The sequence below is a fragment of the Ursus arctos genome, unplaced genomic scaffold, assembly GCF_023065955.2.
Source record: "Ursus arctos isolate Adak ecotype North America unplaced genomic scaffold, UrsArc2.0 scaffold_17, whole genome shotgun sequence".
Classification (NCBI taxonomy): Eukaryota; Metazoa; Chordata; class Mammalia; order Carnivora; family Ursidae; genus Ursus; species Ursus arctos.
The window spans coordinates 37,265,964-37,554,321 of record NW_026622841.1 but is presented as its reverse complement, the minus strand read 5'-3'; the positions used below and the strand labels follow the sequence as shown (position 1 = coordinate 37,554,321).

General features: G+C 37.7%; 1 protein-coding gene across 1 annotated transcript; it reads left to right on the top strand.

Annotated features, from left to right (window-relative positions):
* The first annotated feature begins 130,497 nt into the window (after window positions 1-130,497).
* Window positions 130,498-287,802, top strand: ASXL3 (ASXL transcriptional regulator 3). Its single transcript, XM_026495975.3, has 12 exons — window positions 130,498-130,611; window positions 145,951-146,033; window positions 180,828-180,936; window positions 182,221-182,329; window positions 197,868-197,989; window positions 208,750-208,867; window positions 209,829-209,948; window positions 225,084-225,247; window positions 273,053-273,149; window positions 275,225-275,330; window positions 279,378-281,328; window positions 284,086-287,802. The coding sequence occupies exons 1-12, from the start codon at window positions 130,498-130,500 to the stop codon at window positions 287,800-287,802; spliced, it is 6,810 nt and encodes a 2,269-aa protein (XP_026351760.2).
* Window positions 287,803-288,358: the final 556 nt, after the last annotated feature.

Here is a 288,358-nt window from a genome sequence, read left to right as displayed (position 1 = left end):
ATCAGCTTGGAACAATCAGGACTTTGTCAGTTACTGCCAGCTTCCCTAATATTTGCCTGTATTTCCAACTCAGGACCAACAGAGAAAGCCAAATCAGCTCCTCAAACCAATCATGTAGGATGTCCTGCTCCTAGTTAGCCCATCTCTAGCTTCCCCATGTCAACAGACTCCAGTCAGAGCATATACCTAAAGTCTTCGCTCTCCTTTTTTTTTTTTCCTCACTTGAAAACTTTCCCACTCCCTTGTCTGCCTTTGAGTTTCAGCTCTACACAAATGATGGTGGCTGACTCCCTTGCTAGTGCAAGCTCTGAACAAATAGCCTCCGTTTATTTTCATTTGGGTGGTTTTTGTATCCATAGCATTATAACTGAGGTTAAAAGTTCAGCACCAATTTTGAAATTCCATATATTTTTATTAGTGTTCTTATTGTGCAGAAAACAGACATCATGATCATTAAGGCTCACCCATGCAACCATCTGCTTGTGGATGTACTACTTTTCCACCAGGCACATAATCCAAAAGCTTATGATCAATCCAATTCTCTGTCTTACATCATTACCACAACACAAATTCTTCACCTACTTTGAGTATCCCAGCTGCCTAATCTCCCTGCCTCTCCTTTCTTACTATACATCTTCTGCTTTCCGTTTTGTCTGGATTCCAATGTCTAGCATTTTGGCAATTCTTTAGTCAATATTCTCAGTAACCTTAAGTTTCGTATGCCTAGGTAAACTCTGGGTAGACAAATATTGTTTTTATTTTTTTCCCGGAAACCCTCCTTCTTTTAAAAGAAGGAGGGTTCCTTTATTTTGAGAAATTGTTTGCGCACTCCACTTACATGGTTCAATAGATTGCTGTCAATCCTATTAGTCCTATCCCCAACATGAATGCTTTAGGGACAGTCAGATGAACCAGCTGGGGTCAAGGAGTCTCATCCAGGGCATTTCTAGATTTTCTTATTAGGTACAAGATTGGGAATTTATGAGTCCAGAGCTCTTGGAAATCATAGTTCTAGCTTAGTAGAATAAACCTGTGAGAATGAAGTCCGTAGTTGAAAGGAAAAGGAAAGTATATGCAGGCATCACTCACTGCCATAGGGAATAAAGAAGAAAGAACAAACTCTGAGGATGTAGTGACAGGTTAGTTGAGTCTGAGGTGATGTTGAACCTGAGGCAAGAGCAGAAGAGAGAAGGCTGAATTGTGTGTAAGAGCTGTGGCTGTTACCAATGTAATGGGACTTCACTCAGGTGAAATCAGTAAATTAATGTTATCAAAATTCATAATTTTGATAGTTCTGGAAATTAGCTGGATATGATTAGTAATAAAATCTTAAGAATGCAATAATAAAATGAGAAGTATTGTATATTCAGGATAGAAATGCACTAGTCTCACATATACATGTCTAGAGTATAATTCAAAGTAAAACAACAGTTCAAAATCCTTTAGGTTGTTGGATATTTGATGTGTCTAACAATTAGCAATTTGTCTTTGAGTTCTTAACTTTGCTAGGTGGTGTCCTAAACCCTATTCGCCAGGTAGTACCAACAAATGACTTGGGGTGGGGGAGGACTGGGAGGGATGTTATGCAGTTAGGCATGAGTGAGGACGGATAAAGCAGTGCTGGCCACCCCTGAGGATTAACAACCACACCTTCAGAGACACCTTTAAGGGCCAACAGAACAGGAAAGGCCTAGCCACAGACCTGGCTCAAAAGCCACAAGGTACTTCTTAATGCTGAGCATGCGCATAAAGGGTGCAACTTGCCCTTAAGTACCTTTAAGGTCACAAAAGCTCATTAGACACTTATAAACAGTACATAAATGAATACAATTATAACAAAATGCCTCATGGGTAGCGCTTGCGCAGGAGCCAAAATGTTATATAACCACCAGCTGTCATCAAAAATGTCAATCAAAGCCAAATTTACATATGCAAAAAGTACGCTTAAAAGGATGCCTCTAGAGCTTCTGGGTGCCTTTGCTACTGTTGTTCAAGCAGTGGCCTCCTTTCGCTTTTGAAAGTGTACCATACTTAACTACTCAAATAAACTCCCCGTTCTGGTCTTGGGACAAGAACGGAGCTACCCAGTAACAGGGATATCTCTAGAAAGCTACACTTGGGTCAAGATGTCCAGACAGATCATACAATAGTAAGTAGGCCTGGGAAGTTACCAGGTCAATTCACAAATATTTATTGAGCATTCAATGTCAAGAAAGAAATAGAAAATGCTGTGAATTGAAAGTGAGGAAACGGTCTCCTGAGTCTGAAGCTTGCTAACTCAGACCTTGGTTAAGTCATATATCAGCTGTATGCCTCATTTTCCTCATCTGCAGAAAGGGTTATTGTGGGTCATCTTATTTGGGGTGCTATAGAACAAATAAAATTCCCAGGCTCTGCCCTAAATAGGTGTGCAGTATTTGGGAAGACATTTGAAAGATAAAATATTAAAAGAAGAAAAATAGCAATTCAAAATAATAATACATGAACCACCACAAGGAGGCCTTATAAGCAAAATAAAAGAAATAATTATTAAAAGAGTAAGAGCCTAGGGATGCAGTTCTAGACAACGTGAAGTACAGCTGGGCGGCCAGTGGAGGGAGACTTTACATCCCTTACCCACGGCATAGGGATTTTTCTCAAACTCGCGGAGTGATAGCGTCGCCTCAGCCTTCCGGAAGGGATTGATTAAGGAATTGACCCGAAAGGGGTGTAACTCTAGGCACAGGCGGCCCAGGGTACTCGGGTCTGGATGCTGCCCGCGGGAGCCGGGAGCCTTGCAGGCGGCGGGAGGAGTGCGCAGCTCCGACTCACCGGCTCCGCCCGTCTCCCAGCGCCGCTCCTGCCCACCCCGCCGGCTCCGCGGCGCCGGCGGCCGAGGCCCTCCGGGTCGGTTACCGGTGTCCAAGCAACAGCGAAGCGGAGGCAGCCCGCCCCGGACTTCTGGGCTCGCGCTCCTAGGGCCTCCCGGGCAGTCGTGTGCCTGCCCTATGTTTCCGCCCCAGACCATTTCGTCTGGAAGCTCTGAGCGCCAGGCCTCCCGTATGCCGCCACCTCGGCGCTCTTTCCCTTTTGTAAGCAACACGCCCCGCCAAACTCCTTTTCCTCTTTACTAAAGAGGGAGGGGTGGGCACCAGTCTATGCCTTTCCTACAGTAGTTATTACGAGAATGAGAGCATCGCAGACTTATTAAATTTGAAGACAGCAGAACTTTGTTTTTTACTCTCAAAAGTCGGTTTCTGGTATCCTCCGTATCATTTCTATAAAAGGGGACCCTTCCAGCGTCTGTTTTCTTGCCCCTCTGGTACAATGCAAGAAAGACTGCAAGTGCTAAGCTCCGTTTGGTTTGGTTTGGTTGTTGGTCCTAAGGTGACTTTAGTATTGAAAAACCTGAACAAAATATTAGGGAGGAAAGGAAAACTTTTCTTTGTGTCTGGAGCTTGAGGTAGGGAAAGTGATGAATTCAAGCTATTTGTGTAAGGGTCTGTTTTTAATAAAAACCAATTTTGAAGTATGGTAGGTCCATCTCACAAAATATTAAGTTGTACAAAATATGTGCCTGAACTTTGTTTACTCTTCAATGAGTATATTTGTGACCTGAAATAGGCTTTAAAGACACTGGGGCGTCATCATCAGCCTTCTTGGACGAAATCAACCACTAGATGATAAACTAAAGATAGTTAAAAACATAGCATCAGAATAAGAATTAGTATTCTTACACAAGTCATATTTCCAGGCAACACTGGGAACAGGCAAAGGTCTGCCAAGGTTAAATAATCAAAATCTATTACTTTAAGAGTCAATTCAATTAGTAATCCTTTACAATGGTGGGAAATCAGCAAGGCCATACCTGGAACAAGATCATTCCAGCCAAAGAAATAAAAAAGGAAGAGCTCTTAATCTTAAATTAATAAATGCAGAAGTAGAGCTCTTTTTGTAATTAAAAAATGGATTCCAGAACGCACTCTCCACTTTCCCATCTCCTTCCATTATTTAAATTTGACATGTTTAACAATACAATGTTAAATTTAATCCAAATGAATCATTTGCATACCAGGAAATATATATTCATGAGGGTTCAAAGTATCTAAATGAATATATTAAAACAATACCTAGATTTTTCTCCCAAAACAAAATTTTACCTACTAGAAACCTCCTCATTCTTAACAATTTTCTCTTCACTGATTAGAACTCATTGATAATTGCTATACACCTATTATAGACAGAATTCTGAGATAAATCCCAAGGACCCTACCTCCTAGTATACATTCCCTGCCTAACGCTCTGGACTTTTATTCTTTTCATTAGCTTGCTGTATGGTACAGTTGACTTTGAAAAAGGAAACTATCAAAAAAATAAACAGTAAAATATAAATAAAGAAATAAAAAGGGATACCATCCAGGGTGACTTGGATCTGATTGGGTGAATCATTAAAAGGAACTGGCCTCTCCCTGGGGTCAGAGAGTTGAAACATCAGAGGGATCTGACACCCGGGATCTTCTCCATTATCAGCTTTAAAGATTGAGGGACCACGTGGCAAGGAATGCAAACAACCTCTAAGAGCTGAGAATGACCCCAGCTGACAGCCAGCAAGGAAACGGGGACCTCAGTCCTATAACTTTAAGGAACTACATCCGGCCAACAAGCCAAATAGACGTGGAAAAAGAATGTGCTCCAGATGAGAATGCATCCTGCCAAAACCTTGAATTTGACCTATAAGTCCCTGAACAGGCAACCCAGTCAACCTCTCCTGGATTTTTGACCTACAGAATTGTGAGCTAATAAATGGATGTCGTTTTAAGATGCTACATTTGACGCGGTGCCTGGGTGGCTCAGTTGGTTAAGCGACTGCCTTCGGCTCAGGTCATGGTTCCAGGGTCCTGGGATCAAGACCCCAGTCAGGCTCCCTGCTCGGTGGGGAGCCTGCTTCTCCCTCTCCCTCTGCCTGCCTCTCCCCCTGCTGTGCTCGCTCTCTCTGTCAGATAAATAAATAAAATCTTTAAAAAAAAGATGTTACATTTGAGGTAAGTTGTTATGTAGCAATAGAAAACTAAAACTCCTATTAACTTACTTTGAATAAATGAAAGTGGGATTTTTAAATAAAGATACACTAGTATCTCAGGAAACCCAGGGCAGGATTGTAGCTGACACTCAAATAGGACAGAAATCAGACACTGCAAAATTAAATTAATACCAGATCAATTACAAATAATAACACATAGATAAGGTCATCTTATTAGCAAATAGAAAAACAGATTTTCTACAAAAATAGAACAAACAGAAATAACAGATTTTTCTATAGCAACAATAAAAGACAAAGACCAGAATGACATACAAATAGAAGAAATAGATCAAATAAAAATACATTCCCTGCAAAACTATCATTCAAGAATGAGAGCAAAAAAACAAAACAAAACAAAAAAACATTTTGAAAGAACGAAGAGTTTACCATTAGCTAATGGACCCATACTAGATGTTATACTTCAGGAAGAAAGAAAGGTAAAGATTTTGTAAATAGGGGCGCCTGGGTGGCACAGCGGTTAAGCATCTGCCTTCGGCTCAGGGCGTGATCCCGGCATTATAGGATCGAGCCCCACATCAGGCTCTTCCGCTATGAGCCTGCTTCTTCCTCTCCCACTCCCCCTGCTTGTGTTCCCTCTCTCGCTGGCTGTCTCTATCTCTATCGAATAAATAAATAAATAAAATCTTTAAAAAAAAAAAAAGATTTTGTAAATATATGTGGTTAAATCTAAACAATCTTCAACTGTATGAAAACATGTCAACTATAAAGTTGTCCTCCAGTTGTTCTTAACTTTCTCTTCCTAATTAGCCCTTATCTAATTAGTTCTTAAGACCTGTGCATGCAACTGTTTAATTTATCTCTGACAGTGTTAGATCATTTCATGAATTAGATTTAAAAAGAGAGTGTTTTGAGCCTTTTTTTTTTACTTACACTAGAATTATTTAGAGCTGCATTTATATTAGATAAATGCATACCACACCTGCCATAGAGAATTAGCTGAATCCTTCTATTTATTGATAATAATGTTTTATTATGATGGACCAGCAGAGTCCTCAGTAGACAATTGGAACCTGTATCTAATTATATCTGAAACAGTGGCATGCTATCAATTTCTCTAAATTAAAAATTATTGTGTTTGGCAAGACATACTCCAAAATTCAATTTGCTTACAACAAATCACTTTTTACAGCAACTTGATTCAGTTTTATATTGTAAGTAATTCACACTGATGTACAATGAGAAAGTAAGAAGTTCAAAGAGAGCATTACTAATATTTTTCTATAATGACATATGATTTAAAATATTTCAAGACCAAAACCATTTTTGCCCTATCATCAACACTGTAGAATTTGGAGAATATTCAGTGTAGAATATTTATGTGCTAAAAATTACCTTTACAGCCTTCTAAAGTAAATCTTCAATGCTTCTAAGTACTAAACATTCCTACAGATACCCCTGTTGCCACCCTCTGTGAGGCCATAGTCATTTATCCAGGCAAGAGCCCCCTGAGTTTTCATTATAAGATTCCATTCATCTCATCTGCTTGTCATAAAGCATCCATCCACATACTTCATAGACTACATACAATCCAGTACTTCATCAGAGAATATAACCTCAAAGTCTCTCTAAGCAGTTTTATCAAAGTTTGCCTGAAAGGACACTATTTACAAACTATATGTTGTTTTAACGATGTAGAGTTTGAAGCCTTTTCTCTGTGGTTTCAGATATTTTCCTGAATCAGATGCAACCAACATCAAGTTTCCTATTTGAACATTATTAGCTTTCCATGTAATAGGGTCATTTTTATAGTTAACATTACTCTTTCAACTTTTATCAAAGGGTACTTTGATTAAAAAGATATATGAAATGTACTACAACATTAAGGGTAGATAATATTGTCCATCATATCACTCAATGGATCTACACAAAGTTATGTGTGGAAAATTTGTGTGTGTGTGTGTGTGAGAGAGAGAGAGAGAGAGGAAGAGAGAGAGTGTCTGAATGGGTAGAGTATCAGGAGATATCTGACAGGCAGTTGTTTAACCCAAGAAATCAGTGTAAACCATGTATAAATTATGAGATTCAGATAGCTCTCTGAGTCTCTCCTCTTATCCTGTCAAACAGACATGAAGCCTAATTTTAGCAACCATGTTAGCCCTTTGGCCCTTATTTTCTACTGCCATTTACATTGTATTAACTTTCATTATATATTTTGTTTTATATGACCTTAAATTTGTTTTGAGAAAAAGTTATGTAAACATAAAGCAAAAGTGAATATGAAGGGAATGCTCAATAAAGATATAGCCTGTGAAATTCATTTCATTTAATAAGCTTCCGACATTAATTTCTGCACTATTTGGGGGAAATTAAGTTGCTATTTTCTAAGACAGTCATGATTTCACCCAATCCATAACACTGTCTTAGCACATTTAGATATTGTCTGTAAGATAACATTGACTATAGCATTGAATCTAGTGTCCTGGAATTGATCATAATAGTGAAAAGTACCAGACTTGCGATCTGCTAAAAGCATAGTTCTCACATCTCCAATCTCTCATGGAAACAGACCTAAGTAATATAATAAAAAATTATTCTGGTGGTTTTCTGGGAAAAAAAAAAAAAGGAGAGAGCATCTAGGTGTCTCAGTCAGTTGGTTAAGCATCCTCCTCTTGATTTCAGCTCAGGTCATGATCTCATGATCTCAGAGTTGTGAGATTGAGCCCCAAGTCAGGCTCCACACTGGGCATGGAGACTGCTTAAGATTCTTTCTCTCACTCCCCCTCTGCCCCTCCCCTCCCCTCCCCTCTGTCACTCATTCTCTTTCTCCCCCTATGCCAGGATCCCTGTCTCAACTACCCATGCATCAGTCCTTTCAGTATCAGGCACCATTCTAGGTTTGATCATCTTTACTTCTTTTCATTTGTCCTTTTCTTTCCCAAGGGCTAAGTAGTAGTTTGTCTTCCAGTTTGTCCTTTTCTTTCCCAAGGGGTAAGTAGTAGTTTGTCTTCCAGTAGGAAACTGTGTTCCATTGTCAAAGCAAGTCACTTAAACATGAGATGAATGGGTGGATAGATAGATAGGCATGTTCATATGTCCATATCATGAGCAGGTATCGTGTATTACTTTTCACTGGAAAAAACTAATGAAAGGGGAAAAAACTAATGAAAGGGGAAAAAACAAAAGGTAAGTGTATACAGACTACTAGAGTTATCCTGGAAAGGCAAGAGAATTAACAACAACAAAAAATAATAGAAATAAAAGATAATCCCTTTGCTCATGGCTTTATCTGTGATCAATGAGAATCATCACTTGGTAATTTCTGTTTACTTATTGATGTTTCACATTTCCTGAGAAAGGTCTGGATAATAAATTACAATACTTATGCTATCATTTATTTATTGAACACTGCCACATGCCAGATTGTGTACTTCCCTATTCTCAGATCTACTTCTTGGACAGATACTATCCTCTCTTTTTTATTTTATTTTTTTCAAGGTTTATTTATTTATTTCAGAGGTGGAGAGGGCGGGAGGAGCAGAGGGAGAGGCAGAGAGAATCTGAAGCAGACTCAGCGCTTAGCATGGAGGCCCATACAGGGCTTGATCTCATGACTCTGAGATCATGACCTGAGCCAAAATCAGGAGTTTGTCACTTAACCAACTGTGCCACCCAGGCGCCCCTATCCTCTCTTTTTTAAAAGGAACTGTATTTGGAACAGGTTACATGACTTGCCCAGAGACACAATTAGTAATTGATGGAGTAATATTCAAACAAAATTGGCACTACAATCAGTGCTCTTCGCAAAACACTACTGACTAAGCCGTTTTCTAGAAATATATAAAAGTTCATCCCAAAATAGGTGATTAATCATTGTTTATCCCACATATTTACTGTGAAACATGGGCCAGCCAAAATGGTCATGATAATCATGAGGGAGATGGAGGCTGAGAGAAAGAAAAGAACCTGTTTTCTTTAGCTGGTATCCTGTCAGGAAACTGATGGAACACTCAGGGGAGGACATTGAGGAAAACTTAATAAAGGCACTGTTTACACAGTGCACTACCTAGGAAGTAGTTTAGAATTATTTGGAAGTAGATTTAGTTAGTTATAAATGTATACTGTGAGGCACCTGGGTGGCTCAGTCAGTTAGGCATCTGCCTTCAGCTCAGGTCATGTTCCCAGGGTCCTGGGATTGAGCCCCAAATTGGGATCCCTGCTTAACGAGGAGTCTGCTTCTCTTTTTCCCTATGCCCCTTCCCCTGCTTGTGTACCCTCTCTTCTTCTCTCTCTCACTCGTTCTCTCTCAAATAAAAAAATAAAATATTTTTAAAAAATAAATGTATACTGAAAACTCTAGGATGACTTTTAAAATTTTTAAAGAATTACATTTGATATCATAAAAGAGAAAATGGAATCATACAAAATGCTCAGTTAAAACAAAAAAACAGAAACAAAGGGGAGTTTAAAAAAAGAAGAAGAAACAGATTGAAAACTGACACTACCGGACTTCAGGACTTTTTATAAAGTCATAGTAATCAAAACAGTGTTATAATAACAGAAGAATAGAAGAAGAGATCAAGGGAACAGAATAGAGAACCCAAACATAGACCTAAACAAATACAGTCAATTAAATTTTGAGAAAGGACCAAAGTAGTTCAGTGGAGAAATCTAGTCTTTTCAACAAATGGTCCTGGAACTACTAGACAGCCACATGCAAAAATAAATAAATCTATATGCCGGTCTTAGACTTTCATAATGAATTAGCTCAAAATTGATCATAGACCAAAATGTAAAAAGCAAACTTATAAAGGAAAATAACATAGGAGAAAATGTAGGTGACCTTGGGTTTGATGATGACTTTTTATTTATTTTTTTAATTTTAATTTAATTTTTATTTTTTAAAAAAATTTTTGGTGGTGACTTTTTAGATACAACATAAAAAGCACGATCCTTGAAAGACAAAATTAATAAGTTGTACTTCATTACGATTAAAGCCATCTTGGGCGCCTGGGTGGCTCAGTCCCTTAAGCATCTGCCTTCAGCTCAGGTCATGATCCCAGAATCCTGGGATTGTGTCCCACATCGGGCTCCCTCCTCCCCACTCAGTGGGGAGTCTGCTTCTCCCTCTGCCCCTCCCCCTGCTCGTTCTCTCTCTCTCTCTCTCTCTTTCTTGCAAAAAAATGCATTAAAACCGTCTGCTCTTCAAAAGATTCTGTTAAAAGAATGAAAAGTCAAGGGGCGCCTGGGTGGCACAGCGGTTAAGCGTCTGCCTTCGGCTCAGGGCGTGATCCCGGCATTATGGGATTGAGCCCCACATCAGGCTCCTCCACTGCGAGCCTGCTTCTTCCTCTCCCACTCTCCCTGCTGTGTTCCCTCTCTCACTGGCTGTCTCTATCTCTGTTAAATAAATAAATAAAATCTTTAAAAAAAAAAAAAAGAATGAAAAGTCAAGCCACAGACTGGTAGATAAAGGGCTCATATCCAAAATACACAAAGAACTCTTAAAACTCAACAATAAGAAAACAAGCAACTCATTTAAAAAAGAAATAACAGGCCAAAAGATCTGAAGAGACCTCTTATGATGCAGGTCTGATACCTGTAAAAGGAGAGTGGTGGGACAAGCCCCCAGCTACTCTTCAGCTCTGAGAATGTCTCAGCCAAGCCAGTGGGGAGCTCCAAGGAAAAAAAACTGTCCATTATAGGAGTTGCGTGTTGGGAAAAAATGGCCTAACTCTAGTATCAATGCCATACTACCACTCTCACCATCAGTCATTGCGTGGGAGCAGCCTCAGGAGAGCATGGCCTCAATGTGAATGCTACGGGGCTTCCCTAAGCTGCATTGGCTAGAGGCTGCCCACTACTTACACTACCTAGACTATGTCCTTTCTCTCAGGGACATCTGTGGCCACTTCCATGGCTTTCAAGGCAATTTTGTAAAAATATTTTGTGCCCTAGTTCAGATGTGCATCCCTAAAGGAGGAGCCCAGTAACAATCTAGGAGTTCAGCAACAATCCAGCTGTTATTAATTTGAATGTGTCTATCCAAATAGGCAATTGTTTTCAGCAGGGTAGGTAATGATCTTCGACCAAATGCAGTATGAGTCCTAGTGTAGCTTACCGGAGGCTTTGTAAAACATATTAATTTGTGGCAGACTCTCATACTATTATATTTGCTGAGCCAAAAGACAAGAGGCAAGATTGTTTACACCATACCCCGAGTATGCTGCACAGCATTTTATAACTCCAGGTGCAGTTCAAAACTGACAGCATTAAGAGTTACCTGGTAAACAGGTCAGAGCAACACAGACAAAAATTAGTGTACGCTTAGTATGTGCTGCCTTCAATATCCAAAGACGTCCACTAAGTTTTTGCTTCTTTGATTAGTGATAGAAGGTGCTACCATTTGCACATCTCTGTAAAAAGTGTATCTTGACATGCCCAAGACCAATGGAACCTCAGAAACTTCACAGGTGTGGCAAAACCCTGAACATTTGCAAGATATCTCTCATCCTCTGGAACTGATATGTTTTATTAAGGCATCTAGGGGAATTTCATTTTTTCAATCCCCAGTAAAATTAGTCTTTATTTCATCTTCACACTGAACTTGTGTTATATGCTCTGGAATATCAAAATGAAAAAGAATCCTCAAGACTATATTAAGGATAGAGAGACGAAGATTTGACACATTGTTATGGCAGGAAGTAAAGGCATACTGCCATCTCCCAAGTGAATCTATCTTGCTTCTGATTATATTTGCAGATAGGAATTGAAAAACGGAGCATTTACTAAACCTATAGTTGTATAGCATGGACTAAGGGATCTACTGATTTGTCGCAATAAATATACCACATCTGGAACCACAGCTGTAGATCACTAACTGAATTTTCAGCAACTCTACAATCATTCTCAGGACCTGAGTGACTTTATACCAAAGTGGGGATATGATAGAGATAAGTACCTTGGTGTCTTCAAGTCCTTGATCATGGCATTACTCTTTAAAATTCCCCAAGATGTGGCATTATTTCTTTTGGTTTAGTTTTTTAGAAAGAGGATTAGCAACAGGGGCTTCCGCTTGACTTTTATACCATAATAACCCCCACTTCGTGGGCCACAGTATCAGTGTGGGTATTCTGTTAAATGTTAGGCATATCCATTTGTACTATACATTCTAGAATTAGGGTAATAAACACATGATTGGTGTATGGTCACAATGAATCCCGTAGAAAGAGAAAAAAGGTCAAAATTCCATGCATTGCCTGGAGTTTCCATAGTCTTCACTCTGACTAGTGTATTGTTGTTGCATTTTGGGTCTCTGGAGATTAGCATCATTTCAGAAGCAGACTTTAGTAATGCCCAGAAGTTCTGGGTAATTTCCTTAACTCAATACATGTGGTAATGCCCATATGTCCTCTGGGCAAGGTTTGGAGGAAGAGTCAAGGCTATACTAGCAGTTCCTCAGCTAAGGTGTTTTATGTTTGGGAAGTGGCTGAGATCTGGAAGCAGGTAAGAGTATATGACTTCCTTAAGGAGACTTGGTTTTGTTTTTTGCCTACAAGATCTAGAGACTTTCTGCCTTTATATGGCAAGAAGTATGTCATAGGCTGCCCAACTGTTTTATTCCTAGAGACCTCATAAGCAGATGGCCATCATCACAGTTTCCTATGGGACATCTCCTCTGATTGTCACTCTGCTGGTGCTGCTCATTGTGGTCATTTTCCTCACCTTGTTTCTGACAGTAAAGTGTATCCCCCTGGCTTCTACAAGAGAAAAGATGATTCTGACATCAAGGGAAGTTAATTGAGATACGGGGTCCCAAATTCCATAGCCTTGTCTGTGTCTGTCAGATGTTTCTCTTTTTGCTGCACAGTCTCCGCTTCTCCATCAGTGCCTTAACTTAGCATAAGACACTTGAAACTATTGAGCATTTAAGTGGCGCTGGATCCCTTCCTTCATTAGAGTCAAGCTGTGGGCCTGATTTTTTGCCACATTTTCCCTGAAACTTCAGGAGATGAGGAGTTCCTTGAAAGCTAACCTAGGAATTTTCTCATTTTCCATTCATGTTCTGAATTAGCATTCAAGGCCTTCTGTTTGCCATTTTCTTGAATATACTGTACAGGGTCATCTGAAAAGTCAACAGACCACCCAGCCTTTATAATCATTGTTGCCACAGTGACTAATTAACAAAACCAGTTTATTTCCGAACACCTTACTTTCCATATCGACTTCATCCCATGCCACCACTGGTAATAAATTGAATTACAGTAATGCCATCACATGACTCAGCTCACTATGTTACATTTCTCTCTAGTGAGCAGTGCTCCTAGTGCTTCTTAGCTATGTGAGAAAACCAATATCAGAACACCAATTTGAAGTTATGTTTCCTGAGACCATTTATGCTATCAAACACCATAACAATCAAAGTACTATCAGCAAAAAGAAGGCATTCTAAAATGGTAATGTGGAGAGCTAAATGAAAGGATAAATTACAACATGTAATTAGGTTTAAGGGAAACCAAATGATTGGTGAAAAGTCCTGGAAATAACAAAAAAGGAAGCTGTTACCACTATAGCCTAATGATGTAAGGGCAAATAGAAGCTAGCAGAATCAACCAAAGTCCTAAAAGACGATCATCTAACAAGAGTTTGCACCTTCAGCAACCTAGTAGGAGTGAAGTAGAAGAATAAATACCTTAATATCACTCTTTTCCTACCCTCCAGTCTCTTGCTGGTATCTCCCATTAAGAGACAAAACCCAGAGAGCAGGGGTTCCAATTGATTTTAGTCCAAATATTTCAGCCTCCTAGGGTACAGAGCAGGGTGGTGAATGGTGCAGAAATGGGTGCAGAGGAGCAAATAAAACGTATCCAGTAGAGTGTTAAACGTTCCTATAGATATCTTAGAAGTACCCTGAGCCAACCTGAACCAATATGGACCTAGCCTCAGGATAAGGGATAATAGGAAATAGCAAAAATTTCAGATTTTTGGTAAGGATATAAAAGTAGGAGGATGCATGAACTTCAGTTTCTGGTGAAAACCTAGGAAGATGCTAAGCCTCAAAGAGAAGCCCTCTTAAACTAGCATGGTACAATGACATATTGGAAATTGTGTCAGAGCAATTCCATGCAGAGATAATCTGAGAAAGCTCCCTAACCGCCACAACTCAAGTCTCTCACAGCCACAGAAAAAAGAGAAAGTGCAACTGAAATTTTTCTATGCTCACCACCCTTCTTGAGAGGATTGTGGGAAGTCGAGATGGCTGGAAGAAATAAAAAAAGCCCTCCAAATAGTCACAAATGTCCGCAGCCAACCAATAAAAGCCACAGTGAGGCCTTAATTGTGGCCTCAGATGCCAGTGGGACTAAGTGCTAAGAACCAAAGACCCTAAATGCACTCTGTCTCAGTTGGGAGCCATAGGACGGAAGATATACCACACCCATCAATGACAAGATGTTCCATAAACCACAGTGGGAGAAGAGTCTTTGGTAAATTCTGATTTGATGGAGTACAATTGAAATGAAAAATATTAAAATGTCAGCTTATTTGAAATTAATTAGACTCATTTATTAACCATCAATCAGATGGGTATTGAAAATAGAGGTTGTTCAGTTGACAACTAAAAGTTACATTTGCCACCTGAATATATGATTTGAAAATTCCTACCAGAAAGCTGTAAATACAAGCATGTATATAGTATATCCACATAATATGCTCCATTAAAAGTAATTTGAGCAAAAGTTTAGATCAGGATGAACAGATAATTTTCTATATTCACAATTCTGTTGTGATTACCATCAGACATTTCAATTTATAATTCCAACAAAATATTTTACCCAAATGGCCCACTGGGTTAATGAGCACCATTCAGCTTAAACTGTGCAAGTTTTCACATATTTCTGTAACTCAATATCATTAAAAAGTTAAGTTTCTAAAGTGGCAAGTACATTTGTAGTTATTTTCTTTTACTTGAATCTGAGACGAATTCTCATTGATTGTACTTAAAATTTATAAATTTTACAAGAGGAATAGCACAGTTATTATCCCTAATGAAGCCCCTGTGGTGTGTCAGCCCAGCCAGTGACTATTACCACATGTCTTACTTGGCCTTCAAATTTTCCCTCTGCCACAACATGCTATTGTTAAGTTAATTAGAATCTAGAATTCTCATTAAGTTTATATGTATATGTTGCCTTGCAGTCTTCAGAATATAGTCATAACTTTTAAAACAAAATTTCATCTTAAGAAAACCCTACTTTCTATTAGAGTTTAATAAATTAGAAATGTAAAACTAATTTTCTTCTTGCTTTTCAAAATATACTGATGAAAATTTCTAACTAATAGTAAGCCATTTATGCTTCAAATGAACACAACATATGCCAGGTTTCAATCTCAAGAGAATTTTTATGACCATGTCACCAGATCCTAAAAAAGAAATGTTTATAATTGAAATGTTATCATTTCTTTAGTGTACACACAATATTTTCAAGGCTTTCATCACATTAATTATTTTGGTTAATAATTTGGAAGCCAAAAATGATTCTTGGTTTTAATCTCATGAAACCTATTAAAATGTTCTTTTATATCTTCTATCTTATTAAATTTATCTGCTTCAAGGTCTAGTTTTCATTGTAATATTTATGCACCTAGTTAGAAATACACACTAATGAAGAGTAGTCCTCCTAATTCTACATCATGGTAAGCATAACAGAACGTATAGAGTCATCAAGTCACTACATTGTACACCTGAAACTAATGTAACATTGTTTGTCAACTACAATAAAAAGAAAAAAGAAAAAGAACGGTGACATCAAAAAGGATTCATATTCTCCTTAATTTATTATTAAAAATAAGAGATCTCTCCATTTACTTAGGTAGCTTGTATTTAGCTGTTGTTCTTTAGGGTATCCTTAAATTCTTTGTCGCTCATTGCATTGATGTGCAACCTCATTTAGGAGGAAGAATGAAATATGGCAAACGTTTATTACACTTACTGAATATTTATTACACACTAGACACAGTTCTAAATGCTTTACATCATTAATTTATTTAATTTTCACAACAGTTCTCTGGGGCAGTTACTTTTATAGGTGACTAAACAAAGGTATACTTCCCCAAGGTATCTCAACCAATAGGTGGTAGAGAAAGCAGTCAAGTCCAGGCAACCAAATTACAGTCACTCTCTAGCCACTTTGCTGCACCATCTCACGTATGAGAACACACAGTAAAACTACGCAGACTGTTACACTGTCTCCTGTTTGTTTTTTTTTTTTAAGTACAGTTTATGTAATCCTATGACCTCTCTCACCTACCTCTACTTTCTTCCCACTGTAGACCTGAATGCATCTCCACTCCCACCCACTCTCCATAGAAGTCTCTCTAGCTCCAGGAAACAGCTTCGAGGAGAGCTCTAATTCTGCTCGATAAGGGTCAAACCTTTTGTTCCCCTACAGAGTTTTCACCACTGGGAAATGAGAGCCCACTGTTCTACTTGACATATGAAGAATAAGGAAGATTAATAGGTTAACAAAAATAGGCTGTGAAATCCAGTCTTGAAAAGAACAAACAACTGAGGAGATTAGATGTTTGTGTTACCTAGTATTGATCTTTCAAATATACCAATGGAAAATAAAAAAATGTAACTAAACAAATGTATGTGTATTGCTATACTCTGTTAGACCTAACTTTCCTCATTCAAAGATCTTGCATTTCTACCCTGCCACAGAACTTTAATTTACTCTCTTGAAATTATTAATGACAACATTAAGCATCCAACAGCAATTCTTTTTAGTTAAAAGAATTGTAGCAATTATACTTAAGTTATTACCATTGGTTTATAGCTAAATGTATTAACTCATGAAACTACTTTAACTCTTAGGCTTAAAATAATTTCTTTTATTTACTATATAGTTGAAAATGAGAGATTATTTTCACAGAGTACTCTGCATCAAAGACTGTTTGTGGACAAAATGTTTATTAGAAGAGGAAGCCGTCCACACATTGAGCCATTTATTCATTAATTCAACAAATGTCTACTGAGCATTTAGTTATTTGCCAAATATTTTTATTGCAGTGAACAAAACAAACCAAATTTCTGCTCTGATAGAGCTTACATTCTAGTGTGGGAGACAGACAGTTCCTCCACATAGAAATGAATGTATAATATCAGGTGCTAAGAAGAAAGTGAAGAGAGGTTAAAGGGGTAGAGTAATGAGGATGAGTGTTACTTTAGAGTGTTGCATAGAGAGGCCTCGTGGGTAAGGTGTCTTTTGAAGAGAGACTGAATGAAGCGAGGAAGCAAATCATGAGGCTGTTCAGAGAAGAGTGTCATTGACAAAAGAAACCACAAATGACAAGGGTCAAAGGCAGGAGAATGAGGTGTTTTTGCTATTTGTGTGTGTGTGTGTCTGTATATGTACACTAGTGGTGGAGAGTAAAACTGCTTTCAGCAAAAATATGGGCTTAGAGGGGAATTAAGATTACGAGTAGATGATGCAATATCTGTAACACTGTGAAACCAGAGAATGTAACAGTCATCGGTACCCCAAACTGGGTCATCCAGGCAGGTAGCCAAGCATGACTGGAGGCCACCACTGTGAATATTTAAAGTGTGCAAAAGCAATAGATTGGAAATCATTTGGCAATGCTTAATATCAGAACAGGGCTGGCAAAGCTGAAAGAGTGCTGAAGGAAATGAAGTTCTAAGAACGTGAGGCAGCCATTAAGAGGGCTTGGGAGACAGTCCAACTCGCATAGCTGAGAGCTACAGAAGGCTAGGGGTCCACCTGGTTGGGTGGGGGATGCTGGCATAGGAGCCTTGCATTTTCTTTGAGTGTGAACTTACCCCCAATGTAGTGGTTGAACGAAGGGAAACTTTCTCTCTGCCTAAAGTAGTTGTAACTCTTCTCTTGCTTATTTTGGCTCCCTTTGCCTAGGAAAAATCAAATATGGACTTAGTGCTGACATCATTACCTTGTTCACCAATCAAATAGAAGCAAATATGCATTGCTAAAACAAGTATTATAGAGAAAAGTCAAAACTTGATGCATTTGTGGAAGAAAACTTAGAGCAGTGTGTCTGGTAGTCAGTGAATGTGCAGGAGTGCTAGGAAATAACATAAAATGAGTAGCTCAGTAGCCAGGCCCAAATCCTATAGAGCTTGGATAGGGCAGCCAGGGGCAAATCATACAGACCTTAGAACTTTAGATGTTTCTGTAAATGTGATAAGAAGCAATTGGAAGGTTCTGAGCAGGGGAGTAATCTGTCTTACATTTTAGAAGTAACACTCAAGCAGTTGTGTAGAGACTAGTACCTAGGGATCAAAAAAGAAAAACTGAAAATGAGTTAAGTAGCTATCCAGTTAAGAGATTATAGCAAATTAAACATCACTGAGCCATGGTCCTTATAATAAAGGTTCAGAGTGTGAAGATGTTTTCAGAGATAGAGCCAACAGGATTTTCCAATGGATTCGATGTGGGTTGTAAGAAAAAAAGAGAAGTTAAGGATGATTACAAGGGTTTTGTTGTTGTTGTTGTTGTTGTTTTGGGGTTTTTTTGTTTGTTTGTTTTGCTTTATCCCACTGAATATAGATGCCATTCCCTCAGATGGCATACACAGGGGAAGGGATGATTTTAACAGGGATTCAAGAAGGAATCTACAATCCCATTTCGGTTGAATTAAGATTAAAATACCTATAGAGGGGCACCTGGGTGGCTCTGTCGTTAAGCGTCTACTTTCGGCTCAGGGCGTGATCCCAGGGTCCGGGGATCAAGCTCCACATCAGGCTCCTCTGCTGGGAGCCTGCTTCTTCCTCTCCCACTCCCCTGCTTGTGTTCCCTCTCTCGCTGGCTGTCTCTCTGTCAAATAAATAAATAAAATCTTAGGAAAGGAAAGGAAGGAAAGGAAAGGAAAGGAAAGGAAAGGAAAGGAAAGGAAAGGAAAGGAAAGGAAAGAAAGAAAGAAAGAAAGAAAGAAAGAAAGAAAGAAAGAAAGAAAGAAAGAAAGAAAGAAAGAAGAAAAGAAAAGAAAGAAATCCAAGAGAGGGTGTGGAGTCCCATATGAAGAAGAAAGTTTGGGCTAGAATTATAAATTATTGCATGGGGAACTAGGGATAGCATTTGAAAATATGGGATGGGATGAGATCACTTGGGAAGTAGGTGTAAATACAGAGATGTCTGAGTCTGATTTCAGGGGCTAAACAGGCATTAATTAAAAAAAAAATCAAAAAACTTGACAAGGGTCCAGAAAGAGTTCAGGAGTAAAGGAAAGTGAGGCAAAGGATACTCAGAAGAGTAGGGGTGTCACCAAACTCAAGCAAAGCAAATGTTTCAAGAAGGGAGAAGTGGTCAACTGTGTCAACTGCTTTTGATGAGTCATGTGAGGCAGGGACTGACAAATAATTGGTGAATTTGGGCTCCATAAGTCATTGGGATCTTGACCTGCATGCTTTCAGTGAGGCAGTAGCATACACTAAGGACAGAATTAGAAAAGACATGCAGTTGGCCAGTACAGACATTGACTATGAGATGTGTGATGTAAAGCACAGTAAGAGTGTGAGCTGTAGCTGGAGGGATAGGTGAGGTAAGGGGCAGAGGTGGGGAGAGGTTTGGTAAGGTGGGAAATATTACAGCATTATTTTTGTGGTAATGGAAACAGTCCAGCATAGAGGACACTTAATGATGCAAGAGAGGGATGAGATAAATGTCAGTGGAAAACAAATAAGTGAAAGTAAAGAATGAGGGTAAAATGCATGATGTTTTTACACACTGAGGAAACTACTAGACAAAAACTCACGGAATGTAAAGAAAAAATTTTAAAATATATAACTAGCCTCACCAGCAAGCTAGATATTCCTAGGAGATGAAACAGAACAAGATACAAAATGATTCCAGGGGCAGAAGTTGTGAGTTTCATGAGCCCTAGAAACCAACAGAAGCACCTGGAATTTAAGCTATATTAAGTAATAAGGACTGAAAGTGACCAGACCAGGCTTTCTTCTAGAACTTCTTTTGCTATCTCTTGTCCAACTTTTGAACAGGTGCTGAAGAAAGAGCTGCTGACCACTAATTGGGTCTATGGCTTATATGAAACTCTGTTAGAACAAGAGGACATAAGTCAGTGTAACCACTTGTCCAGAAATTGAGCCAAGATACCTTTGGCTTCGAGACTCTCCTGGAGGTATTTCCAGTATCACCATGAGGCATGCAGCCTGAAGTGGGAATAGAAGACTTAGGTTAGAAAGGTGGATATCTCCTCAACTGCCAGAAGAGAAACAGGAGGAGTTCATGAGTATTTCATTTAAAAAAAAAAAATCTGCAAATCAAAATTACAAAATATACAAGGAAATACAGCAAAAAGAAAGACAACCCCCCCCCCCAAAAAAATCAACAATTTGGAAGTGAATTTACTTCAGGTGACATTAGAAAATAAAAACAGTTTGGGCAAAATATCTCAAATAAGCATATTTAGAATCCTAAATGATATTTAAACAATCATCTATGAAATACCTAATTAGCATCAGACACAATTCTAAGTGCTAAGAATAGAACAGATAAAACATACAAAAATCATGACCTTCATGGAGCTTAAATTTAAGTGGGTGAGATAATTGAAGAAATTATATCCATAAAAGTGTGCAAGAAACTCTGATAGAACAAAAAGAAATGAGCCTGTATGAGATAAATCAGTTGAAATACTAAAACTAAGAAAATAGTCATTGAAATTTTTTACCCGCAAAAAAACCCCCAAAAAACTCTGAGTGGGAAACTAAAATAATCAATAAATTGGAAAACCAAGAACAAGTACAGAAATGCAACATCATTTTGAAAATATAAAGAATTAGTCAAGAAATTTGAAGTGTTGCTTCAACACAGATTTACTAGGAGCCCTAGAAGAGAGACCAGCCAACTTTTAGTAAAGAGCCGAATGGTAAATATTTTAGGTTTTGCAGGTCAGTCTCCACCCTGTCACTATAGTGCAGAGCACCTATAGACAATTTGTAAATAAAAAGGTAGCTGTGTTGCAACAAAAGTTTATTTGCACAAACAGGCAATAGGTCAATTAGGCCCTTGGGGTTCTTTTGCTAATCTCTCTTTTATTTTTGTTTGTTTGTTTCATAGTTGTAGGTAGCTAATCTCTCTTTTAGAGGAAAAGGGGAGATTGGTGAGGAAGCAGTATTTTGAGAAGCAAAGGTAAAAAATTTTGCAGGAATAAAGGAATTAATTTACTCCATTCAAAAGGACACTCTGAGAGCTAAGAAGATGTAATAAAAACAAATCAAGACATGGGTACATTATAGTATAACTGCAAAATATCAAAGGTAGAATATTCTTTCTTTCTTTCTTTCTTTCTTTCTTTCTTTCTTTCTTTCTTTCTTTCTTTCTTTCTTTCTTTCTTTCTTTCTAGCGAGAGCACACTGAGGGGCGCGGGGGTAGGCAGAGGGAGAGGAAGAGAGGCAGCTCAATCTCATGACCCTGAGATTATGACCTGAGCTGAAATCAAAAGTCAGATGCTTAACCAACTGAACCACCCAGGGGCCCCAAAGGTAGAATGCTCTTAAAAGCCACCTGAAGTAAAGAACTGATGATTTGTGCAGTAATAATAAATATGCCTACAGTAGTTTTCTCATCAGTTCAATCATGCCAGGAGAAAATGGGATAATATATGAAAATTGTCAACCTAACCCTAAAATCTGATACCCTATTAATTATTATTCTAGAAGGAGGCCAAATTAAATCACTTTATGATGAAAAAGATTAATATGGCTTGCTAGTCTCACACACACACTAAAATCTGTAAAACCTGAACTTCATCAAGAAGACAATCCAATACAGAGTGGAGGAATGAAATGAAAATGCATACAGCTGATACTCATCATTCACAGTAATTATGTTCTATAAAGTCAGGGGAACACTGAATTCGGGAATACTGAACCATTGCTCCTAGGGGAAATATATACATATACATCTCACATGGATTATAACCTTTAAATCCTAAAAATAGTTTATTCTGGTAGATTCTGTTTATTTTACAAAAAACAAAATGAGGTTCAAAAACAGTAAGTGACTTGCCTGAGGCCACTTCAGGAACAGGTGCTGGAGGTAGGAATCTAACCCCATCCAAATGACTCTGAGCCAGAGCTTTGGCACTGCATTGCACTGCCCCTTCTTGTCTCTTTCCTCTAGGCATTTATGCATGAGAACTGAAACAAGAAGGAAGAGCCTGACCGTGTTTGACCTCAGCCATTAATGTATGTGTTGATGGATTCAAATTTCTCACCACTCTGAACAAGTCCACAAATGACCACAAAAAGTGGGAGTATGGATTTTGGGATCACAAGTAAATTTTAACAAGTAGATGAATTGCCAAATGTGGAATTTGAGAATAATGAGAATGAACTGTATATCCATCTATTTATATTCAATTATGTCAGTATATTTTACTATTACTTGAAAAATAAATGTTATTTATGTTATTCTGTAAAAATACAAACTTAAAATTTCAAGCAAAAACAAGATGAAGGGGCATTGTTCATGAACCAAGCAGATCATGTTAAGTTCTATATCTCATTGAGGGCTAACAGTAGAGATTATCAATTGTGCAGAGACTCTTATTCTTAGTTACTTACAAGGTTGGCCCTTGGCTGGTGTCTGAGAACTAACACTGTAAGAGTGTTGCCATTATTCCTGGAACGATAGGGTGGCTCACTGGCCCAAGGCATTTGTGCAAGCAGTGTGGTTTATGCTGAACACCTGCTTTCCTTCTGGGACTCTGGATCTTTGATACATGCTAGGCAGAGGGCACTCATTTTCTAAAAAGCCTCCCTGATAAACATCATTTCACTCACATTGTCACTACTGATTGCTGGAGAAATTAAGAGATCCTATGTAACTCCACTAGGAGAGGACTCTTGGAAGCTTGTGCCTAGTTTTCTGTAGACTTTGCTCCACATGCCTTTTCCCTACACACATTCTGCTTTGTATCCTTTTGCTGTAATGTAATGTAATGTAATGTAATGTAATGTAATGTAATGTAATGTAATGATAAATCATAGCCATGGTATGAGTATACGAGGAGTCCTCCTAGTGAATCACTGAATCTGCAGGTGGTCTCAGCAACCACCACACACAAATGAACTTGGGTATTTCAGAAGCATTTATTTGTTAAAATTTTATAGCTTTAGATCTTCTCAAGGAGCCAGCAATTCTATTTGTTAAAATTTATCTGAATGAAATACAAGGAGGATTAAAATTATTTCTATAGCAAGAAGGGCAACATGAATGTTTAAGAATATGGTATATGTTAAATAAATGTGTGTCCATATTAAAATACTACACAGTCATTGAAAATCATGAAGGGATGTTCTGGATACATTGGTGAATAAAAGAAAACTACAAAATAAAATATATATATATACCTTTAGGAACTGTCGCTTTCAGCCATGATGTCATATTTACTAAAGGAATTTCCTTCCGACCATAAGCAAATATAAGCTTATGGTGGGAAATATAAGACAAAATATATAAGGTATCTCACTTTTTGAGCCTTACAAAATGAGCAAAGAAGGATCATAATCAATAAGAGAAGGAAAAAATAAGAGTGAACTGCACATTTGCCCAGTTCTCTACCTAGGAGATCAGTCCCGCCTGTGACTCAGGGGCTGAAGCTCAAATATGGTGCCAGAATCAGTGAGCTAAGCTGGAACTTGTTCAAGGCTACTGAAGCAATTAAATTTGTGGATCGAGGTAGCAGAAAACGAGAGCAGCATGGAATGGGCACAAGTCTGTACCTCCACAAGGGATTTGATAGGTGTTGGAGATACTGGGAAATTCTAGAAAGAGAGATTATTGTAATGTAGCAGACCATGAAGAGTTGCCAAACACAAAACTCACTATTCTGAGGTCAGTGAGTAGAGATACTGATGGTCCCTAAACAGTAAGGGCTTAGCCAGGAAAAAAGTATAAAAAGTATAGGGTGGAAGCAAGAGAGTAACAGATTAGCCCTGGTAGACACTGATAGGAAGTTCCCAGATATTGAAAATACCTACTTTTAAGAACAAGCAGTAACGAGCATGAGAGAAAGGCCTGCAGTTGGTATGGGGAAGTTAGCACATTAAAAGATGCTATCCTGTGATTACATGTTCTGTATGACCTCACGGTCTGACATTAATGTTTCTGTCTCATCTTTATGGCATTTTGTTGATTATCTATTTACTATATTATCAACAACCATCCAGACAACAGATTATCTTAATATTTGTTGAAAATATACCCGTTTATGAAGTTCAGTGAAGGAAATATCCTCCTACACTATCCCCAGCCTCCCTCTTGAACTCAGTTCCAAATTGTCTAATACTCTTGAGTATCTCCACAAATTCTTAAATTTCAAAACACATTAAGTATCTTCCCTAAACCTGATATTCTTCTGCTTCTTTTTGTGATTAATACAAATTAATATGCAGAGTACCTACAAATCAAGACCTTGGAATCACATTCGAAGACTCCAAAGAGTCAGAATCCAAAAGACATGGAGCCACATTTGAAGACTCCTTGCTTCACCACCTCCCATCCTACTCTGCTCAGCATCCAATTGGTTGCCAAGTCATGTACATGCCATTCTGTACTCCATAATCCTGACAGATTAATGTTCCTAAAGCACAGCTCTAACCACATCATTTCCGTGCTCCCAAACCACTCTTCACCTACTGCACATTACTTTAATTGAAGAAGGGCTATGAAAAAATAAATAGTCTCATATACTAAATTTATAATCCTAAGTATAGTATGAACAGTAATGTTGCAAGAACCCTGAATCATCACAGCAATGAAGGTTCAGGAAAGCATTGTACTATTAAGCCACTAATGAAGTACAGTAGACAAATTCAGTTATAACACAAAATGGCCATGCTATAAATAATGGCAGCTTATTTAAAATATAAATAGTAAGTTTTGCCCCCAGCACATTTTGGTTTCTATTTGTCGATTCTCAAAATCATCAAAGATATATGCAAATTGTGTGTATGCGTGTCTCCATGTGTGTGTGTATGTGTGTGTGTGTAGAAGAGAGAGAGAGAGAATTTCATTTCTTAGTAATCAGTTCTGTTCACAGCAATGCCCACTGGCAGAAATACTTTGATTTAAGAAGGAAAAGCATATATCAACAGGCAAATCCATAAAAGTGTTGCTCTATGTATAATAAAAACATTAATTCACCAGAAATACAATATATATTCTTAATATTATGGCTGTAAAATCATCCTGCATTAGTGTTCCATGTTAAATTGAAGGAGAGGGAGAGGAAAATGAGATAGTGAAAAAGCTACATTTTGATTTTTTGAGTTTTTTAGAATAGTGAAGAGAAATAGAAATCTCTTTAAGAGTAAATCATATTTGGACTTGTACTGATTCCTGTCATGGTGTTCATGTCAGCTGAGTGCTCCACGCCCCTCAACAATTATTTTGTTTGTTCCTTTCAGCCTCCTTTCTCATTCACACCACCACTACTCACCTGAAACTACCTATATAACCTATAGTCCTCAAGTTCCTAGCTAATTAATCGAAGAAAAAAAGGTGAGATCTTCAAGGCAAACATTCGCAAATTTCTGCCACCCTTCTTACAGAAAATTACATCTACACTTTTTTCTTCTTCTTTCTATATGTAAGCATGAGGTATGCTTCCTATTCTCCATCAATTCCTCCATCTGAATTTTTCCTTTCTTTTCATAAATAAGCCTTCAATAAATTTAATACCTTTTTACACAAATGGGGGCATACCTTTGTGTCCCTGTTGATCCAATATGCTCACTTCTTTCTATAGCTTCAGACTCATTCCATGCCTTTTTTCTTCACAACCTCCTCTACTTAACCCTAAAAATTTATGTTCTGCAGTCTTCTGTTCTGCCATTCCCTTTCCTTCCAAACTACAGACTTTCACTGAAATATATACATTATCTTGGTTTTAACAACCATCTACTCTTAGAAATTTACAAACTTCTATTTTTAAGCAAGTTTGAGCGTGTATAAAAGTAGTAATCCATCTTTTGCTGGATATGAACACCTATGATATACCTAAGTTCTTCAAACTCATCCTGTCCAAAACCGAACCATCTTTAGGAAAAGCTTTAATTCTTAATAGTCACAGGCTGTTGCTAGCCTTACCTGGTGATTTGGGGCAATCCAGTCATCCACTTCCTTCAAAAGTTACTAGATTTCCATATTCTTTGTGCCTTGTCATTTTCTTTCTTTATAAAAGATTTTATTTATTTATTTATTTATTTATTTATTTATTTATTTATTTTAGAGAGAGATTGAGAGAGAGCACAAGCGGGGAGGAGGGACAGAGGGAGAAAGAGAATCCCAAGCAGACTCTGCTGAGTGTGGAGCCTGACAAGGGGCTCGATCCCAGGGGCTTGATCCCAGGACAGCGAGATCATGACCTGAGCTGAAATCAAGAGTTGGGCGTTTAACTTACTGTGCTACCCAGGCGCCCCATTCCTTGTTATTTTCAAGTACCTGCAAACATGGGTGTGGTCTAAATGTAGTCTGTAAATCTGAGGGATCGTATCTGTTACCTGCGACCATTTTATCTATCTATTATGTGCTTCTTTTGCTTAATGGCCATTAACTAGATACACATTAAAAGTCTAAGATTTAGTGGGAAGGCAGTACATTGATCTTATTTTTTGCTGCTTAGGACCCCAATCTAATATCCTGCTAAGGCTGAGACTTTGCGGTCTCTGCTACTATCACTTTCAGCCTGGAGTAGAAAAGTGGGTTGGTATTTTTTTTTTTTTTCAACAATTATGGTTTCAGTTTACAAATTCAAGAAACTTTTTAAAAGCTGTGTTTTCTGACCTTTCTGCTTTCAGATGGGCTATCTCTCATCTGAGTTTATCCACTTCTTGTAGTGCATTGCTAAAAATATTAAGGGTAACCATTGCCTGCCAATCTTTTTAATTTTTCTATAATTAAACTAATCAAGCATAATAAGCTTCACCCAGCATCAAGTTCACTTGACTTTGTAAAAAGATAAAGGACAGGAAGTGACATGGTATGCACAGCAAGAACAGAGCAGGAGTGTTGGGACACCCAGACATAGCTTCCAGTTTCCCAGTCATTCCTCCCTCAGGATATGAATGATCATGAGACGTGAGGCTGAGTGTGGATGGAAAAATCTAAGCTAAAAGAAGCCATTAGCTGTAGGGTACTTTCATCCTGGCCAGTCATGCCTCAGCTTTACATGACTAGCTCTTCACACTGTTTCCCCAAGTGTTCTTGATCATCTGGTAACATAGCTCGCGAGCTGTACTGCACTGTTCCCAAATTCTCTGAGCTTCATTTCAATACCAATGCTCAGTACTCAATATCGATGAGGAAGTAAAAAAGCTTATTCCAAAATACAGAACTTGACTGAATTTCCATTTATCTTGGATCAAGTATAGTAATCAACTAACAATTTCTTGAGTTAACGTTGCAAGAGAATTTACCAAGAGTCAAATCATCAGACGAAACTTGAGGAAAGGCTACAGGACCAGCCATTAACTTTACTCTTCCCCTATTTTTCTTAACTCTCTAGTCCAGATTAACACACAGTCCATGTGCAGCATGCAACAGTAAGATCCATTATTCAGTCAATACACTTAAAAAGGATCACATATTTTTGAATTTCAAATACCAGAGTCTTTCTGCCCACCTTCCTATCACCTTCAACCAGTCAAACCGTATTTACTTATGTGTGCTTTTTCTGTACTTTCCAAATTTTCTACCGTCAAAAAATATTACCATTGAAATATATCTTTTAGAAAAATTATGTAGAATTTTATAGGTAAATTTGTGAAAATTCCAAGAAGTCATTAGATATAGAGATAGAGGTAGAAATATATGGAGGGTGGAGAGGAGAGAGATGTTTAATGAGAAACTTTCTCCTGTGTATATGTATATGGAGTATACAGATGTTTGTACATATATAGAGTGTATATACACATATACATATATACAAAGAAAAATAGTTTCCATTTAATATATATTTAATATCTGTAAAGATGTATGTATAAATACATATACATATGTGTCTCTCAATTTTTTCAACATAACTACAACTCTTGAAATAATAATTTCTCTATTTTAAGACTTTTTGTCCTTTACTAAAACCAGAATTATCATTTCTGATTTTATTTCTATAGTTACCAAAATTATGACCACATAATTATTTTTATACACACATGGAATATCTGTTACCTTTTTGCATCCTGACTTAACACTTACTGCAATTTCTTTTTGTTTTTCCTACTCCACTGAACTTACCACTTGAGCTGCTCTTATTAATTAGCAAGGGGCATTGTGATTGGTGTGTATTTTTCTTTCACTATAGATGAAAGACACGGACACTTCCTTATGTGAGCTATGAATTGATGCGGGAAATAGAAAAAAACACCAAAAATTAGAATGTAGAGGGATACGTGTGATAAATGAAAGAGGTGTCTTCGTCTCAGACTGGATGAAGAGTAATTCTAGAAGGAGAAAGGAGGGGTAGTGAGAAGGGTGATCTCTAATATGCTGTTTAGAATTTTATTAAGCGAATTTTTTAAAAGATTTATTTATTTATTTTAGGGAGAGAGAGAGCATGAGCAGGAGGGGCAGAAAGAATCTCAAGCCTACTCCTCACTGAGCTGGGAGCCCAACACAAGTCTCTGTCTCACCACGCATGAGATCATGACCTGAGCCAAAAACCCAGAGTCAGAAGCTTAACCAACTGAGCCACCCAGTCACCCCTATTAAGCCAAATTTATGCTGGGTCCATTCTAATAAAGAGAATTGTTAATATCTTTCTATATTGAAAGCCTCTAATGTAGAATATTTAAAATTTCATCTCAGGGAGAGAGAAATGCCAGATGCATAGCACTTTCAGCTTCTGTCAACATAAGTACTAAAGTCTAGATGCTTTCCACATCAGATTATGACCAATACAAGCCTATGAAAAAAATTAGTTTTTGAATTTTATGGTTATCTAGTTTTGATTATGTCAAAACATTAAAACATTTCAGTCTTAGATTCCTAGTTTTTGGAATGATTACCAAATTTGCAACAGGCAATGATTAAATTGTGCTTTTTAATTTTACTTTGAATGTTGATACTATAATTTGGTTTCAATTAAGATCCCAGTTTATTCAGATAGTATTTAATTAGAAGGATGTGAAAGAACTGGAGGCTATATTCTCTGCATCAACAGGAAATTTCTTTTTTTCTACAGCTGAATCACAAAGGCACTGTGGGTTACTAGGAAAAGCTCCTACATTTAACATAGAAAATATTGTCTTATAGATTACTTGTTTAACTTTCTCTTAATATCCTACTCATATATTGAATAAGAAATCTAGAATCTGAAATCTGATCTGAAACGGAGCATGTAGAGCATAATCTAATTTTTGAATTATTTCACTGGGGAAAGTTAATGATTGGGATAGAAGGAGGCATTTTTATTCTAGGTTGTTGCTCTTATCCCTGTATTCTGCAGATGATTGCAAATGTATCTCAGGTGGGCTTAGATTTGTACCAACAGAACCTTTTTATGGGAAGAAGGAAGAAAATACCCTTCACTGGCTCAAAATGTCAGACAACTCTGTCATTTAACCTCTGGACAATGGCTTAACTAAGTCATATGGAGAAAGGAACCACAGAAAAAGCTTATCAGGAGCTATAAACTGTGTCAAGATAAATCTTTGAATGTGGTTGGTACCTTTGCCCATCTGTTTAAATTGCTTGAAAACGTTTTTGTAGGAGTGACCTTGATGAATTAGATCTTGAAAAAATAGGTTTTGAAGTGTTTTTTTTTTCTTTTAAGCAGCAATTTTCATATTAACACAAGTGTGCCCTATCTAAATAGGAATGAATTACTAAGGAAAGAAAGACCACAGTTCAAAAAATTGCCTAAAATCTTTAGTTGAAAACAAACATTATAAAATATCCTAAGTAACTCCTGAAAATAAAACATTATCTTTTTCTTTATCAAATGGGTTCCCCTATTTAGGGGGGAAAAACAGGATGCTGAGTAAGATTTAATTATCAGAGAAATAAGGAACACATTTTTAATATGTATGTTCAGCACAATATTTATGAAATACACTAAAATGTTGCTTGTTATTTACCTGAAATTCAGATTTAATTAGTGTTCTTTATTTTATCTGGAAACCCATTTTTAGGGAGTAAAAAAAAAAAATCAGAACCCTCTTTATTTTGGTTGTATATGTTTATACATTTATATTTTTATTCCTCAATTTAATTTTTCTTTATTATCAAGATTAACTGAAATTCATATGACTATGGAATGTAAAAGATTAAACGTTTAAAAATTCACTTCCAGGGGCGCCTGTGTGGCTCAGTCCATTAAATGTCTGCCTTCAGCTCAGGTCGTGATCCTGGGATCCTGGGACGAGCCCCTTGTGGGGCTCCCTGCTTAGCGGGGAGTCTGCTTCTCCCTCTCCCTCTGACCCTCCCCCTGGCTTGTGCTCTCTCACTCTCTCTCTCACACACTCTCTCTCATATGAATAAATAAAATCTTTTAAAACAATTTAAAAAATTCACTTCCAACACATTTGGATGTATTCTACAGGTAATTTAATATGGATATGTTCACCTAACTATGATGAATTCAATAGAAGTATCTTTAATTATAATGCAAACTGGGGTACTCTTTATTAAAATACTGTATTTGTTATCTAAGTTATAAGCAATAACTCTAACATGGATGTTTTTAGAATATAATTGTGCCAAGCAGCTTGCCAGATAAAGTGTGACCTGAAGGAAATTCTGCAATACCTAAAAAAATCCCCATCTTGTAATAAAATCAGCTCAAGGGTGGTCTCAGAGGTATAGTGCTATATACTAGGATGTCTTCTATTTGGAGAAGTTGACAAGGGTAGGTTCACTCTGAGGTTCTATCTGAGTCACTCTAAGATTGGTTTAGGTCTCCCATTTGGTTTACTAGCCTCTTGGTGAATAGGAATCAATATTCTGGAACAGTCCTGGATCAGACCCCCTGTGCTAGTCTAGCCAATTTTATGCCACTTCTAAATCTTGGGTCCAGTCCCATTCATACGTATAATAATGCATGTTATTTTAAAAACTCTAAAGGAATTAATATGAATTGAATGGCAGGCATCAGATTAAAACCTCCTAAATTGAGCTTGATACCCTTATCTAACCAAGAACCATTTTTTCCCCAAGCTGTCTCCAAGGGAGCGTAGAAATTCTAAATTGTTTCACATAGGCCGGTAGGATAACCAATGCATCATTAGTGTTTTATGTATTTTGTGGCTTTAAGAAAACAAATGGTAGATGGTGTTAGGGCAGAGCCGTGATTTTTCTCTTATTATTATTTTGCTTTTTCATACTGAGTAATGAGTTATGATGAAAATTGCTAAAAATGTGAATTCTGGGGGGCGCCTGGGTGGCGCAGTCGTTGAGCGTCTGCCTTCGGCTCGGGGCGTGATCCTGGCGTTTCGGGATCGAGTCCCACATCGGGCTCCTCGGCTGGGAGCCTGCTTCTTCCTCTCCCTCTGCCCTGCTGTGTTCCCTCTCTCGCTGGCTGTCTCTCTGTCACGTAGATGAATAAAATCTTTAAAAAAAAAAAAATGTGAATTCTGTAAACTAAAATGAAGGCATCCTAGACCTATTCCAAGAATGAGAGTATCTAGCATCTATATGCTGTAAATAAAAAAATACAGAGCTGTGGTTTTTACAACTGAAGTCTAATTGAGAAGTAGGAAATCTGAGAGAAACGGAAAACAGATCAGACTTTAGAGTCAGAAAGAATTATATTTGGATCTCTATACCTTCAGTTCACTACTTCACATTGACATGACTTGAGGCAAACCTCAATTTCTTTATCTGTAAAGAAGCATAAATTACTATAAATCAAATAACAAAATTAACAAAGCCAAAATTTGTTCCTTTTAAAGTCTAATGAAATTTATGATTCCCTGGTAAATCTGATCAAGAAAAAAAGAAAGTACAAATTACCAGTATCAGAATTGAGAAGATTATATTGTTAGACATCCTATGGATATTAATAGGATGATAATGGAATTTATAAACAACTTTATGCTGGTAAATCTGATAACATGGATCAAATGGGAAAATTGGCAGGGGGGAAAAAAAACCTTACCAAAAAAAGTTAACAGGTAATCTGAATAGTTTTACATATATTTTAAAAACTGACTTTGTAATAAAAACCTTCCCCAAAAGAAAACTTGAGATACAGATGGTTTCACTGGTGGATTCTATCAGACTTTAAAAAGAGAAATAATAGCAATTTTTGCCAATACTTTTAGAAAGTAGAAGAAACAGAAATACTTCTTAACTCATTTTGTGAGGACATCACTAATCTATCAAAAACAGACATACATTAAATTAAAATGACATACCAATAAATCTCAATAATCAGATATAAAATGTTAAACAAAATATGAGTAAATTAAATCTAGCAACAAATTAAAATTCCATAATATATGAATATATTCCATGTTTATATGAATAAGTCATAACCAGGTAGGATTTATTCCAGGGATGCAAAGTCAGTTCACTAATACTTGAAAGTTCCGCATCAGAACCTGCACTGGTTTTAAAAACATAAGGACAGGAGAAAATTGTAAAGTCAGCAAAGGACTAAAAAACAGTCAGTTATAGGAAAAAAAAACAAAACAAAACAAAACAAAAAACCCTGCCTATGAGTGCTCTTTATCTATCTCTTCAACTGGGTTTGTGCTGATTCAGCCCCATCAGTGGCCCAGTGGCTAGCCCAGCCTTCCCAGCTACACCAGACAGACAATTCAAATTTCAGAATCCTGGCAGATTTCCTTCAAGAATGGACTTCACGATATGTGTTTGTTATAGTCAGAGGCACCAGTGGCAGGAAAAGAGGAACGTGATTGAAAGAAACATCAGGTAGACAGCAGCATCACCTCCTTTGTAGGACTGCAAATATCTCCTACTATTTCAACCACACTTTTGACCATTAAAAATTACTTAATGTTTATGTAATCCAAAAAGAAAAAAAACAAACTCCCCTTTAGGATCATTCAAATGCTGAACATTTGATTCATAAAATGCGAGATATATTAATGAACATTTACTACGATTTATTTTAATATATTTCTATTACTTTAATTTTTAAATAACATAAACAATTCTCTATAACCAAGGAATTAGAGCAAAGAGAAGAAGTGAAAAAATAACAAAAATTAGAATCACATCCCGATTCAGATAGTAAATGTAAGCCTAGTACGTATCTTCACCAACTTTTTACACACACATACACATGCACACGGTATTTTTGTGGTTACTGCTGTTCGTTAGATTTTAGCAAAATAGAATCATACCATATATATTACTCTACAACTATGCTTAACACTACAGCAAGGACCTTCCTTCCGGTATATGACTGTAAATATATCTCACTCTATGAAATAACTGCTTAGTATTCTATATTGTAGATATACCACAATTTATCCAGCCAATCTGCTATATTAAACATTTAGGTATTCAGTTTGTTTGTAATGTTTGCTACTAAAAACAATGCTATAATAAACATCCTTGTATATGTGCACATCTAGTGTGTGTGTGTGTGTGTGTGTGCGTGTGTGTGTATTTGCATTTTATTTTTATAGGAAAGAGTCCCAAAATAGTTGGTTAGGTTCCAAATATTTAATCTACTTATATGAAATTAATTTCCGAAAAGATTCATTTTCCATGCCATACACATTACTCTACAACTTGCTCTTTATGCTTTATGCTTTTTATGTTGCCATCAGAAATATAGGACAGTTTTCTAATTTCCCTTTTGTTTAGCACTAGATATCATTTTTCTTTTAAATTATGACCAGGATGAAGGATAAAATTATCTAATTTTCACTTTGATTAAAATTTCCCTAAATACTTTGGTGGTTAAGCAGCTTTCTTTTATTTGGGCTGTTATGTTTTCTTGTCTGTGAATTGCTAATTTATAGCCTCTATTTTTCTAACAAGTATTTGGACAAGTATTTCTTATCATAGCTGTATTTTCTGTTGGCATATAATATGAAAGGTCGTTTTTTTCTTAGAACATTGTTGGTCTTTGGGCTTTTTAATGATAGCTTTTCATACCTAAATTTATAATTTTTATCTCTGAGAAGTCTATCTTTTTTTTTTTTAATATAGCTTCTAGAGTTCAGGTCTTGCTAAGGAGTGTTGTCCCCAACCAAATTTATACAAATGTTTTCTTAAATTTAATTCTAATATTATTGTATTGAATTATATCTGAACACTTCACCCAACTGGAATACTTGTTTGAATATAATGTGTGATAGAGGTTTTGACTAATGTATATTCACATAGGTGGCCAATTGTGATACCACAGTTTACCGACTAAATGTTATTTTTCCAGTGAATTAAAATGTCATCTTTGTCATACATTACATTTCTATTTATACTTAGATCTATTCATGGCTAGTCGTGGGTAAAAATTATACTGTTTATATTACAATGGCTTTATAATAAATGCTTAATCCCTTTAAGTCTACCATCACTATTTTCTTCATTATTTTTTGGCAATTCCCAGATTTTTAATTCTCCACATGAAATTTGAAATCCTTTTACCCATTCAGAATCCATAAAAGCTATAGGGGTTCTGTTTAAAAACATAATTAGTTTTACATATCTGTCTTTTTAGGTTTGGTTTTATGTATCTCAGTTGTGTTTTATAAGTGATTTTATATACATCATACACAATTCCCTTTAAGTTATACTAAGCATTTTGTAGCTTTTACTCCAACACTGCATGAATTACTTTTGCGATTAGCATTCCTGGGTGCTTATTGGTTGTTTAGAAAAAAACATATTGATTTTTATATATTTACCTTGTATCTAGCCAGAATACTAATTTTTTCATCAATTATAGGAATTTTATTAATCTTTTGTTTTTTTAAGTATGGATTCAGACCATTGCAACTGAAGATAGTTTGATCTCTTCTCATGTAGATGTTTTTCTCTAATTACATCAGTTAGGACCACCAAGCAATATTGAGTCGTAGAAGTGATAGTGAGTCATCCTGCATGTTCTGATCTTTAGAATTTAGTTAATGCTTCTTATTGACTTTTTGAATATGGTCTTTATAAATTTAATAGATTTTTATTCATATTTCAATATTGTATTAAAGGTAATTTCTATATTACAACAAATGCCTTTTTAGTATCTCATGACATAATCAAAAAATATTGAAATCATAAATTTTGATGAAAGGTCTCTTGGTATTTAATCATCTTTGTGTTTGCAGAATAAACTTTATTTTATTCTTATTGTTTTTAAATTCACTGTCTTAGTTCTAATTTGCAAACATTTCATATAGAGCTTTTGCATCTGTATTGAGAATTGAAATCAGTCTTTGGTTTGGATTTAGGAAATTAGCATTTTATCCCCTTCATAGACTGAACTGAAAAATATTTTCATTTTTATATATGGTCTGATCTAGATTAAATAACAGGAATTATTTTTAATAGAAATAAATATATATGGGAATTTATTATGTGATATGGGTGACATTTCTTACTAGGGAAATAAACATTATCCAGTAAATAATGTTGCAATAAATGGGTAGCCATCAGAGAAACAATTTCATTGTTTATGTGTTTTTAGTGGATCAAAGATTTAAATGTCCAATAAATAAAACCATAAACATACTAGAGATAGACATGGAAGAAATGTAACAATTTTTGTTATATCCTGTTTATCTGAAAGAACGGAAAGTCTTTCAAAGTATCATAACAAAAGAGAAACAAAAAATCAAAATTGGCAAATTTGATCCCATAAAAATAATAACCTCTTCATGGCAAAAATTGTCTTCATGAGAATTCCATCAGAAAACAGAATTCAACTCAGATGCATTTAGAAGAGGTTTTTTTTTGTTGTTGTTTTTATGTTATGTTAGTCACCATACAGTATATCATTAGTTTTTGATGTAGTGTTCCATGATTCATTGTTTGCGTATAACACCCAGTGCTCCATGCAATACGTGCCCTCCTTAATACCCATCACCAGGCTAACCCATCCCACCATCCCCCTCCCCTCTAAAACCCTCAGTTTGTTTCCCAGAGTCCATAGTCTCTCATGGTTCTTCTCCCCCTCTAACTACCCCGCCTTCACTCTTCCGTTCCTTCTCCTAATGTCCTCCATGCCGTTCCTTATGTTCCACAAATAAGTGAAACCGTATGATAATTATCTTTCTCTGCTTGACTTATTTCACTTAGCATAATCTCCTCCAGTTCCATCCATGTTGATGCAAATATTGGGTAATCATCCTTTCTGATGGCTGAGTAATATTCCAGTGTTTATATGGACCACTTCTTCTTTATCCGTTTGTCTGTTGAAGGGCATCTTAGCTCCTTCCACAGTTTGGCTATTGTGGACATTGCTGCTATGAACACTGGGGTGCATGTGACCCTTGTTTTCACTACATCTGTATCTTTGGGGTAAATACCCAGTAGTGCAATTGCTGGGTCATAGAGTAGCTCTATTTTTAACTTTTTGAGGAACCTCCACACTGTTTTCCAAAGTAGCTGTACCAACTTGCATTCCCACCAAGTGTAAGAGGGTTCCCCTTTCCCCACAACCTCTCCAACATTTGTTGTTTCTTGCCTTATCAATTTTTGCCCTTCTAACTGGTGTAAGGTGGTATCTCAATGTGGTTTTGATTTGAATTTCCCTGATGTTGAATATTTTTTCATGTGTCTGTTAGCCATTTGTATGTCCTCTTTGGAAAAGTGTTTGTTCATGTCTTCTGCCCATTTTTTGACTTATTTGTTTTTGGGGTGTTGAGTTTGAGAAGTTCTTTATAGATCTTGGATACCAGCCCTTTATCTGTAGTGTCATTTGCAAGTATCTTCTCCCATTCTGTGGGTTGCCTCTTAGTTTTGTTGACTGTTTCCTTTGCTGTGCAGAAGCTTTTTATCTTGATGAAATCCCAAAAGTTCATTTTTGCTTCTGTTTTCCTTGCCTTCGGAGACATGTCTTGAAAGAAGTTGCTGTGGCTGTTTTGAAGAGGTTACTGCCTATGTTCTCCTCTAGGATTTTGATGGATTCCTGTCTCACACTGAGGTCTTTCATCCATTTAGAGTTTTTAATGAATGAACCACCTATAAAGGAATGGTAGGGTTGAGGGAAACAACAAGGAAGGGCTGAAGCAACTAGAGACTACTCATGATAGGAAAACATTTCACCCCTTGGTTTGAAGGGTAAGGAAAGGAAATAATGTTCCTGGAGACCAGTAAGAGCTAGACCCATAAAGTAGTGACAAGCCATTAGTAGAGATGCAACTAATGCAGGAATGTGTTTCAAAGCAGAGAAGGAATATAAAAAAAAAATACTCCAACCCTTCTATCTTCCTGACTCCTTGTGATAGGCAGATTCAATGATCCACAGATCCCAGATTTCACATCCTTGCATAACCATCTTCCCTTCAGTGTGGGCTAAACCTAATAACTTGCTTCTAATTAACAAAATACCATAAAAATGTCATAATTAAGTTTCAAAACATTTTAACATCTTTATTGCTAGTCAACTCTCCTACTGTATTCTCTCCTTATATACCTTGATGAAGCAAGCTGCCATGTTGGAAAGGCCCATGTGGAAAGGAACTGAGGGATGCCTACAGACAACTGCCAGTGAGAACTTAAAGCCCTCAGTCCAACAGCCCTCAAAGAACTGAATCCTACCAATGACCACATGGGCTTGGAATTGGATCCTGCTCAGTAGAACTATAGTTCCTTGGCCAACACTGATTCTAGTTTTGCTAAAGACAATGAAAGAGAGGACCCAGTTAAGTCACATCCAGAATTTTGTGTATTTTTTAACTGCTGAATTTTGAGGTAAATGTTAAATGAGTACAAATAACATAAAGATTTTGGGACCTTGAAATGGAGTGGTCCCATAACAAATACAAATACATAAAAATGTGGATGTGGCTTAGGAATCTCCCAGTGGTAACAACTAGATGGATTTTGATGAACATGATAGAGAAGGTATAATTGCCTGGAACCGATTGTTAGAATAAACATGCTGCCCGTGAGAGCTCAAAAGGAAGTGAAAAATATGAATTGGAAATCAGAGGGTGGAGGACCCCGGCTACAAAGGACAAATGCCTTTCAAGGCTCTGTTTGACTTGTTCGTTAATGTTCCATTGGCCAAAGCAGATTCATTGAATGAAGAAATAAATTCCACTAATTGTGGGAGAAAAGAAATATGTGGCCATTTTTTACTCAGTCACAGTTGGCTCTCTAACCACAAATTTTATATCCTTCCCACTTGCAAAACATGTTCGTCTCAATCCAGGATCCCCAATGTCTCATCCAGTATGGCATCAACTTGTAGCTCTGGATCTTATGATCTGTGTCAAATCTAGTTACAGTTCTGTCGATGTGGCTCTTGATCCATAGACCTATGAAATAATAAAAAAAAAAAACAAGCTATCTGTCCCCACACATTCAAAATGCAGGAGTAAGGTGGGAACAGAATAACCCCTGTATAGACTCCATTCAAAATGAGAGGAATGGGAGGTGCTAAGCAATCCCTCATCCATAACAATTCTGAAATCCACCTGGAAAAATATTACAAGGTTCTCTTACTCTGGGGACACAGGATGCACCTTGATTAAAGCCTGGTTCTGCTCCCTAGAAATGCTTCTCTAGTGTTCTCTTCTATTTGTGTCATAGTTTTGCCCTCTGTACTCTTAAAGTCTGCCCTCTGAGATGTCCTTCCTTCCTATTAATAATTGCATAAGAATTAGCACCTGTTTGCATATGAGAGACTTTAAGTTCATTTTAGTCCAATTTGGTAACCTTACTAGAATAATTTCCTTAAAAAACTTTGTAAGCTTTCTATGTATTAGTTTATTTTTGGATTAAATTCCTCTCAATCAGACAAAAGCTGTACCCACAGTTCTTTTAAAGACAAGCTTTAAAGACCTATCTTTAAAAGGTAGATTTTGAATTATCTTTCTGATGTAATAAAAGTAATTGATTTAATCAGATTTTATCTTGGGCTAATTTTTTTAATCAACTTTATGGAAGTATAATCTTCATACAATCAAATGCATTTCCTACATGCCCTGTTAATGGACAGAGCATACTCTGCAGCTGGAGGAAGCCCTCAGGCAGAGATAAGAAACTTCTGTTTATGAGAAAAGGAAAGCATTTTTCCTGTTGGCTTCTCCTCTGCCACTGACCCCTGGGCTCAAGCCAGGTATAAGAAAAACTAAGCCCCACACTAGCCTTCCCATTCAGATCTGGCAGCATCATATAAAATAATAGACTAAGCCAGTTCCTTAGCAGGTTGCGATAGTTCTTTAGAGATTGGTTAAGAAGGAGATTACTGGATATGGTGTAGACTTGTTTCTCTCTGCTCCTTTCTGGCAAGTACAACTAAAAACTGAAAATTATACAAGAGGCAATCAACAGAGAACTCTGAAAGATGTGAAAAGAGAGGCAAACTAGCTAGGGACCCCCAGGCTTGAGGAATAACACAGCAGTAGGGCATCATATTTACCCCCTGCCCAACAGAAGAAGGCAACCCTGTTCTAGCATTTGTGACCCTCAATCTTACAATAGGATGTGGCCCAGAGAGGCTGATTCTTCCCCTTAATCAAACCAATACCAGGCAAACTCAACAGCACTGGCAAGAGTGATAGAGAGCCCTACTGATGATAGCAGACAGGGGAAGTACAGTTGTTCTCCTGAGATTACCTCCCCCGCCTTCACCAAGAGACACCAGGTGACCATGTAGGACTGGAAAGAAACAAGCATGTGGCCCAGAAGTGCTCTCCATCTCTCATCTCTCATAGGCAGGCAAGTCCCATCACAGCAAATGTCAGGTCCAGGAAGGGCTCTCCTTCCTGACTGGGCTGAGAATCCTCTCCCCAATGAGAGACACTGGGACAGTGGGATAGGGTGGGGAAGGTAAAGAGGAGTCCCTCTACTGAAAGCACCCAACCCAGGAAGTGCACCCAGCTTGGGAAGGCATCAACCAGCCTAGTCCATGGAAACTCCTTCCACTCCGTCAAATAGTACTAATAGAGACCAGTAGCACCTCCAGATAAATCAAGCATGTACCAGATAAATCAAGCATACCAAAATAGCACTGCAAGGGCTCTGAAATTAAACTTCCTTTAGGACCACAGCCCAGGACATGCATGCTAAATGTAAACAGGGTGACTATCTGCTATTATACCAAAAACTAAGAAAATCACAAGTTGAATGAGAAAATACAACCAACTAATGCCAGTGCTCAGATGAATCAGATGTTGGGATTATCTGAGAAGGATTTTGGAGTAGCCATAACGAAAAGGTTTCAATAAGCAATTACAAATTATCTTGAAACAAATAAAAAAATTGGAAACCTCAACAAAGAAATAGAAATTATGTTAATGGAAATTTTAGAACTGAAAAATACAACAGAAATTACAAACTAGCTAGGTGGGCCAATAGTAGAGTGAAAATGACAGGATGGGATCAGTGAACTTAAAGGTAGATCACTAGAATTTACTCTTTCTGAACAACAGAGAGAAAATCAACAAAACCTGAGGGACAATAGCAAAAGATACAGTGTTTGCATCCTTGAAGTTCCAGAAGGGAGAAGAAGGTGAGCGAAGATAAAAGATTTCAGAAGTATGAATGGCTGAAAACTTCCCAAATTGGCCAATAGACCTGTATATTCAAAAAGCTGAGTAAAACCAAATGAGAGAACCAAAAGAAATCCACATGAAGACACCACATAATTAAACTTTGAATTAGAGAAAAAATATTGCAAGTATGCAGATCAAATTGACACACTAACTGCAGACCACCCATTGCAATCCAGACAGTGGATTTCCCATCTTAAACTGTGAAGGCCAGAAGGTAGAAGCCTAGCTGTTAACTGTGAATTCCACATGCAGCCAAATGACCCTTCAGGAGAAGGGAAAATAAAGGCATTCTCAGACAAACAAAGACTAAAGAATTTATCACAAGCAGACCTATCCTTAAAGAATAGCAAAAGAAAAATCTTTGAAAAGAAAGGAAATGATAAACGAAGGAATCTTGGAGCAACAGAAAGAACACAAAGGAAGAAAGAACAATGGAAGGAGCAGCAATGTAGGCACAGATTATCCTCCTCATGAGTTTTATAAATCATATCTGGTGACTGAAACAAAGATCACACTAGCTGATAGTCCAGATAATCACATTTAAAAGTGGAGAAGGTACAAACCGATGGTTGCCAGAGGGGAGGGGGAAGGGTGGGAACATGGGCAAAACCGGTGAAGAATAGTGGGAGGTACAGGCTTCCAGTTATGGAATGAATAAATTACAGGGAGAAAAGGTACAGCATAGGGAATACAGTCAATGATGTTGTAATAATGTTGTATGGTGGCAGATGTCGGCTCCACTTGTGGTGAACACAGCAGAAGGAATAGAGTTGTCGAATTACTATGTTGTACACCTGAAATTAATATAACATTGTGTGTCAACCAAACTTCAATAAAAAAGAAAGTAAAATAATAATAAAAGTGGAAAAGATAAAGGGACCTAAATGGAATTAAGGTTTTCATACTTTACTCAAAGTGGTGGTTAAGGTGGTGTGGTGATAAGGAGGCAGTGAGTGGTGATAAAAAGGCAACAGGAAGGATCCTTGTGGTTTTGTAGCTGTTCTGTACTTGATTGTGATGGTGGTTACACGAACCTATACTTGTGATAAAACTGCACACGCAAACACACAAAGGAGTACAAGTAAAAGTGCAGATATCTGAATAAGATTTGTGAGTTGCATCAATGTCACTATACTGGTTATGATTTTATACTACAGTTTTGCAAGAGGTTACCATTGGGGTAAACGATACGTGGGATCTTTGTATTATATCTTACAAGTATATGTTAATCTATAATTATCTCAAAATAAAAAGTTAAATTGAAAAACATCACCCTGTCATGGCCCTAAAAATTTTATAAATACCCTTCCATAGTTTCCTCTTTTTTAGATAACACTAAAACTGTCAAGACAGTGTTCTTGCTACATTAAGTTTAATAAACTCAGTTTTGCTTAATTAAAAAGAAAAGAGGGAGTCACTCGTGTATACATTCCCAAGTTTCCAGAATTGCTGAGATTTTTATTAAATTATTTCATATTTTTACTAGTCACCAGCCACAGAAAGACTTTACATGTTCAACTAGGTGAACATTCTTCTGGAATAGTTGTGTCACAAACATCTTGGAACCTCAGCAGAGTCTTAAAGCTTTTAAGTAAATCAATTTTAACTCCTCTTCTTAAAAGTGGGAGATTTCTTGGGGCACCTGGGTGGCTCAGTCATAAAGCATCTGCCTTTGGCTCAGGGCGTGATCCCGGCATTCTGGGATCGAGCCCCACATCAGGCTCCTCCTCTGGAACTCTGCTTCTTCCTCTCCCACTCCCCCTGTTTGTGTTCCCTCTCTTGCTGGCTGTCTCTATCTCTGTCAAATAAATAAATAAATAAAATTTAAAAAAAAAGTGGGAGATTTCTTGATCATCGAAGCAATGCTTTCTTGAGCCTCCTCACATAATGAAATATTTGGCTCTGCATCTACATATATAATCACAAGAACCACTCTTAATAATGCAAAGGGTATGGTAGATAATAAAAATATATATATAGCGTTCATAGGTGAACAGATAGTCCAGAATATGTACAAAACATTCTTTTTATTCAGTTTTGCTTTATTTTCCAAACCAAATGCAATGTATGAGGTGGGAGAAGATGCAGAGGACATGAAATTCCTCTTTTTATCTTTTCAACTTATAGTCCAGTTTCTTAACATGTGAATGTTCTTCCATGTAGGTTGTGTGTACCAGGAGTCCATCTCTGTCATTGGAGTCACTGGAGAGTCATTGGACCCTATTCCCTTTTCATCCTGTGGTCTCTACATTCCTTTACCACCTTTGTTCCTCTGTATTTGGAAACCAAATTTTTATAGCAGGCCACCATCTTGAGGGAGGCTTTGACTTCTATAAGTAAGGTATCTAATACACAGATATTTTATACTGTGAAGGGGGGCTCTGCCTTGTCTGTCTCTTTTTATTTCATGCTGAATACATCTAACTCCTTATTCGTCTTCACAAGGATAAGATGTTACCATTGTCTTGGGATGTGCCTTCCTTAAGAAGGGAGGAGCAAACACAAAAAAGTGTCATTCCCTAATTACACGTATTGGTTTATGCTTTAAATAGACAACATTTGTCTGAAGAATGTTTCATGATCAAATAAAACATCAGTTACGTCTCACACTCTTAACTAGAAATTTAAATGATCACGACTATGACTTTTTAAGCAAATGCGTAAAATGTGGGTTTTACAACAACAAAAAGAAAAGAATTAAGCAATGATGAATTTACAAGGCTATTCATAACCTTGAGTCTTGACACCAAATATAAACATAGCTCCATGAATTTCATGTTACAAATATAGTAGAAAAGAGGCAAGACCGAGCATGTTTTTATTGATTTTATGTACTTACAGCAATTTATGTAAATGAAGTTAAGAGTGAAATGTGAATCTACAGGAACTAGAATTGAGTGTTGCTCTGATACGAGATGTCAAATTAATTAAATAAGGAGGCTTTAGGTTGGAGTGGCTTCTGTGCCTTAAGAGCCTACGTAAGCGAACTAAAACCTGAGATTCTAAAGCATCAAGGTTAAGAAATCAAAACCTAAGGACAACCCATCACAAACAGCCAAATGGGCTTTCCCAAATAAAGTGACCACTTAAGCTGTAGCCAAGCCAATTATTTCTTTGCTTTACTTCCACCTCTTCTGTAAAACTTTTTTCCCCTAGCTCCTCTCTGTAAAGTGCTCCTAAACACTTCTGGTTTGGAATCTGATTCCAATAGATTTTTGCAAGATAAACTCTTAAAATTTTAAAATGCCTCAGTTTATCTCTCAACAGAGTTGTTTATAGTTCTTGAAATCCCACAGAAGTGTAACTATAGGCTTTTCAATGGCAGCAGTGGTAACTGTGACACAGTAAATAATAAAATAATAAAGATAGAATGAGCTCCAATTATACTCAAAATCAAAGCAAGGTCTGTTCAACAGGAGACAAGGAAAGAGCCCCATTTTAGAATTAGGCAGGCCTGATTTTGGATCTAGTTTGGCCAAAGCCTTCCTGACCTTTGCCAAATTAGGTAACTTCTCAGAACTCCAGTTTCCTAATCTATAAAATGTGGTGATTATAGTATCCCCTTTGTATGGTTGTGAGTAATAAGTTATTTAATACATGCAGAGTACTTAAGACATTCCTAGCAGATAGTATTTCATAAGTGTTCCCTCAATTTTGTTAGAATTCTTGTTTGTATTCCCTCCTCCTATTTCTCCCCTTCCCTTCTAATAGAGTTACTAACACTTCATGGATGGCTCTGCTCTTCCTTACTATAGCCTTAAACCCCGATCTTCTACCTCGCAAGGAAGCAGGAGGCAGTCATTCCCAGACAGCTCTACTGCCTACCAGCCCAGTGTTTACACAGCTGGAAAACCTGGTTCTGCAGCCAATCCGCGTCGCTCAGAGGTCTCCCTTTCTTAATATGGGGCAGATAGGGTTCATGGCATTTTGCCTTTAAGATCCTACTCTATTCTCCTACACTGAACAGCCTACCTAGACTCTGCTGAGTCGAATTCCTTGCTTGACAGGAAAATTTTTCACTCAATGCTCAATGTTTAGTCTCTAATCATTTTCATTTTTTCTTTAACAGTTTGTGTAATAATACCAGATTCTTAGTGTATTCGATTTATTTTTCTCCTTGAAAGCTGTATTAGATTGGTATTGCCACTATAACAAATTTTCACAAACTTAGTAGTTTAAAATGACACAAATTTATATGCTTACAGTTCTGGAGGTCATAAGTCTGAAATTAATTTCACTTGTCAAGGTGTTGGCAGCACTGGTTCTTTTGGGAAGCTCTGAGGGAAGAATGAATTTCCTTGCCTCTTTCAGCTTCTAGTAACTGTCTGTATTCCTTGTCTGGTGGTGTCTTCCTCCATCTTCAAAGTGCATTTCTCTGTTTCCATCATCACACTGTCTTTTTCCTCTAGCTGGAACTACTGCATGCCTCTTATATGGACCATTATAATCACAATGGGCCTAGCTGGATAACCCAGGATTATCTCTGCGTTTCAAGAATCTTAATTCAGTCACATCTGTAGTGTCCCTTTTGCCATATATGGTAATACTAACGGGTTCCAGGGATTATGAAATGGACATATTTAGGTGGTTATTATTCAATCTACTATAAAAGTGCTTCACCTAGGAGAATAAAAGGAAAAAGAAAAAAGGAAGTAAAAAGGAAGGGAGGGAGGAGGGAGGGGAAATTGAGAAAGAGAAGGAGAAGGGAACAATAAGGGGGATTTCTCATCAAAGAATAAAATCAAGTCATACCCAGCTCTCCTTTGTGAAGCATAGAAAGAAGCAACCCATCATTATAGCCAGATGTATTTCATGCTTTAAAAAAAGTGTATTTGCAGATACACTATTGGGACTACATCAAAATAAAAAGTTTCTGTACAGCGAAGGAAACCATCAACAAAACTAACAGGCAGCCTATAGAATGGGGGAAAGATATTTGCAAATGACATATCTGATAAAGGGTTTGTATCCAAAATATATAAAGAACTTATAAAACTCCAACACCCCAAAAAACAAATAATCCAATTTAAAAAAACAGGCAGAAGACATGAACAGACATTTCTCCAAAGAAGACATACAGGGGCCAACAGACACATGAAGAGATGTTCATCATCACTTAACCGTCGGGGAAATGCAAACAAAACTACAGTGAGATATCACCCTCATACCTGTCAGAATGGCTAAAATCAACAATACAAGAAACAACAGGTGTGGGCAAGGATGTGGAGAAAAAGGAATGCTCATGCTCTTTTTGTGAGAATGCAAATTGGTGCAGCCACTCTGGAAAACAGTACGGATGTTCAAAAAGTTAAAAATATAGGGGCGCCTGGGTGGCTCAGTCAGTTAAGTGTCTGACTCTTGATTTCAACTCAGGTTGTGATCTTGGGGTTATGGGATGGAGCCACGTGTCAGCATGGAGCCTGCTTAAGATTCTCTCGCTCCCTCTCTCTCTGCTCCTACCCACCCCTTTCCTCTCCCTGTCTTAAAAAAAATAAAAAGAAAAAAAGGAAAATAAATAGAACTACCTTATGATCCAGCAATTGCACTACTGGGTATTTATCCAAAGAATACAAAACACTAATTCAAAGGGATACATGCACCCCTATGTTTATAGCAGCACTATCTACAATAGCAAGATATAGAAGCAGCTCAAGTATCCATTGATTGATAAATGGATAAAGATGTTACATATATATATATATATATATATATATATATATATAATGGAATATTATTCAGCCATAAAAAAGAATGAAATCTTGCCATTTGCAATGCCATGGATGGAGCTGGAAAGTATAATGCTAAATGAAATAAGTCAGAGAAAGACAAATATCATATGGTTTCATTTTTATGTGGAATTTAAGAAAGAAAACGAACAGAGGAGGGGAAAAAGAGAGAGAGACAAATAAAGAAACAGACTCTCAGTTGTAGAGAACAAACTGATGGTTACCAGAGGGTAGGTGGGTGGGTGGGATGGGTTAAATAGGTGATGAGGGGGCGCCTGGGTGGCTCAGTTGTTAAGCGTCTGCCTTCAGCCCAGGGCGTGATCCTGGTGTTCTGGGATCGAGCCCCACATCAAGCTTCTCTGCTGGGAGCCTGCTTCTTCCTCTCCCACTCCCCCTGCTTGTGTTCCCTCTCTCGCTGGCTGTCAATCTCTCTCTCTCTCTGTCAAATAGATAAATAAAAAAATAATAAATAAATAAATAAATAAATAGGTGATGAGGATTAAGGAGCGCACTTGTGATGAGCACCAGGTGATATATGGAAGTGTTGAATCACTATATTGTACACCTGAAACTAATATTACACTGTATGTTAACTAACTGGAATTTAAATAAAAACATAAAAAGCTGAAAAGAGAGAAAGAGAAAGAGAAAGAGAGAGATGTGATTTGCTGACATAAAAAAAAAGGGAGAATAGTAACACAGGTAACACAAAACCTGTCCAATTTAAGAACCACAATCAAGAAGAGTGTGAATTACTTAGGAAAGAATTTTGCAATGACCCCACTGCAGAATGAAGGGGGAAATAACAAGTCCATTTTATTATAACTGAAGTGAAAACCTCAATGGCAATAGCCCATCATGTAGTCCTTTTCCTCTCTGTTCCTGCACCTCACAAACAGCCTTCTGGAATAAGCCTGATTGATCCTATTGAGAGAGTTTAGTGGAGGAGAGTGCCACCCTCTGCTTGGTTTCGGCAATAACAAATCCAACGGGACGCTACAGGGAAGGATTGTTACATTGTGTTCCAGCTATGTCAAGCTGGGTTGTTTGATAACAGCCAATTTTAAGAGATATAAAGGGGTATAAAAGCAGGGGAGAGATTCACATTCTGGGTATAATTTTTTTATAAAAGATTCATTCCTTTTTATATGGTCAGGCAGAGAAAAACTTAAAGTTCAACAAAAGTAATTACAGCACATTAATTCACTCACTGTAAAAATGCTGGCTAGAAATTATTTTTGTTAAACTTGTATTTTTAATAGAGTAGCAGTGTTAATTATTCATAATACATAGGTATCTGATTTGGACTATCTTGTCATGTCACTAAATTAATCATGAATATGTATTTGTGAAACATTTTCATCATATCTCATGATTTACAGATGCTTCTGCAAATGCCTGTAATGTAGTCTTTCATTAACATTGCTGAGCTAAATGCATTTTCAAGAAAGAAGTCTTAAAAATAACATAGTATGTAAGCAAAATAACTAAACCAAAATTTAGCATAGGAATTTGTTTAATAAGGATTATGAGAAAAATATTCATGAAGCACAAAATGAGAAGACTATTATTCAAATAAAACAGAAAGAGCTTCTATTTTTGTATACAGACAAATGCCATGAAAAGAAAGATAAAACATTAAAGGGATATAAAACAGCTTCAGGTTTTCTCTCTCAATATAAGCAATATAGTATAACTTCTAGAAAGCTAGGAGAGTTATTACTATTTAATGCAAGTGATGGTCACATTTATTAATAGAATGGAAGTAGGAATTGGGTAGTTAGAATTCACACACACAGTGTTATAAATTTCAGTTAATACTATTTGAAAAATGGACAGAACGAATAATTAGAATATGTACTAAACTAACTCACCCTAATTTAAAGCATTTGGTTTAGATAGCATGTCATTCATGTAAATCAATTTATTTCCAGGAGCCAAAAATAAAAGAGGGGACAAAATAGAGACAACATTTTTCAAAATACCTTACTAACAAAAACCCCAAAATGTGTTAGTTCTACACCTTTATTTTCTTCATTCCTCAGTCGGGTATTTATTGAGAACCTATTCTATGAATAATTACCAGGTGTGATATCTCGTTAGATCCCACTCAGTGCAATCATACAGTGCACCATGAGCAGGCCATCTCCTCTGGATTACCTTTAGACAAAACTATAAAATAATTGAACTGAAATATTACAAGTACTATCTCTCACTCCCCAGAGACCCAAATCCTGGGGTCTCTTCATCCCTTCAGGGCACAGTCTCAGGAAGTTTCCTGAAGGCCCTTCCCAAATCCAGCACTTGTAAATGTGTCCCCTTTTCACTGACTTGTTAACTGGGAAGATTAATTCCAGCTGTGAGGTGGTAAAGACAGATACTACCATGCTTGTTAAAGTGCAGTCTGGACTGGGAAGGCAGCCAAAGCCACAGGACAAATATGGAGCATTAGCATTGATTTTAAGCACTCTCCAAATACTTCCATATACATAATCTCAATTTTTGTCCTAGAAAAATCTTGTCAAAGGTTGCGATATATCTTTTTGAAAACCTGAGTTTGAATTGTATTACCTTAAATATAATGCATTGATATTTGTCTTTGTAATATTCATGTATTACAAGCTAAGAACCAAAATTGTTTCAAGAAATTGTAGAATTATTATTTAGTATAAAGTTTCTATTTTTTAAAAAAGAAGAGGTTATGTAATGGTGGTGGTACCTATGACTTATGAGAAGAAAGTTTTGTTCCAAGAATATCAGGAATGACTGCTGAATTGTATCCTAAATTAACTCATCAGTTGAGAGGTTAATCAAAATCCCAGTCGGAAGAAAAAAATACTAAAAATCAATGTTCAATGAAGATTAATAAATAATTGTAAAGTAGAATAATTCCTATTTCATAAATATATTTGACTGCATTGTTGTGCTCCAAAAGTACAGATACTTTAAATTTTTGTGGGAAAAAATAGACAACAAACTTTTCCTAACATTCCAATGAGAAAGACCTAAAATCCAAATTCGGACAGTTTGGGGCTGTCTTAATGGGCCATTCAATCACAGTATGGTTCATTAAGTAGATTATGCCATCTTAAAATGGACTTAGAAGCTAAATCAACTGAAAAACAGCTGGTTTGCTGGTATGGCCAGGCACTTAGAAAGTGTAGTCATTTCCCCAGACTTTTATAGGGTTATTTCGCTTAATAGAACTTCAGTAGTCCAAATACATGAAAGTTTTACTGAACCTCAGATTTTGCATTATTTATGAGGAAAAGACAGGTTAAGCAAATTCACAGGTGAAGAAGATCCTAGGAATGGTTAATCTACTGTTCTCAAATGTAGTACTCACCATTTGTACTAAAGCAATTAATGTGCTAATTAGGGATAGATGTGCCTTATTCTATTCCTGAGAGTCAGCAAGGCCTCTCTTTTGCAGGGCTTTTCACTCAGTTTGAAGAACTGAATGTTCTTAGAAATAAGATTGTATTTTTTTAACAAACAAGAAAAACTCCAATTTCATATGGCTGATTATTCCCCAAATTTGGGTATCTCACTCATCAAATTCACCCTGTGAAACATAACAGCTGCCCAGCATAGAGCCCTGTTGCAATGTAATTAATTTATAAAACAGGTGTAACTCCTATTTCTTCCATCCCTCAGTCTCACTTAAAAAAAGAGGATCAATCATATGATCTATAATTCAAATATTCTGCCAATTCCCTAATTGGTTAAACTTTACCAAGCTTTACTAGATGGGGGGAAAATTGGTCTATGGAACATTTGGAAGAGATAAATTATTGATTTTTAATGTTAAACACACCCCAAAGCAGCATAGAAGAAGAATCCAGGAGGGACAGTTTTTGTTTTGTTTTGTTAGTTTTTTAAAGATTTTATTTATTTATTTATTTATTGACAGAGAAAGAGTTAGAGAGAGGGAAACAGTGTACAAGCAGGGGAGCAGCAGAGGGAGAGGGAGAAGCAGGCTCCCCGCTGAGCAAGGAGCCTGATGTGGGGCTAGATCCCAGGACCCCAGGATCATGACCTGAGCTGAAGGCAGATACTTAACCAACTAAGCCACCCAGGCGACCCAGTTTTTGTTTAATACTGCCTGTCATTTCTCTGTTTACTGTTTTTGGCAGTCTACATGGTTTTCTTCCAGTATAGGACATTTTATTCTAAAATTCATGTTTGCAATGCCAACTTCCATGGAACCTAGGTACTTGGTAGTAATGGATTAAAATGAGCAACTACCATTACCGTGATAGTGGTATAACTTTGCAATATTTTCCCTCTGCCGTAATAGTTCTCTACCTCGTGCCTATTCTTCTTTATATTTGTACAAACTTATTAAAGGTAATGAAAGAAAACATATAGTGAACTCGTGGTAGCCAAGAATAAAGGAAGTAAGGGGGGAGGAAGGGAGAAAAAAGGAGGTGAGAGGGTGGGAGGGGGGAAAAGGAGATGAAAAAAGAGAGAAAATAGAATATGATATTGTTGGTATGATAATGGGCTTCTCAGAGGCACCTGCTGATAATCTAAATGTGAAAACATATATTAGATTGGGGGAGGGTGGGGTTCATGACTGGAGGGGAACTCAAAAGGGCTTCTGGGGTACTGGTAATATACTGTTTCTTGATCTGCTTGCTGGTTACATAGATAGGTTCAATTTGTAAAAATTAATCAAACTGCACACATATATGTGCTTTGGGGCATGTGTATTATATTTCACTAAAATATTTTTTATATTTCATTAAAATATTTTAAAATAAAATGTGTGCCACAGGAAAACATGTATTATTTTTATCTGTTTTAAGTTTACCTGGATGAAGTGATCTCAAAAGTGACTTAAGGCCGTCTATCAACTTCACAGTTAAATATTATCTTTTCTTATCAAAGATAACATTGAACTCCTTTTTTTTCCCTTTTTTTTTAAAGACTTTATTTATCTATTTGACAGAGAGAGACATAGCCAGTGAGAGAGGGAACACAAGCAGGAGGAGTGGGAGAGGAAGAAGCAGGCTTCCCAGCAGAGCAGGGAGCCCAATGCAGGGCTCGATCCCAGGACCCTGGGATCACGCCCTGCGCCAAAGGCAGACACCCAACAACTGAGCCACCCAGGCGCCCCAACATTGAACTCCTAAACTTAGCTTTCAATTATGGCTACAGCTCTTTAATCACTTAGTGGTCATAGACAAGTAGTCTTACTGCTCTCAAGTCTCAGTTTTCTATTTGGAAAATGTTATAGGACCACTTAATGAGATATTAGTTCCAATCTTGTTTTTCCTGAGCCAGTCTGCTGTTTTCTGGGCTTCCTTACTTCAGAAGTAATACCCTCTTTGGGTTTCAAGCTCCATCTCTAAGAAAATCTCAACCTATGATCCAGCAATTGCACTACTGGATATTTACCCCAAAGATATAGACGTAGTGAAGAGAAGGGCCATATGCACCCCAATGTTCATAGCAGCATTGTCCGCAATAGCTAAATTGTGGAAGGAGCCGAGATGCCCTTCAACAGACGAATAGATTGAGAAGATGTGGTCCATATATACAATGGAAACTCAGCCATCAGAAAGAACGATTACCTAACATTTGCAGCAACATGACGGGACTGGAGGAGATTTTGCTAAGTGAAATAAGTCAAGCAGAGAAAGACAGTTATCATATGGTTTCACTCATTTATGGAACATAAGAAATAGCAGGAAGATCGGTAGGAGAAGGAAGGGAAGAATGAAGGGGGGGTAAACAGAAGGGGGAATGAACCACGAGAGACTATGGACTATGGGAAACAAACTGAGGGCTTCAGAGGGGAGAGGGGTGGGGGAATGGGATAGACTGGTGATGGGTAGTAAGGAGGGCACGTATTGCATGGAGCACTGGGTGTTATACTCAAATAATGAATCATGGAACACTACATCAAAAACTAAGGATGTACTGTATGGTGACTAACATAACATAATAAAAAATTATTATTAAAAAATAAACAATGATTTCCAAATGATCTATGAGGAAATATATGCTAAAAATCATTAGACCAAAAAAAAAAAAAAAAAAAAGAAGTAACACCCTCTCTGGGTTTCAAGATCCATCTTTAAGAAAATCTCAAACCTGTCTTTGTTTGCAAGAGCCATACTGGTATTTGTTTGAAAGGAATCTGCAATTTCAGCAGAGTTGGCAATAGAAAGGGAGGTGAGTGCGTTTTGAGGAAGAGGAAAGGGATAGGTGGGGCCCTATATGAAGCAGGTGGAGGCTTAGCAGATCTGGGATCAGTTGAGTTCTGGTCACACTCCTTGGTTCTCAGCAGACAGAAGCATTCCCTTGAGTCCGTCTACAGTGTCAGTGGTATCTAAACTCAGTTTCTCAACTTTGGCCCTATTGATATATTGGGCAGCATAATTCTTTGTTGTCAGGAACTGTCCTGTGCATTTAAGACAGCAGCATTCCTGGTTTCTACCCACTAGATGCCATTAGCACCTCCCCTCCAAGTTGTGACAACCCAGAATCTCTCTCATCATTGCCAAATGTCTCCTAGAGTCCCACATTCCCGTCATCCCCACTGAGAACTACTGGCTTACAGCAAAGTGCTAGATACTGATTTGGTATGGAAAGAATGGAGAGAATAAATACCAAGAGCTACAAAGCCACCTGCTTTTTTTTTTTCACTAATTTTGTTAGTTACCATACAGTGAAATATTGGTTTCAGGAGTAAAATCCAGTGATTTATCACTTACATACAACACCCAGTGCTCATCACAATTGCCCTCTTTAATACCCATCACCCATCTAGCCCATCCCCCATCTACCTCCCTCCATCAACTCTCAGTTTGTTCTCTATCATTAAAAGTTAAGGAGGGCACATGTAGTGATGAGCACTGGGTGTTACACACAACTAATGAATTGTTGAATACAACATCAAAAACTAATGTACTATATGCTGGCTAATTTAACATAATAATAATTTTAAAAAAGAGTCTCAGCTTATTTACTTCTCTCCTTTCTTTCTTTTCCCCCTTCCCATATGTTCATCTGTTTTCCTTCTTAAATTCCATATATGAATGAGATCATATGGTATTTGTCTTTCTCTGATTTATTTCACTTAGCATAGTACAGTCTAGCTCCATCTATGTCAATTAAAATGGCAAGATTTCATTCTTTTTGATGGCTGAATAATATTCCATCACACACACACACACACACACACACACACACCCTGCACCTTCTTAATCCATTAATCAGTTGATGGACGTTTGGACTATCTCCATAGTTTGGCTATTATGATAATGCTGCTATAAACATCAGGTATATGTACCCCTTTGAATCAGTATTTTTGTATCCTTTGGATAAATACCTATTAGTGCAATTGGCTGGATCATAGGATAGTTCTGTTTTTAACTTTTTGAGGAATCTCCATACTGTTTTCCAGAGTGGCTGTACTAGTTTGCATTCTCACCAACAGTGTAAGAAGGTTCCCCTTTCTCTGCATCCTCACCAACACCTGTTGTTTCCTGTGTTGTTAATTTTAGCCATTCTGACAGGTGTGAGGTGGTATCTCATCATGGTTTTGATTTGTATTTCCCTGATGATGAGTAATGTTGAGCCTCTTTTCATATGTCTATTAGCCATCTGGTTGGATGAAAGACCTAAATGTGAAACAGGAAACATCAAAATCCTAGAGGAGAATGCCACCTGCCTTAAAATGGGCCTCTACAATTGAATAATAAGCACATAAAATGATGCACATACAGAATAACTAAAGTCCAACTTCTCTGGATTGTGTAAACCTAAAATTCATATCAATCCCACCATTGGGGAGTGGAGGACTATTCAGAATGTTTTTTCATAAACCCTGGTAAGTGGGAAAATTAAGCTAGATTTGATTTGATTTTAAAAACTAAAGAAATGTAGCAATTATTTTATGTCAGTGTCTTAATGCCAATTTGTACCTGCTATGTGTTTTTTAAAAATTTAGCAATGTTCCTAACACACAGCAAACAGCCAACAAAATTAAGTGCATTATCACCCCTACTTTATAGATGATGAAAATGAGTCACGAGAAGGTAAACAACCTTCCCAAGAACCAGAGCTAAGTAATAAACAGAATGGATGTTAAAGTATTCCTTGTGCCCTTACTCTTTGTAACACTGTTGTCAATAATAACGGTTAATTTTGTTGGGAGTACCTAGAAAGAACCACTTCATCTCCTCTCAATTCAATTTAGAAAACACGGGAATCCATTGTGTTCCCAACACCCATATTAGTCATTTCAGGATACAAGAAAATTCTATAACCCAATTTAATTTTCTTTCTTTTTCTTTTTTTTGTGGGGGGAGGGGGTAGTCAAGACACCTGAAACAATATAAGAACCTGCCAGAATGAAGGTGCTCAAGTATCAAAATGATGGTGACAGACTATAGGCACTAAAAACATTTTGAAAAAGAAAATTCAAAATGGATTGAAGTAGACAAGAAAGGCATCATGGGATCTGAACTAGAAATTTGAGAATGGTTAGAAAAAGTAGAAAATGTCGGGAAAAGCTTCAATATCAGGAAAATAACATAGGTCTTCCCACCGCAGGAAAGCCCCACAGTCTGGCACCAATATTTAATCTCCAGCTTCTGTTCTCTTTACAGCCCCTATGGCCTTTTCATCTTCATATAAGCTTAAGCCTTCAGTCGTACTGTTCTTCAAATATGTCAGACACTCTCAGGACTCACCTTCTTGGTACAGGCTGCTCCCCTTGCTAGCAGTCACTCTGCTCACTCTGGCCCACTTCACTTAAAATTCTTATTTTCCCTTCAAATTCAGAACTCAAATTTACTTCCTCCAATTTCCTAAGAGAAAAGCAGCAACTTCCTCTTTTCTATTCCCAATACTGTCATAACACTTCCTGCATTATTTGTTGATTTATGCCTAGGGGTGCCCCCCACCATGTGTCAAATGCAAATCCCTGATAAGTATACCAGGATTAATTCAGCATGGTATGAAATTTTGTTCTACCCTTTAATTGAGCACCATCAAAATCCACTTATGCAAATATTCACCAGATCCTTTGATTTCAGTTTTAATTGCACAACTAATGCATAATTCCAATTTCTGCTTATATTTTTCAAAAAAATTAGACCTAAATTTAAAATCCCCTTGACCTTTATCCTCAATTTCAGTATGCTCTACCATTTCCCTGAAGTAATCAATATTACATCTTTGGTATGCATTTCCAATTTGTTTTTTACCTTTAGTTAGTGTGTGTGTGTGGTTTTCCAATTGCTTAGTGTCTTTGTTTTTATTTAGGTTGTATCATATTCTATGTATTCTACAATATGTAAGTTCTAGAGTAACTCTGTGTTGATACCTGTGGATTGTGTATTTCAATTCTTAGACAGTAGTCCATAAAATATGTTTGTGTTTGACTTAAACTCTTTAGCAAAGACATTAAGTTTGTTTGCAATGTCTTGATAATTCAAATAATGCTGCAGTGAACATTCTTTTGCCCTCAGGCACAGATATCTAGAAATAGAATTGCAAGGTCACAGGCTCGGAAAATTTAGTTTTAATTGTACTTTCAAATTTCTGCCTAACTGAGTAAATCAATGTATTCATACCCTAAAAATAGCTTTGGTAGGGAGCTGTTTTCCACATTTTTACTGATACTTTATTACAAGATCTTTTTTAAAATTTTGCATAAAATAATCTCATTTTTGTTTTTATATAGATTTCTCCAATTAGACTAATGGGTGGCTAAAATTTTCCTAATATTGAATATTATCATTTATGAACATAACATACTTCTGTTAATTTAGATCTATTTATATCATTGAATAAAGTTTTATTATTTTCTCTATAAACATCTTGCATTTTTTAGTTCTTTTAAAATCAAGTATTTTATATTTCTGATACGTTACAAGACAGTTCCTTATTCTCTAATTTACTTTTAATTCTTACTCATGAAAAATAGGAAAAGTTGATTTTTGTATAGGGAATTTTATGCAACCAACTTGCTAAGTTCTTTTATTAGTTCTACTGTTTTTTAGTTGATTCTCTTAAGTGATCTAGGAAGGCCACTGGTCTTCCCAATCTTTGAACCATTTTTTTCTTTTACTATTTTAGCTTGAGTCTCTAACATAATTATCAATAATAGTAATGATAATATTCTGTTCTTATTTCTGACATTACTGAGCATATTTATAATATTTCACTATTAAATATGTTTGCATAGGTTTTTATCAGATAGCTCTTAATGAATTAAGAAAGTATCTTTCTACTTTCTAATTCATTTTTGAAGAATTGTTATCATGAATGTATATTAGATTTTTTAAAATTCTTAATAAGCATCCATTAAAATATATGATTTTCTCCTTTAGTTTCTAAACAAAGAGAATTGCTTTGAAAGAATTTCTCATGTTGTTCCATCTTTACAATACATGGATAAACCTTGATTATTGTATCAGTTAAGAAGTGCATTCACTTGGGGCGCCTGGGTGGCACAGCGGTTAAGCGTCTGCCTTCGGCTCAGGGCGTGGTCCCGGTGTTAAGGGATCGGGCCCCACATCAGGCTCCTCTGTTATGAGCCTGCTTCTTCCTCTCCCACTCCCCGTTCTTGTGTTCCCTCTCTCGCTGGCTGTCTCTATCTCTGTCAAATAAATAAATAAAATCTTTAAAAAAAAAAAAAAAAAAAGAATTGCATTCACCTGCTAGTAAGAGAGTCCTGCCTATAGTGGATTAAACACACGAGGACTTACATTTCTCTTTTTTTTCTTCTTTCTTTTCTTTCTTTCTTTCTTTCTTTCTTCTTCTTTTTTTTTTTTTTTTGGTGCAAAGTTGTGGTTTTATTAAAGCACAGGGACAGGACTCACAGGCAGAAAGAGCTGCTAGGACTTATATTTCTGAAGTAATCAAGTTCTAGAGGAAAGCAGTTGCTGGCATTAGTTGAGCAACCTAAGGATATAAAGGAGCACATCTCTGTCTTCTCTTGGTTTTTCCTCATAGACCCAAGATTACCACTAGAGATGTAGGCATCGTGTCCTTACGAGATGCAAGAAAAATGAAAAAAAAAAAAAAAAGAGAGAGAGAGAGCGAGAGAGAGAGAAGTAGGGTAATAATTTCTTGGGAGTCCTAACCCACAGTTTCTTCTTGCATTTCATTAGCTTTCCAAACTCCAAAAGATTGAGAGGAATATACTTTTTAAGCTGGTCATATTAGTGACTAGTTTAAAATTAGGGTTTTGTTACTAGAGAAGAGTCTGACTATTTCGTAGATAACTAATTATCTTCTTATCCTCATAATGCATTGTTCTTTTAACACATTGCTTGATATGAATGGCTAATATTTAATTTGTAGCTCTGCGTCATCATTGGCACAACCCTTAGAGCTTATTCAGATTTCACCAGTTATATAAGCACTCATTTGTGTGTTGGGGGCTGAGGGGGTACAGCTCTATGCAATTCTATCACATGCATAGCTTTAAGTAACCACTACCACAATGAACATACTTAATTGTACCATCACAAGACTTCTCCATGCTACTTCTTTATAACAACAAACTCTTGCTCCCCCTCCTAATCCTCAGCAATTGATAACTTGTTTTCCATCTCTGTAATTATGTTATTTCACAAATGTTGTATGAGTGGAACCATGCAGTATATGTCCTTTTGATATTAGCTTTTTTTTCTCTTCACCCAGTAAAGGACATTTGGATACTTTTGGGGCTACTATAATAAAGCTGCTAAGAATTTCCCCATGTACAAGGTTCTGCGTGAAAATACATTTTCATTCATTTTCATTAATTTGGTAGATATACACAAGAGTACACTTTCTGGGTCATAGGGCAAGTCCATTTTTAATTTTAAAAGGAACTACCAGACTATTTTCCAGAGTGCCTGTAACTATATTCCCACCAGTGATGTAGGAGATATCTGGTTTTCCACATCCTTACCAGCTTTTGTTATTATCACTATTTTTTATTTGGCTATTCTAATAGTTGTGTAGTGCTATCCCACTATGGTTTTCATTTGAATTTATCTAGTGACTAATGATGTTGAACATATTTTTATGTACTTATTTTCAACCCGTATGTTCTCTTTGGTAAAATTTCAGCTTAAGTCTTTTGCTCACTTTCTAATTTTATTGTTTTTAATATTGAAGTTTGAGAGTTCTCTATATATTCTAGATTCAAGGCCTTTGTCATATATGTGATTTGCAGAAACTTCTCTCACTGTGTGACTGGTTTTGTTATTCTCTTAACAGAGTCTTTTACAGAGATAGAATTTAATATCAACAAAGTCCAATATATTAACTTTTTTTTTTTTTATTGTATGGATCATGCTTTTTGGTGTCAAATGTAAGAGCTTTTTGCTTAATGTCCATTAAGAATGGTGCAATAAGGACTTCTAACAATCCTCTCCTCCATAAAAGCAGTGATAAAACACAAAATTGTCAAAATCAACATTTCCAGAACTACAAAAATTAACCAAAGATACTCAACAACGTGTAGAGTATTTATTCAAAAAAACTGGTTGAATCTTGTTTAAAAAAACCAAAAAAAACAAAAACCAGTGATATTTGTGCTATTTTTGCTTTTCTTAGTTTCCATGACCCTTTCATCAGCCCCATGGTAACCTTGAAAGCAATACCTCCACAATTATGCCAAAAAGCAGTGGCCTAACAACCTCTGGAGGTGAAAGAACAGGTTTAGATCTCTTCAAAAGCCCAATTCCTAGAGAAGGGTTATTATTTGACCTGACTGGCAGTTTCTCGGGCAATCCCACTAGTAAGGCTTGTCTTTATTTGGCTGACACAGAGCTTGCCCCAATGTAAACAGCCTTTCCCTGGGGTGTTTGTCAAAAAACAATCAGCCATAACTGTTTAATATACCAGATGCCTGAGAAGGCAATCACAAATAGGAAAAATATCAAACAGATCTAAAATCTAAAAGCTTTTGAGTGAGATATACTTAGATGACTTTGAAAAGCTCTGACATATTTCTAGTAATCTGGGCGGCCATGTTCTATGGCCATGAAAGACCTGAGAGGGCCCTAAGCTCTCACCTCGGGATGAATTTGAAGTTCTGCACAAATAGGAAAAAAAGGTGAAGGTGGACTTGTAAAGTGGCTACCTCAACATTAAAGTAATGCCCCCCAAATCAAACAGAGACCTTTACAAAATCTCAGAGACTCTTTGCTTCAGGCATTTAAAGAAATCTCTATACAATCATTAGCTAATCATTGAGCTAACTGACCACAGACCTCAGTGGCCATACATTCAAAAAATACAGACTTAAAAAATACAGACTTAAAAGAGTTTATCCAGGAAAGCTACTAAACAAGAAAACGACAACAACGAACAGCAACAACAAACCTATTTTAAATGCCCAACTTTCAAAAGAAATAAATTATAAGACGTGGAGAAATAAGGAAATATATCCCATACTCAGGGGGAAAGAGAGCAATTGATAGAAACTTTTGCTGGGGGGCGCCTGGGTGGCACAGCGGTTAAGCGTCTGCCTTCGGCTCAGGGCGTGATCCCAGCGATCTGGGATCGAGCCCCACATCAGGCTCTTCTGCTATGAGCCTGCTTCTTCCTCTCCCACTCCCCCTGCTTGTGTTCCCTCTCTCGCTGGCTGTCTCTATCTATGTCGAATAAATAAATAAAATCTTAAAAAAAAAAAAAAAAAAAACTTTTGCTGGGATAACTTACTAAACAAAGACTTTAAATGAGCTGTTTTAAAATATGTTCAAACAGCCAAAGGAAACTATCTGAAGAACTAGAAGAAATACAGTACATTGATTGTATACAAAAACAGTGGAGATTGAAGTGTAAGGTTTTGTAGGTTTGGTTTTTTGTTTTTTTCCCCCCTCAGAGACTAGGCACATCTCTTCCTCTGCAACAGCTACAATGAAAGGCTGATTATTCAGATTCATCTTAGAGTCAAGTTAAGTTGATGCTGTTCCTTGATTTTAATTAGATTGGTTTCTCCAGTTATGTCTCCTATACCCAACCTCTCACACATCTGGCTTTTTCATATAGTCACTATTTGAACTGAAAGAGGGTAGCTGCATTTTTGGGTCATTTCAACTGAGGGCCTTAGAATTCAATTACCACAGAATGCACAGGACTATTTCCTCTTATTTGAAACCATTTCCCTCTTGTTTGAACCCATTTTCCACTCGTTTTCTTTTCTTTTTTTTTTTTTTTTTAAGATTTTATTTATTTATTCGACAGACACAGAGACAGCCAGCGAGAGAGGGAACACAAGCAGGGGGAGTGGGAGAGGAAGAAGCAGGCTCATAGCAGAGGAGCCTGATGTGGGGCTCTGTCCCACAACGCCGGGATCACGCCCTGAGCCGAAGGCAGACGCTTAACCGCTGTGCCACCCAGGCGCCCCATCCACTCCTGTTTTCTTTGTAGAATTTGGAAAGAGAAGCTTTGTGTTGTGAAAGTATTGGATTAATTCATTTATTTTGGGTATTGGGGCTCTTCCAAATCTTGTTAGGTTTCTTCAACCCAGTTGACTCCTTCCCATTCTTGCAGTCTATCCACTTAAAGCAGATTGAGTCTCCACTTGCCAGAATTCACACGAGATATTCACCTTCAGCTGTGGAACTTGGCACAGTTCTAAGCTCATCTGCAAGTGGCTATTGGCTGTCGGTGTTACCATGGAAGCAAAATTGTATTACAACCATATTATATGCTAATCAGAAGCAAAATCTCAAATTACTTCTTGTTTATCTCTTTGTTTTCTAATAAATACAATTAAGTTCTACATTTTCTCTGAGGTACAGTACCATACACATTTTTATATATAGGTAGCTGTCATTTATTCTAAATCTAAATATTAGCAATTTCCATTTTGATGTTTTCTTTGACCCATGACTTTTTTTCCCAAGTTCATTGGACAACATCACCATTGGGCAAGATGTTGACTTTCATTTTGTTGTCTACTTTTATATTTATTGCATAGTGGTCAAGATATATAATGCATAGGTTATTTCTCAATTTTTTGTAATTTGGTCAAGATTATTATGACTCTAGTATGCAGTTACTTTTATCTTTTAAAATTCTTTTATCTTTACAAAACTATAACATCTATTTTGTATGCAAATCTATAAATATCAATTAGCTCAAACTCATTTATTGCCAGGAATGGCCAGTAATCCCTGTACCTACCGACGGATGAAAGATTACTCCAAACTTTGCTGTGAAAGAGAGGAGAAGGCAAGGGGGTCATGCTCAGAGGCAAAGACCCTTTGCTTTTCTTTGCTCTTGCTTTTATTAGCCCTACAGGATAATCACAAATCTTTATCACTGTTTCTCAAGCGCGTGATGTGTGACAAGGGGTCCTCCTGAAACTGGGAGGATTTGTTTATGGGAAAGATAACAATATGCTAATTTGTGTGTTCTAGGAGTTCTGCTAAACATAGCCTAAGGGACAATGCCTACATCTCTTAGCTCACAGAGCAACTGTTTGGGCTAGGAAAGTTTCAGGAAGGCAACTCCCCAGGGCATTCCAACAGCAAAGTGGTCAAGCAGGCCTCAGCATTCCAAAGGCCCACACCCTTCTCCCCAAACTTCCCTAACCTCAGTGACCTCCCTGTTACATTTTAGCAAGCCAGGTATTATGGCTGATATCATGTTCTACATTAATCCGAACAATTAATATCTAAAACTTTCAGAGTTTTATTTATTTCATGTCTATTAATAAAAGAATTATTTTAAAATCTCTAACATGACTGAAGTTGTATTTTTTACTGAATTTTTTAAGTTTTGTCATTCTGTAAGGATCATGACTACTATATTATTTTGAGGAGAGTTCCTTTTATCAAAAAAAAAAAAAACCTCTCTTTCATCCTTTTAATGCTTTATGCCTTGAATTCTGAATGCTGTTAAAGGTAAACTATTTTCTTTTTGTTAGTATTTGCTAGACCATTTTTCCTATTTCTTTATGTTCCATCAGCCTGTGGCACTTTGTTTTAGACATGTGTCCAGTAAATAAAATATAGCTGCATTTTTACTGACATACTTTAACCAAACTCTATTTATTATTATTGTTAATTTAAACTTATTCCTGCCATCTTATTTGGTGGTTCATATTTGATACTTTTTTTCTTTTGTTTTATAACATTTCTATTATTGGCCTGATTACATTTTTCTTCCATTTACTTCTCTATAAGTATAGAAGTTTTACTGTCTATTTCTAGAATAGTGGTTTGCTTTAAATTTTTAATACACATGCAGGATCAGATTTTTTAATAGCATCAAGATTTAATTTGTACTCAGTCTCTTTCATTTACGTAGCCTGCCATCTTGAAGCCAGATGTCTTTCCCAGATATGTGAGGTAATACTTAGCTGAGCTTTTCGGGGAGATACATTTTATTCATATGTCAGCAATCGTTTATTCCTTTAGATTTTCTCTTCTCCAAATCTGCATTTCAGTTCCCAATGCTTTGCTGAGTTCATACTTTGTTTCCTGACCTAGTAAAAATAGCAGTGAAACAAGAGGGAAGTTTCCCACCAACCTTGTGAGATAGATACGCAGAGCCAAAATCATGGCAATTAATAAAAATAAGTAAGTAGTTTGTTCTGCACACAAGATAATTACTTGCTACATACTTAAAATTCAGCAGGAAAATATTTCACGGGAAAATACATGTTTCCTGTAGGTTGTATATGCCTCTAAAATTCTAAGACATAACCCAAATCTCAGAGATTCAAGATGTAGTTACTGAGTGAGTGCCTGTGACGTTCTAAGGATTGTTAAACGGCTGGTTGTAAAGAGGTCAACAGAATGGGCATGATCTGAAGACTTTAAGCAAATAAGCACACAAATAAATACATTTGTATCGGGATGCACCAGCAGAGATGAAATGTTTACATTGTTTACTCTTTCGCCCAGACAGATGTCAGAAACCGCAATAAAATCACGGAAGAAAGCCCTTCACTTCCTAAGGAATAAGTTTAGGGACTTTGGAAGCAACGAACTATTCAATACAGTTTTCCAGGAAAAGTTAAAAATATTTAGGCTTTTTTTGTTCTAAGGGTTGAGAAAAAAATTGTTTTTGCTTCTGAGGAGAGGATTCCTTCCTTATGAATAATGTTAAAATATTTATAATTTCACATCCTCTGCCCCCTCCCATATAAATATGTGTTCATTTGCGTTACTAAAGGGGCTCATTTTCACAAGTGGAGTCGATGCTTATGAATACTTAGGCAAACTTACTAGATATGAATCCTTCAGATATGTTTAGACTGAGAAACTTCTAAATAAAAGGCTGAAAACAGAAATGAATATAGCACTATTCAGATAGTATCAAATTAGCAAATCCGTGCAATATAAAATGGTGACAGGTGGGCCATGCCTTTCGTTGATAAAAGATCTGCTTTCCGGATGGGTTTATGAAAAGCTGTGAAAACAGGAATCATATATTTGTCGACATGAACAATTAATTAAACTAGTGTCATTAGCAAATAATTAAACCAAGAAAACTAAAGCCATGTTCATTAATCATTTTAAATTAATTATGACAATGATGTTAATAACAATTTGGCATTTGCATTTGTATGAACATTTTGGAAAAGAAATATGCGTATATTGGGAATTCAGGATTAGTGGCTCTTAAGATGTAATATGAATCAGAATCTCCTTGGGAGAGGAGACTTGTTAAAAATGTAAATTTTGGGTCCCATCCCACAGATATTTAAATTCATTAGATGTGGAAAGGGCCCATGAACGTGGATTTAGCAACCTCCCCCTTCCTTGCACGCGTGCACACATGTACACACAAATACACACACCCAGAATAGTCATTCTGATACAGGTGATTTGGTAGATGATACTTAAAAAACATTTCTTAGATAAGTAAAACATTGATGAAAATAAGAATTGTTACATTATCTATTGTGAATTAGCATTTGTTTGAATACTTTCTTTATATATATTTTCTTTTAAAATGGTTATTTCATTCGTAGGTAGTGAGGTTTAATTATCTATAGATAGTAATATGAGTAAATCTATAAACTTATAACACTGTTACAAAAAATAGACTAATATAAATAACTTAAGAAGAGTTTTCGATCTGTTTTCTAATAAGATGTTAAAATGGTGTAATGAAGGCTCCCTTCTCCGAGAGTAACCACAGACAAACTAGATAAGGAAAATACCAAGAAAAGAGAAGTGTAAAATTCCTCTGGGTTGTAGGGGAATTGCTTTGCAATTATGTGTTTAGGAGGGGGTTGATTCTAGACTTTAGCCAGGACAGGTTTGGCAGCCTGAGATTACTGTGGGAGAAAAAAGTAAGAACAGTCTAGCTAGAGTTCTGCTTTTGCTTCCTTCCCATCATTGCCCCACCATTGTCATAGCAGGGTTGATACAGAGTTCTGGTACAGGTTTCTGCAGGAGGCAGTTCCCATTAGGGAAATAGTAGAACTTTGGGTCATTAAATTAGCTGAAATAGTAATAGCAGAGAAAAAAGGAGTCTCAACACATGACACATTTGCTAAAATTTGAAGTTATGTGGGGTGGGAGGCAAACAAGCTATACTAGAAACTAGAGCTGATCTGTATGCGATCTCAGGACACAAAGAACATTCAGGGAAGTGGCTCCAGTGAATATACCAGGACTAGTGAACTGATGATCTGAAGCCAGTGTTACCAAGGGGGGATTTTACTAATGTGGGGGAATTGGTGCTATAGACTGAGACTCCTGGCTTGGCAGGACAGAGGGCCTTTTCAGGCAAAGATGAGCTTTCAGCAAGCACACAGGATTGGAGAGGCAAAGGCAAGAAACCGTGGGATATTGATGAAGAAGTTGCTTCCTTTAAAACACATAATCACATAATTCTGAAGCTCTTCAGTACAGAAAACCAAAAAGTTAAGCCAAAAGTCTCTCAAGGGAATGCAGAATTTTATGTCATCTTGCAGTGCTGAGAGGACAAAGACTAACTAGCAAGAAGGGCCCTGACAAACACAAGTGTAGTCTCATTGAAAAGCCCCAGAAGGCTAGGAGGCCTGAGGCTTATTAAAACGGTAACCGAGCACCCAACTTCTTCTGCCTAGCATTAAAAAAGGGAAAATACTCTGGATATGATAACATCATCAGAAAGATTCAGTAAAAAAATTATTAGCTATGCCAAGAGATAAGAAAATATGCCCAAGCCAAGAAGAATGAATACACAATAATACAAGAATCAAAGGTAGTCCAGATATTGGAGTTGGAAGATAAAGACTTTAAAATAATTATAATTAACCTATTCTGGAGAGTAGAGAAAAAGTTGTAGAAAATACGTGAAAATGTTGAAAGTTTCACCAGACACTTGAACTAAACAAGAAAAAATATATATAACTGAGATTCTAGAACTTAAAATATGATACCTGACACTAGAAATTTATCTAATAGGTATAATAGCAGATTAAAATAGAATACAGGATTAATAAGCTGAAGGAGAGATCAATGGAAACTCAAACTAAAGCCTAAAGAAAAGCCTATCAAATATATAATAAGAATCTTGGAAGACAAGAAGAGAGAGAATGGACCAGAAGCAATACTTGAAAAAAGTCATAACTAAGCATCCTCAGAAACCTCTAGGAATCCCTAAAAGCATAAATGAAAAGATAACCTATCTTAAGCATATCACAGTAAAACTGCTGGACAGCAGTGACAAAGGGAAAATCTTAAAAGTAGCAAGAAGGAGGGAAAGGCATATTACTTTCAAAGGAGGAAGAGTAAAACTGATTACAGGCACTGGAACGCAATGCAGTGACACCATTAAAGAACTGAGAAGAAAAACTGCCAACCGAGAATTTGTTACCTAGTAAGAATATTTTTCCATATGCCTTTATGAAGGTGAAAGAAAGAGACAAATACAAACTGCAACAGTTTTGCCTGCAAACCTTCAATACAAATATAAAACAATTAAACTTACAGAGCTCTGCTGTGTAAAAAGCTTAGAAGTCATCAATCCTGTCTTTACAACAAGACAAAAATTGAGTAGACTGAAAACCAATGACTTTTTTTTAGACTCATCAGAGAAATGGGGTCCCCAGGAAAACCACCATCCTGAAAACTAGAGAGAAGTGAATACAGAGAGTCACAATTCAGAACTGCATACCTGGAGCAGAAGCTGCTAGAGCTGCAATTTGGTGGGAACACTCAAAGGGCAATTTTAATGAATTGCTGGAGGCTGAAGGTGCACTAGCTTTAGGGTGAGAAACTCCTAGGGACCCCCACCCTCTCATGGGTTTTCCCTCTAGGAGCCCTGCCAGATTCTAATGGAAAAGAAAGAAAGAAACGCCAACTGTTTCTGTCAGGGAGTGAGGGAGAGTATGCATTTTGAAATATACCCAAATCATTCTCCATAAAAAAAGACCTACACTCTGAAAGAAAATACTGTACCAGAGCCTTATCTGATCCAGGGGACTGGCAATTAGCCAACTCCAACCCCCTCTAACCATCCTGTCTCACCTCCAGGGAGCTAGAAGCTGAGAAATATTTTGAAAGTCACAGTCCAGAGACTCAGGCCCACTTAAAGATCAGTTTGAGTCAAAAGATTATAGAAGGCTTCCCCTCCTCCTCACCTTACTACCACATCAACAGACCTACAGTATAAGAACAGTAAATTGCATGGGGTGCCTGGGTGGCTCAGTTGGTTAACCGTCTGCCTTCAGCTCAGATCATGATCCTGGGGTCCTGGAATGGAGCCCCGCATTGGGCTCCTTGCTCAGCGGGAAGCCTGCTTCTCCTTCTGCCTGCAGCTTTCCCGTGCTTGTGCACTCTCGCTCTCTCTCTCTCAAATAAATAAATAAAATCTTAAAAAAAAAAACAAAACAGTGAATTCAGCTGAAATTGCTGCAAGACCCGGAATCTGTTCAAGAAAGAGTTCTTAGAGAAATCCAAAGACAACAGGGAAGGAAACAAAAAGACACCAGAGAAAGCTGAAGCCTCTGCATACACAGCTACAACAAGCATTAAACACAGTCCAGCTTTGAGCTAGATTAAGATAAATCCTCACACAAAAGGCTTATTTACCTCAGATCCCATTACCCAATATACCATGTTCCACTTTCAACAACAAGTTACGAAATTTACTGAAGGGCAAGAGAAAACAATCTGAAGATATAAAGCAAGCATCAAAACCATACTCAGATATGACACAAATATTGGAAATATTAGGGAATTTGAAATACCTATGATTAATATGTTAAAGGCTTAATGGGAAAGGAAATAACATGCATAATAGATGAATAATTTAAGCAGGAAGATGAAAACTCTAAGAGTCAAAATGATATTCTAGAAATCAATACTGTAAAGGAATGAAGAATGCCTTTTCTGGGCTCATCAGTAGGCTGCACAAGAAGGAAACCAGCAGTTTGAGGATACATCGATAGAAACTTCCCAAAGTCAAATGCAAATGCAAATGCAAATGCAAATAATAATAATAATAATAATAATAATAGCTATCCAAGAATTATGAAATTGTGGAGCACTTACAAAAGTTGTAAAATATATGTAATTGGAATACCAGAAGGAGAAAAACAAAACAAAACAGAAGAAATATTTGAAGTAATAATAGATGTGAATTTTCCAAAATTAATGTCAGACACCAAACTAAAGATCCAGGAATCTCAGAGAACACCAAGCAGGGTAACTACCAAAATATATAAAACCTGGTATATCATCTACAAACTTCCAAAAATTAAAGACAAAGAAAATATTGAAAAGTGCTGGGAGAGAAGAGGGCATACCCTACCTATAGGAAAAAAGATAAGAATTACATCAGATTTTGCATCAGAAACAATGGAAGGAGAAAGAGTGTAAAGCTGTATATTTAAAATATTTGGAGAAAAAAAGAAATGCCAACCAGAAATCCTAGATCCATCAAAAATATCCTTCAAAAATGAAGAGAAAGAATGACTTTCTCAAATAAAAAGGAGTGAGTTCATTGCTAGCAGATCTTCCCTGTAAGAAAGTTCTCCCAGAGAAGGGAAATGATGTAGGTCAGAAATCCAGAGAAACCCAAATCTATATAAAGAAAGAAAAAGTGTCAGGGAAGTAATAAGTCAATGTAAAATAAAGCCTTTTATTTCTCCTGTTAGATAAGTGTTCGAAGTAAAGATAGAAGCAATGTATTGGGCAATTATAATTAACAGATAAGTGAGATGAATGGGACACATGTTATAAGGGATGGGAAAGAAGAATTGAGACTACCCCATTATAGTAAAGTATATGGTATTATGGTATTCAAGTGTTCTAGGATCTGTTGTAAAGTATCTGCACTACCCATGAAGTGAGACAGTGTTATTTGAAAGTAGACTTATATTAGTCAAAAATGTATATTGCAAGCTCTAACGCAGCAACAAATTTTTTTTGCAGTATAATTGATATGCTAAGAGATGATAGAAAATGGAAACATATAAAATACTCAGTTAAAACTCTCAGAGAGGGAAGAAAATGAGAGGAAGATTTAAAAAAGGAAGAAAGAAAAATTATAATGAATAGGAAATACTTACAAACATGGTATATATTAATCCAACTATATCAATGACAACTTTAAATGTTAAGTGGCCTAAATATGCCAATTTTAAAGACAGAGACTGTCAGAAGGGGGAGGAAAAAGAAACAAGACCCAACTACCTGTTATCCACAAAAATCTTCTTTATTATAAAATCACAGACAGGTTAAAAGTAAAAGAATGGAGAAAAATAAAGATACTCCCTGCTAACACTAATGAAAAGAAAGTGGGGGTAGCTATATTAATTTCACCCAAAGCCGACTTCAGAACAAGGAAAATTATCAGGGACAATGAGAGGCATTAAACAGTGATAAAAGGGTCAATTCTCCAAGAAGACATGACAATCTTTAATATGTATGCATCTAACAGCAGAATGTCAAAATACATAGTATAAAAACTGACAGAAATGCAAGGAGAAATAGACAAATCCACTATTACAGTGGGAGACTTCAGTACTCTTTTATCAGTTATTCCAACAGTGAAAGAAATCAGTAAGTGTATAGTTGAATTGAACAGCACCATTAATCAAGTTGGTCTATAAGTTGACATTTATAGAATGCTACATATAATGACAGCAGAATACACCATCTTCTCAAACGCGTATGAAATCGTCAACAAGATAGAACACATTCTAGGCCACAAAACACGGCCTCACAAATTTAATATAATACTAATCATTCAAATTATATCCTTAGACTACAATGAAATTAAACTAGAAATCAATAACAGAAAAGTAACTGCAAAACCAAAAAATATATAGTAGAGATTAAATAATACTGTCCTAAATAAAATGGGGATCAAGGAAGTCTCAAGATAAATTTTTAGATATTTTAAATTAAATGAAAATGAAGATACAACTTAAAATTTGTGGGATGCAGCAAAAGTGAAGCTTATAGGTAAACATAGCACTGAATGCATATTTTGGAGAAGAAAAGTACCTGAAACAGAAAATCTGAGCTTCTACCTTAGGAAATTACAGAAAGGAAAGCAATGTAAGCCAAGTCAAGCAATTTAAGCCAAAAGCGAGCAGAAGAAAAGAAAAATTAAAGCAGAAATCAGTGAAATTGAAAACAAGGAAATCAGTAGAATCAGTGAAACCAAAATCTGGTTCTTCAAAAATATCAGTTAAGTGTATAAACCTCTAGCCAGACAAACCAAGAAAAAATTTTTCAGCAGAGGGATAATGATTCTAAACAGCCACTTGGAAATGGAGGAAGGTGAAGAGCAATAACATGGTAAGTAAGTGGGTGGGTACTTATAAAAGTATACTAGCTGTACAGAATAATAATAGTAATGTATTGTAGAATTTAAAATGCGTGCAGAATTAACATGCATGACAATATTAGGGCAAATGAGAGGTAGGTAAATAGAATTCAAGTGTCCTAGGATCCAGAATTATCAGGGAAATGATAAAATGAGTAATTTTATTAGATGCCTTGTTACATATCTATTCTCTGATAAAGACATCTCTAAAAGAATGATTACATAACCAGTTAAGGATGGAAAAGTAATTTACAGATTTTATTAATTCAAAGAAAGACAAGAAAGAATAGAAAAGTGAACATAAAGAGATCAGTCACATGTAAAGGAAGTTGCAAGATGGTAGGTGTTACTCCAAGTATACCAATAATCATATTTAAATGAAACAAATATTTCAATGAAGGAGTAAGAATATTAGGTTACACTTTTAAAAATAACATGTTAATTAGAAGAGATACATCATAAATCCCATGACACAGAACATTTGAAAGTAAAGGAATGAGAATAACCAGAGTTACTTGGGAACATTTGATAATGAAGAGACAATCCAACAGATAGACATAAAAATACTAAGTCTACATGTGCACAATTATGTATTTGAAGCAAAACCTGACAAAACTAAATGGTGATGCCAACATATTTCAGTGCACCTTCTTTAACAGCTAATTAAAGAAGTTAATAGCTAATAGCTAATAATAAAACAGTATAAGGAGTCCATCCCCCTTAATTTGAATTCTATCCAAAAGACAAAACTTGAAACTCTAATAAAAAATTTCACAAATAAAGAGTGATTATTTGTGGTTTTCTGGTGTCTGGACCTCTGTAATCACAGATTGTATCTATTCTCCTCCCTTGGAACTTACAAGGTTTTATAACCCGAGATCTGACCTTTCCTACTCATTATTGGACAGGATAACTGATACCTCCCAGAGGAAATGTCTTCACAAAATGAAACAAGATATTTGAAGAGAACAACTGCAAGGCAAAAGAATGCACTGCATGAAAGTCTTTCAGAAATAGAAGCATTAGAATGAACAAAGCAAAACTTTTAAATAAAATATAGTATGTTAAAAGATAAACAAGATATTTTAAATGTGAACTATAATAAAAACACATTAAAATAACAAACTGGAAAAAGTATATGAAAATAAGATAGTTGATATAAAGGGCACAATGGCTATACAGATTTGAAATGATATAAGCAAGAGAGAAATTAGTAATTGGAAGACCCACTTGAGTATCCAGAAGGAAGTAAAAGATAAGGGAAAAGAAAATATTTATAAATATTAAGAGATATGCAAAATAGAATAAAAGTAGGATTTTAAAATATATGGATAATGAAATCCTAAGAAGGAGAGCATAATAGAAACTAAAAAGAGGAATTTTTGAAAAAAATAATGAAGAAACATTTCCTGGAATTGAAAAATAAATGAAATAATTCATATTGCAAGCATTCACATATTATTGAAGGGTCAAAAATAGTTGGGGGGTGACCCTGGGAATTAAAGAATATATCAAAGACAAGAAACTTCTAAAAGTTTTAGAAAGAGGTAGCAGACCAAGGAAAATGATCAGAACAACAACAGATTGTTCAGTGTCACTGGAAGCAATACAAAGATGGAACAGTATTTTGAAGGTATCAAAAGAACTGGTTGATGGGCATTAAGGAAGGTACATGATGTGATGAGCCCTGGTTGTTATATGCAACTAATGAATCATTGAACATTATATAAAAAACTAATGATGTACTATATGTTGGCTAATTGAATTTAAATTAAAGAAAAAGAAATTTGAACATAGATGACAAACCAAACATTCAAATACTAGAGCATGATAAAATATTCACATGATTTCAAAACTTTGGCTTTTCCCAAAAAAAGACTTGCATTTAAAATAGTTTTGGTTTATAGCAGCATTGCCAACAATAGCCAAATTATGGAAAGAGCCCAAATATCCACCAACTGATGAATGGATAAAGAAGATGTGGTATAGATATACAATGGAGTATTACTCAGCCATCAAAAGAATGAAATCTTGCCATTTGCAACAATGTGGGTGGAGCTAGAGAGTATCATGCTAAGCAAAAGAAGTCAGTCAGAGAAAGACAAATAACATATGATTTCACTCATATGTGGAATTTAAGAAATGAAACAGATAAACGTGGGAGGGAGAGAGAAGCAAACCATAAAACAGAATTTTATAGAGAACAAACTGAGGGTTGCTGGGTGGGGGGGGTGGGCTAAATGGGTGACGGGTATTAAGGAGGGTACTTGTTGGGCGCCTGGGTGGCTCAGTCGTTGAGCATCTGCCTTAAGCTCAGGGAGTGATTCCGGCGTTCTGGGATCGAGCCCCACATCGGGCTCCTCCACTGGGAGCCTGCTTCTTCCTCTCCCACTCCCCCTGCCTGTGTTCCCTCTCTCGCTGGCTATCTCTCTGTCAAATAAATAAATAAAATCTTAAAAAAATAATAATAAGGAGGGTACTTGTGATGAGCACTTGGTGTTATATGTAGGTGATAAAGCACTAAATGCTACTCCTAAAACTAGTATTACACTATATGTTAAGTAACTGAAATTTAAATAAAAATTTGAAAAAAAATGGAAATGGAATAAAAAATAAAATAGTTTTGGATACTATTTTAATAGCATTTAAAATCATACTCTATCCTTCAAACGAATCTATGAGATGCTACACAAAGCATTAAAAAGAAAAAAAACATGAAGAGGTTAAATATGTCAGTGAAGTTTGTTTTCTTTAAAAACACAGCAAGCATCAGAGAAAATATATACATATTAACTCAGAATTAAAATCTAGATAACAATAAACTAAAAAAGGCATAGCAGAGGGATAAGAAAGTATGGTAAATAGATCATCTTGTTAGAGATAAGAGATAGGTAACAGTTGAAGACAATAAATAAAATAAATTTTAAAATAGACCTAGAAAACATGGAATAAGGTAATAAACCAAAATATTAGATAAAATATCTTAAGAATTTAAGAATTAAACTAAGTATAAATTTTCTAAACTCACATTAAAGACATTTTCATATTGGATTAAGAAGAAAACAAAATCAAGTAGATGGTATTTATAAGAGAAAGATCTAAAGAATAAAGTTGTGCAAAGACAGAAGCTTTTTAAAAGGGGAAAGTGTTCCATTGAATAGCAATCAAAAGAAATCTGGTTTAGGTAAATCTACTATTGGAAAATTGTACTTAAAACTAGTACTAATTCTACACACAAGGTATAACCTATTTTGGTATGTAATACTATCTCCCCAGCTTTTTGCCTGGAGACATTTTTGATCTGTGACACAGGGAAGGGGAAACAAAACAGTAGCAGGCAGTATTATCGAGTAGAGGAGAGATATATCAGAGTTCTGGGAGGCAAAGTCACCTGGCATTGTAACAAAGAGGAGGGAACCATGCAGATAAAAGGGCTCCAGGTGTCAAATCTGTCCACAAGATGACCAAGAAGGTGTAAGCTAGATATTCCACAGAACTGACCTAGTCAGAAAGAAAACAGAATCTGTGAACACTTAAGGCATTCAGAAGAGACCCCTGAAGGGGGTATGTCTTAGTAGAGGGCTAAATTTAAAACTCTTTAAAACAAGCTTCCAGTGGAAAAAAAAAAAAAAGAAAATCTTAATATCCCAATGTCTCTTTTAAAAATTGAATTTGTAAGTAAAAAGAAGACTGTCCCAGATGGCTTCAATAGTAAATAATGTGAAACATTTCATAAGGAATAATACCATTCCTATATAAACCCTTTAGATAATAGAGGAAAGGAGAAGATGTACCTACTCACTTCATGAAAAGCATTGCCCTGATATCAAAACCAGAAAACTATATTAAGAAAGAAAGAAAGAAAGAAAGAAAGAAAGAAAGAAAGAAAGAAAGAAAGAAAGAAAGAAAGATGAAGGAGGAAGGAAGGAAAAAGGAGGGAGGAAGGAAGGAAAGAAGGAAGGAAGAAAGAAATTTAGTTGTAGTCCAAGTGCTTTGATTGATATTAAAAGGACACTTTCCCCAATCAGTATTTTGTCTTATCCTTCTGTTAAATATTCAGATTTGATGTTCTCAGGGCAATACACCAAAGTAAGATTCTGGATGGATGAAGACCAGGTGAGAAAAAAGAATCAATATGATTTTAGGAAATGGTCTATATGGAAGTTCATGATTAGGAAATTGATACATTTAAAATTCTTGTTACCTCTTATGTACTAATTTTGTAATCAAACTGAATTGCTAGTAATATTGTACAAGTATCTCTGCCCTGTTGCCTCAACATGGTTTAAAGATTCTTCAGAAGGGGGATCCAGGCTCCTAGGACTCTGTTCTGCTCTGCCTTTTACTTGGTCTACAACTGTGTTTTATTTACATTTCATTTCAACTAGATTTTTGCTCCCCTACGTAATAAGCACGGAGATCATTTTATTTAAAAATCTCTATTATAATGTTATCTTGAAATATTTATTATAGTTGTTATTGTTAGTTCATTTAGACGTGAGAATCCTGTACCCAACTGACTAGGTGATTATCTGATTGTGTTGTTAGAATATTGTAGCATCTGCCTCCAATAAAAGTTTCATGCAAAGTACTTACCACAATTCCTTAAGGAGAGAGAAGTGGGACTTCAAGTCGAAAAGAATAGTTGTTTAGTGTTTTTATACTTGCCTGCTAATAAATATTTAATTGTGGCAGAATTTGTCTGAGAATTGCTTTTATTATAACATACAACCTACCAGAAAATTTGTTGGGGAGATTTCTAAATCTCTCACCTATCTGGGATTGTTGAGGAATGTCACAATTCTGGATGGACAAACTGTCTTGGGTCAGATCAGGTGACAACAAAACCTCTTTTAAATCAGGAGTAAAATATCTGATTTCTTATTATTCCCTTTCTTTCTTCACCCTTCTTCACCCTTCCTTCTCCTCCTTCCCATAGGACAGATTTCCAGTGTATGCATATAGACACTCCAAGGTATTTAATCCCCATTAAACACGTTCTTAAGGATTTTTCCAGTTCTAAACAATCTCCTAAAAAACACAGTATTCTGATAATTCATAGCTGGCGTACCTCTTACTGTAATGCTACAGTGGTCTACAAATGTACTGATATTTTTAAATAATGTAATTTAAATTTTAAAATATTTAAGGACTAGTAAATTCAATTTTTTTAAATGTTGATTAATCGCATTGACTTTTCAGTCCTGCAGCATAGTGATTCTGCTTCTTCACATAGAAATCCAGAACATTTTTCTATGTAAAAACACATACCACATCTATTTCATCTTTGAAACTGCAACCTTAGCTGCCAGCAGAAGTTCCGTGGGGGTTTTAAAAACATCAATCAGTTTCACAGCTAGAGAGAAGGTACTTTTTCTTTGAGAACAATCTTAGCTACAAGAAGAATAGGCTCTGTCATTTTCAAAGACATACAACGGGTTAACTTTAAGAAGTTGCAAGATGCAACTTTTTACTCACAACTGACTTTATTCGAGAGAAAAAAAGTAGAGTAGGCAAATTGACTAAACACTTTATATCCTCGTTACATCTCAGGACTACAAACAGTGAGCTGTGGTGATGACCACTGGGCAGGCCTGGCCTGGAGACACCGTCACTTCAATCCTCCAGAAAGGCCTTGATGCAACAGGGCTAAAGACAAAAGCGCTTCTTTGTACTTATAGGTCTGATTCTGCTTCTGTTGGTTTATTCATTTGTTTTGGTTTATAGATGCAGAAGTCATGAGAATAAAAGGTACAGTATAGGGAATATAGTCAATGTGTTGTTAATAGTGTTGTATGGAGACAGATGGTAGCCACACTTGTGGTGAGCACAGCGTAAGAGTTGTTGAATCACTATGCTGAATACCTGAAACCAATGTAACATTCTGTGCCAATTATACTCAGAAAAAAAAGAAAAGAAAAAAAAAAAAAGGCAAGAGCACTTTATGATTTCTGCTTCTCCCTGAGACAAGATTTGAATCTTGACAGAGAAGGAAATCTAAAATCTCAAGTGAAAGCGTTGCCCTTTACTTAGTTTACAACTTGTGTTTTATTTATCTTTCACCTGAACTACTTTTTTCCTCACAGATATAATAAGCACACAAAGGTGATTTCACAGAAATCTCCATTATAATTTTATCTTCTCATATTTGTTATACTATTATTAGTTCATTTAGGCAGAATGTGGTAGTGAATTCATTGTATCTTCTTAGCATTTTAAAGGAAAATATAGGGTTTTTTTAAAGGATAATTATTTGACATATTCAATACAGCTTGGTTCAGAGTAACTATGTTTTTACCAGTATTTTAAATAGGATAATTTCCTTCTCTATGTCATTGTCACAATATTTTGATCAATATGCAGAAGAATCAATGGGATACTTTTAGTCAATTAAGGTAAATGTAAAAAGGTACTATTGAATAAGGCTCGTTCATTTTGTATTGGTTCATACATATGAAAGACAACTATCATGTTCTATAACAATTGAGCTATTGCTCTTTGTAAAAGTTTATAAATCTGTGTCAAAAATGTATTCATCTATATGGCTAAAATGTGAACTAATAATTTGGTAATTAACATTTAATTTCACCCAAAGAATTGTCTTAAATAAACTGCAGAGATTTCCCTCAGAAAAATCTATCAAACTTAGAAGCAAAGAAGGGTGCTTTATTTCTTTTGTAATTTAACTAGCTTTTATGTCTGAAAATGGAAAAAATAGCATCAATTGTGAAGATGGATTGATGTTAATAAAATCATTTGAAACCCTCATTTTTATATTTATTATGTAAATATAAATTTATGACTAATAAGAACTCGAGTGTATATTGAAAGAACAACTTGAGACTTTCAGTTCTTTATTACAGATGTTTGCTCATATTATTTGTCTCCTCTTATTTGTTCTGACTGGCTGCAGTCTTCGAAATTAGACTTTTTATCTGGGATTTATTTGTCACAATTCTCTTTAAAATTCAAATGTGCTATTATTGCTATCATTTATTTAAATAGTTTACTTTTTCCATTAACAAAGAAAATATGGATGTAGTTGGAAATAAAACAGCCTGATGACGAGTGGGGAGCCAGTGGGGAATGGCAGGAGGAACAGTGAGCGTTGTGAAGGAGGAAAAACACACTGGTCGAGCATTTATATGGAATGATTCTGGGCACTTTATTTTTAACCCTCACAGATATGTTGTCAGGAAACTATCATTTTCCACTTTTTACAAATAAAGGACCTGGGGATCAAGAAGATGAAGTAACTTGCCCCAGATCAGTTAATAAAAGCAGAGCTATGGCATGCAAAGCCAGGTCTGGCTGTCTCCAAGGCCTGCAATATGCCTAAATACAGTGTTTTGATCCCTCTGCAGAGTTCTGTAGAGGTGAGCATGGACCATGTCCAATAAAAACTGTGAAGCAGACAAAACTTTGGTTTACTGTTTCAAGGCTCTTTAAGGCTTCCTTTCCTAGAACATGTCCCAGATGTAAACAATGGCACTTTCGCATTCACCCCAAGAGCCATCAGCAATGCCTTCTCAGTCCCTCCCGTTTCTTCCTGCTTTTCCTTTCACTATCCGATTATCTAAGTGTTCATTCATTCATGCATGAATTCATTCATTAAATATTGTTTACTATGTGCCAGGCACTGTTTTGGCACCGAGGCTGCAAACATGAATGAAACAGACCCCATTCTTGCCTTTGTGGAATTATCATCAAATAGTATCTGAGAACAACCTTATAGAGGTATTCTAATTACACAAATAATAAACATTTAAATCACAATCACTTCATTCTACCTATCTCCATCATCAACCCCAGTCAATGTTATCCCTCAAGAACCATCTGAAAACTCAAGTAAAATGTAAATCTGTGCATTTTATCTTGTCATATTTTCATGAGTCCAACTACCAACTGAAGGATGCCAAAGGTAAGAGGGAAGGGACACATATAAAGAGGAGCCTCTAGAGTAGGGCAAGAAAGGGGTACTAATCAAAAAAGCAAAAAGAGATGGAAAATGCATAGATGATTGGTCAGGGCTGAAAGGCAGAAATGATTAAGGAGAGTCCTGATGAGCAAATTGAGCTGCATACTATCTCTCTGCAAGACTGTAAGCTCCTTGAGAGCAGGATTGAGCCTTACTTACTATTTACATGTGCATCATCGCTATGTCACCTAGCATTCTGTCTTGTTCACAGTATGCACACTCTACTATTTGTTGAATGAAAGAAGGAGGGGAGAAACCCAATATATTAGCCTAATCTGACTAATTAATATTAAATGCTAGTGATAATTTATAGGCAAGTTGTTCAATGTATACAACTCCATGCCTTCTAACTCCCATAGCAATGATGACTTAAGGGATCTGCTTTTGACTTTCAACTCTTTGGCCTCTTTTCTGTGATAATCACAAAATCCGTGAATTAGCCAGTGCTAAAGATTTTTTTAGCTGCGGATTTAGCAGAGGAACATGAATGTCTATAATGTGCAAATTTCCTCAAGACCATGACCAACACAGTGGTCTCTCGGCTCTTTACCCTGATCCCTCAAGCCTTCTGAATGACCCGCTGGATACTGTACATTCAAATCAGGCTCATCCACTCAAAGGCACACTAGCCCCATTGGAAGTGATGCATTAGGTGTGCTCTTCTTTCCAACATTCTCTACTTCTCTGCACCAGTCTGATTTTTGACCTTTTGATTTGGTCTCTTGGATTTTAGCCCCATGCATAGGAGAGAATTCAATTCTCATCCTTACACCTCAGTAGTCTCTAGGTCAGAGCTTCTGCTCACCCTTCAACTCGATCTGCTCTTTCTTGGTTGCTTTAGATAACTGTAACATGTAACCTAACCCTAGTTCCTGGAATTGCATTTCAGCCAGTGTGACCTGATATCTTGCTCAGGCCTACTCCTCAGGAAGAGTAATTAAACTCTCACATGCCTAGGCCTCTTTGCATTTCCTGCCTGTGGGTGAACAACTTGAATCTTGAATTTAGCTCGATACCACTGTTGGATTCTCTCACCATGGATTAAGCTCATTCCTGCCAGTGTACTCATATGCTCACTTTTTTATCTTGTCTCCTTTATCTCTTCAGGTTTGGCTTAACTGTTAGGTCAGCTTGAGAACAGGGGTCCAGCTTTTCTCAGAAATTTTTTATGACTGTGGAGTCCTTCTGTTTCTTAAACTCTAGGTGTTAACTCCCTATGAAAATATTTGGAAAACCAATTGGTTCTCAAATTGGGTAGACCATAGTTGGCCAAAGGATTTCCTATATGAAGAATTTCAGATTCCCTCATTTTTCCAGAATTACTCAAGAAAACTCCAAATCATCCAGAGCAACGCCATCTTTAGAATATCTCTTAGATCTTGACTATTCAACCCGATCCTCCCAAGAAAAATGTAGCAAAAGATGTGTAGTAAGTTCTACCATATTAGAAGAATATGAATATGAGGCTTTAGCCCTAGAAAAGTACCTGACTGCTAGAGAGAATAATAGAAGTCCTAGGTTGTCTCTTCTCTCAGATGGCATCCTATAATTCTCAGATTTAAAAAAGGATATAGAGGAAATACTGGGGGGGGGGACCCCTTTCATTCCTCTCTGTATTAGTGAATCGAATGTTAGTGTGAATGTCTCTATGCATCTTTGTTATCATTTTTCTCTCTCCAGAGGTACAGGAAATAAGAAAGAATTGACTCCCCTCAACTGTTACTTATTTCAGTGAGGCTAGTAAAGATTTATCAAGGTGCGAAAAGGTTTTCTAGTTCCAATTGGCACCCAAATTAAGATATCTGAATACTTACCTAAAAGACTTTTTCAATTAAGACATATTTGCTTAAAAGAAAAAAAATAAATTCATCAAAGTTTACCCATGGGAATCTTCTGTTTTGAATTCCAGAATTATCATTGTGCCAAGTGCACAAATTACCATTTCTTCAATATATTTACAAATATATATGTTTCTTTATTGCCTAAGGGAATGTTATGTCTCTTTTTCCATTGAATAAATGCATATTTAGTTGTGTTTATAGAAGAATAGAAGAACATTTGGGCAGAAAAAAGGAAGGCACTCAAGGGCAAGTGTGACTTTCTGACCCGAGATTTACGGTCTCTCCTTGATGTGGAGACAGTTATGCACATAAATCTTTGTGCACTAAGAAGTGAATCTATTCCCTATGCTCTATGTTAGGTGGGGGGAAAGAGAGCACAGCAAGAACAGATGTGACCATTCGCTCAGTTACCCAATGAAAACAAGTAATTGCCATGGCAACTAGAGAATATCATGTGAGACACAAACTGACCTCTAAGACTCAAGAGTGCTTTATGGTATAGAGATTGCATATGCATACTTGATTGCGATGTAGATTTCCTTCCTATGTGAGAGTACTACAGTTAAGACAATTATTTTTTTTTCTTTTTCCTTCTAATACCCTCTATTTTTATTTTGATCTAAAACTGAACAAACTGAAAAGGATGTATAGTCCTTGATGTCAGAACCACAAAATATACTATTAAAAGTTGTAAATAAATGGTGAACCAGCATAAGAAGATGAAAGGACTCTTACTTAAAAACAGCTCAGGAAATAAAAAGCTCAGGTTATGTTTGAGAGCATTTCAGCTACCCTTCAAAATAGCTGCACACCGACCCAGAGCTGTATTCTTAGTCATATTTGTTTAATCCCTATACCAACCACAGGTTCTTTCAACTGGAAACTAACAACAAAACCGAATGGATAAATTGATTCCTGTAATAAATAGATGTGTGTGTATAATGTGGAGACTCTAAAGGTAAAAGTAAGTAGTTAAAACAGGACAATTACATTGTAATTACTCTGTGGTTAACAGTCTCCATATTATGAACAATACCCTGAACTTTTGCATGTGGAAACCTGAATTAATTCAGCTTTTACTAGAGAATTACTCTAAATGTGAAAACAGTTTTCTAGGGGCTGAATTTGGTAAAACTTCAAGTTAGATTCATTTCTGTTCCTTGCTACCCACTGAGTGGAGTCACCGGGAAGAGCAGTGTGTGTGGTGATTGTGCACACTTAACACTTCTCTTTAACTCACTGCTTTAAAGTGCCTAATATTAATCATGCTCTTATCTTCGCTTATTACGAAGAAAGTTGGTGTATCTAAAATCAGAGTACTAACTGTCCAATATTACTCATTTCTGGAAGGAAAGGAAACATACTTGTTAGAAATACCATAAACTTTAATTCTGAAAAGCAAAATACATCTATTGGCTCTTGGGGCTACTTTGGTTGTGATTCAACGGGAACCGAAGTGAACTGGGAATAAATAGACGATGCTGCCTATACACCTCCTATGGATGCTGTCTTTTTGGCCACAGCATTCTCTGGACTTTAGTTCTATCATGTGAAAAGGGAGAAAGTTTATCTCTAAGGGTCCTTTCAATGCTAAAATGTAGCAAGTGTGTGAAACTAATCTTTAAAGTTCCATATCTCATTTTCTTTAGATTTTATTTGTGTATTTGAGAGAGAGAGCACGAGCATGAGCACAGGGGTGGGGAGGACCGAGGAAGAGGAAGAAACAGACTCCCCACTGAGCAGAGAGCCCGACTCTGGATCAATCCTAGGACCCCGAGATCATGATCTGAGCCAAAGGCAGATGCTTAACCAACTGAGCCACCCAGGTGCCCCTGAAGTTTTATATCTTTTAAGAATTCAAAGCCCACTGATATCATTAATCATAGAAGCATAATAATTATAATGTATTCCCAATAAGGTCATTCTTTCAAATACATTTTTCCTAAAAGTTAAAATACTATTTTTCAACCTGAATATTAAGTTGGAACTATAAGTCAAAAAGAACTGGAACAAGAATTGTTGACAATTATACTTTCATGATCAATCAGAAAAGACATCATACTCTACATTTTTAATAATTAAAAACAAGTCATGTATATTACTCAGCCCATAAAAAAGAAAGAAATCTTGTCATTTGCAACAACAGGAGTGGATCTAGAGAGTATAATGCTAAGGGAAATAAGTCAGTCAGAGAAAAACAAATGCCATATGATTCCATTCATATGTGTAATTTAAGAAACAGAACAAAGAAAAAAAAAGACAAACCAAGGAAAAACAGACTCTTAGCTGCAGAGAACAATCTGACATTCACCAGAGGCAAGGTGGGTGGGGGGATCGGTGAAATAGGTAAAGGATTAAGAGTACACTTACCATGATGAGCACTGAGTAATATATAGAATTGTTGAATCACTATATTGTACACATGAAACTAATATAACACTGTATGTTAACTATACTGGAATTAATTTTTTTAAAGTCATGTATATAAAGCACCATAATCAAATTTAAAAGATAAGTAACATACTAAAAGAGATTTGCAACATAGTAAACAAAGATATTATATCTAGGATACATAAAGACTTCCTTAGATAAATTTTAAAAATATTAAAAATGCAGTGAAACATAAAATTTTTGAATAGGAAATTCAGAAAAGAGAAAGTCTGAATATCAGAAAAAGTGTAACTAATGTCATAATGAAATCTCTCATTCGGTTTTGACATGTGTTAAATGGCTGACACCATTATGTGTTGGCCAATAAGGAAACTGGAACTGTTCACAACTGGTAGGACTGTGCATTGGTATTTTGTTCAATACACCTTGTTCACATTTGTATTATGTCTCTATATTACTATGTGGGAAGTATTTTTCCAATAGGATAGGTATCTTGAAAATTGTTGGGCCATAGGGTAATACATATACAGAGTTGTTCACTGCAAAATTGATTGTTTATAATGGCAAAAACCTGGCTGTCAATAAGGAAATAGGTTTAAAAAATATAGATTAACAAAATGGGATCATATATAGCAGTAAATTAAATAAAGTAGTTCTTTTTTTTAAGAGCCATTTATTTATTTTTCTTGCAAATACCTATATGGAAGGAGGAATGTGTATAGATATATTCCTAATTCTAAATGAATCTGTACATCACTTATGATGGTGGGGTTTGATTAGAACTGGAGAAGTTAGGGATTTACCAATAGCCAATGGGCTAAGCTTTATCAGGTTAGGAAATAAAATCGACCTCTTCTAACAAATGCAAATTAGGTGAACAAATAAAGTTTTAATTGGAGTGATATCTGTTTATTGTTTGTTCATATTTTTTCTGCGTTAAGCCTGCAGTTCTTTTTTATTTTTCCAAATTTTTATTTAAATTCTAGCTAGTTAATAGACAGTGCAATATTGGCTTGAGGAGTAGAATTCAGTGATTCATCACTTACATGCAATACCTGTGCTCATCATAACAGGTGCTCTCCTTAATACCTGTCACCCATCTAGCCAATTCCCCACCCACCTCCCTCCATCAACCCTCAATTTGTTCCCTATCTTGAAGAGTCTCTTATGGTTTGTTTCCCCCTCTCTCTCTTTTTTTTTGCCTTCCCATATGTCTATATGTTTTGTTTCTTAAATTCCACATATGAATGAAATCATATGGTATTTGTCTTTCTCTATTTGACTTATTTTGCTTAGCATAATACATTCTAGCTCCATCTATGTCATTGCAAATGGCAAGGTTTCGTTCTTTTTGGTGGCTTAGTAATATTCCATTGTATGTATATACATACTGCTTCTTTATCCATTCATCAGTCGATGGACATTTGGGCTCTTTCCATAATTTGGCTATTGTTGATAATGCTGCTATAAACATCAGGGTGCATGTACCCCTTTGAATCTGTATTTTTTTATTCTTTGGGTAAATACCTAATAGTACAATTTCTGGGTGGTAGGGTAGTTATATTTTTTACTTTTTGAGGAACTTCCATACTGTCCTCCAGAGTAGCTGCACCAGTTTGCATTCCCAACAACAGTTTAAGAGTGCTCCCCTTTCTGCACATCCTCACCAACACCTGTTGTTAATTTTACCCAGTCTGATAGGTGTGAGGTGGTAACCCATAGTAGTTTTGATTTGTATTTTCCTGATGATGAGTGATATTGAGCATCTTTTCATGTGTCTGTAAGCCATCTGGATGTTTTCTTTGGAAAAGTGTCTATTCATGTCTTCTGCCCATTTCTTAATTGGATTATTTGTTTTTTGGGTGTTGAGTTTGATAAGTTCTTTATATATTAGGATACTAACCCTTTATCAGACATGTCATTTGCAAATATATTCTCCCATCCTGTAGTCTGCATTTTAATTTTGTTGATTGTTTCTTCCAATTGTTTCCTTAAAGGCTGTGCAGAAGCTTTTTATCTTAATGAAGTCCCAGTAATTCATTTTTGCCTTTGTTTCCCTTGCCTCTGGTAACATGTCTAGTAAGAAGTTGCTATGGCCAAGGTCAAAGAGGTTGCTGCCTGTGTTCTCTAGGATTTTAATGGTTTCCTGTCTTACATTTAGGTCTTTCATCCATTTTGAATTTATTTTTTTATGGTGTAAGAAAGTGGTCCAGTTTCATTCTTCTGCATGTTGCTGTTCAGTTTCCCAACACCATTTGATGAGGAGACTGACTTTTCCATTTGATATTCTTTCCTGCTTTGTTGAAGATTAGTTGATCATATATTTGTGGGTCCATTTCTGGGTTTTCTATTCCATTGATCTGTGTGTCTGTTTTTGTCCCAGTACCTTACGGTCATAATTGACTACAACTTTGTAATATAGCTTAAATTCCAGAATCATGATGCCTCCAGTTTTGGTTTTTGTTTTGTTTTGTTTTGTTTCTTTTCAGGGTTGCTTTGGCTATTCAGAGTCTTTTGTGATTCCATACAATTTTAGGATTGTTTGTTCTAGCACTATGAAAAATGCTGGTGGTATTTTGATAGGGATTGCATTAAATGTGTAGATTGCTTTGGGTAATAAAGACATTTTAACAGTATTTTTTCTTCCAATCCATGACCATGGGATGTTTTTCCATTTATTTCTGTCCTCTTCAATTTCTTTAATAAGTGTTCTATTGTTTTTAGAGTACAGATCTTTTAGGCCTATTCCTAGGTATCTTATTGGTTTGGGGGCACTTGCAAATGGGATCAATTCCTTGATTTCTTTTTCTGCTGCATCATTATTGGTGAATAGAAATTCAACAGATTTCTGTATGTTGATTTTATATCCAACAACTTTGCTGAATTCATTTTTAGTTCTAGTAATTTTTGGTGGTATCTTTCAGGTTTTCTACATAGAGTATCATGTTGTTTGCAAATAATGAAAGTTTGACTTCTTCCTTGTTAATTTAGATGCCTTTTATTTCTTTTTGTTGACTGATTGTTGTGGCTAGGACTTCCAGTACTGTGCTTAATAGTAATGGTCAGAATGGACATCCTTGTCTTGTTCCTGACCGTAGAGGAAAGGCTCTCAGTTTTTCCCTATTGAAGATGATATTTCCTGTGGGTTTTTCATATGTGGTCTTTATGATGTTAAGGTATTGTTCCATCTATCCCTACTTTGATGAGGGTTTTGTCAAGATGGATGGTGTACTTTGTCAAATGCATTTTCTGCATCTATTGAGAGGATCATATGGTTCTTATCCTTTCTTTTATTAATATGATGTATCTATCACATTGATTGATTTGCAAATATTGAACCGCCCTTGCAGCTCAGGAATAAATCCCACCTGATTGTGGTAAATAATTCTTTTAATATGTTGAGAATTTTTTCATCCATGTTCATCAGAAACGTTGGCCTATAATTCTCCTTTTAAGTGGGGTCTTTGTCTGGGTTTGGAATCAAGATAATGCTGGCCTCATAGAATGAATTTGGAAGCGTTCCTTCTGTTTCTATTTTTTGGAATTTAAAGGTATTAACTCTTTAAATCTCTGGTAGAATTCACCTGGGAAGCTATCTGGCCCTGGACTTTTGTTTTTTGGGAGTTTTTTTTTTATTACTGTTCAATTTCTTTGCTGGTTATGGGTCTGTTCAAATTTTCTATTTATTTTTATTTCGGTTTTGATAGCTTGCATGTTTCTAGGAATTTGTCCATTTATTCCAGATTGCCCAGTTTGTTGGCATATAATTTTTCATAATATTCTCTTATAATTGTTTGTATTCCTGTGTTGGTTATGATCTCTCCTCTTTCATTTGTGATTTTATTTATTTGGGTCCTTTCTCTTTTTGATAAGTCTGGCTAGGGGTTTATCAATTTTATTAATTCTTTCAAAGAAACAGCTCTTAGTTACTCCACTGATATGGGATGGAAGCTGTAGGATAATCTTCTACATATTTGCATATTAGAAGAGCACCTACAAACTGAAGGACCAAAGAATTTGTGGTCTGATAAATGAGTATTTCATATTTTTATAGTATCTCAAGCTTAAAGAACTGATACATTAGGACACTGGCTTCCTTAACATAGCTGAAAGACTAAATTAAGCACGTTTGAAAGCACTATATATATATATATATATATATCACAAGTGAATAAGATAGCAGATTTTATTGGTAAAGTGAGATATATATTCAGCTGAGTCCTTCATTGTAGTAACTCAGCTAAAGGATGAGTAAAGCTGGGTTCTATGAACTTCAGGTATATTGCAAAAGACTCTCCAGGGGTATGTGACATTTACATTGTCTAAGAAATTTAGAGCAAAATATTGTGATCCTATGTAAGATATTCAAATGCTTAAATAGAAAGTTAAAAATGTTTTAATTCAGATATTAAAACACTGTAAATTACAGTGTTTCCTGGATGCTATGCTCTTCAAAATAATCAGAATAATGTCTTTTAAAGAAGAAAGGAAAATATTATTTATCCTTTATAGAGAAAGATAAACAAAATGATGAGAGGCGGGTAGAAACCCATTGGAGGATAGTTTTAAAGCTTTCTGGCTTTGAAAACTTACTCTCAAAAAGTTATAAACCATTTAAGAACACAAGGGGGAAAAAGTCCAGCAAATCTAGTTCCCAATAGGCCAACGTTTTTCTTTCCTGTTTATCTGAAACCAGAACTAATAATCTCGTTATTTTTAAAGTCAGTATTTCTCTGAATAGGATTAGTCTAGTTACAAAAAGTGTACTTATCTGTGAAAGAGCCTGTTTTCAAATATGGATCTCAAAAGAGTAAATATAAGGTTTCCATAATTGGAGCCAGTCAGTGCATGACAAAGAAACCAAAATAAAACCTTGACAGTGAAAAGTAGAGTCAAGCAAGAGAGAAGGAATAAATAAAAATTAAGTTGGGATGAATTAGAGAGAGGTGATTTGGGAAAGAATCCAAGCAAGGAAGAAAGAAGCAATAATATCTGGGAAATGTGGAGAAAAGGTCTAGTAAGCCTGGATTTTGTTGACATTTTAGGTAATTATGAAAACTGTCTTCTCTTAAATGGGTGCAGCTAAAAATATCAGGGAGGAGCCAGATCTTCAGGTAAGCACACATGCAGCAAAGCATGTTCTTCTAAAATAATTTCCAGATACCTGGGAGCCAGCAAGTTAAACCACATTCTGAAGATTAGGGAAGAGAGGATTTCACTGTGCATTTTGGGACTTAAAGTTAGCCTAATGAGACCCCTTAGATAAAAGTGTTAGGCTAGAGACCCAAGCAGAAATTTCTGGAAGGATTCCCCTCACCCTTTATTAGCTACAAAGTAAACCTCTCTCTAAAACTCCTGTAATTCAAATCCACTTCTGCTGTGTTTTAAGTGGTATTAAATCTAGTTGAAGTGGTTCAGAAATCTTAGAGGATTCAGGTAACTTTCTCTCAATAAAATGAGTTTATCCTGGAAGTACTCATAGAAGTTAACAGCTAACAGGTAGACAGCATTTGAAGATTTTCATTAATATAGGAGAGAAAGAAAAAACGGGGAAAAAATCCATTCAGATAAGGAAAGAACATCAAGAAAATTTTTGCCTATATCTTTTCCTAAAATTTGACTCAATAAACCCATGGAGAAAAAAAACCCACAGGCAGAAAAAGGCCTTCCAGTGAAAGATCATTATTCTAAGACAGTGATTTTTAAGTGTAAGCCTGCATTAGCACCGCCTGGAGAATTTATTAAAACATAGATTTCTGGGTCTCACCTCTAGAATTTCTAATTCAGTAGATATCAGATGGGGCCGAGAATCTGCTCCCAGGAGCTGTTGCTTCTGCTGTGAGGCCTCCACTTTGAAAATCATTGATGTATGGGATGCATATAGACATTGACAATTTTATAATGGAAATTCTGAGTGTCACCTAGCTATTTTAACAGACTTTTTTGAGAATCAGGAGGTCACCCAGCCAGAGAGAAGGATAATTTCTTCTCACTGAAGGATATTTCCCAATACTTTAACAAAGCACTCAGAGGTCAAGGGCATATTCTCTTACAGCAACTTATTCACTGGACCCTCCAGGAAGATCATCAGAAAACCATTCAGAATTGCCATGGATTAACATCAGACAGGACCATCCAGGTACAGCAAGATCAGTTTTTTAGAATTTTTGAGTTTAAGGAGGGTAGTTCCAGTTCACACAGTTAGAGTTATAATTTAGAAACAATGTGCCAGATTGTTCCAATGTTGGTGTTAGTAGAACTTGTTGAACATATCAAGCCATAGAAAAATCTAAATTAATCTCTATTCTAACTGCCACAAACAATTTATTGATGTGTGAAGAGAAAGGACAAGAAACGTGAGATCGCAAGTGGATAAGCACTTAGACATTTATTACATCAAAGCTATGCTTCAAATGCCTCCTCTTACGACATGCATTATTGTGACTTTGTGCTCGGGTCCTTCCAGCTAGATTGTAGACCCCAGGAGAACAGAGCGTATCCAACTTGTCTAATATTTTGCCATGACCATAACTAAGCTATGAATTTTTGAGAGGAAAATCCTATTTGTGCCATGCAATGGAGATCTCTTTTACTCAAACTCAGAAAGCATACATAACCTGGGAGCTCTGTGGGCTGTCATATTTTATGTGGCACAAGACAGACTAAATTCTTAGGGATTGATTACTACAAAGTTCTCCTTCTGAAAGTTTTCTGGTGAAATGGGGGTAGGAAGTATTCATCTTTGTATTTTTACGTTTCTCTGGTCTTAAATTGGTTGTGGATCAAGTGAAAATATCAGGTGACCCAGGCAAGATACAAAAACTAATCTAAATCCAAAAGGATATAATCCACTATTTCTCTTAATATTACCTTCAGACCCTTTGACATTGATGGCAATTTCCAAACAGTGATGTGCCGGGGTTGGAGCGCACTGGCCCACAAGAGCCAATAGTTCACATTTCTTCCCAACTCTGTGTCCAGTGACAACCATGCTAGAAACTTGAAATCGGACATGATGAGGATATTTACAGAACAGAACTATCAAACCCCGCAAACCAGGACTTCTGATCTTCTGGAGACCCAGTGGTTAAACACACTGCTTCCAACTCAAGACAATAGTACAGCATGTGTTTGTGACAAGTCAACAAGTTTCTGGACCGATTGTCCAGAGTATGCCACTGTTTCTTGTTGATTTTAAAAAGATCTTGTAGTTTTTAGTGAAAGTATATATGCACTCCAATTAATGTGAAGCATTTGCCAATTCCACAAAGGGATAGTGGACTATCCATACTAAACAAGCATTGTCAGCTGTTTGTTTTAGGCACATAGCAACAATTTATCCCCAGACCATTTAATGAATAAATTTTATTTGACATAGAAACACTTTATTTTATAGGAAAAGTTCAGCAATACCAGCAATGTGATTTTATGTCCTTTAATCTGTTAGATCCTTTGTTTTCTTATTTTGAAAACAGAAGAGAAAATCCCTCTCTGTCTCAAAAGTTTGTTATAAGAATCAAAAAAGGTCATGTATGTGAAAGTGCTATATGAACTTTAAAACAATATGCAAATATTTAGTGTGAAAAGAATTTCTTAGAAGTAGGTAAGATAGCCATGCAGTTTCTCTTATTTCTAACTCACATTTTGAAAATAACGCGTGTATTCCTATAGGTAAAATAAGTTAAAAATGCAGCCTTTTCTACTTTCAGATACTATTTGGATACATCTGTTAAGGTTACATAGCAACATCGTATACTATTCATATATGATTTAAATCATCCTAGATCAAAATAGCAATAGATAAAATAAATTTGTCAACTTAATATTCAGGGAGATAAGATGTAGAAAGAAATGATTTATGTCAGCAGTTTACATTTTCACTTGAATGATTTCAAAATACTTTGTAGAAAATAAAAGTACTCACACCTTACAGTATTTATTGTGTTTATTCTCTTCCAATTTGCCTCATTTAATGAAAAAAGCCACTTACTTAACTTCCTAGTGCACTTCATTAAATTAACTCTAAAATGTCTTGTTAGAGGTAATTTAGCCAAGAAAAAGCTCAATATTGTTTTCATTAACATCCATTTAGTCAAAGAGACTGTGGTGGATTTACCCACAGACTAGGTCAGAATGTGTAGTAGAACTTCAAAGAGCAGTAAATTGATTAGGGGATGAGGCAAAGGAATTTACTTTTAAAACCTGAATCACCTGGCCAATTAACATAAAATCAGGCTGTGGTTATGACTTTTGCAATCAAACGAGTCTCAGTTCAATTTTCCAAAAGACGATTTTGCCTAAGGCACGATATTCTGAATTTATTGCTAAACCCAACTGTAATTCAAATAACGGAAGTGGATGTTTTCTTCAAAACTACCACATGGATGATTCTATAGAAAAACATAATTAATACAAGGAAGTTTCAGAAATGAAGTGAATAATTACTCAAACACGTCTAGTTTAATGCAGTCACTATGAAGCCGATCACAGTTCCTCATGTATTAGGGATACTAACCCTTTGGCGGTGCTATAATTGTAAATTTTTCTCCAGTTTGTCACTTGTCTTTAGAGTTGCCTTATTATGTTTTTATCATGCAAAGGTTTTCTTTAATATAGGAAAATTTACTAATTTTTCAATATTACATCTGGATTTTGAGTCATATTTAGAAAGCCTTTTCTACGTGAGGTTATTGAGGAATTTCTATTTCCTTTTACTACTCATATGTATGTGTGTTTTGTATTTAGGTTCTTGATCCGTTTGGGCTTTTTTTTTCTTATATATGGTCTGTGACATGAATCTTCATCATCATCTTTTTCAAAATGGCTAACCAGTTGTCTCAGCACCACTTATTACAAATCCTATCTATGCCCAGTGATTTGTGATCCCATCTTTATTATGTACTTAATTTCCATATGTACTCTGGTCTGTTTCTGAAATTTCTATTATCCACTAGTCTATTTATGGGCCAGTACTCTGCTGCTTTCATTATAGAAGCTATTTCATATGTTTTAATATCTTGGGAGGCGAGTTCCTTATCGTTTCTCTCTTTCATTGTTTTTCTAGCTATTCTTCCATGATTATTTTTCCACATGAAATTTAGTATCAAGTTTTCTAGCTATATAAAACTAGTTTAGTGATACTTTATTGAACTGTATAAAATTTACAAATTACTTTTGTGAGAACTGACATCTTTATGATGTTGACTGTTTCTGTTGTGTTTCCTTTGTACAAACCTATATTTATATATTTTAGGAATATTTCAAGCTTTTCTTCATATTGTTTTTGCTCATTTCCTATTAAATTTGTAAGTATTTAAGTTTCTTTGATGACTGAAAATGGGTTTCACTAACATTTTATCTTCTGACTGGTTATTTATATATATGAGGATTATTGATTTTTGCATATTATGTGTGCATTCTGCTACCTTACTCATTTTTTTTATTTGACAATATGATCATTGATCTCAGGTTTTCTATGTATACTATTGAACCTTTTGCTACTAGAGAATTTTTCACTTCTTTTCTAATTCATAGTTCTCTATTTGATTTCTTCTAACTACCTTGGGCAATACCTCCAGTAGAGTGATAAGTAATGGAAGGGAGAATAGGAGTATTTCCCTTTTCCTGGTCATGAATGTGGATGACATGACAGAGGGACAACCAACCTTGCATTCTTGAAATAAATACCACTTAATTGTCATTACATAGTGAGTTTATCTTCATGAATTTTTTATTCATTCATTTGTAACTTTCTTCTTGTGCTAATTTTATTTGGTTTAATTATTAATTTTAAACTAGCTTCAAAAAAATTAAGGGCATTTTTCTTCGTTTACTCCACTTAATAGATTATGTGTAGCATTTCAATTATCTGTTCTTTAGCTATTTGGCATATTTCTCCTGGGAATCTAACTGAGCCTGCTGCTTTATTGTAGAGTAGCTCCTTAATAACTTTTTAAAAATTTCTACGGAGTAATGTTTTTTTAACATTCTATCTCTAGTGGCACCAATTCTCATATTATTTTTCTTTATTTATTAATTTAAACTATGTTTTCAAATTTGTTTGCATAGAGGTTTTCCAAGTAACCTCTTCCAATATTTTTTAAAATAGTTCTCTTTTAGCGTTTTTATCTTCATGTCATTTCTTACTTTGTATGTCAATGTTTTCTTCATATATTAAATTAGCTGGGAGTTTGAATATTTTGTCATTTTTCAAAGAAAAACAGTATATTTACTTGTTAGAGTTATCACTTATGCTGCTTTACCTCAATTTCTTCTTTTAAAACCACTTTATTGAATTATGATTGACATGCAAAAAGCTGTACATATTTAATGCATGCAACTTTATGAATTTGGGGATACATATACACTATGAAACCATCACAATCTGAGCCATAAACATCTGTCATCTGCAAAATCTCTTCCCCTCCTCTTTATTATTATTGTTATAATTTTTGTGATAAGAACACTTAACGTAAGATTTATCTTCTTTGCAGATTTTAAGTATAACAATACAGTGTTTTTAACTATGGGCACTATGCTGTACAGTAGATCTCTGGGACTTTTCATCTTGCATAACAGAAACTTTATATACTTTGATTAATCCCTCCCCACTTCCCGTACTCCTAGCCCCTTGCAAACACCATGCTTGTATTGTATGAGGACAGTGTTATTTATAACATTTCTCTATGATAATCAATGATACATTTTTTGTGACCTAACATATGACTAATTTTTGCAAAATTTTATGTTTAAGACATTGTAAGACAGAAAAACTGAGGAGCTATGATAATCTGGAAAAGACTAATGACATGAAGCAACTAAATGCAATGTGGGATCTGTAATTGGATGCTGAAACAGAAATTATATGATTTATTTCAAAGTTAAGTATTTTATAATGCATGCCATTCTGTGTCTCTGATTTATAAAATATATACTTAGCTTTAGTCTTCGTTTGCAATGCTACAATTGTATCATATTTTACATCAACCATATCTATCTAGTTGTTGAAACTAATTCTATTTTATATTCATTATTTTTCTAATTTTCTTTTCTCAAGTCCTCATAGTGTGATACTAGAAACAATGAGAACTTTCATGTTGGGTCTCAATAGGTAGATAGATAGATATCTTGAATATGTTTTTAAACTTTTTAAAAAATTCATTTAAGTGATCTCTACATCCAGTGTGGGGCTTGAACTCACAACCCTGAGATCAAGAGTTGTACGCTCTTCCAACTGAGCCAACCAGGTGCCCCTAGCTATCTTGAATATTAAAAAAAAGATATGCAAATACACTGTAAGGATCATTACTTTATATGACGATAATTATTTTTATCTTCTTTTATTTTATCAGACATCTCAGATCTGATCCAAAAAAAGTTTCAATCCCAGTTCTCATGGTGTAAAATTTGATGTTTAGGTCTTCTGTACTATAACTTATATTTTGTTCTTGTATCAAAAGTGGTGTGTCAAAAATCTTTTATTATTAACATTTGTATCTTTTTCTCTTTCTGTCTTCTGCTTTTTAAAGGTGGATACTGTGTTATTTGGAGCATAAATATTCATAAAAGCTATATTTATATTGTAAAATATGGCATTTAAACTTATAATGTGTCCTTCCTTGTCATGGCTTAATGCTTTTTTACTTGCAGTCTACTCTGTTTTATATCAGAATTGTAAACTCTATTTTTATTTTGTTTTATTGTTTCACTCCTGTCCCCACCTTGGTTTTAGTGTTAGATCTACAACTGTCTACATTAAATGCTCACTACTAGTGTTTTCCTGTTTTCCCGTCAACTCTTAGAAAATTTTTTAAAAAGGGGCAAGTGGTTGGCTTGGTCCATTGAGCATCCGACTCTTAATCTTAGCTCAGGTCTTGATCTCAGGGTTGTGAGTTCAATCCCCACATTGGGCTCCACACATAAATTTTCTACTTCAAAAAATTCATGCAAGGTATGAGCTTTAAGTTGAGGTTCATTTTTCTGCCTATGAATATCCAATTGCTCTAGCACCGTTTGTTGAAAGGACTATTCTTCTTCCATCGAGTTACATTTTTTGTCAAAAATGAGTTAGCTTGTATTTGTTTGGGTCATTTTCTGGCCCTCTATTCTGTTCCATCTATGTATCTGTCCTTCTTCCAATACCACCCAGACTTAATTAGTGTAGCTATATAATTTGTGAAATAGAGTAAACCAATTCCTCATACTTTATTCTTTTTTAAATAAAATCTATTAAGCTAATGATTCTAATTCCTTTGCCTTTCCATTACAAATTTTAGAATAATCTTGTATATGCTTATAAAAAGGCTTACTTTTTCCTGCCTTCCTGGGAATTTTTGAACATTTTTTTAGATTTCCCTTTTTATTTATCCATAGTGTTTTTAGTGTCTCTGTATAGCTATTTTAAGTGGTTGCTCTGGGTATCACATTACTATATTTATCTATATTTTTGCTTACTGTGTTCTTTCTTCCTTCCTAATATTCAAAAATTCCATCTTTTATAATTTTCGTTCTGTTCACAGAGCAACCCTTAGCATCCATTCATTTTTGTTAGGTCTATTGGCAACAATTTTTCTTAGTTTTTCTTTTTCTGAGAATGTCATCTTTATCTATTTATTTATTTTTTAAATATTATTTTTAGAGAGAGAGCAGGGAAGGGGCAGAGGGAGAGGGAGAGAGAGAATCTTAAGCGGTGTGGAGCCCAACGCAAGGCTCAATCTGACAACCCTGAGATCATGACCTGAGCCTAAATCAAGGGTTGGATACTTAACCAACTGAGCCACCCAGGCACCACTGAGAATGTCTTCTTATCTATTTTTGCAAAATATAGGATTCCAGATTAAGTATTCTTTTCTTTCAGCCCTTTAAAAATGTGTCACTTCCCTCTCGCCTCAGTGGTTCTTGATGAGAAATCTGTTGCTCGTTCAAAGTGGCGTTCCCTTGTAAGTAAACATCAGTTCTCTGGCTGCTTTTAAGATTTGTTTTTCTTTTTGTCTTTAATTTTCAGAAGTTTGACTATGATGGGCTTTAGCATGGATTTCTTTGGGTTTGATGTTCACACAGCTTGAATCTATAGATTTTTTCTTTTGCCAAGTCTGGGAAGTTTTCAGTCATTATTTCTTTGAGGTTTGTTTCCTTCCTGCCTTCCTCCCTTCCTCCCTTCCTCCCTTCCTCCCTTCCTCCCTTCCTTCCTCCTTCCTTCCTTCCTCTCCCCAGCTCTACCGTATTTCTTCTCTCCTGGAATACCAAATACTAAATGTTAGATCTTTTGTTAAAGTCTCATGTATCCTTAGTCTCTGTTTATCTCATTTTAGTTGATTGTGTAATTTCTGTTGTTCTATCCTCAAATTCACTATTTCTTCTGTCCTTTCATTCTGCTGTTGAGCCCATCCCCTAATTTTTTAATTACAGTTATTATATTTTTGATCTAACATTTCCATTTTGTTCTTATTTATATTTCTTATTTCTTGCTGAGACTATTTTTTCATTTGTTCAAAGTGTGTTTATAATTGCTCATTGAAGCATTTTTATGATGACTGATGTAAATTCTTTGCCAAATAATCCTGACATCTCTTGTCATCTCAGAATTGGTATCTATTGATTATGCTTTCTTATTCAAGTTGAGATGTCTTAAGTGTTGACATGAGTCATTTTTGATGGATACCTGAACATTTTGGGTATTATAAGACTCAAACATTATTTGAATCTTGTGTTTTATCAGGTGTCCTCTGACACTGCTCACTTCGGGGACAGGAAGACTCAGCCTCTTACTGCCAAATGATAGTGGAAGGTCTAGATTCTTCACTCAACCTTCTTTAACACCTGAGTGGTGGGAGGGGGTTCCTTGTTACTTTTGGACAGGGTGGGAGTTCAGGCTTTCTATATAGCCTCTAGAATGAGGGTGTAGCTACTAACTCTGAACCCTGGTGAAAGTTTTTACTGTCCCTTAGGTCTCCTCTGACACTACCCCAGCAGGGAAGGGAAAGACTAACTTGATACCACCAATCCGGGGTGAAGGACTAGGCTTATTATATGGTTTTTACTGATACTGCAAAAGTAAGAAAACTCTTTAATACCTGGAATGGATGAAAATCCAAGATTCCGACTCAGCTTTCTGACACAAGCCTGTCTTAAGGCAGGGGAGATAGATGAGGGGGGTTGGGACACTCATTATAATTAGATAAGAGTAAGTATAGACTCCCCATGTGGCCTTTACTAACATGGGTGGAGATGCAGCCACAGTTTTTTCCTTGGCTGGAATAGCACAGTAATTCTCTTAAAGTATTCTGCTTGCTAGATTGCCCCTTTCCTGACCTAGATTGGCCCTCTCCTGGCCTTGATCGTTTTGCTTTGTTTTGTTATTTGTTTCTCTTTTCCCCGTACCCTTTGGTATTTCTGGGTAGGTTACATCTCCAATACCCTGTTTGGAATCTATGAGGCAAAAACAAAACTGAGGAAATTCATTGCTTTGGGATTTGGATACCAAAGCTTCTAGCCAATCTTCCTCCTTCTCTCTACCTCTCAGAGTCTTCTTATGTTTATTTATATGTAATACCCAGGGTTTTTAGCTGTACTTAGCAGGAAGAATGGGGAAAAGTATATCTTATCTATCTTCCCTGAATCTGCAGACACCAGAACTACCCTCTTTATTTTGTAAATCAGTTTAGTGTAAGCCTAGATAGTTTTAAAAAAATAGGAACATTTGAAATTAGACATACTTGCTCTTTCATTTATCAAACATTGAGATCCTAAAAGTAATAGTAATGATAGCTACCAGTTATTAAGCACTTAGTATATGTCAAACATTGTGTTAAGAACTTTAAAAATAATTTATTTAATCTTCAGAAGAAACCTGTGAGGTAGGGACTAAGGTAACTGATACAATGGCTATACAACTTCCTTAGTTCACACAGGTGTATAAAGTGGGATTTGTTGTATAACCCGGGTCAAAATCTGAAGTCCTTTTTATTCAGTAGCCCTGTGACTGCCTTCAGGAAATCATAATCCAATAGATGAAGATAAACATAAAAAGTAACTTGACAATTACACTGAATGTGAAGCTTGGCTGAATTTCACCATACTGCCTTTCGATGGCTTCACAAATATTTTAAATAATATCTTATGAATTATTAGTGAATTTATCTTCCGATTGTAATCAATCGCTTTCTTGGCTCTTTCTCTCAATTGCTGGAGACATGATCTCCTTAAATTTAGAGCCAGTCCTAACTGAGGAAAAAAGTATATAGCATAGCCTTTCTTGCAACACCCGATTGGTCTAGGGATAGTCGACCTCACATGTGGGATCTAGTGGCCCACAATGGCTACTATGTTTCTTCATTCCTTTCCACTCATCTCCCATCAGACTTCCATTATGAGTTAAAGAATTTTAGGAATTAATTTTTAACCGATTTGCTAAAATGATTAAAATCAACCATCTTCCAATTAGTTTGCTAAAGCAACTAATTGGCATTGAAGAAAATGGAAATATATTAGGTGAACTTCATCAAAAACCTTTTCATTATTGGCAAAAGTAGTTGAAAAATGTGTGTCATAATTTAGTAAGGGTAGCCAATGAAATCTTTCATCCATTAGTGTTATGCATTTTTGTGAAGTACATTTTTCAGTTCTATAGCCATTAGAAACAGAACTTGAAGTTAACCTAATTTAGAACTAAACTAGCCTTATTTCTATTTCAATTAGTTAATTAATAGTTTAGGATTAAACTATCTCGTTAAAAAAAGTAAAATATTTTTAATTATGATGCTCACTAAAAACTAATATTGATTATTTGATATTTCAGTGACAGCAAAAATATTTAGTATCATTAATAGATGAAATGAAAAATGTCTTATTTAATCTTTAGAATTTTCTTTTAATTTTGTAATTTATGTATGTTTAATAATAAATTTGCTACTGTACTAACATTGCATATAGTAATATAGTGGCTCATATAGTGGATTTTGATTTTTTTTAACGCTTTGGGTGTATGCTTAGCAAAATATATTGCAAGACCACTGCATTTGACCCCGTTAAGTGCCCCTATGGGTCTTCCCTGAGGCTAATTGTAACCCTAGGACTCCAAACCAATGTCAACAGGAGACAAAAAAGGAGGTCCTTATCACAAACTCACAAATTCATAGCTGAAGTAATTTACACATAAAGACACAAACACATACAAAGGAAGTGCAAAAGTAAGAATATGTTAACTTTAATTATTGAATCTAAGTGGACAATATTATGTGTATCCAGTATTTTAGCTTTGTTTACACATTTTTAAGCTAAAAAATGTGAAGACTAAAGCTCTTTATGCATAGATCTAGTATGAAAAAATTAATTTTTTAATATTAATTTATCTCCTAAATATCACTTCTATTCCATAAGTACTTACTGGACTCCTGCTATACGAAGACATGTATTTGAAAGGAAATTTCTCTAATATTTGCGTTAATTTCCCACTTTAATCTGAATTTTTCTATATACATAGACAACCCTAAGTTGCAACTACAACTGGAATGTGTTCTTCACTAAGAAAAGTCATAAAAAGTATTTTTTCCCTATAAAACAGTTCTAATACATTAGCAATTCTAACACAGGATTTATTCTTGGCAGAATACATTCTACAGCTGCTATTTATATTCATTCCATTTTAATATTTTCTTTATCAATTTGTAAACAGGAGGCCAGATAAAAAAGATGAAAAACTCAAGAGGCTTGATGTTGCCTGAAAAAGGTGCTGAATACCCTTTGCCATGGGAACCATCCAGAAAACAAAAATGTACACAGATTTCCAGAACAGCCTACCAAACCTTCAATTGCATTGAAGTTGGGTTTTATAGGTTTTCTCACTTCTGCATATGTATAAACTGAGAATAGAAACTATTCCCTGTAAGGAGGCTTCTATACATATATCACAAGATTTTGATGACATTATAATAACCAATAGAGTGGAGCTGGGGCAGTTTGTGATGATTCTGGAATCTCAAGACATTTACTTTCTGTTATAAAATATTAATGAAACAGCTGACAAGCCAACAAAATTCTAAAGAAGCACATCTCACAGGAGAGAAATTTGTTGACATTGACTTAGACTCCAAAGTGGGTTTTATAAACTCACAGTTATGGATGTACCTATTACCTTTGTGTTAATTGTATATTCAAGAAAGAGATGCAGCACTTTCAGAGATAAGACATCATCATAACCTCTTTTATTATTCAATGTATTTCAAAGCTATGGGGCAGGACAGAGCTTAGGACAGAGCTTGGGCTGGTGCTATTTTTATTTGCTTTTAAATAGAAGTGACTTATCTTGCAAAATGAATGTGGATAGATTTTTTGTTGTTTTGTTTAGGCATTTGTGGTTTAAATTTTTTTTATTGCTGAAAGAATTCTAAGGCATGGTGTTTTTTATTAGGAGGAAAAAACATACCTGATGATAATCAGAAACATTTTCATCCATTGGTGGTGTGTGAGTGTAAGTTGCTATAGCCGTAGAGTTTAGAGCCAGAGGCTGACTCCTAACTGCTGGGAGCTGAAAAGCACTGAGATAATAATACACGGAGCAGCAGAATATATATATATTTTTTTTCCATCAGTTCTTCATGGCACCCTTCCCCCTAGCCCCAGGAGCCAGGATGATGAGCTGCCGTACCAAAAGTAAGCCTGCAATTCTGCGTACCAGGAAAGAACAACTGACTTCCAGACTATTCAACATTTATTTGGCTACTAATCCAACACATGCTTTACCAATCCCCTGGGTATTTTTGTTTTGTTTTGTTTTGATTTATTCCAACAAGGCAATAAAAATTCACCACTTTCACAATATATACTTTGTGGTACTGGGTTTTACCTGAGTAAATGATTTAGAATATTTTCTCTATAAGCAAGAATGTACATCTGCAAATCAGCAGGCAGAGTTAGAAGACTGGAAAACTCCCAGCATACAGAGACACATGTGTTCAAAACATTTTGTTTGTATGAATCCACATTGCTGATCTAAGACTTAACTTCAATATTGACCTCACTAGCACCATTTTTTAAACAACCAAGTTAACTACAAACACATATTAAATAATTGTGTCTCAAATGATCTTGGACAATGTTTCCACGATATTTCAATGGAAAATAGTCTTTTCGACAAATGATGCTAGAACAACTGGACATCCATGTGCAAAAAAAAAAAAAAAAAAAAGAAGAAAGAACCTAGCTATAGACCTTACACCTTTCGCACTGGAGCATACATCTAAATGTAAAATGTAATACTATAAAACTTCAGAAAAAAAAAAAGAAAAGAAAATGTATGTGACCTTAGGTTTGGTGTTGTGATGTTTTAGCTACAATACACACAAAAATACACAATGTATGAAAGAAAAAAATTGATAAATTCGACTTAATTGAAAATATAAAACTTCTGCCCTAAGAAAAACTCCATTAAGAGAATGAAGAAACAAGCCACAGACTGGGAGAAGCTATCTGCAACATCGTATCTGATAAAGGATTTGTGTTTAAAATATACAAAGAACTCTTAAAATTCAACAGTAAAAACACCGACAAAACTTGGGCAAAAGATAAGTATAGACAATTTACTGAAGGAGGCATACAAATGGCAAATAAGCATATGAAAAGATGCTCAATGTCATTTGTCATCAGAGGAATGCAAATTTAAAACAACAATGAGATACCACTACACACCTATTAGAATGCCTAAAACCCAGAAAAACAATTGGTGAGGATTCAGAACAACAAGGAACTTTTATTCCTGGCTGGAGAGAATGTAAAGTCTTACAGCCACTTTGGAAGACAGTTTGGCAGTTTCTTACAAAGTGAAATAATAGTCTGACTGTATGATTTATCAATTGCACTCCTGGTATTTACCCAAATGTGTTAAAAGTCATGCCCACACAAAAATCAAGTGTTTATAGCAGCATTATTCATAATTACCCAAAACTAGAAGCAGCCAAGTAGCCCTTTGATTGATGATTGGATAAATAAACTGTAGTACGTCTATATGATGGAATATTATTCAGCAATAAAAAGGAATGGGTTTTCAAGCCAATTAAAGCTATGGATGAAGTATAAATGCATATTGTTATGTGAAAGAAGCCAGTCTAACTAGGCTATTTACTGTATGATTCCCATTACATGGCATTCTAGAAAAGGCAAAACTATAGAGACAGTAAACTGATTAGTGTTTGCCAGGGATTCAGGGGATAGGTGGGTGGTTTGAATACATGAGGCACACAGAATGTGGCAATGGTTGATACATGACATTATAGAACGACAAAGTGGAATGCAGAATATGACAAAGGAATCTAACTTTATTACAAATGTATGAAACAATGTCATTGAAGGGGTGGACATCCGCCTTTTCATTGTTTGTTGAAAAGACTGTTTTCCATGGAAATATCTTGAAACAATGTCATTGAAGGGGTCATTGAAGAGTTCTTAAACATGATTAAGTTTTGTTGAAGTTTGTTCTTCCATGGACTGCTGGGTAATTGTTCTGATTTGGCTATGCATGTATACTGGAATTAAACAATTAAATAGATGGCAGATGGTGGAAGCCAGATTTCTCACTGTCGTAGTGGAAGGTTAGAACTAGCCAAGGAGAGGAGGCTAGAATGATCCAGGTGGTAATTAATTTGTTGAAGAGTGATTATATGAACTCGTGTTTAGCTTAATACACATACAAATGGTTATATTTGGAAATATAGATACATGTACGTGGGTTAGTATTCACACGTTTATTTCCTTGCTCTGTTAGCTGATAAAGGCTAGAAAAAAAAACATGTCAGGAGCAATAAGCACACTCGGTACTCAGATCTTGGCTTCTAATACCATTCTCCTATGAAAGAATGAGGGCTTCTTAGAGAAATGGCTGATTCTATAACGGGGGTAGGAAATATACAAGATGAGCCTGGAACATCTTGTAGTGCCTGAAGGTAGGGATATGATTTAAAACAACAACAACAACAAAAAGCAAAAAATACAATAATGGGGGTGCATCAAAAGGACATAGGGGCCACCTGAAAGAGCCCCCCCCATGGCCAAATTGAAACGATTTGAGTAAAAAAATAATGTTGTATTGGTTTATAACCCATAGTGATATTAATAATGATAAATAAAAAAATATGGAGAATATACAAATTTGTCATGCAGAAAAATCCAGTAACGTACCCACCTGTCCTTAAGTGTGAGTTGCACATTCTAACAGCCTTCCAAAAAGTATAGTACGGAAATGAGGCGAAAAAAGAAACTTCACAGTGCAGAAATCTGACAAAAACTATCTCAGCCAGATGATCAAGGCCAACATCAACTGTGATAAATCATGTTGATAGTATGTACGCTTATAACAACGTGATGAAAATGGCAGTTTAGCTCTGCGGTCTTCCTCACAACAACCTGTAATTCCAGTCTAATCATGAGAAAAATATCAAACAAATTCCAATAAAGGGGCGTCCTACAATATACCTGAAAATATATCTGACCAGAAGTCCTCAAAACTGTCAAGCTTATCAAAAACAAGTCTGAGAAACTGTCAAAGCCAAAATGGGCCAAAGGAAATGTGATGGCTATATGGATGATGATATCTTGATGAGATCCTAGAACAGAAAAAGAATGTTAGGTAAAAGCTATGGAAATATGAAAAAAGTATGGACTTCAGTTAATAACAATATATCAATAGTAATTCATCAATTGTGACAAATGTACATTATAATATAATAATATGCGAAACTGGATGTGGGGTGTGGGGAAACTGTCTTTGGAACTTTTCTGTAAATCTAAAACTAAACTAAAATACAAAGTTTATTTAAAAAGTAATCGTCTCAAAGGTCCTAAGGAAGTTAAATACATGTTGGGTAATTTTTTTTATTTTACGTAGTTTTATCTATTTATTTTTTCCTTGAATACATTTTTATTGTGGATGATTATTAGTTATAGTAATTATCAAATACTTAAGGAAAGTAGTGTGTTTTCCAGTTTTCAAAACTCTTTCACATATTACCTTATCTGGTCCTTTATTACAAGTAACAAATTGTTAGTCTCATTTTCTATCCAATAAAATTGAGGCTCAGAAAGGGGAAGAGAGTTGCCTGAGATCACACAGCTAGTAGTGGCAGAACTGGTAATTTTCCATGCAATGGAGCAAAGCCCGTGTATATTAAAGGACTTTTACATGTGCAAACATTTATATAATACAGCCTTATTAAGAATTGCACTTTTTTAAGCAATTAACCTAATTTTACTTATTAGTATCTATTTATATCTTGTTGTGATGCTGGAAAGTAATACTACTGTAATTTCCTTACATTATGGAATGCATGCTTTTCATTAAGTTGCACATATGTTTTTTTAAATACACATGCATACACACACGAACATGAAGAAAACAGGGAAGCACATGCTTCTTTTACAAATATATGTGGATAAATTATGTAAATAATTTAACTGACTTAGTATCTTTCTTTGTGGCATATATTGCAGCTGAATCCTAGATATAATAAAATAGGTAGCCTTACTTTCACTTGTTAACAAAAGAGCAAAATATTTTATAGTAGAAAAAATGCACACTGTCATGTTGTGGTGTGCTTAATTGGAAGAGGCAGTCGACTCATAAAGTTTCATCTCAGCTCTGTCATGTGCAAGTTGTATGAACTTTTGCAAGATTTACTTAATCTCTCTGCAACCTAACTCCCTCATTTGTGAAAGGGGTATAATAATTGTATATAACTCATAATGTTCTTGCAAATAACAAGACCTTATAATAGCTGCTACAGCATAAGTGCTCAATAAGTGGTGGCTATCGTTACAATTGGCATAACCCTAAGAACCAACCATTCCCACATACATATTCTCTTTAACATGGACAAATGTTTGACTATATCGATCCCTAAAAATAAGTCAGTAAAAGTCCTCTAAATATAGCTTGTGGATATGAAGATCAGTAAATTCCTTACTGGTCGTTAAGGCATTGAAAAGGAGAGTCCAAGTTCATTGCCTTTCTTCTCTTCCCTCTCCATTCCTTTCTCTCTCACTTTTTCCTTTCCTTTCTCCTTTCAAGTGTGAGAATGACAGCATTTACAAAAAAAAAAAAAAAACTACAAGGGAAAATGGACAGGTCATATTAGAGTGTCCTGGCTGATGGTTGGTCTTAATTGTGCAACCCTAGATCTGACTGATGGAATATGATCCAACTAATGTGGTGATGGTCAGAGATCTACTACTTAAAATAAGTGAGGAGAACAAATGCTGTCTTTGTTGCTCCACAGTTCATGCATTAGTTCATTCAGATATTGCTTAACAGCTGATACGTACTAAACCCTGGCCTAATCGCAGTGCTGCAATGCTGGCAATAAAGACATCATTCCTTTCTTTAGGAAGCATCCAGTTAGTGGGGAGGGTGGTGGAGGTTAAATACTAAATGGAAAAACCATTTGAAGATATAATGGCTGAAACATTTCCAAATTTAGTGAAAACTATGAATTGAGATGTAAGAAGCTCAATGAACCTCACACAAGAAACACAAAGCAAACTGCACCAAAAAACTTTATAATAAAATTGCTCAAAGCCACAAATAATTTTTAAAAAAATTTTAAAGCAGCCAGAGGGGGGAAGAAAAAGACTCATTATGAACAGAGGAACAAAGATAACAACTACCACAGAGCTCTCATCAAAAATAATGCAAGGGAGAAAACAGTGGAGGGTTTTGATAGGGACTGCATGTCAGCAGCCACCTTCCACCCCTGTTTTGGCAGAAATTGACAAGCTGATTCTAACATTTAAGTGAAATGTGAGAATGTTGAATAGGTTAAACAACTTCAAAAAAGGGGAACAAAGTTGAAGATTTTACACAACCTGATTTCAAAATTTATAACGCTATGACTCAAAACTGTGATATTGGTATAATAATTCTTATATTATATTGAACATATATAGAAGATCTGATCTGTCTCTATCTATACAGAGATAAAGAATATGTATAGATAAATATATATACATATATATAAATACATATGTACACACACGTGTATGTGTTTATATACATACATATATACATACATATATATGCAACCTAATAGAGAGCCCAGAAAATTATCTATATAATTATGGCCAATTGATTTTCAACAAATGTGCCAAGACACTTCAATGAAGGAAAGGATATTCTTTTCAACAAATGGTACTGAAATAATTGGATATCCATGTGTCACAACCAATAAACTGATACCTTTACCTCACACTATACACAAAATCCACACCATAACTCATAATCAATCATAGACAAATATTTAGAAGCTGAAATTAGAAAAGTTCTAGAAGAAAACATATGAAAAAATATTTGTGATCTTAGGTTAGGCAAAGATTTCTTAGATATGATACCATATGCCTACTACATAAAATAAAAAAAAACTGATTAATTGGGTTTCTCCATCAAAATCAAAATCCTTTGCTCTTCAAAAGATACCATTAAGCATATAAGAAAAATCATAGACTGGGAGAAAATATCTGTAAATCACATAACTGGTAAAGGACTCATATGAAGATTATATGAAGAACTCTTAAAACTCAATAATAACATAAGTGACTATAAAAAATGGGCAAAATATTTGAATATGCATTTCATCAAAGAATATAGTGCCACTTTGGAAACCGGTTTAGAAGTTTCTTAAAAATGTAAGCATATTTAAAATAAGATACAGCAATTTAAAAGCTTACCTACTTAAGATACAGTAATTCCACTTATTGGTGTGTATGAAGGAAAATGAAAATATATGTCCACATAAAGATGTGTATACACATATTCATGGGAGAATTATTTATAATAGTCAAAAATGGAAATATCCTAGATGTCCTTTAACTGGCGAATGGATAAACAAATTGTATATTCTTACAGTGGAATACAATATAGAAATAAAAATAAACAAAGTACTGATACATGCAACAAAATGGACACATGTAAAATAGGTTATGATAGGTGAAAGAAGCCAGACATAAAAAACTACACATTGTGTGATTATATGTCCTGGAGGGAGGAGCAGGGTTTGAGTTCATCCGGGGTTGAGGGCACCTTTTGGGGTTTCTAAAATTAAAATTTGATTAAGGTTATGGATGCACAACCAAATACATTTACAAAAATAAAAACATCTATCTGCAGAATTACATTGAGTAAATATGTGGTGTATAAATTATACCTCAATAAAACTGATAAAACTTAAGCAAAATAGAAGTCATAGAAACAGTAGAGCGAATTAATAGCTTTGCATATATTATAGAATGCAAGGAAAAGAAATAAAGTGCATTAAATCAGAAAAGCAGTGTAACTTCTGTTATTTGTAAACAACATAATTATAGACATAGAAACTTCCTTGAATCTATAACGCCAATAAGTGAATTTAGCAAAGTGACAGTATGTGAGATCGATATTCAAAAACCAATTTTATTTCTATGTATTATCAGCAAAAACCCCTAAAATAAAATTAAAATACTATTTCCAAAAGTATAGAAAATATAAAAACTTAGGAATAAAAATAGAAGAATATTTGAAGCTGGCGTAGGCAAAGATATCTTCGACAACATTCAAAAGCCCTAATCATAAAAGAAAAACAAATCAGGAATTGGACTTCACTAAATAACAGACACCATTACAAAAATGAATAGACAATCTACAGGCAGGGGAAAATATTAACAGTCCATTAACAGACCAAACTCATCTATGGTGATTGAAGTCTGAAAGTGGTTATTTCTCAGAGGTGTGGGGAATGATTGGAAATAGCATAAGGAAACATTCTGGAGGTGATGCAAATGTTCTGCATTTGCTGTGAATGATAGTTACTGAGGTGTATACAATTATCAAAAGTCATTGAATAAAACACTTGAGAGCTATGCATTTTATTATATGTTTATTATACCTCAAGTTAAAAAAAGAACAGAAATAAAAAGACTTGTAAAAAATTTTTACCAGAGCCAAAACACTCCCTGCCTGGTTAAAGAACTCAGCAATAGGCCCACAAATAGAAGGCAAGAAGGAATTGGTTTTATGAAATGGAAACCAAATAAATGATTATGGGTTAGGCAGAAGAGTTGTGATCTAGACATTTTGGATCTTTACTACAGAGTTAATCACCTCTTGGTCTAAAAAGAAAGAGGGTCTCCAGAGAAAAGAATTTTCTGCTAAAAAATGCGCATTGATCAAAGTTCTTACCAGCAACTCAATCCAGATATTGTTCAAATGCATGATTCATTATTTTGACATCTAAATGTCATAACTATCTTTGATCCTTTTCCTTGGGGATACCTTGCCTAAATGTAATAGAGTGGTAGAAAGTTGGGGGGAGTGGGTGAACAAGAATCTCTTTTTCTGGATCTCTCTATTCTCACACAAAAGGCAAATCTGTTTAGCTCCACCCCCACCCCAAGCCTCACTGGGGCAATGAAAATGCTGGACAGATTTCAGACACTGCAGGGTCATTGTTCTCTCTTCTGAAATACCGTCCTGCTGCCTTTCCTCACTGCTAGGTGAGACTCTGAGCGGAGGTGGCAGTTTCTGCATGCACCACCCCCCCAACGTCTTTTCTCTCATCACATAAACCAGTAGACAATTGGAGGGCATTTCCTTGGCTACAATGGGCTCCTAAGAGATCTTCCAGTTATTCCCGCTGTTTAGCTAATCAATCACGTCGCCCTATGGTTACTGGAAGTGTGTTGGCTACGATGATCAGCCATGTCCCCTGCAATAAAACTCAACGGGAAAGCAATAAGAATTCTTCAGTTACAAAAGGAGCCCTATCTCCCCTCCACTTCAATCCATCCTTGTAAAAGTTGTGGAATGGCCTTATTATAAGTTCCTTTGAGTTTTTGGTGCTAGGCACGAAATGAAGACGAAGTTCCATCCCTAGATTAGAACCTGCGGTGTATACTTTATATATCTTATGGTACAACTCGCACTTAAGGTAGGTGAAGAATTACTGGAACAAATTCCTTTTAGTGATTCCTCCAAAGTTCTTTCTTGGGGGTCTCAACCACAAACATTACCCTTGGGTAAACATGGAAACTGAGGCAAGCAGAGTATCAGTTAACATGGCCAAGATTTCCTTTGAATTACAGAGCCTGAGACAACAGTTGTCATCAGAATTCTAGTCTTTTCCTTTGTGAACTAAGAACATTCTTTCCACACAAAGATGAATTTAGCAGCATGTAATTTTCCTTCTTATCCACTAAATGTGGGATTGAATTAGAGTTTACCTAGAGAGATCTAATTTGTAGTTTTGAAAATAAGCAAAAAGCTGTTAGACCATACTGTTGATATTCTGATCACGTTACATACGCATAAGAAGATAGTATCAAGCAAAGCTTTATTTACATTTCCTAAGTGTTTTTTCATTTTGTATAAACTAATGAGTGGTGCTGTTAGGGAATATGTGTATCCCTCTTTGTGTAATGGATTAAGCGTGAGTCCTGTTAAACACTAGGCCATAAATCAGACTGTGTTCTCTATGCCTAATTAAGGGTTTAAAGGGGGAAAAGGTAAATTCTTGAATGAAGGGCTCTACTCAGAAGCAGAGTGTGTTATTTACAAAGGAAGTAGATAAAGCAGGGGAAAAAAGAACAATTTAAGAAAATAAAAAAGAGGAAAACTATGAAAATATTTTAGCCACTTTATTCTACTTCTCCTCAGATTTAAGAATGCCTAAGTGTCCAGATATAATGTGAAAATTTGTATTTTTTAATTGGTGCACTGAAATGTAGTAATAATACAGATGACCCGAGAATTTAAGATGAGTGTCAAAGTAGCTCTAATCAACTAAAAGAGAAAATTATATGCATTGACAATGCAAATAAAATCAGCTACAGAAAAGTTTTGAAGAAAATTCACACGCATTTTTTTTCTTTTTAGCTACACGTATCTCTATTATTACAGTGCACTAAAATCTCAACATATTAAACTGTTGTAGATTTTGAGTAAAAACCAAAATAATCACAGTTAATCCACTCATTTCCTAGTGGGAGAATTGTCCTGAGTTTTGATAAAATTAGTCTCAGATAATAGTATTAAAACACTTCTGTATGTTCCTGGAGTGAGGCTAATGTTTATATTCATAGTATAAACTGACTTTAAATGAATATATTGAGAGACTTGAAAAGTGCATTACATAGCGTATATAGGATTAGAATAAGAGAGACAGGATCATAATTCATTAGCCCTTAGGAGCTCCACTTGGTAATATCTGACTATACATAATTAATAATGCTGATATTTGGCTTTATTTCACCTCACTTTGTATTACTCCTGAACTGCACAGTGAAATACAGAGAGGGATAGAGAAAGAAAACATTTTGCTATTATGAGAAAAAGAAATAGATCTTGATTGGACTTGTATTTACAATACAATAAAAGCAATCAATTTACTAAATTTCCAATCATTTATTTTTTATTCAGTGAATATTTATTGGGGCCTAGATTATGACAAGTAATTTGCATCATGCTGGAAATTCAGTGAATTGGGTAGCAAAGCAGACAAGGTGACCCCCTTTATGGAATTTCCAGACAAGTGAGATCCTAATTGGTCATTGACAAAAGATGTTTAGGAAAAGTAAGATTATTAAATGTTCTTATCTGTAGAATTCAGAGAGTCTCAGTTTATACGGAATAAATATATTTCAGAAATAAAACTCATGTTACATGGTCATCAAGGCCACTGAAGAAGACCTCTCCATCCCCCTGGCAACCTTTGCCTCCTTCTCTCCTCTCAACTTTTATTAGTCCTTCCCCACCCCACCTTCTGCTCTGTGTTTTGCCTGCTAGCGGGCATGTGTGGGGGAAGGGTGGAAGAAATTTCCATTAATTCTAGACTTCCACATGCCATGGGTGTGTGGGATGGCAGGACAGCATTCTCTGTCCTTATTCCTGACTGTTAACACCTAAACTTGCACAAATTTGGTCAACACTTTGGTGAGGATTCAAAGGTTCATCAAAGGATGGTGAATCCTTGTATTTCCTGAGAGACCAGTCTTGACACTTCTGTCCCCAAATTCTTAAGTCTCTTTTTTCGTAGTATTGGAGCCTCATACGAACGTTAACCCTTGTCCAGCACACCATCACCTCTATTTTGTCTTGTATCGGTTGATATTCATTACCATTTGCATTTGGTTTGTATTGAGTGTTTATCAATTGTTAAACGTCTTGTAAAATAAAATGAAATAACATTCCTGGAGATGAAAGAAAAGGTCTGCTGGAATTGACGAAAGCACACATGTGCCACAGGAGTTTGAATTGTCGAATTTTGAACCTAAAAGCAGACACGGCAATAAAGAAAGCAGGGTAATGCAGAGAAGGTGCTGTTACATACCAAATGAACTTTGGAATTATCCCTATTCTGTCTAATTGGATGGGGCTCTCCGAAAAGGAAGCATTTATAGGGCAGTTCTAACTGGAACCTCTGCTGTTTGAGTTATTCCTTCTCATTTAGAGGAAGGATTCTTGAAATGCATGTGATCTCATATGAAATTTAAATGAATGCCAGCAGCACTTGGTAGATGTCATCTATCCATTTGAGTATTTTTCTAATTCTAAATTGTCCTGACTTGTACTGCACTTTATTTGGAAAACCGTCCCTCCATTCTTACAAATTTGAATGTTCAAATCCTTCCCATCCTTCAAATCTCATTTTAAAGGACATCTCTTTCTTAAAGCCTTCTTTAATCTCCACAGTAGAGAGTTATTTTTTTTATTAGCTTTCACATAATTTTACTTGTACACCTGTGACATTCATTATTTTCTGCCTCTGTTAAAAAGATACTCATATAATTTACCAAACTAGAAAAGAACTATAATCGATTCATCTATTCCTTCCTTCCACTACACTCATTGAGAGATTGAGTCATAAGGATAAGTATGGCTGAACTTACATGGGTGAATGTGGAAGGAAAGACTATAACAGCAGCAACAGCTTCTCAGCTATGGTGGCCCACCTCTATTCTGGTGCTCTGTGAAATACATTATTTTGGAATCAAACACAAGTCTTTAACTAGACTGGCCTATTACAGACTCTTCATACTCAAATATCCAAAAGTAGAGGTAGAAGCTAAAAGTCTTCACCATATTGATTATTTATACTTGGCTTACTGTCAAAGAACCAGTGAACAAATAACTGCATTGAGTTTTGGGTTTTCTTTTTGTTTTTAATGTACAATCAATTTACATCCGCTGAAGCAGGATGATATATTTTCTCTCCTGTAATAACCAGAATTGTTTATTAAAGAATAATAAGTTACTGCAATGCAACTGAATAAGTATGTTTTCCTTTAGCTGGCTCTAAAACTTCTTATGAAGCAGTATTTCACAGAAAATAACAAATTGTATGTTGTGGTCTGATTGCTTAAAAATAGGTATTTCTGAATAGAAGAGAAAACATTAGAATGAGAATACTTTGAAATATATCAATTGCTTTAGTTATAAAGAGAATTGTTGAAAATAAAAGCAGATGTGGACATGATTCAAATTTAATATATTTGAAATGTAAAGTAAAAATATAATACACCTGGATACAGTTATGCAAATTGCATGGGTAAATTTTTCCCTGAGGGATAACCTCGGTGTGTTCTCTAAATCTATTTAAAAAAGAAAGTAGGAAACTGGAGATAATTTTTAGATATTTCCTTAAGCTGATGCATAGCTTTTTCTTATTATATTGAATTAATAAAGTAAATATTTTTAAAGAATTAACATAAGCAGTTCTTTATGATTGTGAACTGCCTCTGCTTAATTTTAGGTAATCAAACATTTTTATTACTTCAGTCATTTGACACTATTCTCAAAGGAATCACCTTACTAGTATTCTCATTCTTAGGCATATGTCTTTTCATTAGATGTAAATGTTCATTTCTAGTTAGGAATATATATATTTTTAAAGTATTGTAGTATAGAATAATAGAAACAACATGGAGGTAGGGTCAAAAGACTTGGGTTGGGTTCCTAAAACTGCTTTAGCAAGGGATCTCTCATGCAATGTAATGTTTTTAAGTTTCATTTCCTCATTTGTTCAGTAGACATAAAAATCTATGTTTGAGTGTCTTGTTTTGAAAGGGTAAAATGAGATAATGTATATGAAAAAACTCCAAGTACTATTTACATACCATTATTACTACATTTAGGAAATAACCTTACATAAATAATCCAGTATGAGTGCCCTTTTTGTTTTTTAGATACTCAAATACACACATAATTAATGTGTGGGTCATAAAGCCACTTCATTCTTTGCTTAACAATAACTTTCTTGACCTAAACAATTTACCAGCGATTTAAGAAGTTGGAAAGGTTACAATAAACTTTCAAGTCTTAACGTATCATTTTGTAGCTCGCTAACAAGGTTAACAATCCGACTTTTCATGCATCCCAAACCCGGCAATTACAAATAATTTTAAAAATACGCAAGAGTTAGCTGTGCTGTAGTTTACAGATGCATCACGTTTTACGCTATGGAATGATGACCGTACGATATTTAAAAATAATTAGTGCGAAGGCACAGCGTGGCACTGATCCACGCCACGGCCACAGCTCTTTGGTCTTGCATTGTTTAAGATGATGTAGGTGGCTCAACGTTGTGTCAAGTTGCATGTTCAATATTAGTTTTGTTAAGAGGCTGGTTTTGTACCCTTTCAGCAAGGCTCTGGGAATCCACCCAGCCAAGTAGAAAAGGGTTAAAGGAGTCCAGCAGAGGGAAGTAGTGCGGAGTGTGTGTGTGTGTGTGTGTGTGTGTGTGTGTGTGTGTGTGAGAGAGAGAGAGAGAGAGAGAGAGAAAGAGAGAGAGAGTGAGTGTGAGCGCACAGGACAGAAGCATCGAGTTGCGGAGCGGACTCGTACACAAGTTCCAAAGGCCACAGTGTCCGCGGTTTTCGGCCCCGGCGGGCCACGGGGGCACGGCCTGCACCCAGCCGGCAGCGCCCGGTGGATCTAGGGGGCTGGGTTGGAGGGAGAGGGGTCTCGCGAGGGTTTCAGGGCGTGGCTGGAGTGGGGGGCGCGCGGCGAGTGTGCGCGGGTGTGCGCGCGCGAGAGGGCGAGTGTGAGCGCGGCGAGTGTGAGCGCGGCGAGTGTGCGGCCGCGTCGCCATTCCCCGTGACGTCAGAGTGTATTGTTGTGAGCGGGGCCGAGCGGAGCATCCCCGGAGCTGTCACCGCGGCGGCCGCGGCGGCGGCGCAGCGCGAACCCCGCACGAGCGAGCCCGGCCGGCGCCGCCCCCGCCCCTGTCCCCGGCCCCGCCGCCGCCGCCCCAGCCCCCGCCCCCGGCCCGCCCGCCGCGCGCCGCCGCTGCCCGCGCGCCCCCACCCACCCCACCCCACCCCCTCGCTCCATCCCTCCCACCCGCCGCCGCCGCCGCCCGCGCGCCTCCCCCCGCGGAGCGAGTGCGGGTCACCGGGTCACTGGGTCATTGTCTCCGCGCCCGAACCCCGAGCACCCCGTGGAATCCCCCACGTCATCATCAGAACCATCAATGAGATGCAAACATGAAAGACAAGAGGAAGAAGAAGGACCGCACCTGGGCCGAGGCTGCCCGCCTGGTACGTACCGCCCCCCGCCCGCCGCCCGCGCGTCCCGCCGGCCCCGCCGCTCGCCCCGCGCCGGCCGCGGCGGCGGAGACGGCCACTTCCAGCCCGAGACGCCGCCCGCTCGCCGGGCTCCTGCTCTTTGTTATTCTGCGGGAGTGGGCTCGCCCAGGGGCCCCTGTGTGTGTGCGTGCGCGCGCGGAGGGGCGCAGCGATTATCTCGGGGAGCCCCGCGCCCGCAGCGCCCGGGACCGGCCGGGACACTTCTCCCGGTACTTCGCTCTCGGGGCTCGGCTGTGCCTTCGCCACGGGTGAATTTCCAAGCGCTCGGCCCCGCTCGACTTCCCTCTCTGCCGCTCCGGAGACCTTTGTGTGGCAATTACCACTCCCTCCCGGCCCCTCCACCTCCCGGAATTTCATCAATAACTCCCTGTGCACGGTCTGTGTGTATGTTCGGCGTTTGTGAGTTCATACATTTTACACGTGCATGCACGGTGTGTGTCCGACACGGACTTGTGGGGCGTGTGCATGTGGGCTAGGTCGTGCGTGTCTGTGTGCCGTGTCGTGTGCATTATGTATGCACACTGATACGTGCATGTTTTGTGTGGATCAAGTTCGTTTGTGTTTTGTAGGTATTGTGTTCTGCTCGATGTTTGTGTGTACATTCTGTGCACGTGTGTGCAATTTTTGAGTGTGTGTGTCGGGGCGTGTGTGTGTTTGGTGAAGTTGGGTCAGTGTCATTTGTAGTGGGTGGTTATTAAGAGTGTACAGCTAGGTGTGTTTTAATGCTGGCTTTCTGGGCGGTGTTACTTGGCTGCTTTTCTTTAACCTTTCGGAGCTTACGTTTTAATCATCGAAAGAATGTCTCTATAGAAAATGCTGGTTGGCAGAGGGGCGTCGGCGTCTTTGGTTTGATGCATGTGTATGTGTGGGGTTTTTTTCCCCTTCTTTTTCTTCTTTTAAAGGACAGCTGTAAACGGATTTTTCAAAAGGATATTTCTGTACAGTGTGCCTCAACGGGAATGCAAGGCATTACATTTGAAGCTCAGCCTTTCAGGATTTCGGCTGCCTAAATTAAATATTTATTTAGCAACTTACTGTCTTTTATAATTGGCCAAAAGAAAGCAGACTGCATGCAGTAGAGGGCGGGGTGGGGGGTGGAAGACCACAGAACATGTTATTGGGTTGACTTTGTAAAGATTGTTTTACTGTAACTGTGGGTTTTTTTTTTTTTTTTTTAAAGCTTTTGAGTAACTACATCATGCTCAAGGAGAACATTTGTCAAAAGTAATTATCTGAGTTTGGTTGAAGGGCCTTGCCGGTATGCTTCTGGATTGGAGCAAAGGGTTTTAATTATTGACCCTATTGCCCTATGAAGAAGTGACAGAAGTCCCTTTTAATTGCGGTCTAGTTATTGGAAGCTGAAGTGGCTAGGCCCCTTTACTTCATCTCTTAATTTGTAGTAGTGTATATTATGATTTCTCTTCTTATCTGTGGTTGTGTTAATTGCTAAATCACTCACTGTCTGTGGATGAATGGGCAGGTGATAGTCATTCTCTAATGAACTGCATCTGGAAGAGGAAACTTATCTGTGAGGAATATGTGAAAAGTAAGCAGTAAGTGTTAAGTAGATGCCAGATTGATGTTATCACTGAATTTTTGCTAGAGCATAGTACATTACTTATTGTTTGCTCAGCCATTAATTCAGAATTGTGTGGGGGTGTGCAAGGCTTCTGAAAATGCATTATTCAGGTTCCTTGGAGTGGCAATCAAGTGTTACAGAGCTTCAGTGTATGTGTTTTAAACAAGTGAGTGAGTTTTCTTATAAATATTTTAAAATAATGATTCATGAATTACCTATATCTGCCTGCAGAGAATTATTTAATAAATAACATTATTCTGATGGAATTTACAGCTAACCATTTGTATTCAACCAGTATTTGTTACTATTCTTGAAAATAGTGTGCTTTATTTGATCTAATCATAATGGATCTCTATTGATAAATCCTGAAATAGATTTTTGAGTCACAGCTTTTTGTTAAAAGTTGCCTTTTCCTCTTACAAAGTTCATTGATGGGAAAAGACACACTAGGAGTCATCAACACAAAAGAATTAATGATAGACCAGATGTCTCTATTTTAACCAGACATATTGAACTAGTAGTTATGGTAATTTTTCAATTTGGTTCAAGTTATGTTTCCCCTGGTAGTTGTACAAATGTGTATGTATTCAAAATGTGACAGTTGAAATAAAATACTGAACAAAATAGCAAGTAATTGTACTGGAAATATCTTTCTCAGAAATTTGTGATTTGTAATTGTGACTTACGATCATTCTTACTTTGTGAATAAAAGAGAAAAGGATCCATTTGAGCAATAGTGATTTTCATGTTTTCTTTATGATTACATGAATACATATAGACTTAAACTCTTTTACAAACTTGAATGAAAAATTTTTACTGTTATAATTGTAGTATTAATTTACACTCAGTTAAAAAGGAATGCTGTTTTGGGGGGGCATTTCTGTGCTATAAATACTATCATTACATATTTCACACTGCCCCTGATGATCTTGCTGTGATTGTTGCTGTTAAGGACTTTCAGCCTTTCTCCATCAAATGTTAAACTAGGTGTCTGATTTTAAAAGTAAAGACTATGGATGGACAGAAAATATGCATGTGGTTCTTGCAATATATGAACTAAAGAGAATATCCAAATTAACATTAAGAATAACCTTCCAATCATACGGTATATCATATATATCTCCTCCTGGAGTGTGTGTGTGAGTGAGATTATCTTGGAAGAGAGGGTATCAGGGGAGAGGAAATGCAAAATACATTTTTTGAACTGTGACCAAAAGCTTATGTTTAAATGTAGCTTTGCATACATTTTTAAGAAAAATATGGATGGAAGAAGAACAGTTCTTTGTAGACTAAGAACTTCCAGTCGACAACAGAATTTGTGCTTGCTTCCTTTGTGAGAAAAGTATATGGTCTATAAATCTGCAAACTCTGAGTGGCAACTCCAGGGATTTTGCTTTAGATAGAGATGCAGTTATCAAGCCCTACCAATTTTCTCATAGAAGTATGTCATGTTTGTATGCGGTGAGCTTGCTTAGCTTAGGAAAGAAGGAATGGTAGTATAATTTTTCTGTGTTTTCAGGAATGTCCTGATTATTAACAGGCTGCCATTTTAAAACAGTAATACCACTTTTTTTTTTTTTTTTTTTTTTTTTTTGTCTTTCTGCCCTGCATCAGTTGGAGAAATTTCAGCCTCCAGCTTCCTCCACTCCCCCTCAACCTTCTGCAGTTGTGGTTGTTACTTTGTGCATTGCCATTTAATATGGAGGCTGCTCCCAAACCAGATGCATTTTCATCTGTTTTATCTGCTCTTCTAAGGTTATAGAGTCTCAGAGGATCCCACAATCACATGGAAGTGTCTTCTGTCTTAATATTTGTAGACCACAATAAGAATAAAAATCAAAATCATAACTCATGTCGAGCTGGGGCTTTGACTTTAATCCTTTTGACTTTTATCTCAAGTCTTCACTCTGTTACTATAAATACAGTTTAAACCATTGTGAAAGGATCTTCAGGCTTCTTTGTAAAAAAAGGGGGGGGATTTGACAGGACTTTGTTTTACTGCACTAAGGGGTTTCTTTGTTACTGGCTTAACACAGAACATACTGTTATTTATATATTTATTCTAGGTTAATTCTTTTTTTTTCCCTGACATGCAAAAATGTTGTTGCTTTGAGAAGTGCTTTTTGATAGTTTCATCACTTTGTTCTGTAGGGAATGCTGCTGGTAAGATAATGATTCAGTGTATTAATTTGTTCCCTGAGTTTCTTCTGTTTGTTTCATTCCCTACAATCTTTGTTTAGTCTCACTGGCACCTGAAAATAAATCTTAACAATCTTCAATAGCTTTGTGTTTGGTAACATGGCTGATTTATTTGCTTGTAGTTTAGGTACATTCACAAAGATAATGACTATTAGTAGGTTTTTTTGTGGGTTTTTTTGTTTTGTTTTGTTTGGTAGTTCAAGGTGACCTTTGGGAAAAAAATATTAATGGCAAATTTGCCTTATTGTTGGGAGAAAACAGACATACTTCTTTATGCCATAGCAGAGAGTTACTGAAGGTTTTAAGTAAATTGAAATTCTGTAAATCATATTCTATTAAAAATTAAATGGGGGGTTATGAATTAAAGGAAATCTGTGTGAATCTTTTGCACAGAGAAGATTCTTTTGCATAATGCATTATATGCTAAATAAACTCTTAGGGTTCCTATGAAATAAAGCCGAATGGTACTGGTAGTTGGTTAAAATAGAAAACAATTCATAATTGTTAATTTACTAGTTGCCTTGTCTTTTGTCTTTGTATTTTAGAAATACATATAATTTTTCAGGAATGATGAACATGGGGATGGAGGATAAGAGCACTGGTACTGCTTTTGGCATTTTCTCACTGTGCTTGGATTTCAGGTTATGACCAGGCCTCGACAGTTGAGAACATTTTGCCTTGTGATTTGGGGTAAGCCCCAGAGGTGCACATGGGCGTAATTGTGACAGTGCTTATTGGCTTGTGAGCCTGGCTAACGTAGATGGCAAATGGAGTTTTATTTTCAGTCACTTACATTTCAGTTGGTTTGATTCAGCCGTTTTCTGTGATCTACACGTAACATCATCTCTTTCTGTCTGTATCTCATCATCTGTTCTTTCAGACGGGGAACCTAAATTTTCATTGCAATTTGAAAGATGGAAAAGAGTTTAGCAATCTCTCTTCCTCTTTGAGTTTCAAGTTGGGAGAAACGTGTTTGAAATAAATGAAAAATGTGAACTTAGGCCTAGTGTTTAGGTTGTTAATTTTTTATTTGCTGCTGACATGAAAAGGAATTTTAAGAGTTGATCCTTTCTTAAGTTTTTCTTTTCTTTGAGAAAGTCTTTGGTAGCAGATGATTCCTTGGATGTCAGAAATGGACTCTTGGCGTGTTCTGGCTTTTAGACTTGTAGAGTTGTACCTGTAAAGGAATTTCACCACAGAGAAGTCAACTTATAAAGTAATGAAATTTAATATTTAATAATATAATAGTTTCAGCCTTCACTGAAATGCACTGGAATGTGAAGTTTGGTACTAACCATTCTGAGGGTTCCTGCATGTACAGCTCAAGTGCTGGGATGGATACAAAGATACATCCTCAAGCAGTGTTGGGTTCAGTAGAGGAGACAAGGAGAACTGGAGGAAGACTGAGCAGACACCATCTGCAAGTGTCACATGAATGATCAAGCAGGTGCTAGTTTATGGATTTACAGAAGGGAGAAACTGTGTGGTACGTGGAGATTGCAGAAGGCTTAATGGATTAGGTGAGACTTGGTTTGTCCTTGAAATATGAGTAAGATTGAACCGGTCATGAGAAGAGAACATTCTAAGAAGAGAGCCCTGCATGAGCAAAGGTGTCCTGTCAGGCAAGAGGATGGGTTCAAGAGGCCATGAGCAGACAAGTCTAGAAATACCCAAAGACTTGAGGGGGGGTTGGCACAGCAATAAAGTTGAAAATTACATCATGGCCTGATTGGGGAGTGATTTGCAAGTCATTTCAAGAAAGTTGGGCCTTGTAAATTGTAGCATGGGGCTGGTGGGGTAGGTGGTAATAGAAATAGGATTTTTTAAAAAACACACAAAACAAAATGACTATCTCTTATAGAGAGAGGGGGCACCAGTGCCCTGGGGATGTGTCTGAATGCTTCCGTGATTGGGTAATAGAATCCGAAAACAAAATTGATATTAGAAACCTTTTAAATAACGCAACTTTATTCTGTGCCATAGCCTTTGCCAAATGAGGCAAAGTTAACATCAGTGAGTAATATACGTTACATTTGTAGAAAACATACACAGGGCACTCTGTTACGTAAAATACTCTCTTGAGATAAATAGGTAGCTAGGGTTATTTCAGTAACTCAGTCGCCAAATGTGTGGTTTAATGATATGTCCAATATCATCACCCTGTCTGTAAGGAGCAAAGCTGGCACAGGGTTTTTTGTTTGTTTGTTTGTTTGTTTTAAATCTGTGTCGTATCTTTCTGATTTTTAAAAGACGAACACACGCGTTTTCACTGATGTGAATGTAACTGCTTCGTTGCATGGAGGTATAGCAGACTTATTTCCTGCTTTTCAGGTGGCCTGGTTTTTATTTCTCTTTCTCTTTTTCATCAAAAGTCTGCATAACATTATTATTATTTTTAATTTATTATTATTAATTTAGAATTTAGAATCCGCCCCTCACCCCTCCTGCAATGGTTGTCAAGAGCAGATCCTGGCTCCTTCCTGATAGGGCTGGGAGGAGGGGCATCTGTATAGAAGTGCTTTCAGCTATTTGCCAGCACTGAGTGCCTTGATTGTTCTGCTTTTGTCCCTGCACAGTTGGTAGCTGTGGAAATCTAGCCCGAATTGAAACTTTCCCTGAAGAGCCCTTGGGGAACAAATAGAAACATTATATGATTAGCCACATTGTTTTCATTATTAAACAAATCTACATAAAAGGGTAGCAATTAACAGCTTTATCAGCCTGAACTTAGACATCTACCTCTCCTGTCCCCTCAATATTCCCACTTGAAGTGGGAACAATTAACTGTTGCTGGTTTTAATGTCAGCAACTGACAACATTAAATTGGGAATAGGCACTTCTCCTGGTTGATTGACATATAGCCCTCTGACACATTCTTATGTGTTTTAAGGCAAATTCAGGCCCTGGGGTTAGAGCCAAAGGGCTTGTCAGAACATTGGCTTTCATAGCTGAGATGTATAACTTAAATGCCATCCAAGACCTTAGCCTTTGGTGGAACTTTTAGAACCTGAGGAATCCTGTAAGGCAGCACAATCTATACTTAGTGGACACACTTAGAACTTGTAAGATTTTTTTTTTTTCTAAGTGTGTAGATGTAGAATTTATTTTACAATAGTTATTTACCATGGACTTATTTTGCATAAATTTAGCATAAATTAGTCCATGAAAAACTACATAATGATGTTTAAAATAATTCCAAAATTGCTGTTTTTTGGCAAGTGTTGTGTTCTTCAGTTATGCAGTTGTTAGTTTCCGAGTATATTATTTATGACTTAAAGGATGGAATAGGATGGACTCTCTTCACCTTATTCAGAAGACGGATGGCATTTCTCAGATTTCATTAACTATAAGGTATTAGAACCTATTTTAATAATTTCAAGGAGTTAGAAATTGAGAGAGGATCTTTGGGCGTATTTTCCAGATCAGTTATAGAGAAAACATGATATAAGGAAGCTGTTGGTTATTCTTAGTTTTGTTTTTTTTTAATGTCAAAAATAAATGCATATATAATTTGTACATGTATCAAAACCTTGTTGACTGAAGAACTGAGTTGCTGTTTGGACCATCAGGACTCTGTATGACGCTCTTTTAGTGTTCTGAGACTCAATTTCAGTGTGGGGGAGGTCCCCACACATACAACAGGCAACACCAGCAGGTTATCCAGGTATTCAACTCACTTCTGCCACTATCTACCCAGAGACACCATCAGATTCAACAGGTTAAGGCTTCAATCCTACAATAGTTGCCCCCCACCCTCTTCAGAAGCCAATAGCAAGTCTAGTTGGTTATTACTTATGCTTCTGATTGACCTACCGGCTATAGATTGGAAGTTCCAATGACCTTGCCAGGGACTTCAGAGGCCAGTTGCAAGTCCAAGTTGTTACCTGTATTTCTGACTGGGTGTAAATCAGAGCTCCCAAGATCTCTTCCTCAGGTTCAGTTGATTTGCTACACAGTTCACAGAACTCTGAGAAATCTACTACTTACTAGATTACTAGATCACTAGTTTATTATAAAGGATATAACTCAGGAACAGCCAGATGAAAGAATTGCATAGGGCAAGATATGGGGTTAGGGCATGGAGCTTCCATGCCTCTCCAGGTAAGCCACTCTCCCAAAGTCTCCATGTGTTCACCAACCCAGAAGTGATCTGAATTCTGTCTCTTTGGGTTTTCATGGAGGCTTCATTACATTGTCATGATTGATCAAATCATTAGCCATTAGCACTTGATTCAACCTCCAGCCCCTCTTCCTCCCCCAAGGTCAGGGAGTAGGACTGAAAGTTCAAACCTTCTAATCACATGGTTGGCTCCATTGTCAACCAGCCCCCATGCTTAGGTACTTTCCAGAAGTCATCTTGTTAACATAACGAAAGACACTATCATTCTCAGCACTTTGGAAATTCCAAGGTTTTGGGAGCTCTATGCCAGAAAAAGGACAAAGACCAAATACATATCATTATAAATCACAACATCACCCCCTCCATCCTCCCTTCCCCCGATCATGCACGCACAACAGAAACTCTTATTTTAAAAAGTATTTATAAGAAAATCTCCTTCTTTTAAAATATATTGTCTTCAATTCTTGTATCCAGAAGTTGTTTTTCCTAAATCCTTTGTTTAATTTCTTGTCTCTCTTAAAGCAGTCCAAGAAATTAAATTAAAACATTTCGCATCAAACTTTATTCTTGTTCCCTTTCCATCACTATCCTTGCTCTTTCCTGCTTGTTTGAGGGTCTGCATCTCTCAGTTTCCCTTTTAGTGTCAGTGTATTTCAGAGTGCTGCCTAGCCCCTCTATTTTATTCTCATTTTCCTCCTGTCCTTTGATCTTCTTGCCTGCCTCAGTGGCCATTCTCCAGCCTTGATATTTTCCCTATCAGACTTATATTAACAATTCTTTTGTGTATCTCAGTGTACTCTGGGTTATTTCAAATGACATGTATCCAGTTCAGTTAAACATTTATTGGATAGCTCCAACAAAAGTGTTGTACATTGGGTACAAAAAGAGAAATGTGATAGCATTCTTGTCTGTGTGGGCGTGCTTACCTATGTTTACCTAAACACCTGGTATGTGCGAAGAGTGGTAAATTCTTTCCTAAATATAGCTTACATTTAGCTCCTCCTCTTTTCATTCACTATATTTTACAAAGTTCCGACCTTCCAACTAATTTTGTCTCTAATCTCCTTTTTAAAATCTTACAGAAGCTGTATTTCTCTTTCTAGAGTAGATCTGATCTTACTGAATCTTTTCTCTGCTTAAAAACTCTTGTGATTATCTTCAAGTTAAAGTCCAGCAGGTCATGGGAAGCCCTTTTCAATATTGGCAACACTTTTTTAAGTGGTATGTGATGGTTGGTTTTCCTAATGCTATGCAGATTTTGCATTTTTTGTCCATTATACATCACACCAGAGTTCCAATTTCTTCAGCCTCTACAGATTTATTTTATATTCTTTTAAAACACAATGAAGATAGTTAAATTTATTAGTAGGTAGTTACACTTATCAACATTTTATCACCTTCTCTGTTCAACTCTGTTTCTTGTATCATACTCCCCCTTCTTTGTAAATTACCTCCATTAACAGTTTTGTTTTGTTTTGTTTTTAATAAGAGGGTTCTGGGTTCATGAACAGTCTTCATATATCTAAAGTGTTTTTGTTTTGCCTACCCCTTAAATCTTTTTTTATTAAACTTTGATATTTTGAAAGAATTATAGACTCATACGAAGTTCTAAGAATTAAAAAAGAACTGTGAGCAAACAGCCATATGCCCTGACTGGTATCCATACCTTTTCCCTAAATCCTTCCTGTCCTCATAAATTTAATCTGACCACAGTCTAGATTGGGTGTACAAAAGTGGCCAAGAGAAGCTTTTAGGAAGATTATCCCCCAAATATGTAGATTGTAATTCAAAAAGAGATATCTTCACAAAGCTCACCACATCTTCCATTTAAAAAAAAAAAAAAAGTGGAGAAACTTGATAGGGAAAAATCAAAAGATACAATGTTGTTCTTACCTTTGATAATTTAGCTAGTTATAAAAGTTTTAATTGACAATTTTTTACTCTTAATATTTTGGAAATGTTTTTTCCTTATGTTCTTGTATCAGTGGTTGTGACTCTGTGTCTGAGGCGAGTTTATTACTTTTTAAGAGGTAATATGCTTTTGTATCTGAGAGTTGTTACGTGTTCTCTTTACCCTTGAAATTCTGCAGTTTTAATACTCTGTCTTAAATGTTGATGGGTAGATTTGTCTTGATTCTGCTTGGTGTTATGTGTGTGTGTATGTGTGTGTATTTTTGAGTATACTTAATTGTTGCTTTCTTTATGGCTTCAGTTTTAGTCATGTTGTAGTGTAGAACTTATTTTTGGCGTTGTATCCACACCAGACCATGAATTCTTTGGAATCTTCTAAGAGTTCCCTCAAGATATAGTAGTTTAGCATATGCAGCTTATGGGTTTGTTTGTTTGTTTTTTGAAGACTTTATTTATTTATTTGACAAAGAGCAAGCACAAGTAGGGGGAGCAGCAGGCAGAGGGAGAGGTAGAGGAGGAAGCAGGTTCCCTGTTGAGCAGGGAGCCCAACGCAGGGCTTGATCCCAGGACCCTGGGATCATTACCTGAGCCGAAGGCAAACACTTAATGTCCGAGCCACCCAGGTGCCCTCAGCTTATGGCTTGAAAATAATTTAAGAACAATGCAGAAAGTATCCACCCCCCTCCCCGCCCCCACCGCCAGATACTGAACAAGATACAGCAGTGAATGTGTTAGCTTCGTCAGTCAGGATTGTGGGTTGCAAGCAACAGAAAGCATGTCTTGATAACTTAAGTAGAAAAGGATTTTTTGGAGTCCATAAAGTAGTTCATAAAATCATCAGGAAGGATCCAAAAACCAGGCTGGAAAAATAGGCAAGGATCAGAAGAGGCTGGGCAGCAGACACACACACACACAGTCATGCTACGAGAATAGTTGGGATACTGCTGTGGGCACCACTAATTGTCCCCACTGTGACTTAGTGTTGACGTAGGATACTGCCCTTGCTGCCAATGTATCGTATGAGTGTATCACCATCGGCTTTGTCTTTGCATCCCAGGTTCAAGATTGAAATTTACAGGCAGATGCATCTAATTGTCTGTCAGACTCTAGGGCCTGTATTTATACCTTAGTTGTTAGGCACTGATGAAAAGTTGTATATGGCTTCTTCAGTACTGTACTGGAAATCTCTCTATCTGCATTTTCATAGCACTGATAAAGTCAACAAGATTAAAACCAAATGCCTCATTTCTTCCCCACCTCCTGCTCCCAGCAAGTCTGCTCTTCCTCTCTTTCATCTCTCAGTGAAAGCCACCACTGTCTTCACAGTTGTTCAAGCCAGAAACCTTTTTGTCATCATTAATGTCTTTTTGTATTTTTCCTTTTTTATCCAGTAATCACTGAGTTCCACTAGTTTTATCTCCTTTTCTTCAAATCTTCAAATCATTATCCTTATATCCTACACTTAAATCCATTTCCACTGTAATTTACTTTGACACAGGCAGTATATAGGTTAGGAAAAGAATATAGAGTAATGACGGGCCTAAAAGTCAGGCAGATAATGTTTGAGTCTCAATTCTGCCACTTTACTATGCATTTGACCTTGGGCAAATTATATAACATTTCTCAATTTTAGTTCATTGTGTATTAACAGGGAATAACATAAAAGAGTGGTTAGAATATTTAAATAAGGTAATGTGTGTGATGTACTTAGTACAGTGTCTGACATTAGAAGATGCCAGTTAATGTTCATGTCTGCTGGTTTTCCTTTTCTCTTTAAGTTACTGCAACAACCTTGTAACTTGATTTCACTGACTACAGACTTGTCTTCACTCAGAATTATTCTTATTGCATCCATAACCATGTCTTTAAAGGTGAAACTGGTTTATGGTACCCCTTGAGGCTGACTTAGTTTCTGTAGGAAACAGATGGCAGTCTCTTAAAGGGGTGATTAAGCAAAGTTAGGACACCAGTAAAAGAAAAGAACAAGGGTTAGTGAGGCAAATCAGGGTTGTAACAGCAAGAAAACTGTCACTCCCGTTAGACTTGAGAGGCCAAGAAGAGTAGGGAATGGTTACTGCAATGACGTGGTCTGTGCTTATGGGAGAAGGATGCCTGACACAACCTGTGACCATAGGCAGTGGGATAGAGCCACTGCTGGCCCTAACCCCTGCAGGGAAGGGGGCCCATCACATCAGTACACTGACTTCTCCCTTTTATTCACCCATATTCTCTTGGCTTCCTGTTGGCCGAACCCATCCAGAAGCTGGAGGATGCGGTGGGGGGTGGGGTGTTGGGGGGGGGTCTCTGTTGAGAAAATTTATAGATATCAGTCTACTGGGTCACAGAGCTGTGTGGGGGAGGGCAGAGAGTGAAACTGGAGTTGCTAATGGGGAATATACAAAATGCCACTTTTTCAAAAACCCTTATTAGCTTTGCCTTATTCTAAAAGTGTAGTCCACTTGTTTCAAAATCTTTTAGGTTTATCTTATTTGTACTTCTCCAGTTTCATCGCTTGATTCTCTTCCCCAGTCATATAAAAGTTGTGTGAGATCTCTGAATTTATCATACTTTCCCATACTTTGCCTTAACTTTGTACACGTTGTTTCTTCTCTTCGTAACATCCTCCCTCTCCCCCTTCTTTTTATCTGGCAAATTCCTATGCTTTCTTCAGATTTCAGTCTCCCTTGAGAAGTTTTTATATGTTCTCAAAGCACTATGTAGTTGTGACAATATAATAATAATTAGTTGTTTACTTTCTTGTTCATAATGGTTTCCTGAGTGCCTAATGCCCTACCTCATTTTCAGTTGTAGCTGATTATAGTTGAATCAAGTCAAGGAGTCAAAGAGGGTTTTTCAGGGGAGCTGTTAGAGCCAAGTCTAAAAGTTTTCAACGTATTTGTAGAACTATAAACCTTATGTCTCCTTGATTTATTTCTGTGCCATGCTGAATTGTCACTGTACAATCTAGAGAAGGGATCAAATTTCTCAAGAATCAACTGGACAACTGATGGATTTTGAAAGCCTGTGTCTACTTTCAGCTCACTAGCACCTTTTATTACTTTGGGATAATAATTTGATAGTCATCATGCTTAATGGCACTGGAAAATATTCAGTTCCTGCCATTAATATGTTAGGTGCTTTGAGAATGTAATAAGATATGGATCTCGACCTTTGGGAAATTAACTTAAAAACAAAACAAAAACCTGAAAAACTTCTTAGGACCCAAGATATACTTCACTGTAAATTTAAAGTTGTGTAGCGTAGTAGGAATTCAATAGCCTAAAAGTAATCTTCTTCTGTATTTGATTTTAATAAGGCACAATGATGATTTATAAAGGCTTACCATGACTTCCAGAGCAAGAGAATTATCTAGTACATTGACTACAATGCAGATTGGAAATGTTTGCAGAGTAAATAATCTCCTTTTTACATATAAGTAAAATATTTATAAGCTTGCTGTCAATTGCCATAGAGTATAAGAATCTTATATAACGACGGAATAGTTTTCTTATGTCAATTATCATAAAATATCACTATTACTAAGGGAACACTAATTAATAATAATGGCTAATAAGAACTGATACTTATTGGGTACTTATATTCCTGACACTGCATTAACTTGTTATATGTGTTATATTGTTCAATCTTGAGAGCAAACCTAGAAGACACGTTGTAATATTATCCACGTTTTTTTTAAAGATTATTATTTGAGAGAGAGAGAGAGAGAGAGTGCACGCACGCATGGGCATGCACAAGCAGGGAGAGCAGCAGGGGGAGAGGGAGAAGCAGACTCTCTGCTGAGCAGGGAACCCAAAGCGGGGCTTGATTCCAGGATCCTGAGGTCATGACCTGAGCTGAAGGCAACAGCTTTTAAATGACTGAGCCAACCAGGTGCCCCATCCACATTTTTTTAAGTGAAGAAATCTAGATTTAGAATGTCTTTAGTTGACTTTCTGTCAGTTGAAAGTGAAATAAATTTAACTCAAACTGGTTTAAGTAAAAAGGCTCCCATAATTGAGAAATCCAAGGATAGACTTCAGTTCTAAGTAGATGTCAAGATTTAGAGAATGCCATCAAGGTACTTGCTTTCCCTCTATTTTGCCCTTTTTTTTTTTTTTTTTTTGCTTGCCTTCAGGCAGGGTTCAAGCAGAGTTTTGGGCAAGAGAAGGTGGTCACTGGTACCCCAGACCTGCATCCTCTAAGCTTAGCACACCAGTATAAAAAGAATCAATCTTTTTCTATTATGATTATGATTATGATTAGTTATTATTTTAATGCTAATCCCAGGGAAGTCTTCACTCTCCCCTACTTGGCTGATGTACTCATCCCTCAAGCAATGCCGGGATCCGATAACGTGATTGATTGCCACACAAGGATCACATGGAGCAGAGGGAAATTATACAAAAGCACCAGTAAAAAGCAGACGGAGAGTACGTTGGGAAAACAAATTATAAGTGCCCTTGCCTTTACTAGACAGAGGGTGAATTAACTTGCTGTGCTAGTAAGTAGTGGAACAATGATTCCAGTCCATGTCCGTCCAGCTTCTGGGCTCTAGGCCTTGCTCATGTTAATGTGGATATTTCTTCATTCATTCTGATATTATTTTTATGATATTCATTTTACATTAAAAAATGTTAAGGCCAAGGCGGCTATTGCAAAGGCTCTAAAGATTTCTTTGGTCTGTTTCCTCTGAAATTTACTTTCCTGATTTAGAGGCTAAAAGTTACAACGGGCAGGTTCTGTTCCGTTCTCGCTCACAGACCGGTTTAGAGTTCTATATGAATAGTCTATATATAACATTCACGACAGAGCTTAATACAATTTAGGATCTGAATTTACAAAATTTATATAATTCTGGATGCATCTGCCAGGTACTTTCTGAATACAAGTAAATATTTTTATTCACCAACTAAATGCCAAGTTTTCTTTACGGGGTTGACCATGACCCTTAGAGGATCTGAGCTTAGCAGAAGGGAGCAAATATTTCTGTAGTGTAGATCTTAATTTATTCCTCTGACTATGGAGTTAAGATCAGCATAACGACTCCTTATTTCATTACAGAATTGTATGGACAATCTTATTGCTGTCACTTCTTGTTTATTCATCTAATGGTATTTCTCTTCACCTAGCGATTAAATGAAACAAAGATAGTGCTTCACGAAAGTTCTTCTTCTCCTTTGCCTCTGTTCCCCCTCTCCCCAGTCTTATGAAAGTTTGACCATACTTTCTGAGTTTGGGTGAAGGTGCGTGGTCCTGAGAGTTGATGTTTATGTGTGATCTGTTCTCGGCAGAGATGCTACTGTGTGTAAAGAGAAGAGCACTTTTAACCCACCGGGATCTTTGATGAGGGAATGAGAGAAAAAAAGACACTCTTGAACATACACAAGGATGTTCTCATCCTTTCTCTAGTTTTTATATGTCTATCTTGTCACTTTGACTAATGCTATCTTCACAAGCCAACTTACAGTAGCTAAATAAGAAAGAATGTCAGCCGGGGGGGGGGGGGGCAATGAACAAATATAGATACTGCATTTTTAAAAATCTTCTAATGACTCCCTCCCCTTTTCCCCCCAGAATTCACTATTTACTGAGCTCAGCTTCATAGTAGAAAATGCAAGATGCATGAAAGTTAAACATTTTTTTTTCCATTGTTAAAAGCTGCAGATAAGAATGAGTTTTTTTTCTTAATTAGTCCAGTCTTCCCGCTCCATCTTTTCATGACATTTTGTCTCATTCTCTTGGCGCTAGGTAATAGTGGGAGGCAGCTTCAGGGAAAAAAGCAGCTCTAAGCACATGAAAGGTGTCATCCAGAAAAATGGATGATGAAGAAACAAACAGTAGGACTTTAATAAACTTTAGCGTTTTGTTACAATCTTTTTCCTGTGTGTTCATATATCTTTAATTGTTTTGGATAGAGTCTACAGGGAAAAAAAAAGATTGTCTTCTGAGTTATTTAAAAAAATCTTTCTCTGTCTTTAACGAATGGTTGACTGGATATTTTGTTAGTCAGTAGGCTGGTGCACAGTTCTTTCATTTTCCCTCCTTAGGGACAAATGGTGGGGCTGTACTTCTTCGCCCCTTGAAGTTAGACATTAACCCTATGAGTTGTCTTGTTCCCTCTAGCCAGCGTTTGATGCTCCTTGTTTCTTTCTCAGTTGTGTTGATCACAGAAGCTGGTGACAAGATGGAATTTCAGTCATCCTGCTTCTAGACCTGTGGACGTAGAGATGTGAGTGAGAAATAAGCATTTGTTTTAAGCCACTGAGGTTTCAGGGTTTGGGGGGTGTTTTTTTGTTTTTGTTTTTGTTTTTACTATTTTCTATCCCTGCCCATCCTGTCAGATGCAGCCCTTATAGCAAAACAGGTGTTTTTGTGCTAGGGCGCCTTCTACCTTTGTTTATGAGATACTAAATGCATAATTACATGCTTAAGAGGCCAGGGAGGCAAATAAGGTTAGGTCCCTTTGTTTCTTCTCCGTTACAGTAAATTGCTCTGTAAAATCAGCCTCTTTCCTATTTATTCTTTGATATTTTCAATCCCGTAAACAATAGGGAATTTTCATCGCTAGGAAAATTCTTTTATATTCCATCTTAAGATAATTCTGTTTATATTGTGGCTTTTTCCAAATACTTGCTTTTCATTCTGTCTACTGAGGAGGAGAGCTTTCTCACCAGAAGGAGTAGAACGATTATGGTTCATAGGGAATTGAATTCCAAGATAGTTGAAGAGATAGAAAAAGGGCACCTGGACATTTTCAGTGAGTTCAAGTTCCCAAGTCCAGACAAATTGTGCTTCATTGAAAAGGTATGACCAGATTTCCACACCATTGAGAAGAGGAAAGCAGACACTGTAATAACACCTCTTTCTTTCTCTTTTTCGCTCTCTTTTGGCCTAGGGGAATGCGGGTAGAGGGAGCACCCCCACTAAGGGATTAGGTTTCCCAGTCTGTCTCAGAGATTCCTGTCTCCATTTCCCTTCCATTGAGGACTCAGTCACCCTCGGGCTGTTTCCCACCAGTGTCCACTCTCCTCTAGATAGAGCATACAGAAACTCCTGACAGCTGACAGACTCCCCATTGAGTCTTACCCCTTCATGGAGCAAAAGGGGAAAAAAAGGGAAGAAAACTTGTCTTGAAAGCCTGCAGACTTTCACACCACAAGGAATGTGTTGACCATATGTATCTTAAAACCAGATGAACAATGTTTGTCCAGCCCTTCAGCTCGCCGGTGTGTAGCCCTGTCTGTTCCATGCTCTAAAAACTCAAAACCAGATTTCCTACCAATTTCCCACCAACCTGTTGCTCAAATAAGGATGGAGTTGTTAATACACAATCCGGTACATGTTAAATTATATTGTTCATTATGACATAATTTATCTTCAGGGGACGTCGATTTTCACAGTGAATTCCTTCAAAATTTTTTTTGGTCTTTATATGGGGCATATTAATTATAATTATCATAGGCAAGGCCACCTCTGAGTTGCTAGGGTCACAAAACAGACTTTGATTTTCCTGTTTTAATTTCCAGTAATATGGAGATAGTGTGTTTCGTGTGTATTTCCCCTTTGCAGCAGGATACCTACAGAGTATTCCAGTGTTTTTTCTCCTATATGTTCTTTATACCTGATGGAAGACATAGTTATCTCTTAAAACCTGAACGTCAGAGTGGTTAACAGAACGCTCAGAGCTTTTCCTACAGATAGCTTCCACAGGGCGGATTGGATTCCTTGTGGGCCTACTGCCTGTCGTTGAGTGAATCTAGGAGAAAAACATCTGGCCTAATTTATCTTCAGGCATAATTTAATAAGGCTGAATGGCAACCTCTGGGAAAACTCTAAGTAAGACTTTATGTAACCACTAATTTAGAGTTGCTTAATAGGTAAGTCTTATTTGTATTTCTTTTGAAGGAATAGATATTTTGATCACATCAGAGCTAATCATTTTTCTTCATCCTGACATCTAAATGTGGTATGATAGTATAATGAGCTCCCAGCCTGGTCGTATGCAGAACTCAAGTGGTAGAATCAGGACTGAGGAAGGCTAGAAAGCAATAGGGACTATCTGATTTCATAAAGGATCTTTTGTTGGCAAAGGTAAGTTTTAATGCTCCATTGCCTCCTTTAAGAGACTCAGCCCATATTTCGTATCAACAAATATCGACTGATTGAAACCAGTTCTGTTTGCTTTGTGCCTTGATAAATATGGCCTTTATTCCACTACATAGTTTAAGACACAGGACAGAAAAGGGGGTAGGATGTAGAGGGTTGGAAAATTTGGCTAATATTAAGGTGGGTAGTACATCAGTAGAATAAAAAAGTAATTGCCCCAAGAATGTATTTAGCATAAATCGATACACAGATACTTAAATTGTATCTTAATTCCTTGAGTTTGGTAAATGTGGTGGGAGATCTTTGACTTGATTTTTAGTGTAAACAGTTACGCTAGATTCTTACATTATGACTCCAATTAGACACAGGGACAGACCTATCACATAAGCCTTTTGGCCTTCAGAAGGCCTCTAGGACATCTCACAAAAATATTAAGGTACTTGCTTCATATTTTTAAATATGTTGGCCCTCTTTCTGAAGCCTGGGATCCAGAAATTCTTTTAGCTGTTGCTCATCAAAGTTGTGTTCCAGGTAAAGACCTCTTACTGCTAGAATTATTTATAGCCTTGCCTGGTGAGTTCCCAATTTTATATAGTTTTAAAAATTTTCAAACTGTGCGTCTGGATGGATCAAAGTGCCTGTTTGACAAAGGGCTAACACTCTGCATTCCCAAGTTTAATTTCATTAAGAATTTGGGTTGCCAGTGATGAAGTAAGTGGTAGCAGTAGCTACTCTCTTATTTATCTTCTAAAGGAATAAAACATTGCATGAGGCTTAGAAACATGTCTTCTGTACTTAAAAAAAAATATCCTGTGAAAAGAACCAACTAAGGGCTTACTAATTAGTATAATGCACACATTGGTCATGAATGTTTGGTCGTGGACAGTGACTAAAATCAAAATTTAACCAATTTAGTGAGAAGTTGAATTTATTGGACGACTTGTATAAACCTAAAGCAGTGTAGGTGAACCGGGGTCCTTAGCAGCGCCTGCAAAGAAGGAGTGAATGTGTCCAGGATTCCCTCATCTCTATTTCTCTCCATACAGAAGCCTTATTTTCTGGACCTGGCTTCTTCCACCTGGCTAGAAACTTGGCTTCCAGCAAATCTCAGGCTCTCATCACGTGGTGTTATTATCAGAAAGCACCAGAGCTTTATTTTCTTGAGATTTAGGCCAGGGTGTCCTGGGGAAGATCGATGATTGGCCCTCGTTATGTACCCAACCCCTGCCATCCCACCACCCCATCATTAGTAGATAACACTTAAGTACCTACAGGAATATGGTAGCTCCTGTTCAAATCAGAACAGGAAAGGGTATTTTTCAGAAGAAGAGAAAAGGAGTTGTGTACACGGGACAATAAATAAAGCAATGACCAAAAAAACCCCCAAAAAACAAAAAACCTTGATGATTATCACTACTTGCATAGAATCTGAATTATACCACCACCCTCAGAAATGGGGTAGGCAAGGCTCGCTTCTGTGTAGACTGAATTATCATTTTGAATGAATATGAACAAAGGCATATGGCCTGGTCTCCTTCCTTTTATTTTAAATCCATTTCTAAGTAAATTAGCGGTTTGCCACCTCCCCTCCCTAACTGTAGTAAACCAGGGGATAAGTGTCTCTAGAGATGGTGATGACATGTTTTATTGTATTTCATTTTGGTGTATGTGTGTGCTTGGTAAATATTTGTTAAATCAATGAATTATTGAGGAGGTGATGTTGTCTAACTATAGTCAGGAGAACAGTGTGACTATTAACTGTGACAAAGCAAGCATCGTTGTCTTTGTCATTCTTCACCGTTTAAGTGGTCAGAATCAAATAATTCCATATAACAAAGTCATTTTCTACAATTATCTCAAGATATATTTTGCAACTAATTCCTTCTGGCAGCTACATCTGGATGCTGTGTCATTTCAGACGAGTCTGTGAGAATAACACTGAAGAATTTTCCTGACTCAGATTGAATGATGAGTAATACTTGCTTTGGAAAAAAGTCAATATACCTATGTTCTATTTTCTCCACTGTGCTTTACAGTGTAAGGTATATAACTGTTTCTGTTGCTGTTGGAGCATTCATTTTTATTTTGTTTGAAACGGATTTTTAAATTATTTCTTAAATACTATGTAATGTATATAATAGAGGCATAAATTATATAAATGGCATTATATAGAGATTAATATACAATTTAAATATTATGAACGTAATTTGTGCTTCTAAATATGCAAATATAAAAAAAAAGTATGACATTTCCTCCTTGAACTTTTGCTTTTCTGTCCCCCTCCAGGGTAACAATTGTTAACTGCCAGAGTTTTTTTTTTTTTTTTAAGATTTTATTTATTTATTCGACAGGATAGAGACAGCCAGCGAGAGAGGGAACACAGCAGGGGGAGTGGGAGAGGAAGAAGCAGGCTCACAGGGAGGAGCCCGATATGGGGCTCGATCCCATAACGCTGGGATCACGCCCTGAGCCGAAGGCAGACACTTAACCGCTGTGCCACCCAGGCACCCCACTGCCAGAGTATTTTTATATGGTGTGAATGTGTGTGGGGGGCATGTATGTGTATGGACAACACATACATTTGAATACATGCTTTCTCTATACATACTGTTCTTCAGCCTGCTTATTTTTACTCACCACCTTCTCATGGACATCTTTCTCTATCTGTATTTTCTCTGCAATGGCAATGTATTATTTTATGATATGTGTGTCTTCATTTATTTTATGATATGTATGTCTTCATTTAACTATCTCCCTCTTAGATTATCTTTTTTAAACAAATTCAAATAATGCTTCATTGAAACTGCAGGATGGGCTGTAGATTTCTGTAAGAAAAATTCCTAAAGGTGAACAGATAGGACCACCTACTTTTTACATTTTCATAGTACTGCTGAATCACCCTCCAAGTAAGTTGGCCACCATTTACTACGAGACAGTATATTGTGATGGTGAAACACTTGGAGTCTGAGGGCATGGGTTTGGATCCCAGGTTGGCTTCTTACTTAGGGATAGCCTAGTAGAAGTGAATTAATGTATCTGTGTCTCAGTCCTCCTCTCTACATCATTAATACCTACCTTGACAGGTGGTTGTAAGAATTAAATACGTTAACATTATTCCAAGTTCTTGCAAAATTACCTAGTGTGTTTCTATTACAGAATGCTTTCTAGCATTATGTACGTACTACCTTCTATTATTAATACAAGCACCTTGTAAGAATTCCCAACATATGGAAATTTGGGGTCTCAAGCGATTGCTGCTTCAGAATGTTATATTGAGGAGAATGCTTTGTCCATAGGTCTCCATGTAGACAGGTACTTAGTTTCATAATATTATATTATAATATTCATAATATTATATTTTGCCATCTGCAAGCCTGGTTTTTAGAGTTGTTATATCGATAATAATAAAATATAAATAAACTTCAAGTTGTTAGAGTATATAATCCTAATTTGATTATATTGGACCTTGGGGAGACTATCTACTTGGATTATTTTACCTACTGATTCTCAGTTTTTATGTTTAAATTTTTTTTTAAAGATTTTATTTATTTATGTGACAGAGAGACAGCCAGCGAGAGAGGGAACACAGCAGGGGAGTGGGAGAGGAAGAAGCAGGCTCCCAGCGGAGGAGCCCGGTGTGGGACTCGATCCTGGAATGCCAGGATCACGCCCTGAGCCGAAGGCAGATGTTTAACGACTGTGCTACCCAGGCGCCCCATTTTATGTTTAAATTTTTATGAGAGGTTCTATGACAAAATTTATAACAGTCCTATGCTTGCTTTTTTGTGAAACTCTCACTGAAGATCTTGTTCATAACCACCCAGTGCCACTATGTGAATTTCCATAGGAGACAATTCTGTTAGTTTAGAAATAGGAAAACCTTGGGGCGCCTGGGTGGCTCAGTTGGTTAAGCGTCTGCCTTCGGCTCAGGTCATGATCCTGGGGTCCTGGGATCGAGTCCCACATCAGGGGTCTTGAGATAGAAATAGGAAAACCTTTATCAGCTCTGACAAGCTACTATTTCCTTCATTCAGCTAACTGGAGCGAACTGACTGTTTGCGTCTGCGTTTTAGCTGCCGTGAAATTAGTATGATATTCCAGATCAGAGTGGTAGCACCTTCATTACTGGGCATGATTTCTCAGTTTTGAAATATTTCATTATATTTTTCTCCTTTAAAACAGTACAGAAAAAAAATAAAGTAGTGCAGATTTTTTTAAAGAAGGTGATAAAGTCACAGAGACGTTATATCCACTGTATTTTAAATGGGATGTGAAATGATGAAATGTGAGTTTGATGACAAGCCCCTGAAAGACTCCGCAGTATGGTGAGCAGCGCTGCTGATAATCACGGGGAATATCACAGAGACAGGGGAGTGATTGTCTAAGAATTGAACTACTGGGGTGCAGATCTTGGCTTTACTACTTTGTAGCTGTGTGACTTTGGGAGAATTAAATAAACCCCTTTGCACCTTAGTTACCTCATCCTGTCATAAAATGAGGGTGATAATAGTCCCTACATGATAAGGGGGTTGCTATGAGGATTAAGTGAGTTTATATACATGTTAGAATAATGCCAGATGCAGAGTCGCTGCTGTGTGTTTGCTATTGTTATTATTATAAAAAGAGATATAAAAAAGTGTTTGGAATCACAGATTACTGAGCTTTATCTCAGTTCTCAATGAAATTCTTGAGTGTATTATTAAACAGATGACTGTAAGCATTTAAAAATGGAAGTAGTGATCCCTGGAAGGCATTATGGATTCTCTAAGTTAATTCATGTCAGACTAAATTAATTTATTTTTGATGGGATTATTAGACTTACACATCAGGAGGATGCTCCTGTTGGAGCTAAATTTCAGCCAGTCATTTGAAGTATAATTAAATGAATTTTTAGAAGATTGAACATCTATAGCCAAGTATATTGATTGGCTAATCAGGATCCGTCTGAAAGAAGATTCCAGCAGCAGCCACACGGTGTGGCTTTGTTTTCCATTGCTTTGTTCAGCTCTGTCCTGAGTAACTTGAAGGAATACATCAAAGTCACACTCATCAAATGTGCGGATATCACAAAATAAAAAGGGAAACTGGACAGTTGAACAAGAGAATGATGAGTCCAAAAGAACTTTATAAGGTAGAACAAACAACCTTCACCTAAAAAGATGAAATTTGACTGAGATAAGGTAGTTTTCAAATTTGCGGATACCACAAAGTTTAGCTGGTACCTGGAATAAAAAGATATTTGGGAATAATAAGATTTCAGAGCCCGTAAAAATGGATTGAAACTAACAGTAGTGCATTAAGCAGATATACATTTGCATCCAGCAAGTTTGGAAATATACACCACAGAACTATGCATGTGATTTGAGAAACAAATGTTGAAAGTTCTGGAAGTTTTAGTTGGTTGACGGTATGAGGACTGCTAAGAGAGAGTGACTGTCATATTAGGTTGCATTAATATAATTATATGAGTTAGAGAAAGGGAAGTGATAGTTTCACTATATTATGTTTCACTCAAACCACGTTTAGAGTATTTTTAATGATATTTAGCTATTTTCTTTCAATTAGTATAATTCTTAAAGCATGTATTTTACAAGTGACGTTGGCAAACTCAAGAATGTTCAAAGGGTGTTTTGTGAGACAGTGTCTGCAAACTATTTTATGTGAGGATTGATGGAAGAAACTGAGGATCCATTAGCCTAGAGATAAAAGAAAACTGGGCCCTTAATAGTATATTCAAACAGGTGGCAATATATCATATGAATAAATGATTGGACCCCATTTTGTAAATTCATATAACACAATCACTTTAAGCTTTCATGTTAGGAAAGTGCTTGTAATTTAATATTAAATAATTGTCACATTCAAAGGCAAGAAGTAGGACTACACAGTAGAAGTCGTAGGAAAGCAGAATTTTTACTCAATGCACAGAAAAAGCTTTTTAATAATTAGTGGGTTTTAAATAGAGTGCACTGCCTGCAGATTTCTGTGGGAGAAGTATTTCTTTCATTAAAGAGATGTTTTACTTTTTAAAACAGGCTTCATATATATCATCATTTAAGCAGTTATTAATATTTTTCTTTTACCCTTTTTAGAACATTGTAGAAATTCTGGGTTTCTCTCACTTTGTTTTCTTTCTGTGTTATACATAATGGCAACTGTTTCAAAAGATTAGAAACTTAATGAGGTAGAACAAAGTTGCCAAAATCCCACAGGAAATTAGAAGTCACCTCTCAGTTGTATAGAATTTTATCTACAAACTCAGGTAATGATCACTCTGAACTGTTCCAGGGCCTCACAGAGCCATTTTTCTGCTCTCAGCTGTGCTGAGTTTTATGAGGCTGAACAATTAAAATAGTTGTACGGACAGATTTTTTTTTCTTCTTTTGGATGGACATTCAATGATACTCGATTATAGTTGCTTGAAAGTTTGTCTTTAAGTGTATATGGTTGGACACAAGTTGTTACTGTTGATAGTCTGTATTTTTCCTTGAATTGTAACACAAGTACACAGGACGATTTGTCCCTGTAGTGTGCTTATCTTTCCGGGTAACACAGCAGTGTCTGAAAGAGTGCCATGTTGTCAGGCCTTCTTGTTAAACACAGAAAGACTCTCGGATGATGAAATCAGGCCCAGCGTGTGCAGGTTTACCTGTGAGCCCGTAGAAGTTTGCGGTGGCCAAGCGATGAGGGATGGCAGTGGGAGGCCAGCCTTATTTGTACAAGCGCCAATGCGTTTTACACAGGAAATCTCAGAGACAACATCTAATGCCCATCATTTTTTTTTTTTTTAAATAGCTCTCCTCATTTTCTAGGATGTGCTCAGAGGGGTCCCTGCCCCCAAGCCAACAGTGTTAACTAATGTTTATTAGCACATTCTGCTCTAGGCAGTCACTTGGCATGTTGGAATAATAAGTGCTCTACATTCATTATCTCATTTTGTCCTCACAGCATTTTCATAAATGAGGAAACGGAGATCCAGGGAGGTTGAGTATCTGAGATCAGACAGCTAGTGAGTAGGGGCTCTTTCTTGGCTCATCTGACTCCAGATCCCATAACCTTCTTTATTATTCCATAAACGTTCCTAAGATAGAGTGACTGAACACATCTCCCCAAATTAACTTGGTCTCTGTATAAGCCTGCGTGGTCGTGTTGCAGTCTGGGGATGTGGATATGAGTGAGGACCGAAGCTTGCAGTGCGGCAGGAATAGCATTAAACGGATACTGCTAATTATCTGTTTGACAGGTGCTACCAAGGGAAGGTACAGTTTAAACCATTATCTGAGAGTTCAAGGAAGTATTCGATTGTTCTTAAGTGATAGGTTGCTGGAGTGGGGATTATGAGGTAGATATTGTGTATAATATCTTGATTATAGACCCTAAGTCACCCCGTGCCCACGAGGAGAAGCAATTTAACGTAGTAGGAGAAGCAGACTTCAGTGTCAGAAGGGCCAGACCCCTCACTTACTAGCCGCTGGACCCTGGGGGCACTTGATCTTCCTGGAGGCCGCTGCTTCTGGGTGAAGTAGGTCTGATTCTCAAGGGAATTAAAACAAAGTTTCCACATCTTTTAAGTCACTCATTCATAAATACCACGACAGCATATAATTTCCCCCATAAAATGCGTGCAAGTAGAATAGAAAAATTGTATCATCTTTAAACCCTTAACTAGCAGCCACATCTGTTAGGAGCAGAGAACAACCTAACTGAACCGTAGATACTGGGCAGTCGGCAAGGTGCTGTCACTTTTTATGTGGTTGATTTCCTCATCTGAATACTGTCAGTGATCCAAATTCATGTTTCATCAGAATGACATGGACCTCTGAGGTTTCTCAAGAATAGTGGAAGTAGGGAATGTCAAATACATGAATCCCAGAGTCTACTGTAATATATGGAAAGCTCCTGCAGACTTAGCACAGCATTGTCTAATAAGTATTAACTCTTCTTATTACATGTAAACATTGTCATCATCAGCATTATCGTGTATACAAGTCCTGTCCTTGCACTTACTCGCTTATGATCTTGAACCAATGACTTCAACTTTGTGAGTCACTGAGAAAGTTAATCCTGCCTCCTCTATGCAGCTCACCCCATAGTTGTAAGGGTCAAATAAAATAATACATATTGTGTGAAAGCAAATAAACTGTGTTACGTGAAAGCACCCTTTAACAGAGAGAGCTATATAATGGTTTATTGTTATAACCCCTAAATCATTTACCTAAGACATGAGGCCTTAAAAGCTAAGCATTCCAGTGAACTGCCAGCATGGACTAAGGGAGGATGCACTGGTGTTAGGAAAGGGAGGGAGCTGGGTGCTGGATGCTCACTTAGGATTCCGCAGATCAAATCACATACCATTGACGCGCTTTCAAATTGTGGAAATCTCTTTATTTTGCAATCTAATAAGTAAGCTCTGAAAATTTTATTCAGGACCTGCAGAACCAAGATTTTACCCATTAGATGAACATTGGCCTAATATGTTTATCTTAGGGATACTTGAGATGACTTTTGTGTTTGAGAGACACCAAGGAAATCTGGAGTAAGCCTTAAGATGTTCGAAACCTTTTGTTTATTAGATTACAATGTTTGAACATGAAACTTAGAGAAATACGTTCTTAGCTTGGCCTATGCCCTTAATGATATGGCAAACCATCTCTGTCCTTCTCTTAACTATATTACCATCTTTTCTTCACAGGTGTTTTTTTTCCCCCCTCCTTCTGCTGGGACATGTAGAAGTCTGGAGGAGGATGTTTCTGGGATGAGTCTGTCTTGTCTCAAAGTAGCATGAGTCTAGATGTTTTTGAGATAGGCTCTGAGATAGTCACATAAGTAGAGGAGGTGAAATGCATTGGAGTATTTGGCAATTCTCTACATCTGTTGAGGTCCTATGAGAAATACAGGGGGATCCATTGCTGGAAAGGTGGCTGATTGTATACAAACGTTGTATCCCTTGCCATGGAAATCCCCCTTCTTGGAGAGCGATGCTAAATTTGAAACCTCCTGGGGAGTAGCACTGCAGAAGAAAGGAGGGCAAGGAGGACTGAAGGGACTTCAGTGCATCAGGCGGAAGCATGAGAGGTGCAAGATACAGCTCCTAGAGAATGAGAGTAAAGTGGACTCACAAATATGGTTTGAACACAGGAGGACAATTTGTTTTCACAAAGAACGAAAGGGCATTTTATGTAAAGATTAAACACAGTGACAGAACAATTTGTGTAGAAGAGACATTGATATCTGGCCAGTGGTTCTAATTACAGTCTTCCCTTGGCAGGAAAGCTCTGATGGTTGTAGCTATGGATATTCTTTGGGAAACTTGGCTGTTTTGGGGGCCTGTTTTTGAGGAAGTAAATGACAGAGCAGCTTAATTTTCAGCAAAAAAATTTTTTGAAAAGGACTAGAAAAGATCGGTTTTTATCCAAAGTAAATCATGTAGGAACGAGAAAACAGAAGTGTTAGAAAGGAGACCCAATTCACATTATTTGTAGAAAATATGATTCTGTACTTCTATACCGTTAGAACTATTAAGAATTCAATTAGCTGTTCATATAGATACTAATTATCACAATTCAATGGCTTTTGTATGTCTTAGCAATAAAATGTGCGAATATTATATGAAAAAGTATATTCATAGTTGCAACTGAAAATATAAACAATAAAATGCTTATTACAGTTTATAAAACAAAACTTAAACACATGGAACACTGTGTAAATTGCTTAAAAATTTAATTAGATGTCTCATTTAATTCCAATCTAAATTTCATCTGGAAATATAAAGAAGTGCACAATTAAAAATTTAAGAAGGAATAATGAGAGCAGTGGCCGAACCAGATAGTGAAGTGTGTTATAATATTAGAGCAATTTAAAACAGTGTGGTGCTGGCACAGCGGTTGAATGAAAGATCAGGGGATCTGTCAGGACCCCGGATGAGCCCCATGGACAGTGGTTTACAGTGCATTTTTTAGACACCCTGAAAATTCCCAGAAGTGCCTTTGGTCATTAGAGGGAGTAAGTATGGGGGCTCTGACCACTCTCATCTCCACCTTAACAAGAATAGCTCTGCTTTTGTGCATTTTATATGTTGGGTTCCCACATTTATTTAGTTTCACATCCCAAAGCGTTTTCATTGCCCTAATATTAATATATGGTAGAGGATGACTCACTAATCTTGACTTATTTATAGGTGGTGGGGCTTAAGTCATTGTTTCACCTTGCTACAAAATGATAAATTATAGATGAATTAAAAAGTTAAACCATAAAAATACTTGAAAAAAATATTTGTAGATATTTGCATGCTCTCTGGATAAAAGGAATTTCTAAACATAGGACAGAAGTCATAATGGAAAAACCTGATGGAATTGTTCATGTAAAAATAGAAAACTGCATATCTCCCTAAACTACCCCCCAAAAAAGCAACAAAAGGGATAAATATCTGTTATTAATATACAAAATAGTATTATTTTACTATATGAAGAGCTTTTTATATGTTAATAAGGAAAACAGAAATATCCTGTTATATCCCATATGCTATTCATTAAAAAAAAAAAAAACCCGTTATCCTCATTAGTATTTACAGAAGTATGATTAGAGTAACAATGAGCCATTACTTTTGACCTACTAAGTTGGCCAATACTACTGTAGGATAATGCTGAATATTGGCAAAGTTGTGGTAAGAGAGGCAGATTTAGTTCTGCTTGGTGAGTGTATAAATTGTTAAAATCTTTTTGGAAGCAGTTGGCAAGAGACATGACAGAGCTCATATCCTTTGATTCAGTAATACCCCAAGAAGGTTACATTCAATATATTCTTTATTAATTGAAGTTTTAAAACAATATAAATGCCTATCTTCAGTGAAGTGTTAGTTATGATGCCCATTTTGAAAAATTCATATTGCATGGAGGAAATTAAGATAGCTAATTCAATATATGCACATACTTTATATAATTATATTAAATTGATACGTATGGATAGGAAAAACTAGAAGGAAAACACAAATATTAGCACTGGTTAATATTCGTGTTTGTAGGCTTACGGGTACATTTTGTTTTCTATAATATAGGTATGAGTTTGCATTTTTCCAATTTTTACTACCCCAAAATAAGGTCGTTTTAAATGATTATCCATGGAAAACTTTAAAATTGTCTATTGTTTTGTCACAATTAACACCATTGTTGCCCAAGCCAGTTGCAATGTGTTTTGAGTTCATGAAATATTTATTGGCCCTCTAAAATCTTATTGTGATAATGAGTCTTAAAAATTGTCAGTAATCTTAATCTTTTCCCTGTTCTAATGCATCCTTGACCCCAGTTTCTAAGAGGTAGGTACAAGATGCGAAACAAATCGGAGGAGCGTGTTAAAATCAAAACAGGTATTACGTAACCATGAAAGCATATTCAAGTATTAGTTGTATTTGAAAATGTCAAGAAGGATCACGCACAAAGGTTAATGTTGCGGGGTGTATGAAACTGTAACACCTCATCGCCGAGAGTGTTGGGGCAAAGGGCAGTTCTCAGTGTGGTGTTTGGGGCTGCTGGCACAGCATGCTGTCGCACTCCGACTGTGGCTCGTGCCCGCTGTAGCGTTTGAGTATGGCTGCCTGCGAGTCTGATTCATGTCTCCGCCATGTGTCGCGTTATTTCGATGGTATCAATGTTTTGTTCTGTGAAGGTAATATTCTCTCTCTCTCTCTCTCTCTCTCTCGTTCTGTTCATGTTCACACAGCTAGTTCAGTGACGCTTGCCCACAACCAGGAACCTCTCCTTCTCTGTCTCCTTTCTCTGTCTTGCAGGAACTGAGGGTGGCTTCTGGTGTTTTGTGTGGCTTCATCATTTCCTTCCTGCCTCTCATCCACTTCATGATGTAATTCTTGGCACTTTTACTTCCTTTGTAGAGTAGGATGTGATGTCATAGAGAAGGGGACAGGGCTATCCAAATTCTCTCAATTGCTGGGAGGAGCTGCCCAGGTGTGCTGAGGGGCCTGTACTCAGGAAGAGAAACAGGGAGTCCTCCACAGTGAGTAACCCCACTTTTCAGTGCACCCAAATTTCCGTTAAAACGTTGCCCAGTATGCTGGAATTTCCTCTTCGGCCCTTTCTAGATTTAATCTAATCAGTTTGCCTTTTGGACATTCCCAGTTCAGCTCAATCGCCCTCCTTTCTCTCCCTTGTCCCCTCTCCCCCTCTTTCTGCCATCCTGTGCCTCTCCCTGCCAGTTTCCCTCTTCCTTGCTTGCTTACTTGTGTCTGTCTGTGTCTTTTGACCTTCTGCCCATATCTTTTATGAGAGACCATGAGTGTCCCCAGCATTGCCTGTCATTTGGGGTGATGTCCACCCTATACAGAGTCCATGCGCCCACAGCATCTCCTTCCAGTAATTCATAAGTATGCACCGTTCTACTTACAGTTCTCGCCTTTTTGTTCTCATGTCTATTTCTTTCCCGCCTTTCTCTGTGATCTAATCTTCCCCCTTTTCAGCTCTACGATGCAGTTTCCTTCTTGCCTTTTTTTTTTTAACCAATATTTTTACACATTAGTCCTCTTCCCTATACAGCTATGCCTATGTTTCTTTTCCCCCCTTCCCGGTTTTCAGGTGAGCTCTCCAGTGGCCTCCTCTGTGAGGACCGTTTTCTTTCTTTCCCGTGGACATACTTGTTGCCATACCCTCTTTGTAGCGTAGCTCATATTGCTGGATTCTTTAAAGGACTTACCGACTATGGCTAAGGGACTGATCCGGACTGGGAAAAATGGGGACATTTCCTGGGAACTAGAGAGAGGAGAGAACAGGAAATTGGCCCTGATGGTGAAGGCTGGAATGGGGCAGGCTGTCTGTAAGTCACGGGAGGACCTTGATGAATAGAACCTTTGCCAGTGCTAGTTAAGATTTGGCCTTGATAGTTAGGAGAGATTGCAGGGCTATTTTGAACAGATTCAGAAGCCTTTTCAATTTTTAGTTTTTTAAAGTGACCCTGTTAATCATTATGATTGTTCTAGTAAACAGTCCTAAGTTAGAACTCTAGAATGTACAGAAGCTTCTGTACATCTTTAAGTGGGTGTTGTCTGCCCTTGGAGGAAGGCATTGTGAGGATGTGTGTAGACTTGGATCTTATACCCGGAGGTGGCCCCTGTAGTCCGTGCTGGTGAGCAGTGTGGACACTGTTGCTGATTGCTTTCCCTACAGGTAGTGAAATCCCTGGATAAATAAAGGAACTTGATCCCTAGGTCTGATGGTCGGATGCCTATGGAAATAATGAGCCATGTCCCATGCATTCCCCACACTTTGTTTAAAACAACTACCTTTCACTCAAAAATAAGGAGGCCAGAAGGGGAGAGAAAGAAAAACGGGACTCAGTTCATAAAACTGAGATGGGCTGAATGGGAAGAGGAAGGGGTTTACTTGAAATTAATTGAAAAAGGCAGAAGAAAGGAAACTGAGCTGAACTGGAACACACAGGAGAATGACTTACGTGGGTGTCTGTATGCTTTTTCCCACTTTGGCCATGAAGGCTTTTTTTTCCCCTTTATTATTATTATTTTTTAATACAAAAGAGGTTGATCAAAATGTGAATCCAGTGAGGTTATTTCTAACCAGCACTTTGTTCTCTGCTGTTGGTAGTGTCCAGGCTCCATGTTTCCAAGGTCCTGGAGATTTCGGAAACATTTTAATAGCCTGAAAATCTGTCTTTAACCACAAAATATTATCAATTTTTAATAAAGGAAATTATATACATTTATTAACTTGGTTTTTTCAGGTTTCACATTTCTTTTCTTTCTTTATTTTTTTTATTTTTATTTATTTTTTTGGTGTGTATGCCTTTGTGACATTTATTTGAAGAATGACCCCCATGTTGCAGAAATTGCCTTAAATGTCCAGAAAAGAATTACATTCTCACTTTGGACACCTGAACTGAGTGATGGGACCTTATTTTGACATAACAGCCCCTTCCCCTTTAAAATGTTAAGGAAGCCTTGCATGATTCGCACACATTTTTATTTTGTATGCTTCCACACAATAATCTAGGAATTTTATGTTTATTTTTATTTTTTAGGCACTAGAAAAACACCCCAACTCACCAATGACAGCGAAGCAGATATTGGAAGTCATTCAGAAAGAAGGGTTAAAAGAAACAAGGTCAGTATTCATATTTATATTTTCTATTTTCATTGCCACTAATTGCAAAGCAATAGATGTATCTAGATTTTGATATTGTAGTTGATTGTGGATTAAGTAATTACCTGCAAATTCTTTTATGATGGTCCAATATTTGGATGGAAGGAAATATTTCAAGATTTCCTTGAAACTGCCTGTTGCCTTAATAAATTACATTAGACAGGTTAATATAGAATGTACTTTGTTAACAAAGAGCCCTGCTGCGTGAATTAGTCCTTCATTGGAGTTACTCTTCGTTCTCTCTGTCTTATAAGAGGAGATTTTGTTTCTGAAAGTAAAGGAGCTCTTCTACAGGCTTAATAGATAGATCCCACGATGTAAAGGTCAGGTCACTCTGATAAAACTCAACGTGCTAATAAATGTGGTTGAAAATTTAGTCCTCTTAATTCCTCTACCTGGAGTGTCATTAATCAGCTATTGAGCCTTTAAAAAATAACAGTTTTATTAAGATATAATTCATATACCATAAAATCCACCCCTTTAAAAGCTATAATTCAGTGGTTTTTTAAGTATATTCACAAAGTTGTGCAGTCAACACCACTGTCTAATTTTCATCACCTTATATGAAACTCCATCCCCATTAAGCAGTCATTCCCCATCCCCTACTCCTTCTAGCCCCTGGTAACCACATTTTGACTTTTTGTGTCTGTGGATTTGACTGTTCTGGACATTTCATATAAATGGAATTATATAATATGTAGCCTCTTTTATTTAGTAATTAATTTTACAGTTTTGGCTTTTGCCATCAGTTGAGGGCCATACTGGTGATATTACTCATTAGCCCTCAGTTGAGGGCCATATTGATGATATTACTCAAGGAGAAAAAAGTTTGTTACAAAATAAAATAAACATAGGGCTGTCATATGAGTGTGTCATCATCCATGTTGCATAGAATTACTTTTGTATGCAGTTGTCTACCTATAGGCCATTGAGCATACAGTAGTTGCAGCTTAGTGAAAGTTACAGCTGCAGAGCTACCTTTTGGATGTTTTTGCTGATACCGAGATAGAACCGCTGAGAGAAAGGAATATCTTCCCGAGGCCAACTTTTCCTAAAAAAATTGGTTTTACTTGTAACTCCTCTTACTGTAAAAGGGTGGGTAACATCAGCCTCTAGCTGTTTAAAATGCATCCTTTGCAAGTTTGGTCCACGAACATCACGATTTAGAGGGCTGTAGGACGTCTGGGCTCAGATTTTCATCTCTGTGTTGGAGGCTTTTTCTGCCTCTTCTGAAGACACAGCCTAAGATAGTGTGACTACACCATTTGGAAGAATTGTGTCCCCAACAAACTGGAGGCCACCATGGGGAGAGAAGTTGCTGGCAGAGCCTAACAGCTCTGGGAAGGGCGACCCTGTTCTTCGAAGCCAGATGTCAGCGTGCAGAGTTAGGGAACAATATGGGGACACCTGGAAATTAATTTTCTCCTTGCTGCCTGTCAAAAACCCTGAAAATATTTATGCCATTTAGAAAGCACTGAAAATGTTTGTGCAGCAGCCAAAAGAAAAGAGGAGGTAAAAAACCAAAAAACAAAAAACTAAGGATATCAACTCCTGTTGAATGTGGGCTCCGTGCCAGTGGAATCTGCCAACGTAGACATAAAAAGCATCTCCTAGAAGCAGACATTTGAAATTTGTTCATTACGATATTCTTCTCAACATGAGTGACTATGCTACTATCAGCTGTTATGTACCTTGAGATATAAAATCCCTGCACCATGCGTCTGAACAGCATTTTAATTGCACTTAGTATTGTAACAGCATTATTTCATATTTTTCAAAATGCTGGTCTTCCCAGAATGGTATATTAAAGGGCTTTACGCATATGTAGTTGACAAAACAAAACACAAAATAGCTTCTTTAAACAATACTAGAATGGAAAAAGGTAACCTGCTATTTCTCTGAATATAACTCTCCCTCTCTGCCCCCTCGACCCTTATTGTGTCCTTCTGTAAGGAAAAAAGCATGCTTGTTACAAATACTGATGAACCAGTATGGTAATATTGGCTGTACCTGCGAGGAATTCACAAGTTGAATAGGAAAGGGAGCAGGCAAAGAAAGAGACCATAATTCTCTTTTAAGTTCTGTTTTCTAAAATCAGCTCTGCATCGAAGGGCCTCAGACTACACATTTCCGTTCGTGTTTCTTTCTGCTTTCTTTGAGTCTTCTCTCTCTTGCCGATTGTGACCTGTTATTTATGGCCAGTGCATCTGTGACCACTCTTCCCTTGTTTCCAGGTTTGCTTATGAGAATCATCTCTAAAATAAAAGTGCATACTTTGAGTGAGTTTTGGGGTTTGCTACCTGTTATGTATGTTGTTTTAGGGAGCGGATTCTGACATTTATTTTGCCTACTTAATGTCCTCTTTTGCTACCTTCCAAGTTCCTAAATGTTTTCCAAATATTTATGGTAGCTGAGTAAATGAAGTGTAACTGTATCTATTTTTCTTAAGTTACATTGAGAAATTCCATCATCATAAGATCATACATGGCTGTTTAATTTCTAGGTCTTTATTAATGATGTGTTTTCCAAAAAATTTGGGTTTATGATATGCCCGACTAAATGGAGGGGGAGGGGAGTGATTGCGAAAGTTACTAAGGTGGCCGTGACCTGCCGGTGGTCTTGGTGGGTGAGAGGTCACGGTAGTGGTCCTCCCCCAAACAGTCCACCACTGTACCTAGCATTTCTAGAAAAGAGAAGATTGGTTCTTCATCCATCATCGTTGTGAACTTAGATTTAAGCTAATGCCGTTTGTTTCAAGTACCATGGGGGTCCTTCATTCTGTGTAGCGCTGACCTCACTGTCCTGTCATTTTGTCCTTGTTTGTCTACCTTTGCCCGCCTGTGGGCTTTTTAAGGGCAGGGCATCTAAGACTCCTGACACTTAGCAGATAGTCAATCAATATTTGTTGAGTAAATAATCTATCTCAAGATGTTAATTTTCTGGTGCTTAGTGATGACTTTGGCTTCCATTTGGGGTTAGAAGCTTCTTTTCAACGTTCTGTGTTGTTTTTTTCATTCCATTTAATACTTTGTGTGTTTTTATCAAAAAGAACCGAACAGTTTTATGGGCACCCCATTAAATACATGCATGCTGATAATCTCTGGCAGATAACATGTGAGCAAGTAAGGCTATTGTGCTGTTGCCTATTTCCAAACTCTGTAAGTGCCTCTGGTTTAAACTTGTAATTTGTAATAGAAAACACACCAATAATTTTGGCAAAGCTGATATGAGTATTTGAAAGAGTTCGGTATATGTGATATTGTGAATTTATTTGACTGCGATGAAATTCTTGACATTTTATGCTATCTTTTCCTCTTTTCAAGTGACACTTTAAATTGCATACTTTTTATGTAGACATGATAAAAAGAGGACAGCTTTTCTATATCATGTTCTTTGTATCTTTTTCATGTTATTGATGGAATGTGTAGTGTGTGATTAAATTCTGTTTGGAAAAGACAGACTGAAAAAAGTACTTTCTGTGTGGTTTTTAAAAAGGTCAGAAGGACATATGATTTTTGTTGAATAAAATAGTATCATGGCATGATTTGCTAGAATTTTTAATGAAAACATATTTGGTAGGTTTTAATTCCCTTCTGTATAATAACATAGAAGATTTTTATCAATATAATTTTACTCTGGCCCATCTATGTATTTGCTTTACTGAATCTGAGTATTTCCAGGATTTTGTTACTTTGTGTTTATGAGTTGTGAACAACTGATAAGACATAGCTGTTTGGAAGGCTTTTCAGATGATCAGAATCTTATAATCAATCAAATAGCCATGTTGCTTGTATAGAGGGGATAAAAATGTGCGCATTCCAGTCTGCTGCTTTTGTGGGTGGATATTTGATATGCCTGTTTGGACTGCTTGACTAAACATTCCCACTTCCTCAGGGAGTTAGGGTGCTACTGTAGACTGTGGTCTTGTCTGCAGTAATTTCAGTATATGTGCTGCCAAAGTGAGCACTTGTCTCCAGTAATTAGGAAGACGTTCATAGAAAAAGAGGAGTAACTGCAGTTACCATGTTGGTTTGGATGACATTTGGGTTGTCCTAATTCTGCTTTTCTGTTTCTCGTTTGCTTATTCAGAAGTTATAATTCCTTTACAAAGAGGACTGAGGGATTTTTGATGCCCGAGGATATGTTTTTCTTTGCTCATGTAATTTTTAAAGTGGTGCCTCCAGAGAAGTATGTGGTCTCACGTAGGGAGACCTCCAGGGCAGCAAGGTCAGGCAGCGAGGATTGCAGCACCTAGTGAGAGCAGAACGGTCATTCATTGGTGAGGGGTGATTTCTTCTGTGCTGGGCATGATCATTACAAGATACCTGTCATTAAGGTAGCATGAACCTTGATTCAGTTTTCATATTATTTGCTGATAGGCAAATAGTATTCTAATGGAGTTAAGGCAGTCATAAAATAAAAGCCAAAACAAAAAAACAAAAAAAAAACCCAGCCCACATACACAAAGCAATAAACAAAACCTTTGTTGGTTTGGGAGCAGGGCAATATTTATGAGGTACATTTTTACAAGATTATAGATGTCTTATTTAAAAAAAAATCTGTTAGATTTCATCAGCCATTTGCAGAGCAACAGCCTATAATTACATATCACAGTAGGGGCATTTGAAAAGCTTTATAAACAGTCTCTGTTGTGTTTAGTGTTACTCAGAATATGGACGTATTTTTGATTTTGCAATGTGGAACATGCAATTGACAACCCAAGATTTTGCAATTTTCTGGTATCAATGAGAACTTTTTATTCCCACCGATAATTCTTAGAATAAATTTTTTAGCTACTTGCCTTAAGGTTTTGCACGTTTTCTGTTTTGCAGTCTGTGTTATGATATGCTGAAATTAGGATCTCTGCTTCGTACTGTGGTTTATTAAAGATGTTGCATTTTTCTAGGGGGATAAATGTCAGAAAATTCTATTACCATGTATAGTGACAAACAATAAAATTTCTTGGCATTTCTCTTGGTGAGATTTACGTTTCTAATTAGTACTATAGGAGATGATTCTTTCTTGCTGCTGAAATGTTTTGTCTAGAGATAAGAAAGAAACACAAATAATTTCTACTGCAAAATCAATTCTTATCTCCAGACTCCATGTTGGCATCCCTCCTTTCACACTGAAATGGTGGTCTGGTTTATGCTGAGGCATTTTAGAATTACAGTGTTAACTCACAGTGTCACCCCTGCAATTTGCTAACATCTAATCCTGTCATTGTGTAAATGGTGTGCATGGTCAGCTACTTAGAGGGGGCAAATGAGACGGTGGTGTTATTAAACAGAAACATAGGACAATCTGCATTTATTTATGCATGTGTATAGCTGTGCGAATGTGAGTGTGTAAGCGAGCCTTGAGAATAATTTACCTCTTCACTGGTAAAAAATTTTACTTGTCATCATTACTCAGATTAGAAGTCTCAATCAGTCATTCCCAACTCCCTTCTTCGATGCCCCCGTGGCCATTTGGTTCTTGGGTAGTGTTAGTTCTACTTCTTAATTACATCTTTCTTTCTTTGTATCCCTACTCCTTGGCATTCAGTCTTTGCACTTATAATCTTTAACTACATTAATGTAGTTTAACTATATTAACATAGTATCTTATCTGGCCTCTTTAAACCCAGTCCCCCCCCCCCCGTTTAAGTACATTTTTTTCTCTCAAACACACTACCATTTATAGTAGGATTTCGTAACTGATAATCCATAATATTCCAGAAAATATATTGCACCTAGCAAACTCTGGATCAATAGGTGTTGTCCGTTGTATGTTTGGTGATAATTAGATGAAACTGGGTATGGTCCTTTTTTCCTAGTCACATGACACTTGAATTAATGGATGATATTCTGATAATGTGGGGTTTATGACGTACATGATGAAAGCATCATATCTTATAGTTAGATGGGATTTTGAATTTGCAATCTGGTCATTTATGTATATATTTTGTTCTTCACAAAAAAACATCACTTTCATTGGCATGGTACATAACTAACTTGCTTTCAATTAAATGGTGTAAAACTGGTTAAGTAAGAATTCAGAATTTATACATGGATATCACTAATTGTTTAAAAGTAACTTTGCAATCTGTCATAAGTGAAACCTTTTTAACTTTTTTTTTTTTTTTTTAGTTACAGGTGTACAACCTAGTGATTTGACAGTTCTATACATTACTCAGTGCTCACCATAAATGCAGTCCCTGTCACCCTACGCTATTACAGTATTGTTGACTGTATTCCCTATGCTGTACTTGTACGCTCCATGACTGACTTATTTTAAAATAGGAAGTTTTTACCTCTTAATCCCATTCTCTTATTTCAGGTAAACTTTTTTTTTTTTTTTTAATTATGGTTACTTTTCTTTTTGTGAAAAAGTGATTCAGGGGAAGATGATTATATATTCCTTTGGAAGCATTTCCTGAGCTAAAAAGTGATTAGAAACATTGCCCTACAAAGTAGGGTTCCAAGCTAGCATTACCTAATCAAACTGGATGTCGGCAGCCCTAAAGCCTTAGTAGCCAAGCATCTGCTATTGTAGCCACAGGTGACTACTTGCCTTCCACTGTGACTTCTCTCGTGTTATCTTTTCGTGATTTTGGAAGATCAAAGTAGAGCCCTAGGAGGCGTTTGTGAACTGTGTTGTGTGTGTGTGCACCCGTACTCACACACACTTCTAATAGTTTTCACAGTGTTCCATAAGAGGCTGGAGATTGGGTTGCCGGAAGGAGAGGTGGCACTCGTCAGATAGAATGCCTCATGCTAATGTACTAAATTTGGAACCCGACTTTTCCTACTTCCCTGACTGAAGTCATATTAATAGCGATTGGCTTAGTCTGCTCAGGCTGTCAAAACAAAACACCATAAACTGGGTGGCTTAAACAATAGCAATTTATTTTTCACAGTTCTGTAGGCTAGTAGAAGTCCCAGGTCAAGGTCCAGCAGGGTAGGTTTCTGGTGACCGCTCTCTGCCTGGTGTGCAGACGGTCCCCTTTTCACTATGTCCTCCCATGTCCTCTCCTGGGTGTGTGCGTGCAGAGAGAGGGTGAGCTCTTTGCTGTCTCTTCCTATAAGGACACTACTCCTATCAGATAAGGCCGCATCCTTATTAGACCTCATGCAACATTAATCACTTCCTTAGAGGCCCCATCTCCAAATATAGCACGCTGGGGGCTAGGGCTTCACCATATGAATTTTGGGGGCGGGCACAAAAATTCGGTTCATGATAGTGATTCAGAATTTGGAACTTTAGGTTGCCAGAACTCATGATATAACATAAGAGTATTTCTAGAATTTTGAATATCATTAATCTTGGAGAGTATTCGTAACAATGTGCTTAACACTGTACTGTGCTTCTGTTTTTATATACTCCTAATGTGTTTGCATACGTTATTCTTAACATATAAACCAGTAGAATACTTGGCTTAAGTTTTGTGTTCAAATATAATGTGTATGTTCATGTAACATAAATTGATTTGGATTTTATTTGAAGCCTTTGGTAAAAGTAGCGGTGCTGAGTGCATATAACCCTCAAGGCATCAGTATTCACTAAGGAATGCAATTATAGCTATGAAATGGCCATTTCTTAATACATCTTTTTATTCTGTCAGGCTTTCTTTCTCCATTCTTCCAAATAATTGAACAAAAAAAGGTAATTTAGGTGATTTCAGCTTTATCAAGATCTAGGTATAATTTACTCCAGAAATACTGAGCACTCTATAAATATTTCAGTGCAGAAATAGAAGCAGAAATGGATATAAAATTACATTGTATGTGAGTCTAAGTATCCTATGCAGATGAAAACCTTTGGGAAGGAATAGGCATTAAACTGGGGCGATTTTATTTAATCTTTTTCTAAGTGGTATTTTTCTCTTTATCTCTTAATTTCATTGCTTGTGCTCTTAATTGCCACATGCCTATGATTTTAGTTTTGCTTCCTTGTTTTGAACTTGACAACATAATTCAAATGCAAAACAGTTGATATGCTGACATGGGGACTTCTTTTTATAGCTGATTTGTTTTCGGAAGAATATAAATTACGACGTTTTGTTAAGCCAGGTTTTCTAAAAGCTACAGTGTGTAATTCCTAAGAACAAGTCTTAGTTCCTTCAGGACAATTAAGGACTATTTATCCTGCAACTCCTGAGGTGCTTAGATGCAGAATCAAATTGATAATTGTGGACTGGGATTCTGCTTGAAATTGGAGTGATTTCTATCAACATTTTTTTTTAAAAAAGTGAAGATCTGTTGTGGGTGCGGTGCAGAGTTCGTGCTCAGGCTCAACCCTCTCTTCAGTCTGACCAGGTGTGTCGGTGCAGGGCTTTGTCTGGTGCTTGGTGGTCAAGTTAGAGGACATCAGAGAAAAGCAAAGAAAGTGGTGGAGATGTCGGTATCATAACATGATTGTAATCAATGAAATACCTACTAAGTGCCTACTCACTGTGCTCAATGGGTTAGATCCTGAGGTTTTGTGGAAGCTTTAAGGCATGTTTTCATTCCATTAACATTTATTAAGCACATGCTATGTTACTGAGAGGGTAGAGGTCACTGGATTAATGAATGAATAAAATGTAGTCCTTGCTTTTGACGATTTAACAACGCGGTTCCAGACCATTTTTCTGTGTCATTTAATTAGGTCTCTTAATCTCCTCTCTGTGAAGCATGTCTTCAGCCTAGTGCATAATGATTAAAATATATATATATATATATAGTTTTTAAATTTAGGAATTTCTAATTCTCTCGAATTCTTGATAAAATATATGATATTCCAACATGTCAAGCAGTATTGTCTTTCCATCACAAATATAAGGCCATTACAGTAAGGAATTTACATATTTGTATCCATTAATCTGTTTGGCATAGAGCTGAGATACCATGCTTTATGCAAATCACTGAGTAGGGGCTTGATGGTTAAAAGGATTCCTAATTTTTAAAGATAATTTGCTTATATTAGGCCCAATGTTAAGGACTTTACATGAAATATCTTTTTAAAAACTTTGAGGTGGGTTGATATTTTATTACCCATTTCGCAGATAGGGAAATGGAAGCAGGTGAGGTTAGGTAACTCGAGACTGTTCACCCAGCTAGCAAGTGGCAAATCTTGGATTCGATGTCTGATTCAGAACCAATTGCATTTAACCTATTTTAAATATTTGTATCCCGAGCCTAGTAAAATTTTGATTAAGGAAAGTGTTGGTTGTGTGATTCTTTTTTTTTAAAAAAGATTTTATTTATTTATTCGACAGAGATAGAGACAGCCAGCGAGAGAGGGAACACAAGCAGGGGGAGTGGGAGAGGAAGAAGCAGGCTCATAGCGGAGGAGCCTGATGTGGGGCTCGATCCCATAACACCGGGATCACGCCCTGAGCTAAAGGCAGACGCTTAACCGCTGTGCCCCCCCCGGGCGCCCCAGTTGTGTGATTCTATTAAGTAAATTACCACCACCCCAAAATATCCCCTTTAGCAGCTTTTGGCGCTAATTGTTGAGTGTCTTATATGTTACTCACTGAGGTTAAAGTCTAGCCTATAGATGGGTATGTTCAGACTCTTCAAGTTTGTAGCCTAGTTATAAATAGGATTGAAGGGCGAAAAAGACATTTCAATAATCTGTTTAAATTTGGAGAACGCAAAGCCCCAGATGAGTTTTTAAGTCTTATGCTTGTCCAACATGAAGGTGGTTTTGAGCGAACAGTTGGGCTTACAGACAGCGGCAAGACATATTTGAATGTACCTTCTAACTGTCTTAGAAGGTAATGCTGTGACGATGGGAAGCATGCCTCAGGTAGTGGGAGGATCAAAGGCTTCCTAGGATTCTCACCATATTGTTGGTATTGGACTTACAGATTGAAACTTGTTTCTGGGGAGCTTGCAAACTGTGACCATTTAAAGCATAATTGCTAACAAAATGCAGATAATCCAAACGGCAATTTTAGAGAGTGGCAGTGACTCCATTTGTGAAACAACTGGATGAAAATATAGATGGGATCGACTAAACTATCTTTAGACGGGGGAAGGGGAGGCTAAGTTATTAACATTGTTCTCCTTTTAAGAGGTGCATCTAGGGGAAGAAAAGGAGGCCCAAAGGAAGAAGTGGGTGTGGTTTCAGAAGCAGCAATACTGCCTTTTTTGGGGGGAAATTATCTTATGCAAAGAATGAGCAGATGTACTTTACTGTCATTGGTAATCTGTATCATGACCATTTATCTGTCCTTCCTCATCTCATCCATCCATTGTATTTCCACGGGGAGGTATAAAAACACTACTCTTCCTTTTTTATTTTTATTTTTCATTTTTCAAAAGACAGATGTAAAATTTCCAAGCAGAGCCCGCGCTCCTTCAGGCCACTACAGCTAACCCGAATTCCTTCCTTTCTTCTCTTCTAGCATGTCTCCATGAAATACAACAATTTGCACAATGATTATTTTTCAATTTGTTGCTTAATTTGTGTTTATTGAAGGTGACCTGCTGGTTCTAGAAAAATAGCGTTCATGAAGATTTGTTGGAACAAGTCGTTGCTTGTGGGAAAGTCTAAATGGCTCCAGTCTTAAATTCTGAAGTGTTAGGATGAGCACCGATCACTTTGGAATCCCCCCTACCCTCCACCCTAAGAAGGAAAGTGCTAAATCAGGAATAGAGAAAGTACTGTTTGGAATTACTTAGAACAGTTTTCACTGCTCACTTATTTTATCCAGGCTTAATATTGGAAATGTTAACTTGATTTTTTAAATTAGAATTTATGTAATTTACTATTTTTAGATACCATCAGTTTGAGGCAGCTACCTATGACTTAATTTTCAAAGTTTTATAAATTAGTTCGGATATTAAATACAGTGGTATATTCTTACTTCTTTTCTCGTAAGAGAGTGATGAGGAATCGTGAAATAGTGTCCGTAGAAATTTGAGTAGGAGCAGATAATTATCTAAATTTTAAATCTAGTCCTTTCCTTACTCAATTTTCAACCACCTGGTCACGCAAGCAATTTCCAGTCGTTTTTAGAAGAGTTTCTTGGGATAGAAGAAGCGTGGGCTGAATAATTCCTAACAGCTGAAGAATTAGACCCTTTGGTAAAGTCAGGACTGTTTTACACAAGGGGCCATTTGCTATTGTCATTACTATCCCAACTCCAAGCAGTGCTTTTGAGAATTTATTTGAAAGCAAACTTCCTTGAAAACAGTACATTCAGAGCAGCCTCTACTGCATTAGGTTGCAATCTGAGATGGAGTCTAACTCAGTGCTATAACATTCTGTTTCTGGTAAGGACTGTGCAGATTATATGGTCTTAAACTTTTATTTCACAGATCAACAAACTAAGGCTTAGAGAAGACGAGTGGTCCACTGTAACAGAACTAGTAAATATTTGACTTATCTTAAAACTTAGATGAGGCTGATCAGTTTTGAATTGAAGAATGTGCAGAAGCCAAGTAGTGAGTGAGGGCAAGACCATATTAAAAAAAAAGAAGATAAATCTTCTATTCTAAGGTACTATTAGAAGGGACATGTCTTTCAATTGATTTTCCTGAAGAGATGCGTTTTCATTGATCCAGTCACCCTCTGTTACCTGATTCCATTTGCCTCTAGTAGTACAGATTTGTAATACTGTTGGCAGGAGTTAGGGGTGCGAGAGAGATTGTACTGTAATTTATACTTCAACTAGTGATCTAATATTCTCAAATTTGGCCTCCGTAACTCCTTGTTGCCATCAAGACCTTGCTCAAAGGACTTTGGGAAGAATGGGGGAAGAGGTTGCAACCACCGTATGCCCCTTCCTCTGTGGGCTGATGTGGCTAGCCAGTGAGCTCAGTAAAGCACAATGCCTTAGATCATTTTATTGAATATTCTTATTCCAGTTATTCTTTGGAATGCCTGTAATATGAAGTAATATGTGAAGCAAGGGTGAATAGATTTGCGTGCAGACAAGTCGATGCAAACAGGTCATCCAGCAGCCATTCTCCTCTGTTCCTATTTCCCCTTTGGGCTCTTACAGCCCGCTCTGTGTCTTCATTCACACTGTGATAATATATTTTTGTTTACTCACTAAATTTTCCTCTATTCTCTATAAAGAATGGATAGCAATTAAATATTTAGATGTAATCACAATAAAATTGAGTGGACTGAGAAGTCCGATGGGTAAATTTTCAACTTACAGCAAAAATCTCCTTTTCACTTATTCTTTTTTTCAGTGTTGATAACTCATTTGACTTTTCTTATAAATGGATCTTTAGTATATCAGTGTAGAATGGAATATATATAATGATTATTTTATGGATTAAGTGAGGTTAAACTCAATATAATTTGGAGCTATCAAATTCTTATGAATTCATGATATGTTGTCTTATTCCTCATTTACAATATGATAATATTGATTTCTGACCTTTCCTCTGCCTAAGGTGGTTATATAGATTAAAATTTAAAAATAGATTTGAAAGCCTTTTATAATTCTGTGTTGCTGATTATATTAAGCCCTTTGCAATTAATTTAAATAAGTTCAGGTTATTTTTCTTAGGTTTTGAGAATTGAGATCCAAGAAACTACTTTGATTTTGCATTTACTTTATAGCATAGCCTGTTTATATATAAGCTAGTGTATAATTTTGCACAGGTATCATGGAATGCCAAAACAAGTGATTAAACAAATTAAAAGTCAATTTCTCACATTAAATTTGGAAAGTAGTACCAGGAATGATGAGGTAACTTTGCTACATCAGGATATCCAGGGAGTCAGGGTCCTTCTATCCTATTGCTCCATTATCCTTAGGATTTTGTCCTCATCCTGATGGTCTAACATGGCTTGCCACCAAATCCATGTTCCAAGAAGCAGCTTGAAGAAGGGACATATGCAGTCCCTTTATTGATACCTTCTGAAAGTTGAAAGTAACAGTTTTTCTCTTGTCCACTGGCCAGATAGAAAGGGGAGCAGGAGAATATATTCTGTTGCAGGAGGCATGTTCCCGCCAAAATGTAAGAGTCTTAACTGTAGGGAGAGGTAGTTATTGAGGAATAACTACCAGCCTCTGCTATGTTTTTAAATTAAATCTCATTCTTGGGCTAGATGTAGGTTAAATATGTATTATCATTTTTGGCATTTGAAAACATAATTACCTATTTACTTGACTTCATGCAAACATTCCATCTATTTTCAAGTCTGTCTGACTCTGCTCAGCCTGTAATGACCTTCACATTTCTTGTTCTCCACCCGCCACCTCCAGAGCCCCATTCCAATGTCCTATACCACTTCCTCAGTAAAGAATTCTTTAGTTCTAGCTCTGATTCATTATTTTACCCTTCCTATTCCATTATAACATAATATGTGTGTTCTTTTGTTGTAGCATCGAATAAACTCTCTCCAGTTTTCTCTTGTATAATAGGACTGCAATTTCCTTAATGGTAGAGTTCATGTCTCATTGATTCGTCTCTTCCCCATGGTGCCCTTCATGTAATAGGCTCATGATACTTTCTGATTGAGGGAATGGAAATTTTAATTCTCTATTTCTGCTTCTAACATAATGTGTTATCCTGGATAAGTCACTCAGTCTTTTTTTATCTTTCCAGTAAAATGGGGGGAAATTGCAACTCTTTATCTGCATCATAAGACTGTTATGAAAATAATATAATTTGGAAAATGTGCTGTCAACTGTAAGATACTTGATTAATGCGATTTCACTGTTTGCTGCCTTATTAGGAGTTTGGGGGAAATTAATCAAGATTAAATGGATTTCGAGTCAAATTTATATTCTAAGATATTTCACAGTAGTGTTTTGGCACACTGGTGCCAAAAGGTTGTTTCAATAAGTATGTAAATGTTATTTAATACCTAAGTTTTTATCTGAAATTTATTAAGTTAGAAAAGGGATTTTATTTAATGTTCTTAACTCAGATGCAGTGGTAAGACTGAAAGCCATTGTAACTTGATTGAGCAGATCCTGAGTTGCTTTTTTTTTTTTTTAAGATTGATTTATTTATTTTTAGAGAGAGTATTCATGCATGTGAGTGGAGGGAGGGGTAGATGGAAAAGGAAAGAATCTCAAGCAGACTCCCTGCCCAGTGCAGAGCCAGATGCCAGGCTTGGTCTCAAGACTCTGAGATCATGACCCAAGCCAAAATCAAGAGTTGGATGCTTAACCAAGCGAGCCATCCAGGTGCCCGATCCTGAGTTGTTTTTAATATATCTGTCAATGACCAGTGTTGGAACTCTAGGGTCAGGGATTTTCCCAATTTATAATATACCAACAAGTAAATAATTTCCCATTAAATGAGATGGTTTTTGGGGGGTCTTATTTGTAACTGAGAAACTTTTTCTCTAGCTAGCTTTCATATTTGGGCCACTTCAGCCTTTTCTAAAAAACTGTTTTTAAGATTTATTTGTTTGAGAGAGCATGAGTGTACACGGGGGAGGGGCAGAGACAGAGGGCGGGAGAGTCTCAAGCAGATTTGGTGCTGAGTGCGGAGCCTGACACGAGGCTCGATCTCAAGACCCCAATCAAGATCATGACCTGAGCTGAAATCAAGAGTCAAACACTTAACTGATTGAGCCACCCAGGTGCCCCTGGGCCACTTCAGCCTTCTAAATGAATGATATCAATGTGGTATTTCCTGCTTTCCCACCCTCCAGACTTCGATGTATTAACATGGAGTGTCCTGACAGTATTTCCTGCTAATTATCTAATTGGCGTGTTGGCCGGGGTAGGGGGGATGTGTCTCAGAGTCCTGTGTATTTGTACTATCATCCAAATTCTGTTTGGTATCTGATTATGAAGCTTCAAATGTACAAAATGAAATTTTGAATAATAGACTTTAATGAAAAAAACACTTTGCTGTCTCTGAGTAGGTCTCCATTTAAACATGTAGGAAATGATTAATTATTTGTAAAATCTTTGTCATTATTTTTCTGCTTCTGTCATTAAGGTTCTCACAGTTTTGGCTTATTCAATATATATTAAATGTTCATAGTATACTGGGAGTTTTTCATTATACTGAAATGGAAATGCTGTCTATTACACTAAATATAGGACAGAATATATTTTACTTTTGAGTAGTGATCTGATTTCCAGGATTCTACTAAATTGCATATATGCTAATGCTTAGCTTCTGTTGATTATTACCAGTACTGCTACCCTGCTACCTGTTTATCATTTAAGATGCAAATTGTCACCTCCCCTGGGCAACTTTCCCTATGATACCCAGGCAGAAATATGGTTACTTCTTCTGTATTTCAAGGGATGTTTTAAATGTATCTTTATCACAGTTGTTTTTGTTTATATGTCTCTCTTCCATCTAAACTATGAATTGCAAGATGGCTAATGACCTGTCTTACTCATGTCTGTATATCCTATATAGCTTGTAGATATAGAAGATACCTCGGCAAATGTTTGAACATATATCACTTACAGACATTTTTAGCTGACATAATATGTAAGGGATGGTCTGAGAAGACCCTTATACTCACTGTACTTGGTCAGACCCTCAGGTTACACAACAGAGGCTCAATATGTCAAACAAGAGGACTTAAAATTTTAGGAGGAAAAGCATTGTATATTGCTAAGCACCAAGTGGACTGTAATTTTGAGCTATCAACCAAGTGGTCTGTCCCTTTCGGTATAGTATTTTCTAGGTCCTTCGCATAGGTGATCCATTTAGTTTTTGCATTTTCCTTAGGAGAGCTATGTCACTTTTTATGAGATGCAGTGAAGTAGTGGAAAGTGTCCAGAAAAAAAAGTAACGAGTATTATATTTGATATAAATCTCAGGTTCAAACCTGTCTAATAGGTTTCTGGATATTTGATACCAGTGGAATAGTTGACTTGGGAACCAAAGTATATATTAAGTGGGTATAGGAGGCAGTGCACTGGATGGACATTCCCAGGATTTTTCTTAAGTACAGACTGAATATAGCTGACAAGAATGGGATGAGTCTGGCCAGTAGAGCAAGGGAAATGGAGATTGGAAGACAGAATTCTATTTTAAATGGAATTATATATGACAAGCCGACAGGTAGCCATTTGCTTAATGCAAATAATAATTTAGGGTAAATATATAGGAAATAATGCTGCAATGATTTAACCCATTTAATTGTATTTTAGACACATTCTGGAAATAGAGAAACTTAGTAAAATATTGTGCTGGGATTGAAAGTTTTAGTTTTCAGTATTAATTTAGGAGAAAGGAGAAGCAGAAAGGAAATGCATAGTCTTTAATACTGTGATAAAGGTCTCAAGACGATAAAAATAGTGCATACTCTGGTTTAACTTTGAAAACTCTATATAATGTCTGTCTCTTTGTTTCTTAAAAACCTATTCATTAAGCAGTGAGAGGGAAAATTGATATTTTAAATAAGTTGGTTTGTTCTTGTTATTTAACATATAATAGCTCTTGGGGCTTCATTGATTTTTTTTTTTTTATTCTTACCACTTGAAGTTGATATTCATTCAAAGTTTTCTGGTGCTGTCTGCATGATGAGCAAGTTAGAGAGTTTCTTGATCAGTAGATATTCTGATAATACAGTCAAGGCAATGGTAGCTAGGGTCATGCAAGTGGTGTCCACATAGTGGGATTCAGGAGGAAGAAGGCACATGTTTGGTCATGTGCTACAGAGCTTCAAGAGTTAATCTGGCATTGCTTTCTCATCTCCTGAAAAAGCCAAGGTTTTTGTTTTGTTTTGTTGTTTTTTTAAACACCAGCGTAGTTTGATCCTGTATACCAAGTTTGGAAGATTAGCCTTGGAAACCAATGTTGTGTTTTCTCTCTTCCCTTCAGGACAGAGTATATTCCATTTGGGACCAGCTCCACTACCTTACCAGGCAGCACCAGGTCTTCATATGCTGTCAGATTACCTTCTACTATGAAAAGGATCTTTCCTTGAATGTTCATATTTCACCTTGAGAAGGCAATCTCTATATACACATATACATAGGATGGATTAAGCAGCTGTAAATAAATATGACATAGTAGAAGCGTGGTTTGTGGGAGTTTTACTATATATACACATATATAATATTTTCCAGTCTGGTTTCAGACCCCGGCATGGCTTGGAGACAGCGTTGGTGTGTATGAAGGATCTTCCTCGAATGAAGGATTTGGGACAACTTTCCATGATGATTATATTAGAGCCTCAGCTGCTTTCGTGTTGGTCATGAGGTGATGCTGAACCGAATGCTTGAACTAGCAGGAGTGGCTGGGATTGCATTGGAGTGGTTCCGTTCATTCCTTCCGGGTAGGTACCAGCTAGTGACGGGTGAAAATGGACATTGAGGGTCTTCCTGTGTGGAACCGCGTGGTTGTCACTCATTCCCCCTGTTCATGGTTAGTGGGTTTGAGAAGACAACTGGACACCTGAAGGCCAGGCAGTGTGATCTGAATGACTGTGTCGAAGGTTATGAGGGTGATTCCCAGACGGATGTCGCTCACATACGTTATTTCTGTTTTGTCAGTGTGACAGTGCAGACTAGAATCGAAACTGAGAAGCGTGACTTGTTGGAAAGGGAAAATTCGGGAGGCCCTGGTGTGCTTTCTGATTCCTCTGAGTTACAGTTTGTGTAAACTGTGGCCATGTTTTGACTACCCATTTATCTATACATGCAAATCCTATTGCAATGTCGGATAGAAATGTTTTATTTTCCTTTCGTTATATATCTGAGCCTTCTTCCCTGTGAACATTGACTGCATCTCCGTGATCTTTCTTGCTGAAGTTGTAGTCTGCTTGTTCACCCTCTTGCTTGGGGCTCTTTTAAGCGAAGTAGCCTGGCTACGTTAATAAATATTCTTGAGGGTGATGGGTGATTTTTCCCAGTAAATGTTTTGCTTTATCTTCATGGAGAGCACTTCATTATTCTAACCCTGTTTTACTAAGAATCAAATTGGGTTGTACTTTTAAGGAGTTTTGCAGCATAAATACTGTCTCTCTTTCTTTAAACTGCTTAGGCATTTTAAGTTTTTACAGAGAATATGCTAGAGTGTCTTTAATTTTGAATATGTTCTTCAGAAACTTGGTGCCTTTTCTTGGCTATTATTTATTTATGAAATGTTATTTCAGTTATTTTCCTTTAGGGCAATGAACAGCTTGCTGAGTGTTGAACATGGAGGAAGTTTATTAGGCCTAATAGTAGAATACAGGTAAAGAACTGAAAAGAAGAAACACAGATGTATGTGTCTGTAAATATCATTAGAACTGTCTGTTGAATGTCATTTTGGCAAAAGGGCAGGAAACTAACATTTATGCGGTAACTGATCAGTGTCAGGCACTAAGCCAAGCAGTTTCTATTTTTTAGTTCATTTAATCCACACAGTAACATTGGGAAGTAGGTGCTGTTTCTTCATTTTACAGATGAGGAAATTGATGCTGAGAGAAGTTAGGTATTTTGCCTAACTTCACACAGTTATAGGGGGAAGATCTGGTACTTGAGTCTGGGTCTTGCTGATTCCAAAGCTCAGTCTTTCAATCACAGTCAAATGTTAAGCCACAGGCAAATGTTAGACTTGCAGTGGGGGTCCCAAAGGGAGGGAAAAAAAAAAAAAAAGAAAAAGAATGCCTGTCAGAAGGCATGAACAAACCAAGGAGGAAATGAAAGACAGGAATGTACTAGCATCAGGATTGTTTTGAAAATTTTTAGAGTTTTCTTAAAACTCAGTTTAACAAGCCAGGTGACAAAATGAACAATTTTAGGACCATCAAAGATTTGCCACTTACGGGATAAGTAAGTTTAAGATTTTGGATTTTATCTTTTTGGACGTTTGTCCATTCTCTGTTTTGAAAAATGAAGTAGTGATACCCCACATTGGATCCTAGAAAGCTATAAGGATCAGTGCAAGGAAGTCAATCAGGTAGTCAGCAATTATCTGAGAAAAGACAGCATTTGAAGACCGAAGCTTTTTTTTTTTTTTTTTTTTTTTTTTTGGTTTATCTTTTTAATGTGTCTACAAAACTTTGCTACATGGAACCTCAGCTTTCCATTGCCTGTCATGTATAACATGGTGCTTATGACTGAAGATGTGAATTTTTGTTTTCTGCTTAAATAGGAGTATATCTGGTTTTCAGTAAATGCTTGTTTTCATCTTTAAATGAAGTTTGAATCAATATTATCAGTTTTTCTTTTCATATTGATGGGCAGCTTGCTCCCACCATTACACAACAGATTTATTTCAGGCATAGTCAGAGAGAACGTTGTTTCTGTGCTTATAAACTGACATTTGGCAATAGAAAAGTATTGCACTATATATTAAACTTGTTATTGTTAATCCTAATGTGATATACTGTTATTAATTATGTTAATGGTACCTTATAAAACACCCCCCCAAAGGAGGTAAAGCTCTTTAACTGTAATGATTTTCAATTTCAATGATATGTTTTGTCTACCAGCGGCTCACGAAGTAGCAGTCATAATTGAATTCAGCACCTTAAGATTTCCTGACTTAGCTTAAGTGAAATATTGATTTCATGGAGTTAGGTGGCAGGTGCATCGAGGAACTATTTCCTGAAAGCTTTAAGTGGCTATATAAAACCTCAAGAATATTAATTCAGGTTAAATGAGTGGGTTGGAGTTGTGCTTACTTCAGATGTCTGCCAAATGGCCAGAAGCCATGATATGTCAAGTTTTGTTTCTTGAAGCATTGAAAAATGAAGGGAGGCACAAGAATATTTCCCTTATTGTTACATCAACGTACAGATAGTTCTCCATAGTTCTCGCACCTGCTTAATCAGTTACCTTTTAGTTAGTTGATTAAGAAGGGGTCCAGGTTGAAAATAATTTCTCTTGAATTATCATCGTGGCTCACCAGTTCTCTTCCTTTCCATTCCGATTACATTTACATATTTTTCTCCCTTTTCATTACTGGAGTTGTTGTCTGGAGGGTCTCTGTGTGCCTGGTTGGAACATTGATATTGCTGTAAAATAATGTACAGGAACTCTTTTGTCTAAAGATATATTTCTCCCCATGGGTCATCAAAATGCGCATTTTTTCCTAAGGAAGATGTTTATTTCTGTAAAACAGAGGTAACACATATATAACGTATTAGTAGCATTACTTTTGGAGTTTATTAATATGTATGTGTGTATAATTTTATAGTTTTCCAAAACCATTAGCCTGAAACAGTATTATTTATTCTCTTTTTACATTTGCATTATTGATCTTAGGCATTCTTATCTTTTTCTTACTGGGTTCTTTTTTTTTCCCCTGTATGGAGGAGTATTAATATGACTTGTAGGAGACATAAGCATTTCTGCCATCCCTGCTCCCAACCTATGCCTCTCATGAATTATATTTTCCTGAGGGTGAAATTAAAACAAGAACTAGGTGTATTAAATTTCTTGTAGGCCTACTGCCAGATTCTTAGAGGTATTTTTAAGTGTCAAATACTAAGTTTGGGGAAGGGAAGGATGCTTTAAATTCACTAGGCTTTGTGTTTACGCTTCCTTTTTCAGAGCATATTGTTTCCATAAGAGATCTTGCCTAGAAGTTAGGCCCTTTGTAAAGTTTGTTTTTACTTTATAATTCAATCTGAATTTTGTGGATGTGTTTCATGCCCTCCCAAGTAACTATGATGTTTGAATTTCACAAAACTTCTGTTTTATAGCAAAAAGCTATGTTTACTAAATATCTTTCAATGGTAACACTTCTAATTAAAGCAGATAACTACCACCGAACAATTTGCCTTACGAATATAAGTGAACAGAGAAAGAAGAGGAGAAGGAAGGAGGAGAAAAAAACAACTAAGTTAAATTGACGTTTAACTGTGGCGTGAATGCCAGTCTTAACAGTAGTGGTTGGTGTAGTTAATTTTAGACATTTCCTTTATCAAACATTTAAAGGTGAAAATTTCCCCATAGCCAGCAAAACTCTGAGCTGAATTCTTTTGACATTCTGCTGATCAAGGAATTTCTGATGAGTAGTACCAGATTCTTCTGTAGAGAAGGAATAGGAGCATGAATCAGAAATGGACAAGGGAACTAACTGCTCTTACTCTTTCTGAACCATAGAAAGCCATTAAAAATGATTGAACATGTAATGTGTTAGTTGTGTTTTATATTGAGGAAGATATGTACGTGATTGAAAACTTACATATGAAATGTCCCGCCTTTGGGAAGAAAATTAGAAAAATTCAGCTCCAACATTTGAATCCATCTTTGATAGGGAAGTGACTTTTCACAGTTAAAAGCTGTAAAACAAAGTGCAGAGGAAATAATTGACCTAATTGAATACAGAAATTTTTGTGCCTGCATATCAAAATATGTTAAGTGACAATGGAGAAAATATTTTTAGTTAATATGCTAGAGGTATTATATAAAGAGATTATTAAAACAGTTAAAATAAACAATGACCTTGGAGCATCATGGTCAAACGACATGATCAGGGGAGTCCAGTGTATAAAACTAAGGAATAAGCAAGTAACATTTGATCTTATTAATAATCATAGAAATGCAAGGTAAAGTAACCACTGGAGATTGTTTCTTAGTTTACCTAATAAATTAATCATTCCACACACTTCACCCTGACTCCAAATGATGCTTCCTGTTATATATTACCAGTGAGAATATAAACCAAAATAACTCATTTTAAAAGCCAATTGGCGTTATTTGTAAAAGGTCATTACATAATGTATATCCTGAATTAATAATGCCACCTCTGCAAACCTATCTTAAAATATTCCTGAATATAAGGAAAAATATATGTGCGAACATACTCATATTAATACTATTTCAATTATAAAGGACGTAATTTAAATGCTTGCCCGTGGTACCAGTGCTTTTCACACTTGGCTGCAGATTAGAATCATTTGGAAAGATGCAAGAAAACGCATGATGTCTGGGCTCCACCCAGAGATTTTTACTTAATAAGTTTGGAGTTGCCTAAAGATTTACATTTTAAAAATCCTCCTAAAAATTCTAATGTATAGACAGATTGAAAATCATGGACTTGAAATAAGTTGATAGAATATTTTTAACCATTTGATATATTTATGATGGCTTTATAGAACAGAGAGGGTATAGTATAAAGTGAAATGTTGTAATTCAACATTTAGGTAAATTATAACTTTAGAAACACACCAAAAAAAAAAATAGGCTAGAAGAAAATTTATAAAATGCTCAGAGTTGTTTTAAGGAGTTCAGATTTTGAGGGATTTTTCCATCTTTTCATTCATTGACAGATATTTAGTGATGTTCTTATATTACTTTTTAAAAGAAAACTATATTTAAAGGAAAGATTCCTGTTGGCAAGATCCTCTAGGTAATTTCCTATTTATAGGTTATTTCTACCTATGAATACAGAGATTTATTCTGACTTCTAAAATAATCATATCCTGAGGTTAGAGTTACACTTCATTATTATAATGAAATCCTTCGCAGGATTCTTTCTTCTTTTTTGTCATCTCAGAAATATTTTCTCATGTCGTTTCCTGACTGTTGGAATATAATAAGCTCAAGTCAGTCATTTTTCTCTTCTTTTATTACTCTACATCTGTGCCTATCAGTTTTCACCTTTCTAAATACCATTCTATATGCTGATGGTTCCCCAGTGTCTGTCTCTAACCCCAGCATTAACTCTGTGATGCATGTTTGTATCTGAATTTTGGATGCATACCTTTCAATTAGTAAGTCCAGAACTAAATTCATCATATTTTTTTTTCCAAACTGATCTCTTCTCTGTTAACTGTCTTAACGAATTATACCACCATTTGCCCTCAGCCGCTAAAGCAATCCTAAATTCCTCCTCCCTTATGCCCACATCTAGTTAGTTTTTATGTCCTATTGATCTCCCCCTCGTACCATATTTCTTCTCGTGCATTTCTTGACTCTTTCTCCGCGTCTCTGGCCTACCATCCTTGCTCTGTTGAGGTTCTTGTCATCTTCCCTGCAGTCCAGTACTGCGGGCTTCTAATTCATCTGTCTTCTAGGCATGTCTCATTCTAGATCTGTCCTCATGCTAACAGAGGGACAAGGGCATCTTTGTCCTTAAAATTTTCTGGGGCTCTTTATCATCTCTTGCATGAAGACTAAGCTTCTGGCCATGGGATTTAGACATGTGCATGGCATGGTGCATTATCTTCCCTCTGGAAACTGATCCCAACCCTACTCTCCTTCCCCCTCATTCTCTGGAAATGCCAAATAAATAATCATATGTCTGTGCACCACATTCAATTCTGTCTATCTGTGCCTTGTTCATGCTGTTCCCTCTACCTGGAATGACCTCTTCACTTCTGTTTTGGATAGAGTAACAAAAATTTAAAGATTAATGCTCTCCACTATTGATTAGGGTGGGGAAAATAGTTACTCTTAAGGGAAGGTAATTTGGAAGAAATTATCAAAATTTTAAAATCACCCTTTTAATCTAAAAATTCTTTCAGGAATCTGTTGTAGAGAAATAAGCATGCATATTTTCTTAGATTGCTTGGGCTGCTATAACAGAACACCACAGACTGAGTGGCTTATAAACAACAGAAATTTGAAATTCTCACTGTTCTGGAGGCTGCAAAGGCTAAGATCAAGGTGCTTACAGATTTGGAGTCAGGTGGGGGCTCGCTTTCTGGGTCAACGATGTCCCACTACACATTGAGTCCTTACGTGGGAAGGGGACACAGCACTCTCTGGGGTCTGTTTTATAAAAAAGGACACAAGTCCTGTTCATGACGGCTCCATCCTCAGGACCTAATCACCTCCTACATACCATTACGTTGGAGACTAGGTTTCAACATATGAATTTTGGGGTTTGGGACACAAGCATTCAATCTATAGCTCCTATGTAGAGAGAAGTGTATACCAGATTATTTATTGCAGCACTATTTGCATGGGTAAAATTAGATATAAACTAAATGTTAATAAGGAAATACTTTAAGAATTATGACATATCTACTCTATAGGATATTAAAAGTACTGTATGACTATTAAGAACATCCAATAATCTGTACAATATTAAGAGCAAAAAAATATTCTGTGGGAAAATCTCCTGGTTGTGTTATTAAGCAAAAAAGCATGTAGCTACCAGTATGCACTAACTGCTGTCATTTGTGTTGAAAATAAATTTAAAATACCAAACCATAGAGTTGAATGTAGGTATCTGTGAATGCAAATAGGAAAAGCTCTGGAAGAGAACACGATAGATCCTTAGTAGTCATTACCTCTGAAGTAGTAGGTGCAGTTAGGGGAAGTTGAGAGGGACTCATTCCTTTCAATTCTGTGTAACTATGTCCCTCTGCACTTCCATATAAATTCCATGTGTTTATTTGCTTGCATAAAAATCTTTAAACAATAACATAAGTGGACAGCAGGGAAGAATCTGATAGAATTAGAGAGAAGACAAATTGTGGGTAAAAGAACAAAAGCAAGAGTGATTTTCTGTTTTGAAAAATTTGAAAGTACAGTAAAATAGTAGACCAACAACCAGTGGCAGGAATTCACAGTTGTGGACATGTTGTCTTAATTGGGCTTTGGATTTTTTTTTTTTCCAATTAAGTCTAGCAGGAAAAGCTGGAGCTTCTTTGATTTCCTTTTCTCAGAGATAATCTGTGTCATAGGTTTGCTGTATACTGTTGTAGCTCAGAATTGTATAGTTCTATGAATATATAGGTGAAACTATGTCTGCGTCTATAGCTATAATCTACTGGTGAATATTTAGTTTATTGACAGTTTTGTTTTTCTCTTAAAACAAATAATGTCCCCTGGTGAATGTGCATGAGGTTTTCTAGGGTTTATATCAAAAAGCGGAGCTGCTGATCTGTAGAGCATGCATCCTTCTGTTTTGTTCTGTTTGTCACTAGATATTGCCAGATGTCTTTCCAAATTGGTTGTGTCAATTTATATTCTCACTAGAGTATTTCATAGTTTCTATTTCTGGACATTCTCAACCAGTACTTGGTATTGCCAAGCTTCAGATTTCGTTCTACTCTGTAAATTGTGAAATGTTACTTTATCAAGAGCCCCTGAATGTTTCATGAGTGTCCAAGCCTGGCAGGGCCCTGAGGAGACCACAAAGTACCCTAAGGAAGTTGGAGTCCTAGGTTGCTAGATGCCATCAAGCAATGTGGTGTTAGATGCAAAGAATTAAATGCTGCATTGTGGGACTGGCTATAAAGCCTCTGCAAGTTCAGAGACGATCATGGACTGGAAAGGTCATTGGAAGTTTTTAGGAGGTGAAGGTGAGGGGACCTTGAGAAATGACTAGGGAGAGAGGGGAACAGAAGGCATTGAAGGTGAAAGGAGTAGGGAGACAGGCAGCGTGGCTGGAATGAACAGGAAGCCCGGTGGTCAACCCATTATTAATTGTCCTTAAAACCTTAGCCAGAAAGGGATTAGCAGAGCTTTAAAGCACACCTATTTTAAACTTATCATTTTACAGATGAGAAGACTGAGGCCTAAAAAAAGGTCAGCTTGTATAAATCATTTAGCCTATTTGACAACATTCAAAAAAAAAAAAAAAGGAGCGGGATATATTGGCTTATTTAACTTCGACATCCGATGGATTGATATTCAGCATGACTAGATAATGCAGGAGTTCAAGTGATACCATCCCCCCACTTCTTTCCATGTTTTGCTCTGCTTTCCTCTGGTTAGCTTTATTCTTGACAGGCTCTCCTCCTGGAGGCAGAGGCGGCAGCAGCTAATCGTTTCAGTATTAGCTTATGTTTCTGTTGAGAATAATGTGTGCTCTTCTCTTTATTTCTGTATCAGTTCCCCAGACTCCCACCCTTTGACCATTTTGTTTAATCTGGGTAGCCTTCCTCGTGGGGAAATCAGGACCATTTCACTGATAACTAACCTCGAGTCATATTACTGAAGAGGGGAAGGTCCCTAAGAGAAAGTGACGCACGGCGTGTGTCTATAAGATGGCTAGTGTGTCCTGAGGGGTGTGTAGGGTGTTCAGCACACACGCTTGTAGTCATCAATTTAGATAGAATATAGATGATAGTCGTTGCAGGTGCTTTATGCCCACAAATGCCTGATTGTAACAACTTTCATAGCAGCGATCGAGTTCATCTCAACAAACATGTCTTGAGTGCATTGGGATTGCTTGTCAGATAATACAAAAATAAATAAATATGTGACTATCCCCTAAGGAGTTCCCAAATGTATAAGGGGGGCAGGACAGTTAGAAATATAAAAATTTTGATGAAACCATGAGGGATATGCAAAGTGTTGAGATTGTAATACGGGAATGCCCTGGGCTTACAAAAGGGGTCACCGTACAGGCCGTAGTCCAGAGTTTTATGTTGAGTGGTCAGTGGAGCAAGGAGTGGGATGCGTTTCCAGGCAGAGGGTTTCATCTGAACGAAAACAGAGAGATGGGAAACCATGGAGGCACACAGTTTACTGAGTTGGATCAGGTTCTAGGAGAGTAGTTTGAGAGTGAAGAGTAATCCGAGCGTTGGAGGAGATGAGGTCGGTGCCAACTGTACTATAGGGAATTGTAATTTCAGCCTAAAACTTTGTGCTTCTGAAACCACGGATTTTAAAAAATAAATAAATAAAATCCAGTGTATGGCACGGCCCGAGGCGTCTAAGCACTGTTTTTTGTTTGTTTTTAAACAGGAACATTGCTTTGGCACCGTTGGGTAGGCTGCATTGGAGCGGGGAGATCCTGAAGGCGGGGTTGGGGGCTGTGGAACTTCCTCCTGGGGTGCAAGTGATGTTTGAGTTAGGATGTGAGGAAGCAAAAAGGTAAATTGAAAAATGAACTTTGTTGTGGCACAATGGTTTGAAGAGTCTGAGAAATGCTCTAGTGCTGGGTGATGAGGAGGAGAATAGTAGCCATCACTGAGGGAGAGAAATGGAGAAACAGGAGGAAGATCTCCACTGGGATGAGTCAGATGACCTTTATGTTGGGTAGTAGTTTCAGTTACACATGGATACTAAATTTGTAAACTTGTCAATGCTCTTCAAAGTTCCTGGATATATTTTTTAATTTTATAAATTTAAACAGGGAAAATTACTCACCACAGTGCATTATTTTTTCCACAGAGGAACAGATGTTTTGTATACCTTATATTTTAAGCATTTGGCTAATAAAATTAAACATTCCTGGGAGTATAACTCCTAGGTACTTTTTCCTAATGATCCTAGTCATAAATATAGTGTAGCATTTCCTCAAGTATATTTCTTGGCATACTGTAGTAGGATGTTGCTAAATATTGGGGTGGGGAGGATTTTTTTTTTTTTTTTTTTTTTGCTTATGCTTAGGGAACAGTGTGTTAAGGAGGTTTCTTAAGCGGAATTTTTCAGAGACTTCAGCATATACTGTTAATGTGTTTAGTGATTTTGCAAAGGATGCAGCATGCTGCTTTCCCGAAACCCATCTGACACTTCTTTTGGAGCATCACTTGGGACTAATATTCCATAGAACACATTTGGAAATGCTGTAGTATCAGCCATTGCTAATGAGTCGGGGGGGGGAGGAGTACAAGTAGAATATAGAAATTCACGCTTTTATGTGAAACCAATTTATCATACCAAATATAATTAATGTCTGTTTCTTAGTATATGAAGTCCACCTTTTTATTTTGTGAAAGGTACATTTTTTTGGCTTAATTGAAACTGTTCTCTTTGAGATTGCAGTGATGGGGAAAGAGTGTAAAGTCCTGGGGAGCCGCCAGTGGCCATGGGTTGGTTGCCTCTGCATCGGAGTTGGTGACATGAGAAATGGGCTCTTGATTCCATCTCATTCATCTCCTCAGAATAAACTAAGGATAACATTTAAATTTGAAATGATTTTCCTCCTGTCGTGCCACATGCCTCAAGGCTCCTTTCTCCTAGATCCCTTGTCATTTTGTATGTATGCAGAGAATTCACTTGAGCTCAGCCAGCATTTCTATTATGTGCAAAAGCACTGTCAGAGTGCAAATTTATTTCAAGATTAACTTGACATATATAATGTGCTCAGTAGATGTTTATTCAATTAATGGATTGTGTTATTCTTTAATGATCCAATTCTACAGAGAGGCATCTCAATTGTGGACCTGAATTCTCTACCATATTCTCTCAAAGTTCTTTCTTCTCTAGTTTGAATAGGTAGCATTACCTGAAGAGGATGAGCAACAACGTCATCTCCTGCAGCCTAGTTCTTAGAATAATGAAGTCTGCCCAGAGGGGCATCGTTGCTGTAGATGGCATTGAGCGAAGACAGAGCCAACCACGTTTACGGTTGCCAGCATCTGGCTTTTCTTTGTGTGTTTCCTTCAAGTGCTAAATATTCTTTTGCTAGTATCCAAGGTTAATTAAGTGGAGGAGACAACTGTGGGGAGAAGAAGGGGGGATTAGAAAAAGCATGGACTTTGGAATCAGAATAGAATTTGGATTTCACCTCTATCACTTAGTTGTTTGACTGCAGTAAGATTCTTAATCTTTCAGCCTCAGTAACATCTGCAAAACTGGGCATCGTGCTTTTACATTTCATGGTGGCTGTAAGGAATATAGATAATAGGGACGAAAGCCCAATCCCATTACAAATGCTTGGTAAATGGTAACCATAATAACAGGTATTTATTATTATACTTTTCCTTCTACCTTTGCTGAATAAGTTATTTTCAATATTATTCCCATGTGAAAGTCTGTGGGGTTGGAGTGTAAGCTCGCTCATGTCTTATTTTTGCTCATAAAGTGAAAGTGAAATTAGACAAAATCTTACCTGAACCAGTTCTTTAGACAGGTTATGAAATATTTACATTCTTTCTATTTGCCATCCTTTGTACCTCTAGATGTTGGTTGCTTTGAGGAGGAGGGATGTTCATAATAATGAGAGCTCACAATTTTGAACACTTACAGTATGCCAGACACATTTTGAAATGTTTTACATGTTTTAACTCATTAATCCTTCAGAATAATCCCTTATGAAGTAGTGACTTTTATTGTCCACATTCTGTAGTCGAGGAACCTGAGACCCGGAGAGGTCAAGTCTCAAGTCACACAGCTAGTAAATGGTCTAGCCTCTGTTGAACTCAAGCTGCCAGGCTCCGGAAGCCACAGCCTTACTCCTGCTCTTTTGCCTTTCCTGGAAGGGCAGTGGTAACAGGGCACGCAGAGAAGCAGTTGCCAGTATCCAGCTGTATGTGTGGTGTGTTTTTACTCAGTGTCTGTAACCTCAGATTTTAGTTGGTGATCTTTAAATATTATAATTCGGATTATAGGCTTTAGTTTACACTTTTATGGGCCCATTTCTTTATTTCCTTATAGCTACTATTTTAAAATAATACTAAGCAAGCGCTTGTCCCCGTTTTAATGTTTTGAGAACCTTGTCTCCTAAAGCAAAAGGTCAATTTAATGAATATGGTTGTATGAACCACTGCAGTCTGTTTGGTGGCAGCTTGGTAATGTCTCCAAAGTGAATGAAAGGTCTCAGTTCAAAACTCTGTTTATATTCTGTTTATAGTCTAAGAAAAACATCTTTTTATATTGTTCAAGCCAGTCAAAGCCATGTGTTTAGGTTTGGAGGTTGAATTATTTCTCTAAATTTAGAAATTGACTTGCACAGCATATGTCACATGGTAATTATTTCATGCCTCGGTATATCGACTTCGTAAGTGTACTGGGGCTACCTTTCTAATTTTTCCTTAAAGACATGTTGACTATTGAAAATCATGTGGATATTCTTCACATGGAAATATGCAAACTGTCTTCCTATGATGACCCATCTCTTGAGTTAATTGGTTCTTCCTATTTATTTTTATATTTTTAAAACTCTGATATTTGTTATTTCTCATATGTCTGTGCTCATGAAAATTGTTCTTTAGTAATCTTCTCAGAGGTACTATGAAGTTTGGGACACTTTTTTTATCTTCAAAAATCAAAATTCAGGATTGCTGTAGGTCATCTCTTGGTTAACATTTTATGTGGTGGGATTATTTAAGTAACATATTAAGCTTTTAAGTTTTTATTTTCAGTCATTCTCAGGAGTGCCAGACCAGTGGTAATTTTTCTCAAAGAGTAAGAAGTTAGTTTGGCCTTGCCTTTCTAGAATGTTTTTTAATCATCTAGGGTACTGATTGATCGATGGATGTGCGCTGTGCCTATGTGTGTTAAGGAGTCAGCCACACTCACTGGTAGAAATTGTTTATTCTTCTCCACTAGTAATGACCTGCCCTTTAAAGATGTCAATGAGTAGACAAATCCAAGAATGCATTGCTCATTTTTTAACATTCTAAAAACATTTTGGCGAAGTGTAACATATACAAGAGTTAGATGCACAAATCCTAAGTAAACACTTAGATTTTTACATAGTGAACACAAAGATCCGCCATCAAGAACTCAAATATTACCTGCTCACCAGAGGCCCACGTAATTTCCTCTTAAAAATATATCCTTTATAATAAGTTAAGGCATTTTCTCTAAGCCATCAACACTGGAAGCACTTGAAAGGAGCTATTATGAATTTTTTTGAAAGGAGAGTGAACATATCATTGTTTCTCTTAACTTATATTAATAGCAATTAGCAACTGTTAATAACAATAAATGCTGCTTAATAGTTGCTTCTTGAATTTGTTGAGTTTTTAGACTTACATTGTTTGGGATTAATTTTCTGTTCCCATATTTGAAAAATAAGATTAAAAATGTTTTTAGGAAATAGCTTGCACCTGACATTTGTAAGAGATACTTAGTAAAATAAAATAGTTTAAAATTTGGCTTACTTAAATACTGTACAGCGTTACTATTTTATACATAAAGGAATGGAGGACTGCAATTATATTTTCTTTGTCATGTCTGTAAATATTCTTCCAGTTGCATTTTTTTGTGGTTTTTAAAATTATTAAAATAGATAAACCATCCATTCCCTTCACTAAGTGTTCACTATTAGTAAAATTTTATGTGTTCTGTCAGCAATTTGATGTGATAAAGCAATGGTTTTTCTGTAGTTCACACAGCACCAGGGCTCTGCAAAGCATCTCTGGGGGTTCTTTGATGTCTAGACAGTTTAAATTATGCCTGCTCCCCTGCCTCCAAATTCCACCCCTGTTCTGCTTCAGGGGTTGTGGGAAATGAAAACAAACCAGAAGGGTTCCACAACCCTACAGTCTAGGGAGAAAAACAAACAAGTAGAATAAGCTGTATATCTGCCCTGGCAGGTGTATAGGAAAGGGCCCAATTACAGGGAATGGTAGAGAAGAATTAGGGACAAATATTGTCCTTGTTTATTCATAATTATATTCCTGATATAGAAATACACGTGCATTTCGGATAAAATGAAAACCTTGTAGAGGCATTAGGGAAGGAAGTATGAGTTGCCTTTTACCCCAGCTCCTGGTTTTTCCTCCCCGTTGGCAGCTAAATCTACAAGATTGGTGTGTTTCTTGTATATTATCCTGTTTATTGAAATGGTAAGATGCAGAATTGCATTTAAGTTGGAAAACTAACTTTCTTTTCTTCCTTTTTTTCTTGGTTTTCCTTTTCTAATTCCGGACACCACCATGATTCTTCTAACTCATCTTTTTAGAAAGTAAGTGACTTCTGAAAGTTCAGAGTTGTTTTGTTGTTGTGTTTGTTGTTGTTGTTAAAGTGTTGATGCTTTATTATTTCAGGTGTACATACATATACACATACACATATTGTATTACAGAGTTTTTAACTTTTAAATTCCAACCGAGGTGGTTAACCCTTGCCTTAACTGTGAGTGAAATGTTTTTAATTCATGAAAAATATGAATTGCTACATAGAAGGTGTTCATGCTAAGAATACACTTTTCACATATATTTCACCTCACGTTCTTTTATACCCACAGTAAATCATTGAAATATATATTCATATAAAAACAAATTTAAATATGTTTGAATATAAATATATTTTCCTTAAAGTGGGCCAAGGCATGCTTTCTAGGTTTTTTTGAGTATGAAAATAATAAAAATACATAAATAAGACTTTTATTTATTACTGTTTAATAGCAGTTCATTAAGACGTTCATTTCTTCAGGAAAAGCAATCCAAATCTTCTAGACTGTATGGGGTTATTGAGAATAATAGCAATAAGTAAATGGTATGAAACACTTTTAAAAAATTCATTTTCCTATGTGTAGTCTGCATTGGATGAAACAGTTACCTTTATAAAACATTTAACTCTATTGATGCTAATGTTTTATTGTTTTTAAATAAAATGGACCATATGATTAGTTTTTTTTTTCCTGCTAAGAAATGCAGGTGATATGCTTACAACTAAGTGACTAATCAGCCAGTGATTTGAGGTGTAAAATTTGCATTTCATTGCAAAATGTTTTCTAATTTTTCTAAAATGCAAATGTTGTTTAGTTTTGAAATAAAACAAATTTCATACGTTTGTTCCAGGAAAGATTTGGGAGAATTATAGTGATCATTGAGACTTAGAGATATACTGTCATGTGATTGTGGAAGTACATATTTTTAAATATTTCCAGAGTAAATCTTGAGTTTATGTAATTAATAAGCAGTATAATTTAATAATATATTCATGCTCAACAGAGCTTATTATTTATATGAAACTGGGTGCTTATCACTTATATTTGCAGCAACCATAGCATTAAACTGCTACTTAATAGTCAGTTTATCTTCTACAATTATCTTTCATTTACTGTACCTTAGAAAGAAAATGTAAATTATAGTGATGTTAAATTATATTTGTTCAGCATTTTTTAGTTGTCTTTAAATCTGTATTATTCGTTCAGATTCTAAATCTGTTGTTAGGACTTTAGGAAAAAGCAGGAAGAATGTGTGTGAAGTTTGATGTTAGGTGGACAATTTTATTGCTATATTTTTAAAAGTCTACATTCTTTCATTTTTATGTATTGGATTCTATTTTACTTGTAGTGTTAACATTTTCTTGCCAAGTCCCTACAGAAAGTCTGTGTTTCTGACAGTTTCACTAAATTAAAACTTCACAAATCTGGCATAATAATTTCCCAGCTTCAAATTGTCTGTGCTTTTATCTAAAGAGAAAATGACAAAAATAGGTATTTTGGAGTGCTCAGCATAACATGTACAGCATTATTTATCTGGAATTTGTTCACGGACAGAGATATTTCTGGGGGAGATGAATATATTTTACTGTATGAGGTATGCCTGGCCCACTTGAAATATGAGCAGAAAATCTTTTGTGAGGAAAAATAATGAAACAAGGTCTGTAAACTTGGAGAAGCTTCATGAGGAAAGATATTACATAAATGCACACAGTGCAATTACCAGGTATATTTTGGTGTTATCACTACATTGTTCTCTGACCACATTTATATTAGGGCTCTTGCTTCTTGTCAGACCCATTGGGATCATATTGACATGTTGGCACAGAGAAGCTGCTTCCTAAAATAATAGTGTTCTTATTATAATACTCATAAACCTTTATGACTATGATGGGTTTATATGCTATATATATATATATACACACACGTACATATGTGTGTGTGTGTGGGGGGGGTATCCTGTGGCCACTCAGCAGATTTGGCTTTTTTCATTTTATTGGTGAGTTTTTGTGGTAGGTAAGAGATTCCTAATTTTTGTTTTTAAAAACTCGTAACTTTGTAACATAAAATTATGTTACTATCATAGAAAGTCAAACCTTAATATCCTAGAGGTCCATAATCTTTTTTTATAATAATTTTTTATTATGTTATGTTAGTCACCATACAGTATATCCTTAGTTTTTGATGTAATGTTCCATGATTCATTATTTGCGTATAACACCCAGTGCACCATGCAATACGTGCCCTCCTTAATACCCATCACTGGCCTGTCCCAGTCCCCCACCCACCTCCCCTCTGAAGCCCTCAGTTTGTTTCCCAGAGGTCCATAATCTTATCTGAGAATATTTTGGGTTAAATACCCAGAACACCTAAGACACAAATGGGGTGGAGTAGGGCTTCTAATCAATATTGGTTCAACCAAATATTGATCTTTTCACATATTAGGAAGTAAAACGTACATGGAAACGTAAGTAAATGAAAGTAACAATTCTAGCTTGAAGTTCTAGTTTGCAAAAATATTAGTTTGTAAACAAAACCCAAAAAAAGGTTCTAAAGTCTACCCCGGAAAATACATACATATACATTTCACAAACATCTTTCTAGGTATAATGACTACATTTCAATAATGTTTGTACATATGTGCTTTGAAATTTTGAATCGTTAGTTCAATGCCAGTTGATTTCTTTAAAAAAAATCTATTTTCATAATTCAGTCACTTGCATCTTTACTACAGAACATAAAACTGGGCAGAATTCCCAAACACTTATTTTTTTGTTGACAAATCTGAAAAAAGGATGTCATTGTAGAAGCTGTATCAGGTACGAACACAGACATAGATTTTGATTTGGCTGTGTGAGAAATGCAGTCCTGTGAGTAACTTAAACACTTGTAATTTCAAATCAGTTCTTCCCTGGTTTCTTATTATTCTTTTGTTGCTTTTCAACCTATAGGATGGAGCTGTCCTTGAACTTGGTTTATTTGATCATTCAAGTGCAACCATCAAGTTGTCTGTAATATTTAAAAACTGAGGCTTCATGGTATTATTTGTAAAATAACAGCACATAAACGTTTGGGCTTTGGTTTCTTTGAAATAGAGTGTTGGTTGCTTTATGAATAAAAGCATAATTTCAATTCAGGAGACTTTTTGCCTGAAGCCTATAAGACAGATGCATCTGATTAACTTTGGCAAAACTGGACCGGCCTGTTATTGTAATGTAGATGTTTTCGGGGTTGGGAGGATATTTTAAAAAGGCATGTGAGAAGGTCTTTTTTTTTTTTTTTTTTTTTTTGAGAGAGAGACCGAGAGCACAGTTTTGCCACAGAAACTGCATCTCAGATTGCTTCATTTCTGCACACTTTTATTTTCTAGTGGAACTTCTCCATTAGCCTGTCTGAATGCAATGCTTCACACTAACACTCGAATAGGGGATGGAACATTCTTCAAAATCCCTGGAAAGTCAGGCCTCTATGCTCTCAAAGTAAGTTGGATTGTTCTGCATTTTATGTCTGTTATTACTGTGTAACATGCATTTTTTCAGAGATGTGAAGGTAAACACACTTAGATTTGGGCGAAGGGCAGAAAAATCACCCTGTGCCTTTTAAATGTTTTCAGATGTCTTAAAAATGATTTCATATTAAGAATAAACAATGACTTTTTTTTCAAGGAAAGCATATCTGTGGTTTCACTCTAACATATGGTAACGGAAAATAGTTGTGGCTTCCTTAAAATTCTTGATTCTTAAAAATGTACATGGAGGAGTGCCGTGAATCATCAGCCAGGAGCTTAAGATGATCACAGTGGCTGTGAACTATTTGACTTAATGACCATCAGTTGATATACAGGCTTCACACCTGTATGCCTTTCTCTCTTTTATAAAAATACATTTATCCATTCTTCCTGAAAAGTTGCTGATTTAAATTAATCATTCAATTTTAAAACAGCAGTGATATCAAGGGAGTTTTAAATAATGCATATTTGTTGTGTGAGAAGAATAGAGGAATGAAATAAAAAGCTTCGGATAATAGAGTCTTCATTATTTTAGTATAATCCCATCCCCAACTAGATTGGGAAATGCTACCTAAGATGCAGAATTCCAGAGGATAAAAGCTGATGCTCTGTACATGGTTGTGTAACTTGGAACACATAAAATTAATGTATTATTTCTTGTAAGTTAAAAATAAGTCACTGCTTTAATAAATGATGGATCACATTTTTTAAAGTTCATTAATGTCCTTTGAGAAGGCTGCGTTTAATACTAAAAGTTATACCTGGGAAAGAAGTAGGGGTTCTTTGTCAGCTGCTAAGCATCAGACCCTTCTCACTGTGTGTGTTTCAGAGAATAACACAGGTTAATTAAAAAGACTTGTATTATTTCATTTTTTGTAGCTACTTGGGTATTTAATTTACTGATAAAATTCTGACTTCCGGAGTCATTCCCTAATATAAGGAAGAGTGTAGAATTGAAAAAAAAAAGGAAACAATATATGTCAAAAGGAAACTTTGTTTTGTATAGATTTTTAAAGGTCTAAAAAATCATCTGTGGCAATGTGCTTTTCCTGGTTTGTGTGTGTGTGTGTGTGTGTGTGTGTGTGTGTGTGTGTGTGTGTGTGTTTTAAGGAGTGATTTTACATTAAGAAATCAGTTTGTTGAAATTCCAAATCACAAGTAACAGTGGTACTACTTTAGGACCCTGAAAGTATTTTAAATATTTTCAGTTGCCAGTACATCTCCATAAGTCTTATTTTTTTAAAAAATAATATAGAAAGAGGAGTCGTCATGCCCGGCTGACGGAACATTGGATTTAGGCTGTGAGTCTGAACTGGATGGTGCAGAAATGGCGGAGGCCAACGCCAGTGGAGAGGGAGATGGAGGTACGTGTGATGCATGTCAGGATATAGACCTTGTTCTCTTGCAGGTTATGTAGAATTCCAGTAATTCACTGATTGAATTCCCGACCGTTAGAGATACAATTCCTTCTCTAAGTTTTTATCACCTACATAGATTCATCATCAAATAATTTTGATTCAGAAGGTTGGCACTAAAGAAAAGTATGGCTTTCTTTGCTTTTTGTTTTATTTATTTTTTTAACAGGATGGACTTTTCTGGATAATATTCTCACGTGTTATCAGTATATTTCTTCTGTAAGGTGGGAGTGTTACTGGAGGTATCTAGTGGTTTTATTCTTTTGTGAGGCAGAGACTGCTCATGTTTTATCTCTGATTGTGTTTCTTTTTCCTGTGACCACAAGTAGTTTTATGATAGCTTTGTTCCTGGGTTTGTCCTTAGTAAATGAAGCCTGGGGTTAATATTCCTCACAATGAAACAAGGGCCAAATAAGTTATATTCTTGTGAAACTCTTTTGAAAAGTGAGCAACCCTTCCAGAATTCTAAGGGGGCATTTTCTTCCTCTGAATATTCTATCCATGTTAATTCATTTTTATCTTTCTCAGGACATTTATATTATGATTCCATTGGTGTATATAATTTTCGTACCGCAGTTTTAACAAATCTGTGTTCTACAAACGCTGCTGGACTTTTTCCTACCTTCCCCACTAGTCCCACAAAGTGGACCCAGATCATGATTTGGGAGGAAGACTGTGTCATTAAAGCCTCTGTTGGTGGACTCATAGAAATCAGTAAATTATCTTTAAACAAACAAACCTTAAAGGGTCCTTGCAGAAATATCGTATTTCAGTAATAGCCCAAAGCCATTCATTTTATTAGCAGCCGTAGGAGTTTCTTTGTATTCTGACTGGACACTCCTGCCCTTTAAGCTGGTATGCTTTCTGATAGGCCCCATGAGACTGATTTTGCTTCGGTGCCTATCTGATCTGCAGTAGAGGTTGTGCATTAAGGTAGGAAACAACAGATTCTTTGTAAAAAGGGCTGAAGTTGACTCTGTAGACTTTTTTTTAACCAACTTTCACTGAATTTGATGTCCCTATTCTTATACCTTTTAAAAACTCAACTCAACCCCATGCATTGTTGTGGTAGTGCTGTGAACTTCGACAGTCCTTGTGGTCACAGAGGGAACAAGGCAGAGAGATACATAGCAATTTCTGGCTTTCTGGAAGGGCTGGTAAATGGGGCAAACTGTTCCTGTCTAGGAGGATGAAGGGGAAGCATCGGGTCCTTCCTCTTGGTGCCCTGCCTGCTTCAGTGAGCGCTTGCGTGCCCTCTCTCCCTCAGCCTGTATGTTGAGCTTCTGTGTGCTGCGTATCGTTTTCAGCACTGCAGTTACAGCAGTAAAAAAAAAAAAAAAAAAAAACGAGAACAAAAGGAGACCTCTCACAGATCTTAGGTTGGTAGAGGGACAGATAATAAGCAAAATAAATGTGTAAAATGTATAGCTTATTCGGTGCCAAAAAGTGATATGGGGCAAAATAAATGAGACAAGAGTGAGAGAGGGGAGTACGTTTGAGAAAAGATCTGAAGGGAGCTAAGGGAGCAGGTATTTAAAGGGAAAAAGTTGTAGGTGAGGAAGCAGCAATTACAAAGGCCTTGAAGCTGGAGAGTGCTTGAAATGTTCCAGAAACATCAAGGGGCCAGTGTGGTTGAAGGCCAGAGTGAGCAAAGGAGAGGATGGTGAGATATGAAGTCAGAGAAGTTATGAAGCCAGATACTATAATACCTTGATCTTGCCTTTTGTTTTGAGTGAGTTGTTCAACTCTTATTGGGTTTTGAAATAGAGAGACAATGATCTCACTTGGATATTAGCAGGAGCTAAAGTATAGCAGGACCACTGGTAACAAATATATATAAATAAATAAATAAATAAATAAATAAATAAATAAATAAATAAATAAATATAAATATATATATATATATTTATATTTATATTTATATTTATATGGGAAAAGGGACAAAACCAGAGGGGCCAGTTAGAAAGCTATTGCCATAATCTAGATAAGAGGTGAATAAACGCAGTGGCAGTGGATGTACTGAACAGGGATTGGATTTTGGATATGTATGAAGCTAGATCCCACAGGAGCTGCTAGAGTAGTATGGTTATGAAATAAAGTTGGAGATAACCCCAAATTATCAGTGTTAGCAAATAGAAGAATTTGCCCTGTCTTTAACTTAGTTGGAAAATCTGCAAGAGAATTAGTTTGGGGGGGGGGTAGGGAGGGTGTTGATCAGGAGACAGTTTTGGACATATTAAGTATGACACTCATTTTTAACACCCTGGTGGATGCGTTAAATAATTGGACTTATCTGTCTTGAATTTATGGGATAGACTTTGCTGGAGATATACATTTGGAAGTGGTCAGTTTATAGACAATATTTAAACACAAGAAACTGGATGAAATCACCAAGGAACTGAAGGGAAATGGAAAAGAGAGGAAGCACAAAGACTGAGCTTAGGGGTACTTGAATTTTAAGAGCTTGGAGAAATTATGGAAAATAATTACAACAAATGAGACTGAGGATAGATGGATAGGAGAACAAGTTGTCTGGCCTGGAAACCAAGTGAAGAGAGTGTTTCTGGAGAGGAAGCACCTCAAATGTGTCAAATACTTATAATGAAGACTGAGAGAAACTGGCGTTAGCTTTGTGACGTTGTTGATAAGTTTGACAATGACAATTTCTATCTAGTGCTGAGACCACAACCCTGAACGGAGTGGGCTCAAGAGAATGGGAGATCAGGAATTAGAGACCCCAAGTGTAGCCGATGCTTTCAAGGATTTTTGAGGTAAAGGGAAGGAGTGAAATGGGAAAATGGCTAGAAGGGAAAGTGGAGTGAAAAGAAAGTTATTTTTTAATATGAGAGGTAAGTATTAGAATAATTCTATACTGGTGAGGAAAATCCAGTTTGAGGAGGAGAATTTGATAATGAGGAAGTTGTCCTGTGGCCATGTGCTTGCTTAGAGGAGGGGAGATGGATCTGTTCAATTAATGAAGAGATTGGCCTTATTTAGGAGTATGAACAGGGGCTGTAAGGAAGCGGAGGGAGAAGTCAGTGTATTTGGATAGAAATGAAGTAGGTGTGTGCACGTGGGAGGGGCTTACGGAATTTGCCTCTTATTGCTTCATTTTTCTCAGTGAAATAGGAAACAAGTTTATCAGCAGATTCAGGGAGAATATATAAAATGTTTATCTGGAGTCAGACAGCATTAAGGATCCTCTTAAGGTTGCTAATTCTGAATTTAATATGAGACCAGTCAACATGGTTGTATTTTTTTCTCCAGTCATGTTCGTGACCACTGTTACAAGTGCAGAATAGGTACAGAGTTGGACTTGACCAGAGTTGGGGTTTTGCCAGGTGTGAATGAAGAAGTGAGAGAGGGACAAAAGAGTTAAGGGTGCATGAAATGGAGCAGTTAGGATCAGTCTTCATGGTATTTAAGGTGGTTGTGGAGGTAAGGACATGATTGCATGAGGGATGGCGTGAAGGGGGAGGTCTTCTTGGGGTGGAAGGATTGTTTGATTTGGTGTTCTAGAGAGAATGAGTTAAAAGGACAGGTGATACACGAAATTGAGGTTAGGACAATATTATGGGATGTATGTCTGAGATGAGAGGAGAGTAAGGAGCCGCCTAGGTTTAAGGCTGTCACGAATGGCATTGTTCACCCTCTGCAGAGTGGCCTGACTGAAAGGACCATCAGCAGCAGCTGTTTCCCCAGCCTAGTGTTATGGGCTGGCGTTGGGTCGTCTTGGAGGAAATGTTGCTTTTTCTTATTTGCACAGAGACGTGAAGGCTGGTGGTGGCCCAGGTATAAAATATTAGAGAATCATCTGTGTGGGTATTGAAACAGACAGATACGTTAGAACTAGCATCGAAAGGGTGTGACATTTAGGAGCTAAAATCTTCAAAACCTGAAGGGGAGTAACCCAGGGGTTGTTAGGTAAGTGCAGGAAGGAGGGGTAGTTGCTACTGTGGTTTGGTGGAATGAGATAGCAGGCTGGGGGCATCTAAGGAGAAGCAAGGGAAGATAGAGGTCACCAATCCGATTTCCAGGCCCAGTAGCACAAGATGTGTGGAAAAGAAAGGGGCTTCTACCTGAGAGGGTTCTAGGGGAAGTAGTGTTCATTGGAGAGAGCCAGGTTTTTCGTAGATCAAGATGAGAAGGGAGTTTTCAAAGAAAAGTTGGAGGCTAATAGGAGATTTTGCTAATTGACTAATCCTGAATTTCAGAGGAAACATGGGAGGGTTTTACTGGCTGGAAAGGGGTGGAGGACCAGGTGGGAGCCTTCAGCCAATAGCTAAAACAAAGTGGGGAAAGCAAACTCCCCTAATTTGAAATGTGAATAGGAACTTCACAAAGTAACACATACCCACACATCTCCAGCTAATGTGGCCAAGACTAAATTTCTGGTCTCTCCTTTGAAGTTGCATTAGAGAAACTCCTTTGGGGGAATCACTGAACGGATAGTAAATAGCTTGTTTCCTTGAGTATTCCTTGACTTGTCTACTTTTGCATCTTATGGCAAAACAATTGCTTCTTTTTAGGACAAGTATATTTCCTATCCACGTAAATACCATATACTTCTGTGTATAGCCCATCAACCATGCCACACTTAGATACTGAAAAGGACGGCCTCCACTGCCCAGCATTTGTAAGCTGCTTGGACGTATATGGTTTAATCCTCATGATATTCCTATAAGAGAAATAATCTTTCTAGGCTCTGTTATTTTTTTTATTTTTTTCTATTTTTAATTTTTTTTTTTTTTTTGCCTGTCAGAAAATAAACCTAGATAAGTTCAATATCTCATCCAAGTGGCAAGGACAAGTAGATTGTGTGACACCAAAAGCCAGGCTCTAACCACTGGGATACTCCCTTGGAATCACAAGGAACACTATTAGCCAGGAGTCATTGATACAATTCTGCTTTCCCAACATTTGTGCAAATCTGTTCTGATTATAGACTTGAGAATTTGACAGAGAGGAACCCCTGGCTTATCCAAATTAAGGAGTGGATACCACATGATTTCTTACAAATCGATACTAAAGTCCTTGAAACTGAAGCGGTTCAGGTGATTTCCTTGCTGATTTTGTTTCTAATACATATTTGAACCAGAAGTTAGAATGGATACAATTTCTGCACTTCTAACAGCTGTACAAATATACTTTGAAAATATAATCAGAGAGAGAGAGAAGTTGGGGGATGGGTGGGGATGGGTGGACCTGGGAGCTGGAGCAGAGGGAGAGTGAGAGGGAAAGGAAATGGGGAGGGTCCCACCAGGTGTTTGTTTGTTTGTTTGTTTGTTTTTGTTTTTTCTTTTCTTCTCCTCTCTCACTTTCTCCTTTGGGATGAAAGAGTGGGAAGTGCCGAGGTGAATAATAACTGTCAATTGGTAACATACCCTTGTGGCAATCCAAAGAATAAGCCATAGAGTTATTTCAAATTAATAAAGATCAACTGACATTCTCTGTACCATTAAAGAGGGTAAGCAAAGAAATCTTTAAAAAAAAAAACACACTGAAAAAAAAAACTGGTAATAGAAAATCTAAGTAGCTTGATTCCAGTCAGTAGTATTTGAACCTTTAGATTTGAGATAGTAATAGTAATGCTTTAGTCCTCTTCTTGCAGTCATTTGGCCAGAGAAATATTCTTATTAAATGGGCGATCTTTTGCCAAGGTATTTTGTTTTGAAGTTTTGTTGAAAACTTTTAAATTGTGGCGAAGGTGGTATATTATTGATTATAGGATTTACAAGACACAGAACTATAGTTATGTGTATGTTTCCTTGACTCCTACCAAACAGTTTTTCAAGTTAATATGAATTAGACATATAGACTCCAGAAAGTAAACTCTTCAGATTTCACAGGCTTTAGCTCTAGAGATTGAAGAGTGATTTAGGTGAATCACTTGATATATCTTTGTTGACAACCCATGACCATTTATGCCAATATAAGTATAGATCTCTGTCACCCAAAGAAAATATTTTGAATTTTATGGGCTATTTTAGTCAGAGATTTATGGGTATATTTGTGTCTGAGTTGTTTTCTGAGCATAATACATTGGTATATCACGAGTTTGCACACACATATTAAGTTGACTTACGGTGCATTCCTGGCTGCAGAACCCATACATATTTTATATGAAATGATAGCATCACTAGATAGTCTTCACCCTCTTCACCTTCTATTTATAAATTGTTATTAACAAGAAAAAAAATGAATTTCTCTTTTCATGGCTCTGATTTATATTACATGTTTAAAATCAAAAGCAACCGTCCTATTTTTCAAAATGAAGAAACTGGAGAATGTACAATTTTCATCCACAGAGATCAAAAAAGGTTCTGCTTGTTATTAACCCTAATGGCTTTCAGGGAGGAAGCAGCACTCTAGCAGGGGAATTAGTATTTTAGAAGTCTCTATTTAGGGGAAAAAATTATAGAGAACATATATCCTATGTTTTGGTCCTTAGATCCCAGGGTAAATAATGATTCCAACATTTGAAGAATTTTATATGGTCCTTTTTCATTATTCTTTACGGCCAGCTTTATAAGTGGGTTTCTGATCGTATGATTCTTGGCAGGGTTGTGTTAACTTAATGAAACATTATTCAGCTCACTCTTTGTTTTCACTGGCTCAGAGGCCACAGTTTAAGGGGTCTTTTTTCAGAAGTGAAAAGTGCTTTAAGCTGGCCCGAAGTGTGTGGATAGGATCTCTGTTGAGACATCAATTACATACAGATGAGGAGCCTCCTGGAGGAAGTGAGAAGTGTACTGCTGAAGGTTTAGGTGCCCTCGGGGAGTAGGCACACTGACCGTTTATCAGTAGCGATTTCACAGAAGGGATCAGGGAAAAGAAAATGAGGGGACTGTGGAGTTGTGAAGACAGCGCTTTGAGTACCTTTGGAGGATGTCGCTAACCTGTTCGGTGTTTCTTTCCTCGTGGTGCTATTGGTCTTGTTTGGCTGGAGGTTTTTCAGTAGCTGGGCTGTGGTTGCTCCCGCGTGACCGTACGCAGGAGGGCATCTCTGCCTTCCTCTGTGTGCTCGGGATCCATTTCTAACTGACAGCCGTGCCTCACAGTCCTGCCGATGAGGGGAGGGGAATTCTTTCAGTGACTGGACCGGGTCCCCTGATTTTCTTAGGTTAAGCTAATGTGTCTTTCCTTAACATTTCTTTTTCCTTAACAGCTTTGTTAGCTCATGGAGACACCTGTTCTACATTGGTGGCCTAGAGAAACCTAAGTATGTGAAAATTGTATTGTTTTAGTTACACATGGAAGAAAATACGGAGGAAAGAGAATACTCTTCACAGTCAGGAATGACCATTGGCAGGATATCAGAGCTCCTCTGCCCACTCTTTCCTCATTCTCCCTTCTTTCATCCCAGCCCACAGCATTCATGACAAGTACGAGGGACTTCAAGGGCTGGACCTGTAGCTGGCATTTGACTTAAGCCCGTCGATGGTTAGATGTTAGTCTAATAGTAAATGTCCAGAGGGAGAGGAATCTCAGGCTCCTTTATATTTGTCTCTGTGTTTTGATAACCTTTATAGTCAAGAATTTTTTCCTTATGCTGAAGTCTTTTTGTGCTTTTAATTAAACTAATTTTCTCTTTTTTTTCCTGCCTGATGATGAAGAACAGCTGGGCGTCATCTAGCTACCGCCCCCTTCATCTTAACTTCTCCCAACGACTTATCCCAGCTCTTTCATACATTTTTGGTTTACAGTATTTTCCATTTCTCTTACCCATTAGGGACCTCTTTTTTCTTACATACTTCCCCTTGAACTGTGAACTTTGTTCTTGTATAAATGGATTTTGGTCAGTTTTAATAGCCTGGAGTCATGGAGGAAAAGAAAGTTTTCTAACCACAGATAAAGTGACCTATTTAAGTATACTTTTCCTTTCTTTTCTTGTGCTATGAGAGAAGTATTTCATAATATAGAGATAAAGATTGCAAAGAGAGTATGATCTCATAATAAAAGCAAACTCCCTCTCAAATAAAACCAGAATTCAAGGTATTCCCTCAGTTACTCATCTTAACTAGCCAGATTTCTGTTTGATTTATTAGCTTATAATTAGTATATATGAACAAAGCACCCATTCTTTAAAAAGTAAAGTACTTTTTTCATTGATGCCAGATAATCCATTCTCTCCTTTTTAAAGTGACAGTATATAGCCATTTCTCAAACAGCTAACCACCTTAGTACCTTACCTCACTCCCTTTTATTATATACTAGAGTTATCTTTTATGTGTCAAAGTATAAAGTACTTAGTAGTGATGCCCACAAGTGGAGGAAGCACTTACCCTTGACCTGTGCCAACCTTTTAATGGTATTCTTCTTGCTATTTCTCATTTTCTGAGTGGATTGCCGTATTTCCATGTAGATGTTTCGGAAATGTAATGCAGGGTAGAAGGTCACCGGTATTGTGCGGTATGACAGAAACCGCATCCGCTGTTTTGCCCCATGCAAGCAGTTTATTGTGTTACTGCTCTCCATAAGCCTGAGAGAGGAATCTCTGGGAAGGGGCTAGGTGGTGAAAGGCTGGTACCTATAGAATATGCTTTTCCCATTAAATATTCTTATTTCTGGTTTGAGTTTCTCTTGTCTGAGTTTAAAGGGATATTTTCATGGATATCCAGAGATATTAGTATAACTGAATGGCTCTGGTGATAAACTGAGTGGCTGTAGGAGGGATTCCTATAGTTGTCCCTTCAGTGTGCAGATGTTGCTCTGGTTACCTGCGGGGCTTCAGTGCCCTGTCCAGGGCAAACGCAAGCATCTGTGAACCACGTGTGGACCTTGCGATGAAATTGCAATCGATCCAGTTCCGTGATATCAGATGAGCATTGCGTGTAGCCTATGGTATCAGCCTGATTCCAGCTTGTTAGGGACATGTTCTTAGTGATAGAAACTGCTAGTATAATTATCATCTGATTTTCCATCCCTCTTGTTTTATTTAGCTCCCTTTTCTGCAAACCTCTTCTGACTAAGAAGAGGGCTTTATTGGGCTAATGAAGCAGGATATAAAATACAGTAAAAATTTCAGTTATTTTAGCTTTATTTTATTCATAAATGATATTCTAAATATTACCGAGTATCAGTACTTAAAATGTTTAGACAATTTCTCCCCTGAAAGTTTCTTAGAGGAAAATTGCTATTTTCATTATTTGATTGCCAGTATTTCTCTATGTAATTTCTGGCCTTTCTTGGAATCTCATATGCTTTGAATGTTGTCTTTTACTGCAATGAGGAAAGTTGGTTAAGCCCCAGTATCTATTACCTATCTTGGAATAAGGAATGCTTTTAGAGAAGGTAGTTCTCCTTAGTCTGGATCCAAAAAAGGATTAAGGACTTACCTTTTCTCTGAAAGAAATGGAGTCCAGGAAAGATTTGGGGGTCAAATAGGGTTTGCCTGGTCCTCATTAAGTGATTTTTAACAGTTTTTGGCATGTATTTTGTTACTAGGAATATCCAGAACATCTGATATGAACAGTTTCAGTGTAAGTATGATACATAAAGTGTACACAATCCAAACATAAGCTTTTTTGATTATTTGCCATCTGGGGATACTTTTGAATTATGTGCTTATCGATCTTTCAGAACAAATTTTAGTTATCACTGGTAGGTTTTTGTACACTTGGTTTTCCTTAGAATTAATAGTTCTGTGCCCTTGTTCTTAGAAAAAATACATTTGAAAAAAGCTCTATCGTCTCCAAGTCAGGTCTTGGGCTTTATTCGATTTTGTCCTCCAGCATTTGATACAGTGCTTGGCACAGAGGTGCTCGGCAGAAGTTTTGTGACTGAATGAATGATTCCTAAATAAATAAGCTTCCTCAAAGACTCTGTTTTCTTTTAAAATGTGATTGAATTCTAACTGTGTACAGCGTTATCCCCAATATACTCTGCGCTCTTCGATTTATAACTTTTATTTATAAAAACTGTATTAAGCCTACAGTGTATATCAGGGTTATTTCTACAGCGAACTATTTTGATAGCATCTAGTTTGATCGGAAAATTGAAAGGGAGTAATTGGAGGGAGAACTGATAGAAATGAAATGGATCAAAGGCTGCTCTTCTTCCTGCCTGGATTAGACCTGCGAACATCGGTCACCTCCGATAGCCTATGACTTATCACGTGGCTTAGTGGGACATACAGCAATGAATAGCTTTGTTGCAGTGACTCTTGTGTGCAGGTCCTGGTCTATGTTGTGGTTCTGCCCTCACCTAACTCCTGCCGTTTCAAATAAGCATTGTGATTTCTTTTCTTTTTTTTTTTTTTAAAGATTTTATTTTATTTATTCGACAGAGATAGAGACAGCCAGTGAGAGAGGGAACACAAGCAGGGGGAGTGGGAGAGGAAGAAGCAGGCTCATAGCGGAAGAGCCTGATGTGGGGCTTGATCCCATAACGCTGGGATCACGCCCTGAGCCGAAGGCAGACGCTTAACTGCTGTGCCACCCAGGCCCCAGCATTGTGATTTCTGATTTTGGCTTTTAAATGATTTTTATTTCACTATGCAAAACCCCCAAACTGTGACTTTCCTCTTAAAATAAGGCAACAAGTTAGGATGGCAGAAGGAAGTTTATTTACATTGAGTGGCAGGTCATGTGACTTTCCACGGACATGCATAGGATGTTTTGTGGTTTGTTTTTCATATTTTCCCTAATTGATTTTAGGATGATTTAAAAAAATGTTCATAAGATTAAAAAAAATTCACTTTTTATGTATGCTTTTCCACAGTAATTAAACTCTGTTTTGCTGACTTCCCCTTCCATGAATACTTATTAAAAGTAGTAATTGAATGTTAACATTAAAAATAGACACTTTAGATAAATTTCATGAAAATCAAATTTGACAGTTTCATTTAATAAACGTTTATAGATCAACTGCTCTGAACCTGTCTTTGCACCTGAGTGTAAGTCCCTGAGTGACTGGACTTGTGGGTGGTGAGGCAGACAGAAGCACTGGTTGTGGAGAATGCCATGAATTCATATACTAAGTTCCCAGGAAACATGGGAAAAGGAAGAGTAAGTCCACCTCAGAGACGGGCATGGTCAGGAAGGCTTTGGGGGAAGCTGTTCGTCTGCCGAGATGAATTTGCCAGGCAAAGAAATGGAGCAGGGGAGTTGGATGAGGGACAGTCAAAGCTAGTACAGTAAATACAGCAAGTCACTGTGTCCAGGAAACACAGCAGGGTCTTAGTTGGTTGGATCAGAGAGGATGGGAGTTGGGGAGACGAGATGTAAGGCAAGAGAGAGACAAAGCCAAGGTTGCATTCTGATTTCTCCCTTCTTCGTGTCTTGGTTTAAAGGTCAAAGCCCTCTTTGTCAGTGGGTTGGTAATTACACTGGGGGGAGTAGTGCCCATACCTTCTGTCACTCAACTTTAAAAAATATGAGCTCTAACCCGTATTTTCTAGTTTGATCTCATTTTCAGGTTGGAGGGAATGAAAAAGGGGAGAGAGGAGGACAGCATCGAGACTCTGAGAGTCAGAAATCCAGCATTGCTGGACAGTCACCATTATTCTCTAGCCTTCAAGATGGTCTCAGGATGATGCAGAAACCCCCACCTCTCTTTGCTCCTGAGCCTTCTAAATAGAACAGTTTGTGTGGGAGGTTTGGGAATCTGCATGTGAGTGAGAGTGGAGGTAGTTGAGCAACAAATACTGAGAACCTCATTACCTGTTTGAATTTCAAACAAGCAGATAAGCTTTTAACTATGTCTTTGGCTTTGCCTAGTTTTGGCAGCCAAGCAAAATGTAGACAGAAATAGCATTTCTGTACCTTTTAAAAAAATGTTTCCTTGTCTTCATTTTGTCCACCTACAGAAGGGGCAGGCAGTCTTGTGGGGTTTTGAGGTATAAATCCTGGCATTCATTTTGTGATCATGCCAGTGAAGTTAGAAAAAAAGAAAAGTCCCATTCTTGTTTGAATGCCAAAAAGATATAACTTTCTAAGCTGCCTGTCAGGGTTTGATATTTATTGGATAAAACATCTGTCCTAATTCTTCAGTTTCCTGGTTTCTGTTGTAATTTCACATACAAGGGATTTCCCTTGGTCCTTTCTTTAACATTAATTTTTCTTTGGCTTGTATATCAGAGGCCAAGCTCAGTCCCTTCTATAAATATTCAGGCAACTGTTTAAAATGAGCCCTGCATTATTTATTTATCACATCTGTTATTAAGAAAACTGTAAGAATGAAGTAAAAGTGAAAAACCGTATGTTTTGTCAGAATATGAGTCTACATGAACCTCCAAAGTCCAGCTATTTGGTGTTTTTCGATTCAGCCACCCTCATATACGTGGTAAAAGACTAAATAAAATCACTCATACACCGGTGTTGAGTCCATTTTTGTCAGCACACACACACACACACACACACACACACACACACACACCCTACACAAGCATGTACACAGCACACACGCAGATGCAGTTTGGAGCTTATGGGTTACATTGTGCATTTTATTATTTCTTGACTTTTTTCCTTAAAAATAAGGTATTTGTGTTTTTGTAACCCAAAGGAACACTCATTTATAGATTTCATTTTTGATTACATTTACTTTTTTTTTTTTTTTTAAAGATTCTATGTAATTATTTGAGCGGAAATAAATAATTAGGGAAAAGATGGTTTAATCCGGGGAAATAGGATCAAGTTCCAGAAGAGGGAATCAGGGAGAAAATTGACTATGTAAGAAGGAATTCTCATGATGCTTCACTTGAGCACAGGATGGAATGTAAGGTAAAGCAAAATAGAGCTAATTTAAAGAAAAATGAATCATCTTCCTAGGATTGCTTGATGCTGTTTCATTTTAGTGGTGTGCCCCCCGTCTGAAGTTCTGGGCTCTAAATTGACCCAAGTCTTCCTTTTGGAAACACTAAATATATGTGAATCACTATTAACTTGGTGTAATGGTGAATTTAAATCAAACTATGCATTATATCCTCTGATACCCAAATAGGTACCATAATACCCTGTGGTTTCCTGGGTCAAAGGGAAATAGAGCAAGTTAGAAGATACCTGTTCTGCTCAGGAAGGAGGCTGATTGTGTACCGCTTACTGGCACGTCAGATGAATGCAGGGGGAACAAGGCTTTCATCACATACAGGTTAATTCAGCATCTGTTGTTTTGGGATCCTGCTTCATTGGAGTTTACCTTTGAAAGACTTAAAAGCACTTCCTAAGCAAATGGGTAAATTTGTTTAGATGTCCAGTATGCAGAAGCATTCTCATATTTTCCCTAGATTCCCTAAAATCCACAGATGGCAATTAGTTCTCCTTTTTAACTAATCAGCAAGTTTCCATTTGTCAAGGTGGAAATACTACTTTAAGAATGTGAAGTAATAAAACATATTTTCTAACGCACGCTTTGCTTCTGGCTGGGCTTCTGTTGCAACATTTAGGTCCATTCAGTTGGAATCATTTGTCTCCTCTGCCACCTTCCTCTCAATTCCTCAGTTTGTCACACTTCACAGAGACTTCAGAACATTAAAAAGGCCATCTGTATCATCACTGTAATAGTAAATTTATCTTTGGAATGTAAACCGATGATTAATTTCTGATATTTCTTGATGAGTAAGATTTGGCGAAGTGTTACAATTCACTCTAGGGATGATTGTGAGGAGAAAAGCCTAGGAGCCATAGTTCATGGGAGCAGTGTTACAAAGTCTTCCTTAACTACAACGTTTGGACTGTTTTAAGGGAAAGTATCATATGGTATCAAATAGAAACAAGTCACCCGATCTTTAATTCAGGGACTTCTCTGACTCTGTCCATGGGCAAATCCTTTGGCTTCTTCAATGCTAGTATTTCCTGGGCCAATCAATCACTCTCACCCACAGTTCTTAATTTTTTCGTGTCAGTGGTTAAATGACTTGATCTTCCTGCCCTTATTAACTTCCTGTTTCCGTACCTTCAGGATGCAACTAAATTAAACTTCTTTAGATACTGAATTTTCTGCGTCAGTTCTAGGCTTTGAGGCCAAATATTTTAAGTGGGAAATTACGGGTCTGGCCCTGGCTCTCAGCTCTGCTGTTTGGTTGACTGTGTCACAGTGGGCAAGTTGTTGAGCTTCCTGAGCTCTAGCTTTCTCTCTCCAAAACAGAGACAGTACCGTTCTATCTTGAAAGGAAGCAGCAGTGAAGTGGCAGGGATGAAATGAGATCACATATGTAAAGCGCTTGGCATTAATAACTAACAATTATTGTCTAAACCTTGTTCATTTTGTTTAGTCGTCAGTAACTTGATTACTTTCTGTCTTAAAACAAAGCTTGTCTCTTTTTCCCCAACATTCTCTTTCATGAGCCGCATTTTTATTTCTAGGCAACATGTGCTTGAGTCTATCTAAAGCAGCTTGAGTGTTCTCAACACTGTGCACGTGCATATGCTTCCATTTTTGACTAGAATAATTTTTACTCCTCCACCTGCCTCTAAAGCTCAGGTCAGAATCCTCTCGAGTTACTGTTCCTTGGAAAATTTTCTTGGATTAGTGTTAACCCTGGTGCCCTTAAGAAGTCATATTTTGAGCTTTTCCAATATGTTCTCAAGTTATTTTTTTCCATCTAACTTCCTCTTGCCTCCTGCCTTTGACATCTGCCTCCATTCTGCCACCAATCACAGTGCTTCCTTACTTCGATTTTCCAAATAACGCCTTCCCCTCTGGTGTGCACGGAAGAGGGCCTGCATCTGTGCTGCGGCCAGAGTCAGGCAGGGTTCAGCCTCGTCTCTCGGGTGAGAGGTGTGAGGGCTGAAGACGAGTGCTGGCTATAACCCAGGTTCCACAGAGCCGAAAGTGATTGTGGGCCCTTGTCACCCATGTCAGTGAGACATTGGTTCTTCTAAAAAACAGGCTTTTTGAAGAAAATGTCCTCTGTAGAACAGGCAACAGGAAAGCTTGACTCTGGCAAAAGTGGGCAGATTATACGATTAGCTGCAGAGAGCATGATGTTCTTGAAAATGATTGCCTTAAATTGACACCCAACATCTTGGCTTTTATTTTTTCTTCTCCGCGATAGATGACTTGGCCCACTGGACGAGACAAACCTGTCCCAGTAGGCCGGGGAGTCTATAGAAGGAGGGCTATTAAATGGAAGAAACCATGGCGGTTGGTAGATTTGAAAGAGTTTCATCAATTTACATGGTTTCTTCAAAAGACTATGCATTGCTCAATCTGCATATTCAGATTTAGAAAGTATCTACTGACTCTCAAGTCTTGAGGCAGATATTATGCTCTTTTTTTATGTCTGCACAATAGTCCTATGACATAGGAATTATCATCAATTAGTGGGTAAGGAAATGGGGGTGTAGAGAGGTTACTTGTAACTGTGACCACACAGTTATTAAGTGATCTCTTCTCTCAAATCTGGATACTCTTCTTTTCACTGTGCTATTTGGCTTTATTTTAGGTATCCATTTTCTATTGGAGAGAAGCTCCAAGTAAGTTAATTACAGTGGATATAAAAAAAGGAATTCAAATTAGTAATATCATTATCTCGCTCTGTTTCTAGTTTGTGCGAAGCAGGTAACTGATGAAGCACCTTCCACTCGAGATTCAAGCCTCACTAACACAACGGTGCAAAGCAAGTTAGCGTCTTCCTTTCAGCAGCACACCAAAAAGGCTCTTAAACAGGTAAGAGAGCTGGCGTTCGTTCTCTGTTCGACCTACTTAAAGTAATGGGTGTGATGTGGCGAAAGCAAAATCGGTAAGAACATAGCAGCCAGAGAGCAACAGAGATGTCCTGAATTCAACCACTTCCATAACATTCATACACTAATTTTACTCTATGCTAAAAACTAGGAGAGGCTTGGCCGAGAACCGGGATATAAAATAGAAGAGGGAAAATGTGCTTGGAACCATCAAACCTTGTATTAAGATTTTCTTGTGTGAGGTTTATAGTAAACATTTTGGGTTCATAAATGCATTGCCTATCTTGAAAATAATGTCTCTGTGGTCTCGTGCTTAACTAATAGTTGATGTAAAAAATAAACAGATAATTTCTTCCTTGTGACGGAGATGCATTAAGTTACAACTAAGAAAAATAGTAATTGTGGCTCACTTTTATCAAGAATGTCCACCAGTGAGTGAGTGGTGCTGAATGGAGGTCAGTCGTGCAGTATCACCTTGATATTACCTGAGCGGTCTGGACCCCTGTGTCCTTGCGCTGAGGTGGTGATGGGAGGGAATGTTTGCAAGGTGGGCTTCTAGGCTCTGAAATACCCCAGTGTGGATTCCTGCAACTCTGGGTAAGACACTTTTCTTCTCTGAGTCTCAAATTTCATCTCTAGAGAATGTGGAAAATAATAACACCTTTCACATGGGAATGATCTGAGAAGTCTGTGAGGTGAGATGTTGAAAGCACGTGGCAGAAAGAGTGACCCCCAATAGCCACTCAGTATGTGTTAGCTGTTGCCACCATGCCAGCAAATTCCAAATTGGGAGTGGAAGAGGAGGAGGAGACGCTGCGGTTAGATGGGGACATGGCATGATGGCAGCGTGGTTGATCAGTGGAAAGCTTATACATGTGACTGTGCATGTGAAAATTCATGGTTTTCCCTTGTTTAACTGCCTTCCTCTTCCGTATTTATTTTGCTCTTTCTATGAAAACCCTTTCCATCACACCTCCTGCAGACCCTTACCAAGTGTAGGAATAGAAGTATCATGCTAGTGATATATTTGTAACAAGGAGAGAGAAGCCATGTTTAAAAAAAAAAGTTAATTTTTTTTTTTAATCTCATTACCCTGTAAATCTAGTCTCCTAGACTTAGGATGTCTGCCCCTATCTTCTCCTCTACCTCAAGCAAGGAAACTTAGGAAAGAAACTCAATATTTTTGTACTGAATTACATTACTTTTCTATTCTGTATTAAGTATTGAAATTGCAGTATTTCCTTTCATTGGTATTATATTTAAGGTAATTAGTGTTACATCAAATAATCTTTGGTGAGCTTGCCATTTATATCTTGTAAAATGTTTTAGACCAAAGAACAAAATTGAATTCAGTGTTGAGATCCCTTTTTAATTGATGGAATAAAGGATGGATGACAGTAGGGCAGTCCAGGAAAAGGCTTATTCAGGCGGCAAATGGAACGCAGATAATGAAATGCTAACCAGGAGAGAACAAAGGATACAAAGCTGGATACCGGTTCTTGTAGCATTTGAGAAACATAGATGCGGTCATAAATGAAAGTCATGTCTCTGAAGGGCAGTGATTTAAAAAATGTGTACACCATGGAATATTCCTGTATGGGAATGTAAAGATAAAGATTCAGATCTATGTCTTGTCATGTCTCACTATTTTTTACTTTCTCCATTTTGGTTTCGTATCATTTGAGCATTTTTTACAATGACTAAATCATGTCACAACTTTGAGTTAGTGTGTTTGTGTTGTTGCAGAGCGTGTGTTCACGGAAAGTGCCACTTGCTTGCTTAGGATTTAAGCCTTGTTTTAAGAAACCTGTCCTACCAGCTTCTTAATGTCCTGGAAGATCTGTGTATTAATTTCTTAAAACTTTGTACTGTATAACCAAATAGCAAATTAGCTACTGTGGGAATATGGCACAATGTGTAGCAGATATGCTAATGTTTGATTAATAATCAAATTCATATTGGAAATACATTTAGAAAAAAGCTGCTCTTGCAGAATTTTGCCCAGATTCCCTGTAATTGCTGAATTTTTTAAGACAGCATTTCAAAAATTGACTGAACATGAGGCATTTTAAATTGTAACAGCCTCAGCAAATCTGCAGCTTTCTTTTCTTTTGGATAGTTGAATGGCTAGGACCATGTAGAATTCTTTGTAAGTGTATATATACATATGTGTGTTCTGTATTTGTGAATATATGTTTTGTGTGTGTATATATATGCATGTATAAATCATCTGATCAATAGGGCCAGCTGAATGACCTTAATAACAATTACATTAGTTGGTATTTACCTTTCTGAATTCTAGACATTATGTGCTGTATTTTATATATACTATGTCACTTAATCCTCACAGAAATCCTTTAATGTATGTAGTAGTATTCCCATTTTTCAAATGAGGGAAATAAGGCCCAGAAAATTTAGATTGCTTGCCCACAGTTGTTCAGTGAGTACATTTTGAAGATGACACTGAACCCAGAATCATGGTTTTAGATTCTTCCCTCTTAACTGATACTGCCTTTTGGCATATGGTATATAATATGATGGGTGAATTTTTGCCATTTTCCAAGGAAATTTACATTCTTCAATATTTGTATAATGTAAGGAAAGGAATACAGCATAATCATTAAGAATATTATTTTTGAACACAAACGGTGTTCAGTATCAACACATATTACTGGCAGACACTCAGATATATCAATTACATAGCTCTTATCATTTTACTAGAAGTATATTCTGGGTCATTCAGCCTTTAGTAGTTTGACTGTACATTGGCCCCTGTAGATTCTTAGAAAGAAGTAAGCAGGGGAAAAAAGAGAAACAAAACCCAGAAGCTTTATAAGCTTAAGTGTAGTAAAAAAAAACTAATAATAATAATTTAAAATAAACCTTCATTGCAAAATAAGCCAGACATAATTTCGCAGATCTGAGGCCCCCACACCCACCTGAAGCATGTTGCCATAGAGAGTGGGTCCTTTTACTTGGCAGTACTGCTCATCGCAGTATAATTACAGTCTGGGCAATATGGAGGCTATAATGGCCCTTGCCTATTGGCATAGAATATCTTCATAGCTTCTAAATATTTGGGTCCCTTTTACTTTCTGATCATCAGAATGTTAGTTAACATCCTATGTTAGCTATAATTGCATGAATAATATATTGTTATCTTAGTAGTTTTTTTCCTGAATAAGCATATTCCAAGTAAGCATATTCAGAAGCTTCTGGAGAGTAGCAGCTTGCTGATTATTACCTTGTTCCGTGTCTTCTCTCTGCCTTGTTATTTTAGTTATAATGATCCTAAAAAATATGAAATGATTAGATTTTGAATTTTAAAGAAGGATAATGAAGAAAGATTAAATTTTAGGGGTTTTTTAAACAGCAGAATCAAATGAAAGATTAAGGAAGGATGAGTTCTGTGGTGATGGGATGTAACATGGTGTAGAACAGAACTTTCTATGTTGCACTGTTGTTTTATTTGACTTCCTTCATTATTTATTCAGGGTGGTAGAATTTATTCATCAAGTCGCAGGTATTTTGCCCTCTCTTCTTATCACAAAGCAGATGTAGTGTTGGTATTTTGCTTTAGCTTTATATGTTTGACCAATACTGTGAAATTCCAAAGGTTATGTTGCATGATAGCAGTTTCTTGAACATGGGTGTTGACATTTAGCATAAGAGCAACAGTGCAAGTTGGTAGTGCCTGACTCGAGCCAGCTGTTTCATATGTGTGTATTTCTAACTATTTTAGCATCCACAGCATGTGATATTTTCAGATTTTTCAGTGAAGGGCTTATTGCATGCAGTGCATTCTTCAGTTTACATTGTTAGTATTGTTTTTCTATTACAGTAAAACAGGCGTTACTTGTTGATGCAAATTCCAAGTTAACACAAAAGCCTGTGATTTTAGGTTTTATTTTACTTTTCGTTAGAGTAGAAATGAGAAACCATTCCATTTTTTAAAGAGTTATCTAACAAGATTTCTGTTTAAAAAATAAAATGTTTATTTAAAAGGTTGGCTTTAATTTCTTTTTCTTTTGGTTTCTTTTTACAAGAGACTATCACAGTACATCTCTAGAGAAAAGCATGCTCAGCCCTCATCTTTTGATTTCTTTTCTTTTCCTTGAAGCCAGAGTTGTAATTGCTGCATGATGGGATTGTTACTTTTCCCTGGCTGGTCTGGCTCTGTTATGTGTTTCCTTTAAAAAATAAGTTTATTTCCAAGTTTAAGCCTGTAAATTTCTTTCATACTGAGTAATACCTGAAAGTATTAAACTTGGTTCGTACCATGTACCCTGTGGAGCTTGGTCCTGTTGGATGTTATGTATGTGGGCAGCCTAAAGGTACATTCCTTTATGGTAGACTGCGTTTATACTTGCCATCTTCTTATTTCACTTTCTCTCTTTTTTTTTTTTTTTTTTAAGATTTTGTTTCTCTGAGAGAGAGCACCAGCGGGGAGAGGGGCAGAAGGAGAGGGAGAAGCAAACGCCCTACTGAGCAGGGAGCCTGATGGGGGGCTGGATCCCAGGACCCTGAGATCACCACCTGAGCCAAAGTCCTAGGCTCCACCCACTGAACCACCCAGACACCCTTATTTAAGTTTTGATAGTGTTTCTTTCTGGATTTGAAATTATACAATTTAAAGTTGTTTGGTAAGATACTCCATTAGCATTTCAAACTATAGTTAAGGCTCGAGTAGTTGGAATGCACCTCGTTGATATCATCCCCCTCAAATTAATTTAGACTAATACAGTAAGACTTATTATACAATGTCAGTGTCAAAACCATGTTAAGATTTTGCAGCAGGGCCACCTCTAGCTAATTGAGACCTTTGGTGTGGAGTACAAAAAGCCACCTCTCATAACTTGTCACAACAAAATAAAATCTCCCCTTTCAGGGTACCTTATAGAGAGCAAACCTCCCATGACCATCTAAAGTGACCCTCCTAGTCTTATTTTCTTAATCTATTACATGGCTTAATCTATTACATGACTGTGGGATATCCAGATTTAAATAATGTTACGTGAAATTGCATTTAACTTCTATTATATTTGTAACATATAATATAAAACAGGAATTTTCTTGTTCTTCTGGAATTTTAGCTAAAGCTCAAAGCTGAGGACAGTGTGATACAAGTATACCTGTTGTAAAGAGAGGTGCTAGACACAACCTCAAAGGACTTAGTGAGAGAGGCCAAATGGCCCTGGCCATCCCCCAACAGCCAATATAGGAAATAGCTCAAGATTCATTTGAAGGAGCATTAATTAAAGGAATTTTATAAAAGTGGATAGAGCTTTGCTACATCCTATCTCTCTTGGTGAAAGGAGGCACAGTCTAAGTGAGAGGAAGACTCAGAAACACTCATGAAGGGTAGATTTTTTTCCCAGGAAGGGAACACACACACACACACACACACATATTTGTATATATATGTATACGTGATATATACTATATATATAGTTATAACTAGGTAATAACTATATAGTTGTAACTAGATAACAGATACATGGGTAATATTATCTGTATAACTAGATAACGTGCACCATACAAATCTAGTACCTGGCCTTCTGCCTCCCCAAAGATTGTGATAGTGTGACTATGATAACAACACCAGAGAAGACAACTTTGACCTGTTTTTCTCCTCATTTTCAACTCCGATCCTGGGGAACCCAGAAGAAGAAGAAGAAGGAAATGGAGGAAGAGTAAAATCAGGAATCTCTTGGCTAATGAAGTTTTTTGACCTGAGACATAGGTGTAGCCTGGGGAGAGCAGAAAGAAGGCTTCATGTTAGACCTCATGTTTTGATGCCTGAAAATGAGACTGTATAAATACTTGAAGGCGACCCAAGAAGCTATGTGTTTTGTGTAAAATATTATCCAGAAATGAGAAAGGGAAATTGGTCAGAACTGTGTGAAGGCAATATCAGGAGAACAAAGTTATTTCTTGATTGTTTCATGCTGATTTCTGCCTTTTGAATAAACCAGTTATATATTTTAAAGAGCGAGAGAAGAGGGCTTTTCTATTTTTATTAAAATTATTTTTAAGAGTTTTTATTTATGCTTAGTAATTACTGAGCACCTAGTGTAGCGTAGGTAATCTTCTAGGCACTTGGGGATATGTCCGTGAGCAAAAAAGATGAAAATCCCTGTTTTTTAGAGTCTATATTCTAGGTTGGGGAAGGGAAGAGAAAATGACTTTATGCAAATACATATTTTCCACGGGTGGGGGAAATAAAGTAGAGTGGATGGTGGGGATGGAGAATATGGTGGAAAAAGCAGTGAAGAGTGTGTGATTTGAATGTTTGTGTCCCCCCGGATTCGTAGGTTTGAATCCGGAGGTTCAGCGTGGCAGTATTTGGAAATGGGGTCTTTGGGAGGTGCTTAAGTTATGAGCATGGAGCCATCATCAATGGGATCAGTGTTCTTACAAAAGAGACCCCACTGGAGCTCCCTGACCCCCGTCTGCCTGAGGAGGGGCCCTCACAGGATCACACTGGCACTGTGACCTCAAGCCTCCAGCCTCCAGCCTGGGAAGAATGAATTTCTGTGGTTTACAGGTTACCCAGCCTGGGGTATTTTGTTAGAGCAGCTCAAATGGGCTAAGGCAACGAGTAAGGGCTCAGGTATATGAGGAACCGAGCCATGCAGGTGTCTGAGGGAAGACTGTGCCGTGCACAGAAGAGAATTCACGCAGAGGCTCTGAGGCAGAAGGCTTCCTGGAGTGTTTAAGGACCCCCTTCCCTAAATCGCTCAACATGCTCAGAACCGTTAAGAAGCTTGTCCAAGGTGTGAGATGCAATGTACTTCCTGAGTGGAGCTTCAAAATGTGTGCTGAAGCAGGGCGTGAAGGCAAAGGGTGCTAATCAGGCAGGGGACACGCTGTGCTTTCCGTCGCTGGGCCTCTGTCCATCTTTGGGGCAGAAGTGCTAGAGTGGTCCCTTCAGGCTGTGGGAAGAGACAGGGTGGAGAGCTGCCTTTGCTTTGAACATAAATCTCCTGTTCCTAAGAAACCCTTGGCAATCATTTGAGGCAATTCCTTTCCATTTCTGCAATCTTCTAGTCCTTCTTTCCAGCTACCCCAGCTATTTATTCCTTGAACCACCAAAGACCTTCCCTGATAGAGGTCTTAATACTATTTCTTTCCCTGACTGGAGGTTCTGCCGTCTTCACGTGGCTGTTTCTCTTTGTCATTTGGGTTTCGTCTCCACTGTCACCTCTCCAGAGATTTTTCTTCCCACCCCAGTTACTCTACCTCCTCGTCCTGGCATAATTTTCTTAGTGCTTGTATGTGTGTAAAATTATGATGTTTATTTTTGGTCATTCCTTGTCAGTCTTTTGCTAAAATGCAAAATAAAACAAAAAATTGTTTTTGTCTTCTTCGTTACTGTGGATCAGCAGTGTACCACAACAGAGTAAGTCCCCCCAAAATGCATTCGTTGCCGAATGGGTAAATCATATAAGAAGTAACATTTACCGAATATTTACTATGTGCTACAAATAGTGTTAAGTACTGTTCTGTGTCCTGTTTAAAACATCTTATCAACAGTATTGTCTTTGTTTTATAGGGATATTTTACCCAAGTAATTTATCCAGCATTACTCAGCTGGTTAGTTCATTCTTTCTCTTACTCTGCAACCTGGCCCTTCCCCATCACCCCACACAGTCATTAAGGTGGCTCTGCACCAGTCCCCAATCATCTGCAGGTCAGCACGTTAGAAGAGGGGGATTTTAATACCTCTGTTGGGCAGTGGTCAGACTCATTTATTTGGGGAGGTGAGGAGCATTGGGAATGGTGTGTAGTGGGTCTCAAAGATTGGTACCCCCAGGCTGAATCTAGTTCAGCATTATCTTTGTTTTGCTTGGTACTTTGTTTAAAAACAGGAAAACTCACCTAAAAATCCAGTTGTGTTGCATCTCTTGAGTACTTACTGCCTCCTCCAATGGGGTATGTGCTTTCCTCGCTCACTTCAGCCTCCCCCTCTGTCCTTGTCTTACGCTAACGTCCAAAAAAGCATTGCACATTTTTAGGGGGATTGTGAGGAGACATCCAGCATGTATTTGAGGGGTTAATGTGCACATAGTTGTAGAAATAGAGTTACCTAACCAAAAAACCCATGAACACCCCACAAGCAAGAGAACAGGAATCACTAGAATGCAGGCACTGCTGTATCGCCTGCCTCGTGGACGTGGCAGGTGCCAGAGTTCTCTTGTGTGGAGCTCACACTATCCCAGACATCTGTTATCCAGCATTGTTTTCTCCACCTCCATCCACATTCTGATCTGCTTGGAAGTTGTGCCTGGTGTCCGGAGTCAGATAAATCCTGCTTTCTGGAAAGTGAACTGGGATCTGCAAGTTATCCCAAAGTGACTATGAATCTAGTAAATGGGATTGAGATGCCCCTTCTGCTAACTGAACCGTGTTGCTCCTCAAGTTTGCCCAGTAGCTTTCTACTTTAACCACTGTGACTAGCCTCAGTGGAAACAAGACTTCCCAATTTTTGCTATCTTCCCCTAGAAATGTTATTCAGGGTCAAATATAATGCATGGTTTTCAAAAGTAAAACAGAAACGTATGCATATTTTAAATGCACTTAAGACCATTTTTTTTTATATGGTGGGCATTAATTGTGGTCCCCTGTAGATATGTTGTTTCATTTCAGCATTTAAAAAAATACTGTATTCAGAAATATTTGTCCAAATTTCTGAGTAGGAAATACATATTAGGAAAAATAATATTGAAATGGTTTCAATATTGATTGGTATTCCTGTATCCCTACCTTGGCTATACCTTGATGCTGTGGGTTTTTCTTATTATTATTATTATATCATCTCTGTCATGGTTTCTTTCTGTCCAACTACTAATTTGTCTAAAGTCGAGTCCTCTCAGCTCTAAAAGTTGAGGACAAAATTTTTATTACCTTAATAATTATTTACCACTAATGCTATAAAAAGACATTCGTCTTTATGATTCCAATTTCTAGGTAGGCCCTTTATTAGTTCACCTCTTTTCTTCTTAACCAGTATTTTCAAATATATACCTATCCACCCTGACATAAAATGAATGCTTTTAAAATACCCATTTGGATTGCCAAGGGAAGTAGTTGAAGTCTATGATATATAGACTCCTTAAAATCAATCATTCTTTGTACAAGTTTTATTGTCTTATGTAGTGGGCAAAAATGGACTTAATCATAATATAAGGCACCACATTGCCTCATTCTGTTTTATGATTGGATTGATGGGTTAATGTCTATAAAGTGCTCTGAGCTCTTACACCAGGCCGTAGAGATTTATACAGTTGTGTACACCTTGATGAAAGAAAGGGTAAATGTCTTAAATATTTTATAGCACACATGTTCTCATTAAATATATTATTGACAGCAAGCTGAAGGAGAGGAGGAGGGCATTTTGTTCATTTTTGTAACCCTTGTCCCCCACACAGTGCCTGGTACTTTAGAAAAGCTCAGTAGATGTCAGAATTGGAGGGAAGTGGCTTGTGTTTTCATTAGCAACAGTATCCCTTGTAATAGATTTCCCAAGCCATCCACTTCTCCATCCGGTTCTAAATCTCTTCTGAATACGCCTTCTCTCATTTAAATGGTATTTAATTTTTTACTTCTCTAATTATTTGATCGCTAAATCGTACAACCTGCAAGTTGGACATTCAACTAATACCCTTTGCAACTAAAATGACATTGTTTCTGACAGCAGGGGATATACAACCAACGCAGTATTTTAGGAGGCTGTCACAACTTCTAGTCGAAGAACATTAATCAAGGAACTGAGTTGTTATAAAATCGCTAGAAATGACACAGCAGCCAGGAATAAAAACGTCTGAGACTGTCTGTGGTCAGCCTTTTAACCTTTTAAGGAGTTTTAGCATCCCTGTAACTCCGAATTTAATGTCTCTTCAGTTTTGTGGGCTGAAGACCCTTTTTATTACAGGTAATTTTCTGTGTAAAGCGATCCGCTGGATAAGCTGTATTTCAAAACTTTTAAATGTCTTTTATTACATTATCATCACCGTGGTTGCTTCATTTATGAAACACAAAGCACTCCCATTTGGAGAGATTTATTCTCGTCTCAATTTTTTTTCCCCTGGATTTGCCAGAACGCCGTCATGTTCGTGTTCTGAAGGTTAATGCCCAAAGTCAAGCAGACAGAAGCCAAGTGCTGCAAGGTTTCCAAGATTAGGACTGATTCCCTTCACAGAAATAAATGATTCCTGCCATGTTCAGTGATTCTGCACGGCGCTCCCCACGGCCGAGCGAGCGCATCAATACTGTAGCCCTTACCTGCTGCACGTACTGATGACACTTGGTGTTAACTTGATTGACCGAGCAGTGCACTGGAGAGGACGCACCTGCAGGAGAAGTGCAGACACATCTATTTTTATCCTGGTCTCGAAACATTTATTTTACATTTATTTTTCTTGGGAGTCATGGTTTCAAGTTCCACGGGCTCCCAAGCCACATGGCTAAGGTGGAACAGACCTTTAAAGCGCTGCTTTGTTTTCAGAATTATACACCAAATGGTCTCAGGTTGCTGCCCTTTGCCAAAAGCCTGATTTGCTGCTTTTGAGGGAAAAATGACATGAAGATGACTATTAAGAATCAGGACAAATTAGTGACTCTGTGGAATTTAAGTCTCTTAAGAGGTTGTATGTAATGTTGGGCAAATGGATCGTTTAATTCAATTATGAGAAATCATTGTGGCTATATTTTTACGTTACATTTTATTATCATGTTTTGTAGGCTTTGAGGCAGCAACAGAAAAGAAGAAATGGAGTCTCAATGATGGTAAACAAGACTGTTCCTCGTGTTGTTTTGACACCATTAAAGGTGTCTGATGAGCAGTCGGATTCGCCTTCAGGTAAAGAGCTAAAATACCGTATGCTTGGCCAGTCTCTTCCCGGAGGAGACTTCTTCACTGAGAGAGATGTCAGGAATTTTTCTCTGCAACCGAATAATATTTCTACTTGAGGTTTCGTTTTAATTTTTTTATACTTTGGACTCTCTCAGTGAGTCCAAAATAATAGGGCATTTCGCTTTTCCAAAAATAAGAGGCACCAGCTCGCTCATCATCAAAGGACTTCATTTGCTAATGTCAATGGGTGTGAGAAAATGTGTGGTACTGCCGGGTGGATTTTTTTTGTTGTTGCTCTGGCTTTTGTTTGAATGTTGAACTTTAATGGTGGACCACATGCTGATGTGCAATGCCATCAAAAGCAGTTCTTCCGTGAGTGTGAATTTGTTTTTCAGTCTTCTGCTGCAAAAATCAGGCATCCTTTATTAGTTTCTGTGTTCTGGGAACATTCTTCTCACCTCAGTGCAGCCCTGACCTTTTCTTCTAATTTACCTTCTGTCACTTTATCAGCTGTGTACCATTCTATTTTTTATAGACTGATGTTTGCATTTTCTGTTCCTGTTTCAATGTAAAGTTATTTAGAAAGGCATCCTCTCTCCTCTTCAAGCTTCTCTTCTTCCTTCATGGTTCTATCTCTGTCTTGCATCGTCTCTAAATGGTATAGAATTGTCGAAGCTTATCCGTGTGTTTTTACAAAAGGTCTGAGTGTTTCTTTTAAAAGCTATCAGATCAGTGAACGTGTTTTTGACTCCACTATTAGGCCATCTGTTCTTGCTTTTTGTTCTGTTTGATTGATTTATTGGGCTTTTCGCTTTATATCCAGCAGAGGAATCAGATTGTGGCCAAAGGTAGTGAATTAACTTATAGAAAAGGAGATTATATCTACGGTTTTTGAAATAATTTTAGATTTTTCTTTTCAAGGACAGCAAGAGGAAGATAATGACATAATAACTATTTCCTTTTTTAGGATCCGAATCTAAAAATGGTGAAGCAGACAGTTCAGATAAAGAAATGAAACATGGGCAAAAATCTCCCACTGGAAAACAAACAAGTCAGCACTTAAAACGATTAAAAAAGTCTGGTTTGGGTGAGTGTTCAATAGACTATGACATTTCACATTTTAGAGATTTATATCTTTTTCAATGAAATGATGGAAAATTCTTAGAACATTTTTTTTTCTTAATGGTTAAACAAGGAAACTTAAAAATCTCTCCAGTTTACCTCAACCAAAAAGGATATTAAATAAGAAAATATAGTTCCAGCAGATTGGGCTTAAGCATATTGCTGAATTTGTAAATGATATTATTGGGTAAAGATAGGAGATTTAAAGTGATCTCTATTCAAGAAATGATCTGGCAAGTCATGGTTTTATCTACCACGCCATGTTTTGTTGCAACTGGGTTTCAGTTTATTGGAATAGACTGTACTTGGGGGGAAAAAAGCAACTTTTGGTCAAGAGTTCATCCAGCCGTCGAGGACATTGTTATAGGGGCCGCTGCAGTAAAGCTGCTCTGCTTTGCTTGTCATCTGTGCTGCTTGAAATATTCAGTAGTGCTTGTCGGAAAAACAGTGTAAAATTGCTGAGAGTAGGGGAGACACAGTGCCTGGGTCCTGCCAGTCAGCACCAGGTTTTCTCCTGCAGACTCCCTTCCTGATCTCTTGCATCAGGAGCTCAACGGCAGCATTCAGGGAAAACGTAACATGACAATTACAGAGACAAAAATAAACATATCCAGGGCTGAACATTGTAATTCTCTACCGAACCTGCCTTGTTGGATGTCTGGACCTAATGGCTTCATTTCTCTCTCTCAGTTATTTCACCCCTGAGGAAGGGTAATGATAATGACCTGGATCATTGTAACGTTTTGTAAAATGGTTGGGAGAAACTGCAAAGTTACTGACCTGAACTTTATTATTGGTTCTGCCACTTACTTTCTTGGCAGCTTAGGGTAATTCTTATTTGCAGTTCATCTGTTTATAAAATTCAAGCAAGAGTTTTACTTACTTTCTCCCTTTCTCTCTGTCTCTATAAATATGTGTGTATGTGAGTATGTGTGTGTGTGTGTGTATATAAATATATATATAAATGTATATATATAAATGTGTATATATATAAATGTGTATACATATATATGATATAAGTAAAATATATATATATATATATATATATATATATATATATATATATATATATATATATAGTAAAGGTTTACTGATTGCCTATTGTATACCAGGAATTTTGCTAAATCCTGGGAGCATGCTTTCAATAAAAAGTATTTGAATAGGATTTATATATCCTTAGATAAGATCTCTTTGGGAAAGCAGAATTTATTTTTGTTTTACATTCTTGGCATGTGGCATAATTACCTCTTTTGCATTATTTCCAAGGCTAAATAATTTTATAATTTTTGTGTAGCCCAAAATGTATGAATGTGTGTTTGTATATAACCTCACATATATACTGCTGTGATTTTTTTCTAGTCTTTTGGGGGTTGTAAAGTAAGTACTTTAATAGAAGTAGCTTCTAAAATAGAAAACTATCATGGGAGAGTGCTATGTAAAGAATGTACTAAAAAAAAAATGCCATGTTATGTATGATACCCTAAGTAATTTAAAAGTCAGTGACCTTTGGTTAAAAATGGCCTGCTACCAGCTTCATTAAAGTCAATACCATATCATGAGTTTAAAAAAATTCAGGGCATAGGGACCCCCCTGTTTAATTACTTAGCCAACTTCAGGATTGGAAGTCAAGAAGAGTGTGTATTATGTCATCAGGATCCTGTAGGTGTTCAGGTCTTTAGTCAGGAGCTCTTGTATTCTAACTGTTGTTACCTAGAAGCCCTGCATGGCAATAGCCATCTTACATGTTAAAAATTGTATTGTCAGAGTATTTCAGCTGACTTGTTAGCAAATTAAAAAGTTGATAAAGGAGGCCACTGTGTTCATTTTAACCTGCTTTAAAAAAAAAAAAGACTGCAAAGTAATAGAATAATGAAGCTACCTTAATGAAGGGATGTGGAAGTGAAATCATATTCACTGCCCATATTTAATGCAGTGGTCTGAGTATCTGGACATGTTATCTCGTTTAGTACTGCCTTCAATTTTGTATAGTAGAATTATTCCCATTTTTCAGCTGAAGAAACTGAGGCCCAGAGGGTGTGAAGGAGGTTTCCTGTAAATGACATGACTAAGATACTAGCCAAGGCATAGCTGGCTCTGAAGTCTAAACCGTTACCTTGGGTGTTGAGTGTTCTGTCATCTAGCCCGTTCCGCAGACCTGCGGGCGCCACTGAGAAGCAGCAGGGCTCTCTGTGATGCGACGGGTCCACCATCCACGTTAAAAGGCTGGTTCACTGGTTCCACATAGAAGGGAAAGCTAGATTTCCTGGCTGATCCTGTAAAATCAGGCAGATGGAGGAAGAAGACAGGACTTAAAATAAGTCAGTTTAGGAAAAACACTGCCAAAGAGAAGCTGAAGGTGATTACTGGGCAGGAAACGGGACTGAGGCCTAACCAGCAAGCAGCTGGGTAGTGTGGCTTATTCTGTGCCAGTGAAGCCAGTGGTGCTTACGAAGCTTCCAGTATAGGCCCAGCATTGTAAAATAAACAGTGAAAAAATGGAAGAATGAAATGAAAGAAAGGGCCTTCAGTGTAACCATTTCTAGACAGTACCCCCTGTCTCTTTCAGAAAGTAATGTTTTTGAGGTTCTATGATCCTAGGAATCTTACAGAGTAAAAGAATCTCAATGCTGTGAAGCATTTTCAAATCGGAATGGTATTTAAGATTCCTTACGGCATATTTATTTATATTTTGCTCTCCCCTCTTTGCCATTACGTTGTTAATTCCTTGGGTACAGTGACCTTCCTGTCTGTCTTCGAGGTCCTCACCACACCCATTATGCCCCTCTCATTCGGTAGGTGCTGGATACGTTTTGAATGAATTATGTTTAAGGAGCTGAAGGAGTAGTAAGTGTGGATGAATGAGGCATCCTATAGGTTTCGGTATGCTTACATACCCTTGAATAAAAACGATCCCGTGCTCCTGGGGAAGGTCATTCTTGTAGAGCCGCAGACACGGCACAAAGAAAGATGAACCCAGCCAACACCCAGTAGCCAGCCAGACAGGGAGAGCTGGTTCTCCTTCGTGTTTGCCCCATCAGGGTTAGACATCTAATTCATACAGTTTCAGAAATGTGCTTTGAACCATCATTGTCTTCTCTAGGAAGAAGTAACCGTATATAACTCCTAACCTGTTGAAACCATTCTGAATTAAAACAAATGGCCTAAATCTTTTCTAACTTAAATTGGTAACCCTGATACTAAATCCAGTCAAAATCAGAGGTTAGGGTGTTAGTCTAAATTGTCATCCTTATTGTGAGATTTCCCTAATAGGATATAATCTACTTCTCATTGTCCCCTAAGTGCTTCCTCTTGGTCTGTGGCAATTACTCAGTCAAACTGCAGGCTGGTCACCCTATTCAGGGATAGATTTCACTTGGGTCTTGGAATCTCATGCATGTAGCCCAGAGCCTGGTGCCCCTCCCTGAGGATGCTGTGGGAAGAACGTGCCATAGACCAACTTCAGGTCCCTTCATATGTCATCTTCCCTGGAGAGGGTGAGGAACACACAATAAAAAATTACCAGGAGTGCCTGGGTGGCTCAGCTGGTTTAGCTTCCGACTCTTGGTTTCAGCTCAGGTCATGATCTCAGGGTCATGTACTCAGCGGAGTGTCTGCTTGAAGATTCTCTCCCTCTGCCGCTCTCTTCACTTGCTCTTTCTCTCTCTCTTTCTAAAATAAATAAATGAATCTTTAAAAAAAAATTATTGAACTTTCGTATCCCTTAGTCATTCTAGTTCTTCCAATGATGATCTTGAAACTATTATGAGAAATATATCACTAAGCATGGGAACCCATTACTTCTAACATGGGTTTTTGTTTGTTGGTTTATTTGGTTTGGTTTGGTTGTTCTTTTCCAGGGTTATGTATGAAAATTATGAGAATATTTCTCTGAATAGCTCTCTGATTGAATAGTCATGGTAACAGAGTGAGTGGGTACAATTGAATAAAATAATGGGTCTAAAGACTGTTTCTCTAATGATGTTAAAATAAAAATGGGTCTGTCACCCATTTTTACATCATACATGGTAGAAACACTATTCTGATAAGCATACAAACAAATGCTAATGATATCTACTGGGCTCTTTTATTGTCAAAGGTCTTGCAAATTAGTATCACAGTAAATATTAATGAGGCAGTAGAAACCTCAGCTGGTGAGATGAAAGGTTGGTGACGGCTGAAAATAGGGTCTGAAGTACGGGTTTTCTTGCCTCATCAGTTGTTTCGTAGCCTGTCTCCTGCCCTTAGCAAAAGATGAAACTCCTTTAAAACCTCCCCTATGGAGCTTTCTGAGCTAACCCTGGTACATTATCATCTCACGGTCTTCAGGGCACTTAGAGGACAGGCTGTAAATATTTTTAAAAATTGTTTAATGATCCTCTCTCCTTCCACTTGTTTTGTATTAATTTCTCACATTTTTCCCTAACTGAAATGTAAGTTCCTTGAATTAGGGGTCATTGACCTAAGCCAGTTTTTAATTATACTCCTTCCTACCTGATCACACAGTAGGAGTTTAAAAAGTACTTGCTAAACAAATCTAAGCTTCTAAAGGATTATCTCTGAGGGGTTTTTAATAAATGTCTTTACTGAGCCCAACTTCTAGGATTCATTCCAGTGTATTTTATTTGGTTTAATCTTTTTGTAGTGAAGAATTACAACTTCGCTGGTTTCATAAAATGTTACACACTTTTAAAATAATACAGGAAAATTAAAATAAAATTTGAATAATATCCCTAAATCCTATCATCCAAAATAATTTTCCCAGTGTTGTATAAACATGATTTGACACCATTTTTTTTTTATAATCACGTACATATAACACCCAGTGCTCATCACAAGAAGGGCCCTTCTTAATACCCATCACCTATCTAGCCATCCCTCCACTCCCCTCCAGCAACCCTCAGTTTGTTCTTTATAGGTAAGAGTCTCTTTTGTGGTTTGCCTCTCCCTCCCTCTCTCTCTCTCTCTCTCTCTCTCTCTCTCTCTCTCTCCTTTTCTTTCCCTTATGTTCATCTTTTTTGTTTCTTAAATTCAACATATGAGTGTAATCATATGGTATTTGTATTTCACTGACTCAATTAGTTTGCTTAGTATAATACACTCTGCTCCATCCATGTCATTGCAGATGGCAAATTTCATTCTTTCTGATGACTAATATTCCATCATATATACACACCACTTCTTTATCCATTCATCAGTTGATTGACATTTGGGCTCTTTCCATATTTTGGCTATTGACAATGCTGCTATAAACATCAGGTGCATGTGTCCCTTTGAATCAGTATTTTTGTATCCTTTGGGTAAATACCTAGTAGTGCAATTGCTGGATTATAGGGTAGTTCTATATTTAACTTTTTGAGGAAATTCCAAACTGTTTTCCAGAAGTGGCTTCACCGGTTTGCATTCCCACCAACAGTGTAAGAGGTTCCCCGTCAGCTACGGCTGATGTCAAAGAGGTTGCTGCCTGTGTTCTCCTCTAGGATGTTGATGGTTTCCTGCCTCATATTTAGGTCTTTAATCCATTTTGAATTTATTTTTGTATGTGGCATAAGAAAATGGTCCAGTTCCACTCTTCTGCATGTGGCTCTTCAGCTTTCCCATCACCATTTGTTGAAGGGACGTTTTTCCATTGGATGTTCTTTCCTGCTTTGTCAGACATGAGTTGACCACAGAGTTGTGGGTCCATTTCTGGGTTTTCTATTCTGTTCCATTGATCTATGTGTGTGTTTTGTGCCAGTGCCACACTGTCATAATGACTATAGCTTTGTAATAGAGCTTGACATCTGGAATTTTGATGCTTCCAGCTTTGCTTTTCTTTTCCAGATTGCTTTGGCTATTCAGGGTCTTTCGTAGGTCCATACAAATTTTAGGATTGTTTGTTCTAGCTCTGTGAAAAATGCTGGTGGTATTTTGATAGGGATTGCATTAAATGTGTAGACTGCTTTGGATAGTATAGACATTTTAACAATGCTTTTTCTTCCAATCCATGAGCATGGAATGTTTTTCCATTTATTTGTGTCATCTTCAATTTCTTTCATAAGTGTTATAAAGCACTTAGTTTCTATAGAACACTTAAGAACACTGTTTGTTTTTAGAGTACAAATCTTTTACCTCTTTGTTTAGGTTTATTCCTAGGTACCTTATTGTTTTGGGTGCAATTGCAAACAGAACCAATTCCTTGATTTCACTTTCTGCTGCTTCATTATTGGTGTAAGGAAATTCCACAGAATTCTGTATGTTGATTTTTCATCCTGTGACTTTACTGAATTAATGTATCAGTTCTAGCAATTTTCTGGTAGAGTGTTTTTTTTTTTTTTTTGAAGATTTTGCTTATTTGAATGAGAGAGCTAGAGAAGAGAGAGGGGCAGAGGGACAAGCAAACTCCCCACTGAGCAGGGAGCCCGATGTGAGGCTGGATCGCAGTATCGAAGGTAGACACTGAACCGACTGAGCCACCCAGGAGCCCCTTGATGGAGTCTTTTGGTTTTCTACATAGAGTATCATGTTATCTGTGAATAGTGAAAGTTTGACTTCTTCCTTGCGATTTGGATGCCTTTTATTTCTTTGTGTTATCTGATTGCTGAGGCTCGGTCTTCCAGAACTGTATTAAATAACAATGGTGAGAGTTACCCAGTATAACTCTCAGGAACATCCCTGTCTTGTTCCTGACCATAGAGGGAAAGCTTTCAGTTTTTCCCCATTGAAGATGATATTAGCTGTGGGTCTTTCATATATGGCCTTTATGATGTTGAGGTATGTTCTCTCTGTCCCTACTGTGGGATATTTTTCTTTCCCTATTCTTTTCAACTTGATTATTTTCCATAATTTTTTCTTCTGTTTCACTTATTTGCTCTTCTGTTTGTTCCATCCTGTGGTCATTATATCCAGTCAGTTTCACATTTTGGTTATAGCATTTTTATTTCTATTTTTTGGCCTGACTAGTTGTTAGGTCTTTTATCTCTGTGGTAAGAGACTCCCTGGTGTCTTCTATGTTTTTCTCAAGCCCAACTAGTGTCCTTATGAATTTTGTTTTAAATTCTGGATCAGGCATATTACTTATATCTGTTTCAGTTAGATCCCTGGCTGTGACCTTTTCTTGTTCTTTTGTTTGGGATGAATTCCTCCATCTTGGCATTTTGTCTAGGTCTCTGTCTTCTTCTGTGTGTAAGGAAAGCCTGTTATGTTTCCTGCTCCTGAGAACAATGGCTTTATTAAGAAGAGATCATACACTTTCCAGAGTCTGGCACTTCAGGAAGTGTTTCTGGTGGATACTGTGTGTGCTCTGCTGCTGTGTTTTGGCTGCTCTTTTCCTCAGGTCAGTCCACTGCAGAATTTCTACTTGCCTGCAGTGAGAAGTATTTGGATCGTATCCGGAGTGTGGCAAGTGTTACCTAGGTGTGCGCTGGGTCTGCGTGTTAAAAGAGGCTGGGGAAGGCTCTAGCTGCGCTGGGACTGGCGCCATCTTGTCCCAGAAGGGCAGCCGTGCCAATGCAGAGGAGCTCGCAGTTCACAGTGAAGTGCAGCAGAAGCATGAGTTCAGGTTAGACGCCCCCAGATGTCTCCGGCAACGGCACCTGCTGGCTCTGTTATCCCCTGAGAGGCAGAGCCACCTCTCCCACATGCACTATAAGAAGGGGGAGAAAATCTCTCCCAGTGTATCCCAGAGGATCCTCACATTGCACCCTCTGCTCTCGGGCCTCCACTCTTCTCCACGGGAGCACCTTTACACCCACCAGGCTCCACCCCAGCCATGGCACGGAACTGGAAAACTCCAGTCTTTGAGCACCACTGGTTGTAAACACTCAATGTAACCAGCCCTCTTGTTTTCCGAGCCAGTGGCTTTGGGGACGAGTCTTCCCTGTGTGAGCCCCTCTGCAGTGCTCACTCGCTCTCCCTCTCTCTCCCCCTCTCCTCTCTCTGCAATCAAGGCTTCCTCCCCTCTGCAGAAGACAAGATCTTTCTCTCCCCAAATCATATCTCCATACCTCCTACCTCCACACTGTGGCCTCTTCTCTCCTTCCAGTTGTGCAGCTTATTCTGTTGGTCCTCAGATCGATTTCTTGGGTGTTCAGAATGATCCAATATTTATCTAGCTGTGTTGGAGGAATGAGGCAAGCATAGGGTTCTCCTACCTTAACTCCTTTTCTAGAGACTGAAAGTCTGAGATAGGGCACTGGCAGAGTCAGGTGAAGGCCCTCTTCTGAGTCAGACTTCTCTTATCCTCACCTGGTGGAAGAAAGTGATTTGACATCTCTTATTGTGTGTCTATAGCCAGAAATCATCTTAGAAAAACTGTATTAACCATTTTAATTAAAAGTACGAAGTTTAATTAATTTTAGCTGAATAATAAAGTAAAACCAAAAAATTAAATTGCTGAACATTGCCACGAGATATATTCATATCTAAAAGTTCTCTCCAAAGGTATTAAAAAATGAAAAACTGAAATAGGAGTGATTATTTTTTTGATTACTCATTACAGCTTTGGACAATCTATTATAAAGGATATATGAATAATTACAATTACAGACCCTCCTATCTCCATGTTTTTGTTACTTTTATTATTTTTAAACATCAAAGTTGCCAACATTTATGTTCTGTTTTGTAACCATAATCTCCATAGTTATTTAACCTCAGTACTATTTTTTAATGGATCCAATGCTACCCGATAGTCTCATTATACAGATACTCGATTTCTGAAGTCTGTGTTCAGTCACACTGTAGATGATTTGCTTTTGTCCTATGATAAATTTTTTTCCCCTTACACTAAATCTTTGAGAGCCTGTTTTTCTCTGAGCTCTTTTAGTATCATTCCTCTCTAATTTCTTTGAGACAATGAAGAATTCTTTCATTTTGAACTCTTTCTGTATTTTTTTGGGTAGTTCCTCTTGTAACAAAAGACTCTGGGCTGCCTGTTGCATGGGCTCCTTCCCTCTGGGTGAGTGTTATGTCTGTGTCTCTGTGTTTGTGCATTTTATGCATAAATCCTCTGTGGGTTCCCTCCTGGGAAATAGGAGTTTTTAAGCCTGCAGACTACCCATTGATCAGCAAGTACACCAGAGCAGTCCGCAGCCTTTACTCACATTGGTGGTCTTTGAACTCCCTTTGGTTCAGAATAATAATTTCCCTGACCCTGATTGGACATATTCCCCATGATGTTTATCATGAGGCCAGCCTAGTGTCTTCTTGTGTGGCATAGACTCTTACTGTGGCACTTTGGCAACTGATGCTTCTCTTCCCTCCTTCTCTGGACTTCAGCTACTTTACTCTCTCTGGTGTCCAGGAATTAGGTACTAAAATGACATCTTTTTCTTCCTCTGAATGCTGTAGGGAGACGAGGTACCAGCTCTAATGAGATAAGACAATCAGATATAATTGGATTGTTCTTAAGCCAATTAAGAGTAAGTGTGTAAGGATAATTAAAATGGGATTAAACATCCTGTGCGGCTACAAATTTAGCAATAAGTTCATCTGCTCTGTCTTTGTTCCAAAATTATGGAACATGTTCTTGCTTAGTTGGACATCTTTGAAATACATCTTCTTTTGGGTTTGTTATTAAAGATTATGTACCTCTCTGAATCTTCTTTTATCAATGATTTTTTAAAAGATTTTGAACCATACTACATAGTAACCAACAGCATAAGTCCTGCTTTTCACATTGCTTATAACACATGTTTTGAAGTCTTATGATTTTCTTATTTCCCCAGCACTCCTCCCCAGTCAGAATCACTCATGGTAAATGACCTCAGCTACTTCATATGAGATTATTTAGGCCATAAATGAGAATTAAACAGACTACTTTCCTATATTTCTCAACATTTCTGTCTCTAGATTTTGCCTTTGCCTCCACTGCTGAGAAAAGAAGCTTCTCCCTAATTCTCTCCTTGTGATTTTTTTTTAGTTGTGAAATACTTTAAACATATAGAAAAGTACAGATGCTAATAAAGCAGACACCTATGTGCCTATCTCCGTGACTAAACAGATGTTAGAGTTGGTCAGATTTGCTTTAGATTTTTTTTAAATGATACGTTTGTACTTTTTTGTGTCATATTGGTTGATAGTTTTTTCTCTTTTTTTAATTATGTTCAGTTAGCCAACATGTAGTAGTACATCATTAGTTTTTGATATAGTGTTCAAATAGTCATTAGTTGCATATAACACCCAGTGCTCATCACCACACGTGCCCTCCTTAATACCCATCACCCAGTTACCCCATCTCCCCATCCCCCTCACTTCTGTAACCCTCAGTTTGTTTCCTGGAGTGCAGAGTCTCTCATGGTTTGTTTCCCTCTCTGATTTCTCCCCCTTCAGATTTCCCTCCCTCCTCCTATGGTCCTCCGTGCTGTTGCTTATGTTCCACATATGAGTGAAACCATATGATAACTGTCTTTCTCTGCTTGACTTATTTCACTTAGCATAATCCCCTCCAGTTGCATTCATGTCGATGCAAATGGTGGGTACTCATCCTTTCTGATGGCTGAGTAATATTCCATTATATATATGAACCACATCTTCTTTATTCATTCATCTGTTAAAGGTCATCTTGGCTCCTTCCACAGTTTGGCTATTGTGGACATTGCTGCTATGAACATTGGAGCGCATGTGCCCCTTCTTTTCACTACATCTGTGTCTTTGGGATAAATACCTAGTAGTGCGATTGCTGGATCTTGGGTAGCTCTATTTTTAACTTCTTGAGGAACCTACAAAACTAAGAGGCAACCCACAGAATGAGAGAAGATAATTTTTTTCTCATATACTGTTCTTGTTTATCCTTATTTTGGAATAAAGGTTAGATTAACTTCATAAAGTGAATTGTAAATATTTCTTTATGTAAATATTTCTTTATAAACCTATCCTCTGGAATATGTACAAAATGAAGTGATGGGCGAGTTCTTAATGGACTGGTAATACTCATCTTTAGGGCAACTTATATATTCTGTGTGTATGTGGGATAGGGGAGGTTGCCTGTTTATCCATTATTTTAAAGTTTTTGCAAATTTATTCAGGTTTTCTGTTTTAAATTAAATTTGAATATTTATAAACTGAAAATAGTTGGTCTTCAAAGATATTGGAACAAGTGTAGTATTTTATTATGCCACTTAAAATCTATTTTTCATTTTATGTGCCTCGTCTGCTATATCTAGAATTATGTCCCTACCTTTCATTCCTCTTTATTTATACCAGGTTTTACCAGAGGTATGTCTATTTCATTAGTCTAATGCAAGAAACAAAAACAAAACCCCTTTTTTTGGTGTTGATGGTCATTGTCCTTTTCTATTTCATGAATGTATACTCTTATTTTTGTAATCTTTCCTTCCTTCTCAAATTTTTCTAGTTCATTTATTTACTTCTTAATTCATATAGTTACCCTTGAATTTTCAGTATTTTTTCTAGTCTGTAATAGATACACTTTATCTTTTAAACCGAGTTGCATTTTACAAATTTTAGCATTGTCCTTTAGAATACAAATATTTCCTAATTTCTATTAAATTTTTTTCTTTAGCTTATGAAATACTTAGAAGTCTGCTTTTGAGTGTCCAAATAGATAATGGGTGTGGGAGGATTGGGGAGATGCTGTGTTTGTGTTATTGCTACTAATTAGACGGAATTTAATATCGTTCATCAGTATTTGTAGAGACTCACTGGGCAGATTTTTGTTTGTTTTACTGTTCCTTGAGTGATGACAAAACATTGCTTTCTCTAACAGCTCAGTGAAGTGCCCTATGTTAAATTCATTGGTTCAATATTGATTTTTGAGTTGTTACAGTTCTCATATTAAGGCAAGTTTTTTGTCTGATGTCTCCGTTTCTGGTAGAAGATGTTAGGACTTCCCGCTAGCATCGTGTAATAACACTTTCTGTTTTTAGTTCTCTCGTTTTAAGTTTTTGAATGATATGCTGCTTAAATGGTTGCAGATTTAAGGTCATTATATCTTCTCAGTGAATTAATCCTTTTACACTTAATGATCTTTCTCATCCCCAGCAAGGTTTTCTACCTTTGTTTATGTTGTCTGATGTTAATATTGTTGTATTATTTTGTTGTAACGAGTCTCAGCCTCGTATGTCTTTATTTCGTTTTCATCCATTCCTTATGATTTTTAAGTTTATTATTTGTAAGCAGCATATAGCTGGGTTTTAAATCTAGTATGAAAATCCATTTATATTTATTTTGATTTTGTTGGACTTAATTTTTAATTTTTCCCCCGTTTTTATGCCTTCCATTTGATTCATTGAGATTTCCTCCCATGCACTTATTTGGGAGTTATCACTCTCTGGTTGCTTCTAGTGGTCACCTCTAGAGCTCTCACCAAGTAAAGAACTAGTCCAAAGCTTTCTCCTTCCCAAATCAGACCAGGGTTTATGTAGTGCTCTCATTTCAGTCACACCGTCCCGTCTTGTATGCAGTTATTTTCCATTTTATTTCCTCTTTATTTAACTTATTTCCTTTATTTAACTGTCACTGGTTCTTAGTATTATTTTTCACAGTTAATATTTACTTGGAGCTGCTCTAATCTATTAGTCTTTTAGTTGGCTCTGGCTTCTGCAACCCATTTATTTCTTCTTTGATTTAATGTCTTCATTTGTTGAGAACATCCACCAGTGATTATTTTAGCGAGATCTCTAAAGCATAGAATTTCCTTTTTTTTTTTAAAGATGTTTCATTTATTCATTTGAGAGAGAGACAGAGACAGAGCACAAGCAGGGGGAGAGGCAGAGGGAGAGGGAGAAGCAGACTGCCCGCTGAGCTGGGAGCCTGACGTGGGACTCGATCCCACCACCTGGAGATCACGACCTGAGCCGAAGGCAGATGCTTAACCATCTGAGCCACCCAGACACTCCTAGAGTTTCCATTTTGGATCTTGAAAATGTTGTTGTTCTTTTTTTTTTTTTTTTTAACATTTTATTTATTTTGGGGGAGGGAGAGCACGAGTGATGGGAGAGGCAGAGGGAGCGGGAGAGAGAGAATTTCAAGCAGAGTCCCTGTTGATTGCACAGCCTGACTAGGGCTCGATCCCAGGACCCTGAGATCATGACCTGAGCTGAAATCAAGAGTCAGATGCTTGACTGAGCCACCTCGGTGCCCCGACCCTGAAAATGTTCTTATATTATTGCCATCATCTAGATTGGTGCTCATATTCTCTTGACCCTTTGAAGATATTCTGCTGCTATCTGTCACTCATTGATAAAATTTCTGTCTTATTATCATCCCTTTGGATGTAATCTGTTTTTCTTAAAAATTGTTGTAAGATATTCTTTTTATTTTTGATGTTTTATAATTTCAACACATCAGGTGAAAGTGGGTATTTACCCTTCTTGAGCTTTATCTAAGAACTCATAATTTTTTCAGTTCTAAAAATGTGAACCATTAGTTCTTCAAATACTACGTGTCCTCCATCTGCTGTTTTTTTTTTTTTTAAGATTTTATTTATTTATTTGACAGAGAGACAGCCAGCTAGAGTGGGAACACAAGCAGGGGGAGTGGGAGAGGAAGAAGCAGGCTCCCAGCAGAGGAGCCTGATGCGGGGCTTGATCCCATAACGCCGGGATCACGCGCTGAGCCGAAGGCAGACCCTTAACGACTGTGCCACCCAGGCGCCCCTCCATGTGCTGTTTTGAAGCTCGTGTAGATGTTCATTCTGACTGCTTATGCCCTTCCACATATTTCTTCACTATCCTGCTTTTTGACCCATCATTTTTTATGCTGCATTCTAGATATTTTCATCAACACTGTATTTCAATTAATAATTCCTTCCTCTGGGGCGCCTGGGTGGCACAGCGGTTGGGCGTCTGCCTTCGGCTCAGGGCGTGATCCCGGAGTTCTGGGATCGAGCCCCACATCAGGCTCCTCCACTATGAGCCTGCTTCTTCCTCTCCCACTCCCCCTGCTTGTGTTCCCTCTCTCGCTGGCTGTCTCTATCTCTGTCGAATAAATAAATAAAATCTTTAAAAATAATAATAATAATTCCTTCCTCTGCTGTGTCCTTTTTTTAATTTAAAAACTAAATTTTCATTTCTAGGTGTTCTGTCTGGTTCTGTTTCAAAGTTGCCTATTCTTTCATCATAGTTCCCTGTTCATTAATAATGACTTTGATTCTGTCGCATGTCACTATTATTTAAAACAAGAGTTGGCATTTTTTTCTCTCAGGGGCTGAGGAGTAAATATAGGTCATGTGATTTCTGGCACAACTACTCAGCTCTGCATTGTAGTGCAAAGGCAGACCTACGCAGTAGCTAAACAATCGGGCATTTACTATGTTCCAGTAAAACTTTATTTACCAGAACAAAAATTGGACTGGACATAGCTCATGGGCCATAATTTGCTGACCCTTGATTTAAAACATACTCTATTAAAACGGCTCACATTCAAGGTGTTCTCTTAACTCAAGTAACTGAAAGTGGCAATTCTTCTGTTTGATGCATCAACTGGCTGTTGGTTAGAGTGGATTATTTTCTTGTATGTCGTGATTTTGAGCTGTGAACTCTACACACAGCCTTCTGTTGAAGGTCGGTGTACCCTGGGTTGTAGAATTATCCTTCAAAGTGTATTGGTATTTTAGATCTTGAAAGTAATATTTTTTATAAAGGATTGCTTTTTAAATTATTACTTCTAAAATACCCTGAATAGGAATCTTTTGAAAGAATCCAGTGCTTAGTGCTCTGCCTGATATATGGGGAACCACACAGCTCTGAGCTAGCTAGCAATACCTCTGCTAAAATTAGCAGCACTGTTAGTATTGTTATTCTTGATCTTAGGTCTTACAGAATCTAGAAAAATTGTAGTTGTTACCATTCATGCTCCCAAAGTTTTTTAAAATGCTGATTAATTGGAAGACCATAATTAAACTACTTCCTCATCTAGACCTGATACTACTTTGACTAACATATATAGATGGTATGAGTGAAGTATACATTATGAAAATAAAAGACAACTAAGACAAGACAGAAACACAAAGCAGCTCTGGAGAGTTCCTTCTGAAATGTCACATTAAGAAGTGACAGAATTAGACATATTATTGAATATGTTCAATATGTACATATATGTGTACATACATGTGCATGTTTTCCCCAGTCTACAGTGAATTAATGCTCTTGCTTGTTTATCACAGGACACTTGAAATGGACCAAAGCTGAGGACATTGACATAGAAACCCCAGGATCTATTCTTGTCAACACTAACTTGAGGGCATTAATAAATAAACATACGTTTGCTTCCTTACCTCAGCATTTTCAACAATACCTCCTGCTTTTGCTCCCAGAAGTGGATAGGCAGGTAAGTGGGAGTTTCAGACATTTGATACTAGTCACTAGTTATATTATCGTGAAGTGGTAGTTCTGTTATCAAAGATGACTGATACATATAGGGACCGTTTTTATAACAATATAGTCTGTTTATAATATATATACTTGTTGCTAGCATCAATGTGTTTAATTTGCCAAAACAGAACCATTTTTATTATCAGTAGAGAGCCAATTCAGATTTTAAAATATAGCACACTGCCGTAGAATGAAAACAACAGACCTTTCCACATTGGAAAGGGAAAACAAAGAAATCAAACATTCCATTATCAAATAAATCTTTGAAGTAGCTGCTCCTTTGCCTGGAGGAAATATTGAAGTGCAGCAATAAAAAGCCAGGGTTTCTAAGAAATTATGTAAATGTTTTTATTCTCAACTCTTTCCAAAAAGCATTTAAAATTTATGTTTGCAGTTGCCTTCTGAGACTCCATCATCATGAATATGATTGCCTATAAATAATCACCTTTTATCTTTTTTTTTTAGTATAACTGAAAATGCTTTAAGTTTATTTTTGTATTTTGAAAAGCCTCTAAAATAAGGAAATTCAAATATAGACCCATAATAGCAGGCATCAATCATCTTCTAAAGCTGTTTTCTTAGAAAAGGAAAAATATTTCATCACATAAACTTTTATTAAATTTCACAAAAGTTATTAAATGGCAACTAGGAAAAATTTCCTTGTGATTCTTATTTCAATAAATTTTGACACTGTATATAGTTTCCAGTTGATGGACATAATGTGTATCTGTTTATGTATTTGCATTTCAGAATGATAGGTACATCCATATACTGAAATGGGCAAGATTGATTCAATATTTCCATATTACTTTGAATAAATTTTCTTAGCTTTTTATTTGATTCTATTTTCTACTAACTTAGCTGCCTTCTTTCATATCTATTTAAAATGTGATGAGCTACGGTTTTCTACCACTCACGTGTATCTCTTTGTTGGAGGTTATTGTTCACATTTAGAAAAAGATTATTTTGATTTCGGGTACTTTTCTGTTTGGGAGTTTGCCTTCATTCCATGAAAATTTGTTTAATGTTTACTATGACTATGGTATGTTTTAGGTACTTCGGAGTAATGGAAAGACAGAAAGTGCCTATTAAGTATTTATTAATGATTAGGTGTGCTTCAGCTGGGTACATAAGCTACATTTGTGAATAATCAAAATATATGAGGTAGAAACAGGTAAGCCTAGAGGGGGAAGCACAAGGTATATTGAGTTTTCATATGCAGAAGGGAATAATCAGAGACAAATTTAGGGTCATTGCATGGGGCCTTGAGATGTAGGCAGGATTTGAATAAAACAGATGGAAGCCTACCAAGTGAAAAGTTCAGAGATACAAAATCAAGAGCTATTTTTGTGGGAGTCTAGATAGTAGGGAGAACAGTGCAAAAGAATCTGGACAGGCAAATTGGAAGTCAATTTTGGAAGATTCCTTGAGTTATGAGGCTAAGGAGTCTGAAAGTGTTCTCCCTGTTTGCAAAGCCATTGAGGGCTTTTGAGCACAGCTGTGATATAGTAAGATGGTTGCTTTTTAAGAAAATTATTCTGGCAGTATTGAAAGGGAATGTAGAGATGGGAAGCATAAAAGTGGGAAGAGTTGTTAGGAAGCAATTTTAGTTGTTCCAAAAAGGCAAAATGAGGGCTCGAATTTGGAGAATAGTGTTGAAATTAAAGAGGAGGCAGATAATGTGATCATACCATCATCATCCAGGGGTAGCAATTTTACATTTTGTCCAATAACACGTTACAAGGGATAGGGAGAAGCCACTGAGGACTCTCAGGTTTCAAGTTTGTGTGGCTGAGAACTGAGTTTGGGAGTTAAGGGAACCTTTTTTGGGGGGGAGGGAGACTGATTTACTAGTGATAGAACTGTTTCCTCCACCTCTGCATGTGTGGGGTTCATCTTGTTGACGATTCTGCCCCCAGCTCCTGGAATAAGAGCGGGCACACACAAGGTGCTCAATAAATCTTTTGGAATGAAGAAATGACAAATATTTTGGTAACCCAGAAGGCCAGTCTAAGCCTTGTATTTTATTCAACCTGTAGCAGTTTCTGTTCCTCATTGTTTCTAGTTACTGTGAGAAGTGACTGGATGAATACGGCACCATGCCTGTCCTCATATAATAATTAGTCCCCTGGGAAATTACTCCGGCAGTATTTACTGAGCATGTACCGTGTACTGGATACACTTTGCTAAATACAGAGGATGTAAGAATGAATCTTGGGGAGAAATCAGATACAGGAGAAAGACAATGTCATGCTGATACACAGTACACTTTGCTCATTACGAGGTTAGAAGTCTAAGAACTGGGTAAACCTACACCAAATTTAATATAAGACCAGAAAGAGCAACATCAATGTCAAAATTGACTTTTAAAGAAAGTCTTCTGTAGGCGCAGAAGATGAAGAAAATTTAATCGGCAACTAATATTGGAGAAGATTTTATGGTGGAAAGGATACCTCAGTTGAGCCTTGAAGGACTAATAGGTGTTTTGTAAGTAGAGCCAAGGGAAAGTGAATTCTGTGGAGGGAGAGCGTGTCATTTATAAAGATCTGCTGCTTGTGTGTTCCAGAAGATTTCGTAGTTCAGTACAACTGAATCGTCCTGTGGGGGGAAGTGGCCAGCTACTCTGCTGACGGGGAGTATGGTTTACAACCTTCATGACCTGGTTGCAGATTAAGCTCTTGGAACTTTTCCTGAAACCAATGGATGCCATCATAGAGTTTTTCAAGTGAGAAATGGCATGCATACAATAATTTAAACAGATATTTTCATGCCAGGACATAGGGGAGCGAAAGGGGATGAATAAAGTACATTCCTTATTTTCTCCTAGGAGCTAGTAGCCCTGTGAATGATGGATTGGACAGGCAGAGAGATAAGACACAGAGAAACTGGGTAAGAGACAATTGCACTAGTTGAGATAGGAGACAAGGGTGTGACCTTGGGCATTGGCCTTGGAAATGAGAAGAAAGGACTGAATTCCAGACATCATTTCAACCTACTTGAGTAGGAATAAATGACAAATTGCCTGTGGGATAGGGTTGTGAAAGGTCTAGAAGGCAACTGGATATTCTATCTAGCGTGTCTTGGGAGGACAGAAAAGCTCTATGGGCCTATCATCCACTTGATACCAAGAAATTTAGAGCTCTGTGTCCGAGTGCCTTGCTCGAGCGAGCTGAAGCACCCTCTCTCCTGTCAGAAAGGGGCAGGCAACTTGACGCAGCAAGCTCCCCAAACTGCTGCTGTTGGAGTGCAGCTTAGAAATTTCCAGATGGGCTTGAACACCACCATTCTCTGGGCCAGAATGAGGAGGAAAGGCATGCAAATGTGAAGCTAACTACAGAGATTTCTTTGAACCAGTGCAAAGTACTATAATTATATGAAACACCTCAGAATTTCACTTGTGTGAAAGCTTGTCTTTATGTATCTGTATAGAATGTGAAAGTCCCAGGTTTCTTGTTTCCTTCCTTGACTCCCCAGGTTTCTACCAGATTTCTGCCCCGAAGCAGCCCCTTCCCTACCAGCCTCTGTCTGACTCTGGACCATATAGAGCTGGGAATCATTCAGTTATTACATCTTCAGATATGGAAGCTAGGTTTCCCCTTTATCTTATCAGTGCCAGTTGTCATTCTGCCACCTTGTCTGGTATTTTGTTTTTCTGTATTTCTACTTTTCTGTCTTTTGGAAAAGGCTGCTTATCTTAGATGTCATACATATTAACTTCTAGTTGTTTTATAACATTTTCACATCTAGTTATAATTAATTTTACTCTCCTTTAGACATTGTACTGCAAGTAACAGAAAATCAAACTCAAACTGACTTAAATATAAAGGGATTTATTGGCTTAGGTAATTAGGAGATAGAAGTTAGAGTGGCCTTCTGGTTGTCGGTCCTGGGATCATTTATTGTCAAGAACCCATTTCATTATTATTTAATGAATTAATTTTAAAAGTTGTGTTTCTTCTTGTTGGCACTATTCTAATCCCCCTTTGGGTCTTTTTTTTGGTTTTTTTTTTTTTTTTTTGGTTTTTTTTTTTTTTTTCCCTAATTCCTCTTTGTGATAGGATGGCTACCTGAATCAAAAAATGGGTACTTGCCTTTTGGTTCACATTCATGGGGAAAATATTTCTGTCCCCGTATTTCAAAGAAAAGATCTAAGAGTCACACTACAAGTACTACTAAGATCACAGGACCACTTCTTTTTTTTTTTTTAAATGATTTTTTATTATATTATGTTAGTCACCATACAGTACATCCCCGGTTTCCGATGTAAAGCCACAGGACCGCTTCTTAATGCCTCTAGCTAAGGAAATGGAATATGCAGATTGTTTAGAGCGGCTAGACCTATTCTTGAACCTCGGTGTGCTCACCATCTCCTGAAGTAAAATGGTGCACTGTGATAGAGGTCAGGGAACTTGAGAAATCCGGTTTTTAGGAAGCTGTATTAGAGGATATGCAATTGGGCGTGGGGGAGAATCTTGGCAGTCCATTAACAGTGCCCACTGTCATGGGGTAGGTCTTGAGTTTGGTTTTAACATGTTGGATTGAGATGCTTCTACTTTACGAAATGTTGAGAAGTAATTATATATTCAGGTTTTAAAACTGAAGGAGCTGGAGTTCGTTTATGGCTGTTTATAAAATCTACATAGGTAATGGCATCAACTCTGGGATTTGATGAGGCTTCCAGTTACAGTCATCCCACCGGAATATGTATATTTGTGAGAGGGTGTGGATAAGAAAGAGTATGGGAAGGAGCCAGGGAATAGACAGAAAATAGCAGATACTTCAGGGGTCGTGTGCAGTTGTGTACTGGCAAGAGTGTCAAATGGACGTTAGGAGGTCAGTGGGGAGTAAGTGGGACAGCTTTCCTTTGTCCCTCTAGATCACCCTTCCGCCTTCTCCACTCTGCTTTGCTGCAGGAGGCTACACCATGTGTGGAGTAATGCACCAGGAGGACCTATGCCTTCTGTATTTTTTTTTTTTAATTTTTAAATAATCATACACTTCAAGAAAATTTGAAGATACATTAGAGAATTCATTTCCAGCCTGGTGATCCATGCAGGACCCCCTTCCCGCAATATACTATGGCCGTAATATATTTGCACCTTGCACCTGTTAGTTGGCACATCCTTTTTATTTGTCCCAATACTGCTGATGTTCACTTGATCGTTTGATTAACATGTATCTGCCAGTCTTCTGCAGTGCAAAGTTACCTCTTCCCTCTTTGTAATTAAATCGTATTTTGTGAGGAGGTTCTTTAAATGATGTAAATATCCTTTGTCTTCAGACCATCAATTTATTCATTTATTTGTATCTGTATGGGTTCATTGTTTTCTGTCTTTTCAATCGATTACTATGCTTGAATTGTCCCACATTTGGTCACTGGGAGCCTGTTCAAGCTGGCTTCTGTATCTTCTGAGATCTCCACTGTCCTCAGATCCCTTCATTACTCTGAAGCACATCACATTGTTCCAGCCTTCTCTTGTACTTTTCTTGCCCAGGCCCTGGAGTGAACCCATCTTCAAGGAGCCATGGTTCCCTCGAGTGGAATATGGTATTTAGGAATTAGGACCTCACAGCACGTGTACTCTTAGTGCATGTGTGTGTGCACGTGTGTATGTGTGTGTGTGTGTGTGTGAATACCTCCTGACCTCTGCCTGGGAGACAAGGAACAGCTGACAGAAGAAAGAGCCTGTGTCTTTCAGAGTATATAAACATTACACAGTTTATACTGACATTTATTTCTATATGTGTGTCTTTATGTTGTAAACCATGAATTTACACTAATACCTCCAGTCCTAATCTAATACCCCATGGTTTATTCTATTTTTCTCCCTTTCCATAGCTGATACTAACAGTGAGAAACCCTATTTTTATTACTCTGAATATATCTAAATATCTGGTTAATCCCGCTCTTCCATGCTGCCCTGTGTGGATGGTCTTCTCTACTACACTCAGGCTCGGACTCCATGACAGGCTACTTACCCACCCATCCTGCTCGGATACCTTCTCCTTCCTGCTTGACCTCTGACACTACATATCAGGCCCCTCCTCTGTGTAGGAGGTGTTCCTCACTGTGCAATGCCTCTCTAGCTCCTCTCCGGGCTTCCCTCCTTATGGATACCTACTTCACCCCACTAGGCTCTGTGATCACACTTTGGGCCATCATGGGTCCCCCTGTTTCTTTTCTGGCACAGGGGCCTATATTATTTTCAGCTTCAGGCCTGAATTATTTGGAAGCAAGAAGAGAAGGCCCCATGGATCTTAATTGGGTTCACCTATTGGGGAGCCCGAACAGGGGTTTCGGTGAAAGAAGAAGAGTGAGATTGAGTCCCTCACCTGCCCTGTGTGGTCAGCACATGATGCATCCATCGACCAGCTCCTATCAGAAGGTCCTCCCCATAGAGCCGTCTTTCTGTCCAAGTTCTGATAAACCCTTTCTCCTGGTAGCCTTCAGGTCAAATACTACTTCCTCTTATTAGGTTTAGTTTACTGAACTCTCCTTGGTGGTTTGCTGCACCCTGACCATGCCTTTCTTTGTAAGTAGTACTTTCATCTACCCTCTTCAAGTGATGCTACCTTGAATGAGCAATCTGTGCCTACTGGGACTCCTGACTGACAGACTTTTTGAAGAGGTAGAATAATAATGGGTGTAGGCAAATTCTAGTGGTTCAGGGAAGGAATGGAATATAAGTTCATTCATTCATTCATCCAGTCAATGTTTATTTAACACCTATTATATGCCAGATAAGCACTGATAATACAAACGTTAATATTAAGTCACAGTTCCAACCCTGAGAAAAGTGATGGTTCTAGAGGGGGGGAGAGAGAGATGTAAAAGCCTCTGGTTACAGAACTATGCCAGGTGGTGGTAGACGCATTGTGCTATAGGAAGAATGAGGAGATCATTACATTTTGTGTGTGGGAGTTAGAGAACGCTTCAAAGAGAATGTGTCATCTTAACTGCATCTGGAAAGATAGAGGAAGTTTATCAGGAAAAGAAGTGTGGTAGGCATTCCAAGTAGAGGGGACGGTACGTGCCAGTAATAATATTGATTATACCTAGTACTAAGCCTCCTACATCAATTATCACTAATCCTTGCTATAACTCTAAAGAGTTCATATTATTAACCCCTCTGTATCTTTGTGGAAATAAGGATTGGGGAGAAAAAAAGGATTTACCCAACTTCTTCCAAATAAAAACATGGGAGCCAAAATTTGAATGTAGATTTATCTGGCTCCAAGTTCATACTCGCTCTTTTACATGGTATTCCTTGCCCCCCAGACACAGGCAGAGAAGTATCTGCTGTCCACCAACATGCAATTTGAGATGGAGGGGTGCAGAGGGAGTAAACGGAGTTTAGAAGGGGAGGTTGGAGCAAACTTTTAAAAAAGGCCTTCTGTGTCAGTAAGCAGTGTAGAATATACGAAGATTTTATGTTTGGAGCATGATGTTATTAGATTTATATTTTAGAAAAGGACGCTGTTGAAGGAGTAAAGCATGAAGTAGAGGAGAGAGATTCTCCCACTTTCCACCTTGCTATGCTTTAGCCATTCTGTCTTCCCTCCTGTCCCTCAAACCTATGCCTAAACCTTCTATTCCTAGCCCCGTGCTTGCTAAGAGCACTGCTAGAAATGCTTTGCGGCGTCTTTGGCGAGGGGAACTTATTCTCATCCCCCAAGTCAGTGTCGTCGCCTCACAAAGGCTTTTCTTGTCCTCCCTCCCAGGTAAAGTAGCCTCTTCAGTTGTTCTCTGACTTATTTTTCTATTTCCCTCCCAGCACTTAATCATCGTCAATATTACTTGCTTATGGATTTGTTCATTTGCCTTCCCTCATGAGAATAAAAGCCCCAGGACAGTGGCTTTATGGCTTTCTTCTAGTCACTGTGCCTGGCATGTAGTAGGTATTCAGTAAATGTTTTTTGAATGAATGAATGAGTGAATGAATGAACACAGTCTAGGAATCCACTCATAGGCTAGTGTAATATGTCTGATAAACATAAAAACTTAGCCCAAACCATTAAAGAATGAAAAAGAAAGACCTATTTCATGAGACATTAGTTTGTTATTGTTGCTGTCACAAAATACCACAGACCTGGTGGCTTAAAAACAAATGTATTTTCTCACAGTTCTGGGAGGCTGTAAGTCCAAGATCAAGGCGCTGACATGGTTGGATTTTCCCAAGGCCTCTCTCCTTGGCTTGCAGAAAGGCTCCTTTTTGCTGTGTCCTCACATGGCCTTTTCTTTATGTGCCCACATCCCTGCTGTCCTTTCCTCTTCTTATAAAAACATTAGCCATATTGGATTAGGGCCTTGCTCTATGACCTCATTTATGCTTAATTTCCTCTTTAAAGGCATTGTCTCCAAGTACAGTCACACTGGAGGATAGGGCTTCAACACAGGAATTGGGGGTGGGGTGGGGTGCACAAGTCACTCCAACACAGACGTTTTAGAGATAAAACCATCAAGACGTGGTAGTTGGATTTGGGTGAGAAGGAGGAATTAAATACATATTTTAGGCAGTAAGGGTTTATTGCACATTTGAGAATAGCAAAAGATTGCTATGTCTTAAAAGCCAGAGTAGACTTCAACATGTTTTTGTCCTAAAAATTGAGGCTGTTGATGGGAGAAATTGAATGTAGAAGAAAGAAGATTTGATTTATTGACCAACCCTTAGAATAGATGGGACAGGATGGACTATATTGGGGAGGAACCTGGTTTAAGTGGAAAAAAGTACTGATTTCTGAGATCAGAGAGAAGGGAAGCAGGAGAGGGGAGTGAAGAAATAACTAAATGGGAAAAATGGTGTGAAAAGTGAGGGGATTTCAGCTGTATGGTGGTGTGTTTGCTCAGCCACTAGACACTTATGGGTGTCAGGAGAGTAACAGGGCTTTGGAAGGCAGCCTGAAGGGTGGTTCTCTGGATCCATCCTGGTGAAAAAGTGGTTGCTCAACAGCTTTGAGGCCCCGTGTGAGGTTAGATGGTGGTGGGTCCAGTTGGTCTACTTACATGTTTTTCATTCCAGCCATGCTAAATATTTGTGCATTTAGCTTGGTACTAGATGTGCCAGGAGTTGGATTTGGCCAAGATTGGAGATTTTCAAAGGCTCACATTGAAGGAGCTGAGAGATTTTAGTGGACTCATGAGATGCTTGTTGGAGTGGTTGGTTATGGGATCCAGGCTTTAGGAAGAGAAGTTAGGGTCAGGGGGGCTGGAGTGAGTGGAGGTCTCAGGGAGAGGAAAATATGGCTTTAAAGGAAGAAAGATAGTTGTTGAATGAAGTAGTATAGGGCCTCAAAATAGCATACTTCAAATATGATCAGGTTTTGGTACACATATAGGTCAAAAGCTATCTTTTTGGCCACAGCACTTTGGTTCAGAGATCAAATGCAAAAAAAAACCAAAGGGTGAGAGCACCGTTAGTCAATGCTAGTGAACAGGAAGAATTGTAGCTAGTTCTTCATTCAGTTCCCATGTAGGAATATTACCTGAATAAATTCAGTGCTTGTGTTTGTAGCCAGACATGCCTTTGTGCATAACTCTCTGCAAAATATGCTTGGAGAATTTTTAGAACCTCCTTGCTTATAGACATGGCAGATCCCTCCTTTCTTTAAGAATTTGTACTTCACAAACTGTACCTGCATGGACCAATGCTGTGACCTTTTCAAAATATATAGCAGCTGGAGGAATCAATGTCGGCTAAAGTGGGGTCATGTTTAGGTTTCTGTTACGCTTTCCAGTTGAACATTGCCGACGAATAAGTTGTTGTCATTTCTGTCATCTGTATCATTTTCAAGTGATGTTCATCTCTGCCTCCATTTGGTGCTATTGCGACTATTAGGGCTGTCTCTCCAAACACTTACAAGACCATCCCCCAACTGCTTCTAAATAAATTATGCCTATTATTTTTGTCTAAATGGTAATTGCAGCATTTCAATCCATTCTTACTAATCTCCCAATTTTGTTCTGCATTCATATCTGTGTCTCTGTGGTCTGTTAAATGACTAGCCACTGAAGGATATGTACTGTGTAGGCTCTTTAAAATCCTATCCAGCTTTGTGCTCTTCAGGTTTTTGCTCTCACTGACAATAATGCACATAATTTTAACTGTGGAGAATGTCATTAAACTAAAATGGAACATTTACACAGTTCCCTTTGCAGAGAATTTTGGACTAGGAAAATGAATGTGTATGTCAGACATTTTACAGCACATGAGAATGTGATTTATTGATTTCTGATGGCTCTGTTGGCATCAGTGTATATATTTAAAGAAGTCACGCAGCCTTTATAAATGCAAATGGGAAAGGGCTTTCCATCTTTTTCCTCCATGGAAATAGCTCATACATTTGCAATAACTCAGGCTCCTCTTAGAGATTGCTCTATGTACTGTATATATTGATTTAAAAATTATACTGTTATTTTATTCTACAAATAGCGTTTGTAATGAAATGTCAATTTACCTAACAGATTATACAAATTCAAAAGTATTAAAGATATGAAAAAATACTAGTATCTTAAGCCTTTAGGTAAAAAGTAAGTGTGTACTTTGAGATGTAATTATTTTAATGGAACTGACACTGGCTTTTTCCCTGCTTCTGAAAGCATATCTTAAAGTGCTTAGGAAATCCAATATTCCTTCTAGCCTAAGTCACTTACTGGTGATAGTAAATCATGCATGGCCAAAGATATCCTCACAGACCACGCCTGAAATTTCCATGCTCGCCATTTGAACTTTATGCTTATGGAGGGGAGTAATTCTATGTGGATATTATCCATTTCTTAGCTAACTGGATAGTTAACATCAAATCCTGTTTATCAGTATCTGCTTCAAAGCATGTCAAATAATGTATAGACTGGATTGAAGTACATATGTGCAAGTAACTGTATGTCATAGGCAATCTGACAAATGGAGCTTATTTCAGTCCTGGGCATAAGGAATTTAATTGAGGAACACATATTCATTTAGCCTGGAGAACATCCCATTCTCTGCATTAAACCACTTTCTTCCTCCTTTAGAGGAGATAATAAGTGGCAACCTCATGGCCTGAGATCAGGCCATGTATGATCAACTATATATGACCAAGCATACTGGATGATTAACTATATTTGGTACTGTCAACTAATATTTACAGAATTACCTTTTTTGTCATCTTATGTAAGTTTTAAAATAATATGTGTAAATCAGTTCATACAAGAATGAAAAGAGGAACTTTAACTTTGTTTTATCATACAAATGAATAGAGCTTGAGAAAGGGAGTCATGCAGATGATAGATTACACATTAGTGCCTATGCTTGTCATTTTAATAAGGGACATTCTAATGTCCAGGTCACCACAGCCCATTATAAACAGGTGTCATACAGTGACTCACCCCTAAATTAGGCTCAAGGGTAGAAGGAAGAGAACAGATTTCACTCATTAAATCACCTTTAGAACTCATAGTAGTTATTAAACCCTATTCAAAAAATACAGTTGCCTAAGAAAACACTTCGGTTCCATTTGTAAAATTTATTAAAGATTGTTGTAAAGAAATAAAGAATCAATCATAAGCAGGGAGTGAACAGTGTAGCAGTGTTCGAACCTCTAGAGTATTATTTAATTCCCTTCCCTGCTTCTAAATTCCATTAAAATGACACTGGCTTTTCCCGTTATATTTCTTTATCGGTCCTAAAACCTAGGGGAAGAATGCCATCCAGATGCCAAAAACTGAGAGGAATTTCTGCAGAGGATAATGAAGGTGAGACTAGATTGAGCTAAGAGATTACTAAAATGAAAGGGGCTGCCTGGAAAGGAACACTCTTTGTGGGATCTGACTGAAAGGGACTGTGCATATCTCTTAGACACAACCAGCAACGAGTGCTCCAGCCAGAGGAAAGGGTGGAGCGTTCCAGAGATCTCTGTACTAACTCTTACTTTCTGGGAACGTTTGCTAGCGTTTAGTCTCTGAACAGCAGGGTCCCACTGCAGAAAATGTTTCCAGGCTGTGCTTGCTGAGGGGTTGCCTTGTGGTCTGTCCAAAAGCCAGCTGTTCTGCTAGTGAAGGGGAGGCCTAGTCTCATTGATGTATCCTTAAATATGTGGTTAAAGCGTTCTTTATTAAGGAACCAATTCCTTTCCTCACAAGTGTCAAACCTCTACTTCAGCAAGCCTCACTGGGATAAACATGAGCCTTTTCCTGATCCGTCTTCTGAACCTGAGAGATTTATACCAAGTCCAACAAAATTTCTGACAGAAACCATCTCAGTAGCTAATACTGACCCGACACCTCCTGACCTCTCGCTCAGGATGAAAAGATAGAGATCAGTAACGCGGCATAGGACAGATTTAGCAGTTCAAAAAAGAGCCCCAGTGTGACAATTCAGAGAACAAGAATATGTGTTACTGAAACAGGATAAAAATGGTTTTGAGAACATTTGTTAATAAACTGAAGGAGATTTATGAGAATCCAGTCATTTTTACAAGTATCAATTCAAGTTGTACACTGGGCCATGCGTGTGCTGGCCAGTAGGGCTACCATGTTACATGAGACTGCCGTGGGTCTGCCTTCATGGACTTCCGCTCCAGCATCGGAAGTAGTGCATGCCCATGCAGCCCTGTGGGAATATCATTTTGAAGACATGAGAAAAAGCTTTTGAGGGGCCAGCTGAGTGAGCCTGGGGCAGTTAAGTTACATGGAAGCAGTTTGATGCTTTGAAATCTTAAGATATCTTTGGCAGAACCAGAGCAAATCTCAGTCTCTGGCAAATTCTTCTCAGCACTGAGGCATGTGTTTTTCTAGTCTGACAGGTGGGAACAGACACTGTGAGCACTGGGCTCTGTTACCACTATTCATTTCAAGTAGTTCTTGCCCGGCCTCTGGTAGTTTCCTCACATTTATGCACTGATAAGGACTCAGTGGAAGAACTCCAGAATTTTCTCTCTGTGGTGCTATAGTTCACTTCTTGTGAACAATAACTGCCTTGGTTTCTTCTGACTCTCAGCTTCAGTGCCTTGTTAGCCCAGGAGTTGCATGGTGGTGTCATCTACCGAGGTAGGTAAGATTCGAAGAGCTTGTTTTCTGTTTTGGACATGTTGTCTCTGAGGTGCATTTTAGTAATCTTGAGTAATGTGGAAATTTTAAATAAGTTGGCTATATAAGTATGAAGGTTAAAGTAGAGTTCAAGCTTGGTGGGAGTTAAAAAAAAAAAAAAAAAAGAATTGGCAGCTGCCAACATCTAGTTGTTAATTAAAACCATGGATATACATGATATGTAGTATAGACCAGAATGAGAAGAGGGCCCAAGACTAAGCTTGAGATTTCCACGTCTTAATGGCTGAATAAAGGAGCTTAAGCTGGCAAAGGAGAGTGGAAAGTAATAGCCAGTGATGTGAGGGACAGGAAAACCAAGCATGGACAGGTAGTGATGGGTAGGATGAGGATAGGGAGGAAGGTAAAAAACTTGAGGAGACTGGAGTTTGGAAAAGTCATTGAAGGAGGAGAAAGTGAGTTCACTGAAAAAGCACAGTATGGCTAGCTAGAGAGTGATAAGTGACCCAGAGTTGAAGACTTAATTATTAAGCCTGTTTGCTGAGAGGAGCAAATTTTTACCAAAAGTACTGGGTGTAGAATGGTAAGCTCCACCACAGATTGGACCTTTGTCACATGTGTGTATCCAAATGATGAGAAGAGCAAGAATCTTAAGAACATAATAGATCAGAAAATCTCAACTGGAAAAGGAAGGAAATGATGCAAGAAGAGGAAAAATGGACTGGGTGGAAGCAAAGAGATGAGTGGACAGCAGGTCTTAGTCCAGCATGGTCAGAGTACGGCTATGTGAACAAGCAAGCCAGAAGGAGCGAGGTGGGTCAGCATGTAAGTGTTACAGTGACAGAGCCGTTTGGAAGACTTGTCCATTTCCCCCCAAACATCTATAGTCCTTTGTCTTTTTTTAGTTATTAGTAGCTCTACAGAGACCTTTAGTTTTTATTTATGATACAGAGTTTGGTGTCTAGCTTAAGAATATATTCTCTACTTCAATATAATACAAATATTCTCCAAAGTATTTTTTTTTTTTCTTAAACTTTTCCCTTTGGATTTTTAGAATTGTGAGTCCTGCAATTGTGTTTTTCTTTCAAGATTCTTTTCTCTATTCTGGGATCCTGAATTTCCATTTAGGATCAGCTGGTCAATTTCTGAAAAGAAACCAACTAGAATTTTGATAGGGATTGTCTTAAATCTGTAGATCAGTTTGGAGAGTATCAGCATCTTAATATGAAGTCCTCTGATCCATCAACAAAGGATGTCTTTCCATTTACTTAGATCTTTAATTTCTTTCAACTTTTTGTTTTATTTTAAGGGTGTAACTTTTGCATTTCTTTTGTTGTTTATCCCTTTCTATTTTATTCTTTTTAATGTAACTGTAAATTATTTTTTTCCTTCATTTTTTTAATTGATGAGAAGTCAGCTGATAATGTTACTGTAAGTCCGTTTGGACAGAAGTCATTTTTCTCTACTGTTTTCAAAATTTTCTCTTTGGCTTTCAGCATTTTTACTGTGTCTTGGCGTGAATATCTCTGTATTTATCCTACTTAAAGTATGTCAGATGTCTTTGATTTGTAGATTAATGGTTGTCATTAAATTTGGGGAGTTTTAACCATCATTTCCTTGAATATTTTTTTCTGCTCCCTTCTCTCCCCTCCTTCTCCTTGTGTTACCCCTGGTACTCATTTTTGGTTCATTTAATTGTGTCCTACATTTCCTTGAGGCTCTGGGGGTTTTTTGTTGTTGTTTTTTAATTCTTCTTTCACTCAGTTCTTCAGAATACATAATCTCTATTGCTCTGTTTTTAAGTTTACTGATTCTTCTGCCTGTTCAAATTTACTATTGAGCCTTTCTGGTGAAATTTTTATTTTAGTTATTTTGCTTTTCAATCCAGAATTTCTAATTGGTTCTGTTTCATAATCATCATCTCTTACGGAAATTTTCTATTTGATGAGACATTGTCATCATAATTTCCTCAATTTATTTAAGCAAGGTTTCATTTAGTTATTTAAAGATATCTATGATGGCTGCTTTGAAGCCTTTTTTTGTTAAATCCAAAGTCAGGGCCTCTCATCAGGAATTTTCTTTTCTAATTGTTTTCCAGTCTATGGGTCATACCTGTTTCATTGTGCCTCTCTCCCTCCTCTCCTCTCTCTCTGGACGTTTTAAGTCATATTTGTACAATCTGTACAGTGATCCCTCCACCCCTATCTCCGGGGATTGTTTCTGTTGTTGTTTTATTTTTAATTTGATTAGAGACTTGGCTGACTTATTTTATTTAAATTGATTTTCCCTGCAGTGGAAGCCTCTAAATTGCTTCTCAAAGAGCGCAGCCTTGGCCAAAATCAGTCATGGTGGAGTTCCCTTTGTCCCTTTCCCTGATCTCTCTGTTAAACCATTACAAATACCTATGTTAATGAATTTTTTTCTCTTAAGGAGAGTATTTCTTTTGTTTATACCTTTATTTTATCATTATCATAATTTTGAGGAGTTTGTTTATATTTGCTTTGGGGAATGAGATAATTATTTTATATTAGGTTTTCAGTGGTCACAATGAAATTATATTTGCCATTCATAAACACCGTGAGCCTGTTTCTAAGTGTTCTGTCTCCCTGGTAAGCGATGGAGATACAATTAATGAGTAAATACAGACGGTGCTCAAAAATTTTACAATCCCATTTGGTATCGCACCCAACCCTTGGGCTCCATTAGTTGCTGCCTAATTGCCTTATTGTTTTCAACAATGCCCTGGGGCATAAATTTCTCCAGAAATTTCTTATCCAATTAAATTAGAGCCCCTTTGCAGGATTAGTTTTGAGACCCCTGTCTGAGGTTTGCTTGGCCCCCAGCAGGGCTCTTTTTAGGAATCTTTTCCTCGTTCTCTCTGGTAAATCAGTTGGCCTTGGATTATTTAGCTTGTTGCCCTTAGAGAGCTTCCGGTCTCCTCTAATTGCTCACCAGCAAAATCTCCATTGGTTTCAAGAGCACCCTTTGGCTCGAACTTCTCTATGTTTAAATAAAATGGGTTCCTTTTGGGAGAACCTGGAGACTCTCTGCTCTTACAAAATTCCTTTCTGCCTGGGCAAAATCTAGGGCCACTATTCCGGAGGTGGGAACAGGTGTGACTCTTCTGCTTTCATAGCAGAGCATTGGGTAGGGGTGGTAGCCTCTGGTCTTTCTCATCTTGCCTCTGCTGGGATAGAACCTCACCCTCTATGTGAGCTGAAATGAGGGCCTTAAGGCCCCACTAATATTGGCCTGCCACACCAGGGGTAGGGCCACCACCCCAGAGTAGTCACTGGGTGGTGAAAAAGACCCTGTGACTTTTTGGCTATACTTGCCAGGAATTGAGCCCCTGCAACTCAGGGCTAGAGGGGATAAAAAATAAAATTGTCCTGCCCCTTCCACTGAGTGACTGTATTCCTTGACCGAGCTGAGAAGAGAGGCAGTCTCTCTTTTGTGGCCACAAACACCTGCAAAGGAGTTATCTCACAGAAACCTATTGAGTAGAGGGAGTGAGCTGGGGCTTAAGAGGCATAGACTTTTGCTGTAGTTACAAAGATTTAGTAGATTTTTTCTTGAATAACTTTTTCTTCATTTGCTGTATGCTTCTAGGACAAAATTCCAGAAACTTCAGTGTTTTTTTAAAGAGTTTTCACAATTATGATCGTTTCACTGCGGACAGGTTCACGCAGCCCCTCACAGCACCATTCTGGAAATGGGACTCCACTACCTATAGATTTTTTAATGTAACATTTATGTATGGTAATAAATAGTGATTCAAATTGTTTTTCTCTGCTAGATTACCAAGTATGTCAAAGTCATTTATTCAGTAAACCACCCTTTTCCCAAAAGTGACATGTTAATAATAGGTGACTATTTTGATATATACTGTAATGTACTAGGTACTCAATAAATATTTTTCAGTGAAATTCATATTAACATATTATTTCTATGAGTAAAAATGCCTCAAAAAATACAGCTTTATGTTCTTCCTATCCTCTTAGATTACATTTTACATTTATACTTCAGTGAGAGGTGCAGTTTTGCTAAGATTTTTTATATCACAGAAGCTTGTAGAGAAAGTTGTATTAAAGCAGAGATTATCTGCAAACGATGCAGAGAGCTTGACGGATAGCATTATTAATACCTATATTAATGACCTGTAGTAATTGTTTGAAGTACTTTTTCCTCAAAGAAGGAGAATATTTCTTTTGATTATACCTTTAACCTATCATTATTTTTCATGATTTTGAGGAGTGAGTTTCTATCTGCTTTGGAGAATGGTAAAATTAATTTATATTAGATTTTCAGTGGTCACAATAAAATTGCATTTTGCAACTCATATACATTGAGCCTATTTCTAAGTATCCTGTTTCCTTGGTAGGAGTGGAGATAAAGTTACTGAATAGATGCCTGTACAAGATTTACAATCTTCAAAAATAATGTGCTAAGTTGTAAAACAGAAGTATGCCATTGAAATGTGGGAGCTCGGAGGTGATAATGTACTTAGAAGATATGTTTCATTTATTTTTCTTCTTAGAGTAATTTTGCATCAAGGCTTTATAGATCTGTTTTTATTAATTGGTGTTTTAGTGCCAAAATTTTGGTTACTTAAATCTGGAGTTTTGTACATAGAGATATCATTAAATAAATGGTGAGTGAAGGGAAAAAGGAAAGAATGCATTAATGGATGGTTGAGGAAATGCTTCAAGTGGTTTAATTTCCCCATTTTCTTTAATCTTCTCTTGGGATAGTTTCCAGAATGTTACTTTTTTGTACTCTGTGTTCTCATTTAAATTATTCATCTAATGTTTTATCTATTCAGAGATTCCACTGAAAGGAAAGGAAAGGAAGAAAGCTAGGAAAAAAGAAACTTTGTAAAACAAGATTGAATAAACTCTTCTTAATGTTCAGATATTATTTTGTATGTTGAATAGCTTAGAAATATTAATATATTTCAATATACTACATATTTCAATATATTACTATACATTTGATTCTTAAGAAATAAGGAATATTTTTGCTTTCTGGTTGTCTTACAATACACATGTATACATTTTATATTACAAAAGGCAAAATAACTTTATAGCAATATGAAGCTACCATTTATTGTGTTTTCTAGTGTCCCTTAAGAGTATATTTCATTGGGGAAGAAAAAGTACTAGGATCCCACCCACCACAGAGATCCACTTCCAAAACTTGAAGATAACGCTGCGTTTTTTTTTATATATAACTGAAAATATTTTTCTTATGCCACATGCGATTGACATCTTTATTTAAATTAAAAATGTGATCAGTGAATGACTACAGGCTTTTACTTTTTTATAAAAGGAAGCATATTCAGCAGCAAAACTGTTTGAACTCTAGATTTTTTTAAACATAAGCCAAACTACAGATAATTGTAGAAAATGTTAAGCCTACGTTATTCTAAGCAAGCCCCCAATGTGCTTTGGTCCTTTCATATTATCAATGCCAGGTCTTCCTCATTTGCCCCCTTTATCTAATCCTGGCTGTTCTATAGACCAGTTGTTTCTAAAATTGAGGGAGTAATGGAAGGAAAACATAATTGTTCCTTTATTTTTATGTAAACATTTTGTTGAAGGGTAACATGCCCACAGATCAACCCCCATCTGATAATTGTGTCATTTTATGAATTTTTTAAAAAATGAGCACACCCTTGAGTTGCCATACAGATTTTTTTAAAAGAGCAAGCATGTCCTAGCACTTCAGAACCCTTTTTTTGCCCTCTTTAGTTAACACTCACTCAGAGAAACCCACTACCTTGACTTTTGTCACCGTCCTTTAGTTTTGTCTATTTTTGTAGTGTGTATGCATGAAGTCACTCAGTATGCACTCTGTTTTATTTAGGTAAATATGGTGCTTATAAGGTTCATACCTTTTGTTATGTGTAGCGGTAATTAATTTATCCTTGTTGCTGTGTAGTACGCCTTTGGGTGGTTATTCCGTAACTTCCCTATTGAGTCTCTTGATGGACATTTTGGTTGTTTTCAGTTTGAGGCTTTGGGTAGTACTGCTCTGAATACTTTCTTATTCATGTTTTTTTGGTTTGCCTAAGTACAGAAGTCTTTGGGGTGTGTATGACTGTGGCCTAACTGCTGGATTACAGAGTTTACATGATTTCAACTTCTTAAAATAGCAATAAACAACTGCGAAAGTGGTTACCTTAACTCCACGAGGAGTATGTGAGCATTCAGGCTATTTCCCATCTTTGCCTTGATGGATAATTTTATTCGTGGTTTTAATTTGCATTTCTCTGATAACTAGTGATGTCGAGCAATATGTTGTATGGTTTTGGGTATTTGGATGTCCCTTTCCATGAATTACCAGTTCAAGTCTTTAGTCTACCTTTTTTGTTGGGTCTTTTTTTTCTTATTGATTTGTGGCAGTTGGTGGTGGTATCTCACATTTTGGCTTATCTCTAAATGATGATTCTCTAAGTAATGTCCTTTGATGGAGAGAAGTTCTTAATTTTAATGTACCCCAATTTGTTTTTGTTAATAAGCCTTTTTTGTGTCATGATGAAAAATGTCCTTATGATACCTTTAGGTTTAGATCTACAGACTACCTGGAGTTGAACATGGGTGTGATCGTGAGGTACAGATTGTTTGATTTGTTTTATATGATACTCAGTTTGCCACACATGTTTTATCAAAAAGGCCATCCTTCCTCCCACGGAAATGTAATGTCACCCTTGTAAAACAAAAAACAAAAACAACAACAACAAAACAGATACATGTGTATCTGTTGTGGACACTTTTCTTTTACATTGTGGTTTTTTTTTTGGGGGGGTGTGTCTATTCTTGTACCAAATCATTTTATTTTGATTATTGGTAGCTTAATATCTGGTAGAGGCAGTCACCAACTTTTTTTTTCCCCCATTGGCTCTCAGTGGCCCTTCGTATTTTTATAGAAATTTTGGAATAATTGTATCAAAAGTACACAGATTTTGATCAGGGAATGAATGCATCTAATATATGGAACAGTTTGGGGAAGAATTGAAACTTTTACCCCATTCTGTCTTCTCACCCATGAATATAGTTTGTCCTTTTATTTATTTAGGTTTTCTTTAAAATCACACAGTAATCATTGGTAGTTTCCTCAGGAAAGGTCTTTACACCTTTTAGTAGATTTGTTCCTACATGTCGGGTCTGCTGGCTTCTTTTTTTTTTTTTTTTTTTTTTTTTTGCTGGTATTCTAAATTGTTTCTGTTTCTTGTTGATAATATAGAAATAAACTTTTGTGTATTGATTTTTTCCTAGTGAATATGCTAACTCATTAATTTTAAAGTGCATAGTTTCTTTTGGACTCTCTGAGTATACAATTATGTTGTCTATAATAATTACAGGTTTATTTATTCTCTTAAAATACTTATGTCTTTATTACATTGTTGCACAGAATAATATCTTCAGTACAAGTGTTGAATAGAAGTGGTGATAGCTGCCATCTGTTTCTTGCTTTCAGTTTCGTGGACAAAGATTTTACTATTTCAACTTTATGCAGGAAGCTTAATGCAGATTTTTAAAAGAAGCTTTTTATCATATTAAGGAGGTTTCATTATTTTCCTGGTTTTCTGTTTTAATCATAAAGCGTATATTTTCTGCATCTATTGAGATGATTGTTTTCTCCTTTATTATATTAGTGTGGTAAATGACCAAATAAACTTTGTATTCCTAGAATAAACAAAATACACATAAATAAATGCAATTTGCTGATATTTTGTTTAGGGTATTTACATTTATGATCAAGGGAAAATTTGGCCTGTAATAGTCCTTTCTGGTGATATCTTGGTCAGGTTTTGCTAGTAAAGGTAATGCTGGCCTCTTAAAATCACTTAGTAAATGTTCTGTTTTATTAACAGTTTGTATATGATTATCATTTCTTTTTAAGATGTTTGGAAAAATTCACTCATAAAGTTATATAGGTCTGGATATCTCTTTGTGGAAGACTTTAAAGTACAGATTCAATTTCTTTAGCAGATGTACAACTTCTCTTAAATTCAGTCAGTTTTTGTAAATTATGATATTTTGAGAATGAAAAAAATTCTGTTGAAGTGTAATTAACATAACCTGCACACACTGACAGTGTGCCCGTTGATAATTCGACATATGTATATATCCATGAAACGATTACCACAGTGAAGAAAATGAGTAGGTAATATTCATTACCCCAGAGAATTTCCTCATACTCTTCTGACATCTGTACAGTGGTAAATCTTTCAATCCATAAGCATTGTGTACTCCATTCCCGCCATTTGCTTAGATCTTTAATTTTTTTAATGTTTTGTAGTTTTCAGTGTACAACCTCAGCACTAAAGATGTTTTGCACTGAATCATCTTTTGGTGTGGGGGGGCAGGTAGGGAACAGGCTTAGAGAGGGCTCGCTTGTGCATTGTAGAATGTTTGTTAATATACCTGGCCTCTACCCTACTAGATGTTATGAGGGTCCCCTACGTCCAGTTCTAATAATCAAAAATTTTCTCTAGATACTGCCCAGTGTCCCCTGCGGGGTAAATTTCCCAAGGCTAAGAGGTTGAGAACCCCTGGTATAGAGGTCTCACACATCTTTCATTTGGACTTATTTATACCAAAATATTTTTCATGCTATCATACATACTAGTATCTTTCTCAATTTTTACTTTTTGTTTGGAGCTGTCATTGATTTCTATGGATTGTGATCCAAAAATTTCACTAAATTTATTTGTTAATACTAATAGTTTTTATCAATTTAGGCAAAAAACTTGAGCTGGCACTTCAAAAAGTATGATACGAAAAAAGGCCAATAAACATTTAAAAAGGTGCTCAGCTTCATTAGCCATCAAGTATAAGCACAAATGAAGCAGGACAGCCACACACCCGGGAAGATGGGGCTCGTATGACAAGCAAACAAACATAAAAATGAAAAACACACATAGGCAATTACCAATGTTGGTGAAGAAGTGAAGTGTACGGCACTGTCACTTTGGTGGGAGTATACAAACATTTTGAAAAAGTGAATTGGCAGTATTTATTAAAGTTGACTAAGCATTTAAATTCCCACATTTATATCCCATGGAATCACCTATATATTTACCAAAACACATGAGCAAAAACATGTGTTACAACCATACTGTCCACAAGATTCAAAACCTGGAAATTACTGAAATACCCATGAACAGCAGAATGGATACATTTCTATATAGTATTGCAGTGTTTGAATTTACCAAATGACAATGAGTCATCTACTGCTTCCTGTAATAGAACAGATGAACCTCAGAAACATGAGAAGCAAGAGTCCTCGATGCACAAAAGTGTATGTGCCGTCTAATTCCATCACTACTAGGGTCAAAGACAAACCCGACTAATCTATCGTGTTACATCATCCTTGAGGATTAGTACCTGGGAGGTGGCCCTCCTGAGTGTTGTTACTGTTCTGTTTCTTAATCTGGATGCTGGTAACATGACGGTGATGAGTTTATGAAAATGATTTGTTCACTTTCTATATATGTTACACTTCAATAAAAAGTTGCAAAAATTAAAAAAAAAAAAACACCACCACTATTCTTCTTCCCATAATTTGGCTCTGCAGTAAGCCCATCTGTTCTATCACACAGGCAGCTAGAGTCACCTTGCTTTTCCTTCCCACCCCTACTTCCCAATCACCTCCGCTCCCACCACCACCTGTGATGTCCTGAGGTTGGCAGGTCTGACTTAAAAGCCGAGTCATGGCTTCTCATCTGGACGAAAGGTGTTATGTTCCTCTTTGCTGTACCTTGTTTCGTTGGTACCCCGTGAAGGCCAGCTAGGAAACTGTAATTAGCAATAGTTTCAGTTTAAAAAAATTGTATCCACAATTGGAATGTCTTGACTAGAAAGAGTTTTTTCAAAATTAGCTTTCTATTTTTTTTTTTAATTTGTGTTTTCTCTTTTATCTGATTATAGTTCACTTCAGAAGGGATGCCTGTGAGCTTCTGAATATATGTTCAAAGACACAAAAAGTGGATTCTCCCTCTTTGTCTTATTAAACTGTATATGTCTGATGTTGTCTTTTTAAATAGTATTGATTTCAGCCAACGTAAATTTTCAGTTTTTGTCCTTGATTTGATTATCTAATTTAGAATTCCCTACTTATTTAAATATGGGTGTAGAAAAATTTAAGAAATTTTACTTTCTCTCTTTTTTTTTCGACCATAAGAGGTTTGTGCATCAAGTTATTGCCTTTAGCCATATAATGAGATAAATTAATTTTCAGTTTATCCTTGACCATATTGAATTTTTTATTCTATTTCTTTTACTGAATAATTGGGAAGTTTTGTTTTTTTTTTTGAAAAAATATTTTACCAACCCTTTATTTTATAAAATGATTTTTAAATTTTATGATAAAATAAAATTATAAATAAAACTGCTAAATTTTATGTATATCGTTGTATTCTTTTCCACGATATTGTTTTAAAATATTATACTTTTTTCTTTTTTTCAGATTTATTATTTCATTTAGATTTTCTATTTAGTTTCCTGTGTTTTAGCCCAATAGAGCAATTTTGTCATTTGAGAATGAATATGTAGATATCATGGTTTTCTTGAATTGATTTCTGAATTAACTAAATTACATCTTATTTTGTAAACAGATGTTTGAATTTACTTTATTGCCATAATTTCTGTATTCCTTTTGGCAAAATACATCATTTTTTATTTCTAATCTCAGTGGCATTCACATTTGCTCTCTCTTTTTTGTTGTCTTTATATACAAATTGGATGAATATTCTTCCCATCTAATTTTTAATTTGATTTTGTGCCATATGCCTTAAACAGGCTTTCAAAATATACATGATTTTCTTCTAAAATTTAGTTTGGCTCCCTTTCACTAATTGTATACAATATTTATATAACCGCATTTTATTCCTGCTTCCGAGGTAGGAACCACATCATGGACTGTCTGAATTCCCAAACGACTAATTGTTAACTTGTCAGTATACGGTTATTATTTAATTAGATGGAAACACTTTTCAGTTATTATGATAATGAATTGTGTCACTGGTAACTGATTTTTAAACAGCTTGGAATCTTAAAAGCCATTCCTCCCCTTTATCATTTGAATAAAATCCGGTGGTTGATTTGATTGTGTTTGCACATAGGTCATACGTGTCCTGTGGGTGAGAGCATATGGTGTGATTGGATCACTCTGTGTCAGGGACGGGGGGCTGGGAATCCCTTGCAGAGACAGTGCTGCATTTTTACGATGGTGCTTACCTACAAATTCTTTGGGCTTCCACATTCTCACATTTGTGGTCCAGTCACTTGTGTATCCTTTAGCAATGCAAAACTTCTGTCAAAAAGATTAAAATTCTAACTATTCCTGCAGTTAATGAAAAAAAAAAACTGGCAAATACAGTCGTAGAATGTGCCGTCCTTATTCTTATATTTTCATACTTAAGAAATTAATTCATTAGTTCCATACACTTTTGCAATTTCCAGTTTATGCACAATAGATTTTTCCGTAGGTATTCTGACTTGCTTGCTAAGATGAGATCTAGAAGAAAGAGGGAAAACAGACAGTGTTGTTTTGGCAAAAAATTTGAGAACTAATGTTGATCTTACGGTTGTTATTATTTTGGTAAAATTCTTCTCGTACTCTTTATTTAAAGCCTATTTGTTTTTAGTGGTTACTCATGAAGTTTGGTTTTGGCTCTTTGTTTTCTAGTTCACATATCTATTGCAAGTTGTTTGCTTTAGATATTCCCCCTTTATAAATGAGTGAAAAAGAAATTTTAGTAATTTCTCTCATTTAAAGAAGAATTGTATTATAGTTGCAGAGTCAAAATGATTATTACTCGTTATGTACATTAACACAGCTAAATACGCTTTGGCATTCATTAAGATTTCTTGCTTGCAGGCCTGAAAACAGAGATAAGAGATTTGAAAGAATTTAGGTTCTTGGGGAAGGAGCCAATCATTTAATCATACTTTTACATTTCAGAATGCTCTCCTGTCTCACCTGTAGATTGCAATACTGGCTGACAAAACGAGTTTCCCGGACTGCTCTAGAACAAAAGCTCCTCGGATATTTTTAAAGTTAGTTTTCCTAGGAGACTCTTAGCTACCCCCAACCACTGCAAAATTTTTAGCTCCGAGCACCAAGAAAGGCTGTAGTTTCTGTAACATTCGGGAGTTTTGCGTAGCATTTTGCCATGTGAGTGTGTGCACGTGTGCATTTGTCTCTTGTTTATTTCCAAGATGTATCAGTCAAGATAGAAGCTGTGTTGCTGGAACAAAGAGTTCCAGAAAAGGGCAGCTTAACCATGGCTGCAGTTCTTCTCTTACATCACCGTCTACAAGTAGACAGTTAGCTGGCCCATGCTGGTTAAGCAGTTCTGCCCTCACAGTGGCTCATTCCCAAGGCTGAAGCTGCCACATCCCCGTTCTAGCTCAAGGATTGTGGAGGGCACGCGAACAGAAGCGACACACGAGGTACACACGTGACGTGTGCTCACATTCTTATGTCGAGAACTTCATCCTGTGGTCGCAGCCAAGTGCAAGAGAGTCTCGGCAATATTATCTCTCATGCTGCTCGAACACATGGGAGGTCTGTCACCAGACAAGAATGAAGGGCAGACCCGGTCCCGGGAGCCGGTTATCAGTCTGCCACACAGAGTTTTCATCTGCAGTTTTCATCAACTATACAAAAGTCACTGGTGACCCAGAACATGTAAAACCACTGGTACAGAATCAAAGTTCTGGAAGTAGTGCCCTACCCTAAAATACATATTTTTGTAAAGCCCTTTTACAGTCTTTAAAGTCACAGAGAATGTAATTTTCCTACACACACACTTTAAAAATATATAAATAATATATAGTAACATAGCGCACAAGAGAAATTTAAAAAGACAGTATGATTACTCAAACCTTCTATGTTCCAGTATGTCAGTGGTCAGGCCCGAGCATCGTGCAGGCGTGACGGGGAGTGGAAACGTGACGCACTTGCAGCCCATGGCTCTGGCGGGTGTGGCTACAGTTGGAGACCGATAGGTTGTCTAGAAATTCAGAGGTAACATCAGTAATGCAATTTTCCATGAACAACTTTTATAAAAGTCTTGAATATAGCAATTTTCGGTATTCTCTCAAAATACACGTTAGGTGCATTTCTAGAAAGAAAATACAGTACACGTTAAAACCCACGTGAAAAGATGCAGTGATATTGTGGTCTTGGATCATCCGAGCAGGTTATTTTTATTTTTAAGATTTATGTATTTTAGAGAGAGTGTGAGTGGGGGAGGGACTGAGAGAGAGGGAGTGAGAGAGAGAATCTCAAGCAGACTCCCCCTTGAGCACAGAACCTGATGCAGGGCTTGATCTCAAGACCCTGAGAACAAGAGTCGGACGCTCCACTGACGGAGCCACCCAGGCGCCCCCATCCTGACAGTTTTTGTAGCAAGTGTTCCTTGCCTGCGTGGCCTTGGAGTCATTTGTAGGGCCTGTGGGGTGCAGGGAAATTGTGACTGTGTGCACACTCCAGGGCCTCTGGATCTTCCCCTTTTGACCACTAAAGACCAGAAATGCCTTCCATAATTGTTAAATGCCCCTCCCCCCAACACACCCACTTCAAGTGGGAGGTCTTAGTTTAATAAAATTTTCCAACTAGAACTCGTCCCTGCCTTTCGCTCTTTTGGTCCCTCACACACGTGCACACGCACGTGCTTTCCATCGCAGCAGGATCGGCTCGTGGGTTCTAGCACCGCCACCTTCCAGGACCCAGATTCCGTTCAGTGCAGGTGGCCACCAGCTCAGGGAATCGCACCACTCTTTGTCCCTGTGGGCACCCACTTTCTCCCAACGCTGTTTCATCCTGTTGTCATTTACTGTCCCTTCTTTGGGCTTGATCTTTGGGATCACTGTCATTTTGCTTCCCTTGGCTCTACCTGTGTCATCAAACATTGGATCTGGAGAAAGCATTAGTGATCTTTTATTTTAATCACTTCATTTTAAAGACCTTTTACATAAGTTCCAAATGGTTACAGTAACTTGCCCAAGGACATATGGTTACTTCTAACTCTAAAGTGGGCCGGGGTATTTCTTATTGCTTGCATATTTCCCTTGAGAAGCAAGCATCCTTTTTATTCTATCCAAGTTTCGCCCACCTTGGCTTTAGACCACAACTTTCTTCCTGAGTTAGTAGGTAGATTCCAGAAGGACCTCTGTCAGCTCTGCTGTATTTCTGTTTGCTTCAATTTGCTCATTAGTGTTGAATCCATTTCTTGGCAGGGACTTTTTCAAGACCCTTGTCCATTTTTGGATGACCAGTTTAGTTAAGATTTATAATTGGCAAAGTCATTTAACTGGGAGGAAGTAGAGTGCAGCTCTTTTTTACTTTATTACTGCTTCTCAGTGAAGCACTTCATGGTGTCCACACATCGGTGCTGAGGACCATGTTGGAGACATGAGTCCACTGAACTAACTAGCTTGTGCACATGCATTTGTTCTTAAATTTAAATTTGCATGACCTTACCAAGACTTCTTAAGCTCCCTGTTCTGTCTAGATTTTTGTCCTGTTTTCTGCTTTTGAACCAGAAAATTCTCGAAAAGCTCTGCAGTTTCATTGCTAACACTCTCAAGACCAATCTGGCACAAAGAGGTCTGCCATGTACATTTGTACATGAAAAAACTCACGGTAGGCCTGTGCCTTCAGCTGGAACATTAGCTTCTTGCTTGTCAGATCAGCCTTTAACATCTCATTTAGACATTTTATCACATTCAGTTTAGCTTTCTGTTATCCCTCAAGCCATAGTAATTGGAGGAAGGATGCTTTTTCTATAGGGAGTAGACCCAGTGTAGACTTGTAGTTATCAAAAATACATGTGATTAATGCCTGAAACGTTGTCTTTGTGTGAGTGATATTTTTGTCATTAGCAGTGATGTTTCTATTTTTATGCGTAGCTTTAGGAAGAATACTATATTTTTTCATATTTATAAAATACAGAAAAATCAATGTTAAAACTGGCTTCAACTTTTAACGCTCTCTTTACATTGAAAAAGTATTGGCATATAGGATTAAAATGTGAAATGTCTGTAGGTAAAGAGACACATGGCAGCTAATAAAGACGGGATACAGAATGGTCATTATAGAGCACCTTGCGTGAAGGCCCTGCATTTGAGCACACAACTTATTTCAAATATTTCTGAGATCCAAGGCAAAAGACAAACATAAAAAGTCATACAGACCTTATTTTCTGAAGGTGTCATTGCTTTGCATGTAGGAAGTACCAAAAAGCATTTGAATAATGTTTCAATGGCAATTTTGTGAGAATGGCAAGGGCATAGTTCACAGAGGCCATTTCTTATTCTGACCTGTGACAACAGATTGAGAGTTCATTAAATTGGAATTTATAAAGATGTGTCAGTTCGGGGGCAGAGTAGGAGTGTCTAGCTCTCTGATTCTCTAGTCCTCTAACTGGCTGTTCTTGGTGCAGTTGTTGCCTTGCTCCTATCGGACAACCTTTCCCATAGTGAGCACTGTCAGTAGAACATCAGTGCCTCAGAATTATCCAATGGGGAGCTGTGCTCTGAGTTCTCAGGAGTCTGAGAAATGCTTTACTCATTTACTCAAAGGCTCCAAAGCTCTGGAGTGGATAAAATTGTTGAACTTTGTGTCAAGCAGTGTTTCTTGAACTTAATTGGTGCTAAAAAGTCTTTTATTTACCTAGGAACATCTCATGAATTGCTATCATAGAAAGTCTTTTGGGAAATGAAGAAGTGAAGAATGAAGGTTTGGCATGTATGTCACTCATCTGGGACATAAGTATTTCAAATAGGAGGTGATGGACGGGCATTCTCTGTCACTAACAAGAGGAGAGTTGTATGTCTTAGGATTTTCATCTAGGTGCTTGACATTAGTGTGATGTAGGTGGCGTGTTTGGATTTTGTTGGGAAAATTTAAAGGTTGGTTTAGAGACTTATCTTTATGAAACTCTACCCTTAGAGTGTGCTATAAGTTGAACTGCTGGCTCGTTATTAATTTGCTTTGCAGTCCAACTTTTTTCATGGTCTGTGGCTTTTTTTTGCAAATGGGATTTCCTTCTCCAATGAGCTGTACACTCTCTTCAAAGTGGAAAATGTTTAATAGATTACTCAGTGTAATACTTCTAGTTATGTTAGTTTGGCCTTGCTCAGGTTGCAAGAAATAGAGATCTGTTGGGGGCAGGGGAAACTGTAAGTAATTGCAGGGGACGAGGAGAGAGTTAAACATGCATTTGACCTCTTTTCTTTTGCTATATGATTTTGGGGTATCTTTGTTCTTCTCAAGGGTCTCTTCTGGTATTTCAGACCTAATCTCTTTCCCTTAAACAAGGAGAAGGTGATTATCTTAAGTCATGGTATGTCTCTCTCTGACAGCTTTGTCTCCGGCACTGGTCTCATGGCCGATCAGCTATGGCCTGGGTAGTACAGCTGGTTTTGTTCCCAGCTAAGGAGCTGATTTCTCAGGGGATAGTAGAGGTTGTTAGGTGACGAGGCAGCACTCAGCCAGCAAAGCCTACCCAGTAAACTAGACTCTCCAGCTGTGATACTTCATTTCAAAGCAGATAGTCCCCTCCAAATGTTGCTTCTTAGATATCATGGTATTGGGACGCCTGGGTGGCTCAGTCGGTTAAGCATCTGCCTTCGGCTCAGGTCATGATCTCAGGATTCTGTGATCAAGTTCCATATCGGGCTCCTTGCTCAGCAGGGAGCCTGCTTCTCCTTTTGCCTGCCATTCCTGCTGCTTGTGCTCTCTCTTTCCCTTTCTGACAAATAAATAAATCTTAAAAAAAATAAAAATTAAAAACAGATATCATGGTATCCGTGTTCAGGTGATAAAAACTTAAGAGGACATACTTGAGAATTCCAAGATTTGGAAGATCACAAGCTAAGCACTCAATAAACAATGGTTGGTGTTATTATAAATTTCAGAATCTTTCAGAATCTTTTAATCTCACTCCTCATATGTAGTATCTTAAAATTTCACTCCTTGCTAAGTAGTGTACTGGGTTCTTTACACTTATTACTTGCAATTCATCTAACAGCTTTGAGAGTATGTTTGATTTTCTCATTTGAATAACGAGACAAACAGACTCAAAGCTGTTACAAAACTGGAACATCTCAGACAGCTATGAAAAAAGGAGAGCTGGGATCAGCAGCTCCATTTTCTTTTTCTTTTTTTTTTTTTTAAAGATTTTATTTATTTATTTGGCAGAGATAGAGACAGCCAGCGAGAGAGGGAACACAAGCAGGGGGAGTGGGAGAGGAAGAAGCAGGCTCATAGTGGAGGAGCCCGATGTGGGGCTCGATCCCAGAACGCCGGGACCACGCCCTGAGCTGAAGGCAGACGCCTAACTGCTGTGCCACCCAGGCGCCCCAGCAGCTCCATTTTCTAACTTTAAACCCAGCCTGCCCTCTTTCACTGTGGCATGCTGGGTTACTTACCGGAGGAGAATACCAGGGAAATGTTTTGCATCTATCAGAAGGTTTTTTTGTTTGTTTCTTTGTTTTAAAGTTAGAAATTAAAGATGTTAGAGGACCCGGGATATACATACAATTTAAAGCCTACCAGAGTATTTCTTCCATTTTCTGGTTTGCACACAACAGATTGATTTAATTTGAAGAGATAAATTGCTCACACTCTGGAATGTTATGTTACATTAACGTAACTGTGGTGTTGATAACCCCTAGGCAAAAACTGAAATTCATTGTCCGCTTTCTTCCCTTTGTTAAACACTTTCCGTCAAAGACAGTAACTAAAAGTATCTCCTGCTACCTGTGTGTTTCCTACAAAACCCATTGTTTATATCCCCTAACAAAAGTGTCTTTGGGTCCTGCCTCATCAAAAGGCTGGATAGGGTTACACTGATGCATGGAATAATGATACAACTAAACTGCAACAAAACTGGTTCGTTCCATGATATTTACTAAGCACCTTATCTGTCATGGCAGGCCAGCTGCTGCCCTCATAGAGATGACAGTCTGCTCGCTCTTTATAATCCATCATGTTTTACAATCCTGCTTGTATTCCTGTATTCTCTCTTCCTAGCCCCTAGACACACACACACACACATACACACACACACACAAGCACACTTATCAATAGATCATTTTCTCAACTGATAAAGAAGTAATCAAATAAATTTTCTTCACCTCCCCTGTATTAGTTCTTAATCAAATAAATTTTCTTCACCTCCCCTGTATTAGTTCTCTGTGCTGTGTAACAAAGTACCACAAATCTAGCAGCTTAAAATAGCACGTAACTATTGACATACAGTTTCCGTGGGTCAGGAGTCCGTGGGCAGCTTAGCTGATTTCTCTGTTCGGGCTGAAACCAGGGCTTGGCCAGCTGTGTTCTCATTTGCAGCTTGGAATCCGCTTCCCCGCTCATTGAGGTTGCTGGCCGACTTCGCTTCCTTACAGCTGTAGGGTTGAAGCCCTCAGCTCTCAGAGGTCACCTCTCTCCATAGGCAATTCACAACATGGTTGTTTGCTTCTTCGAGGCCAGCAGGAGAGTGTTTCTGCCTCTGTTGGTTAAGATGGAGTTCTCTGTAACATAATCAAAAGGGTGGACCACCCATCATCTTGCCCATTTTCAGATGGCTAAAAAGCAAATTACAGGTTCTTCGTGCACTCAGGGAAGGGGATTATACAAAGTTGTGACTCACGGGGGGTACCCTTGGGTGTGTCTGTCACACCTTCTACCAAATAATAATAATAATAATTATTACAGCTACACTTCTTGAGCTCGTTCCCTAAACCAGCAGTGTTCAAAGCATTATACATATATTTATTGATTTAATAATCACAAAAACTCTATGAAGTGAAGAGTTTGTTATTCTTAGTTTACATATGATGAAACTAAAGCATAGAGAGCAGGACCTTCTCAGCTAATCCTTATCCATCAAAAGAAAAAAAAAGGTAAACAAGCAAAAACAATAGCAACAAATCTCGGTGCCACATATTCCTCCAGCTACCACCACTCACTGGATTTTCCTTTATAACATGGTTCTTTAACTGTCTTTCCAGAGTTTTGGTGGCTTCTCTCTCTCTTTCTTTTTTTAATTGAGGTAAAACTGGTGTTTAATATTATATAAGTTTCAGGTGTACAACATTAGAATTTGACATCTGTGCACTACAAAGTGATCACTACAAACCCGGGTCACCATCCATCACCGTAAAATTGACCCCCAATTTCACCCACCCCGACTCCCTTCCCCTATGGTACCAACCAATTCTCTATATCTGTGAGTTTGTTTTTGTTTTGTTTGTTCATTTGTTTTGTTTGGTTAGATTCCACACATAAGTAAAATCATTTGGTATTTCCCTTTCTCCACCTGACTTATTTCTTAGTGTAATACCTTTAAGGTCCATCCATTCTGTTGCAAATGGCAAGATTTAACCTTTTCTTCAATTGCTAAGTAATACTTATATCTATCTATATCTATCTATATATCTGTATCTATTTATAGCTATATATCTATATGTCTCTATCTACATATCTATATCTATCTATATATATCTTCTTTATCATGCATTGATGGGCATTTATGTTGTTTCCACTTCTTGGCTATTGTAAACATTGCTTCAATAAATATAGGGGTCTATATATATTTTCAGATAGTGTGTTTGTATCCCCCTGATAGATATGCATAAGTGGAACATCTGGATCATGGTGTAGGTCTATTCTTAATTTTTTTTTTAAGATTTATTTATTAGGGAGAGCATGCTAGCAGTGGGAGGGGCAGAGGGAGAGGGAAAGAGAATCCCAAGCAGACTCCACACTGAGCATGGAGCCCAACGTGAGGCTCGATCCCAGGACCCTGAGATCATGACCTGAGCCAAAGCCAAGAGTCAGATGCTTACCTGACTGCACCATCCAGGTGCCCCCTATTCTTAATTTTTTGAGGAACCTCCATACTGTTTTCCATAGTGGCTGTAACAATTTACATTTCTACCAACAGTGCATGAGGGTTCTGTTTTCTCTACATCCTGTGGACACTTGTTATTTCTTCTCTTTTTAGTAATAGGCATTCTAAGAGTTGTGAGATGACATCTCATTGTGGTTTCGATTTCTATTTCCCTTATGATTAGTGAGGTTGAGTACATTTTCATGTGCCTGTTGGCCATTCGTGTGTCTTTCTTAGAAAAATGTCTATTCAAATCCTCTGCCCATTTTTTGAATCAGTTTGTTATTTTGCTGTCGTTGACTTGTATGAATTCTTTATATATTTTGGATATTAATTCCCTATAAGAGATCTAATTTGCAAAAATCTGCTCCCATTATGTAGGTTGCCTTTTTGTTGCAATGATGGTTTTTTTTCCAACATGCAGAAACTTTAGTTTGATGTAATCCCATTGTGGTTTTGTTGTTGTTTTGTTTTGTTTTTAGTCTCCCTTGCCTTTGGAGTTAGATCCACAAACTTATTGCTAAGACTGATGTCTAAGAGCTTATTTTCTATATTTTCTTATAGGAATTTTATGGTTTGGGGCCTTACATTCAAGTCTTTAATTCATTTAAATTTAATTTCTGTGTATGGTGTAATATAGTGGTCTAGTTTCATTCTTTTGCACATGGCTGTCTGGTTTTCCCAAAACCATTTATTGAAGAGACCGTCCTTTTTCCATTGTATGTTCTTGGCTCCTTTATCGTAAATTAATTGTCCATATACGTGTTGGTTTAATTTTGGGTTCTCAGTTTTGTTCCATTGATCCAAGTGTCTGTTTTTATGTCAGTACTATACTGTTTTGATTACTGTAGCTCTGTAGCATAGTTTGAAATCATGGAACATGATTATCTCCTGTTTTATTCTTCTTTCTCAAGATTGCTTTGGCTATTTGGGATCTTTTTTATTCCACACAAATTTTAAAATTATTTGTTCTAATTCTATGAAAAATGCCATTTGAATTTTGATTGGGACTGCATTAAATCTGATTGCTTTGGGTAGTATGGACATTTAAATAATATTAATTCTTCCAATCATGAGCATGGAATATCTTTCCACTTATTTGTGTCTTCTTCACTGTTTTCATCAGTTTTACAGTTTACAGGGTATAGGTCTTTTACCTCCTTGGTTAAATTTATTCCTAGTTATTTTATTCTTTTCAATGAAATTGTAAATGAGATTGTTTCCTTAATTTTTTTTCTGATAATTCATTATTAGTGTATGAAAATGCCAGAGATTTCTGTATATTGATATTGCATCCTGCTACTTTACTAAAGATTTCATTTATTACCTCTGATAGTTTTTTGGTGAAGTTTTTTGGGTTTTCTGTGTATAGAATCATGTCATCTGCAGATAGTGAGGTTTACTTCTTTCTTTCCAGTGTGTATGACTTTTATTTCTTTTCTTTCCTTTTTGTTTGTTTGTTTGTTTGTTTGTTTTAGTTTGGCCTAATTGCTGTGGCTAGGACTTCCAGTACTATGTTGAATAAAAATGATAAGAGTGGGCCTTCTTGTCTTGTTCTTGATCTTAGAGGAAAAGCTTTCTTCTTTTCACCCCCGAATGTGATGTTAGCTGTGGGTTTGTCATGTATGGTGTTTATTATGTTGAGGTATATTCTCTCTATGCTCACTCTGTTGAGAGATTTTATCATAAATAGTTGTTGAATTTTGTCATATGCTTTTTCTGAATTCATTAAAATCCTATAATTTTCATTCTTCATTTTGTTAATGTGCTGCATCATATTGATTGATTTGCAAGTATTGAACCATCCTTGCATCCCTGGAATAAATCCCACTTGATCGTGGTCTGTGATCCTTTTAATGTATTTTTAAATTCGGTTTGCTAATAGTTTGTTGGACTTCTCCTTTATTCGTCTTACGGCTTACACCTCCCCATCCTTCACTTAAACATCTCTGCTTAGATATTAATACTTCAGAGAATCCTTCCTGCACACAGTTGCAATTATAACATTGTGTTAGAGTATTTGTTACTTCTCCTTTAGGGACCTTAACACAATTTGTCATTACAACCTTATGGGACAGGGTCTGTATATTTTTTATCATTGCATTCCCAGCACCTAGCATATAAAGATTTTGAGTGGAAGAATGAATGCCTGCATGTTAATTAAAGGAAGCCATATAGTATAAAGAGGTATCATTGTAGGGGGTTACATCCTGCTTCACCACTTACCTGCCTTCAGGGTATTGCAGGTACAAAATTAAATATATACATTATATTATTTTAAATTAAATATATACATTATAATTATTGATTTTTAGTTATTATTGAACAATAAGTGGATTGGGGCCATTGTTAAAGTGTAGAGAGGAGGAAAGCGGTACCTTCAGGCATGGATATTAACAGACTACAAAGGAGGAATTAAAAGCATTCCAGATACCCAGACCTGGGGGTGTTCTCATGGTGTCTTTTTCTTCTCTGGTTACTTATCACACTATCTGTCTTACTCTAGGTGCTAGGCTTTTGTAGCAGCAGAAGCTGTCCATTTCATGGTTCCTGGCACGTCGTAGATGCTTATGAAATGTTTGTTAAAGAAATGAATGACTAATAGATAGTCACTTAAACACAGCTGTTCAGTGTATTACAAGTAGAAACAGTGATTCATTGCTTCCCACTACATTATGACATAATCTTATTTTATCTACACAAGAACATGAGCTTGATTTTCCCTAAATAAAGCATTAGTATTCTGTTTCATGGTTGGATACATTGAAAGTTTTCTTTATTTCCCTCCCACAGAGAGAACATCGATGAAAATGCAATTATAAGAGAGATTTTCTTTTAAGACATATATACATTCTCCTATTTGCTGAAACTTGTTGCAATCTTATTTATCTGCATTTGTATTAAAAAATCACTTCATATCAAGATCTATCAAAACATCCCAGTTGGCCAGGGGTTGTCTGCAAAATTAAAGAAAAGAGATGAACCATCAGCATCAAAACACACTTTTCTAGTTTTGAGAAGTTGATCAAAGCTTGATCTGTCAGTGACTTTATTTTTGCTTTTAGGTGTCTTTATTTCATTTATCTCACCTATTTCATCACTGGCTATATTTCTTCTGAACAAACCACTAAAATATTGAAGTATAGCACTTTGGGTTTTTTAAAATTTATTTTAAAATTTTCATCTTATCACATGCCCTCTTTAATGCCCATCACCCAATTACCCCATCCCCCCACCCACCTCCCTCCAGCAACCCTCAGTTTGTTTACTAGCATTAAGAGTCTCTCATGATTTTTCTCCCTCTCTGATGACTTCCCATTCAGTTTCTCTTCTTTTCCCTTTTAATCTTCTGTGCTGTTTCTTATATTCCACAAATGAGTGAAATTATATGGCATTTGTCTTTCTCCGATTGGCTTATTTCACTTAACATAATACCCTCTAGTTCATCCAGGTCATTGAAAATGGCAAGATTTCATTTTTTGATGGCTGCATAATATTCCATTGTGTGTGTGTGCATGTGTGTGTACACGCATTTTCTTTATCCACTTGTCAATGGACATCTGGGCTCTTTCCATAGTTTGGCTATTGTGGACATTGCTGTTATAAACATTGGGGTGCAGGTGCCCCTTCAGATCAATACATTTATATCTTAGGGGTAAATACCTAGTAGTGCAATTGCTGGGTTGTAGGGTAGCTCTATTTTAATTTTATTTTATTTTAAAGATTTTATTTATTTATTTGAGAGAGAGAATGCATGAGAAAGCACAAGTGGGTGGGGGGAGCAGGGGTAGAAGAAGCAGACTCCCCACTGAGCAAGGAGCTGGATGTGGGGCTCGATCCCAGGACCCTGGGATCATGACCTGAGCTGAAGGCAGACGCATAACTGCCTGAGCCAGCCAGGCGCCCTGGGTAGCTCTATTTTTAACTTCTTCAGGAACTTCATACTGTTTTCCAGAGTGGCTGTACCAGCTTGCATTCCCACCAACACTGTAAGAAGGTTGGCCTTTCTCCGCATCCTCGCCAACATTTGTTGTTTCTCGTCTTGTTAATTTTAGCCATTCTGACTGGTGTGAGGTGGTATCTCATTGTGGTTTTGATTTGTGTTTCACTGATGCCAAGGGAAGCATTTTTTCATGTGTCTGTTGACCATTTGTATGTCTTCTTGGGAGACATGTCTGTTCATGTCTTCTGTTCCTTTCTTGACTGGATTATTTGTTTTTTGTGTGTTGAGTTTGAGAAGTTCTTTAAAGAGCTTGCATACTAGCCCTTTATCTGATAGGTCATTTGCAAATATCTTCTGCCATTCTATAAGTTGCCTTTTAGTTTTATTGACTATTTCCTTTATCGTGCAGAAAATTTTGATTTTGATGAAGTCCCAGTAGTTCATTTTTGCTTTTGTTTCCCTTGCCTTTGGAGACGTGTCTAGCAAGAAGTTGCTGGGGCCAGGGTCGAAGAGGGTGCTGCCTGTGTTCTTCTCAAGGGTTTTGATGGATTCCTGTCTCACATTTAGGTCTTTCATCCATTTTGAATCTGTTTTTGTGTATGGTGTAAGAGAACGGTCCAGTTTCATTCTTCTGCATGTGGCTTTCCAATTTTCCCAGTACCATTTGTTGAAGAGACTGTCTTTTTTCCATTGGATATTCTTTCCTGTTTTGTCAAAGATTAGTTTAGTGTTGAGTTGAGGGTCCATTTCTGGGTTCTCTATTCTGTTGCATTGATCTGTGTGTCTGTTTTTGTGCCAGTTCCATAGAAGACAGTATAGCATTTTGAATAGAGATTCCTCCCTTTAAAATCTGCAAATGGGGTGACTCTTGGAAAAGGTGGAAGAATGTAAAAGTGTAGAATAATGTCATTAGAAAATGATTATTGTTGCTAGTAAGATTGAGGAAATCTCATGTAAGTATGTGTAGTAATTGAAACTCAATAATTGAAAATTTTTTCTTTTTCATAATTGAAAACTTTTAAGAATCAATATACAAATTCTTTTTTCATATATTTCTAATATGCACACCCCGCAAACGTGGTTTTTTTTATTGTATATGCTGAAATTCATAGCAGTAATTATAAGAAAGTTTTTATTCTCTTATTGCTGGGGAATTTCTTTTTCCTATTGCTTGGGGCCTGAGAAACTGCTTGCCAATATGTCTTGCTCTAGGGAATGGCCTCCCCAACCATTGATTGAACATTTCCTCTATGGACTTGGGGGCTTGGTCAGTCATCTGGTGGGAGAGAGAACAGTTCTCTTAGAATGTGCAAGAGATCCCATTTTAAAGACCATTATCTTAGCCAAGTGGTTGAATTACTTACAGATTGTGTTTCCAGAGAAAGGAGAAAACGTCATGTGTGTTTGGTGTGTGTGTGTGTGTCTGTGTGTGTGTATAGATAGATACAGGTATATAGATTCATGTACATATATGTTTCTATGCATTTTTAAATGAGAAAGCAATAAGCAATTCCCATCGGACTAGTTATCATTGTGTCATAATCTTCTTTAGTTTCAAAGCCTTTGCAGTTTACATACACAAAAATCTCATTGAACAATTAACTGTTGCTATGTACTTCTTTTGCCCATTCCTCTGCTTGAAAACTTCATTCTAGTTAAATATTACACCTGGCATCATGCAGAGTATGGGAGAGCTTCCATCTCCCAAACGCTTTCATGTGGAACTTTATACCTTGTGATTTTTGCCGTGCTGCTCAGCACTGATCCCCCAAGAAGCAAGTAATAGAAAGAAAGGGCATCAGCTCAGCTCAGGAGAGGGACTTTCGTGATAAAAGCCCTATCATAACAGTGATAACATAAAGCCTCCTACATTTCCATCTAAATGTTGAGTTTTTGGGTAATATATTCTCTCTAGATTTCCCTTTTGTTTACTTTAGCTTATTCCATGAATATTTTTTTTAAAAATTAGGTGGAAGGAGGGTGGATATGGTATAACTTTTCTTTTTTCTTTAAGCTCCATGTAATTCCAAATAGTCTTGGCTACAACTTTAAAATTACAATCTCTACTTTTTATTTATTTTTATTTTTTAAAGATTTATTTATATATTTGAAGAGAGAGAGAGACCAAGACAGAGACTGAGCACAGGGGGGAGAGGCAGAGGCAGAGGGTGAGGGACAGAATCTCAAGCAGACTCCCTGCTGAGCACAGAGCCCAAAGTGGAGCTCAAACTTAGGATCCTGAGATCATGACCTGAGCCGAAATCAAGAATCAGATGCTTAACTGATCGAGCCACCCAGGTGCCTCTAAAATTATAGTCTGTACTTTTTAAAAGAAAAGTTGTTATATTTGCTTATATTTTGATGTATTTTTTAAAAAAGGAATGCCAAGTAGTTGTTTCCTAAAGTGGGCTTTGAATTTGAAGTTGTTTAGGCCTGTAGACTAAAGTTTATTATATCATCCTTTTCAGGTTTTCAGTACTTTTTAAAAAATCATTGCACATCTTTTTTTTATTATTGGAGTATAGTTGACATGCAGTGCTATATTTGCTTCAGGTCTCTAACATAGCGATTGGACAATTCTGTACATTACTCAATGCTCACCGCAGTGTCATCACCACACAACGGGATTACAATATTGTTGACTATATTCCCTATGCTACGCATTTCATCTCCGTGACTTAGTTATTTTATAACTGGAAGTTTGTATATCTTACTCCCCATAACCTATTTCACCCATCCCCCACCCACCTGTCCTCTGGCAACCTACCGGTTTATATTTAAGAGTGTGGGGGGTTTTTTGTCGTTGTTACAGCTTGTTTTTTAGATTTCATAAAAAAAAGGGGAATCATATGGTGTTTGTCTTTGTCTGACTTACTTCACTTCGCATAATGTTTTCTAGTTTTACTTTCACTATTTTATTCATTTATTTTGAATGTTTGATTCTTGCGTTGTAGTGAAAATTATCCCATGTCCAGATCAGAGAGCATTTTTTGTTCATTTGTTCAACAGGGATTTATGTGCAAATTCATTGTGCTTAGGTTTATTTCATTTGACTGCTTCTGACTGATTTACAGCTCTTAACGCATCATTTCCCAGATTATATTCTGGAGAATACTTGTCCCATGAAATATTGAGGGTTGTTCTGTAAGAGGATTACAGGGTTAAAAAATTGGAGAACTGTGTAATAGATATAGTCTTGGGTATTAAAGATAAATTATAGCATATTAGAAAATACAGTAAAGAAAACTATTTTAACCATATTTAGTAAATATAAGCTGTATTTATCAGATGGCAGAATCAATTTCCTTATAGATGGAGTACCCATTAAAATGAAAATTACCTATTTAAATTCCTGTTTTGCAAAGTACAGTTTGGGAAACAGCATTCAGAAGTTAGTGGCCCAGTTGTCCTTGGTCTGTTGTCAGCCTTGTCTCCCTTACTGATCCTCTGTCTCTCAGCAGCCCTCTTCCATTCTTATGCCTAATTTTATGCTTAAAGAATTACATTTTCCCTTATGGATAAACCTTGAGCATACTTATGGAGTCTCCTGAGTCACCTGCATCCTACTAAATGATAAGGTAAAAAATGAGAAATTACCTGTTAGAATGAGTACCCTGACTTTAATTCTTATGGGGTACAGAGTGCAAGAGCAGGGGCTGCTTGATCAGAGTATAAGAGAGTCAGTGATGACAATGTGTGGTTCATCTGCTCATGACTCTCTTGCTGCTGCATTCGTCTCCTGCTTGGTCTCCCACTGCCTGGATTTTTTCTTTTTCTTTTTTTTTATTGGGCACCACAACTTACGTAGTGTACTGCACAGACTGTTGACCTAAATAATTCCACCTGGCTTGATAGATCCTAGCACACACACAATACAGACCACTTACTTCCCTTGCATCTCCGAGGCCCCATGCTCTGATTCTCTTCCTTCCTCTGTCAGTGTTTTCTCAGTCTTCCTAGCGGGATCTAAATTTTCTGCCCGTTTCTTCTGGATTAGTGTTTCTAAGGGCTCTGCTTTAAAGCCTCCTTCTTTTTTGGTAAATTCCTCTTTCGTGTTCTTATCCATATCCATGTTTTTAACTATACTTTCTTTGGTGACAATTCCTCCTTTTCTTTGTTTGAGTCCTCCCTTGCTGTTGAGCTTCTCGCCCTAAGTCTTGGTGATTGATTAGACATCCTTATTTGGACGCCTTTTAAGATAGCCTTATATCAGCACATCCAAAACAAAACCCACCACTTCTTTGTCCAGAATGCTGCTCTTCCTTGTACCTTTTCCTGCCACCAAATTATCCAAGCTTTATGCCTGAGACTCATCACTTACACCTTTATCTCATTCGCCACCCACTGCACGTGCACTCAGCCCCATTACTTGGTTCCTATACGTGTCTTGAAGAGCGCCTTTCTCTTTACTTCCATTGCTTGAATAAACTTAAGACTTTTCATCATTTACTCCTTGGCCTTCCCTTGATGATTCTTGACAGGAATCCCTGTCCCTAGTCTTGCCTGTGTCCAAGGCATCCCCTCCACTATATGCACAGTGATCTATCCGAGCCATCTGGTTAGAATTGTTATCGGCATTTCAACCTTAACTGGTTTAAAACCAAACCTCCTCTTCCCATTGTTGTCTTCATTTTAGTAAATAGAAATTTCGTGATTGTAATTGCCAGAGTCAAAAAAAAAAAAAGTCTTTGGTGTCATCCTGGCCTGATCTCTTGATCTCTTTCTCTCTGTCATGCCACACATCCAGTCCATCATCAAGTTCTGTTGGTTCAGCCCTTAGAAGAAAATCAGAACCCAGGCATTTCCCACCATTTCTGCTGCTGTCACCAGAGTCCGAGCTACTGTCATCTGTTTCCTGGTTCATCACTGTAACTACATGCTTGTGTCCTCGTAAGGCTTCATCACCTAAAACTCTGCTGCCCTGTACAGTAGCTGCTAGCCTCCAGTGGCTGCTGAAAAATAGAAACAGGATTGATCTGAATTGAGATGTTTAAAAACATACACCAGATATTGAAGAATTAATACACAAAAACAATGAAAAATAGCTTAATATTTCATACTGATTATATATTGAAGCAGTAACATTTTGGATAGGTTGGATTAAATAAAAGGTGCTATTAGAATTTCACATTGTTTCTTTTCAGTGTTTCAGTGTGATGACTAAAATATTGAAATCACATATGTGGCTGACATTTACGTTACTGTTAGATGGCACCACTCTAAAGCCTTTTTTACACACAGCAATCAGAGCTCTCCTTGTGAAATGTCAGAACTTCCCATTTTAAGGCCAGAATCCCCCGAAGGCTTTCCAGGTCACCTGGGGGAGAAGCCAGGCTGCACAAGGGGTCTACGGCCCAGCATGTTTCTGTTCCCTCGGCTCCTGTGCCTCGCCTGTCCAGTGTGCCTCCCGGTCTTCAGGTCTCCTGGCCGCGCCCCCTAAGGGTCTGTTTCTGGAGTGGCATCCCTTCACTTCGCACACTCTTTCCCAGATGACTTCAAGGCTGCTTTCTCATTTCTTTCAGGCGCCTACAGGAACATCCCTTCTCAGTAGTGAGCAATCGAGAGAGAGGCCCATCCTGACCACCCCGTCTAAACCAGCAGCCTGCTCGCTTGCGCACACTCAGTGTGGGGTGGCTTCCCTTTCAATGGCTCCCCATTGTCTGTAGAATGAAATCCACATTGCTTGGTATATCTAGGTGTCCCATTATTGTTGGGCTATTTTCAAACTCTCCGACACATCTCTCACTGTTCCACTTTGCAGCCCACATGTCATGCATTCTGAATCACTTACAGGAAACCTAAAATAAAAAAAGTGATAAAGAATGTATTACAGGTTTAAAGGATTATATTAAATATAGATATATGCGTGTACAGAATTAAAATTCATTACCTTCAAACACTGGATAGGGTTTCAAGTGTTTGGCATTTCAGCCCTTTGGATTCCACGGACATCCATCCCAGAGAATGGATGTTACTATAACCAATACCAAAGGCAAGTGATCGACTCCCCAGTGAGGAATTTACATCTTCGCGAAAGGACCTCGACACGAGGGAATTTCCCCTTTCTCATACTTACTTCCCTCTGTAACAACTAAAGTGTTCAGAGGTTTTTTTTTTTTTTCCTCCTAATTAAAAAGGAAGCATAATTTATCAATAGCTTAGTTAGATACTTCATTATAAGAGAGTTAAGGGAGTTTTTAGAACGAACATTTCTAGCATGGGTAATCTGAAAAACAAGAATTTATAGCTAAGCAATAAATAAATAAATAAACCTTTCAGAAATGTTTATTGTTCCAGCTCATTAAAATGTTATGTCTTTGGACAGTATTTCTTAAAGGCCATAAAATTAATAGTGTATTTTAAAAGTTTTATTGGCACGTATTTCCTAAGTCCAATTTAGCCCTAGTGTTTAATTGTGCTGTCTCATACAGCCTGGAAGTCTGGCAGTTAATATTATTTTTTCTGTTTTAAAAGAAAAACATTTTCCTTCAGGGCTAGCTTCCATATTTTTGAATGTGTTTATTTCACACTGCCTTGCATTTCATGTGCTGAAATCCTGGGACTCTGTCAGAGCTAATCTGGATCTGGTATTTTTTTGTGTCTTAAAATTATGCTGAAATTTCAGTTAATAACCAATCGTGCTCTTGGCCTGGGAGAATACATGACATGAAAATCCTACGTATCAGCTACCGAAGTTAAATTTTAAATCTTTCATTACACAAAGCAAGGGCAGCAATAACCATTTACGGAGTACCTGCAGTATACTAGGCGTTGCATGAACTATGGAAGATTTTAAGGCACCATGAATGTCCTCAAATATAGAAGAATTCTAACTTGTTCTTTGTGCCGTCTATAAATGCACGTCATAGCAAACGAATTTCTTTACCTCTTCAGGGGACTTGCCTTCCACCTACTAGTCCTATTTAGAATCTACACAATAAGAATACCTCTTCCCTTTTAGTCTTCCTCAGTGAAGTTGCTTTTTCTCAAGGCTCCCAAACCATGGACAGACATTCAGAGTCAACATTCGCAGAAAATTTCAGACTTCTTAGAGGCATATCTTTTAGATGGACTGTCTTCCTTTCATCCTGTTGTCTTTGCTAGACCTCTTTCATAGCCCTGCTTGAAGACTTCTACTCAAGCCCAGCTGCCTTTTTCGTCCACATTTCCCAGAATCATCCGAAGCATGTTTGGTGTCTGCCAAAATATTCTTGCAACGTCTTTGTGTCCTTTACTCTAAAGGAGTCCTAAAGCCCTCCACCCGGTCCTGAATATCTCAGATTTGCCTTTCCTCTCCTTTATGGAAGTATTCCGTTACCTGCTTGTGATGTCATTCTATCTACGCATTCCTCTCCATTCCATCCTTTTCAAAGATCATAAAGTTATCTTTTTAAACACACATTTTTGTGGACTTTTCCCAGGCTTCAACCTTTTAATGGTAGTTTCCCATTACCTAGAAGAGTGCTTCTGTCCTTTCCCCTATATGCAGTGGTAAATCAAGGGGCAAACTTGGCCTGGAGGTGACTAGCCGGGGGCGCCATGCTGATTCAAGCCCTGCCCCAAGCCTCAGGATTACCTTAACGGTACATTCACTGGGCCATCTCCACAGAGAGGATAAAGCCCAAACTCCTTCAATTCAGAGTCTTAGGATCCTCCCATGCCCCTTCCCTCCAAAAGTGGAGCCTGGAACAAGAACTTGAATACAGTTAGTTTGGAAGAAGCCAGGGATCAGATGATGTGAAGACAAGAAGAGGATAAACCCTCCGAATGACTGGGTCTCCATTCTACTGAGGACCTTCTGGGAAAATGTGTAGAAAGAGTCCCACAGTTGTTCCCCAGGACAACAGGGAAGCAAGACCTTTCAGCACAGACCCTTGTCTCCTATGTATTGGGAGCTGCTCTCGGGGCCAGACTCCACACTTCCAGGCTGCATCTGCAGCAGAGAAAGTCCTAGAGGTTTGTAAGTGTGGGCAGGCCAAGTGCATTTAGCTGTTGCCCATTTGTGTTGTGCTCGTGCAGGCTAGCTGCGGAATCACCGACGTCCAGTCTGCTCTGCCCAGTCTGCTCTGCCCTGCACCACTCAGACCTTGTTGTGCTTCATATTCCGTACCCTGTGTCACTTGCTCTTTAAGGAGTGGGTGGTCATGATATTTTGGAGAGGGAAAATGAAACCAAAGAAGAAGACTTATGACCAGAGGGTTAGTGGCCCAGCTGCAGACTCTGCTAGTCTTGAGCTGGTCTTAAGGCTGTGATTGAAGTTCATCATTGCCCTTCTCTGTCACCCACTTCTGAATACCCTCACACTCAGCCAGGAATTCTGCTAGTTTGCCTCATGATGTGGCCTAGACTGCCATCCCTGAAGAGTCTGAGCCTTTGGCTCCCTTGCCCTTTCTGGCTGTCATTGCTGTAATCTGTATTCACTGTTAACCACCAGACACAGAAGCACCCAGAGAGGTCCCAGTGAATCTCCCTACATCCTTCTCTCTGTCTCTGCCCTCCAGCAGCAGTCCTCCTTCCTCATACCCGCTGGGGCTTATTATCCCACCTGTCCAGTAAGCCCTGTCTTTGCCTGTTGCCCCGCCAGCATGAGAGACACACGGTAACCAGGCAGAGCTCTGGCTACAGCGGAGCCCTTACTGGGTCCGATAGTGCGATGGTTAGCACCTGGGATGCTTTTGCCTCAAAGGGACATTGGTAATGTTTGAAGACATTTACAATTGTCACGTTTGGGAGAGAGGTTGCTACGGGTATCTAGGGGGTAAATGCCAGGGATGCCGTTCAGAGCCTACAACGTACAGGACAGCTGCCACAATGAAGAAGTATCTGAACTTAAATGACCATAGTGCCAAGGCCGAGAAACCTTGCCCTGGTAGAAATGACTCTCCCCCCGGGGACATGGACTTTTAATCTCACATGGTCTAGAACTGTGGGGACAGAAAGTATACAGTCTGCCAGTGGTTTCCTGAGAGAGAGAGAGAGAGAGAGAGTACAAAGATTCACTCACTCCACCCCTTGGTTCCCAGGCCCATGTATTCTTTTAGGGACGCAAGACCAAATGACATCCATTGGTTCCGTGGACGTACTGCATTCCAGAGGATGTAGAGTCGTAGAATTGTCCAGTCAGAAGATAGGAAGGCTAGGGCGCTTACCCATTCGGATCTTGGGGCTGGGGTAGGACACTGAGGCATGGTGATAGAACTGCGTTCCAGGTGTGTGGGTGGCAGAGATCTGCAGGGACCAGAAGCTTCTGCTGTGTGTAGAATATATTCACTATAGGGGCAGGGGCTTTTCCTTTAGTGCCACTGTATACATGTGCCAGGTACATGGGTTCATATGAGTGGCTTAATAAGTGTCTCAAATAAAGGTGAAATAGCTCTGGGTGAGTAAGCAGTGATACAATGAATGAATGAAGTCTTGCCTGAAATTTTCCACATGTATTGAATATTGCAGCGTGGTTATCCACATCTTCTTAGATGAAGAAACTTAGAATGTGAAATCTGTGGCTTCCCTCTGGAGGTCATGATGGCAGCATTCAGCATACCTCGTGTTTACTCACGGCATGTCTTCTGAATTGGATCTAGCATTCTCCAGTGTAGAAGAGTTGGTATAATACTGACTTGTGGATTCAGTGTTCTCCTTTGTTCCTGAATGATGGTTCATAAAGGCGTTGAGTGAAATTTCGAAAGAGGAGTATTTCAGTGGTGAAGATGGAGTGTGGAAAAGGCCACAAACGAACAGGAACACGTGGATGAGAGCTCTCTGGGCATGTTTTCCGGTAGCAGCAACAATTAGAGATTAGGACACATGAAGTGTGTATATGAGAGTAAGAGGAAATCTTTGAAAATGTAATTGTGGTGCAGTCTGCCAGGCCTTTGACCAGCAGGTGAAAGCACCTCGCAGCTTTGTACACGGTGCAGTTCCCGATGGTCCGTGATGTCCGGCCCCTGCAGTAAAGCCCCTGAGCGCTGCAGTGCACTACACGCTCTCTCTCTAAAACCATTCTGTCCAGATCCCATCTTGCAGGACCCGACTTCCCCTCTGGCATCAAGTTCTTCCTAACCACTCATGTCCACCTAGATAGCATCCCCCAGCTTTTATTTTTTTGCACTTCTTAATTCCCATTCACCCAGTGCCTGACACTGTTTTTCTTCCAGCCAGTCAAGGACGAGGCCAATTCTTTTGTCTTCTATGTCAGCAAGAAGACGACATGCACATAGGAGGTGCAGTAAATACTTGGAAAGTTAAAAGCATCCGGTTTGATGCTGCTGATCTGAATCCCTGCCACATGCAAGTTTTTAAAAATAGTATGTGTGAGGCGAAACGTTGGTAGCTTATAGTTGCACATACTGTGCGCCTTATTATTTACCTGTTTTTTGTGTGCATCCAAATGAGAAGATGAGGTGGTGTGTACGGCAGTGTGGGGTATTCGTTTTAATGTTTTAGAACATTTTCCTGTCCAAACCTCAGCCAGAGAAGGAACCCAAGTGATCAGACTGGATTTCTTTAGCTTTCACAAATTTTACAAAATTTAATTTATAAAAGTTAATCGAAAGGTGTCAACATGGTGATTTTTAACGTGGTGCCATTTAAGGCATAGTAGAACAATAAAGATATCCAGATGCTTTGATGCAATCCCATGCATTCGTTTTACTCACCACCAGTAATGGAAATGCCTATTAAGACTTCCTTTAACTTGATGTATTTTTGTCACTATAGTGGTCACTGTAAAGTGCACTTTTCTACTGGGAGAGTCCCCTTCTGCTAGGTTCCTCTTCTTCCTTTCTCCTTCCCCACACTTTCTCTCTCACGCACACACCCTGTTTTCACTTCTTTCCTGTGTACTTTTGCTTTGAATTATTCTTGTTTTTGTCGGCTTATTTCCTAGATGGGAAGCGATGGAATTTTACGCCTCAGTTCTTCAGCCCTAAATAATGAATTCTTCGCATATGCAGCTCAAGGATGGAAACAGCGACTGGCAGAAGGTACATTTCTCTTTTCCATTATTCTTTGGCATATCTGAGTACACACACTGTACTGAGCTTTGCACCTTTCTCTGATTTCTGAGTCTTTTTCTCCCCCTGAAGTATACTTTAATTTAGTAAAAACTCCCACTCTGTTCCAAACGACTTCACTAATTCTTTATTATACTTGGCATTTTTGAGGTCCATATTTTTGAAGGAAACATGGTATCTGGGACATGATAAAATATTTGATGTAGCTAGAGTTCCTTTGGAATATGATGATTTCAATCACTTGCTTGAGGCCTGTGTATTCTCTTAATGTCCTAGAGCCTAAAGAATCTTCTTTTAATACTTTCTTCCCCTAAAGCCACCATTTCACCTTATTCTTCCTTTAGTCACCAAGCTTCTTGAAAGACTAAAAGTAACCAATGGTACTACATTTTACTGTCTCACCCGCTCAGATTGTTATGGTAGGGTGCGACCCCACAACTGAAATAATGCCTCCTGGAGAATAGTAATGGCTTTCTAATGGCAAAGCCCAGTTTCCTCCTCTTCGTCCTTACATTTTATGTTCTTTCTGCAATATTTCATTTTTTTTCCCCATCCAATTTGAAACCATGTACCTTAGCCATTCACAATATATTTTAAATTGCTTCCTGTGGCCGCATTGCCGAGAGCAATTCCTCAGCTTCCGTCCGGAGCTTCTATTCTTCCATCTGATGATACGTGGTGATGTCTCCACCATCTCTGGTCCTTTCTCATGCAGCTGTGCAGCTCACTAAGCAGCCTCTTTCACCACCTTGGTGTAGCCCCTATGCCAAATCCTCCACATCTGGCTCTGACGACTCTTTCCTAATCCTATGTCCTGTTCCAAATGCCTCCTGGATCTCCTGAGCTGATATCAAGCACCTGAAAACCATAATGTCAGTATTAACCTCACTATCTTCCCTTCCCTTTTTTTTTTTAAGATTTTATTTATTTATTTGACAGAGAGACAGCCAGCGAGAGAGGGAACACAAGCAGGGGGAGTGGGAGAGGAAGAAGCAGGCTCCTAGTGGAGCAGGGAGCCTGATGCGTGGCTCGATCCCAGGACCCTGGGATGAGGCCCTGAGCCGAAGGCAGACGCTTGATGACTGAGCCACCCAGGCGCCCCTGTCTTCCCTTCCCTTAACCTTAATCTCTGCTGTCCCTTCTGCCCCCTCTCTATTAACGTCACCACTGTCCACAGGGCTCCTCACTTTGAAACTTGATGATCTCTCCTTTCCTCTTCCTTCTCCTGATCTGGTCATGAACTGTCACTTGTGCTGTGAATCTGAATGCCCTTGAACGTTCCCACAGCTGCTGTCCTGACTATACTCTGTTTCTCACCTGTGCCATCCAGCAGCCTCCTGGCTGGAGTCCTCCCGTGTCTACACCCGGTGTCTAAGCCAGTTTTGGGCCATATTCCTCCCTGAGTGAATGCCATCAGGACCTCCCTCTTCTCTTGTAGGAAAAATTTAGAACTCTCTTTAAACCATGTATTTGCTAATTGGCCTCAGCCTACCTTTCCCGTTTCATTTCATCCTACTCCTACGTTCTCACAATTGGCCACTCAAAAGAACATAAATATACATATTCATATCTCTGTGCCTTGTGAGTTAATTACTTTATAAAAGCTTGGTCATCCTTCAAAAACTAACTCAAGTACCATTTCCTGTGTGTGGTCGTCCCCAATCCATTCAGGCAGAATTAAGTGCCTTTTCTTCTGTACTTTCACTACCTTTATTCTTACAGCCCATACAGGGCTTTCAGCATTACATTATAATCCGTTGTGTGCCTTTTCTCCCACCAGACTGATTTCATTAAGGCCACTGAATATACACCATTTTATTCACAGCCCCTCGCATACAGTCTATTTGCTGAGGGTTTTAAAGCTCACCTACGACTAAATGACTATTTGAGCAGTGTTCATAAAGAGAGAAGCTGTAGAAATATTGTCAGTACTCAACCTTTTCCTTTTCAACATCCATAAAAGTTTACTCAAATTAATTACATTTTCTTTATTAACGGCAAAAATAGGACCGCTTTTACTCAACATGTAAGCATTTGCTTTCTAGGAGAGTTTACTCCGGAAATGCAGTTGCGAATAAGGCAAGAAATTGAGAAGGAAAAGAAAACAGAACCTTGGAAAGAAAAATTCTTTGAAAGGTTTTATGGAGAAAAGTAAGTACTAGAGCATTTTTTTCTCATTTCTCTCAGAAGGAAATGAAAATGTAATTCTCTGCTTCACATAGCACACTCATATGCTGTAAAACTTAATAAACCTGCGATAAAAGGCAATAGTCCCTCAGTGTAAGAAATTGCAGGTAAAATTATAGCGGCATATCAGCGCTTAAATTTTTAAAAAATGCATTTTCAAGGGTTTATAACTTGTCCATGAAAATTCATTTTGGACTGAAAGTAGCACATGAAATCCTATAGAAGTCAATTATGGCTTTCTTAACTAGATTTTAGTAAAAATCTCCTGTTTTTAATCCAGGTATATTCATTAGTGAATACTTTAGAGCTAAGCAGTTTTAGACATCCTTAATTCCCACATTTTAATGAAAACGTTGATTGTGCATATATACTTGTTTAGTCCTTGTTCGGGGGAGAGCCTGAGGTATCACTCTTCACTCTATCCATCTTCCTCTTGGAGTGTAACCAGTTTTTAATGTATTATTTTTCTTCATGTGTGTTTCTTTTTAAAATAACACCGGCCACACGTAAGTGTGATAGCTACTAAATTCAAGTGAAAGTAGTTTTGCCTTTGCCTTGCATTTGGAAGGGGCATGTTGTCCTTGAGCGGAATGAGAGTCTCAGAGACCATCAGATGCCTAAGGAAGAAAGAAGGATTCCAGAGCCGACAACTGACAGTGACTTTAGATCAATTTTTCCTGGAACTCCTATGTACATAGTTAACGCCTGGAAGTTGTTTTGTGTAAATGACACTGAGCTGGTTGCAGGTAATAACATCTGTACCATTGGATTTCATGTCATCAAATTCCCCCCTGTACATAGGGAAGACAATGTCAGGAGTCTCATAGGAGTGCCCTTCTCGAAAAGGGATCACGTGATTAACAGCCCGCTTACCCAGAGTAGGCTAGCGTTTGGTGGCATGTCCTAAGTAGCAGTACTCTCAAGTAGGAAGGCTCGTTTTCAGTTGCTCCCAGGACCGTGGGTGCATATACATCTTTAAGCAAAACTAACAGATAATTCATGTGTTTTCTCAAAAATTAAAAATGCAGCAGGCTCCTCATATGCCTTCAGGTATTGTCACCGGCAGTATTACTCAAGCCTGGCTGCATCAGAATCTCCCTGGAGCTTTGAAAAATAGATACAGATTTCCAGGACCCATGCCAGACATACTGATTGGGAATGTCCAGGAGGTGAGCCGAGAAATATGTAATTTTAGATGCTCTCCAGGTCATGCTGATGCCCAGCAGGATTAAGAACCCTGGAGACTGACATTGCGGACCACTCGTAGGTTTCCCCCACCTTGTGTCTGACAAAGGGAATGTCAGGAGCGCCACTTCCAGTGCCGGAAAAGCACAGCTGAGCTAGTCACCTCCAATGTACTGATGCGTAGTTGTTCTTGAGGGTTGGGCCCTTTTTTTTTTTTAATTCAGCAAAATTGATCTGAGATCTAGGATCTGCCCTCAGAGAACCTGTATCCTTGGGGGCTTTCCCTCTGATTGAGCATACTCGGCTCTGATCTGTGTCTAAGAGCTTTGCAAGCATAAGATAAAGATATATTGCTACTTTCTGACTAACCCACCCAACAGTCTTGTAGGGTGGGCATCCCTTACTACTTTTACATTAAAAAAGGGTTTAGCAAACTGAGTAACAGTGAAACTAATTTTTCCAGGTTTATAGGGTGTGGTTAAGTGATTTGCTCAGTGCCCTAATGCCACAATCCCTTCTCAGAAAAATTCACACATATATTTTTACATAAAATTTGAGGGCTTCCAGACTCCCATGCATATCAAGTTAAAGGCCCCTGCCCGGGAGGGTAACAGCTACAATACTGTGAGTAAGCATGACTCCCTCTTACTATCCCTGAGCTCTGAATACAAACACTTCTTTTATTTGACTCTTGTCTTGCCGTGGTTAATCCTTAGAGTTTCTGTCCCCTTACGTCACTGGACTTCTTGCTTGTCTTTTTCCATCTTCAATTATATATTGGATGACAGCTGTATTTTGAACATTTCATTGAGTGCCTTTCTAATTTTGTTACTTCTAGATTACTGAAACTACCCCAGTGGGTGAAGGATTGTTTTTCCTAGCAGATAATTTTCACTTGACATGTGCCTTTTCACTGTTCTAAGTTTTCCCAAGAATGTTGCCATCCAAATTCCCCCATTGTTAAGATTTGCCTGCTTTCGTTTTCAGTTGTTTGAGCTCTTCAGTATGGTTCTGACTGACTTACTCTGCTTATAACATAGTACTGTTCTGTATTTGCTTTAATTACTTAGAGATCACCCATATGTATGCTAACTCAGAATTCTAAGAGTTGGTCTGTTGGTTTGCAGTCTAGACTTCTGGACTTAACTGTTTTCCTTTGTGTTGTTATGTGCTGTGCTGTGAAAACCAACCTTCTATTCCTTATGCTATCTTAAATCCATTTTTTTCATGAAATAATAAAATGCTGACACAGGCATATTTTATACAGTGTTGTTGTCCATATATATGTATATATTATATACATAGACATATATAATACATAAAATTTTATATATTGCATACATTTGTGATATTTAATAATATATTTAATATGAATTAGTAAATTTGTTGTATCCTTATTAACCAACTAGCAGAAACTTGGCTGCCAGGGGATAGTTCCTATATATTCTACACCTAATCTGGTATCAGTGGTGTGTCTGCTTGGCCCAGCCCCAAGGGACCATGTTTCTAGTCGTTTATTCTGCTTTAAGTTTATCTGTAATGTAGTTGCTCTGTTCCTCTCAGGGTAGGATGGTTATAAATTGGAGCTTCGTTTGAACCCGTCTTAGGGAAGGTTGAAAGAAAAGAGGCTGATTACGAAGGCAGTATCTTCTACTGTCTTCTTTTTAGAGCCTTCTGAATGTTAGTAAAGAAGGCAATGAATACACCCCAAAAATGTATTCAATTTTATTTCCCTTTCATTTTGAGAATTTAAGTAGAAGGTTGAAGGTTTCACTGGATATTTTCCTGCATCGATACTTTTAGCTGTATTTCTTTACTCCAGCATGTTCGAAAACATGTCTCTCTTTGTAACTGTCTTTGTGACTGTCTGTCCTCTAACTTCTTTTAGAATAGCTTCATTCTCTACTACGTGATGCTGACATTGACGTTAGTATGACAGGGAAGAGTGGTTTACAATATCTTTGTAATTCTGACGAACTTTTCCTCACGACATGCATATTAGGTTGGATTATTTCTCGATCTTCTTTGCTATCTTTCATGGAATAGCCTTACAGTAAGAGATCACATGAAATAATTTTAAGGTCTTGCCTCATACATATGGAATCTCGTAGAATCAACTTTGTTGACCCCAAATACGTTTGTTATTCTTTAGTGAAATTTCCATATTGTCTTAGGTTAGACACTTAGAGACTAAAATAAGCTTAGTAGCACCTCTTACATTGGTTTAAGAGAACTTAATCCTTGGAAGTCATTTAAGTTTTAAGATTTTACAACATACCCATGTTCCACTGATCTTACTTGCTTATATTGCATCCTTTGAAGACTGCGCAGTTTTCTATGATAAAGATATATTGCTACTTTCTGACCAAAAAATTTTAGATCTTATCCATTCTTTTGCTTTTCTGCCCATATTTTCTAATCTTTTGTAGTATGTAATTTTTAAATTCCTTTTACATAACATTTGGCAAAGTTCATACGTCCTTGCTTACAGAATAAACTATACCAAATAAATAAATAATTAAAAATAAATAAATACGTATAAAAATCTGTACCTTTCTTAACCAGAAGTAGAGTTTATTTTAGTTATGATTATAAAAGCAGTAGAAGAACTAAGTCATCGTAAACTAGTTTATATAAATTAAGCATGTTACTTAGTGATTATAAAATTAATTTGATGCATTTACTTCTGTTGAATATATATACACACACATATATATACATATATATGTATACACACACACACACACACACATATATATATATTCAAGTTGTACCTTTCATCTTTTGTGGTTGAACAATAATTTAATATTTCTAATTTCTGTTCAGGTTGGGCATGTCAAGAGAGGAATCAATAAAGCTCACTTCTGGACCAAACAATGATGGAGCTGAAAGTAGTTCGTGTGGAACTTCTGGCCTTTCAGGTCTTTCTGCACAGACTCCCTTGGAAGAGCAACAGCCAAAAAGCATGAAAAGTCCAACTTCTCCAGAGCCTGATTTCTGTGCTACACTTTGTCCTATGGTAGATGTAGGTAAAGATGTAATGGCAGAATCAGAATCAGAAGATATCCTGATCCCTGAAGAATCTGTGATTCAGGAGGAAATTGCAGAAGAGGTAGAGACTAGTATTTGTGAGTGTCAGGATGAAAATCATAAGACAATACCTGAATTTTCTGAGGAGTCTGAAAGTCCAGCCAACTCTCATGAAGAACCCCGGGTAGCCCCTCCTGAAGATAACTTGGAGTCCTGTGTGATGATGAATGATGTTTTAGAAACCTTGCCTCATAATGAAGTGAAGGTGGGAGAGAAATCCGAATCTCCCCAGGAAGAAATGTCGGTTGTTATCGATCAGCTCGAAGTCTGTGACTCTCTCGTTCCTTCCACTTCATCTGTGACTCATGTCAGTGACACAGAACATAAGGAGCCAGGAGCTGCACTAGAGACCAATACTCCAACACTAACAACAGGGCCGTCTTCTTCAGAAGGCCGGTTCCCCGGTGACGGGATTGCTGTAGAAATGGAGCTGCAGAGTGATCCTGACGAACAGCTGTCGGAAAATGCCTGCATCTCCGAAACTTCCTTCTCTTCCGGGAGCCCGGAGGGAGCCTGCACCAGCCTGACATCCCCAGGAGGGGAAACCCAATCCACCTCAGAGGAATCATGTACTCCTGCCTCCCTTGAGACAACATTTTGTTCTGAGGTGTCCAGCACTGAAAATGCAGACAAATATAATCAGAGGAATCCCCCTGATGAAAACCTTCATGCATCTCTGATGTCAGAAATATCTCCAGTATCCACCTCACCTGAAATATCAGAGGCATCTCTGATGTCCAGTTTACCTTTAACATCTGAAGCATCCCCAGTGTCAAATTTACCTTTAACATCAGAAACATCACCCATGTCTGATTTACCTTTGACATCAGAAACGTCTTCAGTGTCTTCCATGCTTCTCACGTCTGAGACCACTTTTATATCCAGTTTGCCACTTCCTTCAGAAACATCTCCAATTTCTAATTCTTCCATGAATGAAAGAATGGTGCATCAGCAAAGAAAGTCCCCTTCCCTATCCGAAGAACCACTCTCCCCACAGAAAGATGAAGGCTCTGCCCCTGCCAAGCCCCTGGGAGAGAGCCTTCTCTCTCAACAGAAGACTCTATCAAATAATCCTGAACCCATCAAAATGGGTTCCTCCATTGTTCCTGAAGCATTTCCATCTGAAGACTTGCACAGTAAGACTCTGAATCTGCAGCCTTGTAAATCACATGTGGAAACTGAGAAGCCCTATCCCGCTTCAATTCCAGAACTTCCTTCTATAGAAATGATAAAAGTAAAAAATCATAATGTCCTGCAAAGAACAGAAAAGAAAGGGGCGTCTTCACCATTGGAGTTATCTGTCTTTTCTGAAGAGACAGAGAACAAGGGAAATGAGCTTCCGTCAGCTAAATTACAGGACAAGCAATATGTCTCATCAGTGGATAAGGCTTCATTTTCAGATGGCTCTAGAAATAAAACACACAAGCAAGGGAGCTCACAGAATCGGTTGGAGACCTCGCATTCTTCCAAGTTGTCAGAGCCCTCCAAGTCACCGGATGGGATAAGAAATGAAAGTAGAGAATCTGAGCTATCAAAGAGGAAAACTGCAGAGCAGCACAGTTTTGGAATCTGTAAGGAAAAGAGGGCTAGGATAGAAGATGATCAGTCAACCCGGAACTTAGCGTCCAGCAGCCCACCTGAGAAAGAGCAGCCTCCAAGAGAGGAGCCCAGAGTTCCACCTCTCAAGGTATGGAATAATACTGCTAACAATAAAGACAATTCCATAGATAGGCTTTTCCTGTATAGATCCTTAATTTTCAGAATTAAAGGTTTTCTTCGAACCTCCAGATTTTATGTAGCAGTTCATGATCTAATACTCTGAGCACTAGTCTAATATTAAATGATCCTTTTTAAGGATCGCTGAGCTCAAATGATAATTTTAGATACACGTATATATTTAGACCTCAGCATTTAAGGAAAAAGAAATGGGGAGGGAGAACAGGGCCTGGAGGAGCCTGTAGGCCAGGAGATAGAGGGTCTTTGGTATAGGGCAAAGACCTACATGCACTTGGGGAAAGTCGAAAGGTAATTTAACCTCCTATCAAAGTTAGTAGGACTAGGGAAAGTAGTCTAAAGTCAGAGGCATACACGAAGGAGGAGAAGGTACAGAATATCGGTTCATTTATTTTCCAGCAAATATTCATCACCGCCATTCCCTAGCAGAAAGGACCTGGCTTATGGAAGAGCCTCATTAAATATTTCTTGAGTAAATTGATGAAATTGCTTTGCACACCCTGAGGGAGAATGCTGTAGATATACAGATATACAAATCTTTTCTTTTTTTTTAAATTTTTGAGATACTAAAGAGGTCTTTAACCTCACAAATAATAAAGCCTGTAGTGAAACATTACCATTTATATATTCTCTTTTGATCCCGGGTAGGTTTTACCTCTCAGAAAACAAACCTTTTATATAAATGGGCTCTGCCTAAGTAAACTGAAAATTAAGGTTAATTCAAAAGAAACACTATTTAATAAAAAAAAAATCCTACCGAATATAATCTATATTTATTTGGTGTTTTCATCTCAGTCCATTTATATTGTCCTACAGTAAAGTGGATTATTCCACCATAGGTTTGGTCTAGAATTATAGATGTATTCAAGCTGTGTTTCTCTTAATCTCTTTCTCTTTATTTTGCTCTGCTCTGACATCTGTTTTATATATGTGTCTCATGATATCCATAAGGCTGACTTTTAAGAGTGTAGCTGTAGTTATTCTACTTAATAAAGTAACCCCTATTAAATAAGATTCTAAAGATGTGAAAGATGAACATTAAGCTCCAATTAAAGCCCCACTATGCATTTTAATTTCTGAAGCAGTGGAAAGAAAAATATAAGCACGCTTTTCATAGGAAGTATTTTTGAACATAGCGGTCTGATTTTTGTCAAAAGCTTGTTTTCCATGTAGTATAGACTTTACAGTAGATGGATAACATAAGTGTATTTGCTGTTTGTTTGGCCTTGAGCTCTTGCTTAGTACATCTAGGTTTAATTTTTTAAATGTTTTTAATTCTTTTTTTTTAACTAAAGAAAATATTTAAAAGGAAAAATTGAATCTCCTCTCTAAATTCATTTTTTCTTCAAAGTCTGTGGATTAGAAGAGAGACATCACAGGTTGGAACATGAGAAATGAGATAGTTCAGAAAGGTCATTTCATCTACCAAAGTTCCAAAGCGTAATTCCAGATTGATACGATCCTAGAGTATGTGTCAGGCGTCTCTCGTGTAAATATACATACGTTTAGAAGGGAGATATGTTTTCTAGGAAAAGCTTTTTCTGGAGGGAAGAAAACAAGGGAAGCATAGTACCTGACAAGAGCCCTGAATGGGGAACCCATAAACTGTCTCTCTCACTGCCTAGTTACATGACCCCAGGGCAGCCTGTTTTCTCACTGCAGGCTCAGTTTTTTAACTGTAAAATGAGGGGCTTTAACTAGATCCCTTCCAGCTCTCCAAATCTACGACCTGAAGAATGTTTTCAGTGACTAGAGCACCACAGGCTTTGCTATGGGATGTTGGTTGTTGAGTCTTGTGCCTCATGAATTTGGTGATGACTGTGTCTCTTAATTAGCATGAGTTAGGTGGACAGTGTGGGTTGGGATATTTATGAAACTCAGCAGATCGTAGATTACCAATATCCGAAGAAACTGCCCAACCCGTAGTTGCTGTCAGAGGCAGAAAGCCAGAGTTGCCCTTACTTTCATGAAAAGATAATGATACCAAATCCCTCTGGAAAGCAGAGCACTCTCACAAATGTAGTCTCATTCCATCTTCATAATAGCCCTGTGAAGGAAAGAGACCAGAAATAACTAGTCTCATTTGACAAGTGAGTTTACAAACTCTTAGTGTGTGATGATTATACAGGTATGAGCCAGCATGCCAGGTGGTATGGGAGGTACAGAAGAACCACAGAGTCTCTGGCTCACGGAGGTCACTGGAGAAAGCGAAGTTACACGATGATTTGCTTAAGATTACAGAATTTCTTTGAGTGAAGGCAGGTTGAGAATTCTGGTGTTCTGACCTCTTGGCTAGGGCTTTTTTCTTTGTGGCAAATGAAGAGATAAACTCATATAGAAGGAAGGTCCCAGTTTCCCATGCCAGGAAGATAATTTAAAAGCGAACTGTCTGTAAGTCTTTTTTAGCTAACCTCATTTTAAGAAGCATGGATTTTGTTTCCATTTATATGAGGCATTAAGAAGATGTTTCATTTCCATACCCAGTGAAGTCACCGGTCTGATGAAAAACAGAGATTAAAAATCTGAATTTCACATTCATGCCACACTTATTATCACTTTATACCCTAAAGGCCCATTTGGGGATTGAAGTGTCATTCATGCCACATTATGAGATGATGCAGCCCGTCTTCTCTCTTGCATTATCACGTTCCGCCTGCCTCCTCTGTGATCATGTACCAAGCGCTTTCTCTTTCTGTTCCCCTTCCTGTAGATCCAGCTTTCCAAAATTGGGCCACCTTTCATTATCAAGAGCCAGCCAGTCTCCAAACCAGAGTCTCGCGCGTCCCCTAGCACATCGGTTGGCGGCGGGAGGAACACAGGAGCCAGGACCCTTGCCGACATCAAGGCCCGGGCCCAGCAAGCGAGGGCCCAGCGAGAGGCGGCCGCAGCAGCTGCTGTAGCCGCCGCAGCGAGCATCGTCTCAGGAGCCATGGGGAGCCCAGGAGAGGGTGGAAAGGCGAGAACCCTGGCACATATCAAAGAGCAGACGAAGGCGAAGCTCTTCGCAAAGCATCAAGCCCGAGCCCACCTCTTCCAGAACACTAAAGAATCCCGGCTGCCTCCGCTCGGCTCAAAGGAAGGCCCTCCAAGCTTAGAAGTCTCTTCTACCCCTGAAACAAAAATTGAAGGGTCTACCGGTGTGATTATTGTCAATCCAAACTGCAGATCTCCTAGCAACAAGTCTGTGCATCTCCGGGAGACCACCACTCTATTACAGCAGTCTCTTAACCCAGCTAAACTTCCAGAAACTGCCACGGACTTATCTGTGCATAGTTCTGACGAAAATATACCCGTGTCACATTTATCTGAGAAAATTGTTTCATCTACCTCTTCTGAAAATAGCAGTGTGCCCATGCTTTTTAATAAAAATTCTGTCCCTGTGTCTGTTTGCAGCACTGCTATGTCGGGAGCAATTAAAGAACATCCCTTTGTGAGTTCTGTTGATAAATCCTCTGTTCTAATGTCTGTTGACAGTGCAAACACTACAATTTCTGCTTGTAATATAAGCATGTTAAAAACCATCCAGGGAACTGACACTCCGTGCATAGCCATTATACCAAAATGTATGGAAAGTGCTCCTGTCCCCGTCCCAGCAGAGGGCTGCAGTGTCTCGAGCCCCATGGACGACAAGCAGTTGCTACTGTCCAACAGCAGTGCCAGTAACCTAGTCTCCAGTCAGTACACCTCTGTGCCAACTCCCTCCATTGGAAACAACTTGCCAAACCATCTCTCCACTAGCTCTGTCTTGATTCCCCCGACAGGGATTAACAGCAGATTTCCTTCTGAGAAGATAGCCATGCCCGGGAGTGAAGAACAGGCCCCCGGACCCCTGGGTACCACTGTGAGAGCGGCGCTCAGCTGCAGGGAGTCAGCTGCGGTCACAGACGCTCTGGCTGCGAGACCACCTGTCGCCATGTTTACGGGAAGCATGCTGACCATCAACTCTTACGAGAGTCCTCCCAAGTTAAGCGCGGAAAGCTCGGACAAAAATTCAGGGCCTCGAAACAGGGCAGACAGTTCTGGGAAACCTCAGCCACCTGCGGGGGGCTTTGCACCAGCAGCCATAAACAGATCGATTCCGTGTAAAGTCATCGTGGACCACAGCGCCACGCTGACCTCCACGCTGTCTCTGACCGTCTCCATCGAAAGTGCAGAAGCCAGCTTGGACGTCCAGAGCCGGTCAGGGAGGACAGAAGCCTCCGGCCAGCCCCTGGCATGTCCCCAGGTGTCTGTCATCAGCAGGCCGGAGCTGGTGGCCGGCGAAGGCACGGAGCACGGCCCGAGTTTCATCAGCGCTTCGGCAGCGAAGCAGGAGTGTACAGCGATGCAGGCCGCCTGCTCGGGTCTCCGAGAAGCACCCCTCGCGGTGCCGGACAAACTGAACGAAGTGCCCGCTGCTAGTAACAGCTTTGCCGAGCCGGCCCGGGGCCCTAGCACTTTCAAAAGCGAAGCCGACACGACCTGTGGCGGTCAGTACAACCCAGGCAACCGGATTTGCTGGAACGACGAGGGGATGCGGAGCACAGGACAGCCTCTGGTTGGTCACCCTGCTGCGGGCAAACAGAAAGAGTATCTGGAGCAGAGCTGTCCGAAGGCCATCAAAACGGAACACGCCAGCTACTCCCACCTGTCCGAACTTCACCCCAGGAATCTCCTAGCGAACGTCCCTCTCCCCGTGAAGGCTGAGCCTCACGAAGCGGACAAGGGCTTTAGAATGGACACCGAGGACTTCCCCAGCCCTGAGCTGCCGCCTCCGGCCGCGGAGGTCGCGGCGAGCGTGCAGCAGACGCAGAACGCGAAGGCCCCCCCCACCGGTCCCATGGAGGAGGCGATGTCCTTGGCCGCAGACCCCCTGAAGAGAGTTCCCAGCGCGGGGGGCTCCGGCTGCCGGCTGTCGTCCGTGGAGGCCAACAACCCACTGGTGACGCAGTTACTGCAGGGCAACCTGCCTTTGGAGAAGGTGTTGCCCCAGCCCAGGCTGGGGGCCAAGCTCGAAATCAACAGGCTCCCTCTGCCCCTTCAAACTACCTCAGCGGGGAAAGTGGCGCCGGAGAGGAGCGTCGTCGAAATGCCATCCAGCTCTCCGAACCCGGACGGCAAGGGCTACCTGGCAGGGACCCTTGCGCCACTACCAATGAGAAAGCGAGAAAACCACCCCAAAAAGAGGGTCGCCAGGACTGTGGGGGAGCACACGCAAGTTAAGTGCGAGCCAGGGAAGTTGCTGGTGGAGCCAGATGTGAAAGGGGTGCCTTGCGTGATCAGCTCGGGCATGACTCAGCTAGGAGGCCCCAGCCAGCCGTTTAAGCAGGAGTGGCTGAGCAAGCACCCCATGCAGAGCAGGATCGTTCACAGCCCCGAGGTCAAACAGCAGAAGCGGCTGCCCCCCTCCTGCAGCTTCCAGCAGAGCCTCTTCCACGTGGACAAGAATGGCAGCTTCCACGCTGATGCTGGTACCTCACACAGACAGCAGTTTTACCAAATGCCTATGGCTGCCAGGGGGCCCGTGCCCAGTGCAGCTCTGCTACAGGCCTCGGCCAAGACCCCGGTGGGCTGTAATGCGTTCGCCTTCAACAGGCACCTCGAACAGAAGGGATTGGGAGAGGTTGGCCTTTCTTCCGCGCCTCACCAGCTAAGGTTAGCCAACATGCTATCCCCTAACATGCCCATTAAAGAAGGTGATGAGGTGGGAGGGGCCGCACACGCAATGCCAAACAAAGCACTCGTGCATCCCCCGCCCCCTCCGCCCCCGCCGCCCCCTCCGCCCTTGGCCTTGCCCCCGCCTCCCCCGCCACCACCTCCGCTACCTCCACCTCTTCCTAACGCAGAAGTCCCATCCGATCAAAAGCAACCACCAGTTACCATGGAAACCACTAAGAGACTTAGTTGGCCACAGTCCACGGGCATATGTAGCAATATAAAATCGGAACCTCTTTCTTTTGAGGAAGGTTTAAGCAGCAGCTGTGAACTGGGCATGAAACAAGTTTCCTATGACCAGAATGAAATGAAAGAACAGTTAAAAGCATTCGCGCTAAAAAATGCAGATTTCTCTTCCTATTTGCTTTCTGAGCCACAAAAGCCTTTTACCCAATTAGCTGCTCAGAAAATGCAGGTGCAGCAACAACAGCAGCTCTGTGGAAATTATCCAACAATACACTTTGGTAGCACGAGCTTCAAAAGGGCAGCATCTGCAATTGAAAAGTCCATTGGGATTTTGGGAAGTGGCTCCAATCCTGCCACAGGCCTGCCTGGTCAGAACGCTCAGATGGCCGTTCAGAACTTTGCCGACAGCAGCAACGCGGATGGATTGGAACTGAAATGCTCTTGCCGGCTGAAAGCCATGATCGTGTGCAAAGGCTGTGGGGCCTTCTGCCATGACGACTGCATAGGTCCCTCCAAACTCTGTGTAGCTTGCCTGGTTGTGCGGTAAGAGCTGAGGAAAGATGCAGTATCCCTTTTCAACACGGAAAAGCCAAACGGCGTCAGCAGCAACAAATTGAATAACTCAGTGGTTTATATCGTGATAATTTATTTTACTTTGGAACAGAGTATCTTTTCTCTCTGGGATTCTTTACTTGCGTTTCCCAGAAAGGGGAGACCGCATCCCACCCGAGTGGCTCAGCGGCATGCCTTTTGCATATTAAGTTGCCATTCCCAGCTTTGGAAAATTTCTGTCCAAGTGTACACAGATCACTACCCCATTCGTTTTGTTTTTTGTTTTTTTTTTAATCCAGGTGTAGATAAGAAAAGGACATTTTAATTACTTAACCAGAAATGCAGATGTAGAAAGCTAATGGTAAAGGTGATTTAAGGTGGTGGTTGGTTATTCATTCTTCTGTAGATTAACCATTACAACAAGGGTTTTCACAGTTGACTCTTCTGGACCTTTCTTTACCATAGTGATTAAATCATACTTGGAAAGGGGAATCTGATTTAAATGTATGATTCCTTGTATTTGCTCATATCACGAAAGATACATTAAAGGA

Excerpts from the sequence above, each read along its gene's own strand:
- ASXL3 (XM_026495975.3), top strand. The coding sequence starts at position 130,498 with ATGGTTCATAGGGAATTGAATTCCAAGATAGTTGAAGAGATAGAAAAA. Across the intron at positions 182,330-197,867 it reads CAGTGGAGAGGGAGATGGAG|TTTGTGCGAAGCAGGTAACT; the intron begins GTACGTGTGATG and ends CTCTGTTTCTAG. Across the intron at positions 197,990-208,749 it reads CCAAAAAGGCTCTTAAACAG|GCTTTGAGGCAGCAACAGAA; the intron begins GTAAGAGAGCTG and ends CATGTTTTGTAG.